This window comes from Micromys minutus, assembly GCF_963924665.1.
Source record: "Micromys minutus genome assembly, chromosome: 3".
Lineage (NCBI taxonomy): Eukaryota > Metazoa > Chordata > Mammalia > Rodentia > Muridae > Micromys > Micromys minutus.
In genome coordinates, this window is record NC_137972.1 from 6,016,362 (window position 1) to 6,230,013 (window position 213,652).

General features: G+C 45.5%; 3 protein-coding genes and 1 pseudogene across 4 annotated transcripts; 2 read left to right on the forward strand and 2 right to left on the reverse strand.

Moving 5' to 3' along the window:
* Window positions 1-26,447: 26,447 nt before the first annotated feature.
* Window positions 26,448-137,293, forward strand: ST8SIA1 (ST8 alpha-N-acetyl-neuraminide alpha-2,8-sialyltransferase 1; the record flags this gene model as incomplete). Its single annotated transcript, XM_080914982.1, has 5 exons — window positions 26,448-26,680; window positions 75,152-75,296; window positions 103,910-104,019; window positions 111,918-112,010; window positions 136,807-137,293. 5 exons carry the CDS (start codon window positions 26,448-26,450, stop codon window positions 137,291-137,293), a joined length of 1,068 nt encoding a protein of 355 aa, XP_080771108.1.
* On the reverse strand, window positions 84,333-85,288 carry LOC308419106 (calponin-2-like; annotated as a pseudogene). Its single transcript has one exon. The product of its transcript is annotated as a calponin-2-like (transcript).
* Window positions 137,294-160,335: 23,042 nt separating the features above from the next.
* On the forward strand, window positions 160,336-176,100 carry LOC308418345 (sulfotransferase 6B1-like; the record flags this gene model as incomplete). Its single annotated transcript, XM_080913713.1, has 6 exons — window positions 160,336-160,480; window positions 162,588-162,772; window positions 166,906-167,032; window positions 172,591-172,685; window positions 172,976-173,162; window positions 175,931-176,100. 6 exons carry the CDS (start codon window positions 160,336-160,338, stop codon window positions 176,098-176,100), a joined length of 909 nt encoding a protein of 302 aa, XP_080769839.1.
* A 10,519-nt stretch (window positions 176,101-186,619) lies between these two features.
* On the reverse strand, window positions 186,620-203,961 carry CMAS (cytidine monophosphate N-acetylneuraminic acid synthetase). Its single transcript, XM_080914086.1, has 8 exons — window positions 203,660-203,961; window positions 196,870-197,012; window positions 196,589-196,744; window positions 193,541-193,674; window positions 191,280-191,374; window positions 190,757-190,928; window positions 189,836-189,989; window positions 186,620-187,175 (listed from the first exon to the last, which is right to left on the reverse strand). Exons 1-8 carry the CDS (start codon window positions 203,911-203,913, stop codon window positions 186,985-186,987), a joined length of 1,299 nt encoding a protein of 432 aa, XP_080770212.1. The 5' UTR covers window positions 203,914-203,961; the 3' UTR covers window positions 186,620-186,984.
* Between the last annotated feature and the right edge of the window lie 9,691 nt (window positions 203,962-213,652).

The window sequence follows — 213,652 nt, forward strand, 5'->3', positions numbered from 1 at the left end:
TACATACACATCAAATAAAATTAAGTCCCACAGAAGAAACAGAGTAAGACGTATTTGCGTTGACGAGTGTGTGCGGTGTATTAGGTCTTGTAAGTGATCTGGGATTAAGAATGTGAGGAGGAAGGGAAGATGATATGCCAACCGTTGGCACTGTACAGAACAGAGTTGAGCAACCACTCATTTTGGGCACTTTAAAGAACCTGGAACCAACTCCTTGGGGATACCGATAAGCTTCAAGCTTAACCAACCGGTCACCCCGTTTTCCCTGAAGTGCTGATTGTAATCGTAAACAAACAAACAAACAAACAAACAACCCCTTAAGCTCTTGTCCCTGTCAGTATGTTTCAATTCAATTAAACTAATTGGTTGTAAACACTCCAAGTTCACGTGATCTGCCTGCCTGAAAAGAACGTAAGGGACGGACAGCTAATCATGAAAAGGTCAAAGTTCTTCCCCATTTTTGATGTAGAGGCTTCAGGGTAGTGGGTAGGGTTTCACACCACCTTTTACTTAATATTTTCTTTTTTAAATTTTAATGTAATGTATTTTATTTATCTATATAATATGTAATTTGTTTATAGTACATATAACATTTATGCATAATATATTATACTTATCTATAATAATTTGAATAAAAATATAAATACATATTTATTTGTATAATATATAATGTAAATTTAATATATTTTATTATTTTATTGTATGGCACTACACCTTTAAATTATCCGCTCAGATTAATCTGATTTATTCCGGACATGACTATGTATCCAAAGACAGTAAGATGGTTAATTGTTTCTCTCTAGGGGCTTGCAGGGGAGGTGCCTGCCTAATATCTGGTAGAAGGGAGGCGGTAGGGCTGAGATACTCTGAAACCTGAGTCTGAGGCGTTTGTAATTCTTCCAAGGGAAATATGCACACTGACCTCTCTGAGGAAGCTCAGAGCCTTGATGAGCAGGGTTGTGGTTACAAGAACCGGAAGTGGAAAACCAGGAAGAGAACTTTCTGACTACTGGGTACATTTTCCAGTCTTAGGGTCAAACTTTTCTTTTGAATGACATTGTTTTTCTTCCCAGATTCCCCAGGATTGGATGGGATTGAAGATTATAAATGATCAAGAACGGGTGCATGTTTTGGTAACCCTCCTTGGCCCCGGTGTGGTAGCTCTCTCTGTCTGGCTCCGTACATACCCACAGAGCGGTGTATCCCTGGGGCGAAGAAGTATTTTAATGCTTAATGATGACTCAGAAAAATTTAGAAGGCAGCATCTTAGATACCGGTCTTCTTCCTGCAGCAAACAATCCGACAAAAGCAATGTAAGAGAGATGGCATTTATTTATGGAGGAGAGGCAGGAGGGGCTGGCTGTGTAGCACCAACGTCAGGAGGCAGAGGGCGGTGGATGTTTGTGCCTGGCCTTCCCTCAGTAGGGCCCTGCCCACACTTAGTTTGTCAAGACTTCCCGCCTCAGCTTTACCAAGACGATCCCTTACAGATGTGCACAGGGATTTCTTTCCACTGTGGTTGGTTCTAAATCCCATCAAATTGACAATCTAGATTCGCCATCAAACACAGCTTCCTATAAGTCATCGGGAGTTAAGTTACTAGGTCCACATGTTTAAACGCGTTATTTCCTATCAAACCGTAAAAACAGCTGGTCTCCTTGACTGGCAGAACACTTGCTGGTTCCCACCCGTGCTAACTGGCGGTGGACTAATGGCCGGCTGTGGCTCTTTTAACAATGCTATTACCAACCGCAGCTGAAGGGACAGTCCTTTGCTGGTTTCCCAGTATCAGAGAGAGATCACAGTACCCACCGGCCCTTCTGGGGTTGTTAGAAGCGGAAAACTATATGATATAACCTTGAAGACAAAAGCAATTAGCCCACTAGGGGACCGAACATAGAACTTCTGCCAATTACTGTCACATTAGTGCCATTTTCTACACAGAGGGCTAACTGTGCCTCCGACATCAGGCCCCCGTTTCTGTAATGGCTATGTTCTTAATGTGCTTTCTGTGGGGGTTCTATGAACAGAGCACAGCAGCCACACGCAGTTGGCTGGGTTTTGGCTCAATGAAGGTTTCTGCTGGCGAGATGGCTCAGGGGGTAAATTCACTTTCTGATAAGCCTGATATCCAGAATTTGATCCCCTGACCCTACCTAATAGAAGGAGAATTGATTCCCTCATGTTTTTCTCTGACCCCCACAATGCTCACCGCGGCACTGCCTTTGCCATCAGCAATGCAATAAGCAAATGCAATTTTAAAAGTCAATTAAGAGGCTTAATTTGTCTTTTACCTCCTGGAAACTGTCATAATGGAGTGTGACATTTATAATAATAGGGGTCTTCTTCTAAAAACATTTACTTATCTTATGTGTATGCACATTTGCCTGTGTGAGTTTATGTGTACCATAGGCATGCAGGAGTACCAGAGGCAAGAGGAGGGTATGTGTCTCAGTCAGGGTTTCTATTCCTGCACAAACATCATGACCAAGAAGCAAGTTGGGGAGGAAAGGGTTTATTCTGTTTACACTTCCACATTGCTGTTCATCACCAAAGGAAGTCAGAACTGGAACCCAAGCAGGTCAGGAAGCAGGAGCTGATGCAGAGGCCATGGAGGGATGTCACTTACTGGCTTGCTTCCCCTGGCTTGCTCAGCCTGCTTTCTTATAGAACCCAGGTCTACCAGCCCAGGGATGGCACCACCCACAATGGGCTGGGCCCTCCCCCCTTGATCACTAGTTGAGAAGATACCTTACAGCTGGATCTCATGGAGGCATTTCCTCAACTGAGGCTCCTTTCTCTGTGATAACTCCAGCTTGTGTCAAGGTGACACACAACCAGCCGGTACAGTGTGGAGCTCCTGGAGCTGGAGTTCTAAGTAGTTGTCTGTGAGCTGCCCTGTTTCCTGGAAATGAAACCTGATTCTCCAAAAGCAGGAAGTGTACCTTGGAATCAGAACCATCTGTCTGGCCCCAACCACAGGAGTTTCTTACTTGAATTTCTAGATGGTTTAACTTCTGACCATCCAACCAACTGCTAACAGGTGCCTTGCTGTAATAAGATAACTTCCTCAGCGCCACACTGATAGGTGCTGTCTCCCGAGATGCTTCGTCGTGTTTATTTTCCTAGGGACCTATACCTGTGACTTCCTCCAACAGCATCTGGGACACTTAGTGAGCGTGAAGCACCTCATCCTTATCTGCGAGCTTCTGTGTTTATAAAAAGATGAAGGGGGTATGTTTTAGTGGAGGTGTAGTCAGGTATGGGGGAAGGGGATACCTAGGCGGGCCCATGCTGAGGCATCTCTTCCCTCTGAGGGACCAGCCATAGGATGGTGAGAAGAAGAAGAAGGAGGAGGAGGAAGAGGAGGAGGAATAGAGGAGTGGGGGGGGGGAGGAAAATGGGGAGAGAGGGGGGAATGGGAGAAAGGACAGAGTGGGAGCAAGAAGGAAAGAGCAAGAGAGCAGAGGGGGAGAGCAGAAGCAGTCCCTTTTATTACAGAGTCAGGCACACCTTGCTGTTGCCAGGCAACTGTGGGGCGGAGCTTAGACAAACCGCTAGCAGGAGGGATGCAGGCGGGCATTTCCTGACAGCTGTGATTCTTAGTCAGCTGGGGGCAGATATTCCACAAGCCCTTCCCAGTGTTCTTCCCCACACATTGCTGTAGAGCAGGGCAGTGGCAAGACTTTCACCGCTGCTGAACCTAAACCCTGGCTTAGCGGCAGAGCAGTTTGGCTCCAACCAGGATGCTGCTTGCTTGTGTCTGTGCCTTTGATTCACAGCTGTGCTCAGTAAGAAAAGAAATCACCACTTCCCCCCTTTTGCTTCATGTTTAAGAAGTAATATATGTTCATGATTAAAAAAAAAATCCACTATGCAGTTGGGCCAGGGAGGTGGCTCAGCTGGTAAAGGCACTTGCCACTAAATCTGACAACCTGAGCTGGATCCCCTGGACCCACATGGTGGAAAAAGAGAACTGACTTCTGCAAGTTGTCCTCTGATCTGCACACACACACACACACACACACACACACACACACACACACCTGTTCTTTTCAATAATGTGTTTTGTACATATAAATGATAGACATACATTTGTGGGTTTTTTTTTTTAATTATACTATTTTACATTTTTTTTCTGCTTAAAATGCATCTTCCCAGTTTCCTCTATCATTCGATCTAAAATCCTGTTCTTCCTCTCTTTTTAAACCCAGCCTGCTGGTTTCGCCTCCTGGTTACACAGTGGTTTCAAGTCATAGCAGAAAACGTTGGGATGGACCAGATCACCTCCTCAGGAGAAGGGTTGTCTTCTCAAGAGTGAAGAGACCTTTCCAGGAAGCCTTTGGCAAGCTTCCCTTCCTGTGTCCTCTACATCACGGTCACTTGTCACATCCAACCCCAATCTGACAAAGAGCATCAGGCCATGGTGGTTGCCTAAGCTCAACTAGGATGTACCCTTGGGATGACCTGGGCATGGGTAATTACGTCGGCAGGCTGAAGGGTGGGCACAACGGGGACTCTGCACATGAGGGTTGCTGGGTAGAAGACACTCGGCAATACTTCTTTCTTATTCGTTCCCAAAATGTTAGCTACTCCAAGGCGTTTTCTCCTTCATCTGAATTTGAGAGCATCTGCCAACTTCTCATAATTCATTGGTATCATGAAGAAATGATAGATCTTTTTAATAACCATTGGGTGTCGAGGGAGAAGTCACTTTATGCCTGTTGTGTTGTCTGCCCATAAATGTGGTCTCTCTTCCTTCCGTGAATCCTTGATGGAGTTCAAGAGTCTTTCATGAAAGTCTCCCTTAGTTCCTCTGCATTTTAGTTTGATTACTGTTGGTGAGGGTACCATACCTTTAGCTATTTTCAAGAAGGTTGTTGCTGCCGTAGGAGGCTGTTGTTCTGTTTATATACCGCCCTGACTCTGGATAGCCTGGGCACCTACTCTCCTAAGAGTCCCTGGGGCTGAACTCGGAAACTCCAGGGAGTTCAATTTCCAGCACTGAGTGGCTCTTGGCAGTGCATCGCCCTCTTGTGGCCGACATGGACACTGCATGCACATGCACATGCACAAACATTCAGACACAACTTCTGCATGATTTAAAACCAAACTTTACCAAAAGGTTTGCGGTATCAGTGCTGACTGATTTGCTTTCTCCAGATCTTATGCTTCTTGTTATTTCCTTTGCCTTATTTCGTTGGCTAGGAGTTTTACTAAACCAACAGAACAAACAGGATATTAGATAGTGCCTGAGTCTTGGTTTTAAACACAGCACATCTCAAGTTTCTTTAATAAATCAGATGATCGATACTGCCTTTGGGTAGGCAGCTTTTGCAAGTCCAGTTTCCCTTGGCTCAAGTGGGAAGGTTCACTTGGGAAGATGGCTGAGGATAGCCCTACCTAGTGGTTTTCAGAACAGTCACCTTGGTGAAAACATTTCACATAACGGGGTCATCAACAGCAGTGCTGCTGTTGGTCCTGGGGACAAGGGTGGACCCCGGAGCTGTGAACTCCCTATGAAGCTGTTACATTAATGTAACTGTACTTCAGGACATGAGTCAAGTTAAAATCCGCGAAGCTAAAATTGAACCTCTTAAGAGTTCTGATCCACGGAAACTCCTTAGTGAAGCCGCATTACGCCAATGACTCTGACTTAGCGCTATGCACAGCAGGGTCTCAGATGCTCAGGGCTGCCTATGTCCACCAGAAGCTACACTGAACTGCCAGCCCTGCCCCAAGGGTGGCAGGATTCTGTGGCTCCAGGCTACACCTCCCTCTTCAACTGACACATTGCTTCTTACCTTAAAAGTAATTGTTGGTAAAAATTGTGTTTATGGAAAACTCAAGCTGTTTGATTCAATCCTGGAAATAACACATATCTATCCTTAGACCACTGAGCCTCTGACTTTGCCAGAATGCTCAAGTCTGCCTCTGTGCGTAGCAGGATCAGGATAGCCTGGTCTACCAGATGGTTCTCTCTGGTTTTGTTACATGGCTCTGCACAGCGCTCTCAGGGAGCCACGGTAGCTCAACCTTAGCAGCCCTCTCCTTAGCAATGCAAGGGACCCAGCTCAGAAACACCCAGATGCACATTTGCATACTTAAAATGGGAAGAAATGGATTTGGTAGCACAGGCTTGTGGCCCTGGCACTGAGGATGTTGAGGCAAGAAGACTGTGAGCTCTAGGTCAGTCTGTGCTGCAAGACCCAGTCTAAACACAGAAACAGTCCGTCAGTCTGTCAGTCAGTCAGTCTGTCAGTCAGTCAGTCAGTCAGTCAGGCAGGCAGGCAGGCAGGCAGGCAGGCAGGCAGACAGGCAGGCAGGTAGACAGGCAGACAGGCAGGCAGGCAGCAGGCAGCAGGCAGGCAGGCAGGCAGGCAGGCAGGAATGGATGCAGGCAGACAGGAATGGATGCAGGCAGACAGACAAACAGGCAGGCATGCATGCAGACAGACAGGCAGGAAGACAGGCAGACAGACAGACAGACAGACAGACATTCAGGCAGGAGTCAGATCGGAGGCAGGAGCATCTCACATTCCCATTTGTCTCTTCTTCTTTGTTTTAGAACACATCACCTTACTTGTTCACACTTGAGCCCATTTTGCTTCTGACATCATTACTGTGCTTGAAGGAAGCCATGTGTCTACCCCTCAGTAGCCAAACGATACTTTGTTTTGTCTGTACTTGCAGCCCAGCATAAATTGGCTTAGGTGTGGAAAAGTGATGTCTAAGTTGGAAAGAACCTGCTTTATGGTGGTGTGCTTTAATGGACACCTGTTAATAGGTGTTTTATCGGCACTTAAAGCTTTGGGCATACATAAGAAAAGACAGTTTTCAAACTAAAATCAGGAGTTATAACAATACATAAAATGATTTGAGTAACAGATTTTTTCTGTTTATTATCATTACCATTATTATGATTATTATTGTCATTATTTACTCTTTTTACAGCCCAATCATTATTCCCCTCTCCATCCGACCTCCAACAGTTCCTCATCCATTCCTCCTTCCCTTTCCCCAAGAGGATGTCCCTACAGTCCTCCCAACCCACCAGACGTCCCCACTCCCTGGGGCCTCAAGTCTCTTGAGAGTTAGGTGCGTCTTTTCTCACTGAGGCCAGACCAGGCGGTGCTCTGCTGTATAGTGCAGGGTGTTGGACCAGCTCCTGTGCGCTGCCTGGTTGGTGGCTCAGTGTCTGAGAGATCTCAGGGGTCCAGGTTAGTTGAAACTTCTCGTCTTCCTATGGGGTCGCCCTCTTCCCCAGCTTCTTCTAGCCTTTCCCTAATTTAAGCACTCGGGTTCCCAGAGGGAGGGACCTTAGATGAAATGCCCACCAGCGAGGAGAGGGAACGTGTAGAGCCCACCTCCAGCAGAAAGACAGGGCATCAAGTGAGAGATGGGGATGACATCCCACAGTCAAAACTCTGACCCAGAATTGCCCCTGTTTAAAAGAACTGCAGGGACAAAAATGGAGGAGAGACTGAGGGAAAGGGGGTTCAGTGACTGGTCCAAAAATGGGATCCAGCTCAAGGGGACCTGGCACCATTACTGATACTATGGTGTACTTTGATGTGCTAGACAGGAGCCTGGCATGGCTGCCCTCTGAGACCCAACAGCAGCTGACCGAGACAGAAGCAGATGCTTACACCCATGCAATGGACAGGTTAGAGTTTTAGAATACCTGCATATATATAGACAAATTCTGAAAGTTTGTGTCTAGTTTCTCTTTGAATTCCCAGGGCTAGACCTATAGCATAATTAAAACAGTAACAATTCTGCCTGTCCTAATAGGTAGGGAGGGGACCCTCGGTGTCAGGGAGATATAATATTGCTGCTGTAGTTGGGATTCATTGGTAGGACACCTGCCTGGCACACTCAAGGCCCTGGGCTTGACCCCTCAACAAAACAAACCCCCCAAAAAAGCAAACTAGGAATAATAAGAACTTCCACCATTGTGCAAACCTTTAGAGGGTTTACCTCATGCAGTCTTTTTTTTTTTTTACTCCCCGCCCCACCCCTCATGCAGTCTTTACAGAAGTCCTTTAGGGTTGTTTTCTTATCTATAAACGAATAAAGTAAGCTACCAGTTGAACTCCATTGAATTCAGTGTTTTGCATAGGGGATTTTGTGATTAAGTGGTCAACCGCAGACTTGAACCCAAGAAGTCTAATTCTTAAACATAGACTCTTGCTTTTACTTTTGTTTTATATCCATGATTATTTTCTGCATTTACTCCTGTGCACTGTGGGGCACCTCATGCTTGCAATAGGGTTCCTGGAGCTAGTGTTAGAGATGGTCGTGTGCTGGCAGGCCTGTAGTTACTGGGAACTGAACTAAGTCCTAGGTCCTCCTGAAGAGAACAAGGCTCTGTGTGTGTGTGTGTGTGTGTGTGTGTGATGACTTCTGTGAAGAGCTAACTTGCTCCTCTCCAACCAACGCATTTTTTTTCTCTTAAAATCAGAAAGACTTTAACCAAGGACAAATACCATGTGGCGTTTTGTTAAATATTCAGCTTTATGGAGAATGTGTTGCATTTGTTTAAATGTAAAGTGTTTGTGCATGGGGGGAGAGGGACACAGGGGTGCCAGGATATGAGCATGCCCTAATGTGCGTGCAGAGACCAGAAGACCTGTGGAGTTGGTCTTGTCCTTCCAGCCCGCGGGGCACAGGATTGAACAGGTCAATCCGACTTAGCTGCACCTGCTGATCTACCACTCTGCCCTTACATTTTTCTTTTCCTTTTTCTATCTTATATGATTGTGGGTGTTTTGTCTATACGCAGAACGGCGGAAGTGAGAAGAGGGCGTCAGATCCTCTGGGACTGGAGTCATAGACGGTTGTGAGCTGCTCTTTGGGTGCTTGGAATCAAACCCGGGTCCCGGGGAAGAGCAGTCAGTGCCCTTAACAACGGAGCCATCTGCAGCACTTTGAACATAAAGTGCTGTGAAGACAGTAAAATGTACCCGAGACACCACAGCCAGCGTTAGAAACCATCTATGCATCCACAAGGGTGAACCTAAATGCATTTTTAGTGCCTTTCAGAAGGGAACAGAGCTCAGTCTCTTTCCTAGAACCAAGCACATCTGTAGGTCGCTCCCAGCATTCCCAGCTCAGGAACCCCAATAAGTACAGTTAAGATGTCTAATGCAGGGATATATCTGGACAGGGCTAAGACATTAGTTAAAAGAGACACAGGGCACTGGCAATCTGGCTGTTTCAGGTAAGGTTATGGAAGGTGGTTCTATACACCTCAGAACCCCAAACACCATTTCTGCCCATGCTGTGAGATGCAACCAGAACCCCGGGACCGACTCTAATCTCAACTGTCATAAGCACGGCATCACTAGATATTTCCAAACCTGAAGGACAAAAGGTCGTCGACTGTAAACTGTTGGTAAAAGTGCATGCTGAAGTTTGGGGAACCAGGCTGAAGGGAAACATCGCCTGTGCTCCCCTGTCCTTAGCCCCTGCACTGCTGATCCGCAGGTGTGATCAGGAGGCTGCAGAACATGCAACAGCTGGAGCCTGGGAGAGCGGTCAGGAAGACGACAAAGGCAGGACCGCCTGAGGTGTCAGATGTGCTGGGTTTGGCTTTGGGAGATGGGTGGGGACTGGTGATTGTCAGGGGGCGACTCTGGGGAACTGTATGTAGGTGGCATGTGGTGACATATCCCTGCAATCTCCAAGGAGTGCCATGAGATACACAGTGAGGACCAGAGCCACATGACTCAACTGTGGTGGCCTGAACAAGGACTGCCTCCCAAACGTTCAAGTATCTGAATGCTTATCCCCAGCTAGTGGAGCTATTTGGGGATGTTACAGACCCTTAGGAGGAGGAACCTTGCTGAAGGAAGTCGGTCCCTCGAGGTGGATGCTGGGAGTTTCCAGTTTGCTTTTGCATCTTGTTTGTAGTTGAAGATGTCATCTATCATCTTCCAGCTCTGACGCCACCTGCCACGTGTCCTCCTCTGACATTGTGGGTTCCCCATCTGGTAGGCCAAAATAAGCTCTTTGTCTTCCTTCCTTTCTTTCTTCCAGTCAAGTCGTTTTTTATCACCCCAACAAAGTAACTAACACATTGATGTTATTTCAGAAGAAAGAACCGAGTTTTTGCAGATCTTCTGGTTTGTTTTGCTGACATTCTAGGTTGGCCTCAAACTGAGTAACCCGAGGATGTCGTTAGAGATAAGATGCTCTTACCTTCTGAGTTCGGGAATGTACCATGTCATGGCTCTGTGACGCCAGGCACGTACTCTCTACCAACTGAGCTGCACCGGGCCCTTTAAAGGTTTGTGTTAAAGGCTCATATGAAAGCATGTGAAGGCAACTGTGTGTTTAGGTGTCAGTGATTTGTGTGAGCATTCTGCCACAGTTAAGTGTATGAACTGAAAAACATGGTCTACAGCCGAAGATTATTCTGACCTCGTCTGAAAGGCAAGACCATGACAACACCTGGAATTCAGTTGTCTCTGTTAACCTTTAATCATTTTAATTATTTACTGTTCTCAGTAGTCTGTCTTTGTATTTCCAATGGTATTTTAACGAATGCCAGATGCTTGGAAGGAGCTTGTGTTATTTCCGGTAGCCTGAGACGTTAGCTCCACGTTGTACCATTATCATGCTTTAAGGCAGCCTACCTTTATAGATAGTAACTGTGTGCATCTTTGGCTGTCCTCTAAGTTGGTTTCAATGTCATTTTCAAGTTCACATCTCTGGAGGAAACATTTTTTTTTTTTTTTGCCATCTGGGACACCCATAAAAAGAACATTTAGACAATTTCATTTTCTGAGCTAGACATTGGGTTTTACTTCGAGCGCCAAGGGGGAATAATTGGCAATATTTTTGCAGCGAGAGTGCTCCATAATTTGTTTCACTATATGAGAAATATAAATCAATTTTTCAAGAAGTAACACTAGGCACTTGGTTGTCTTTGGTTTTGCTTTATAGCTGCAGCCCGGGGGAAATGTATTCTGCATAAGAAAGATCCAAAATTCTCCTGTGGCCCTCACTTCTTACCGGAGGATTTTATTTTAGTTTATTGAATCTTCCCTTTCCAAGTCTGCTGCCTCTACCTTTTCTACCCTCTCCTTCCCCACTTGGCTTGTTTTCTCTTACTCCTCTTCTTTTTTTTCTTTGCTACCATATTCTTCATTTACCTATCCCCATTTTTCCCCTTCTGTTTCTCTGTCACCTTGGTTAATTCTTTCTCCTTTCTATTGCCTTCAGGTGATTTTCCCCAAATGTTGGAGGCTTCGGGGGTTTTGCTAAATTTCTTTCTTGTGGAGAGAATTGCTGCAATTAAAAAAAAAAAAAAAACGCAATTTTAAACCTTTTCATCCTTTCTCTTTATGGGCCTGGAAGGAAAGAGTTAATTCCATGCACAACAGACTGTATGGTGAGACTGCACAGCTCTCCTTATATAGAAACAAGAGCTGCAGTGAGGGAGCTAATCCTTGGGATGATTAAAAGTGCTCAGGAAAGGATCTAAGAAGATTAGATTTTAATTTTGCACATGGTGAAATTAAAACTTTCTTAGCTGTAGTTCTGAGTTGTGAACTATTCATAGTCCTATAATCAGCATCACCACAGTTGAAATGCAGAACAGTTTTACAGCCCAGAATGATTTATCACGATACCTTCTTGTCATCATTTCCTGCTGAATCCTAGTGCCTGGCACCACTGAGCTAAATGGTGCCTATGGGAGTCTGCCTTCGAGCCACGTGATGTAGTGGGACTGTCTGGTAGTGGCCTGTCGAGTGTGTGGCTCTTTCCACTTCTCAGGATGTGTTTTGAGATTTGTTCTTGTATTGATGGCTCTTCTTTTAAACTGTTGACTCACAGTCCTTTTATACAGGAGTTTGACATCCAAAAGGGAAAGGGGATTTAGGTGATTTCCACATTGGGCAACTATGTATCTGGCTGCTGTAAATATCTGCCTACAGGTTTTTGTGTGAATCGCATCTTTGTTTCTTTGGATGAATAAAGGACAGTGGGGTTGCTGACTGTCTCAAGATGTCAGGCTCTCTCAGTGGCCTGTCAGGCTGCCTTCTGCCTTCCTATCACTGATGGATGGGAGCTGTCTCTACTTTGCATGCTCACAAGAGTTACTGTCAATGGCTTTCAGCTAATTAGTTAGTCCTTTATTATTTTACTAATTATTATTTACTTAATAAGCTATTCTGGTGGATACTTTGTAATGGTTCACTAGACCTTCAAAATAATCTCAGAATAAATCACAATGGGCACCTGCTATTCAGGTGGTAATTCTTCTTTTGTATCTGGATTTTGTGAAAATGTGTGTCAAAATCCCTTCCTATTTTTAATTAAAAAAAATTTTTTTTTATTTTGTCTCTTGTTTATGGGAGGTAGAGGAGTGTGCATGTGAGGCTGTTCTTGAGCTTCTCCCTGCTTCCATTGCAGCAGTGCTGGGAACTCAGGTGTGCACATCATACCTTTGTTCCTAGTGATTTAGGGCTTCCAGTTGGTAGATTTTCCAGCAGGACCTGCTGTGCTGATCTCAGGGGCAGGAGAAACTAAACGGCCTTTAAAACCCAACCAGAGACATGGCTTTTAATTTAGTTTTCTCACACCAGAGAAAATTAAAGATACAGATACTCACAGGCACATTATTTATTATTTCTTAGATCATTTTATGTGTGTGAGTACTTTGCTTACATGCATACCTGTGTACCATGTGTGTGGTTGGTGGCCATGAAGAAGAGGGCATGAGATCCCTTGGGACTGGAGCTATGAATGATTGTGAGCCACCATGTGGGTGTTAGAAACTGAACCATGGTCCTCTGCAAGAACAGCAAATGGTTGTAAACACTGAGCAATCTCTCTAGTCTGAGTAGCAAACTTTACCTACAGAAATTGAGGAAAAAATGAAAGACACACCCAAAAGTGGGCATGGGGGTGATTCTCAAGAGAGAAAGTCCTTTCAACCTCTTTGTCTGATCATCATTATAGGACGAGACAGAAGATGAGCAAGTAGATAATTACATCAGTTGGCTCATTAGAGAGCCCCACCCTCTGTACCTGCTTCCCTGGCCCGACTGGGGGATGATCATACTTTGTTTACCTGCTGCAACCCAGTCATGGGTTTTATTGGATAGTTTTGTGTCAACTTGATTCAAACTAGGGTCAGTCATCTGTGAAGAGGAAAGCTCATTTGAAAATATGCCTCTCATATTGGGATGTCAGCAAGTCTGTGGGGGGCATTTTCTTGATTAATGATTGATGGGGGAGGGCCACTGTGGGTGGTGCCTTCCCTGAGAAGGTGATCCTGGGTTATATCAGAAAGCAGGCTGAGCAAGCCATGGGGAGCAATCCCGTAAGCAGCATTTCTCCATGGTCTCTGCATCAGATCCTACACTGAGAGGTTCCTTACTTGAGTTTCTACTCTGACTTCCCCCAAAGGAGTGTTGCTTTAAGTCCTGGTGTTTATCACAGCAACAAGAAAGCAAAGTCAACAGGATGATTGTTCATCCCTGACTCCTGCTTGGCTAGTTGTTGACTGTAACTGTCTGCTAATGAATTCTCATGGGCTTCAGATGCTACTACCTTCCAAGTACCTCAAGAGCTGTCAACTCACTAGGCTCATTGTTGTGGCTACCAGTTGTTCCTGGCTGACCCCCTCACTGCGGGACTATTTGGGGGCTCTTTTCTGAAATAGTTGGGAGCTTTCTTACAACCTTCTGCAGACAAACTGCATTAGGCCTTCCAGCTCCAGCAGGCCTCTCTACACTGACTCAGCCCTGGTCTTTTTCCTCTCTGCCTTTGGCTACCTGATACCATACTGCGAGCTTTGTTTCTCACCCCTGGTGCTTTTGACTTGTCTCCAACCCAAATCTCTCCTTCAACTCTATCACCTGTTGTGTGTCTGACTTGCAGTTCTCACCATTCCCCACATCTAGCTTACAGAGAGCACTAGCTCCCCCATTAGCTAAGTGGCTTGTGTATGCTTATTAGCATATGCTAATTATGCAGAATAACAAGACTTAAGGTAGATTTTCCCAGGTGAGTGGTTGGAATTCCTCTCATTCCAATGCCATTGACCTCTTTCCCTTTCTGTCTTTCCCAATGTCACATCTTTATCTGTTTATTTATTTTGATGTGTATATGAGGGCTTTGCCTGCATCTGTGTCTGTGCACCATACAGTGCCGAAGGAGGACAGAAGAGGATGTGAGACCTCCATTTGTTATTATTACTTTAAAGATTTCTTTTTATCTTTAAGTATGTATAAGTATATTGTCATGTGAGTGCGGGCACCTGAGGAGACCAGAAGAGGGCGCTGGATCCTCTAGAATCAAAGCAACAGACAGTTGTGAGGGGTATGTGGGTTTTGGAAGAGTAGCCAGTGCTCTGAGACATTTAGCCCATCCTCCAGCCTCTGATTGTCATTTAAACATCAACCTTGATTTTTTTGTTTGATTTTGTCTTTCAAGACAGGGTTTCTCTGTGTAGCTCTGGCTGTCCAGGATCTCCCTCTATAGATCAGGCTAGCCTAAAACTCAGAGACTCAGAAATCTACCTGTCTCTGCCTCCCAAATGGTGGTTTAGAGACATATGCTACCACACCCAGTTTGGACCTTGAATTGATTGTTTATTTATTTATTTATTTATTTATTTATTTATTTATTTATTTAATTTTAGTTTTTTTAAGACAAGGTTTCTCTGTACAGCCCTGGCTGTCCTGGAATTTGCTTTGTAGACCAGGCTGGCCTCAAACTCAAAGAGACCTGCCTGCCTCTGGCCTCCTGAGTGGTGGGATTAAAGGTATGAATCATCACCCAGGATAAACCTAGTATTTGTTTTATCCATTAAAGCTAACCTTTACTAACAAAGGCTAGAGTCTACATTCAGGAAAACCAGAAGTAATTTATTATCAGCAGTTTGACTCTACAAAAGAGTAGTTCTCCCAAGAAAAGGAAATAGTGCCAATAGAAACCAAGACAGCACAACAAATAAGTTTCTTTTCTTAATTCTTCTTCTTTCTTTCTCTCTCTCTTTTTTAGTATGGAATAGAGTTTATTTAGGGCATGGGGAGGGGAGTTGAGGGAGTAGAGGCAGACAAAGGCAGAGAGAGAGAGAGAGAGAGAGAGAGAGAGAGAGAGAGAGAGAGAGAGAGAGCCTGCCAAGAGCATGTAGAGAGGGGGGAGGGGAAGAGAGGGAGAAGAAGAAGGGGCAGAGAATAAGACGATAAAGCATTTTTTTTAATTCTTAAATTCACCCAAAAGCTAGTCATTTAAAGTAATTGAAATTCTAACAACATGTAGGACCATATGGGATATGTGTCTATCTATTGTCTGTCTGTCTTTCTGTCTATTTTTCTATCATCCATCATCTATCTACTACCTATTATCTATGTATCTATTTATCTATCATCTATTATCTACCTATTATATGTGTATCTATTGTCTGTGTATCTATGTATCTATTGTCTGTGTATCTCTATATCTATTGTCTGTGTATTATCTATGTATCTATTATCTGTGTATCTATTGTCTGTGTATCTATGTATCTATTGTTTGTGTGTCTATGTATCTATTGTCTGTGTATCTATGTATCTATTATTTGTGTATCTGTGTATCTATTGTCTGTGTATCTATTTATCTATTATCTGTGTATCTGTGTATCTATTGTCTGTGTATCTATTTATCTATTATCTGTGTATCTGTGTATCTATTGTCTGTGTATCTATTTATCTATTATCTGTGTATCTGTGTATCTATTGTCTGTGTATCTGTGTATCTATTGTCTGTGTATCTGTGTATCTATTGTCTGTGTATCTATGTATCTATTATCTGTGTATCTGTGTATCTGTGTATCTACTGTCTGTGTATCTGTGTATCTGTGTATCTATTGTCTGTGTATCTGTGTATCTGTGTATCTATTGTCTGTGTATCTATTATCTGTGTATCTGTGTATCTATTGTCTGTGTATCTGTGTATCTATTGTCTGTGTATCTGTGTATCTATTATCTGTGTATCTGTGTATCTGTGTATCTATTATCTGTGTATCTGTGTATCTATTGTCTGTGTATCTATTATCTGTGTATCTGTGTATCTGTCATCTATCTAGTATCTCACTGACCTCTCACCTATCTAACCACATAAGGAAGACTCTGACATACAGATAAGTGAAATCAATGCTATTATTGTGACAAGAATCAAGGAGTAGAGGGACCTGGGAGCCCTGCCCCCACACCTTAAGATACCCACACCACACAGTATTAGTTGAAGGTAAACATGGAGTAGTTAAAGCTCTGAACTTCAGTCTTGTGTTCTCAGGTTACAAAACTGACATTCTGATAGGGGAGACCAAACAGAGTATACTAGTTATTGATGACACTAAGGGATAATAAAGAGGATGGAAAGAAGCCAATCTCTATTGGAACAATAAGAAAAATATTCAAAGATTCTGATAGAAGGAAACAAAGCCACTTGCATGACTGTGAAGTCTGGAGGTTAAGCAAGGTGCAGTGGCTCACACTTGAAACCCCGGTGCTTGGAAAACTGTGAAACGTGATCACCAGCTCAAGGAGAGTTCTAGCTATGTAGTGAGCCTCATCTCAATAAAATTTTAATTAGGGGTCTGGAGAGATGCCTCTGTTCTTCAGAGGACCTGTGTTTGAATCCCAGCACATACATGGTGTGATGGTTTGTATATGCTCGGCCCAGGAAATGGCACTATTATAGGGTGTGGCCTTGTTGGAGTAGGTGTGTCACTGTGGGCATGGGCTTTAAGACCCTCATCCTAGCTGCTTAGAAGCCAGTATTTTGCTAGCAGCCTGCAGATAAAGGTGTAGAACTCTCAGCTCCTCCTGCACCATACCCGCCTGGGTGCTGCTCTGCTCCTGCCTTGATGATAATGGACTGACCCTCTGAACCTGTAAGCCAGCCTCAATTAAATGTTGTCCTTAAAAGACTTGCCTTGGCCATGGTGTCTGTTCACAACAGTAAACCCTGACTAAGACACATGGTGACCCTCAGCTGTCTGTGTTCTAGTTTCAGACTATCAGATACTCTCCTGGCTTCCGTAGGCACCAGTCACTAACATCGTGCACAGATATACACACAGCCTAAACACTAGACATGTACATTTAGAAAAGATTAAATTAAAACAAATTGAACATTTACACTGTCTCATTTCGGGCTAAAACACTAATGCATTGAAATCTACATCCGGGGAATGAGGCCAGGCTGAGTTAGCATATAGCACTTACAGTCTAAGCAGTAAGACCTGAGTTTACTTCTCAGCACCCACATAAAAAGTAGGTACAGTGTCATGTGCCTATAAACCCACCTCTGGAGGCAAATCCAGGCAGACCCATGGAGCTCTCTGGCCAGCCATCTTGACAAACTGATGAGCTGTCAGTTTAGTGAGAAACCTTCTCTCAAAAAAGTAAGGGTGGCCAGAGGCTCACCCAAGCAGGAGCCACCACAAGTGTGTGGTGGGGAGATGGAAGAGAAAGAGGGGCAGAGGGGTTCGATCACTGTGAAAAGAGGCAGGGCTGGAGACTCAAGGATGGTGAGGAACAGTGTGATGTGAGCATCCTGCACTGCCGCTGTTGAGGACCAGGTCTGGGTCCATGACCATAAAGCAGCAGGGGTCTGTGTTGATGTATGTGACCCATGTCACCACCAAAGGCCATGTGAATGTCCCTTGTTTGGGCTGCCACCTGGGACTGTGTTGATGTCCAAGGGCTGTGCAGAGCCAGCCCCACCCCTCACTGACTGAGGCACTCAGGAGAGATGGCCCTGCACCTTGCCTGAGCAGTACAGGAGCGCTTTTCCTGCTGGCGTGGGCATGGTTGAACTGGCAGACTGCGGTCCAGGTCCAGGGCTCTGAACTGGCCCACCCAGTGTCTACCCCATCTATGAACTGCTGGATCACATGATGGGGCAGCTCCTGCAGATCCAGAGCTGCAGGGTCTCCATGACTCAGGGCAACAGCAGGATAAGCAGGAGGAGTTCCTGTGAGGATCCAGTATTAATAGTGTAGACGAAGCCTTGAATCAGACCAGTGACTCATTGCAGCGAACTTTTGCAAGTGAACATGTTTGATCAAAAGGGTGTGCTGTGTGACACACTATGACACACTGCCACTCCCATGACAATATATTTTTATTTAAATTTATTTTATATTTTTGAGAGGGAGGTTGCACGGTGAATAGAAAGGGAGGGGGAGATGGGTGGGATTGGGTGCATGATACAAAATTCACAAAGGATCGATAAAAATTAAAAAAAAAAATACAGAGGTGGGAAGTGATTGAGAAAGATTCTCCTGGCTTCCATACTTACATATATGTGTCCCCACATACACATGTGTGCATACATGCATATGAGCATGCATGTACCCAGAGTCTGATGGTTCCAAATAACATGCTTGGCTTGTTACAACACAGAATACTTGAGAATATGAAAACTGGACTACAGACCTTACACTTTCTTGCTGCTATGATCACACCCCTGAGAAGATGCAGCTTAAGGAAGGAGGGAGTGGCTCATAGTTTGAGGAGATCATCTCTCATGGTGGGTAGGCGCGGAGGCAGGAGCATGAGGCAGGTGGTCACACTGCATGTCAAGAGACAGAGATGAATGCTGGCACCTGGCATGTTTTCTCCCTTTTTACTGAGTTCAGAACCCCAGGCCACCGAATGAGGCTACCGGCTTCCCACATCAGTCACCCCATCTAGAGATTCCTCACGTGTGTTCAGTCAGATCTTTGTCTCTTAGGTGACTGTGGATCTTGTCAAGTTGACAGTTGATGTTGAGCATCCATTTGCCTCCCAGATCCTGTCAGGCTGACAAGGGTATCGGCCACCAGAGCGCCGAGTCTTCCTGCAGTTCTGCTTGGTAGCACCAAAGCAGGGCCAAGGCAGTGCCGCCATGGAAGAGGGATACAAACGTGCATGCTGCTGTTCTCAGGGATCCAGTCCATTCAGCTCTGGGCTAAAGGCAACCTTCTGAAAGGGAAGATCGCCAGTCTGTCATAACCAATTCATACCAGGGAGAATGGAAATACCATTTCTAATCCGAGTCCTTGTGGGAATGATGGAACCAATCTCACCAGTGGCATCCCGCCATGTTGAACTGGCCAGACTTCCCACACATGTACGTGTGTGGCACCGCCCTCTCTTATATGTGGTTTCCATGTCCACCCACAGACCGTAGCATATCTTCTCTCAGTTTAGGGACAGACAGCATCCCCTGGCACACAGACCAACAGCTCCTCTAAGTTTCTTATCTGACTGAACAAGTCCTTCAAGTTCAAGGCCTAAGGAATCATCTCCACCCACCAACGGCCACTGCCAAGACTTACACACCTCTGTGAGCACACGAAGGCCAGTGCTGGCCACAAGGCTTAGCAAATGTTGTTTTGTGTATTTGTGGTCTGGATAAAATTCAAAAAATGTGTTTGGGGGCATCTATACAACCTGGGCTGAGTTAGAATCCTCTGTGAAATTGTCCACAATTACCCTTTTTACAGTTCAGGAGAAAATTATCAGCGGTTATTGAGATAAAATGGTTACCAGACAAGAGCAACTTAAGGAAGCTGAGTGTGTGTGTGTGTGTGTGTGTGTGTGTGTGTGTGTGTGCGTGCGCGCGCGCATGTACACACACACATGTATCTAATTACATGACCTCCAAACTCAGAAGCAACTTTTCACTACATTCTATTAAGTGTCCCTCAAAAGTGCCACCTGTTAGCACCGGGTGATATCACTGCCAGAGTTCTTCCAGAAGCATTAGAGTAGAAAGCACAGAGCTAGAGATCTCAGCCCCTGGCTTTAAGTGTCTAGAAGTAAACACTCCAAGGTCACCCTGTGCTAGGCCAATACAGACCAACTGTTTGGGGCCATTGCCTCTGCACCTCCTTCAGCATGGGCCATGGTGTTGGGGAGTCACAGAGTTGGGGGTCATGGTGTTAGAGGGTCATGGTGTTAGAGGGTCATGGTGTTGGAGGGTCATGGTGTTAGAGGGTCATGGTGTTACAGGGTCATGGTGTTGGGGGTCATGGTGTTAGAGGATCATGGTGTTAGAGGATCATGGTGTTAGAGGGTCATGGTATTAGAGGGTCATGGTGCTAGAGGGTCATGGTGTTGGGGGTCATGGTGCTAGAGCTCTGGTCATGGTGTTAGAGGGTCATGGTGCTAGAGAGTCATGGTGTTAGAGGGTCATGGTGTTGGGTGTCATGGTGTTAGAGGGTCATGGTGTTGGGTGTCATGGTGTTAGAGGGTCATGGTGTTAGAGGGTCATGGTGTTGGAGGGTCATGGTGTTGGGGGTCATGGTGCTAGAGGGTCATGGTGTTGGGGGTCATGGTGTTAGAGGGTCATGGTGTTGGGGGTCATGGTGTTAGAGGGTCATGGTGTTAGAGGGTCATGGTGTTGGGGGTCATGGTGTTAGAGGGTCATGGTGTTGGGGGTCATGGTGTTAGAGGATCATGGTGTTAGAGGGTTATGGTGTTAGAGGGTCATGGTGTTAGAGGGTCATGGTGTTGGGGGTCATGGTGCTAGAGGGTCATGGTGTTGGGGGTCATGGTGTTAGAGGATCATGGTGTTAGAGGGTCATGGTGTTAGAGGGTCATGGTGTTAGAGGGTCATGGTGCTAGAGGGTCATGGTGTCAAGGGGTCCCAGGGTTGGTTGATCATTCTGTCTGTTACTTTTCTTGAGGTAATAGAATACCAGTCCAACAACTGGCAGCAGAGGAGTCCCTTTGGCTCGCAGTTGCCGCCCATCCTGCTGGGGAGGGCATGGCTGAGACTGTGAGTCAGGTGACGGCTTCCACAGCCAGCAAGCAGAGAGAATGATGCTATACTCTGGTTCAGTCCGAGATGCTATGGGGATGCTCTTCTTTCTTAGCTAAGCCCCTCTGGAAATGCTTTCACAGACATGCCCGGAAGCGGGTCTCATACTTGATTCTAGATCCCACTGAGATGATGAGCAAGGCCAACATCGGACCAAATACATGGCTAACTGAACTGCATTTTAGCCACAAAAACCTGCTCCCTCAGCTCCAGTACTGTTTTCAAATCGGTGTGGACTTTCTCCTCTGAGAACTAGGCTCCTGTGCTCATCAGTACAGGATTTTATTCATTTACTCCTTTCCTTCCCTTCCTCCCTCCCTCCCTCTCCCCCCCCCCCTGTGTGGTATATGCAGAGAGGCTAGAGCTGAGAATTGCACTCTGACCCTCTGCAAGAGCGGTACTCACTTAACCACTGAGTCATCTCTCGACCTTTCATTTGATTGTAATTAATTCCAACCTATCACGCTGCTAACATATACTGCAGAACCCAACTACCTCATAGAGAAAGTGATGTCAAATGTTTGTCCTTCCTTCCCATGCAAAGGAAAACGTTTCCTGATTTTCTTCTAAGACTGGGACAGAGAAGAAGTTTGGGAAAATAAGGCTGAGTCAGCATCCGGTGCTGGGTTTCTCCCATGACCGAGGTTTTCACTGACTGATCTGGGTCACAATAAACAAACTGGTTTATATGAATCACTTACTGCCCCCCCCCCCCCAGGTCAGAGAGCATGGCCATGAAGCAAACTGTTGAGAATTAGCACACACACACTGTATTTCTGGTTTCAATTACAATTTTTATTATCTTTAAATACATTTTATTATCTATAGTTGAGGCTTAAAACATGTATTATGGGGTACATATGGAAGGTGAATGGTCATATAAAGAAACAAAGTAACATATGGAAGGTGAATGGTCATATAAAGAAACAAAGTAACATATGGAAGGTGAATGGTCATATAAAGAAACAAAGTAACATATGGAAGGTGAATGGTCATATAAAGAAACAAAGTAACATATGGAAGGTGAATGGTCATATAAAGAAACAAAGTAACATATGGAAGGTGAATGGTCATATAAAGAAACAAAGTAACATGCCATCATGTGTAGCTGCTGGCTTTCGTGACATGCTCTGCTAAAATCAACTATTTTTTATAATAATCCCTAATATAATATTCTATTTATTACAGTCCTTATGCTGTATTAGTTCCATGGACTTAGTCATTCTTTGACCTGCAATCTCAGTTTCTCTCTTCCTCATCTCTTGTCCTAGCTCAATGCTGTTCTTTTCTCTCTGATTATTTTTCTAAAGATTCCTCACCTAAGGGCTGGGGTGATTCCCTAGAGGGTAAAATGCTCACTGTACAAGCAAGGGGAGCTGAGTTCAGATCTTCACAATGCTCAAGAAGGTGGGCATGATGCCACACATTTGTAACCCCAGTGTTTCCCGTGGCCAGAGGGGAGGCAGAGACAGAAGGATCCCTGGAAACTCACAGATGCTAGTGAGGCACACTCAGGGAGGAGCAGGAGATGCCATCTCCAATGAGGTAGAAAGTGAGGTCGGACACCTGAAGTCAGACGGAAAGGCTCACTTCCGATTTGTTATTTACTCTACAACAGTTAACACAGTCCTTTGCTAACACCCCAAGACTGTACTGTGTATGGTCACTTGTGTATAGCTGAGGATTCCCTGCTGGACACCAGAGTCATCTGTCCACTTAACGAGTCAGTGAACTAGTACTGGCTAACACCCCTCTGGAGCAAGACTCCCACTTGGACGTTATTTTTTCTTCCCACTTCCTAACGACACACAGTCTGGCAACGTGCTGGCTGCCATATTTCTTTTACCTCTCCCCATTAAACATGTGCTTGAGTCCATGGGAAACTATGCATCCCTGATCATGGTGACACTACTCACAGCAGTCAAGAAATGGAAACATCCCAAATGTCCATAAAGTGGTGGATACGGGAAACACGGTGCATTTATACAACGGAGTATATACTCCTCCATTAAAAGAGTAAAATCCCTGCCGTGTTTGCCAACCTGAATGAAAGTGGAGGACATGTTAAGCAAAAACAAGCCAGGCTGGGTGGTCTGGCTCCTTGTCACTCAGATGCTGGGGAGCTAGAGGCACACAGACCCCTTAGTACTCCTGGCCACCTTCTAGCCTGCTTGGTGAGCTCCAGTCCAGTGATACGCCACTGTCTCCAAAACCACAGTGAATGGGGCCTGAGGAATGACACTGGAGGCTCTCCTCCCCTCTACACGTATGTATGAACATGTACACACAGCCCTGCATGTACAGCAAAGAAAAACAATAATGAAGGGGCTGAGGCACTGGTAACATGGCAGTCGTGTTCTGCTGCAGATGGTCACTCTGTCATAAGCACTCATAAGAAAGCGGTTCATCTCCATGTCAGGCTGACTGCGTGGAGGAAGGCTAGGGCATCTGTGGCATTGTGTGTTCGACTTCTCTGGACAATTAGATCACAAGGCCTCTAACCTAAACAGTGGTTTACTTTATTCATGAATCCGTAATATAATAGCATTATTTGGAGGAGGCAAAAGCCAGGGAGATGAGGTGGGGTGTACTTAAAGGGAGTAGGGCTCTGGAAGCAGATGCCATGATGTGCCACCTTACCTAGCCTGAGAAAACAGAGCCAGCTGGCACCTGTCCCTCCTCTTCTAAGTTGCTGGGACATGCGTTTTGTCATGTGGTAAACCAACATACATAGTAACGAAACAAGTATTATTTTAGGGATGAGAAGTGCAGCTCAAGAGTTTAGATCAATAGATTGATGTCAATAGATTAATAGTCAGTAACGGATGGGATTGACTAGAATTAGAAAATTCCAGAAGCATCTGGAGTAGGTCAAGGGGAATGAGAACAGGAATCACAGATCCCTGAGCAATACACTATATCATTATTATCATTTTATTACTGTTGTTGTTGTTTTATTATTGTATGCGTGTATATAATGACCATGAGTGAGCCTGACATGGCATAGATGGGAGGGGACAGAGGACACCTTTTAGCCATCAACTCTCTCTTACGATGATGTGTTCTGGGGGACGCAACTCCAGTCTTCAAGCTTGGCTGGCAAGTGCTTTGACCACTGAACCATCTTGCCGGCATGAAAACCAGTGTTTTAGGTGATCTGAGGCTGTCATGTTATCGAGGGAGAATTTAATGGCCACTCACCTTGGAATGAGCCAGCAGATTTGTAGGAAGGGAGGAGAAACATATTCAAGACTGTGGCTACTATGCCTGACAGACGTGACACCCTGAAGACCTGGAAAGGCGAGGGAAATAACACTGTAGCCATTGGTCACGAGCTGAGAACCAGGGGCTGAAATCAGATAAATGTCTACCACAGGCTGCAAAAGAGTGGGCGCATAATGTTTACATTGCAATGCAGCACTAAATGGAAAACAATTCCACGGGTCCCCATGACCCCTGTATGATCTTTTGCTTCTCCGTTTATTTCTTTTACTCTTTAGCTATGTGGAGACCTGGAGGAAGAGAAATTGGGATCATTTGTGCTTTGTTGAAATTATAGGGAGGAAAAGTGACAGATGATGTGTCTGTAGCCCTCAAAGATGGGAAATGTCCCTATCTTCCTTTTATTTTAACACTTATTGTAGTTTTAAATTGTGCCTGAAAGTGTGTGGAGGTATGCATATGTGTGTGTGCAGAAGGTGCTACCCCTTCCCCAAGCTCGATATGTAGTTGTGGGCTATCCCACAAGGAATGCTAGGAACTGAGTATAGGTCTTCTACAAGAGCAGTGAGCTTCTGACAGCCGCAGGGGCAGCGATCTTTATTTTAACGAATGGTATTTGGTTCCACTCTGCCGGCTGCCTGCTCGCAGGGGCACTGAGCAGTCTTCCTAAGAAAAGCAGAGTAATGCCCAGTAGATAACACAGTACCAAAGTCTCAAGTTTCACTTCTTCCTACTGAAGGTGCTAAAAAAGACTTCAGGGCAAAAACTAGTCCGAGTGGGCTACCCGGACTGCCGCTCATGGCTGAACAAATGAAACTGTGGCCTGAGATTTCTGTTCTGCTACGACTAAGCTAGCTGGTTTTGGAGGCTGCAGACTTTCTTCTTTGTCCTTGGACAGGATGCTTAAGGAAATAGAATAGGCAGCCGCTAGGAGGTACCAGAGCTTTTTCCATTTTCTGCCAGGGCGAGCAGAAATGGCTTACAGTGAGTCTCTCCACTAGGCGGGTCCAGGCGGGTGGCACATTTCCAAGGTCGTGGTTGTGATAAGCTTGCCTTTGCAGCCTTTTAAGAATAAACAGTGGCAGAGATTTTTTTTTTTTAATCCACAGAGGCAGAAGAGGCGTTAATCTCCCCCAAGATCTGCGGGCCACATGCATATGAGGATGCTTCTGTTCTCTGGAGGGTGGGGCAAGGTGGTGGATCTCAGTGTGCACGCACCTCCCCTTGTGCCCGCTAGCATCAGTGTGTGTGTGTGTGTGTGTGTGTGTGTGTGTGTGTGTGTGTGTGTGTGAGAGAGAGAGAGAGAGAGAGAGAGAGAGAGAGAGAGAGAGAGAGAGAGCTCGTGCGCGCGCGCGCGCGTGCACGCAAATGCGTGCATGGAATCGTAGCTCAGCACTGGCTGATCTGATTAAGGGAGCCCAGGAAGGAATAAATATTCGCCTGCCTACTCGCTTCTCGTTTATAACCAATCACTTGCAGAAAGGCGAGGTGACAGCAGTCTGGGCACAAGGGGTGCGGGTCTCCAATCTGTGCATACTCGGGGACAGACATATGCGCGTGTGCATGCACGCTCTGGAGGGGCTGCTGCTCTTATTGTCTGTCTCCCTCTGCAGAGAACAAGGGCAGCAGCGAGGGGCCTGCACCCTGGGCTAGCGTCGCGGCCCCAAGCAGGTCACGGGAGGCAATTTTGCGGGTGGGGGAGGGCGGAGGAGACCTTGATTTCCACCAATCCCGGGGCGCGTGTCTGCGGAGTCCAGGGCACAGCGGAAGGCTGCGGCGCACCGCTGAATGAACTGATGAAAGGGAGAGTTCTGGGGTTGCCTGTGAGGGGCGCGGAGCGAGGGTCCTGGCGGGTGTGGCTGAGGCGCCGGGGGTGGGCTAGCGGTCCCGGGCCATCGTGGAAATTTCCAAGGACTTGGCGTGGTGCGGAGAGCGCATCTGGGGGGTGCCGGGCACCGCGGCGGCGCAGGAGGCGGGGAAAGGGCGGTGCAGGGCGCAGGAGCATCTCTTTCTGGAAGGGACACAACCCGTCAGACGTCCAGGAGCCAGCCGCGCCTCTTCCAGGACCCCAGCCGAGGGCGACCGCGATGCTGCAGTAAGGGCGGGAGCAACCGGCCCCTCTGCTCTCAGACCCCTTCAGCGCCCACTGTCTGCAGGGAAAGAGACCTCGTGACTTGCCCGGAGGCCACTTCCTCTAGCAAGACATCCCAGTAAAAGTTGCATTGGCGAAGATCCTTGTAGCTGACCTCTGGGGTCGTGGCGTGGGGGTTCCCCAGCCGTGCGTGTGCGAGCTGGAAAGCCAAAGGTGTGTGTGCATGGGGGGCCGGCCACTGGGGCAATCTCCGGTGCCACTTTGCCCGGCGTTGTGTTGAGGCTCCCACCACTGACCCTGGGACACAGAGGCTGCGATGAGCCCCTGCGGGCGGGCCCTACAAACATCCAGAGGGGCCATGGCCATGCTGGCGCGGAAATTCCCGCGTACCCGGCTACCCGTGGGAGCCAGTGCCCTCTGTGTGGTGGTCCTCTGTTGGCTCTACGTCTTCCCTGTCTACCGGCTGCCCAACGAGAAGGAGATCGTGCAAGGGGTGCTGGCTCAGCGCGAGGCTTGGAGGAGGAACCAGACATCAGCCAGGCTCTTCAGGTACCTACTACTGGCTGCTGCTCCCCTTCAGGATCCCTTCCGGGCTAGTGTGTAGAGGACAGGATCATATGTGAGGCTACTCTGTCCTGCGCCCTCTGTGCTCTGCACAACCTAGAGACTTAAGTCAGGGTCTCTGTCCCATCCTTCACCCCAAGAGGCGTTTCAAGATACCTTTGCAAAATCAAAGATTTGTTATCTGTCCCTAGTTCGTACTGTGCTGTATTAACAGTTGACCTGATCTCTGGGAAGGGAGACCCAGAACAACTTAGAGCCTACTTTCAGGGAATTTATTTGTTAGACTCTGCGGATGGTCGGTGCTAAGGAGGAGTAAGCTAGAAGTAGGTTAGGAGACGTTCGGGGGCAGCTTGTAACATAAATCAACGATGCAGGAATGACGGGCAAACCTCGTCACGAAAACCTGAAAACTAGCCAGGCCTTTAACCGTGGCTCTGCGCAGTATTTCTATAGCCAGTTCGGAGCACAGAACCATGGCCCACTAAGCGTTGGACCTGCCCGATTTTTGGTGCTAAAATTTCAACAACTTTTTGATGACATATTTTCTCTTCTGAGCGATTCTTTGGTAGAACAAGTTACTAGCCCAAGGTCATTCATTATCTACGACAAAGTGCAGGTGCCGGAATCTCTACCATTTTAATGCTCCGAAGTGCCGTCTCCTTTTTTCTTAGACTCTGGAATGTTTGTGGGAGGTATACGTGAGCGAAGGACTTGAAATCAGAAAACAAACCCAAGGCCAGGTTGAAAGAGGACAGCACAGAGTTCTCCAGCGGATAGTTTCTCCTCTTGGGGGAGGTGCTAATTTGAGGGACAGAAGACAGGTTTGCAGCAGGAATTGAGCAGCTAGACTGCAGCGCAGATAAAAATCTCTTTGCATGTTACCCTCTTGTTGGGGGAAGTGGTGAGGCAGTGCCTTCTCATCTTCATCCCGGGAGCCAAGTCATTCCCTTGCTGACCTTTTCTGGGGGTGGTCTGAGGGAGGAGCTGGGAGATAGGCAAGAGCCAATGGAAACCTTTTCCAATGTTATTTTATTCTAAAGCAGAATCTTTAAAAATAAATAATTTCCCTTGGGCCCACTTCTGGAAAGATCAGAGGTTAACCAGTTCTCCCAGAACCTCTTCTCAGAACTCTGCAGAGCTGCAAAAAGCACTTACTTCACTGAAAACAAGTTAAACTTTAAATTACATTCCAGAGTTTGTCTAATGCCTGTGTTATAGCCGGCCCCGGAGCAAACATCTCCAGGAAGTTACCTAACTCTTTGAAGCTTGGCTTTCTTGTTAATATAAAATAAAGACAATCATATTTCCTTCCCAGGGTTATTCTAAAGTTTAAACCATATTAAAAATACTCAGTAGATGATACCTTGCATGTCTAGAAAGTAGTCAACCTGTGATCATCGTCTCTAATTTCCTGTACATGGTGCAACTTTAGGGATGTCATGCAGCCTGCCTGTTGGGAGTCTGAGTGTCACTTGTCACAGTTACAGACACTTTTATCTATGCCTCCCTTCTTGATTATATTGATAATTAATAAATAAAGACAAGGAATTTGGGAAGACTTGAGACATTTAATGTTTGTTAGACATACATGCATATGGAGAGATATACATGTAGACAGGCATTTGTACAGACATACATGCATGTGGAGAGATATACATGTAGACAGGCATTTGTACAGACATACATGCATATAGAGAGATATACATGTAGGCAGGCATTTGTACAGACATACATGCATGTGGAGAGATATACATGTAGACAGGCATTTGCAGTCACTTAGCCAATACCTAGTACAAGACTGCTGTGCATCTTCTATGGGTCAGGCCCATAGGACCTGGACATTTAAGGTGGAAGAGCTGACCTCTTGCTAGGGACATATGACAAAGCAAATAAGTAAACAAATCAGAAGCACTTCTAAAGTCCTGTTGACAGAGGAGAGGAGGTCCCTATATTTCCAAGGCAGTGTCTTAGATGCTCTTTCACCCTTTGGGTTTCCCTTGGTTTTTCTGATTTACTTTTCCAGCCTCAGAGCCTGTGGGTCAACTTCTCTGGTGGCAGGGATGTCTTGCAGCCTAGGAGACAGTAGCATGGCAGTTCAGAACTGGGATGGTTGTGAACTAAGCAGGCTCTCACAAGGTGGTATATTATTAGCCCCTTTCTAGCTCACTGTTCTCTTGTTCCTTTAAAGAGACTGCTCACAGGGCGGGGCATGCCAAGCTGGAGGAATGCTTGTCTCTCCATGAGGTCCTTACTCAATTCATCTGCTCTTTAGATGTGAGCCCCCATCCAGGACTTATGTGTAAGGCTTTATTCTTGTCACCGACAAGATACCAGCCTTGACACCGCAAATATGCTAACCAACTAGTGCAATTGGCCCAACTCTGTGAAGGCCTTAGATGTGTTTTCTTTTAAAAGGATTTATTCATTTTTAATTTATGACTATAATTATTTTGTCTGCATGCACGAGCACCACCTGCATGCCTGGTCTTCAGAAAGGACAGAAATGACACTGGATTTTCTGGAACTAGAGTTATAGATGGTTGTGAGCTGGGTGCTGGGAATTGAACTAGGGTTCTGTACGGGAGCAACCAGTGCTCTTACCTGCTGAGCCATCTTCGAAGTACCCTCCCCTGCTTTGTCAACTCCAGTTTCCTTGAGGAACTTGTATTAATGGATAAAGATGAATGTGTCTTGGTTCCTTAAGCAGAACGGCTCTCTAGACACCTACAGGAAGAACAAACCTAAACGCATGAGGTTGTAACCAACTAGACGTTGAGCTACCCAAGAGAGGTAGTGTGGCTGAGGGAGGAAGGCGCTGGAAATGATCCAAATGTGGTTGTAACTCTTCCTACGTGTGGATCATTGGTGACACAAACTACACTCAGAGCTTCCTTCTCCAGCTTGTGAAGGCAGGGGCTGGGGAAGCTCACAGAACTCACTACTTGGGGAAATCCATCAAGTAGAAGGGGAAATCAGCTTTCAGAGAGAGGGATAGGGCTTGTCATCAGAGAATAAAATGGGGTAGTGGGTCAAAGAAGACTGTGTTTAGCAAGGGGATGGAAAAAAATTTGCAGTTTCTGTGTGGAAACATCTCAAGCCATCAATGGAGACTTAGGAGACAGGCTGGCTTGGAGGTCAGTGGAAGTCTGGTTCCAGTCCCTTCCGGCTTGTCCCTTGTAAGATGGGGACCGACACTAGCAGTTTTGATCACCAGGGAATGTTGGGGATAGAAGATGTATCAATACATCAAAATGGCTCTGTGTCTATGCACACAAATGCAGGACACATTTGTGTGTGTGCATGCATGTAGATGCCACAGGTTAACCTCAGCTGTCATTCCTGAGCTATCATCTACCTTGACTTGTTGAGATGGGGTCTCTCCCTGAACCTGGAGTTTACCAAGTAGGCTAGGCTGGCTGGTCACGGAGCAAGAGGAAATCTCAGTCTGCCTCTCCTGTCATGGATGTTCAAAGCTTCAGATATTACCATGCTGTCTTGGTGGGAAGGGTGTAGCTGGCAGTGTATGGCGCCGATGTAAAATGGCTCTCGTGATAAGAGATTACGGATCTAACTTTGAAATTGTTTCTTGGTGTGGTATGTTTTGATAGTTCGGAAGATAACCAAGAAGCTGCATATTGGTACATACATGTAGTCCCCAAATTTGGGAGACACTGGCAAGATGAGAATCCCGAGTTTAAGGCCACGTAGCGTGACTGCCTCAAAAACAAACAAACAAAGATGCAAACTAAGACAGTGTTACAGTTACATTAGGGCTTTAAATGTGGAAGGGTCTCAGCAGTGGTCATCATAGGAAAAAATCTCTCATTAGGACTTACTGGCTATAAAACGTGCTCGGCCTTGTTCTTTATGCTTGTCCCTAGGGCAACTCTATAAAGCAGGGTTTTTTTTTTTTTTTTTTTTTTTTTTTTTTTTTTAATAAATGATTTGATTGACAGACAAAACTATGGGAGCCAGAGAAATTCAGGAACAAAAAGGTGGAGCTGGATCTTTAGTCAGGAGCTGTTTAATTTAAACCTCTTGCTCTTCTCTGATAACGGTGGGGCACCTGATGCACACATGCCTCTCTTAGGATCACAGCTTGGTTTCCTTTCTCCAGGATGGTTCTCAGTTCTGTTGATTTGCATAATGTAGTGACGCTGAACTCACCCTGGAAACAGACCACGCCACGTTGATGATTTTGTGGGTCTTTTCTTTGGCCCAAGCTTCCCTTGTCTGGGGATTACATCTTCCTGTTCCTCACAAGTCCAGTTCCCGCTCACCCCCTGGGGGTTGTTTGTGTGACAGCCTGTCCAGTTCCCGCTCACCCCAGGGTTGTGTGGCAGTGAATATAATCCTTGCTTCTGACAATAGCTCCCATTAACCTAATAGCACCTGCCAGTCTTTGTTGCCCATTGTCCTGTAAAACTTTCCACGAAGTTTACTCTGGGACCAGATTAGGCAGCCGTTAGACATGCCTATGCCCAGATCTAGCGTATAATTGATGTTCGTGCTATGGGAGACTTCTCAGCTTGGCTTCCTTTAGTCTCTTCCCTTCCTGAGCTGTGTTAAAAGCATCTTTTCTGTCTTCTTCTTCACTCCCCTCTTCTTCCTCTCCTGTAGTTCTAGCCTCTGTGTGCAGGCACAGGTGTGTCAGCGTGCCCCATCTCCTGCTCTTTGTGTCAGAGTCTCTGGTTTCAACACTTCCTATGGCACACGCTGGTCCACAAGCTTCTTGGGATTCCCCTGCCTCCAACCTCTGATCTCACCTAGGAAGAACTGGGATTGCAATCCGCTGTGCTATACGCACTCCTTGCATCTAGGGATTCAAACTTGGAGTCCACACTCACCTTACCAAGTCAAGAGCCACGTCCCCAGACCTCTCTGTGGTCTTCATGGCCTGTGCATATGGGGAAGCTAACGGGAAAACTGAGTCACACACTTCAAAAGGGCAAGACTTGCTTGGGCTCTGGAGTCATTTTCAACCGCATCAAGACCCTGTCTTAAGATGAAACAGGTGAAAAGAGGAAGAGAAAGAGGAAGTGGGAAGAATGGAGTGTTGGCGGTAGAATGTGCTGTGGCAGCCCAGGTTCAGCTTCTTACAAAAGACAGAGTTAGGAACTAGTTGGGCTAACTGACGGTTGTGTATGTCAGTTCAGAGTGCGGTTTGTTGGGAGACTGTGATTTATGTTTGAATGATGCTGACTCCAGTCCTCCTACGGTCTCTCTTGTTGGTAGCGGGAAGTTTCTAGTAAAATAAAGGCTTCAGGCTTTCACTCAAATTTGGTTCTGTTGGAAGCTGTGTGATCGCAAGCCAGTTGCTTAGCCTCTCTGTTCCTTTGCCTTGTCATTTGACTTTGTGCATTTATGATGACAATTAAGGGTTTATTTGTTTAGGCAGGATTTAATGTAGCCCAGGCTAGCCTCCTGTTCATTGTGTAGTGGAAGCTAGCCTTGAACTCCCGATTCTCCTCAGTCAACTTCCCTTCAGGGTGCTGGAATTTCAAATTATTTATTTAGTCCTTTTGGGTCTTGACTATTGCTATTCAGTATCACTGAGGGAATTAGGTGCCGAATAATCTCTAATTATTAATCCACACTGAGGAGAAAAGCTATCAGGACATATTCTGTGCCTACAGTTGTCCTTTTGGTAAAGGACTTCATGGCAATAGAATGTGACCCTCTGGGGACTTTTCACTTTTCATGCTGTAGTGTGGCCTGTGGCCTGCTGAGGAAGTCAGCAGGTATGACATTGTATATAATTATTATATATTTTATATATGTCATCGGTCATTTGTTTTTCAGCCACACCTCCTCTCAGAACATTTCTTATAGGTCAATGTGGGATGATGTGAGGAATCAAAATGGGGTCTGTGACTTTATAAAATCTGAAATCTAGTAACAGAACCCCACCTCTCAGTACGTGCCTGTAAAACCTCAGAACCTGTGAGCTTGAGGCCCTGTCCAGATATCTCTTTCCAACAACAACAACAACACTTAAAAAATAAATTTATTAATGTAGCACCACAAGGGATGAAGTCCTGCAGCTTTGGGTAATTATAATCTTGAAGCAATTGATCGATTTCTCTATCTGGGGAGTGAACTTCTAATTGCATCACTGAGAGAAAAACCACCCAGACCACAGAGCTGGGTGCATAGGTGCAGAGGTGCAGAGGTGCAGTGCTGAGGTGCAGAGGTGCAGTGCAGAGGTGCAGAGGTGCAGTGCAGAGGTGCAGAGGTGCAGTGCAGAGGTGCAGTGCTGAGGTGCAGAGGTGCAGTGCTGATGTGCAGAGGTGCAGTGCTGAGGTGCAGAGGTGCAGTGCTGAGGTGCAGAGGTGCAGTGCTGACGTGCAGTGCAGAGGTGCAGTGCTGAGGTGCAGAGGTGCAGTGCTGACGTGCAGAGGTGCAGTGCTGAGGTGCAGTGCAGAGGTGCAGTGCTGAGGTGCAGAGGTGCAGTGCTGACGTGCAGAGGTGCAGTGCTGAGGTGCAGAGGTGCAGTGCTGAGGTGCAGAGGTGCAGTGCTGACGTGCAGTGCAGTGGTGCAGTGCAGTGCAGTGCAGAGGTGCAGAGGTGCAGTGCTGAGGTGCAGAGGTGCAGTGCTGAGGTGCAGAGGTGCAGTGCTGACGTGCAGAGGTGTAGTGCTGAGGTGCAGAGGTGCAGTGCTGAGGTGCAGAGGTGCAGTGCTGAGGTGCAGAGGTGCAGTGCTAAGGTGCAGAGGTGCAGTGCTGAGGTGCAGAGGTGCAGTGCTGACGTGCAGAGGTGCAGTGCTGACGTGCAGAGGTGCAGTGCTGACGTGCAGAGGTGCAGTGCTGAGGTGCAGAGGTGCAGTGCTGACGTGCAGAGGTGCAGTGCTGAGGTGCAGAGGTGCAGTGCTGAGGTGCAAAGGTGCAGTGCTGAGGTGCAGAGGTGCAGTGCTGACGTGCAGAGGTGCAGTGCTGAGGTGCAGAGGTGCAGTGCTGAGGTGCACGGCTCCCTCTGCTCACCAGCCGAGGTCCCTGATGAAGCCTTCATTCCGTGAGGCTGTGTGGAGAACGGGGTGACCAAACTGAAGCACCAACTCCAGTGACATCAGCAGTATACAGTGACTTCACATTCCTCACACCCACTTAAGTGTCACACAGTGTTATCATGTATCCGATTTTTGGAAATAATGCATACTATATGCAAAACAATTTAAACTTCAGTAAAAAGGAGGAAAATCCCTTAATTCTGTATGTGGGACTCAGCATGAACTCAGGCTTTGCACGCGTCTCCTTCCTCAGTTGGCCTGTTTTGTACACAGCGTTATATTTTCCTCTATTCACCCAACAACGCGCTCGTTGCAGCTTGCCTATGGTTGCTGTTTCCTAAATTGTGATGATATGGCTTTATGATTTTCACTTTGGAAAATAAATTACATTTGTTATGAGGTTATTGTTGTTGTAACAAGTTACCATATAGAACAGCTTTCATTAAAGACAGTTTGTGCTGCTGGCCAAGTTGTATATTGACCCTTTAAAAACTTTCCGCTGTCTGCTTTTATGGAAAAGTCAAAAGTCCTTAAAGAATTAGGATTTGTGGCAAGGGACATGGCTCAGTTGGTAGAATGCTTTCCTGTCATGTGTGAAGTCTGGGTTGAAACCTTGGTGCTGAGTAAACTAACTGGACCTGTTGACACACGGCCATCCTAGTTCTTGGAAAATGGAGGCAGGAAAATCAGGAGCTAAAGGTCATCTGAGCTGGCCTGGGATTAAAAAAAAAAGTCTGCCTTGGAAACAGTGTTAAATAAAGGTAACACTGTTTATTTGCAAAATAAGTGGCATCTGACAAGCATCCTGTCCCGTGTTTTCAGACATCCTGTGCTTCAGTGTGTGTTTAAAACACCTTTACCTTGAACAGCCATTGCAGACTCTCTTCTGTAGAAACGTCTTCAGTCAGCATTCTTTTTGTGTTTGCTTATTTGTGTCACAGGATCTCACCCTGCAGCCTTCAGACTCACCACAGTCTCCTGCTTCAACCACCCAAGTGCTGGGGTTCCTGGGGTGAGCCACCACAGCTGGCTAAGAACATCTTGGCAGTGTGGTCCCTACCCTCAGCTCCCGAACTGCCTCAGATGGTTGGTTGCTGATAGAATGTCTTTGACTTTGGCCAAGGGCACTTTGGGGTTTTCCATCTTTGAAAACAGCAGAGTGTTTGCATAAGTCCCAGGCCACACTATGGGTGGCAGACAGATGAAATCCCCTCAGTTGGATTTCAGGAGGTCAAAGCAGCTAAGAGATCTTCCACACACTGGATCTGACCCTGACACTGGCCCCTCCCTGTGTGAGCCTTTATTTGGGGACACTGGCATACATCACTCTCTCCCAGTCACCTTCTGCATTCCAGTACAGAGGTCAGTTAACACCGGGTCCATAACAGGAAAATAATACTGTCTTATTGACCACCTCCAACATGTTTCTTCTTCTTCTGGGTCTTAAGGAATTAAATGAGATTGTAATATAAAGGAAAGGTTGTCTTACTTCAAGCTGAGGTGTAGAGGTCAAGGCAAGAGAAGGGCAGTTCGGTCAAAATAGAAACATTGCAAAGGGCAGCAGCAGTTTTGGAAGTGACTTCCCTAGCACTGGAAGGTAGAGTGTGTCTGCAGTGGGGTGAGGTTGGGTTACAAAGGGACCAAAGCCTCGTAATCACCTTTAGTTGGATCAGCATTTGGTGGTGGTATGGTGTAGACCAAGAGGCCCCTGGCCTCCTCTGTCATTGTCTGCCGGCCACGCTGTCCCCTGTGGTGTTCGGGGAGCCAGTGCTCAGAGCTGTTTATTTTTATCTGACTCAAGCCCCATACCTGAGTCTCACTAAACGTGTAACGTGTAACAAGTAGCAAGTGAATGTGTAGCAAGGGTTGGTAGTCAGCTGTTTGCACACCTGTGAGGTTCCATTGATGACCCAACAGGTCCTAGCTCACTCAGCATACCTCCAGTCTTCACTTCAGGAACAACTATCTACTCATGGTCTCCCTGTGCCAGACCCCGTTTGCATGGCACCTCATGTTAAACCACAAGGTCTTAGTTGCTCATATCCGGCCACATGGAGCACATGAAGACACAGCATGTCAGCCAAAGCCAGCATCTTCCTCCAGTCCCACAACTGTGCTGTTTGTTGGTTTTTGATGCAGACCTACTATGCAATCCAGGCTAGCCTGGGACTCACGCCTTGCTTCTTTCTTCTGGGTGCCTGGATCACACATATGGGACACCACATCTGACTTTATTTCTTCTCCTTTTTCTTTTATTTTGGAGACAGGGTATTATGTGGCCCAGAATGGTCTCAAGTGAACTCCCTCCGTTGCCAAGGGTGGCTTTGAACTCCTGATCCTCCTGCCTCTACCTCCCTGAGTGCTCAGATTCCAAACTTGCATGCCCACATTTGGTGTATATGGTCTTTGGGTACTAGATCCGGGGTCTACTACACACTAGGAAAGCACTACCAATCGGGTTATATCTATAGCCTTCTATTTGTGTGTGTGTGTGTGTGTGTGTGTGTGTGTCTCTGTGTGTGTGTGTTTGTGTGTGTATGTGTGTGTGTTTGTGTGTGTATGTGTGTGTGTTTGTGTGTGTATGTGTGTGTATGTGTGTGTGTGTGTGTGTGTGTGTGTGTGTGTGTGTGATGTATGTCTGTATTTGGTATGGTGCAGAGAGCACCCAAACCCTTCTAGTTCATTCATATCTAGGCCTGAGCCATGATTGACAGGCAGAAGGTCTAGAAACATCTACTTACTTTTTCTGTCCTCAGCAACATGTGAAATGTTGGTGGAGAAAACACTTTAAAACAGGAGTAGACATCAGTTCACAGGGGAAGCTACAATCACTCACCCACAGAATACAGCCTGAGGTATATGCTGGCTTTGGTAGGAACGGTCATAGCTCAAGCCATTGCTGTTCTGGTCCAGCCATCGGGGGTAAGGACGGGAGGGCTGGGCAGTAAGAGCCTGGGAGCCAGCATGGTAGAAGCTCAGTTTGGAGGGAAAACAGAACCCACCAGTTTTTCTCTCACCCCATTTCCGGGATAGCATTTTTTTGTAAAGTCCAGGGTAACCTTGAACTCCCATCTCATTACTTACATCCCTACCAACTTCCAGTTAGCCAAGGTGACTTTGAATTCCAAATTCTCCCGCCTCCATCTGTTGTCATTACAGCTGTGCACCTGTTCCACGTGCTGTAATAACAAGTGTGCACTACCGAGTCTGGCTTTTACTTTCTAATAATGGCTCTGCTGTGTTGTATGACAGAACTTTCAAGGGGAGACATAACCCATGGCTATCCAGCCTAGACAGGAAGTCACAACAGATCAAAGTCTGCGTGTTATCAAGGACCATCTTGCTGAGTCATGAGATTTACTGGGGTTAATTACAAGAGTGTGGGTGAGGGGTTATTTACAGAAGCCGAAATTACGCAAAGACAGCTGCATCAACAAAGCCCATCCCAGCATAGCTGACAGCTCATAAAAGTTGGGAACTTGGAACACACAGGCCAGCCTGCAGGCAGCTCAACAGGTTAAAGAATGTCTCTTTCCAAATGACTCTGGTCTAAGCCTCCAGTAGGGAGCTCAAGTGGTTTTGGCTTCTTCCAGGCAGCTGGTCTGGCCTCAGAGCTTTTGCAGTTTGGCTTCCCCAGGTAAGAAGGGCTCAGTTTTTATTGCTTAATCTGGTGGTGAGTAAATGTAGTCAGTTTTAGGAACTTCCTGAACTTGTTTTGAGTGGCTTACTTTGCCTTTAAGGAGCTTTCCTACAGGATGGAATGTTTCAATCTCAGAAGGAAACTGGTACAACACACAGCCATCTCCAACATCCCACTGCACCCTACCACCCACTCTACTGAGGTGTTTCCATGAGTCTCTGAGTTGCTTTTTGAACCCTGTCCGGGGATGAGTCTACCCTCTGCTCGAAACCAGTGTTCTTAGGTGGAATCCTAGCGTATACTACCCACAAGAGGCCCTTCCTTTCCTTTCAAGACCAGGGGCGTTATCTTAGTTTGTTCCACCCTTTGTCAGCTGTAGCATCTCTTTTATTTCAGACTCAGCTTTGTTCACAGCCCAGGAGTAGAGTATTGATCTGGGATAGAGCCTGCTGCTCCTTGCTGTAGACTCCCTTGATGTTTACCATGACTGGTTTGGAGCCTCCCATACATCCATCTCCTTGTTTCCCCTCTGCCTCTGGAGAACTAGTAGCCATGACATAAGAACACCCCCCATTGCTGCCCCTGCCTGCCTTCTCAGTTTTCCCCTCTATGAATCCACAGGGTACTGAAGGCCTGCTTCTCTGCCTTGGCCTCCTTAGTAACATACCCAGAGGAAGCTAAGTTTCTAACTATGGTTTCCTTGACTTGAAAGGCCACGGTGGTTTCTGTGGGGCACTCAGAGGAAAGGAAACAGCCTCCTATTTTGATACAGTTACCCCAATAACTGATTGTATCCTCAAACCCAGTCATTCCCACACAGTCTCATACACAGAGCAAACGCTACCACAAAGGCACACTCTAGGCAAACTATGGGGCTCCCTCTCTTCCTCTCTCTCCTCTCCTCTCTGACTCTGCCATGCGGTCTTGCCTTGTGGCATCTCCTACTGTCATCTTTTTTTGTTTGTTTGTTTTTGCTTCTTTTCCTAGCCCAGGGACTTCAGGAGTAGACAATGTCTACAAACAAACCAGATCTGAGTTGTCTTCTCTCTCCTCTTCAGGGAAGGGAAAGTTCTACACTTCTTAGTGAATCTGCACGCCTCAGCATGTGGGCTCTGCTAGCTGTATGAGGGTATAGGGATGGCCTGCTGGTCAGTTTCTGCAGTGGCCCTCTCGGGGACCTGGCCATGTAACTCAACTGTCACATCTCGAGTATGAAGCCCCACTGAAAACCCCATGACAAAATGAAAGCCCCTGCAAAGACGCTGCGAAATTGTTCCTTGTGTGTTGGGTTCCAAGATTTATCACTTGTACATCGTCCAAACACTTTTAAAATAGAGATGCAATCTGGGAGATTAAGTTCAGATTTAATTAACATTTACCGAGCCCCAATTACGTGTGAGCACCACAGTACACACTGTCTGCTGAGCTCACCCCAGATTCTAGGCTTAGTTTTACAGACCATGATACTTCGAGTAACACAGTTCTCTGTTTTGTGCTCTGTTTTGTGCATAATTATGTTTTATGCATTATATGTTGTATGTTGCATCTAACAGTCACAAGCACTAAGTGAGAGACATGTTATTGACTCTCTTTTATAGAAAAGGCTATACTGTTGCCTATTTGATGATAGTTTCCAGCATTCAGGAATGCTCGGTGTTGTTCCCTCAGATAAGTTCTGGATGAGTGCTGATGCTATCCTGGTGGCCCTGTAGTATGACATCACCCTGGTGGCCCTGTAGTATGACATCACCCTGGTGGCCCTATAGTATGACACCACCCTGGTGGCCCTGTAGAATGTTTGCATCCTGGTGGCCCTGCAGGATGACATCATCCTGGTGTATTGGTGGAAAGACTGAAGCCCAAGAAAATGAAGGAACTTAGCTGTTATCCTGTTGGTAAACGGCCTTTCTTCAGAGCCGTGCATCTTTCGTTTTCCAGTGTTTAGTCTTCACACTGACGATTTCAGTTGAAATCTGGCAATCTTTCCATTGCAGAATGTTACTTATATCTTTTTTTTCTTTTGAGATAGGGTCTACCTTTGAAGCCTAGGCTTGTCTACTGCTCACTATGTAGCACAGGTTGGCTCAGAACTTTAGGGCGTGAGCCATCTCAGGAGCTACCACACATTTTGCTGAGAGGATGAATCCTAGTTAGCGAAGCCTCAGTCTGGGAATGGGAGTTACTGCCCATGTACCCACTTCACTTTCTCTAAAACCAAGACCTTGAGACTTCACCAGGACAGGAAGGAGTCCTCTCTCCTCCATCTGCATCTGTCTGATGTCTCAGGTTAACACGCAGTGAAGAATTCATCTGCTCCCCTCGCTGCCTCTGTGCCAGCCTCCTTCCTTCCTCCTTTTGGCATCCGTGAGCCATGTGCCATGGAAATACATCATTAACTCTGCTGCGGCCACAGAGCTGAAGCCTATACTCCTGTGAGAAGCCAGAGTGGGACAACTCAGCAGAGATGTCCTGTGCTGTGTGCAAATGTAGCTTCTGCCATTCCACTTGACTGTGGAAAGCCCCAGGGAACTTTCTTTGTGTTCTAGAGCCCGCCTCTGAAGTGTCTGTGATAATGTTTGGTGTTACTCAGAAAGGTATCTTAGAGATGCCGTGTGCATGTGTAAAACAAAACCATGTATTCCTATTATAAAACTAAAGCCCTATGGGAGGGTGCTAGGAGGTGTAGAAGCTGCCTGCATCTTATCCCTACCGATCAGCAACAGTAGATTTCCACATATAGCCTTCCGGGTGGTTCCTAGCGAGGATATTTGAGGTGAAATCTACAGTTTTTGTCAGGACTACCGGCACGCATGAGAGCTATGTGAAGGAAGCAGGGATGCACTCTTACTGCAGATGAATGTGTGTGTCTGCATCATCCACATTTGTTTATCATCAGCAAGTCGAGCTACCAATCACCACCTGATGCCTCGTCTACTCGGTCATCTCCTCATTATCTATCAGGTACCTAAGTACCTGTCATTGTCATCTGCCACCAATCAGCTTCTGTCTATAGCATCTGCTATCGACCACGTCTTATCTAGTGTTTATCCATCTGGTCTACCCACCTAACCGTTTCCTATCCTCCATCTAGTTTTCTATCATCTACCTTTTGTTGACCTTCTATCTATAATTGATTAATAATATGCATATCTATTAATCATTTATCATGTGTAATTTATCATCTATCACCTATCATTTATCAGCTATCATGTTTATCAGCTGTCTGCCTGCCTGCCTGTTTGTCTGTCTGCCTGCCTGTTTGTCTGTCTACCTGCCTGCCTGCCTGCCTGTGTGTCTGTCTGCCTGTTTGTCTGCCTGTTTGTCTACCTGCTTGTCTGCCTGCCTGTCTGTCTACCTGCCTGTCTACTTGCCTGTCTTCCTGTTTATCTGTCTGCCTGTCTGTTTGTCTATCTACTTGTCTGCCTGCCTATCTGTCTGTTTGGCACCAGATTGCCTACCTGCCTGTCTATCTGCCTGTCTGTCTGTCTATGGCCTGTCATCCATCTATCATTTATGCTCTACATTAATGCTCAGCCTCCAGAACATCTCTTAGTTTCCAGCATCCCTCTTCTCCCTGGTCCTCATGCCCCGTGTTGTCTTCTCCCATTTTGAGTGTGGGCTGCATTTAGTGACTTGGTTCTAAAATAGAACAGAACACTGCAGAGATGATGGGGCATCCTTCCTCCGAGACTGGGTTAAGAGCAGCCTATGGCTTCATTTGGATGGCCTCTTTCTCTCTGTTGGATTATTGCCCCACTGTGGGAAGCCTGGGAAGAAGCCTGTGCAGTAGGAGACTGAGGTCTGGTCCACAGCCAGGGAAGAATTGAGGCCAGCAGCAGCCCTGGATAGAAGCCGAGAAGGGTGTCCCTTATCTCTGAAGACTGCAGCCCCAGCTGACAGTGGGACTGCAGTGTCAAGAGAGAATACAAGTTAGAACTGTCCAGCTGAGGCCCCCCTGAACCACAGAGCAGAGAGAACATCAATTCTAAGGTTGGAAGTAATTATTACACACCTCAAACAACAGTTGCTAAACAGTTGGTATTGTTTTATTGTTTATTGTGTTATTAAATTAAATTATTAAACATCAAAGCGTGTAGCCAGTCATTTTGACCGTGTTCTTTCCTTTCCCACCAGTGCAACCCCCATTAGTTTCCCACCCTGCATGCATTTTGTAGAGTGACTCTCTGCCTCCATGGCTGGCCCCATGCAGTGGCCATCTGTCTCGAGGCTCTCTTGCTGCGGACTCTGCTCTTACTCCCAGCAACCACACCCAGTGGTTACAGTCACAGTTCCCAGTAACCCGGTAAAATCAAAACTCAGTCAGATTTATATCAGTAAATTCTCACCCCACCAAATGAACTTAGAGCCAATTGATATTGATATAAACTACCCACCTAGATAAGACAAATTGTCCTGTAATTATCCATCCCTTATAAGATATTCATAGCTACCTGTGGCCATTTAAAGCCACATGGGGGATGGGACATGCTTCTCTTTCTCCATCTTTTTTTTTTCTCTCCGTTTTCTCCTATTTCTCCTGCCTCTCAAAAACTCTGCGCCCACCTTCCTTTTTCACTGTCCAATCACAGGCCTTGCCTTATCTTGTGTCTGTCCTAACCTGCGTAGAGACATCAACCCACCGTAGATGTTTCCCCAGAGTTTGGTCTTTGACTGTCATTTTGTTTATGTTCATATCTTTTCCATAAAGACTTTAGAAATCATGAGGAAACTGATGTCATCAATTTTTAAATTATATGAGTATTTATAAATAATTTACTTTTATTATTTTTAAATTGTGTATCTATGTATGGCCATGAGTGCAGGTGCCCACAGGAGCCAGAGGCATCAAATTGCCTGGATCTGGAGATATAGGCGATTGTGACCTGCCTGACATGGGTTCTGGGAGCTAAACTCAGGGCCTCTGCAAGGGCATTACATGCTTTTAACTGCTGACCCATCTCTCCAGACCTTGCTTATGACTTTTAAACCTTCATGTCCTGATGCACATGGCCCAAGACACTTTTATCTGGTATTTTTATAATTGGGCTGATGACCTGAGCCCCTTATGCAGTTTGGTGCCATCATTAGAACAAACCCAAACCCGAAGGGCACCCCTTCCCAGTGTTGTAGAATGTCAAGTCTTTTATACTCCATGGCCCTCTCTACACATGAGTCTCATTTAAAAGTGTGACTTTTCTTCCAGTTTTCATTCAAATGTCAGACTTGTTCAATTGCTGTGGCCTTACAGTGAATTTTCAGGATTTTTGTTGCTATTGTTTGTTTGGGATGGTGGCTGGTCCTGGAACTCACTTAGAGAAGGCTGGCCTCTATGTCACGGAAATCTGCCTGCCTCTGCCTCTCAACTGTTGGGATCAAAGCGCATGCCACCATATTTATTTTAATGTCCGATAGGGAACTGCTCAGTTACTATTTCTTGTTATAATTTCCCCTTATGTGAAATTGAGGTAGTTTTTCATCTTCACTGAAATTTCTCATTTGAGTTTCAGAAATCTATGTGTCCTTACTACAAAGCTGCAGCATTCTGCCTAAGCTTAAGTGTATTTCATTAATATTCAGTAACTTCCCTCGATGGAGTATCCAGGCTTGTTTTTCGTAGATTGCTGTAGCTCTGTTGCAGTAATTTTAAGGATATTTCATACCATTCATTCTTCTGTTGCCTCACCACAGAGCATCCAATCTGCCCATAGTGTCTAAGAGGCTACTGTTTGGATACCAGAAAGGTATTGATAGTATACCTCTCACTTCAAGTCTCATTGTAAAAACGCCCTGGCTTGTCCCTTCCAGTTTGCTAGAAATATACTGAAATGTGCATACAGTTTGTAAATGGTGATAGTTTTCTCTTTCCTCATATGGGTTTCTTAGGCTTCCCTGTTCTTTAATGAGTATGAATTTAGTGTTTTCTTGTGCAGTTTTCATGCTGAATTTCTTTACTCTCTCTCCTTACTTGTCTCTAGCTCTGTGACCCTGAATCAACGGCTCATTTAAGGAAGAAAGTAAAGGTCTCAGAGGCAGTGAAGGGCTGAGAAAGGGTTCAGAGTTCAGATTCAGGGTTCTCTGCTCCCAGCTCACTCTGAACATTGCCCCATGCAACCTAAACAGAAAGGATGTGGGGCCGGCAAGATGGTTCAGTGGGTAAAACGGCTTGTCACGAAAGCTTGAGAACCTGATCTCAGTACTGGAAACCCAGGATGGAAAGGAATTGACTTCTAAATGCTGCCCCCCCATACAAACACAAAAATAGGGCTGGGAAGATGGCTCAGTGGTTAAGAGCACTGATTGCTCTTCCAGAGGATCTGAGTTCAAGTCCCAGCAACCACATGGTGGCTCACAACCATCTGCAATGGGATCTGATGCCCTCGTCTGGTGTGTCTGAAGACAGCTACACACACACACACACACACACACACACACACACACACACACACACACACACACACACACACATATATATTGGAGAGAGAGAGAGAGAGAACTTGGAAATGCCCCTAGGTGCTTGCTTATGTCTAGGCTTTTTCTTCTCTACCCTCTCTGCAATATTGCTTACAGTAAACATACAGTAAATCTAGTCACCGAGACTCATCCCAGAACATATGCTGCCGCCAGTGACTTCGTTGTCACGAGGCCATTGTGGAGACCAGAAGCATGAGGTGGTTGATTGGCTTTAAGAACTGCTGGTCCAGGCATGGAATTGTGTCACTGTGTGGTGAGGTCAGGGACCTACTTGCGTTTGTCTTCCCTAACTTCTCTGATGTTCCTGAGCCTTTCTGAAGTCCTCTCTTTCCTCACTCTCCATGGTTGGTCTCCTGTTACACTTTCCTCTTGTGCTTCCCAACCATTAGTCGGCCAGTTTGACAGGAAACAACTCCCTGGGAGAGGCTGAGATTAAATGGATCCAGCGTCTGGAAAGGTCATTATTTTAGGAGGGGGAGCCTCAGAGAGAGGGAAGGAAAACAGCTTAGATCTTTATGGAGAAATGGAAAGCAAGAGGCAAGACAGACATCCAGAAGAAGACAGGAAACTTGTCTCTGCTTAAGAACTTGCTACTCGAGGCTGGGGAGATGGCTCTTGGTTAGACTGCTTGCTGTGCAAACATGAAGGATGGAGTTCCTCCCCCAGAACCCACATACATGTCAAGGAGATCTAGCAGGCAACCCATCTGTACTTCAGTTCTTAGAACAGGAAACCTCACAAACTTCTGAGCAAAATGGAGAGCCAGGCATGCTGTATCTGTGAGCTCTGGGTTCAACCAAGAGATGGAGCCTCAGGTGGAAGGTGTTGTTGGGGGATTCTGGCCTTGATACACATGCAGACACACCTGTGAACACTTGAGCAGCTAGACAGGAACTCAGCGGAGGGTTGGGAGCTGTTGCCGCTCTGGAGGATGGGTGGATGTTCATGGTACCAAGACTATGGATCTATCTGTGGCCTTCCTCTCCTTCTCCCTCTGTCTCTCCCCCGCACCTCTTCCCCTCCTCATTCTCCCCCTCCCTCTTCCTCTCCCGCCTTTGTGGTGTATGTTTCTGCCTGTCTCTTTGTGTATTTCTGTGGTGTGTGTTTGTGTGTGTGTGTGTGTGTGTGTGTGTGAGAGGCAGACCACAACCACCATGGAGGCATCAGTTGAAGGTTTTTGTTTGTTCGTTATTTAAGACAGAAAGCAACCCACTGGCAGAGCCACACAAGGAAAGGGCATGGTGAAAATAGAAAATGGGACAGTCATTTGGTGGGGGCCTCAAAAGGCTCAAGGTGGACCTGCTGTTCCTTGTGGCTATCCCACTGTCTGTCTATATGGCTGTGTCTGGCTGCATGTCCATCAAGTGTGGCATCTGTTTTATCCAAGAAATATCCAGTCATTCCCCACTGCTGCTCCTGTCTTCTGAGATGCCCATTGGCAGATGAAGGGCTAGCGGGATGATGGTGCATCTATTCAGTGGAATATAACCAACTGTACACAGAATGCTGTCAGCTCATCTGCATCAAGGTGGATGGGACGAGGGGATAGTACAGAGTATGGTAAATAAAATAAATCAGGTACAGAAAACAAATACAACTGGTTCTCACACACAAAAGGGCCCAGCTGAATGTACAACAGCATCCCAGAGTCTTGTGGAGAGAAAGGAGGGTGGATAATGGCTTATAAATCATAAAAATATAATCGGTTCTGATGTTTTATTATATGAAGGGGAGCAAGGTTTGTAGTAGCCTAATGGATATTTCCTGAACCTCTAGACAAGGGGGATGTCGAGGTTTCACACAGAACAAATGGTAAAGAGGTGGAAATGTTAATTATCATGATTTGATCAACACAAATGGAGACTGGAGATACAGATCAGAGGCTAACAGCACACACTGCTCTTGTAGAGGACTGGCGTTCTATTCCCAATGCCTGGCTCAGGTAGCTGACAACTGCTTGTAACTCAGGCTGTAGGGAGCCTGACGCCCCCTTCTGGACACCACAGGCAATTGCACTCACATGCACTTAAAACTAACACACATAGTTTAAAATCATAATAAAAATCTTTACAAATGAAGGAATATTACACTGTACTTTTGAACATGTACAATTGTATGTTAATCAGGAGGTTGTTTTAATTAAGGAGATGGAAATATTCAGGACCCACTGATATGAAAGTTAATAAGAAAGGACCTTCTAGGTGGTTTTATGGCCTTAGAACATATACATGTACTGACTCATCATGCTGAGCTCTGACATGCTGAGCTCTGTAATGTGTATGGCTGACAGTCACTCATTAATATAAAGTGTCACTCTTTCTGTGAGCCAAATCTAGAATGCAGGCAGGGTAGCATTGAATGGACAAAGAGAAGACTCCACAAAAACCCTCAGGATGAGGACATTACGTTGTCAGGTTAATGGAAGAGAAGGAGAAGGGCCATGGCTGAGCATCCACCGAGTCCTGGGTTTGAGCTCTAGCCCCGCACAGGCTGCACGTAGTGGGACCACCTGCAATCCCAACACTGCGGAGGTGTACAGAGGCAGATCTGAAGTTCAAGGTTGTCTTCAGCAACCTAGGAATTTTAAGACCAACCTGAAGTACATCTGATGGGGGGGGGGAAGTAGGGAGGGAGGGAAGGAAGTAGGGAGGGAGGGAAGGAAGTAGGGAGGGAGAGAAGGAAGTAAGGAGAGAGAGAGAGAGAGAGAGAGAGAGAGAGAGAGAGAGAGAGAGAGAGAGAGAGAGCAAAGATATCAAATAAGATTGGAGCCTCAAGTGCTGCTACCTCAAAGGAAGTGGCCAAATAAAGTTGACACTGTCTAGAGACCCTTGGTCTAGTTGCATCTGGAGTTTATTTTCCTCTGCCCACTGAGCCTGTTAATATTTCCCCCTTTTCTTTACCATTTTCTTCTGGATGTCAGGTGAGGTCCTCGGTGTCTCAGGACAGCCACTTTATTAGTGGTGCATGAATCATTTTCACATACTCTGCTCAGGAACCACTCCAGTGAGCAGTTAGCTCTTGCTGTGAGCTCATGAACTGAGGGGGTTAGTCACCTGTCTGGCGACCTCGTCTTTTGGTCAGCATGAATTGGGCCTGTAAAGCCACTATCTGAGTGCTCCTGGGAGACTGACAGTCCACAGTGACTCTAGGATGTTAGTCTGTAGTGGGAGAGGGACCAGGAGGCTGCCCTGTCTCAGGCACGTTCTTGAATGGCTTCCCAGTTCTTCCCTGGTGCTTCTCAGCTGCTTCGGGATCTGCTGGGATTGAGCTAGCAGGGCTCTGAGTGGTTGGTGGCACAGTCTCACAATGTCCCATTCACTTCTTGTAGGTCTCTTCAGATACGTCGGCTCAGTTCTTTGTACATGGGAATGTGTGTGTGTACACACGTTTATGCATGCAGTTTCGAATGGCTGTGTGTTTGTGTGCTCGTGGAAGTTAGAGATCGGCCTTGGGTTGTTTATCAGAGGCCATCTATGTTTTTCTTTCTGAGACAGGTTGATTTACTGAGATGAAGCTCACTGACTAGATCCTGCTTGCTGGACCTGTCATCCCTGCCCATCTCTGGGATAGCAAGTGGCACCTCCACACTGAGCTTTTATGTAGGTGCTGGGGGCAGACCTCAAGTCCCCTTCTCACATAGCAGGCAGTGGATAGCCAGCCCACGTCTCTAAGGACTGTAAAGCGCTTACTCCGCGCATGCTCAGACTCCTGTGCGCTCACAGACAAATACAGTCCAAATGCTTTTTTCGAACTTTTTTTCTTTTGAGGGGCAGACATGTACAAAAGGGAAGTCTCAACGTTTGTGCTCCGAGCAGATATCAACGTTAGGGCAGTTTTCTTTGTTCTTGCACGTTGGCCGAGGAGAAAACAGTGACCCACATGCACACTCGGGGAGACAGATTGTTGCAGTGAAGCCACTTTACTGAAGTGAGGGCAGAAATCGGAGAGGGAGGGAGACACACGTGCATGCACGTGCGTGCTCACTGCACAGAGACTAGAGTTTCACCATTTTGTCTCTCTTGCCCATTCTAGCCTGTGCTATTTCATGTCTGATCCCAGGCCTAAACTATATCTCTGCTCTTTCACGTTCTGTCAGAATTGGTTTGAACTAGAAGTTGTTTATTCCTTTTTGGGGATTTCTTTAAGGTCTCTTGTTAGATTTCACAACTCTCTGCCGGTTACAATATCCTGTTGTTTCGGGGTTAAAACATCCTGCTATTTCAAGAGTGATGTGTTATTGTGAAAGAGATCTGACACTAACTGATCAACCTGCACAGACCGGACCAAAGCACCACGGGGGGTCTGTGTTGCCTGGGCGGCTGTGTTTGGTACTCTTGTCTGCTATGGTGATGAGATTACCAGACAAAGGCGCTTGAAGATGAAGGGTGTTTTCTGTCATGGTTTGAAGGGAGAGGGCATCATAGGGCCAGAGAGATGAGGCAACAGGGGTGTGGCTGCTGGGCCATGAAGCTGCTTACTCATCTCTCATGGGACAGAAGGAAAGAAACAACTCGGAGCTATAAAGCCTGAAGGCCTGGCCCTACTGACCCACTTTTTCTTAAAAGTTCTAGAACCTTCCAAAACAGTCCTTCCTGGACTGGGGAGGAAGTAATCAAACACCTGCTCTGGGGTGGGGTGGGAGTTATAGGGGCAGCATTTCACACTCAAACCACACAGACAAAAGAACTTATCCCAAATGTTGGCACATTGCTCTCATGCCTAAATTATCAGGAGTGGTTGATTTGTAAATTCTCATTCTTACATTCCAAAGGGTTGAGCTGATGCTCTCAAATAATTAACATGTTTACTGAGTTAATAAATTGCTCTGGTAAAAACTTTTTAGAAGATTTTAGTGTTGAAAAATGGATGGGCCTGTCTCCCATCCAAATACTAACCAGGCCTAACCCTGCTTAGCTTCTAAGATCAGACAAGATGGGGCTTATATATGGTATGCACTCACTGATAAGTGGATATTAGCCCCAAAACGTGGAGTGCCCAAGATACAACTCACAAACCATATGAAGCTCAAGTGGGAGGAAGACAAAAATGTGGATATTTCAGCCCTTCTTAGAAGGGGGAAAATACTTATGGGACAAAATACAAGGTCAAAGAGTGGAATAGAGACTGAAGAAAAGGCCATCCAGAGACTGCCTCACCTAGGGACCCACTAAATATGCAGCCACCATAACCAACCACTATTGCTGATGCCAAGAAGTGCTTGCTGACAGGAGCCTGATATGGGTGTCTTCTGAGAGGCTCTGCCAGAGACTTACTGATACCGATGAGGGTGCTTGTAGCTAACCATCTGACTGAGCACGGGGACCCCAATGGAGGAGTTAGAGAAAGGACTGAAAGAACTGAAGGGTATTGAAACCCCATAGGAAGAACAACAATATCAACCAACCAGACTCCCACAGTGTTCCCAGGGAGTAAACCACCATCTAAAAAGTACACATGGAGGGACCCATGGCTCCAGCTGCACATGTAGCAGAGGATGGCCTTGTTGGGCATCAGTGGGAACAGAGGCCCTTGGTCCTGTGAAGGCTTGATGCCCTAGTGTAGAGGAATGCCAGGGTGGTGAGGTGGGAGGGAGTGGGTGGGTGGGTGGGGGAGCACCCTCATAGAATCAGGGGGAGGAGGGATGGGGGGGGAACTGGGAAAGATTATAACATTTGAAATGTAAATACATAAAATATCCAATAAAAATATTAGAAAATAAAGAGAAGAAAATGGGTCTGGAGTTGTAGGTTAATGGTCAAGAGCTTTGCCATCAGGTTCTGGGCCTTTGGCCACAGTCTCTTGCACCGTAAGACAAATAGTAGCAACACACTTAAGAATGTTGCCTACATAGCTTTGTAAAGATTTACATTTGTTTATAATCCTCCCTCAGGGCTTTGTAGAGACTCAAATACCAAATTACTTTCCAGTCTTTTACACTTCTATCATGACCATTCTTGGTTGACACTTTAGTACAAATATAATTTGCCCTTTGGTTAATCCAGCAATGCCTAATTTATATTTACCGACAAATGCAATAGCAATTGGAAAATCACAGTCCGTGCCCCACAACATTGATGCTGCCCTGATAAACACATCCTTGCTGACTACCGTGGCGATTCAGATCTGTGTGTGCTCCCACACAAAGCAGCCACTGTTTCTCTGCCAAGTGCAACCTAGCAGCCAGGCTTCCTTGCAGATTGTGAATGAGAGACCCGGGTAAATGGAGATGTAATAATCTAGTATTTGATAAATAAATATTCATCGTTCTTTTAAAAAATACCAGGTGATCATGGAAGGGAGTGTTGTTACAAGTCTGAATGACAGATGTCATTCATTTAGTGTCTTTCTATTTCATCACCTGGGTCCCATTGCCAGGCTCCCGCTGTGCCAATATGCTCTCCAAAAGTGACCCAACAGAGTCTGGATGGAACATTTGCTGTATGTATTTATTAGGAGGAGAAAGGGGGTGTTTTAATATTAACTCCCCACCTTTGAAATAAGACTCTGCAGTTCATAGAGGTTCATGTACTTATCCTGCGCTTTCTTTGTGTACACGTGTATGTGAACACATGTGTGCATGGGTATGCATGCATGTCTGTACCTGTGCATGTATATGTGTGGGTATACACATGTATGTGTGTGCATATGTGTGTATACATGCATGTTCATATATGTCTGAATGTGCCTTCGTGTGTGTACATGCAGAGCCAAGTGTGTGTGTGTGTGTGTGTGTGTGTGTGTGTGTAGGTATGTAGAGGACACCTCAGGTATCATTCACTTGGGGTGTTTTTGTTTGTTTGTTTTTGAGACAGGGTTTCTCTATGTAGACCCGGCTGGCCTTGAACTCAGAAATCTGCCGCTTCTCACCTCCCGACTTGTGGAATTAAAGATGTGCATCAATACCACCACCACACAGACTCACTTTGTTTTGTGAGAAGGGTCTCTCATTGTCTTGGAGCTTTCCAGGTAGGGAAGGTTGGCCAGCCAGTGAGCTACGTCTGTCTCCACTCCCCACCAGGGTTACCAGTGAGTGCCAACCCACCTTCTTACGTGGTTCTGGCTTCTTTCCTTTTGTTCCTTTCTACACTGGCACATCACAAGCCGAGCCATCCTCCCAGCCACCAACTACGGTTTAAACACCACACAAGTCTCAGGAACATCAGAAAAGAAGATCACTGTTTTCACTGATTCCTGCCTAGGATACAAAATCTAAAGGTTTCTGACAAGTAGATCACAAAGCCCCTTGTCCTAGTTAGGGTCTCATTGCTGTGAAGACACCATGACCACTGCAACTCTTCTAAAGGACAACATTGAATTGGGGCTGGCTTAGAGTTCAGAGGTTTGGTTTATTGTCATCAGGGTGGGAAGCCTGGTGGCATGCAGGCAGACATGGGGCTGGAGAAGGAGCTGAGAGTTCTGCAAATGGATGTGAAGGCAGCAGGCAAAGAACCGGCTTGAACGTCTAGGATCTGAGTGACACACCCTACTCCAACTAAGACATAGCTTCCAATAGCGCCATTCCCTGTGGGCCTGTAGGGCCATGTTTTCTTCAGTCCGCCACACCCCTCAGACCTTTGTTTGCTTGCCAAACTGAATCTGGTTTGTAAATGACTGCATATTTGTTTTACCACATGAACTGTGCCCACAGACCACACCAAGTGCTCAAGGCTGTTACTACCCCCAGCCAGGACTTTCTGAAAGTTAGGGATTTAGAGACTGACAAATAGATATTGTTGACCGTCTTGTATTTTTGGCAAGTAAGGAAATTATAAAATCCTGTTGCTTTATTACGGATGTTACACGTTATGGTCACAAGGCAGAAAGAAGGGATCGGGAATGTAGCTCAGAGGTAGAGCATGTGTGAGACCCTGAGGAGAGAGAATCTTAGAAACCAAAGCTTACAATAAAATGACTCTCTCGGCTGCCAGCTGCTCATTTTGTTACATTGTTGAAAAATAGTTACAGGTTGACACCGACCTACTCAGTCATTTTGCCTTATCTTTCCCCATGGAAGCACTTTCCTGTTCTCATGTGCCTTGCTTCCATCTCCTGCCTGCAAACAAGCGCTCCGTATCTGTCTGCCGCTGGTCTGCATCTGTCTGCCGCTGGCCCGCATCTCTTTGCCGCTGGTCCCCATCTGTCTGCCGCCGGTCTCTTTGCATCACACCCTTGGCTATTCTTCCATCTCTTTTCTTCATGCTCCTGTCCTGTACGCTTAGAGGCCTGGGTGCGTGGGTGAGGGCGCTCACCTTCTGCATGTCATTCCAAGAACTCCACGGAATTCTTGGAGGGGAAGGCTGGGTCTTACTCACCTTCAGTCCCAAAGGTTAGCGTCAAGCCTTTGTCACACAGAGTGCCCAACAGATACCAGAGGAAAGACTATAGGGGTGTTTTTCTTACTCTCCTTCATCTGCATCTTGGATGTCTTCTGCGACCCACAGTGTCAGGCCTGGAACATTTATTCAAACAAACACAAACCCTCATTGAGTTGAAATAATTTATGGGTTTTGACCTCATCAGCTCGTCTATTTTTCTGGGCTGAGGAAAACTAATTATGTTTGGCATTATCAGAGTGCCTGGAACAGTCCACAGCTGCCGGCTGGAAGGCTTCCAGGGGCTGCTGCTTCTGTCAGCCCTTCTGGTCAGCTTGTGTTTTCCTTTGGTCGGTTTATTGGGTGCCTCCGTGCTGATGCCCACATCTTTATGGGAAGAAGAGTGTAGGACAGTCAGCGGGGTGTCTGTGGCCGACTCCTCTAAGTCCGTGGAGTCTCTGATGCCTTTTTATGTGGCAATCCCTTTAAAAAAAAAAGACTTTAAATAAATCACTTAAAAAACAACCCTCTTGGTGTCCAGGTGTGGTGTCCATAGACATCTATGTACCATGTGTGCTTGTGCATGTTAGGGCCGGGGGGGGGGGGGGTTGGTGTCACTCCTTATGCCTGCCATCAATTTTTTTTTCCTTTTTTGAGACAGGTCTCTCAGTGGCTTGGAACTTGCCAAATAAAATGGGCTGCCAGCAAAGCCCCAGAGAGCCAGAGAGCCATCTGTCTCTGCCTCCCTAGCTCTGCTTTCACACCTAGTTTTAAATATGACTTCTGGGGAGCAAACTCAAGTTCTTGAGCTTGCAAGGTAAATACTTTACTGAGTTGTCTCCCTCATCTCCCCTTCATATCCCCGGGGCCAGCAAGGTGACTCAGTAGATACAAGTGACTGTCACCAAGCGCGCACATACACACCCCTAATGAAAAGAGAACAAGACATTACTTCTGAGACTCACTGTTGGGTGAGCACTCTTGTCTGGGTGGAGGATTTTCCCAGCACACCACACTGTAGTGAATTAAATCACTAACTTAATAAGAAGACTCATTTCTGCCTCACAGCCCTGCTGTCTGGAGATGGGCCCTTGTTGAGGGCTGTGCCCAAAAGTGATAGTGCACTAGATCTGGGCATCTGTTTTACTTCAGTCTCTGCCTTTTGGCTCCTCATCTCTCGACTCTTCCTCTTGGAATATCTGACTGCTTCCTTTTCTGATGAAAACAGCTCATGTTTATTGTCAGAATCTCAATAATTAATCATTCACAACCACATCAGATATGCTGGGAGTGTGGCACAGCCTATTAAGTGTCTGTCATCTATAATCAACCAATTTTGCAAGCAAGAATATGGGACAACAGAAAGCTCAGAGACTTGACTAAAGCCCGAGAATAGCATGTGCATAAAACTGTGGCTCGCAGCCTGTGCCCTTCCTCAGCTTTGTGGTGCTGCCTTGGAAGGTTACAGGGCCTTTAGGACAGGGGTCCTTGCTGGAAGAAACAGGTTATTGAGAACTTGTTTTGATAGTCTATAGCCTGACCCCACTTCCTTCTCTGTCAGGATGTAAGGTAAAAAATGTGTAGTTTGATAAGGAAGGACATGAAAAGATTGAAAGTTGTTGACCAGGCTGGTACTGAGAAAGCAGTTGTAAATGCTGAGATATTAGAGTTGTCCAAGAGAACTCTCTTGTGCTGCTGGGGTGTGTGTATTCTACACAGAGCCCATGCATCAAGAGCTCCAAGTTGTGAAAATACAAACTCAACTTGGAAGGAGAGAGCCAGAAGTGAGTGTGCCTCTGAAGTTCTCTTCTGTGCAGAGAAGTTGTTTCCTCTAATTCAGCTACCAACACCTATACATACACACATCACTACAGCTCGGGTCCAAGTGAGATGTCAGCAGAACTTGGCATCATCCTGCAGATGAAACCAGTTCAGTAGGAAATGAAGATACATGAATGAGTGATCGGTGTGACCTTGCACTAAGGCAATAGAAAATCCAGGGTCTGATTCCCCAAAAGGAATGTCTTAAGAGGCCGCTGGGTAAAACTGTGGACCATCTGAGAAGGATAGATACAGGCACAAGTAGAGCTAGCCCAGGAAAGCGGCTACATTTGCTGTGGATGTTAGAACTGAAGAGATGGGGTTACCAAGGCAGATGAAACCCAGATGACTCTGTTGTGAGTCCCAGATGTTGAACTTGTATCACTAGGATTTGGTGTTGGCTTTGCTAGGTTTTGCTTTTGCTTCATCTTTTATTGCTAAACTAAAGTTTTACCCATATGGAATAGAAATGTTTGTTCTATCCTATTGTGTATTGGGAGTGTGTAACTTGCTTGATTTTTATAGGGCCTCCCAGTTAAGAGATTATCTTGAGTTCCCAGAAGAGACTTTAGTGTAGAGATCATCTCTTGAACTGAATGGAAGCATCACTTGTCTTTCAAGGCTGATTGGCCAATGAGCTGTGGCAAGATTAGAAGGTGGGGCATCTGGTAGAGGGAGAGAAATTCTGGGACAGTAGTGAGGGCAAAAAAGATTCACCTGGGAACTTTCAGAAGACTGTCGCATGGATCTGAGGACCAGGTAACCAGCCACATGGCATGGCTTAGGTGTAATAAATGGGATAAGTTATAAGCTTGTCAGAAAACAAGGCCAAGCTTTTGGCCTAAGCGTTTATTCATATATAAGAAGTCTCAGCATTGTTATTTCATGAACCTGGGTATAGGTGGAAAGGTCCGATATTACAGATGGCTTGAACTACACTTCATATTTTGACCAGCATTCAAATTATTAAAGAATAGCAGAGACTTTTGAAATGGAAGGAATCCATCTTGCATTACCAAAGAGCCATGTGCTCCTGGGACCAGCATTTGCATGTGAAATGTTCCTCCACAGGCTCCTGCTTTTGAATGATTGGTCTCCAGCACGGCACTGGTTTTGTTTGTTTTGTTTTTAAAGACATGACTTCTTTGTGTAGCCCTGGCTACTCTAGAACTCTTTATGTAGACCAGACTGGCCTAGAACACACAGAAATCCACCTACCTCTGCCTCCTGAGTGCTGACATTAAAGTCTTATGTCACCACCACCTGGAGCACAGCACTGTTTTTGTTATGGAAATATTCAGTCTCAATCAGGGGCCTCTACCCTACCTTTGATTATTCAATTCCCAGGTAAAAGACACGTGACTTCAACAGCACTAAAGCTGAACAGGTATCTACCTTCTCCACTCTTAGAATCTACTTGCCTATCAATAACCCCAAGTTACTACTTACTGTGTTCCATCCGGGCTGCTCTTAGCTCCAATTGGCCAGCCCTCGTGGCCATGATTTTAACATTCTTACCCCATGGCATCTTTCCCTCTCTCCACCCTTCTATGCTCCTCATGGTCTCCCCAGACCCCAAGCCCAGGAACCCCAAACTCCACCTATGTCTCTTCTGCTCACCTATTAGCTATCAGCATCTTTATTTAGCCAATAGTTTTCAATTAAGGAGCAAGGTCACACTGTGTGTGTGGATTCACTCATTCCTGGGAGCAACCAGGCCTGGTGTGTGTGTGTGTGTGTGTGTTTATCATTATAATACATGCCAAAAAATCTTACCTCAACAGTTTTGAGATATTATAGGACCTTAGGAGGTGCAGCCTCACCAGAGGAAAGGGATCATTGAAGGCAGATGTTGAGGTCTTATAGTTTGATCTCACTTTCTGTCTCCTTTTTGGCTCCTAACTGATGATACAGCGTGAGCACATGCTTTATGTGGCTACCTCTGTCCCTTGCCATAACGATGGGCTATCCTCTCAAGCTGTACGTCAACATCAGCTCTCCTACTCATGAGTTGTTTCTAGTCAGGGTTTTAGTGATAGAAACCAGAGGGGTAACTGATACAGCCTGTCAGTAGAGAAACTAGGTTGTACAGAAGCTAGGGCTTGGCTGGGCCATTATGCCTGCCTTCTTCGATCACACTGGTTCTAGGCAGCCTACAAATGAGGAAATTCCTGCTTTCAGTCATTCTGTCCTCCACGAAAAGCAAGGCAAGGTGCTGATGGTGCTGTCCAGATCGACTTGGGTCACTAGGCAGTACGTTGGATGAAATTACTAGCCTTTTGGGCACGGTTGTAAGGAACGTGGGTAGGAGGTAGTCCTTTTCTGAGTAGAGTAAGGGATTGTGGGAGCCAAAGTTTGAGCCTGAGCTCAACATATACGACCACATATGATGCTGAGATGATGAGAGGAAGGAGTGTCAATTTATCAGGAAAGAGCAAGAAGGCAATTAAAGGAGAAGGGGCAGTCAATTGGCTGGATGACATTCTTGTCACGGCTCAAGAGAAGTCAGGATGAGGAAACATGAACGATAGGGAAAGCTGAAAAATTGGGTTTGATCATCGTGGTTTTCTTTGGTCAAGCTTTTCTGTTTCTTCATCATGGAAGAAGAGTGCATGCCTACTGCCATTCTGTATCATTAGTGAGTAACTCGTGGTTTTGATTTTGCAGGGGCTTACGATTAGGAGAGTGCTCCGGTCAGTACAGGCTCTAAACTTAAACTGCTCCATAGCGTCTGCCTATTAAGACTTTCAGAAACCAACCGAGTGCACTTTACATTGGGAGATGACACTGGGGAGGTTTGGTGAGAGGTGGGATCTTATGACGTAATGATCAGTGCTTTGCTGTCAGGTTGACAAGGGGAGGGGCTTGATGTAAATTCTTTATCAGACGTCCTGGATTAGGACTTGCCCAGGAACACATGCCTGTGAGAGTGCTCCAGGTAAAAGGAAGGCATATTTCAACAGCACCGCATTCATCCTCCCTCTGCCGCAGACAGATGTAAGGCGACTAGCTGCCCCCACACTCTGGCGGCGATGGTAGTGGGCTATGCTCTCAAACAATGAGGCAAAACAACCTCTTCTACTTCATGTTGCTTTTTGTCACAGCAATGAGCAAAGTGTCGAGTGCAACAAGTCTGTGTGATGCTTGAAGACAGCCTGAAAAACCAGACCCTGGGGAGCATGAACATTAAACTATTTCTTTATCTTGTCGTGATATTTTTAACTTTTAATTTCTTGTTTCATAAAGTTTTCTCTAGCAACTAGCAGTTACCTCTTCATTCTAATAGTGTCTGAAAATTAAACTCCTGCAAAAACACGATAAAGTTCTATGGATTCAAGACACTTAGAAGATGCAGAAATGTCACCTGCTGTCACTTGACTGTGTGTCACATACCTAACACCACAACAAAGAATATGGAGAAACTTACAGGATAAAAATGACAAACCCCTCATGACTCCGTGGATCATTTCCATTCTTTTAAGAGCACAGGTGTCAATTTTATCTACATAGTCGTTCAGTAATTTCCCCTGCACATACACACTTTAAAATCAGAAAACACTGGAAATTTCCAAGCTATAAAAGTTAGAAGAAAGATGTTAAAAGTTGAAGTGGATGGTACCGTCTGGCTTTTGATGTTCTGAGGTCTCAGAAAAGGCTAAGAAAATGAGAACAGAATATAAATTGGTCTAAACTTTTAGGCGAAAAGATAGTGGACACAGAGACAGTAACTAGCAAATGAGAGATATAAACAAAATTCCAGGAGACAAAGTGCAGGTGGTCCAGTGGTGTTTGACTAGGGCTGCAAAGAAGTCCGAAATTTGAGTGCCTATGGTGTGGAGCAAGCAAGGAGGGCATTCAGTTCCCATTACAGAGCTCTTGAAAAATCTGAGGAAATGTGGGGCTAATGCACTAAAACCAGGACAACTGGCTGGCTGCCGGCTGTGTCTCCCCTCCCACAGGCCGAGGATGTGTCCTTGCCCACCTACGGAAAGACTGAAGAAGAAACTCAGAATTGTCGCTTGGGACATTAGCTGAAAACAGGGCAATAGCAGGACGCAAGGCTGAGCATCGAACAGGGAGATCTTTTCCCTTCTCTCCCACAATGCCAGATGCAGGCTTAAACCTATGGACCCACAAGGCTCCCCAAGAAAAGCTGGGACCCGACGGGAGTCAGCTTCCGAGGACAAGCAGCCACACTAGTCACCAGTTAACGTCTGAAGAGCTGTGTCCTGTGTTTAGTGTCTCTGAAGGGTGGACAACTGGGAACCAGTAAATATTTCTAGAAAAATCTCTAACATGAAAGACAGGTCAAACCACAGTGGGGGAAAAAACAACACAGGAAACGAACGGTGCAGGAAGTGGAAGCATACACAGAAAAGGGTTTAGTGATCATCTTCCCAAAGAAAACATCCTGCACCCCTGGAGGACGGGAGCTACAAAAATAGAACTTTTCAGTAGGAAGGAAAGGCTGTTCCGTCACTAAAGGTGTGATACTGGGTACCTAGGAGAAATCACAAATGATCACTTAAGGCGTGGAGTCAGAGTTCTCAGTAGGGACTCTGGAATTCAGGAAACAATGGGTACCGTCCTCACGACCTTAAGAGAGAACTATTTCTAAGTGTTCAGGAATTTTGTTCTCAGCCAGACTATGACGCAATGGTTCCGACTCTGCTTTGCTTGTGTCTTCGTCGGGGAGGAAGCTTTACCCTCAAATAGTCTGTGTGGTACTTACTCTCAGTTGTAGGTTTGGTGATATGTTGACCTACCCAGGAAATAGGCAGCTGGGTGTGACTATGGAGAAGTAACTTAACAAGGTGAAAGTGGAAAGATCCAGCCACGGTGGGTGGCCCCCTTACAGTGTCTGTAAGAGCACTGAGCTGCTCCCACCCCAACACTCATCTTCCTGTGCTTCCTAAGTGTGGGTGCCCTGTAGCCAGCTACTTGTGACCTCCCCACCTTGATAGACTGGGAGACAACACGAACATTTCCTTTGTTAACTTGTTTTGGCCAGGGTATTTTTTATCCACGGCCCAAAGGGGTGGGGATAGAACATGCTGTCTTTATATTCTTCTGTAGTAAGCCAATACACTTTCTCTGAGTGATATCTACGTATGACACCTTTGGCTTTTTGCAGAGACTCAGGACTGGGGGACTCTGAAAGGGAACTTAAATTCTGAACACATTTCTCTAGACTAAAAGCAAAAATGGAAGAACAAACAAAACCAGATGGGACAGCTCCTTGCAACAGGTGACACCCCAACATAATAATATAAACATTGATTCATCCAATCAACTTTAAAATTTTTATTCTACGAAATGTACGGCTATATATTCCCATATCTAAGATATCAGTTATGGTGTGGCTTATGATTTTGAGGAATGTTAACAGATACTCATTTTGAGAGAGCCTTTTACTGGGGCTGAGGAGCTGGCTCTGTGTTTAAGAGCAATCCATGTTCTTGTAGAGGACCCAGGTTTGGTGCACATAAACAGATGTGGACAGAAAACGTACATAAATGAAAGCAAAGCTTTTGAAAAAGAGCTAATGAAAGCATAATTCCACACTGCTGCCCGAGGAAGGCCTTTCCACATTGCATATGCTTAATCCTAAGATTCTCTTTGCTCCCACAGAGTTTCTAATCGCACAAGTTGCTTTGACTTTTACATGACCAGGAGGAGCTAAGCCTTGTACCTTTTAACCTATTTCTTCTAAACCATCTCCAAACACTAAGTGAATATTAAAAAAAAAAAAAAAAAAAGACTTCTGAGGGGCTGAGGCTCCAGCAAAGCTTGCCCTGCAAACGTGAGTTCAAGTCTCAAAACCCATGTAAATGTGGACACAATCCAAGTACTGATGAGGCAGGGGCAAGTTGGAGCCTAAGAGCACATATGTTCTCATGCTTCTGCACATACATGAATACCCTCACACATGTAAACATTTATACATACAGCTTATTAAGTGATTTCCAAAATAGGCCAATTTTCATCTCCACTGAAGAACCACAAAGCAAGTGAACACTTTCTTGTCCATCCCCAAACCTGGGAGGGACTCCTTAGCACAGGTTCCCATGCTGTGCCCCTGGTTGCAGGTTCACTGTGGCCTGGGGTCTACGGGACACATTCTCGTTAGTGATGCTTGAACCCACTGCTCTTTGGGATGTTTGGACCATGTAAGCATTAGGATACAGCTCACTGGAGAGGGGCTTCCCAGAATGCCATTAACTAAGTAAATAAACACTACTCCTGATTCACTTTCATTAAACAAAGGAGAAATGATTAAAGGCATTTGGCAGCTGTGCTTAGCCGTGGATGCAAACATCTACGCTCTCCTTTGTGAGAATTTTGTTGGTCTATCAGGATAAATATGTCGTTTTTATAGAAGAATTATTTACTTATTATATGTAAGTACACTGTAGGTGTCTTCAGACATACCAGAAGAGGGCATTAGATCTTATTACAGATGGTTGTGAGCCACCATGTGGTTGCTGGGAATTGAACTCAGGACCTCTGGAAGAGCAGTCAGTGCTCCTAACCGCTGAGCTATTCTCCAGCCCTATAAATATATCATAATGGCTTTATCTAGTCAGTGGTTTTCAGTGTCTGATTACATCATCGACAAAATTTAAATATTCCTTTTTTCTATCATTTTCCCATTCCCATGTTTTTTTTTTTTTTTTTAATTCACTTCTCATCAAATGATTCATTCCATCTACAATGGAAACATCTTTGATTTTCTCAGAGCTTTCAGTTTAAAAATAAATCGTTTCTCCTTTTGTTTGTGTTTCTAAGCCCACACCTCTCCTTCGTTTCTGCTGTCAACTCAGACACCTCTGCACTTTCCTGTGGTGAGGGGGCTCAGTGATGTTCACAAACAATTCCAGATGAAGTAGAGATACCGTGAATGCTGTGGTGAGGGGTGGGTAATGTGAACATTTTCACAACATGATAAGCGTGAGCTGGGTTGTCCCACTTGATAAGAAGGCAGTTTTAATCACAGCTATGGATTTATAGGGTAGATGCTTTAAAATAGCCGCGTTCACATGATGTAGATGCCTATTCTCACTTGTGATTCAACGTCTAGTTTGGAGAGTATGAAGTCGGCCTCCCAGGAGGAAATCCAGCTAAGACATCTCCTTTTCTCTCCTAAATACATGTTCCTTTAATTGCATATTTAATGGAAACTGGGTGACAGTCAATTAAATGTTGTTGACAAGCTGAGATGCTGCTACTCTGTGCTGAGTAAAGAGAGACCCATATGTTTTGGACAGGCAGGTGGTACCACTAATGTTCTGTAAGGAAAATTTAGAATCCTTGACTTGTGTTTACACAGAATTCTTGCTTGTGAAAATGGGTCATAGCACAGAGCCAAAATTGTTCTCAGAAAAAGAATTTTGAGTCTTCCTCACAGAAATACCAGAAGTATGTGCAGTGAATCATGGAAAAGACAATTATGGTCTGAAAATTTCCCCAGTGAACTCCAGCATTGAGTAGGTGTGGAGTTGCCTGGTCTCATGGGCCTGCAGTCCAGGGAGGCAAAGCACAGGCCGTGACTCCTTCCTGCTTGGTGCTCCAGCCTCCTATGATTAGAAAAATTAGAATAGGACAGTGGTGGTGGTGCACACCTTTAATCCCAACACTCAGAAGCAGAGGCAGGCTGATTTCTGAGATTGAGGCCAGTCTTGTGTGCACGGAGAAGCCCTGTCTGAAGAAGAGGAGGAGGATGAGGAGAATGAAGGAGAGGAGGAGGAAGAGAAAGGGGAAGAAGGGGAAGAAGAGAAGGGAGAAAAAGAGGAGGAAGAGAAATCAGAATAATTTGGAATTTGCATGTGTCTCTTCATTAGCTTCTGTTTTTCCTTTGCCCTTCACTAATTTCTGTACATCTTTCACAGACATTATTTCTCATGAGCTTCTTTCCAGGTGTCATAAGAGCAAAGGTGTGTATGTGTGTGACCACAGTTATAATATTTGATACAGTATGTTCAACCTCTTCCTTAATCATGGATTCTGCACCTATAAATCCAGCAATCATGAAAGAAAATATTCACGGGGGAAAAGGAATGTTACTGCAATGGGGACAGCATCTTTGTTGTCATGATAACCTTCATGATGACCTTCAGATGTACCACACTCATTTCTCAAGGTCTCCTTACTGTTGCTCTGCTCGTAATGCCTTTGGATGGTGCAGGATAAGACTGTCCTAAAATGTTCTGCCATTGTAACTCAAGACGAAGCAGGAATGGTGCATAAGTTCATGAAAAAAAAGTTCAACCTCACTAGGTGCCAGAGAAATTAAAACAACACTGTCCAGTTAGAGTGGCAGTCATTATGAAACAATAATAGGGGCTGGAGAGATGGCTCAGTAGTTAAGAGCCCTGACGGCACCTGCAGAGGTCCTGAGTTCAATTCCCAGCAACCGCATGGTATCTCATAACCATGTGAAATTCCATGTTCTTTTCTGGTGTGTCTGACAGCTACAGTGTATTCATATACATAAAATAAATAAATCTTTAAAAAAAGAAACAGTAACAAACGCTGAGCAGGGTTTAGGGGAGAAAGGACCCTCCAGTAAACCGATGGCCGAAACTTAAATTAGTCCAGTCACAACAGAGGAAGTATGGAAGTGTCTAATAAACAGGAGAGGTGGCTCACATTTTTAATCTCAGCACTCAGAACTCAGAAGCAGGAAAAGCACAGTGAGTTTGAGGCCAACTGGTCTACCTACATAGCAAGTTTCAGGCCAGTCAGAGTTATTTGGTGAGCTCTTTAAGTAACAAAAAAATTAAGCTAAAAATAGATCTAACATATAACATGACCTCACTCAGAGAAACTTCAGTTAGCCCATCACTGGGACGGACCTTCCACAGGAGTGGTTCCTGAAGCCCCATGCTTATAGGTGAATCAGAGAAACAACCTAGATGTCTGGGCCAGAGGATCGGATTAGAAACACAATGGGATTTTTTTTTTTCAGCCATGAGGAAGGCGAAACCTGCAACAGTGATTATGAAATAGATCCAACTGGAGATAGTCATAGCACACAAATTAAGCCAGCTTCCAAAAGACAAATACCATTGAGTTCTCACAGGTTTTATGTAAACACATTAGATTGTACGTGTGAGGAAAGCAGGGGTGAAACTGTCTAGGCGTTGGAGGTTGGAGGAAGAGTAGGTGATACCGAGGGGCGTGGCTGGGGGAGAGTAGGTGATTGAGGGCGTGGCGTGGCTGGGGGAGGGTAGGTGATTGGGGATGGGGGTGTGGCTAGGAGAGGGTAGGTGATTGGGGCTGTGGCGTGGCTGGGGGAGGGTAGATGATTGGGGATGGGGGTGTGGCTAGGAGAGGGTAGGTGATTGGGGGCGTGGCGTGGCTGGGGAAGAGTAGGTGATTGGGACAGAGGCGTGGCTTGGGGAGAGTAGGTGATGAATCATGTTTATTTGAACAATGAACATTGTATACTTAATTTAGAGTGCTCTTAACAAGAGGCACATGAGGAGCAGAAGGGATTAGAGGGTGTTGTGGTCTCTCTCATCTTTCTGAGATGGATCCTTCTATGTATGTATGGTCTCCTGGGCCCTGGAGAGGGACACCTGCTTTGATGGGACTACTCTCCAGCGCCCCCTAAGACCTTCCCCACAATGCCTGTCTTTGTCTCACCTCATCTAAAAGCCCACACATTTTACCACTCTCTGACCTTCATTTCCTTAGGGGTCTCATGCATCAAATAACACTCTCGTTTAATAAAATTGGACGATTTTATTCTACTAGCCTGTCTTGTGTCAGTTTAATTTCTGGGCTGGGCCAGGATGCTAGGACAAGAGGACCGAGGACAAGAGTTTGCCTCCCCATGCTCACCAGGGGATGTTTGTTTCTTTGCCTCACTTTGGTCTTTACTTGAAGGTCGCTCACCCAGTGAGGACAAACCAGAATGCTCCAGCTGAAGACCACACCCTCTGACCCAGTGCATGCAGATGTTTTCCTCATTTTGGTCAGCTCCTCCCTCTAGAATCGAAAAGACTCTGGTGTGTTGATGGCTCCAGAGCTCGTCCTCTCTCCTCCCTTCAGCTCTGAGCGTAGACAAGATGCTCAGTGGGTATTTGCTGGTTGAATAAGTGTATGGGTTCTGCAAAGCAGCCCACCGGCTTACACCTCCTTAAATAGCAAATGGATGATTCTGAAGGAATCACATGTATTTACTGGAGGGTTGACAAAATAAATATCTATTAGGAAAATTAGATGGTGTGCAGAATACCCAGGTTCCGAGCACTCTTCCCATTTGCTCTGCCCGTGGTTGAGAAATGTAAATTACACACCAAACACTCATCTTTCTGCATCACACACTCATCTCGACTGGGAAGAACCAAAGGCTGCTGAATGGGAGGCTGCAGGCTCTCTTCAGTGGAGCATAAGAACTGTTTTGCTCTTTGCTTGCTGTTCTGGAAAAGTATCTAAAGATTAATCCCTAAGATGCTTCCTGTAATATCTGTAGAAAACATTATTTTAAGGAACAGTGTGGTGAAAGCATTTCTTCTCCACACTACCTGACTGCTTTTATGGAACATTGGGGAAGTTCAGATTTCCACCTATACTGAGTATATATTCTATTTTAATAGATTTGAGTTAATTTCCTTTTTTAGATTTACTTATTTTTTTAAAGATTTATTTTATTTATATGAGTACACTGAAACTTTCTTCAGACACACCAGAAGAGGGCATTGGATCCCATTATAGATGGTTGTGAGCCACCATGTGGTTGCTGGGAGTTGAACTCAGGACCTCTGGAAGAGCAGTCAGTGCTCTTAACCGCTGAACCATCTCTCCAGCCTGATTTGATTTATTTATTTTTATTGTATGTGGATGAGTGTTTTGGCTGCATGCGTGTCTATCCGCCATGTTTGCGTAGAGTACATGGAAACCAGAGAAGCATCTGTGACCTTAACTGACAATCAATCTCTCCAGACCTCAAGAGTGTGTTTTACATCTCTTAGAAATGGCTTAGTAGGTAAGTTTGTAGGCAAGCTTCACACCTTGAGTGTGTTCAGTACAACCCACATGGTGTAAAGGGAGAACCAGATGCCACAGATGATCCTCTGTCTCACCGCATGCCCTGGCACACTCTCTCCCCTCACCTGTATATAACATTTAAAATATGTGTAGGGCAAAGTTGGAAGCCCTGGTGGGAACAGTACTGTGGGCTTGGCTGACACATTAATACTTTCAGTTCTTCTGCTCTTCCACCACGAACCAGCTGGGGCCGTTCCTTCTCAGGGCCTGCTATTGCAATCTTCCTAGTTGCATAGGCCAGTAAGCATGAGGACCATTCTTCAACACAGCTTCTGCTACTTTTATTAACGTCTCTCCTCCAACTAAGTGCCCCTTTCTTAAGAGTTCAAAACCTTCTCAAATACCACCATTAGCCAGAGAAGGTATTAACTTATAAGGTATTAACTTATAAGACCATGTGGGACATTTCACATTCAAACTGTTACAAGGCCCTTAGTCAATAGCGACTCCATCTTTTTAAGTTTATTTTTAGATTTTATGGTTATCTTTATTGTTTGAGATGCTCTGGGCGAAGCCAAAGTCTCAACCCCCCCCCCCCACATACACACACCAAACAGGAGCTGTACCACTGAGCTGCACCCCAGCCCTGACTCCCATTTTTAAACTTGCTTTAAAATTGATTTAAAATGAAGATTTCATTCAATCAAGGAAAAATGTATCTTTATGATGGGTCCAATGGTACCTCCCATTACTGCTGTGAAATTGCCCACCCAGAGGGGACTAAGAAGCTTCTCTCATTTATCTTCCAGCACTAGATGCCATAAAGGCAAAGTCCTTCTTAGCTTATGTGCACAAATGAGTAAATTCTCTTCATCATTTAAGTGGGGCTAAGTTGGGGCTGGAGAGATGGCTGTTGCAGAGGATCTGAGTTGGTTCCCAGCACAGGACCACAACCTGTAACTGGAGACCTAGGGGATCTAACTCCCTTTCCTGCCCTTCCTGGTTACATCACTCATGAGCACATAGCCACACATCAATGTATACATGATCAAGAATAAGACTAATCTTTCAAAGACAGGACATGTAATGGGATGTTTGTGCACAGAAAACAGCTTTGAACTAGGCTCATGTGGGGCTGTCAGGGCGGAAGAACAGAGTCTTAGCAATCAAAGATAGTAGAGCAAATACTTTCTGAGACCATGTGAAGGGCTGAGGGTCTCCATCTAGCTAAGGTCTCAGTTTCAGAACCAGCTTCTGCTGTTGGAACGTTGGGCATCTTCACCTCTATGACTACCCAAGGAGTCAATCTAAAATTGTCAGAAAGGACTTTCAGGAATGTAGCCAGGCGTAGTTTACAGCAAAGTCTACTTACCTATCCACCTGGAACAAGTGTCTTTGACATACACTTTGGCCAAAAGTTAAATATTAATATCAATAACAGACCAGAGTTAAATATTGCCAGTCAAGAAAGAACTTTAGGAGGATGGGATTTTATTTAAATTCCTAACAAATGTTTTAAAAGTCAAACTTGAAAGTTTGACACTTATGGTGAAGGAACAATAATTTATCAGCCGGTGGCTTGTTCCTGTGCACCCTGGCTGTGTGTCTGTGTGCCTGCTTATTTTTGTTTTCTTCGATATTTGTTTTTTGTAGGTGAAAATGGTAAGGAGCAGAGTTCTTAAATTTGAGTTTTGATTGGTAAGAACAAGATTTGCACAGAGAGCCCCCAACTCTCTCTCTCTCTCTCTCTCTCTCTCTCTCTCTCTCTCTCTCTCTCTCTTCCTCCCTCCCTACTTCCTTCCCTCCCTTCCCCCTCCCTCACCTCTCTCTAACTTGTTACCCAATCAATATTTAACACCCCTTTCAATGGCTGAAGCAGCTTTTCAGGAGCAGAACATCCAGTTACACATCAGAGAAGTCTTCTTCTTCCTGGAGATTTGTGCTTTGTACCTTGGAGCCTGTTGTGGCTGGGATTCGGCCCGTTGGCTCGTGTTTGAACACCTGGCCTTTTGCCTGTCTGCTCATCTGGGAGGTTACGGAAACTTTGGGAGCTGATTCGCTGGGGGACGTACATCACTGAGACAGGCCTTGAGATTTCATAGCCCAGGCCCACTGTCTGCCATTTTCCTGCTGTGGGAACGAGAGACGACGCTTCTCAGTCTCTGCCGCCTTCCTTCCCAGCTGCTGTAGGCTGTATCCCTCAAACTGTGAGCCCAAACAAACCCTTCCTCCTGCAAGTTGATGATTGTCAGGCATGTGAGCCCAGTAATCAGACAAGTTACTAATAGAGGAAAATGGACAGTGATCAATGCTATATAGTAAGAAAACAGCTTCAGGCAAAGCTCAGTACTGTAGAGACATAAAACAGGAAATCTGAGAGATTTTTCCATCATGACTGCATCAGAAACAGTTTCTTACTGAGATTCTTCTCTGAAGTCTTATTCCTTATAGAACTTTTGGGGACAATTTTTACATCTAACCCATAACTTTGTCACGATAGGATATGAAGAGCTCCCACCCAAAACAATTTCTCCCGCCTGAGCAACTCTCTTCAAAATTAAAAGAAATAAATGGAAAATAGGTATTGTTACTTTTAAAGTTTTAAAAAGTTATTTTTTATTTTATTTGTATGGGTGGTTTCCCTGCATGGATGTCTGTGTACTTCATGCATGCCTGGTGACCAAAGAGGTCAGAAGAGGGAATCCCCTAGAATTGGCTACAGATGATTGTGAGCTGCCATGTGGGTACTGGGAATCGAACCTAGGTCCTCTGGAAGAGCAACGAGTGCTCTTAACTGCTGAGACATCTCTCTAGTCCCTAGAAATCATTCTTGGTGGTTAGTTTGTTTAAACATTCTAGATGTACTATCTCCACCCTTTTGCCTGCTATACATTGCTATTTTTAAAACTGTGGGTTATAGGCTGGAGAGATTGCTCAGTGGTTAGAGCACTGACTGCATTTCCAGAGGCTCTGAGTTCAGTTCCCCAAAACCACATGGTGCCCCACAACCATCTGTAACGGGATCTGATGCCCACTTCTGTTGTATCTGAAGTCAGCTACAGTGCATTCATATAAGTACAATAAATCTTTTTTAAAAATGTGTTTGTTTGCTGATAAAGAGATGTTTTGTCATTTTTTTCCTTGTATTATCTTCGAAACACGGGCTTTCGTAATACTCTATTTCCCTGTCAAATTTATGTGCTCACGTTGCTAGTACTTCTTCATACTTCTGTATGCAACATTGGTAACCTTCGTCCTAGACTTATGCTTTCAGTAGATTGATGATCACAGCATCTTCCTGCAGAGTTAGCCGAATTCTGCGTGTCTCCAGGGTGACGGGAAGTATTAGAGCACATTTCATCCTATTTCCTCCCTGACTCCTTGTCAGAGATTCAAATCGAATCTCAGCTTCAGACAGAATACGGGCATAACGCCCTCTGCCTGGGCTGCCACACGGGCCCTGTTCAGATGAGGTACTGATGGTGTGTGATCACACGGTGGTTTGGCACGTACGTATGTGGCTAGGGATGACAGAAGTTTGTAGTTAGAAAGGCTCATTTTTCTTGGTTACTCAGCCTTCCCAAAGCTGAGTCTAAAGCCGAAGGTGACAGTGGACTCTGGTCAAACACCGAGAACAAGATCGAGTTCTCAGTCACTCACCCTGTGTCAACTGGGCCAGTCCGTGGAAGGAGTTTAGGAATAGCACGTTGTTAGTCCCGCCCAGGTCCAGGGACCAAAGCGTTCAGTCTGAAAGAGCCTCAGAAAGGTTTTCTGAGGCTGGGCACTCATAATTGAATGGTTCTTCTTATCGCCGTTATTTGGGGTGTTTTTAAAATCTCAGGGACGCCCTCCACCCCCAGTTTACAGGCTCAAACAGACAATAGCTGCTTGTAGACTAGTTGTTCCAAAACTCTACCCACTGGTGACCTTTTTTAACCTGAGAAACTTTTATCTGACCCTGGGTATATAGGCATATAAAGGAAGTATACAAATTAAACATTTGCTGATAAAAACTGATATGCATAATTACTAATAACAAACCATAGAGAAACTGTTCAAAACACTTCTTTGATGTACATGTGATTTGCCGCTCATCAGAGGTGAAGGCAAATTCACACACGGGATGAACGTGTGAATCTGATGTAGAGCAAAGATGAACTAATGAGATACTCAGCAAAGGTGGTAGGAAGATAGCGAGAGTCTTTACTCCAGCCATGTTGCTTCTGTGAGATCAGATAAACTTTGTGTCAGATCACTGCAGGTCAGAACACACAACCATCTGTGCTGAGCTGTGTTGCTCCCTCGATGGGTGGCTCTTCTCACCTCCGTAACCTCATCAGGGTAACCAGACTCCTCACAAGTATTTCTGGAGGCTGGCCTTATCTAGATCGTCCCTCAGGGTTTTGTCTCTTGGGCCATTCTAGATCCTGTTCAGTTGACAGCCGTCAGGTTACCTATAACACAAGTGACAACTGCCAGAAATACTTTGGATGTACTGGACGTTTGGTTTTGAATCCACCTGCTGCATGTCTGTGACCCCTTTACCCTCGCAAAGAGATCTGTCATAGGTGATGGTCTCATGGCCCGTGACTCCCTGCCCCAGCTCCCACTAGGAGGTCTGAGACCTGAACGACCTCCACATCAGTGCCTCTTGGGCTGAGATTGTTTTCACTCTCATGGTCTCATTAAAGCATCTCAGATGGGATCATGTCAGAGGCTGGGGTCCTAATCATAAACACGCTGAAAATGGAAAATCGTATAAGCTGCATTTTCTTGTGTTCTGTGCGTATTTATGTGTGTGTACACACAGACAGGCTATAAGACAACCTCAGGCGTCAGTCCTCTGCACGATCCGCCTTGTTCTTAGACTTAAGATCCCTCATTGGCTTGGAACTCACTACATAGGCTGGGCTGGCTAGCCAGTGGTCCCAGGGAGAGGGACACCTTTCTTGCTTCCTTTTATGGGACTAGGTGTGTCCCACCATGCCCAAGTTTTTATACCTCACTGGACTAGGTGTGTTTCATCATGCCCGGGTTTTTTTTATAGCTCTTTAAAAGATTGTGTCTGTGTCCTGGTGTTAGCAAGCACGTCAGTGGTTGAGCCATACCCTGCCCTAGACTTCCTTCTGCAGTTTTTAAACCATGTGATTTTTTTTTACTATGTAACACATGCAGGCATGCATGCACATGCGTGCATGCGTGTGCGCGCGCACACTCACTCACACACACACACACACACACACACACACACACACAGGTATCATTCATTATCAGACGGAAGCATGAGAAAAGGGGAGGGAAACAAATTTGCCAAATTTGTTCCGTGTCTCTGCTCCAAAGCTGCCGAAGGTTGGACGGAGGTGGTACACAATTCGGCTCGACAGTTCTTAGAGGCTGCAGTGTCAGCTCCAGTACCATGTGTTCTGACTGACAGAATTATACCCTCTTACCTCACGGATCTGTGGCAGTATTCTTGCCTAAAATGTCCTGGCTGCTCTCTCATCCTGCCGGCTGCCTAGGCCAGAGCTTAGGGCAGAAATCACTCCCAGAACCCCAGGCATAGCTCAAAGCTCTGCTCCTTCTAAGCCACCACAGATGTCCACTGGGCCTCTGGCTACATCTCTCTGCAGACACAGTAGTAACTGACTTGTTCTCTGGCCTTCTCCGCTTTTAGAAGATACATTCATTCTGTGTTTGAGGCTTATGGGATACGCAACGGGTAAAATGTTCACCGTTCACTGCAGGGAAGTAGATTAAGAATTTGTCATCTCACAATTACTTTGATTTGTGATAAGAGCAGCTAAAAATACCTAAGGAAAATAGAGTCTGTCTGGCGTTTTCATTGTGTTATCTCTAGTCCCCCAAACTGGTAGGCTTGTTTATCTTTAGCATCCCGTACCCCACTCAGTAGATGCCTTCCTTGGCAGTTTTCTGAGCTACAACCTCCGCCCCTCCCTGTGTCCTCCCGTCCTGTTCTCTCGATCGTCACCGGTTCATCTTTTACACTTCTGCGTGGGTTTTTTTTTTTTTTTTTTTTTTTTTGAGTCCACATACAAGTGACATCATGCCCTTTCTTGTGCCTCTGTGCCTGGTTTATCTTACTTCACCCAACATCCTCAAGGTCTGCACAAGTGACAAATGGCAGGGTCCTCTGGTTAAAGCCAAATCAAATTCCGTTTTCTGTTCATCCGTCTGCTAATGACATCTAGATGGTTGTCATTCATTCGCTGCTGGGAGTCCCTCCGAGGTGAACACAGGCTTCTTTGTGAGGAGCGCTGGGTTACGTGAGAATTTCCAGTCTCTGTTTCTTTTGGCGTCTCTGTGTTCTCTTCCACAGCATCAGCAGTGCGCAGGGCTCCTTATCGCCCCGTAGATGCTCTTTGGAGATGCCTATCTGCACAGGTGTGGGTCATGACTCGGTGGCCTCACCACACATTTCCCCGCCCCTTCCTGGGGGACTGTTGCCTGCCGTCTTGAATTTTGAAGAAAGTAATTATGTGTGTGTGAGCTGGAGAGCCAAAAATGAGGGAGAGGGAAAGAAAGAAAGACGAGGTGAGCCCAGGCAGGTCGGAGGGCAGGCTGAAGTACGCTTCGTTAGCTTTTGCCTTCAGACTTGTTTGTGAGGCAAAGCTTCGTTGTGGCTGCCCATTCTTCTGGACGGCTGACTTACGGTCTTCTACCTGATTCTGTCTTCGCATCCCATTCCACAGTGGGAGGATCAAGATCACAAATACATGCTGCCATGTCCAGCCTCTCCTTCTCCCTCCCCCTCCTCCTGCCCCCTCCCCCTCCCTCTCCCTGTCTCTCAAACCTGGGTTCCTGGTATCAAACTCATGTCATAAGGCCTGCACAGCAAGTATGTTTACCCTGGAGCCATCCTGGCCTTGTTTCCCATCTTTGCATCTTTTGAGGAACAAGTATCTTTTTGGGTCCTGACTATCAGATTCTTGGTTTTCTTAAGAAACTTATAAAACTTATATTATCTTACCAGACATGTGCTTGGTGCTCTCTGTCTGTCTGTCTGTCTGTCTGTCTCTCTCTCTCTCTCTCTCTCTCTCTCTCTCATACACACTCTCTCTCTCTCTCTCTCTCTCTCTCTCTCTCTTCTGTCTGTCTGTCTGTCTGTCTGTCGCCCTCTCTCTCTCTCTCTCTCTCTGTAAGTTGCTTTTCCATTTTCTTGTTTGTTCCTCCGATTTACAGAGCTGTCCAGCTTGCTGTGACCTCATTGGTTTATCTGTGGTTGTCAGCTAAGCTTGCTTGTCATTTTCTTACATTTTCTGAAGGCAGGTCTGGCTTTCTTATTTTTGAATCTACTTTTACATCTCAAGAGCATATCATCACATTACTTAAGAATTAAAACAACAAACAAACAAGCAAACAACCACAGCAACAACAAAAACCAACCCAAAAACTCTTTATTACACATTCCACAATGACATTACTGAGGATGTACCTAATGGTTTTACTTTGGTTTTACCCTTGTGTAGCCCAGGGTGGCCGTAAACTTCCTATTCTCTTGCCTCAGTCACCCAGTACTAGAGTTACAGAGCGCACCTGGTTCCACTGCTGTTTTCGAAGCCATTGCTGTGGTCTCTGTCGGTGGCGAGCTAGTTTCGTGCCTCCGGCATGAAGAATGTGCTCAGGCATTTCCTCGCTGTGGTCCCTTAGCACTGCCATTATAGATCAGCCTGACAGGAGGAGGTGGAGGCTTTGTGGAGAGAGAAAAATGTTGGGGAGGCACGCAGAAAACTCGGCACTGAAGAGAGCAACAGAACTACAAGTTTTCTAGAAATGTAGCATTTCTGGAAATATTTGTCCTCAAGGAACACCTGCTACTTTTTGTCTGATTCTTTTTTCTCCCAGTAAAGGACTAAGGAGCCATTCATTAGCCTAGCAAACTCGTGTTACTATTGGCTTAGAACTGGCTTCGTTTTCTGTGAATTCATAAAGATGTGACTGGATTTTTTTTTGTTACTATGTGGTTGTTTTTGTTTGGGCTTTTATTTTGATTTTTACGATGCAGAGAGGTAACACCCATGGACGTGATTTGTAGGCTATCAGCTACCAGCCAGAAGAAAGTGCTGTCATTAGACCATGACAAGGTTTTCCTCTGTGCCTCTCCTGACACTTTATACTGACTCATGATTTAGGGGTGTCCAGAGGTGAGAGCTTCAGTCTAGACGGAAGGGTCTGATGAAAGCCGGAAAGGTTTGAGAGTGAGCCCCGCACTGCCACGGTGCTGGCCGTGTGGGCTGAGACAAGCTGTGGGGAAGAATGGCAAAGCTGCCCAGCTCCGTGATGCGGTGGGAACTGAGTGGACGCACTGCCCTGAAGGCACATGGGCCATTTGTGCACATGATTCTTTGGGTGTAGAAAAGGGAAGTGGGTTGGTAGCGCTTTGAGAAATTGGCAAGCAGAGAGGAAACAGCCCAGACACGGACCTGCATAGGTCTTCCTGTGACCTAGGCAAGTCTTTAAGCCACAGGCGCTGCGCTTTGTAGATGGAAACTGAGCTTAATGACACTTACAACGATTTCCTTCATTGTTCTAAGAACAAAAGAGAACTATCACCAGATTCATGGCAGGAAACCCACACTCGGTGCGTTCCCTCCAAAGTTTGCATTCACACAGGTGGGACTTTCCTCTGTATCAAGAGATTGTCTTTTACCATGTAGCCCTTGGGGATGAAATGTCGTGCCTAGGGTGCTCTTTTAACAAAGTATAGGGATAACTCGTGAGCTGAGTGTGGTAGTGACTATTGCTAATCTCAGCGTTCAGGGTAAGGAGGGTGATGAGTTCAAGACCAGTCTGGTTCTATCTCAATGATGATGGTGGTGAGGATGATGATGATGGTGGTGGTGATGATGATGGTGGTGGTGGTAATGCTGGTGATGATGATGGTGAGGATGATGGTGGTGGTGGTGGTGATGGTGATGATGATGGTGAGGATGATGATGATGGTGGTGATGCTGGTGGTGATGATGGTGAGGATGATGGTGGTGGTGGTGGTGATGGTGGTGATGATGATGGTGAGGATGATGGTGGTGGTGGTGGTGATGGTGGTGATGATGATGGTGAGGATGATGGTGGTGGTGGTGGTGATGGTGGATGGGACAGGAAAGGGTAGAACAGTCTATAATAAATGGAATGCTGGTATAGCTGCAAAATATGACATTAAAGTCTTTGACAGGGAAAAGACTTTTGTCCCCTGCCCTCTTCCTTGTCTTCTTCCCATTGAAACTAGTGTGAAGGGGAAGCCAGCCAGGATCGGTGAGCAGGAGGCCAGGATCGGTGAGCAGGAGGCCAGGATCGGTGAGCAGGAGGCCAGGATCGGTGAGCAGGAGGCTCCTGCATGTCTAATGAGATTTTAATTCTCTTCTCTGGCAACTCATGGTTGCACCAGAAGTGTGTTTTGGTAATCTCGTCAGCAATTCCCGTTGGCCACTGGGGTGTACCTTTGTGTCTGCAGTCTGTCTTCCCAAACTCTGGCTCATGTAGTCATTAAAATTCGGCGACCGATCGGTTTACCCATAAAGCAGTAACCAACACGAGACGCTAAGGTAGAACCTTGGGGCAGGTAATCCTGGGCGAGTCCAGTATTTCAAACATGAGGGGCAAACTGCGAAGGCAGAGGCCATAGTGTTCGGCTGAGTCAGGGCTACTGAGGCCTAGATCAAAAGACCACTGAGGGCAGTTTGTCTTACCATTGTCTGAGACCACATTACTCTTTCACGCCCATTTCTATTCCGAGGGGCTGCTGAGGAGCTCTCTGTAATTGTGCCCTTAGTTGGGGTATGCACTAGTTTGGACCACTCCTCTTCACACTCCTGTAACATTTCTCCATGCTGTTTGTAACCACCCGATAGTCACAGCCTGGCCACGGGTGTATTTCTGTTGTCACAATGCCTAGGTGCCCTTCAGAGCCAGCTCAGCTCTTTACAGGACCCGGATGGCTGGAATAATCCCTGCATCTCCAAGGATCATGTCTGTTTCTTTGCCTCTAAACATATTTCAGACAGACCGGAGAGGTGGAGTGCTTTTCTGGAAAGACATGTTAAGTGAAATATTACAGTCGTGCAGCTCGGTGACTCAGAGTGTGGGGAGATGCTGTGGAGGGAGCTGGCACTGGGGTGAGGCTGGCACCGTCCTATGGGGGGTGACAAATGAGTGACCCGGCTGCTCACTTAACCTGCCTTTCTCTTCTCTCCTAGGAAACAGATGGAAGACTGCTGCGACCCTGCCCATCTCTTTGCTATGACTAAAGTGAACTCCCCCATGGGGAAGAGCCTTTGGTACGACGGCGAACTTTTATACTCGTTCACCATTGACAATTCCACCTACTCGCTCTTCCCCCAGGTGAGCGGAGCCCGTTGCATTGTGGTAATAATTCATCAAACTTCCCGTGATAGGCTCTGCTGACCCACCGCGCCCTCCTCCCTCATCTTCTCTTTCCCCATTTGAAGCTTGCATACGTTTTCTTGTGTCCTTCCATGTTTCCTGCTTTGACGCAAGGGTGGAAGGACCTTATAGGTTCACAGTTTTCCCCGTCACACCTCAATCGAGTGACGGTCAGGGCGTGCTGGCAGCCTCGTATTCTGAGGTCAGCGGTGGAAGGATTGTGAAGATTTGAGATGCTGGAATGTTTTCTTAGGACTGATGCTGTCACTGGGGAGTGGGGACCTGGTGTCTTCTGAGAACTCGTGAAGGCTACCCCTGTGGCTAGATTCTTGCTATGCAGTGGAGGAGTGTTGGATACTGAGCGAAGGAATTCAGTCTGACTACCTTTGAAGTGCTCTAAGGCAATCTTTGCTTACTCGGTGTTCTGCTTGGTTCCTGAACACCATAGTGACATGACCTTCTGACTAGCTAGCTTGCAAAAGACAGTTTTTATTTCAGAGACCCCTGGGTGGAGTTTGGGGAGATCTTTGGTAAGCAGCCATTAGAGAAAAAGGTAAGAAATGAATTTTGTTCTTCCCAAGACTTTTGAGTTGCCTTAGTTTGGCCAAACAATTGCTTGGAAAGAGGGTTGACGGTCAGGTTAGACAGTAGGACTGAGCTTCAAGTACCCCCGTAACGAATAAATAACAAGCCCAGCCCCCAAAAAGAGGACCTTGAAGTTTGTGCCATTACAGCCAGAGTCACACTTCTGAAACGCAAGCCTATATGTTGGGTCCCAAGTGAGCACACCACAGAGTCCCTGCACTGCTCACAGTAACTGTGACATAGAGCCAGCCTCCGTGTCTGTTAGCAGAGGAATGGATAAAGATTGTGTGGTTCATATGCACAAAGAAAAATTATCCAAGTGTAAAGAGGAGTGAAATCATGTCATGTGTAAGAAAAATAAACAAAATCGGAGATTATCATGTTAAGTGAAAAAAAAAACAAACACAGAAAGTGGATTTTACACATTTTCTCTCATGCAGAATTATAGCATGTGCACATCTGCGCGTGCGCACGTGTGTGTGTGTGTGTGTGTGTGTGTGTGTGTGTATCTGTGTGTCTATGCATGTGTGTGTGTGTGTGTGTGATGTGTACATGTGTGTAGGACATGAGCATGTGAGAGGGAGGAAGGACCTGGAGGATATGGGGAAGGAAAGGATGACGGGGTATATGTGACATGAATGCAGAGGAAAGAGATATCTGGGAGATGGAGAGGGAGGGGACAGGGAAGGAGAGGAGATAGGGAGGCTGGGGAAAAATCCAAACAAAGTATGACAGAGATGTCAACAAAACCTATTCTCAGCTATGGTAACCCAAACCTAACCAAACAACAATAAGAAGGAAAGGCCCTGCATGTACTAGATCACCCTGGGGTGGACACTGTAAAGGTGTAGTTTTAGAAGGTACACTGCTTAAATTGCAGGGCAGGAGGGAACCACCATTAAATAGGGGGCTGGAGAGATGGAGAACAACTCTCGCTCTTGGAGAGGACCTGGGTTTAAATTTACAAGGTGGCTCACAATGTCCTGACTCTCTTTTTTATCTCCTTGGGCACCAGGCATGCAGCTCACATAAACCTGTGCTGGAAAACACTCATTTAATACAATGAAGCAAATAGAAATCAGGAAGTGGAGGTTGGCCAGCTGTCTTGGTGGCAAGAACACTTGTACTATAAGCATGGGGTCCCAAGTCCAAGTCTCCAGTGTCTGTGTCTAAACTGGGCATGGCTGCATGTCCCTGTAACCCCTGCACTGCGGCGGGACTGGGGGTGGGAGTGGCAGAGATGGACAGGTCCCAGGAGCTCACTGGCCAGCCAGCTTAGCTGAATCAGGGAGCTTCTACTTCAGTGAGGGGACCCACCTCAAGACAAGCAGGCAGAGAATGACAGAAGGCAATGGAGATCCTCTGCCCTCCAAGTGTGTGGGAGCACATACTCACATGCTCATGTCAGTGCACCACACACAGACACAGCACACTGTATACACACTTACGTACACACATGCTAGCCTACCGTCACAGAAACGGGGGAAGGAAGTATTTCCTTTTCAAGTGTGTACGATGAATTCTGTGCCTGTCACCATTCCAGAATAATAAAGGAAAAAAAATGCATCTTTCTGTAGGAACCAGAAGTTATTACATCACCATGTGTGCATAATTGTGCAAAATGTTCAGTTGAGTCGGTTTTTAGAGTTACATGTTGATTTCCCTGTGGCATTCTGAAATGACTAATTACTTTGTTAACATGATGGAAAAGCAGCGGCAACATGAGACTGCCTACCCTCCTAATCCCCCAGGTTTTTCTCATTTATTACAAACTAAGTTGCCAGACAGTTGACTACCTTCTTTTATGTTGCTCCTGAGAAGGAAAGTAGCGTATTCAAACAGCAGGCTTGGGGGAGCAAACATGGCTTCCCCTGAGTGCACTGGTCAGCCTTTTAAAGAGCCGCGATCAGACTAGTTCAGACTCAGAGCTTCCACACAGGGTGCAGATGAGCTGCTCATATCATGGTAGACAGGAAGCATAGTGAAGTCATAACAGGAAGTGGTCAGGACAAAGTCTGGGCCCCAAAGACAAGACCCTAGCAACCTACTTCCAACCAAGCATTGCCTTCCACCATTCTAGAGCCTTCTAATCATCTATCCCCCAAACCGAATCTCTCAGTCGGTTGAAGCATTCTTTCGGCCACATCCCTCAGGATCTTCCCTCTGTGAAGGCCCTCACCCAGGGATGCATTACTAGCCCCTGTTTGCTTCTCAGTCTGATCAACTTGGTAATCAAGGTTGCAACCCATCGGACTGAGTTTCAGTAAAACAATCCCCTTGTCACTCACTCCCTAGCTCAGACCGTGTCCCCTACACACGTCACAGCTGTTAGCCAGCATTCTGATCATTATTATTTCTCCGGCCACTATTGCTCAGCTTCCCTGTTGCTGCCAAGGTACAACAGAAGAGAGAGAAAGATGTCTGGCTTGTCGCAGAGTATTTTTGGGTCCTCTTTAGGGCTGTGTCCTTAGATGAGGATCTGCAGGGTGCCATACCTTGGAGATGTCACACCAAAGCTCTGTTTTCACAGTCTCTCGAGTTCACATGGACCTTTCACAACTGCCCAAAGCTTCAACAGCAGCAGTTTTGAAATCTGGCACGAGATAGTTACCTGCACAACTGCATTTGCAACACAGTTCCTGGCAAGCTCTCTCCTGATCCCAGGACTTCGGTGTGAGCCTTGGAGGGATAAGCTTCCATCTTTGTGGTAGTGCGATGCTTCCCACGTCACACTGAAACCCATTTTCACCTACTCATTTGCCAGGATGCCATGTCTAGGTTTCACTCAGGCTACCTGAAGGGAATCAACAGCTCATATGGTTATATCAAACGGCCCTGTGAATATATATTGTTGAGATAACTATTGAATGTGATTAGGCATGAACACCTGACTTTATTTTAATTTTTTTTTCTGAAACTTTTAGTACGGATTCTTGCATAAGGCTTCAAACCTCTCAAGGATGGGGAGCCGAGGCTAAGAGGTTTCTGTCATCTGAAATACTTGGATAGTTAAACTTACCAGTTTGGATTAAAAAACACCCAGATGGAAAAAACAAAAACAAAAGCCCTACATGTCTGGGTGTGTCTATGGGAGCATGCCCAGAAATGATTGGCATATGGGGAAGCAACTAAGGGGGCAGATCCATCCTAAATATAGGTGATGTCATCCAGTAAGTGGGGCTCCAGGTGGAACCGGAATAGAAGGAGGAGAAAGCCATTACTGAAGGCACATTTCCTAACCCCATTTCCTGTCTGCCAAATAAACTCAGGTTGACCACAGACTCCCAATCACAGAAGGGCTCACTTTAATTCTTGCAGTGTGTGTGTGTGTGTGTGTGTGTGTGTGTGTGTGAGTATGTGTGTGTGTGTGTGTGTGTGTGTGTGTGTGTGTGTACAGAGAACAGCATGATGATTTAGAGATGGCTTAGTCAAGTGCTTACTGTGCAAGCATCAGGATCTGAGTCCAAATCCTCAGCGCCAAGGTGAAAAAAGCCGCACATAGTGACAGACGCTTACTGTGTACAGACAGGTGGGTTGGTGGGGCTCTGGGGCCCACCGGTCTAGCTAGCTTCTAGTGTGAGACACTGCCTCAAACAAGGCAGGTGACACCTGCAGTTGTCCTCTGGCTTCCATGTACATGTAAACTCATGTACCTGCATATGTACTCCCCCTCAACCCACACGCCAAAGAGACAGTCCCTACACTGAATTAGCATTTTCCTTATTAATTAAGGATCTTCTCTCTCTTCTCCCTGGTCAGTCCTGGGGACTGAAGCCACAGCACAGTGTTCTAGGGCTCGAGCCACACCCCCAACTTCAGGACTGTCCCTGCTAAGTGTTCATGGTCTAGCACAGGCAGAAATTGCTCAATGAAATTTATTTTGGATTACAATCCTTTCCTTGGGGGAAGAATACACTTCTTTAGAATTGAGCGAGAAAGGCACAGGAATGGTAGAAACCACATCTGTGCTGATATGATCTGAAAAATATCCCACTTGGTTCAATAAAAATGCACATTTTTCCTCATGATGGATAGTCACATGGTGTGGGTCACAAAGTAAGCCAGTTCCTTCAGAGCATTTCCCAAAGCCACGTACAGGGAATATACACAGCACACAGCACTCTAACACTGGCCTCCGGCTCCTCCGTTTGATCCCAGGTTCCCAATGTGCTCCCCTTAGTCTGGCTAGGCTGTGTCCTTGGCCTCTGGGAAACCCACCAGTTCATTCCAAAATAGCTTTTGAAGCCGGCCTCGTTGAAATGACAGTGCACATTATCCCTCTTCATAGACCTGCACTGAATGCCATTTTCTCAGTTCCTGCATATTCCTGTGTCTCGAAAAGATTTCTTTTTTCCCTCCTAGTGAAATCTGTATCCTGCTATAAACAGTTATATTACTGTAGCCACTTTCCCAAATACATACCCTTTCAACTGTAAAGAAATGAAGGGGACTGAGTTTATAGGGCACAGAGCCTTGGTAGATGTGTGTTTTATTATATTGTCAGGCTTGCATTATAACCGCTTGCTTTATAACTAGATTCTTGCTTATCTCAAGTAATAGGAACGTGTAGGGTAGATCATTTAGGAGTGGGTCTTGGCTACTGTGTACCATCAACTTTTTTTTTTCTGAACAATACTAGCTCGTGGCCAAGGAAATACCTTAGTTCCAGAGTCCCAGAAGGAAGAGGGAGACCCAAGAAATGTCCTGACACACTAATGCTTTTGTGCCATTGGTCAGGACTGAGTCATATGCACAGGTCTAGCTGCAAGAGAGGCTCGGTACTCCAGGGCTTGAATTCTAGGACAACACACTGCATTTGCCAATCCATACTATGTGCCTGGTATTTGTCATGTCATCTTAGTCTGACCTTTAAACTGTTCTGTGCATTGTTCTTACTCTTTTCATATCATGGGTGAAACTAAGACTGAAAGGTGTTAGACACCAGTTCTGGTGTCCTGAGCTGCTGAGCATGAAGCTGGGATGGGAAACTTATTCAGGAAGATTTCAAAGGTGCCTAGGAAGACGGATAAGGTAGTAAAGTGTTTGCCACACAAGCATCCACACCTGAGTTTAATTCCTAGAACCTGTAAGAGTTGTAGCAATGTGTGTCTATAATCCCAACCCAGGGAGGAAACATGAAAAACCTTCACCTGTTCTGACAGTCAGGTTAGCCTTACTGGCAAGCTTCAGTGAGAAACCTTTAAAAACAAAACAAAAGAAACAAAACCGAGAGTGATTTAAAAAGACCTAGGATGTCTACCTCTGAACACTTCACGGGTGGGCACACACACATGAACACACACATGTACACACAAAGCTGCACACATTAATACACACAAAATCCTTAAAACGTTGTATCATTTGTTTATTTCTGTTAGAGACAGAATCTCTAGTAGGCAAATTATTTCCTGCTATTTGTTACCTTGAAACTGTTTAAAGACTTTCACTTTCCTACCTTGGGACAGCCGGAGGCTTTCCTTTTGTCATGATTCAGGAGAAAAACAAGAGTGAGAAGTTGGAGATTGTGGAGCCTTACACAGTACAGTATCTCTCTTTGGCTTTGTGTGCCCCGGTAGTAAACCACTTTGAAGGGAAACAAGCAATCACATCATTTCGATATTTGTACGAGAGAAATTCAGGTCCCCAGAGAGACTCAAGTATCCTCTGCATGTTGCTTTCTTGTAGGAATCGAGAACCAATTTTTCCATTATCAGTGAGTAACTCAGGCAACTTACTTTGCTGATTTTGGTTGAATGATGGATAATATAGCATAAAGATTCAGGTCCATCCCTGGCCTTTTCCTGATGACATTTATGATTCTATTTAAGTTTTAATAACCATGTCCAATCTAACTTTATCATTTGTAAGATAGAAAAAAATGACCCGTGGTCTTTAAATTTGTGATATTTTCAGAAACAAAGTTAAAACATGCTTATGGGTGTAAAAGTGCCTTGCAATCATTTCATCGAAGAAGCACATGATATTATTATCACTGTTGGTTCTCTGTTTATTTGGTTTTTAGACAGGGTCTCATGTGGAAAGGCTGGCTGGCATCTAGCTCACTCGGTAGCCAAAGATGGTTCTGAACTCCGGATCCCCCACCTCCACCCCTGCCTTTACCTCCCGAATGTTGGGGTTGTAGGCAAATACTAGCATATCCAGTTTATCCAGTACTGGGGAATAAACCCCGGGCAACATCATGCATGCCAGGCAAGGCGCTCCACTAACTGAGCCACATCCCCAGCCCCTATATGTTGTCATCTGCCAGAGCATTGCAGACTTAAGTCTCTCCTTGGAATTTTGGTGATACCAGAGAGTGGTGTGGAAAAGCTCCCCACTAACCAAGGGCTAAAATCAACTCCCCAAGACAGTGTAGGATTCTGGTGAGGGTAGGGTTCTGGGAAATATGGGCTACTGATCGAAAGCCATGGATTCTGCAGCATGTACCTCTCTGTCACAGACAGACACCAGGATAAATGGAAAGTGTAGTGGGACACAAAGAGTTAATTTCCAGTAAGACCGAGCTGGAGTTTCTGCAGTGGGTCTTTGTCTGTTATTCTCCAAAGAGCTACTGAGAAAAGGAGGCAGATGCACCATCACAGGTGCCGAGTCACCATTTTTGTTTTTTATTTTAATTTTTATTCCTTTATATAACCATGCTTGCCTCCGTGGATGCGCCTGCACCACCACGAGCCTGGTCCCGTGAAGGCCTGAGGAGGGTGTTTGATCCCTTGGAACTGGAGTCAGAGCAGTTGTGAACTTGGAACCTAAGCCCCGTTCCTAGACTATTGTCAGAGGAGCCAAGCATGGCCCACAGTTCTCAAGGTTTAGCTGTCCCAGCTCACTTCTGAGACAGCACCGTGTTCTCATTATGAACTCTAAACTTCTGACAGAAACAGGCTGTCTGTAGAAAGTGAGAATGGATCCCAGGAGGCTGTAGAGTTTTTCAGACAAGATCTTTAGGTTTTATTCTCTGTTGTGTCTAGCTCTGGGGAACCTGATTACAACAGAGGGGTCAAACATCTACGTGGAGGAGAGGATTTGGGCACATTGTTAATTAAGGAATTATCTTGGCAGCTTGTTAGAAAGTAAGTGTGTGGCTATGTGGCGAAGCTTAGGACGGGGAGTGCTTTTGGGAGCAAGACAACGTTTTTATAAATTGAAAATAAAAAGGCTTTTTTTTTTAAATGTAAGATTTTGATTTCTCTTGGATCTGAGCTCAGGGTTTTCAAATTTTAGATTCTTTATTAAGGTGGGTAAAAGTGTTGAAATCAAGCTAATTATAGTTAAATTCAATACTAGTTTTTCTACAGTGGCCAACCCACTCTTTCTATAACAGCATTAATTATCCTTCATGGTTCAATCATCTCTTAAAGGACCCCGTCTCTCAAAGACATTATAACATGACTACATTTCAATCTTTATTTTGGAGGGGACATTCAATCCACAATGGAGCTGAAGGAAATTTTGATGTTCTTTCCTATACCCATATAAAAGTTTTCCCATTATTAACGTTAGGCTAACGTCTCCTCGGATGTAACAAAGAGTCCCTGCCCAGCATTCTCCAGACAACTCAAATGAGCTCCATGCATTCGATCTGACCTCCTCCCTGGTCTATTTTCCAAGTTGCTGCCCAAGCTACTTTTCTTTTTTCCTTAGAAATGGAGGTTTTTATTTTATTTTATTTTATTGTCCTCACATGGAATTTCACATCATCTGACAGCACAGGGGCCCCTGTGGGTCCTGTGGGGCACTTTCAGAAGCCTTGGCTCTAGCACAGCTAATCAGGCCTGCTCAGGGATGCAGGGAAAACGGAGACCTTCAAAAAACAGAGGAGAGAGGGAGGGCTGCAGGTGTTGGGGTCACTTTTGGCTTGCCTCAGTTTCCCACCTAGGCACAAGAGAATGAAGTCTGAGGGTCTCAGGAAAGCAAGTTTAGTCCCTCGGAATGCCTGCAGTATTTTAAAGCCCAGTGCACCCATACCTTTGTTTTCTTTCATTGAAACTGCCTGCAGTTTCCACAGCTTCACAAACCACAAATTGACATGAAAAAGATGAAGAAACCAGAAGCTCCTTGGGACCAGCCTCTCCCACGGCTCACTAGGAAATACACAGCCTCGCTATCCCACCGAGGGCACCCATGTTCCCTGCCTGGGTCAATCTTAGGAAGGAATCGAGGCAGGGCAGGTGAGGAGAGAGGAGCGAGGCATGGCGGGTGAAGAGGAAACATAGATAGCACAAACCTGTCATTCCAGCCCCCAGGAGCTGAGGCAGGAGGATTGCAGTGAGTTCCAGGCCAGAGAGAGATACAAAGAGATGACCAGTTTCAAAACACAAAACAACACAATGAAAACCCCCAAACCCAGACAGGGATGCTGATACAATGTGAGGAGCTGGCACCCCTGAGTGCTCAGTAGCTGGTTTCCTTCTGGCAGTAGACCAGGTACTCAGGAGCCTCGCCTTGGCCATCACCCCCGATGGGAGCCCCATCAGCTCCAGAGCCCTGTGGGCAATACTTAGGGTGGTATATCTGCTACTCCAATCAGAAGACCTGGCTGCTCTGATTGGCACCTTGTGTGTAGCCCATCTGCAGGAACATGGAAGAGTTGTCCCACTTGTCAAAGCCCAGCTTGGTGTCACAGATATGCCTCCCGGTCCCTGGAACCGTCATGCCCACCTGGCTGGCACACTTATTGGTGCCCATCTGTGGGCTGATGGTGCAGTGATCCATGGGAGGTAGGATGTGGTTCTTGGGGCAGAGAGATGTTTCCTGGTACCATAGGCTGTCACGGCAGACAGGCTGGTGCATTTGTGGGTGCTCATCTGCAGCCCAATGATGCACTAGTCGGTCTTCACGGTGGCGTTGTCAGAGTTCCTCTCCTGTTTTTCCAAATATTTGACTCCGATGTCCACAACATTCTGCAGTCCCTTGGTCTTGGCCTTTCCTGCCAGTACAAGTAGAGACACTTGGGCCTGTGTCATATTCCCACTCCTGAACAGGTCCACGGTGTTCATGCCTTAGCTGACTATGTCTTGATGAAGTTGGAGAGGTTTTCTAGCTGGTCCAGTTCTGCATAGAGCAGCTGGTTGTGGGGATGGAGCCTGGCTACAGCTTGTTCATGAGTGTGCACAGGATGACATCATCTTTCAGACCCTCTGGAAGTCAGGGCCAGTGGAGAGTCTTTCTACTCAGCTTTGGAATTCAGCTTCCTTCTGCGGCTCATATTTGGACAAAAGCCGGTTCCTGACCTCAGCCAAGAGCCCGTAGAACGAACCCTTGTTGAACTGCGTGGAGCTCGGGATCCCAGCATGGGGCAGGTGGGACCAGCAGAGACCAGCAGAGACCGGCAGAGGGACCAGCTGCATGGGTGATGGCCCCAAGTTACTTTTCTTAAAGTTCACGTTAAGACTCTGCCTTCTTGTGTGTTTCCCACAGCTCTGATTGTGGACTGTCACCCCATTCATTTAAAGACAAAGGCAAACTCCTTAACCGATTTCCACTTCCACATCCCCTGGGCCTCAGGATCAACTTCCACATGACTGCTCCTGCCTTCATACTTAATCTTACTGGTCTTCATAAATACTTGTGCTCCCTAATTTTACAGAGATTCCAGCCCATAGTCCTCTTTCCTGGAAGCTCCTGGCCTCTTCCTCATTAATTTCTGCTCATGCTTTAGATTTTGTTTGAATTTCACGTTTGAGGGGTGTGTTTCTGCCCATAGCATCGTGTTTAGAACATTGTAGAGACTTCATACGTTTTAGCAGAATGAATGAGTGGATAAATGAATGAGTTGATTCTCAGCTTTTCTTCCCCCCTCACAAACACAGTAACATCCATCTGAGAGGGTTTTTATAAATGTCAAACACAAACTCAGTATCTTATTAATATTCCTTGTGTGTCCAACTTTCTGTCGCTCCCCCACCCCAATTTTTTCTGCATGTCCTATTTGGTTGATGTGCTGAGGTCTCTTCTGAACTACATGGTGGCTCCTGCTGGTCTGTGCTATTGTGTAGAGACCGGAGGCTCATTATCAGAATGGAGCTGACAACTACGCACCAGAAAAAGTGTGTTTGGACCGTCCTAGCCTGAGGCTTTAGAAAGAGAATACAGATATTGTCTGCGGGCTGCTACGATGTGCTCCTTTTGTTACTGTGTGTAGTTTCTATATGCTATGCTCAGACACCTATAACAAACAACGTAAAGAAGAAGGCTGTATTTCGGACTGCAGTTTGAGTCATCAGAAGCAGGAACGTGCGCAGCAGCCTCGGGGTGTGGCTAATGTGGCAAAAGTGACAGCATTTTGTTCACATGGCTTTTGGAACCCGGGAAACAGACAAAGGTCAACTATAACCGAGGCCTGCCACGCTCAGAGACATATTTCTTCCAGCCTTCTCCCCACCAAAGCCTCCACCACCTCTCCAAACAAAGCTCCCAGGAGAACAAGAGCTAAAACCCCAAGCCAGTAGGGGACGTTTTCCATCGGAGCCTTGATTTAACATGGGGCTCCGTGTTACTTCTGAGTGGCAATATATCGTTACAAGGTCTCAGGTGTTGTGAAATTGCTATTTTGTCAGAAGATTTATATAGAGACATGAGCGTGGCCCGGTTCTGTCCACCTTCCATCCAGACGAACTTGATAAGAGGATGGGGCAGAACCCTGAGAACCTGGCCTCTCCTTGTTCTTCCTGTTGCTGGTCTCGGTACCAATGCTAAGGCGTGGTGCTCTGCCTGAATTCAGTCTTCCTACATCAGATGTTTCTGGATCAATTTCCCCACAGAACACATGAGTGGGATTCATGTTTTTAAATTAACATACAGCCCGCATGCATTCAAGTTCTCTTGGCTTAGCTGGTGGAGGAAAATATCTTTTCGTTTTGAAGCCAATACGCTTAGGAAACGGGCTAGTTGATACAAACTCTCAGCAACCCCTTGTCGGAGACAATCATAATTTTTAACCCCTGGGAACTTTTACCACTGATGGGGTTTCAGCAGTGGGACTAGAACAATAGGCCTTTGACTTGAAAGTTTGATGACTTTTCTGGGATTAGTAAAAGTCATAAATTTAAGTAATCTCCAAAAGTGACTTTTTTAGGTTCTTAAGCAAACAATCCTGAGAGAGAAGTGCCCGAGTGCTCTGCCATTTTCAAAAGCCAGCCAAGAATGGGTCGAGACATTAAGTAAACGCTGGCTTCAGAATGTATCTGGTAGCGGTGTGGCTGACTTTTTGTTTGAAGAACAGTTAGAAGCAAGGAAAGACTGAGAGCATGGAGGGTCGTGGCTTACGGAGAGAGACGCGGAGCAGGCAAGACCTGAAATGCATGAATGAGAGTCAGCAAGCCTTGGGGAGAGAGACAGACTGTACGTCCCGGATAAAACAGTGGGGGAGGGGAGAGCTGATGTGGGGGAGGGGAGAGCTGATGTTGTACATTTTTGCCACGGGTTGGTTTGAAAAGAATCTACTGAGAAGGAATAAAAATTGTGTTTTGGGTTACGCCAAAAACCACAGGACTCTTGCCTTTCTACTTTGCCAGACGGTTGACAGAAAACTAGTGAGGAGTTGCGGTGTCCATGGGGCCAGGGTGTAGGAAAGGCAATTGTGGGAGGCTTAGGAAAATGTCACAAGAAGCAGAGATGTTCTCAGAGCCATGTGGTGATTGGCACTTTCGTAAGTAAGACCTTGATGGTAGTGGAGACTGTGGTTCCTAAGCGCCAACCTTGGCATGTTTCATTGCCATTGTATTTAATTACTAGCAATGCATTTGTTGATTTACTTATTTATGTGTGTACCTATGAGTGTGTGTGCACACCATTCTTGTGCAGGTACTTTCAGAGGCCAGAGGGTGTCAGACTCCTGGAGTTCTAAGCAGTTCTGGGTGGTGAGCTGTCCAACCCTGAGTGTTGGGAACCAAACTTGGGTCCTCTGGAAGAACAACACATTCTCTTAACCCCTGAGCCATTTCCAGCTTTTGTTTAATTAATTTAATAAGCAGTAGAAGTATCGTCTCTCTTCATAGCTGAGGGATGCTGAGGTTAAGACACAAGTGTTTACCCCCAAGGGACTCTCTGAGTGCCCTACTTCTCTACTCCTATGCCTAGTGTGCACATCCATGGCCGTTTACACAGCCTGGGTCACTCTTAGGAACTATGCATCTGCAAGATGGCTGTAGGATATTTGCTAATGTGAACAACACACGGAGGGTTTACATATAGTGTCATTCTACCTCCCTGCAAAGTTCTCTCCAATAAAGTTATGCTCAAAAAGGGCTGAGAAACAAATTGGCCAAGCCCCAAACTTGATAGTGCTTCTGGGGTTTGCCTATCATGTTTGGCATATTCAAAAAGATGATTCAGCCTCAAAAATTGTGCTGCCTGTGCATTCTTTTTCTCATAGAATTGGTTAAAGAATGTATGAGCCAAAGGACCCCTCCTAACCACTGCCAGACAACCAACCAAGGCTTCACCTTCCTTAAGTTCTAGTTGGCAAGGGGGGGGGGACATTTAGTCCAAAATACAAAGAGACTAACCTTTGTCTACCACACTCAGACACACCCTGACCACACCCTTCTTCACAAGACACACCCTGACCTCACCCTTCCTCACACCCAGATTTGTAGGTAGCACACTCTTCCTCACTGTCATACAGAGAAACTGCCCTCAGGGAACATTGATGCCAGAGAGAAGGTATAAGAAAAGGCACACACATGTAAATAAGGCCAAAACATAGAAAAATAGCCATTCTGGTGACTTTCCAATTTTGTTTCCTTGCATTGGTTAAGATTTTATACCTAGCATAAGTTTAATACAGCAAGTTGAATGTATGCTTACAATCTACAGAGACTGACTGATTCCTGTTCCCCCTACTCTTGGTCTCTTCCTTCTTTTGTGGTTTGTTGAGACAGGGTCTCAAACTGTAGCCAAGGCTAGCCTGAAATCCACTATGCAGCCCTCGATGGGCCGCTCATAAGAGATTCTTTCAAACCAGCCTCCCAAGTTCTAGGATGACTCACGTTCAACTCTGAGAGTTCTTAATAAACCATACCAGCATGAGCATGGCATGGTGACATATGTGTAAAGTCGTGTTAAACATGAGCATAGTATGATGACCTATGTGTGAAGTCATGTGTAACTACAAAAGTTCTTCATGAACCATTTATCATGAGCATAGCATGATGGCACGCATATAAAAGTACCATGAGGAAATCATCACTTTGTAGGCTACCCTCACAAATCAGGGGCGAGCAGAATAATAGATCAGCATGCCATTTTAGAGGAACATACCGTGTGAAACACTTTAAGTTTTAAATCTGTTTTTATTTTAAATTAGAAATGGAAGATGAGTTTCTTTAAATAAACCTATGGATTCGGTCACCTAAAAAAATGTAACATTTCTAGGTTAAAGAATATTTAGGAAACAAATAAAAATCTAGTGCATTACAAAAAAATACATTGCACCGTGAATGTGTTTATAATTTGGTTGTGGGTGTGTGTCTGTTGTGCATGCACGGGTGTACAAGCGTCGAGCTCACAATAGATGTCAGGTATGTCTCTCTGCCTTATTCCCTTGGCCAGCAATACATCCCTACACCCTAGGCTTATTGTGTTGGCTAGGTTGTCAGGCACTTGTCTTTGCCTCACATTTTGGGACAACTGTCCAGCTTTTTTTTAAATGTAGCTTTCTTTGTTTTGCTTGGGTGCTAGAGATTGAATGTTAAGATCCCGACCAGGATTTCCTTCTAGAAGGTTGTGGACCCCAAGTCAGGATTTAACTCATCCCTTTTGCCATTCAGATCTCAGTCATTAGCTATTTATGGGACCCTGCCTTCCCCTTCCAATTAATGTCCTATAAACTGATTATCGTGTGATGAAGTCTCTTGCATTATAGCGTAATGAGATCTGGGATCACTTGGTGAATTTTTCACGTAGAAATTAGATGAATACTTTATCAGTGTGACCCAGCAACTGCGGAGGCTGTGGAAGCAGCAACACACAGTCTTCTCTGTGAATAGAGCTTGCTTAAACATTCGCTACCTGGCCACATCTAAGGGTGCCTCTTAAGTGAATGATTGGATCAGTGCTCAGGTCATGGGACAGCAGGAGAGATACTGTATGGACTGAATCAATGAAGTTATCTAAAAGATATCTAAAAGGTATCTGAAGGGGTGTCTGGAGATTTCTATGAAGTTATCTGATCTTTATTATCTATATCAAAGAATTGATAACCAACTCCGAATCGCTGCCACAATCTCAAACAATTCCAGGTCAAAAAATTTTGTGGTCAGTGGAACAATGACCCTTCTGCCTCAACCACCAAAGGGCTCAGACGATAGATAGGTGTGTGCACCACCATTGTTCAAGGATGGGCAAAACATGACAGAGACCATTCAACACTAAGGGATCAGTTAAATTGTGAGTCACCGTTGAAGTTTAATAATGTGCTGGTATTATGAAATGGGAAGAGACTTATCATATACTAAGCTACAAAGGCAGAATGTAAAGTGTCGGTGAAATGAATCTATTTTGGTTTAGGAAGCATAAGAAATGTCAGCAGTACAGAGGTAGGGAACCTCGGGGAGTGATAGGCGAGGATTTGTGTTTTCTGAGTAGAAACCCAAGGAGCATTTTAGAATGCCTTTAGAACTTTTCTTTGTCTTGTACAGTCCTGGGTTTTTTCTGTAGACATCCTGGGTGTGTCCCTGTCCAACTGGCTTCTACAGAACCTCACTTCGCTGGAGCCCCAGGTGAAGGGATGTTTCTCATCCGTAGGCAAAAAGTTCCCTGAAACACATGTATTCTTGTATTTTTCTGAATAATTTAGGTTTGCCCTGCCCATGACTACTGCACTTTAAGTAGCTGAGTCTACTGTAGTCTTGCCTGAGTTTTAGAGAACCACATACAAACCACATCTGTCCCCCAGATGGACTTGATCTGCCTGCTACTGTGTTGAAAAACGATTTAAGCATATGCCAACATTTTTGTGTATGTCTGTACATGCACATGTTTGTGTGAATGTACATGTGTATGGAGTCAATCTCAGATACAATTCTTTGGGTGCTGGACACCTTGGGGTGTGCACGGGAGGTAACTGAACCCATGTATCCCCATATGGAGAGTAGAACGGAAAACCCACTGTCTTCTATTGCTTTCTGCATCTTTGCCTTGAGACACTGTCTCTTATTGAACTCAAGGTTTGTCACTTTTCTGGCTTGGCTAGCCTAGCCAGCAAGCTTTCAAGATGCAACTGTCTGTGACTCCCATGTATGCACAGACATATACCATTATGTTCAGCTTCTAGGGATGGTCAGGTCCTTGTGTTTGCACAGTTGTGGACAGGATACAGATATTGGTCCCTGAAGGTGATATTAGTCAAGGAATGTTCTGGGGCCAAGTATTATTTACTTTTTCTATTCCTATGACCAAAATACCTGATATGAAATGATGTAAAAGGGAGTGTTATCTGGGTTTGTAGTCTGAGAGAGTAGCTATCATGGAGGGAAACCACTGTGGCAGGGGTGCGAGGTAACGAGTCACAGGAATAGCCAGGAAGCAGAGAGAGATTAAAACCTCTACTCTTCCCAACCCTCTTCCAGTTAGAGACCAGAGATGATAGAAATGTGCAACCTGGGGAGTTGGTCTTCCCTCCACCTTCAGCCTTTCTGGAAATACCCTAAAACACACACACACACACACACACACACACACACACACACACACACACGAGAGGGGGTAGAGCATGGTGGGTGTTATTATTAAGGGTAGCACACCAGAGATAACTGCTCAGATATAGATTATAGACAATTGAAAGCCCTTATTCTAGCCTGTTAGTACCATACTCACATTTTGGGGGACCTAGATGTAGCCCCAAGTGTCCAGAATGCAGGGTCTTTAAAGGCAGAAGCCACATCCGGGCAGTTGCAGGAGGGCTTCAGTTTGAAGCAAGCAGTTTTAACAGAAGCTATAAGTGGTTAGCTGGAGCCAGTTCCACATAAACAAGTGTTTAACAGAAGCTATGCTACATTACCTAGGACAGCCCAACACTGGCTGCCTAGAACAGAGTCGGATGGTTTTCCATGGGATTCTCCATCAAAGAGATTAAATTGTAGTTGAACCAGAAATGGCCTTAGCAAAAATACAAGATGGAGGAACCTCTTCACTGTCTTTTCTTGTCACACAGCGAAGGCATTAATTCTCGTCCAGTTGACAGTGATGTGTATGAGAGTTTGGGAAATAGACGCTTGAATTTGTACAAGAATATTATGGGGTACTTCCAGTTTCTAAGCTCTACCCAGAGGTCCTTTCAACAGTGTGGAAGTGAAACTGTATTAATACTTTCCTGATGTTGAGACAAGACACTGACCCAGAGGAACTTGACAAGAAAGGGCTTTATTGCAGCTCATGACTCTGTGGTCACTCTATCACCGAGGGGAGCAGAAACAGAAGGAGCTGAGCAAAGCTAGTGGAAGAATGTTGCTTACTAGCTCAATCCCCATTGGTTCACCCTGAATTCTTGTAGCACCCAGGACCAGGGGTGGCATCACCTCCAATAGTCTGGACCTTCTGCACCAAACATTAATCAAGAAAACACCCAACGGACTTGCCTACAGTCTGATCTTATGGATACATTACTCAGTCGAGGTTCCCTCCTGTCAGATGACTCTAGCCTGTGTGCAGTTGACATAAAACTAGCCCAGGTACCAGAAACATGTGTCCTGGCTCTTGGTGCTGATGAGGTCAGTTTCTGGAGACCACTTCGTGAAGAAGAGAGAAAAGGGTGACAAAGCAGAATGACCTAAGTTGACATAGGATTATCGGTGGGAAATTCAGAGGCTCCCCGAGGTAGGCGCTTGGAGACTTATCAGGGGAGCTCCCGTGATACTTGGGAAAACATCCTAGGAAAAAAGGCCATTCAGGAGTTAACTTCACTCCCATAAGAGCCGGGGAAATGCAGGCAGCATCATTCCCAAAACAAACACCCGATGCTTCATTTCCTAGTTCTTTAGAAGATAAAATAGTTGCACACAAGACAATCAGTCTTGCTTTCTTTTTTCATATTTAGTTAGTGGGCAGTTGATCTTGGCACCATCAAGTCTCTAATCTGTGAAACTGGATTAACAGCTTCACCACCTGCTGTGCTGCTGACTAAACTCTATGGACCTTATAGCTGGAGATAAAATAGAACTCTTAATTCATGTGACCTCTTGAAAGAACAAACACCAAGCCAGAGGTCAGGATGTTTTGACAGGGCTGTTTGCACAGCGCCCAGTAGCTGGTGGCTTGACAAGAAATATTTGTCAAATGTCCTTAGTTGAATTCCACTGGATGTTTATAGTTCTTGATTTTGGGAGGATGGGAGAAAGGAGTGCTGCCGTGTCCCTTTCTGTGGCAAGGTCGCTTCTAGAAATAAGTGAGAAAACAGGAAATCAGGGACAGGCACCCAGCCTGCTGTCAGCTGCATCCTCCCGCCTACACTTTGGTGTTGGTTTTGATGTGTGCAGGGGGTAGTTTCCATGAACTGCCTTGTTTGGAACTCCAACGGAGGCTTCCAGTCTGCGGCAAAGTAAGAGACAGTGCACCCTGAGCTCTCTGCAGTGCGGGGGAAGTGATTTCATCTGATTCCCTATAGATTCACAAGCCAATGCACACGGTCCCGACACGAAGCTCTCATGACTCATTGTGCATAAATGAATTCTAACTCGCCTCTCCTCTGCTTGCACCATCAAGTGCTCCTTGAGCTTTTGAGCATATCCTGTCTGGAGCAGTACCTGCAGATCGGAAGGGCAATAAACAATCCTGTGAATAAAGGCGGGGTAGGAGAAACTGGCGAGGGGGCACTGGTGCTACAGCAGCTTCCACCAAGGAAGGGGCATGGATGTAGGTTGTGTCTTAGGAAGTAGGGGTATGTGAAAAATATAGTGGGGATGCTGAGCATCTGCCTAGGTCATGTGGACACAAAAGAAGTTCATGCTGGTGGGAGGATTCTGTGTACCTTGGTGAAGATCTGTGTCGGGGGAGCATGGTGGGACTTTTAGTTTGAGAATGAGTATCTTACAGCAGGCCTCATTTGGGAGGAATTAGGATATGAGTGATTATTTGCTTTGGGATGAACTAGAGGGCATTTATACTCTCTCTCTCTCTCTCTCTCTCTCTCTCTCTCTCTCTCTTTCTCCCTGTGTGTGTGTGTGTGTGTTTGTGTGTGTGTACTCGTAAGTACACTGAGGGAAAGAACTAAAGGGCCTCTGAGGCAGTAGATGTTGGAATAATTTGAAGACAGAACCAGACAGAAACCAACTCCATTTTCTAGCAAATGGTGTCAAGGTACTGTTGGTTCATACAAAACTAAAACACTGGCTGTTGACCGCTTTTGTTGTGTCTGATATGATGCCTCAGCCCTCAGAGTTTATGGAATGGGCCCCAGTGTCACAAATGAGAAGCCCGGTGGGGGATTGTGCTTCAAGAGTGTGGGAGGTGACAGCTGGGAGTCGGGTCCAGGTTTGTGAGGCTTGGCGGGGGGTGTGTGTGTGACATTCACTAACACAGTGGCTCTCATCCTTTCCGTCTCTGTGACCCTTTTGTACAGCTCCTCATGTGGTGGTGACCCCCTGACCATAAAATTATTTCCATTGCTACTTCATAACTCTAAATTTGTTACTGTTAGGACCTGAAAAAATGTAAATATCTTTAAAAATGGAGGTTTGCTAAGGGGGCCTTAACCCAGTGGTTGAGACCTGATACATTATCAGGAAGGTGGAACACTCCACATCTTTGAAGAACCTCTTGATGCTATTTCCAGTGAGGGCTGTGCAAGTGTCGGGGCTAGCAGCGAGGGGTGAGCTGGTCCTTCCTGCCCTTAGTTCTTACCATGGAGAAGACTTCCTGGTGCTTTTGAAATGTTATGTGCTCTTCCTATTTCCTTTCACTGCGAGAAAAATAATGCCTTCAGTCATTTTGATGACTTTTGACATGTGGCCACACACAGGCATGGTGTAGGGTCCAGCCTCTGTCACTGCTTTGCCATTTGGGAGACAGAAATGACATCAGCACTAAGTAATTAACTTGCCATCGACAATAAGATTCTCAAAAAGTCTTCTCAGTGGTCACATGGAATCAAACCATATGGGGTTGTTTCCTGAGCTAACATTAAATGTGCAAAACCTCAAAGGGTTACTTTTTATAGTCGTCTGAGCAGCAAATTGTAATGGACAAGGCCTTATGATGGGCATGCAAGAGAGAGGTCCTGAGTTCAATCCCCAACACCCGCCTAAAGGCTGGGCATGCTGTTTCCTTGTAATTCCAGTACCTGAGATATAGAGGCAGGAGGGTTGCTTACAGCTCTCTGGACAGCAGACATACTCAAATGTGCAAGCTAGGTTCAGTGAGAGACCCTGTTTCTAAAAGGTTAGGGAAATAGTGGTTGAGGAAGATACCTAACATATCACACACACACACACACACACACACACACGTAATCAGTATATAAATATTCACTTCATCCAATTTCCAAAGTTTGAATACTTTGTAGAGAACACAACTGCTGACTTTCCTTCTCAAAATCACCATGTTGTTAGCAGAGAGGAAAGTACAAACTTAGCACTCACATTTTTGGGAAATTGTTTTTACAAATAATTGAAAACTGTTCTGCAAATATTCTACAGTCGGTACTTGCATATCCCCAGAGAAAGTTCAACAAAGACTTCAACAACTATCTGTAATAAGAAGCATTTTCCTTGAAATAAATGAGCTAATTACTAGATGGCTTTCATCACAGAAATGCTCGAACATTCAAAGGAAGAACACAGCTGAAATTGATTTGGATTTCCAAAGGCTTTGTCAAGTGGTTGAATAGCAAAAGCATGTTAGTTTCCTCCTGGAAGGAACTGGGTTTCTTTGACTCAACTGTGTGCCTATTTTCCCTGGCCAGCAGGTACCATGCTTGTTAGGGATTCCCTTCTGGTAAATTGTTCATCCTTAGTTGAAGAAATGAAGCAGTTGGGTAAGAGACACAGTTGAATGCATCTGAGGACTATTGGTGGAGGGTTGGGGCTTAATTGGTGTGTTGCTTCCAATATAATTAGGTCCTTGAACAGGGTGGTGCAATTAAATATGTTGAGGAGGGCATAATTAGATGGGTGGGTGATAGTGTAATTATGTTCATAAGTGGGGGGTTATAATTAGATGTGAAGAAAGGAGGGGGTATATTTGGATGCTTAGGTTGAGGGTATAATTACCATATGTGCAAAAAATTAAATTATGTGTGTGGGTGAAGTATAATTAAATGTGGGCATCCATCTCTAGTGGTAGGTGAGGGGACAGAGAAATGACCGGTCTGGATGCAGTGACGTGTGTGTTGATGTCTTTACGGTCAAAACCCTGAAATTTTCATGAAGAAACGTGGGCATATGATTTGACATGCTGACTAATAGAAGTTGACACATGACAACTTTTGGGTTATTGAGAAGGTTAGCAAAGCAAAGCAGTTGACACATGACAACCTTTTGGGTTATTGAAAAGGTTAGCAAAGCAAAGCTTCTACTTGTCTGACGTGACTTCAGTTCTCTACTTACTGTGGTCACTCACTCCTTCCTATAGTCTCGTGATTTTTTTTTTCCAGCTTTAATTTGTAACTGGCAAGGAGATCTCGCTCTCTGTTGCCATCAAAGAGAAAAAAGGTTGGAGGGAAACAGTGGCCTGAACAGACAAATAACAATAGTAGAACCTCATCACTCTCTCACCACCAACAAAAGCAAGAACCCTTCCCTACAGCTTTATCCCCTTCGTATGGTCAAGTGTGAAAATTAGCATCAACTCCTAACTAAGAGAGTTCCACCCAAAGTTCCATTACAATGAGACCAGCAAACCTTCACTTTTGGCAGCTTAGTTATTTCAAACTTCTAAAACAGTATTGGTTCCTAAGCAGTTATATTATCTACCCTACAAAGGGGTAACAAAGAAAGGGTATGGATCATAGTTAAAAGGGGGACTAGAAAGTGATGCAAGAAGCAAAGGGGGAGGAAGGGGAAGGAGGAGGAGGGGGAGGAGGGAGAGGAGGAGGAAGAAAAGAGTCAATGGCAGGTAAAAAAAAATCATTCAATATACTGAAGAACGTGGTGTCAAAAGAGGAAAGTACAGTGAGAATTCCATCAGATCTATTCTATATTAAAAGATTAAAAAAGGGGAAGGGGGGCAGACGTGGCATCACATGGAAAGTGGAAGGCTGAGACTGGAGGATCAGGGGCTCAAGGCAAGCCTCAGCCACATCAGGAGTTGAAGGCCAGGCTGGATAAGGTAGTGAGCCCTATTTTATAAAGCAAAGAGAAGCAGAACCTGACACCGAGGAGATCGATGGAAACAATAGGAAGCAAACACCAGGTTTTGTTGTTCTTCTTCTTCTTTTGGTGCTTTTGTTCCAGTGATGAACAGTGATGTGTTATCCAGATGAACCCCTTTCTCCCAGCTTGCTTTTGGTCATGGTGCTTCATTGCAGAAATAGTAACTCAGCTAGGACACTCACTGTAGACAAGCGTTGTGCCTAAGAGCTGTGCGTAGGTACACTGACCACTTTGCACCAGCAACTGAGGTCATAGCGTTGGCACTGCTGCTGGCCTGGTGGGGTCATTGACCCTACTCTCCTGTGTGGGCATCTCAGGCAGGGGAGGAGGGACATGGCTTTGTGAGTGACTCTGGTTAGCGATTTTTCATTCATTTAATTATAAATCCATTTAGGGGTGTTCTGACACTGGGAAGGCACCAGCCCCCACAATTAAGGTTTTTAGATGTTGATGGATTCTCCCCCCCACAGGTCATGTTTTGGCCAGAAGTATTTTCACAGTTGGCTGTTAGTTTGTTGCTGACAAAATCTTCTACCTTGCAAGGCTGGTAAGATCATTCAACAGTGAAAGGTGCTTGTTGTCCAAGCCTGGTGGACCAAGTCTGATGCTTATAACTCACTGAAAGGTGGAAGGAGAGAATGCATGGCACAGAGTTGTCCTTGGACCTCTCTCAGAGCACCGTGAGTGACATTTGTGCCCATGGCACATATTCAATAACACAGATAGCTTTTTAAAAAAGTCTTCTAGCTTTCTAAAGAATTTAACTCTCGATCCTGGTGCAGAACACCTGAGAGTCCGATTGTTATTTGCATCCGTTTACTAATTCTTTGAAATTCTCTCTGTTGGGTGAGGTGCCTCAGCCTCTTCCCTGTGCCTCAGGCCTGCACACTTTAGCCTTGGTGCTCTGTGGTCCTGTCATTTTGTTAAAGCCTGGTTTGTGTTGTACTAGTGAGCTGTAGACACTGAGCGTGTCCTAGCGGCTCCAGCTCACAGTGGATGATTATCAGTGGTTGTTGAATGAACGTAGAACTTGGTTACCAGAGTTCAAAAGAGGCCCAGATGGTGCAGTGTGTAGGAGATGGTAAGGCATGGGGTCTCTCTGGTGGGACCTGGTCAGCTTTGCAGATTACCTTCAGTTTAGCAAGTGATCTGATCTGTCTGCTCCATCAAAAGGAAATTTCACTTTTCATCCAGAAAGTGAAGGAAAAGGGGTCATTTGTATTCAATGTGAATTTAATGGCAGTGGCCCCCGTAGGCTCAGCCATCTGGACACTCCACCTCCAGCTGGTGGCACTGTCTGGGGATAGTTAGGAGGCACAGCCTTGCTGGAGGTCGGGCATTACTGGAGGCCAGCTTATGTGTTCACAGCCTCTCCCTACATGCTGGTTTCTTCTCTTCTTCATGCTTGCATGTGAAGATTCCGGACACGATGCCTCCCACCGAAGTGGACTTTATCCCTCTGAAACCGTAACTCCAAATAAACTCTTTCTCCTTTAAGTTGTATTTCGACATGGTGCTTTATCGCAGAAAAGTAAAATACCCAGCCGTCAATGCAAGGAGTGTACTGCTGATCACTATGTGTTTGATTTGATCACGGATGCCACACGGAAGGATGAGAAGCCATGACTTGTAGAAACTCACATTTAAATCGTGTACTTTTTATAAGTGGGAGTAGTAGATTCACTCACAAATTTCATCCATACACAGATGGATTGAAAATGTGATTCTGTTCAAAATCTATGTGAATCCTTGAAACTGAAATTCTCTCACACTATGGACTATGTATTATAACAGAGTTTTAGCAATGTATAAATTACCTCAGTTACTTTCTCCTTGCTGTGAGAAAATCCCCCCCCGGCCCCGGGGAGGCAACAACTTAAGGGAGAAGTAGTTTATCTTGGCTTACATTCTCAGAGGGACACAGTCTGTCACCGTAGGAACACAGAGCAGCATCAGGGAAGGCACTGGTGGGATCAGGGGCTGGCTGGTCATGTTGAACCCATACTCTGGAAACTAACAGCAAAGGGGAAGTAGAACTAGGCAATAAAGACTCAAGGCCCACCCCCAGTGACATACACTTCCTCCAATGAGGTTCCACTTCTTAAAAGTTCCAGAACCTTCCTAAACTGCACCACCAGCAGGAAATGAAAGTCCCAAGCTTATGGGGGCTTTTATATCCAAGTCACCATGGTGATAATTTGCCCCATGAAGGAATTTAACTTTATGTATAGTGATGTTGATTTTATACAAATAAATGCATCATAACACATAAATATCATATATGTATATTAAACGTCACACTTTCTGGGTGATGCTCAAAGATGTCATCCTCATCTAGTTGTCATAGTGATGCTGGGAGGGGGGACTGAAGTGTTGTCATCCATTTGGTTTTCAAGGGCCCTGAGGAGGTGACTGAAAACGCAGATTCTAAATCGATTGACCCCATCACCGCATTTCATCGATCTCTCATGTCCTAATCGATCCTTTCATTTAAAGTAAGAGTTTTTATTAATATGAAAGAGGGTCTGAGATGTCAGCTTACTGCCACACTCAGATACAGTGAAACGTGCAAGGAGATTCATCAGAAAACATAGCATGGAAGGGCTTCATAAAGATACTTTCTCAAAGTTGTAAGGTTCACGTGTCCTGTGTTATGTATGCTGAAAGGGGTCTCCTCACTGTACATCATTCTGGCCAGCACTGACCATTGCTAAGTGCCTTGAACCTAAACTACAGTAAGGATATTATCTCACTTGGCTAGACGAACACTCATGGTATTTTCTCTTCAAGTTTCTCCATGCTGAAAGCTTTGCAGAGTGTTACTGTCCACTGGTGTTTTAGCATCACCAGCACGGTGTTTTCTGACACCAGAGAGAACTTTCCCAAACAAAATTGATTTCCTCTGTGAGGCCAGCAGCTAAGAAAATGAAGGAGAAGCAAATTTCAGATGAAAGTCAGAAATACTTCCCCCCTAAATCCTAAGGTTTGAGAGGTGATGCCCACTAAGGGTGTAGACACATACTACTTAACTTTTCTGCTCATAAAATGGTTCTTCATTGTTAAGGTAGAGTTAGACAGTTAAACAGATCACTTTGTTGTCCTGTCCCGGGAAAACCCTTGAAATTTAGAATTGACAAGGCTTAGACATGCCCATGAACTCTGCCAGGAGGAGGCAAGAAATGGAAACAAGGAGGGGGGTGGGTGTGCTGCTGATGCCTGTGGCATAGAGGGTGTTTTCTGTCTGTCAGCCCCTGTTCTCTTGGAGCCCTGCACAGCATGGCCTCCCTGTGGAGTCATGGAGCACTGAACAGAGGCGTGTGACATGTGACATCCCAGAGCCTGGTGATCTGGGAGTTGGAGGGTAGCCTGTGTCCCCCAGGTCTACTTGTCTGGGTCCCAGATTCTCGCTGGAAAACCTGGAGTAGCCAGCCCCGCTGTAACCCAGGTCTCTCCTTTAACAACTAAGAGACTTGGGGTTTTATGTATAAATCCTACTATTAGTGGGGGGATACCTGGAATGTCCCCCCTGGCTTAATTATCACGGCATGACTATGTGAGACCCTTATGGTGTATATTCATATGTTAATGGCATTTTTCTTTCGGTATAGGTTTTTCTATTACATATCTGAATAGACACTTATATGCCTCCAAGTCAGTAGACTCGGGTCAAGTTGCTTACTGCTGTACCTTTCCTGGCCAAGGACACCCGTGGCCTCCATGCTGCCCAGCTCCATGGCAGGATCAGTGCTGCTGTCCTTCATCTTTTACGAGCACTTGGTGTATTTCCCTCCTCAGCCACTGCCTCAGTCCTGCTGGGTTCCCTAAGACCTCTTCTCCTTTCTGTCCTGACTCTGGGCTCTTGAACCTAATTACCTGGTCCCTCTGCACCATTCACTCCACAAAGACCAGCGCCCTGTCTGCTTGTCACCTCCAGGCCACTTAGCAGTCACTCGATGTTCTTAAGACCTAGCTTTTAATCAGCTCCCCAGACAGGCTGTCCCGGTCTTCTGCCAAAGACAAAGGCACCCTTCCTCCAGTCCTCTCTCTCTCTCTCTCTCTCTCTCTCTCTCTCTCTCTCTCTCTCTCTCTCTCTCTCTCTCTCTCTCTCTCTCTCTCTGCTTTCTTTCCTTACTTCCTCTCTGAACACCAGCACTTCCTCCCTCCAGGGTCCTTTCAGAACCAAGGACTCTCCTCACCTCTGTCACCCTATTCCAGGTCACTAAACTCCTTGGATGTCACAGCAGACCCCTCCTCCTGGCCAGACACGGTTGACCACAGTTCAGCAACGATCATAATGCTACCCCTCCGCCTGCTTCTGTAGACTTGGCTCTCATCCTGGAATAACAACCACTGTCTTTATGGTACCTCACAAGGCCCGCTCACCCAGCTCCCGACTCATTTCCCAGGAAACCTTTGCCCCTCTCTCTCACCCCAGGAATGTTCCCTCCTCAGGGTCTTTGCACCAGAGGACCCTATTCAGACCTACGACCTACAGACATCTGCTTGGGGGGTTCCTGTGTGTGTGTGTGTGTGTGTGTGTGTGTGTGTGTGTGGCTGGTTACCCTGGTTACAGGGAGTCTCTGGACCCTGTCCCTCTCCATGGACCACCTCAGTCTGTCCTGCTGTTTATCCCTCCACATTCCTTCACCTTTCCTTATTTTCTCCAGTAGAGTATGAGACTCAAGTGTACATGGATTGCTCATGGGTCACAGTAAACACTGGTGGGACACACCAGCCCACGTGAGCATCAGAGCGTCTCTGCCTCACTGATGATAGCTGGCACCGTGGTCCAAATGCTCCTTTGAGGAACGACTAAGAAAAGTGTACATTGTCCTGAATGAATGAAGCTGTCAGATGTTCTCGGTTGCCAGCCTCTCTTCAGGCACCCCACTCTGACTGACGTTTATTGGGGTCATCTCTGCTCTGGTAATGCAAGTGATTCTTTCTCCCAGTGGGCAAATGCCAGGGCACTAAACTTCAGACACCATATATTTATCACCAATATTTACACAGCCCTGGCTGTTCATTTTACTACTAGAAACGAAGGGAATAAAATCGTCTCACATTGGACTAATTGCTTCCCTCAGCTACCAATGAAAGCAGAGACTCTTGGGAATGTTTTTCCTGGTTGAGTTATTACCTCATGCCTAGGCAAGAACTTTCTACTGTATATTTGTGAACTAATTTCATCTTATTTTTGGAATAATATATGTTCTTCCTATGCCATTCACCCAGTGTGGCCATTTTCTAGAACAGCCGTGTGTTTACAACATCTTTGTCCCAAGAACTCCCACAACTGTGTTCTGCTCCAGTCACTTCAAGGAGCCCGGGGACTTTGCAGTTCTTGCTGACCCAGCTAGAAGGGGTCAAATGATTTATTTCACTCCCAGGAACTATTATGGGCTTCCATGTTCCCTGACACTATAAATAGTGCCCCAGGCTGAAGCACTCAGAACAGTTTCTTTGCAGTCTAGCTCGATGTTTACAGGAGAAAGTCACATACTGTCTGGTTTGACACAAGTTACCTGTCCCTTAATGGCTCCTGAGTGCCAAGCAGAACCTCCCAGGGTGCTCTGCTTATAGCAGTGCATTTTCTTCCAGCAAGCATTGTTGCCTCTGTTCATGCATGTGCACTTGCACGTGTGTGTGTGTGTGTGTGTGTGTGTGTGTGTGCAAGCGAGTGAGCAAACGAAAAGTCAACATTCTCGTCTTTATCAGTTACCTTCCATTGTAATTTTGGAGGAAGGGTCTTACACTTACCCTGGAGCTGATGATTCTGGCTGGCTAGTGAATTCTGGGATCTCTCTGTCTTTACTCTGCCCTCCCAGCCCCCACTCCATGCTGGGAGTCCAAGCACACACAGTCACATCTAGTGAGCGTGCAAGTTGTGTGGCTCACACTCAGGTGCCCTTTCTTGCCGGGCAAACACTTTATTGCCTGAGTGATCTCCCCGGCGCTTATCTTGCTCTTCAAGGGGCAAAGCTTTGTCTGCGTGCGGGGGTACGGTACCTACTCCTCCTCGGTTGTATGCAACAGTCGGTGTGGCTGTCCCTTCAGCAGAGTCAGCGCCTTCATGGTACGGTGTAGTTTGTGACTTAGGTTTATTTCACACTCCATCAGCCTGTTCCCTCTTCATAGTCCTCACTGTGACTCTGGAAGCCTCGGACTTCTGTGTCCTACTGGTTGTCTCAGCAGTTAGTATAAGAAACATCCAGAAACTTCCGAGGAACGAATGCCATGTGTGTCACTGGAATCACCCAGGAGAACAGAATTCCTTTGACTATGTCCTGTGTGATGACCTTAGAAACCATCCTGTGTTTAGTTTGGACTTTTCGGCTTTCCCTAGCAAACTTCCTGTGCTAGGTGCTCAGCCAATTTGAGAAAGAAAAATGATGTTCTTTTAAATATATTGTAAAAAAAAAAGTTACATTTAAACATATTCTAGGGACATTTTGTTGTTGTTTCTGTTTTGTTTTATACCCCCGAGCCCCACCAAAGAAACAGTCCAGCTTGATTTTCAACAAACCAGTGACATTCTTCTTCCGGATACTCTTTTTGCTCTGCTGGGACTTCTTTAAAATTCCTGGGGTCTGCTGTCAATAATAATTTCAGAGCAGTTGTATGTTCTTTGCAGTGAAAACCCGCCTTGTTTTCTGTTGCTAGGCAACCCCCTTCCAGCTGCCATTGAAGAAATGTGCGGTGGTGGGAAACGGTGGGATTCTGAAGATGAGTGGCTGCGGCCGACAAATAGATGAAGCAAATTTTGTCATGCGGTAAGAGAGAGCACGCACGGTGTGGCCTCTGACTTCCCTCCCTTTTTCCCCATCCTTCCATAAGCCCCCAGGCCTTTCAAACCTAGTGGCTTGCGATTAATTTCCTATCGCCCATCTTTAGTTTCTCTTCAAGCCGGCATACAAGTGAGGTTAGGAGTGCACTAATGGGGGGGGGCAGAGAATGTTCCCCAAGAAAGTTCAAAGCCCAGAAGGCTCCCATAGCAGAAGTACTTCTTTGCTGCTGCTCGTGGGGGCAGTGCGGGAAGCGTGAGGGCTCAGATCTTCCCTGAGATTATATAGTTGGGTGATTAAAACCTTGAAAACTGCTCTTTCCTGGGGCTAACTCTACATGAATAAACATTTTAGCCATTTGTGCTAAACATTTAGCCAAGTGTGCTCTGAAACTGCCACTGAAACTGGCAAGAAGGATGAGGGAGAGAACTTTGCATAAGAAGGAAGCTTGGTTAGCAGGTGGAGCAGCTTTGGTGAAGCACCAGAGGCCCTTTCAGAGCAGTGATAAAAATTGCTAAGCTTGACCAAGAGACAGGGCCATTCAAGGTGGGGTTGGAGTTGGGGGTGAAGAAAATGTAGAATAATTAGGCTAAGCATGGTCCCTGCAGGACAGAGGTTAGCTTATCTGGGACATAGTGTGGAAAAGAAAACATGTCTGGTTGAGGAAGCAAAGGAACATGGAGAGGTTGGGAGACTCTTTCAGATGAACCTCAAAGTTTCAAAGACATGGGAATGACTACGAGCCAGGAACCCAAGGATGCTGTAACCAGGACGGACTCAGGTTTAATTCTTGGCATCTACCCAAAAGGCTAGGGCATCTCCGTAAGTCCAGAGCTGGGAAGGTGGAGACGGAAGGGTGCCTTAGGCTTGTAGAGCAGCCTTAGGCTTGTAGAGCAGCCTTAGGCTTGTAGAGCAGCCTTAGGCTTGTAGAGCAGCCTTAGGCTTGTAGAGCAGCCTTAGGCTTGTAGAGCAGCCTTAGGCTTGTAGAGCAGCCTTAGGCTTGTAGAGCAGCCTTAGGCTTGTAGAGCAGCCAGTTTAGCTGAAGTAATGAGCTTCAGGTTCAGTGAGAGACCCTGCTTCAATATACAGCAGAGAGTAGCTGCAGAAAACATTGTTGTAAACCCCTAGGCTCTACATGCACACACACATACACACACAGACACAAACATACATACCAACACATATACAAACACACAGACACAAACATACATACCAGCACATACACAGACACACAAACACAGACACACACACACAAACATACAAAACACATAGACACAAACATACAAAACATACAGATACAAACACACAGAGAAAAAAACACAGAGACATACATACACACAGATTCACACATAGATGTACACACACATGCACACAAACACACACATACAAACACACATGCAAACACAAACACACACAAACATACAAACACACACACATATACAAATAGACACAGACACAAACACACATGCACACACAAACATATAAAACACACAGACACAAACACACAAAGCACACAGACATAAACACACAGAGTCATAAATATACAGACACAGACACATATACACACACATGCACACAAACACATATACACACAAACATACACACACACAGACACACCCACTCCAAACCCTGGGCACTCCATGATGCTGAAGAGCTAATAATGAGAACAGGGTTGGTAGGTCACGCCCCATGGTTGACCAGTTGGTGCCTGCACGGTGTCATCTTACCTCTTTGAGGGTGTTCGAGGAGGGGAAAGGAAACATTCCTCAGTCAATCCTGATTCTCTATAGAGCTATGAATACTGTGTGGTTGTTGTTGTGTTCCCGTCCTTTTAAAACCTTTGAGTTGCTCTAAAGCACAGTTGGGATGCTTTCTGTAAATATTCAGTGAGGAGAAGTTAGAAGAGGTTTTATGGCAAGAGCCTGGTTCAGCATCTGCAGCAGAGCTTGCGGAAAGACAAGGTCCCGTGGTCCTGCCCTCACTGACCCGCCACGGTCTCAGCTCTCATTGTGTCCTGCACGCTGGTCCATCCTGCGGAGTCTTTCCTTAAATTGTTAACCTGTTCATCATGGAGGCTGCAAACTTGCCCTTGGGGGTAACTTCCCTTATCGTGGGCAGGAGGTCTATTCAGGAGGTTTTATTTGCCAGGACTGAAAGGCTAAGAACTCACTTCCACACTACCATCCAGAGTGTAGAGAAAGTGCTGGTTTCTCTTGATCTTGGTTAGCCATAGCCTTAGGGAGGGAGGTTTCAAGCTTCTTAGCAGATTCTATTACTTCTTGTGTGTGTGTGTGTGTGTGTGTGTGTGTGTGTGTGCATGTGTGCCTATGTGTGTCTATGTGTGTATGTGTTTGTGCATGTGTTGTCTGTGTGTGTGTATGTGTGTGTGCCTATGTGTGTCTGTGTATTTATGTGTCTGTGTGTGTGTTGTCTGTTGATTATATGTGTGTGTTGTATGTGTGTGTGATTTGTATGTGAGAGTATATGTGTTGTGTGTGAATATTTGTTACATGGGCATGAATGTGTTTGTATGAGTGTGTACATACATGTATGTGGGTTGTATGAATTGTGTATGTAAGAGTGTGTATTTTTGTGTGTAGTATGTGGAGTGTGTGTTGCATGTGTATGATTGTATGTGTATGAGTGTATGTGTTTGCATCTTCCATGTATGTGGCTGTATGTGTGTGTGTGAGACTACCATTAGCAAGATGAATGTTTTGACCTAACATGTAGAAGAACATGCCTAAGTACCATAGGGGATTATCTTGTGGTGCCCCATTCATCCCAAACAGACACAACTGGGTTGGCCTTTATGGTGTCTGCTGTTGATACCACAGGAGCTCATGGCTATTGAGTGCCTGGCATTAGGCTTCACTGCATAGCCTTCACTGTAATGCTCACAGGATGAGCGAGGGGAGGAAGTGGTTAGGAATTTAGAGAAGACATCATTATACTCAGAGCTGTGTGTCTGTGCTCCTTCCATTTCCAAAACAGTGCTGTTTTTATAACACATCTGAAATATTTAAAAGGCCGAGTTAAGGCAAGTAAGTAAGAGTAGTGAGTGTTTTCTTTGTTATAGTGTGTGTTCCAACGCTAGTCATGAGAGGACCTCTTTGTGAAGCCCATTCCCTCCTTCGCATTCATGTTCCAGGTCATCGGGCTTGTATGGGAAGCATCTCCAGATATTGAGCCATCTTGGCAGCCCAAGAGTAATAATAACTGATAAATTATTTTTAAATATAACGTGACAACTAGCAGGTCTATTTATGAATAGATGTTTAGCATAGAGATTGGGACATAGCAAGAAAACTAATATACTATTAGACTTTCAAAATGAACTGTTTAGTGCATAAATGGGTACTAGAAAGCATGTGGTGTGGGCAGATGAAGCTGGGAACCGGGTCTCCACATAGATCTGCCTGCACAGTGTACCCAGATCACAGCTGAGAATGTCCCCAGGCTGCCCCTCAAGCTTCCCATAATGTTCTTCGCATAGACATTTTGTGAACACAACCTTCAAAGTGCTAAAAACAAATTGCCATTTTTCCAAGCACACATTTATTGTTTAACCAAAAGCAGCACATTAACAATAATCCCATGGGGCTGGATATATCACCCAGTGGGTAGGGTACTTGAATAAAACTGGATGTGGTAACCCCAGCACCTGGAAGGTAGATTAGAATTTAGGGTCACCCCTTGGCTACATATTGTATGTGAGGCACTCTTGGGTTCTAGGAGACCCTGTCTTACAAGAACAGCACCAGCAACAACCACCGCAAACTCTTGAATTCAGTTTCTCTAGAACATTTACAAGGCAGAAGTAATAATGATGACATGTTGAAGGCAAACTGTGTGGCTCTCAGTCACAGTGTGGTGACAATCTTCTGGGTTATATGCATAGGAGTCTTCTGTGTACTTACACACACACACACACACACACACACACACACACAATTTGTTTTCTCTTTGTTGAGTCTTCTATCCACTCAGCTTACCAGTTCAAAGGATTTCTCCCTCTTCTGTGCTCGGATGTCTGTCCGGATCATAAGCATCTCCACTATGAAGGCACTTTAAGCCACTAATACCTCTCCACAAGCCAACAAGCAATAATGTGAACTTGGGGACACATAACACAATTATACCTTATTAAAAACAAACTGACTGTGTTAAATGGGCCATTTATGTAAATCCATGTAATTATCAATTTAGGAACTGAGGAACTAAGATTGTAGTGCATTTTTCCCAAGGAAAGAGATACAGAATGTGGCCCTTTGGTTTGTGCTGGAAGAGGGCATTTACCCAGAACAGAAGGCAGATAGTGAACCAGCACTCACTGTGATCAGATTTCGGAAAGCCACACGTAACCCTCTTTTGTTACCAGAACCCCTCTGTTACAGGACGACTCTGCTTCTGTGAATTTTACTATTGTTTTGGTTTGGGGGTTTTGTTTGTTTACTAACAAAACTTTTCTTGAGGTTTTACTCTGTGGTAGAAGACATGAATGGATCCAGGCATACAAGCCGTGGAACATAGAGGGGAACATGTCGTGGGCTTCTCTCTTGCTTTTGATCATTCAGTTCCTGGATAAAAGATACACAACTTTTATATTTACAATAAGCCGTAATCAGCACCTTCTGTGTTATAAGAATCTATTTCTTCATTGATAACACTATTTTATAATTTGCCATGTTCCATCTGGTCAGCTCTTAACTCCAATTGGCTCGCCCTCCTGGCTGTATTTTTATGACTCACCTACCCCAGGATGGCTTCCTCCTCTCCCTTCCTCTTCTCTTCCCACATGGTTCTTCAACCCCAAGCCAAGAAACCCTAAGCCAGGGAACCCCAAGTCCCGCCTATCTCAATTCTGCTCAGACATAGGCTGCAGGCATCTCTATTCACCAACCAGTCAGTAATAACTTGGGGTTCAGAGTCACATAGTGTCTCTTGAGTCTACATGCGGACTCTGTGGGAAACTGGGCTTTAGGGGCCAGTGTTTAGTGTTACAATACCAGCAGCATCTGACCAACTCACTAAATACACCAGCTATTTATTCGTGAAAACTAATTTGTTATTGACAGAAAGTGTTACGAGGACTCCCTAGCAAAGGTTAGAACCTATGGTTGCTTCTCAGGTAGATGTAGGTAGTCAAGATCTAAGCTTCCTTAAGCAACACATACAAATTTTAGCTTGTGTTTTATTTGGGAGGCATCTTGTCGTTGCAAAGATCAGTTAAATTATGCAGTCATGGTCTGATCCATACTATGGCCCGATATGGCCTGGTATTGGTGTCTGACTCCACTCTTCCACAAGACTCCTCAGGAAGCCTGTGGAGTGTTGTCTCCCCATGAGCTTGGAGATGCCTCGGAAGGGAGCTTGGTGACTATCTCCTGCTCAGCTTTCCCTAGTGCCAGCTTTCAGTGACTGAATCACCAAATCACCAGCCGGATGACTGGCTTGTGTATGGCTACCAGAAAATTCAGCTTTTTATTACCCATAAGCAGATGAAAGGGAGACTTTAAATCAACGTGCAGACGGTTCCGCCTCATTGGCCTGGTGTGGTTGGAGTCACAAGGCTCAAAAGAAAAAAGAGCTGGGGCCGGGGGCGGATCAGCTGATAGGTACATGGTCTTTCATCTTCCAGGGCACATCAGGAGAGAAAATATAGCAGCTCACAGACCAAAGTATTTGTTTGTTAAAAACAACTTTTTCTATAAATAAATGATACAAGTTGGACATGCCCTGAAGTGGCAGGCATCAAGTCGGACATGTGGCTGGAGAGAGCTTATACTGTATACAAAAATCAGATTTCTGATACAATAATAGTTTTGATTTTTTTTTTTCTTGGCATCAAAATAGAGACTTTCAGCTGAGGTCTTTTAGTCCTTACTGTGGTCCAGGAAGGAAGACAAAGTCATTATCTTAGTTTCAGTTCATGGAAAAACTATGCCTCCTGACCCCAGAAAATAATGCGTGACCCTCCTGATGCCCACAGAAAGTCACAGCTGTGGTGATGGAACAGCCATGTTTCCCACTGTATACAGTCCTGAGGCACCGTTACCGAGGGAAACAATTAGGGTAGGGATGGGGCTTGGGGAGGTCAGTGGAGTGACTGCTTTCTCTCCTGGAGATCACTTTTTGGGCTGGTAATGTGATTCAGTTGGGAAAGTGTTAGCCGTACATCTGAGTTCCACCTCAGTTCTCAAACAAAAGCCAGGCATGGGGGGCATGGATTTATATTCCATGACATGGGACAGGAGGATGCCTGGAGCTCACTGGATGGGCAGTACAGCCAAATCAGTGAGCCCTAGGTTCAGTGAGAGACTTTGTCTCAAAAAGTAAGGGGGTGGGGAGTGGTGAAGGAAGATACTTAATGTTGTCTTCTGTTCTTACATGTGTGCACTTGTGTATATATCCCATTCATGTGTGTATGCATGTATGCTGGCACACACACACACACACACACACACACACTACTTTCACAGTTTGTTGAGCAATGATCTCTGTGTCATCTCCCTAATGAACCTATATTTTGGTTACATACACAAAAATATTCATGAGTTAGGTTAGCCGAATAGTACGTGGCCCAAAGAGTGCTGCTAGGATGTTACTATTTGGAGAATAAAGAAGACCATGGTAGACAGCATGATTGATCAGTGTTTATCTGTAGAGCATGTAGGTGATGACGTCAGCCCTCTACCTTCCAAGCCCTCACTTCCAGTTTAAAATACTCCCTCCTGCCGCTTCAAGCGCTGTTTCTTTTTTCATTACGAATAAAGATTTATTGAATCTTGTGTAGATTTATATATGCCTGTGTGAGTTTCTAAGCGTCACATGTGTGTGGGTGCCAGCAGAAACCAGAAGAGGGCATTGGATCTTCTGGAGTTAGATTTACAGGCAGTTATGGGGTGCCATGTGGGTACTGAGTCCTGGTCTGTGGCAAGAGCACTAAACACTCCTAAGAGCCAAGCCATCTCTCAAACCTTATTTATTTATTTATGTTTTTATTTTTGACTCAACGTTCCATGTAGCCCAGGATAACCTCAAACTCACTGTGTAATGAAGGTTGACCTTGAACCCTGTATCTTCTCATCTCTACCTCCCAACTACAGGATTAGAGGTGCATGACACCACACTTCACAAACAACAAAACATCTCTTGTCTTTGGTAGAGCATCTACTTTCGTCACTTCTTCCAAAACAGCACACACACACACACACACACACATACACACACACATACACACACACACATACACACAGATACATACACACACACATACACACACACACATACACACACACACATACACACACACATACACACACATACACACACATACACACAGATACATACACACACACATACACACACATATACACACACACATACACACACATACACACACATACATACACACACACATACACACACACATACACACACATACACACACATACACACAGATACACACACACACACATACACACACACACATACACACACACATACACACACATACACACAGATACATACACACACACACATACACACATATACACACACACATACACACACATACACACAGATACATACACACACACACATACACACACACATACACACACATACACACACACACACACACACACACATAGACACACACACACACACACACACACACACACACACACACACACACACACACACGAACATGCGCGCACCAAAAAACCAAAAGGCTAATTCATCATCTAAATCCTTTGAAAAGGGAAAGGTAACAAAAACAGTTACAAATCCAGTCAGAGTTAGCATCTCTATTTGCGTCCTAATCACCAATGTAATTTACAAGTGTGTGAGTCATTCTGAAATGTCCCTTTCTGCTTTTCTAGGTGTAACCTCCCTCCTTTATCAAGTGAGTACACCAGAGATGTCGGTTCCAAGACTCAGCTGGTGACAGCTAACCCCAGCATAATTCGCCAGAGGTGAGGTTTCCTGGCTTCTCTTTGTGGGGGACCAAAGAGGAAGGTTTGTGAAGCCATTTGCATCTTAAAGGGAGCGAGTATAATTCAGCCTCGCCTCAAACAAAGAGGGAAGCCATCTGGACAGGCAGGAAGGATGGAGGAGGGAGTTGGAAATAAACTAGACATGTATTGCGGGGCGTCCTCCGTATTTCATGCTTCCTCTGGGGTTTGGCGCCTTTCTGCCAGAGGTGGCGTACATGACAAGGGGACTGAATGTTCTGTTCAGAGTGCAGCACAGTATCCTGCCCGCGCATTACTACTCCTGTGTGGTGCGCTGACTCTGGGTCCTACTTTTCTGATCAGCAACTGTGAACTGGCTTGTTCAAACACAAACAAAGAAATGACCAGTTTACCACATGCACAAATCAAGACAGCCATGTCTTCTGAATGTACAAGAGCGTGCGTACGGCTACAGTAGATTCGTTCTGCTATGTCAGACCTTCCGACGGCAGGTGAAGTCCTTTGTTGGATTTGTAATTAATTAATGTATTTATTTTACATTCCAATTGTAGCTTCCCCTCCCTCCGCTCCTCCCTCTCCCTCTTTTCCCTCTCCCTCCCCCTATCTTCCCCCCCTCCTCCTCCAAGAAGGGGAGGCCTCCCATGGATATCAACCAGACTTGGCATATCAAGCTGCAGTAAGATTCGGCACATATTCTTCTGTTGAGGCTAGACAAGGCAGCCTAGTTAGGAGAAAGAGATCCAAAGGCAGGCGATGTAGTCAGAGATAGCCCCTGCTCCTGCTTTAGGAGTTCCGTGTGAAGACCCAGCTGCACGACTGTCACATATGAGGTCCATCCTATGCAAGGCCCTCTGGTTGGCAGACCAGCCTCTATGAGCCCCCGTGGGCTCAGGTTAGTTGGTTCTGTAGGGTTTCTTGTGGTGTCCTGGACCCTTCAGCCTTCTTCCATCTTTCCTCCCCCTCTTCCACAGGATTCTCTAAGCTCTGTTTAGTTTTTGGTAGTGGGGCTCTGCATCTGTTTCTGTCAGCTGCTGGGTGAAGGCTCTCAAGTGGACAGTTATTCGAGGTTCCTGCTTGCAAGCATAGCAGAGCATCATTAACAGTGTCAGGGGCTGTGAGGAGTGGCAGGCTTCCTGGCCTGGCCTGGGTCTCAAGCCGGGCCGGTCATTCTTGTTGTATTAAGTCCAAAAACTTGGCAGCCACAATGGGAGCTTTGGGGCAAGTGTCTAGTGGGTCCCCAGGTGAGCTCAGAGTATTTGGTAGGAAGGAGAACGAGCAAGCTGGCACCCCCTCGAGTCTGACTTACTGCCCTTCAAACTTGTTTCTTCATGTAGCCTTCCATCATTTTTAAGATGCGGTCATTTTCTTTGTTGTTATCAGTTTATCTAGTGTTTTTATCGGGAGTTAAATTGTAGATTTTCAGTTCCTTATGAGTTTCTTACCTCCTTTATGTAGACATTGTCAAAATCTCAAAGTGCTTTTGGGCATAACATGTCCTTGTGTGGAAACCAGAACCCTTGGTCTGGCTTATTAAGTTAACTTTCCGTCACAAAGCCCATCTTTTGGCTTCAAGTGTTACAGTGTCATTTGATAGAATCATCTTCCAGACATCTAATTATTCCACATACAACTAAGGATGGGGATCTGCTAAGAGTCTATTCCCGGAGTGAGATAAAACAACCTGTTTGGGTGTTTTCTAGAGACATCTTTGCCCTACTCCTACCCCTGAAGAGGCCGCCCGGGAAGCTGTCAGGCAAACTTCCTTTTGTAGCTCGGAGGTATTTCTGCAACATCAGACTTATTTTCATTCTGTGTCTCCCGAACCTCTCGTGTGTGTGTGTGTGTGTGTGTGTGTGTGTGTGTTTGTCCATTTGTGCATATATGTAAAGGCCTGAGGCTGACATTGGGTGTATTCTCAATTTTGTTGTGTTTTATAAAAATGAAAGAAAGAAAGAAAGAAGGAAAGAAAAGAAGGAAGGAAGGAAGGAGGAGCAGGACTATATTTGGTAGAGGCATGTGATGGTGAGGTGGAAGGGGGTGCCTTTGTGGGTCCATGCTAAGGCATCTCTTCGCCCTGAGGTACCAGCCATTCAAAGAAAGGCAGGGAGAGAGTCAGAGAGACAGAGAGACAAACAGAGAGACAGAGGGGGGAGTGAGAGAATGTGTACAGAGGAGTAGAAGGCCAGCCATGAACATGTGGAGAAAGGGGGGGGGAGGGAATAGGGAGAGAAGGGACCAAGAGGGAAGAGGGGAAGAGAGTAAGGTGGGGGGTTGGGAAGGTGGCAAACAGCTCCTTTTATACTGAGTCAGACATACCTGGCTGTTGCCCGGCAACTGTGGGGCGGAGCCTAGAAGAAATGCTGACAACTTTTCAACTGATTTTCTGAGACAGGGTCTCTAACTGAATTTGGTGCTTGCTGATTAGCTGGATTGACAGGCAGAGTAGCAAAGCCACAAGATCAATACACCTCTGTCTCCTCAGTGCTGGTGTCACAGGTCCCCACTACTGTACCCCGAGTGCTGAGGACCCAGGCTCAACTTCTTATGCTTGAGAACAAGCACCTGAAAGTGATCCACTTCCTCCACTCCTTCTTAGCAAACATGTTATATACATACTTTTCAAAACTATGTCATGACATTTAAGGAAAGTAACTTGATCCTGAAAAAAGATCAAAGCCGTTTCTCTCCAAAGTTTGTGGCTCGTGTTCCTGAAACTTCTGTTCCTTCTGCTGACTTCCTTTTTCTCTTCTCCAAGCTCAGAGCAGTGTTTTGGTGTCAGCACCAAGGGCTAGCCGTTCAGTTTGGTGTCTGTAGTGTAGCAGGGGATTAGAAAGCTGGGCCTAAAGCTGGAGTGGGACACAGTGGGGATGAGAAAGAACTGGCCAGGAGGCTATGAATGCAGTGCTGATGTGAGAGGCAATGTCACAGAGCGGTGAAGAGCATGGGCATTGGGAGCTGTGTATATAGCTCAGTGGTAGAGCACTCGTCTACCACACACAAGGCCTTGGGTTCAATCCCTGGTACCACCAACAAAGCAAAACTGAAGCCTCCACAATTTTTAGCCTTAAGCAGACCTGTTCCTGAGTTTTAAAGCTCTACACTCACTGTCTCTGTTGCCTGAATTTTTTAATCTCCTTTCTGTCAATTAAGAATAAAAAGTATTCTCCTCAGGACTATTGAGAAATTGAGGTAAGGTAAGTGAGTTCACAGAACCATGCTGATTGATATCCCAAACTGTTCCTCCAGGTCATGTCCTGTTGTAATACACCCTGATCTTGGGTTAAACATGCTTTTAAATGCATCGTTAAACACACAAGAAAGTCCAGGGCGGGCTGGAGAGATGGCTCAGTGGTTAGAGCACTGACTGCTCTTCCAGAGGTCCTGAGTTCAATTCCCAGCAACCACATTGTAATGACTCACAACCATCTGTAATGAGATCTGATGCCTTCTTCTGGTGTTTCTGAAGACAGTTACAGTGTTCCCATATATATTAAATGAATAAATAAATCTTAAAAAAAAAAAAACAAAAAAAGTAACCATCTACTTACTTTCCCTCATCTTCCCATATCCAAATATGCAGAACAGAACAGAAAGTAGGTCCTAGCACTTGGAGATTTAAGGTTGGACTCCTAGGTCATTCAGTGGCTTCGAGTCTCTCGGTAACTAGATTTTCTTTTCTTTCTCTTTTTGGAAAGTGGTTGGACAGATTACAGCTAGGGGTTTATAGCTGGTGTCGCAGTCGAGCCATGACTGGAAAAGAGAGGACTTTAAGGCTTAAAGGGTGGACTTGCACTTGAATTAGTCTTGTCAATCATAAAACTCCTAAAAGAAGCAACTTAAGGTAGAAAGAATTTTTGTTGTTGTTCATGGTTTGAGAAGGTACAGTCAGTCATGGTAAAAAAAAAAAAATCATGTTGGTAAGGTGGTGGTGAGGGAGTGAGGTGCTGAGATGGCTCGTGCTGCTGAGGTGGCGGGACACATACCAGCTAATCCAGCTGGAGCAGGGGGGGGGGGGGAAGCGGTGACATCGTGTGGGTAAATCAGGATGCTGAGGACTAGGGGCTGGAAACGGGCTGTCTTACATATCACAAAGCCTGTCCCCAAACTACTTTCTTAGTGAGAGTTCCCAAAGATGTCACAGCTTCCTCTGACACCATCCCTGGCTGAGGACCAAGTGTAAAAACGCACAAGCCTGTGGGGAGACATTTTACATGCACGCCGTAAGCACCATTTAACAGGAAAGACTTACTTAGGACTTTCTATTCTGTGCTCTGATGATTCTGAGAGTGTGGTAGTAGGAAGGAGATGTCCTGATAGTCTCAGGCATGAGTTTAAAAATTTGCTCCAGAATCGGTAGCACTGTTCGGAGAAGCTTGGGAGGAGTCACCATGTTGGAGGAGGTAGGCCACTGGAGAAGGGTTTCGAGAGTTTGATGGCTAAGTCTATTTCAAATTACCTCTCAAGATGTGAGCTCTCAGAAACCAGTTCCAGCTGCTGTGCCTCCACTGTGCCACGGCAGACTTTCTCTTTTGAAACTCCAAATAAACTTTCTTCTGTAAGTTGTGTGGTGACTATGTGTCTTGGCGATAGAAAAGTAGCTGTTAGAAACAGTAACAGAATACAGGGAAGGATGAGGAAGACACATTTAATACATACCAAGGAACCGAAGGTGCGATCAAGCCACAGCGTGGCTACCTTAACATGATGACCCAGCAGGAAAGAGATCACAGGCACCCCCGGGTTACTCTAAGAGTGTCATCTACTAACACTCTGTGCTCCGGGGCCGTTCAGTAATACCAGGCACAAGTTATGATCCAATGTGTATTTGAGATACAAACCTCCTGGTTTCACAGAATTTATGGCAGGAGATGCAACTAACCCAAGGGGAAAAGAGAAGAGGGGCGGAGCTTGTAAGAGCCTCCGGCCGGAGGACAACATACTATCCCTCTTGCTTTTAGAGTCTTATCTGGCCCTACTTGAAGGTCTGGAGGTTATGACTCAAGTAAAGATGCCAGGAACAAGATTCAGCCAGCTAGAGAGGTTGGCAGCAGATCTGGTTAACAGCCTCCTGTTAGTGTAAACTCAGGCATTTACCTGGTGCGTATGATCAGGGTCCACATATGGTATTCCCTTTGAGGCAAATATACAGCAACAAAGTTAGATTGTCCAGACTTATCTCTACCCTACACAGGGGCTCATACTTATAGACAAAGAATATTGAGGACAAATGATGAAAGAATGACGTATTAAGACCTTCTCTTCTTGGAAAAGTTCTCCCATGCAGGGCTCCAAAAGCAGGAGGGATGGGATGCTCAGGACTTTTCTGGGGGAGCTTAGCAGAAGTTGTCCTGGGAGAAGGCATAAATGATTCATAATAAACAAAACATCTCATCAATCCAATGTCTCCAGGTTGTACAAATATTAAAAGCCCACCAAGCATGCAACAAACACCTGGCAGTCAAGACCTTCCCAGTGCCCCCAGTTTGGATGTCCCTCTCTTAAGATGGTAATGAGACCTAGGCTAAGCTGCTCCTTATGGAAACATTTATGTGCTTAACGAGGGTTCTTGTTTTATTCCACTCTGTGCTTTTGTATTTTAACCAGAGCTACTTAGAGGTTCTCACAAAACAGAGAGATGCTTTATGCGGAGGAAATACAGATACCTTGACTTTCTGGGGTGGGAGCGGGGGCTGAGGGCTGGAAAGGAATCTTTAGTAGTCTTTGCCTCACAGCACTTTGACAGCTCGTTCTTCCAGGCCAGACGCTGCTAAGATTAACTATGGCATCTGGGAACTAATGGGAAGCTAATGGGAAACAGAGCAGACTCTTCCATGCTTCCAAGTACCACGGAGGGCAGAAGCCAGAGCATCTGCTGCGGTCCTTCAGCCGGAGGCTCTTACAAGCTCCGCCCCTCTTCTCTTTTCCCCTTGGGTTAGTTACATCTCCTGCCATAAATTCTGTGAAACAAGGAGGTTTGTATCTCAAATACACGTTGGATCATAACTTGTGCCTGGTATTACTGAATGGCCCTGGAGCACAGAGTGTTAGTAGATGACAATGCTTTCTGAGAAGCGCATTTGTGCTGGGTAAGACTTTCTGGCTATCATCAAATAAATATTTGGTGGTAGAGGCTCCATGATTTGGAAGGTGGAGACCAGAAGCTGTCTGTGATTCAAGTTCTATGTTTGTGTTCTTGAAATCAGTTTCCCCAGAGGACCACCATATTTCTCTGTCTGCTTGGCTTCTGTGGGGGACTTCTCCCTCAGTCTGTTACCTTCACGGTGATGAACTCCAGTGTTGCTTTTGAGGCTCTCTCTTTTTCTGCCTTCCTCCCTACAGCTCTGCATATCTTCTGTCAAGGTTAATTTTGGATATCAACTTGATTGGACCAGGCTACGCTTGGCCCTGGTGAGGCACGCGTTTGAGTGTGTCTGTGAGGGTCTGGGTTGTACGTCAGAGAGAGGAGATCAGCTCTATCTCTGGACCATACCATCTCCTGGGCTGGAGTTCCAGACTGAGTAAGAAGGGAAAAGAGAAAGCCAGCTGTGGGTTTTCCCAGATGTGAGCCCCCCCCCCCCCGTCCCAACACTGGGGATGATTCCTGCTGCATTTTCTTCCTTAACATAATAAACTGTATGTCTTCAACTTCCAAGATACAATAAATCCTTTCTTCCTTCCTTAACTTCCATCCTGTTGAGGATTTGATCATAGAGAGGCTGCCTTCCCTTGGAGAATTCACCCAGGGCCTTCAGCTTTGGGCAGAACCACCACAAATACAGTTCTATCCTAGACATCAGTGCTGTGAGTACTTCAGATGGCTGTATGTCTAGATCCGCTGAGACGTCCCACACTCTACATTCAGTGCCCCACGATGTACCAGTCATCATTCTTACCAACCCTCCTGTGATCCATGTTGTCTTCAGCCATTCTTAAAATAAATAAATAAATAAATAATCAAAATTTATTCCTGGAGAAGTTCATGCATGCACACAATGTATCTATCCCGCACACTCCCTCCACCTCCTCCCAGAGCCCCACAGGACTCCTACTCATAGTGTAAGCCTATCCACGGGAGCATGAGTTACACCTCTAAAGAAAGCTTACTCTCCTTCCCCCTGTGGCTAACAACTGCCAATAGCTGCTCAGCCAGGGGTGGGGCTCTTTGAGCCCCCCCAATGCTGAAATTTTGAGTAGCCTACTGCAGCTCTTGTGCAGATGACCACAGCTTCTATGAGTTCCTGTGTGCAACATTCTCTCATACAACCCTCTTCCACCTCTGGCCCTTACCACCTGTGGCCCGTTCTTCCTCAGTCCCATGAGCCTTATGGGTAAGCTTGCCATCCATTTCATTTTCTCCTGCTTGTCTCAAACGTCAGCATCACTCATCCATCTGACAGACCTGCTCATTGAAACCTCTCAGTGTTCACACAATCACAAGCCTTAGCCTTCCAAAGGCATTGGGCCAGCCCCTCCCCCATCCTTTTATTCTCAGTGTGACATATACTCACTCCACCAGGTACCAGGGTGCAGTTTGTGTGCAGTTCTGTGGAGATATGACATTTCAGTGTTTTAATTAAATCACCACCGATGAACAGATCAAAAACCTTAGAATCATCATACCCTGTTCCAGATTACAAGGAATTTCCACCAGCTGCAGGGCATGAGGGTGGAGGTTGGGCTAGATTGGGAGTCACAATCCTAAACCAAGCTGGATTAATTCTGTAGTAAATAGTTTTTAAAAGGCAAAGGCTTTCATGCACCATGTCATGCTACCCCTGTTACTCTGTTCCTGGTGGTCTCTCTGTCTCCATGGATAGCCACCCGTTGGCACCTGCTACCCTCTGGTCTCAGCAGTGGCCGCCCTCCCAAGGCTTCCTGCCGCGAACTCTGCTTAAGTTCCCACCAACCCGGTAAATCGAGATTCATGAGGCTTGTGACTCATCAATCAGACTTATATCAGTAAATTCTCACCCCACAAAACGTCCACACAATAAACTCAGAGCCAATTGATGAAGATACAAACTGCCCACCTAGATAAGACAAATTGTCCTGTTATAAATCCTCCAGTAGCAGAACCCAATGGATCCACCATCTGAACGGAGGCCTCCCCTTGTCTCCATCTACCTTCCTGCCCAAAAGGAAGATCTCCTTTCTCCTGCTTCTCTTTTCCTCTCTCTGACCTGGAAGTCCCGCCTACTCCTCACCCAGTGATTGGTCCCCTGAAATATTTATTCATTAGAGAAATGTTCTTGTCAAATAATCAGAATAGCACAGAAATCTCTGGGAAGGTGGAGAGCGATGGTGACTCACAGAGAAACTCAGAGACTCTGAGAGCCAAGCGTGCTGCTCTCCTGGCTGGCCGGTCAAACCTGTGCTGAATCTCTTCTTTCTCTGTTCACTTCCCAACCTTGCTTCACGATGCTCAGGCCACTGTGCACAAGAGAGAAATAAATCTCCAGGGCAGTCTGAGGAGGGAGAAAGGAAGACGACATGCACCCTTGGAACTGAGGAGGTGGAGGAGCACGTTTTGGTTACCAAATGTTGAATTCAAAGTCCTTGGCTAGATAACGATAACCAGGTTAGGTGGTGGATTCCAATGGGGGAGGGGGAAACCTTGCTTCTTTTTCCTGAGTATGAAGATTTATAAACAATGGCTACACAAATAGACACCTACAAAGAAATCAAGAGAATGACCAAGGAAATGGAAGGAAGAAGGGATGGATGGACAACAGGAAAGAAGGAAGTAAGGAAGGAAAATTCAAGGATCTTTTTTCTCTATGAGCAATTTGTAAGCCATAAAAGAACAATCTGGAAATGTGTAAGGCTTAAAAAAATCAGATGGCCAAAGGGACCAGGGAACGATGTGCTTCCTTCGGTGGTGTTGGAAACGTGCTGGCTTCGGATGTTGCAGAGTAACCCAGTGAAGTTAGTCTGTGAGTAAAGGCTCTGTTCATGGTTCCTGGGGCCACGGGGAGGGTCTGGTGGAGGGAAATGGAGGGAATTCTGAAAGCCACACTGTATGGTCTGCTGCAGTCACTAGCATGAAGAAACTACCTTCTACATCCAGGGGCCCCAACTCCTTACCTCTCTCCCCATTTACCTCAGTTCAGTATTACAGGCATTGAGACATTCACGTCTCATTGACTGAAACCCATATCTCATTGTTTAAGCCTATATCCTATTGACTGATCCTATTGGCTGACCCTGCATCCTATAGACTGGACTCTCCTGACTGACTGAGCCCACATCCCATTGACAGAGTCTGGGTGCCATTGACTGGGCCTATTGCCCATTGGCTAAGCCAATACTTCATTGGCTGACCATGCAGTAAAGTGGGAGTTCTGCTGTGGATATTTGAAATTCAGACTATTTATTTACTGCACCTGTGAATACTGGGAACCCAGTCCACACATATGGACCCTTAACACAATCCAAATCTCTAAAAAAAATAAATAAATAAAATAAATCCACCTTTAAATGACTCTGAAATCCTTTTGACCTCCAGGTCTTTGGTTTTGTTGTTGTTGTTGTTTAATTTTTTTTTTTTTTTTTTTTTGGCAAGAGCTACATAATGAGACCTTATCAAAACAGAAATATATTTGTATGTGATCTCATTTAAAGAATACAGATACAGTGGCAAGTGCTCTTGAGCAATGTCCCAGTAATGTAAAACATGACTATCGCCTTCTCCCCTTAGAGTTAAGGCTGCTGCTGTTTTCAAAACACTTGTGGTTTTTCCTTCTTCCCTTCTCTGAGTTATATTTTCAATCTTTTCTAAAAGATTGTGAATTACTTTTCATCCACACCCGAAAACAATGTTAGTTCAATAAAAACAGGAATTAATCAAGGCAAGCAGGAGAAGAAAATAAATATGCATGTGGCTTTGTTTTTGCTGTTAGGAGTGAAGAGATATTTTTAAAAGACTTGTTAACACCCACGGCCACATGTGGCTTTTCTGTTGCAGATGTAACTTGTGGCTAGGCACAGGATGGGCACAGGGGGCATATGGAACTATTTTAGCTTGAATTCAGAGCTTGTGTTTGTCTTAGGCAATACATAAATACCTATAAATATACATATATTACACATACACTACATACACATACAGATATGCATATAATGTTAAAGTACATGATTACATAGAATCTTACTTAAGGTTAGTAGGCAAATAAATGAGTTTGTCTGTTGCATTAGTTAGTTTTCTCATTACTGTGAGCATGTCATAACAAGCACCTCCACGGAGAAAGGTCGTGTTTGCTTGTGGTTGTCCATCCTGGCAGAGAAGACACGGTGGCTGGAACAGATCTCAGATTTGACCACAGGCACGTGAGGTGGCTTGTTCACATCCGTGCAAACAGTGCACTGGGGATGGGTGATTAGCCAAGACCCACTCACCTTCCTAACGGGTTCCCAAGCATCCTCAAATGGGGCCATGGAACCAAACACAGAGGGGGCTATTTCATGTGCAAACCACATTGATCATGGTGGAAAAGAAAAGACACTGGAAATAACGATTATTTACAAAGAAAAACAAAGTTCCTCTGACAGTGCACATCTGCCCTCTTCCTGACTGACCAGGAACCAGGTCACCTACTACTTTAAATGAAAATGCCTTTGGCATCTCAAGTGGTTAATTTTTCCTGTCAACTGGGACAAGAGTTCCAACTTCCATAGTGGCTTTCCCCCCCATTCTTTCTAAATGTCGGAGATTTTCTCTTTTGCCAAATTAGACATTTTCCTAATGCAAATCAATTCCTGAAAGAACGCTGTTGGTATTGAACAGAGAGGACCCTTTGGTTCCCGCCTGTGAGGCTGTCTCTGCCCATTGAGAGTCTGGCTGACAGTTTGTCTGCCCACTGAAAACTGTGGACTAATATACAAGTCACCGACTGTGGTGGTTAACACTGTCAACCTGACTCTGTCCAAAGTCAGGTGAGGTGGGAAGAACCATCCTGAATGTGGACTGGTACATCTCATGGGCCTCGGGCTGCATAAGAGAGAGTTCACTGAACAGGAACATTTATCTCTTTCTTCTTCCAGACTCCCAGGCTTCAGGTGGAATTGGGTATTGACCAGCTATCTCAAGCCCTGCCACCAAGATAGATGGCACCTCAATTGTGAACCAAAACAATCCTGTCCTTCCTTAAGTTGTTCTTGTCAAGTGGTCTGTCCAGCAGTGAGAAATGTAACCGAAATGACAACGTTTTGTTTTACTTTCTTTTTTTCCCCCGATTACCCGTAATATACATACATTTGGTCTCTTAGCCTAATACATTGCAGTTTAGAGTTTGGGACTTGCTACAATAGGGCCGCACTATTTTTTAATTAAACTTTTCTATATTTGAAATGGATGAAGAATAATGGTATTATTTATATTTTAGAGAAATAATAGAGTAGCTGATATATGTGTGTGTGTTTGGATATAAAAATGTATTTGAATATAAAATGTATTTGAATATCTATATTTATCTATCTCTCTATACACACACACAACACACACACACACACACACACACACACACACACACATATATATATACATATTACTCTAGTTTTTTTCCAAGCAGACAATATCTCAGGACAGATTGGAAGAAACTGTTGTTTGCCCCATATCTAAAATAGGTGTGGGCAGAGAAAAGAGTTCCCTCTAAACACTGATGTAATTCGCTCACACTTGGATCATCACCACATGGGATGAAAATAGATGTTCCGTTTTCAACAACTGTAATAGAATTAACTCCGAGGCTCTGTTTTAGCCCAGCTACTGAACTGGCAAGATCACAGTCTGCTGGGCTGGCTTGGGGCTGTTGTTGGCAGCATACTGTTTAAAACCACTGGAGGTGAGACATACGTGTGTATAATCAGTCCTTGATGTTCAGTGCAGTCAGTGAGATGTCCCTTCCTGCCGCTGCCCCTTTGCTGTTTCCTCTGCTCAAAGCTCATCCATCACAGCAGGTACGGGATAGTCTGGTGAAAGGAAGGGCGTGGCTTTCGTTCCCCCCTCCTTTGTTCTTCAGGAAATCTATATGATGGAAGTCTCGGGTCGCCCGATTTCATCCTGCTGTTTGTTTAGGGGAATTGTCTTCCTCTTACCATTTTCTGTTCCACCCTGGGTCTTCCTTCTCTTCGTTCTTCCTGTTTTCACTGTCTTTCCTTGTTTCCAGGTGAGGGCTGATTTGGAAAATTAGTGTGATGGGGAGAAGGCTGTATGGGGAAGAACAGCCCAGATGTCTCGATGGACGTACTTCAGATCTCCAGCAAACGTGGTCTTGGAATAAATGAATTCGCTTATTTCCCTACTGACATTAAATAAGATTCCATAGAATTAGGTACTTCGACATAAACATAGATATCCCTGTACATATGTTTGCCTAAGACAAACACATGCTCTGAATTCAAGCTCCCTGAACCTATGTTATCACTAGCCACAACTCATGTCTGGCAGGGAAAAACCAAGTGTGTGTGTGTGTGTGTGTGTGTGTGTGTGTGTGTGTGTGTGTGTGTGTGTCAGTAACAAGCCTTTTAAAGATATATCTTCTCACCCCTCCATAACCAAAACATTAGCTACAAATAAAAGCAGCAGTAGTCATAAAATCTGCCGGGGGTATCCAGGAATAAACCTCAGGGGACATGTTTCACTCTCTGTACCCTAAGGAGCCATTTCGAGAGTCAGGGCATTTCCACATCTCCATTAGGGAAAATGCAAATCACCAAAAGTACTGATGGAACAGGAGACAGCCAGGGCTGAGCGAGAGCAGCTGTGGATCTCTGGGACGATGGACAGGACACCGGTCTGAGAAGTGGCCTCTAGCCTCATTCCAGAGCAGAGGTGTCCACCCCACCTCGGCAAGTAGGGGTCTGGGGTCTGAGATCAGTGCCAGTGCAGTTGACACTGTATTGAGGGGCGGTGGAGAGAGCTAATCAGGTCCATGGAGACAGGAGAGGGCCCTCCTGAGAGGAAAGGCTCTGAAGGAGCCCTGTGTTTCTTTAGAGACTCTAAAATATGTTCAATTAGCAAATGTTGGGCCTGTATTTCTTTTCTTCTCTCTTGCTAGGCGTGAAAATGGAAACATTGTTGAAGGGGACTCTCCCCCTTCCCTTTCTTCCTTCCCCTTCCCTCCCTCCTGAGTGTGTGTGTGTGTGTGTGTGTGTGTGTGTGTCTTCTTCACGTGTACCTGTGTGTACTTTTTATTCTTGCTAGTAGTGTGTACACGAGACAGAAATCGGCATGCCATTCTGGATGGCAGGCTTGTTTGGTGGTTATGATTCTTCCTCTGCTTTTTATATATTTTTATATCGCCAATGTCAACCCCAATCTGTGTCTCTGCCATCCTCCGGTGTGGACTGTTATACATTTAATATATGTCAAGTATACCGCTTTGTACTTAATTTTATCACCATTTTTTTTTTAACCATTAAGTGATTACCAGTTTGACTTTTGTACCCAGGGAGAAGTAATTAAATGGTGTGAAAAAACAGGTGGGTCCTCTCCGCTCCCAGCGGGATGTGAATGACACCTGTCTGGCCTTGTCTGTTTTCATCCTATTCTTGAGTGTTTGCTTTTAGTCAAGCTTTTCAGAAATCGCTCCGCAGAGCTCACGGAGACCTCGATTCCCACACAAACATTCCATTCACAAGTTTAGAGGAACTGTGTTTTGATCAGGCACAAACCACGTTCGGCTTCTGTTTCGATGCAGTAGAACATGCCTGGGGCGTGGCAGGGTACTGGACTGTAAGGGGTTATTTGGAAGTGAGGGTCAAGACTGGTGGGTTGATTCTGTTTCCAACATAGTGGGTTCTGGGCACGGGGAGAGAAGTTGTCACTCAGAGAAAATGGACTCTCTACAGCTGGATGGTGGACACCCTCCAAGGTTGGCAGCTGTGTGGACATCCCATGTGGTCACTAGTCACTTGCAGACACTCTCTTTAGTAGTCAGTGATTAATTAGCTCATGGTGCTTTTACAGTAGAAGTTCTCATTCAGGGGGCTTCCCTGCGAGTTGCCTTATACTCAGAATAGCCAGAGTTCAGCCTGCTAAAGCCCTAGCTTGAGGCAGAGTGGGCAGAACAAAGCTAAACGGTCTCAAATCCTGCCTCTAGTGATGCACTTCCCCCAGGAAGGCACCATGTCCCAGAGGTTTCCTAACCTCCCCAAAGAGTGTTACCAGGTGGGGACAACTCACTGAAATCTATGAGTCTGTGGGATATTTCTCACTGAAACTGCCACACTCTTACATTTTTAACCCAAGTTGAGTTGAGTTGAGTCTATACAGAAAAAAAAAAGGGAAATTCAACTGATTTTTTAAAAACTTTTCAGCTGAAAAATGGTGAGAGGCTATAAACATATAATAGAACTAAGACGCCATGTAATTTAGATTTGTGATGTTTTGTTGGCAAAAAGTTTCATTTACATAATGCTTAGATAATGAAGCCATCACTGTGTAAGTAAATGTGGTGTCCAGAACTAATGAACGCTGTATTAAAAACACTCAATGCATGAGTTCAATGAATGATTCTAGAGCCTGCGCGGCACAGTGACATCCTCTGATGTAAAACAGAAACCTTCTCTGACACTCCATAGGCACTGGCATGCATGTTGTGCACATACATGCATGCAGATAAAACATACATGTAAAATAAAATTAATAAGCCTTTTTTTTTTAAACGATGGCATTCCACGGGTTAGGACACACCTCTTTCTGTTTGGTCTCAGAATGAATTGGTGACCGTTCTTAAGGTTGGCTATGGCTTTACTTCATGTGGACAAGCAGATACATTGGCAGGACTGTTGCTCTTGGCACCACCAAAGAGAGAAGGGTGCTTACAGCCAGAACCATTTTCCTTCATTCTGGAAGAAGAGATTCTTATGTTCTAAGCAGATCCTGAGATTAAAACTGCTTGTGTGATTTCTTAGAAAGATGGTATTTCCAGAAATTAGCATAGTTTGTTTACAAGAAAAATGAGCTAGCATCTAATGAGGGACTTGTAGGCAAGGCAGCCATTTTGGTATCTAATCACTCATTATCTGGTTTCAAGCAGGCGGTGTGTTTGCATTAAAAAAAAAAGAACTGATAGAAAATGGTGTTTTATGGACAATTAAATGTCTCTTGCATCATAGCGATTTTCCTGAGAAGGGAGAAGCCTTTGGCTTGCTTGGATCACGCCTTGAATGAAATGTGTGCTGTGGGGACGGTGTAAAAGTACCTGGCTGTTGACTTTAGTCATAGGAAGCAACAAATTCTTCCTAGATCCCTGTCCCAAAGAGGCACAGTATTGACCTGAAAGGGCACAGATGGAAAGAAAGGACATTAGCGATTCAGTGAAGACGACAGGAAAGTGAAGGTGATAACTTAGGACCAAGTGCTAAGAGAATCAGTAATAAGACCATGTGAGGTTAGACAACCCAGCCTGAAGAGCAAGTGCAGAGTCCTGAGGAATCCTGGGAGCCAGCAGAGCAGGCTGAAGGAGCAGGGAGTGCCTGCTGAAATCCGAAGGCGGCCAGGGAAGGCAGCCAGCTGCTGTGGGTGACAAACGGAACTGGAGGTGTAGGCAGGGGTCACATCATGAAGGGCTTGACCACCTGGATGGCTTGCACTCCACTGACACTGATAAAAAGCCCCTGAAGAATTTCCTCTGCTCTTTCTTCCAGTTTCATGCATGGGGTTAGATGTGCATGTATGTATATGTATGTTTTTTGTATGTGCGAACATACATGTACGGGGACACATGTATGTGAAAGCCCAGTGATGATGTCAGTTGAGTGCTCTTCACACAGAGACAGGATAACTGTGTGGCTATGGCAGCCGACCTATAACTCCAGCCCGAGAGTTTCCACAGGAGGCCACTCTGTTCCCAGCACTCATGCGGGTTCTAAGGATCAGACATAGTTCTTCCTGCGTCAGAGGAAACCCTTTGATGGTTGCCATCAGCATGCTCAGCCCTAGAGATGTACTCTTCAGATGTCTACAAAATGCACCTCTCACCTCAGAGGGGAAGAGAGAGGTTTATTCTTGAGGCACCTACGAGCAACCATGGCCTGGGAGCATGGCTTCAGGTGGTTTGGAGCTGTGTTTCAATGAATTTAAGTATTTTATTACATACTTTAAAAATGTCCTCCATGACTGCTGTGTAGTAAAACGATCTTGCTCACATCTCCACTGGCTTTGCTGTATCCACGACAGGGATGGGCACCGGCCGACTTCCTCTTACCGATATTCCTGCAAGAGCTTTGCTCCCACAGTGTGTCTGTCTTTGTACTGTTGGGTTCTTATTTTAATACCTTTGTGATGACAGTGTGGCCTGTGTACAGTTGTTTCCTGATGCCAAGTTCTCTTTTCTAACAAACTGTGCAGGCACTTTTAGGAGCTTCTAATCTATATTTTTTAAATGTGTATTTTTAAACTGAAGACTCACTCTGTGGACCTGGGAATTTATAATATCTGTAGTTTTGTATGTGCATATATATCCATCCATATCCTTCCATACATGGACACATATGTGCACATACATGGATGCATACATGCGTATGTACTGAACAACCTGAAGCATGTTCCCAGGCCATGGTTACTCATATGTACCTCAAGAATAAACCACCTCTATCCCCCTCTGAGAGGTGCATTTTGTAAACACCTGAAGTGTACATCTTTAGGGTTAGGAATGGTGATGATGAATGTTTACACACACGTGTATACATTCACATGCACATGTATAATAAACACACATATACATGTGCACATATATATGTACACATATATTCATTTACATGCACATATGTAATACATAACACACACATGTATACATATATGCATATACAGATTTATTCATACACACATACATGAATGCATATATTCATTAAAACATACATGTATACATACATGCATGGATGTCTACCTATATATACTCAAGCATATATTTATAATGTAATCATATATATACATGCATATGTGCATGTATACACATATATATGTATTTATATTTACATATATACATATATACATACATGCATATGAACTTATACATTATCTTTTTTTCCTTTTTCTTTTTTTCTTACAACTTTACGTAAAAAAGAGAGATACATGTACAAATTTTTTAAAGCATTTTGGCATAAAACTTTATGAATATATTTTTGTCAGTACTTGATTCTTTTGAAGGTTTGATAGCATGCATTGAAATCTTACTAGTTACCATAAGCATAAATTACATGTAGAACAGAACGTAACATGGAAACAGTCAAAGTTTTCTTGGTGTGTATAGATTAAACATAATGATTTTTGAATACCAAAAATTGCCACAAAGGTATATTCTTAGCTCTTGAATTATTAATGATTTAAGGTCTAGGTGTACATACATTATCTTTTTAGTGACAAAATTTTCTTGGTCTTCTGAATTTGATCAACACATTACTTTATAAATTTTTCAGGATCCTAAAAATTAAATATTCAGTTCTATAAAAATAATGCACACCCACAGTTTTTAACAATCTAAGAAAACAATAAAGCTCAAAAAGAGAAGCAGCTGTCTCCCTCAGCCCTCTCTGCACCTCAAGTCATTTTTCAGGAGAGCCGTTTTTCCCAGTGTCTTTGCCTGACTTCTTTTCCTTTGATTTGAAAGCAGCATGCTTAAATACAGTTTTAAAATTTCTAATGCATCTATTGATTTCTTGTGGGAAAATAAAGGTTGATCTCTCGTCTCTTGGCCCTCACAGCAGGTCTGTCCTGCACTCCGGGCTTTGCCGAGCTCCCGTTCAGGTCATGCCTTTGCGACTGCAAACACGTAGCTCGCCGGGCAAACAGCCTGTCACGTGTTCTCCATCCCATGCCACTGCGGATTTTCTCTCAGTCTTACAGAGGCCCTCTGTGCAGCACCAGTTCATGCCACATTCCTGTGGGAGCACCAGCAACTTCCTTGGTTCTGCCACAGCTTTTGGCCTGCAAGGGCGAGCATGGATGTTGAGGCAACCATCCTGGAGGTTTGGGCTTCTGTGCAGCACCATCTGATGGGTGGCTCTCTCGCTACCGTGCAGCTGTTTGCCCGAAGCTTCCCTTTGCCAGAACCCATGTGTCTCTGTATTTTTTTAACTGCCAACACTTCTTATCACCTAAGTTTTCTCCTTTTTATAGCACCCTAGTCTGGACACAATCACAATCAATATTTTAAAACAGACTAATATAGACTTCAAAGCATTTCTTCCTGAGACTCTAATGATTTTGGTTCCTTCCGTTTGAGTCCCCAGTGCTCTGAAGTGTCGACTCTGTGACACTCTGGGTTTCTCCTGAAGGGCTCCCACGAGTCATTGTATGCACTCACGGGCTGATCTTTGTTCTTGCACTGGTAAAGATAAATGCCATCATTCCTCTGGGCTGTGTAAGTCTGGCTGTGGATGCTGTGTACACAAAATGTTTCCAGTTTCCCTAGGGCTGGGCACACATCTGCCTGGACCCATGCACCGATAAGAGACAGAGCCTGGATTTTGGGTCTGACCCCCTCGAGTGCCCCCAGTACCTCACAGTCATACTGATAACCTTGATGACAGTTTGGGACGCCCTCTTCACAGTGTCTCCTGATGGTAGGCACGGGACACCACCTCCTTTTTTACCATGCAAGTTGCTTCTGGCTTTGGTTTCTCTATGGGGTTTTTGCTTTGTTTTGTTTTCTGTGGACAATTTTCATGGAAGGGGTTTTTCCCATAAGCCCGAAGAACCATGGAGGGAGTCCCCAAAACGTCAGCTTCCTTTCTTGCTTTCACTGTGGATATGGATTTTTGAAAAACAACTGTTTGCCTTCTTTCTGGAGACTTGCTGAAGGGAGAGAAAAATAAACCTTTCTGGTTCTTGATCTTGCTCAATTTGTAATCCCGGGAATATGTAACATCCAGCAACCTGTTAGCCAAATCATTTAATCTTCTCATGAATTGAGAATTGGAATATATTCTGTGCCAGTGCTTTTGACTGTAAGTCCCACCAGTGTCTAGCTACTTGTTAGCTCTGCTGTAAATACTTTTAGAGCTATTTCCGTTTATGGCAGCTGACTTACGTTCATGGTGATAATGTTTCGCTTCTTGTCATCAGCGATTTTGCTAGTATTTGTTGGTATCTGTTGAGAACCTGTGCCCATAGGCTTTGTTTTGCTTTTCTACTGTTTTATCTATATTTCCAATAGCTGCCTTGCTCCTATAGAAATTATGTTGGAGTTTTCTCGTGAGGCATTAATTTGTTCTTCAAGGTTCCAATTATCTTGGTGTCTTTACTAAATAAAAAACTTGATGTTCTTTGTTTTAATTTTTTGCTTTGCTTCTGAAACAGGGTCTGGATATGTAGCTCAGGATGCCACAGGAATTCTCTGGGTAGCCCCAGATGGCCTCAGACTCAAGCAGCCCTCCTCCCTCAGCCTTGAACACTCAGATTGCAGGCATGAACAAAACGTTATTGGTTTTTATCTTTACTTAATTTTAGTATATGCGCTGCTGAACCGAGCGCTCCATTTAATTTTAGTGTGTGACACACAGCTCTTCTGAGCTGGATTGTGAAATGTAGAAGGTGAAGCTGACGAGTCTCTCATCTCCAGGGAATATAGACCCTTAAAGCATATATTGACTCTTACTGAGGAATCCAATAACTTTTACTATTTTTAGTTTAACCGTTATTACTCTTGTTCATTGTTTATGTATTTGTCTATTGCGCATGCACATGAAGGCAGGCACTTGTGCACTACAGTCAAATCTCTCCTTCCACCCCGTGGTGCCCAAGACTGAAGTCAGGTTGTAGCCTCCACCTGCCTATACCCACTGAGCAATCCTGCCTGCTGTGTGTTTTACCTGCTGTGCATTGTGTTTCCCAGGAAACAGCCTTCCGTTTTGTAGCTCAGGTTGGCCTGGAATTTACTGTGTAGCTTAAGTTAGTAGGTGAATCATGATATTCCTCTTCCTTCAGCTCACTCGGTGCTGGGTGGGCTTCAGCCATTGCGGCAGCCAAAGAAGACCATTAAAAGGTTACATGAGGATGAAGGGGTTTGTTGTGTATGTTTGGGTTGGGTCTTCATGAGTCTGTAGAGTGTCACTGTAGGGTGACAGTGAATGGACAAGCTACTCTAAGTGTGTGAAGTGAGTGCTGGTGCACACATAGGCTGGAGCCCAGCAGAGGGACAGAAAGCTGGTGCCACTCCTCTACGGTCCTGTTGGGACTTCATAACAAGTTAGCAAAACGCAAAACCAACACTGCTAAACTATTGATCAGTAAACAGTAACTACACTAACTAGCCGGCAGACAACTACAGAGTTGAGTTGGATTCGGCTTTAAAGTTATATTTTATTTACCCACTCCATGTTTCCGTGTGTGTATCTGTCCGTGAATGTGCCACAGTCTGCTCATGGAGTCCAGAGGACATCTTGTGGGAGGCAGTTCTGTCCTTTTATCCTGTGAGTTCCAAGGTTTGGATTCAGGTGGTCGTCCTTGGCATCGGCATCTGTCCCTGCTGAACCATCTCACTGGCTCTGAACTGACTTCTTAATGAATGCTTTTACTTAAATAACGGGCTGAGGAAAAAAATCTCAAAATATAAGATATGGGTAGCATGAAGAATATTAAGAGTGTAGTCAATTCAAAATGGGGCTCACTTTTAATGTTGAGAACTCCAAGAAATGACAGTCACTTCTAGGCTGAAAATCTCGGATATAGGAGTAAAATCAGATGCTCTTGTGTTCTGGACATTTCCCATGGTTCCCTGGGACAGTGCAGCCCACCATGGCTACAGATCATTCCTCTGGGGAGCAGAACATTGGGGAATGGGAGCTGCTGCATAGAAATGAGAGGGTTGAAGGCAAATAAGGACGGAGAGTAACCGTCCCAGGCAGATGAGAGACAACATGTAGCTCACAGGGGCAGCAGGGGGTGGGGGATCAAAAAGAATTTTAAAAATTAAATCCTAGCCTATCGTAATAATCATTTCATGGTGCATTTACATGGGCCAAGATTACACTGCCTACTCGGAACAAACACACTTTTGAATTGCCAAATACTAGTCAGTAAAGCTATGGAAGGGAGGCTAGTTCCCATGTGTAGAAGCCAGAGGGAGCAATTTCCGAGAGGTGAGAACGGGGAAGATAAAAGATGGGAAATCCACCCTAGAGTATAAACATTTGGGAAGAGGTACAAAGCTGGTCCTGAGGGGAAAGGGGAGGAGGATGCAGTTAGGGATACAGAAGAAGCACTGAAGGACAGGTGGAGACCACTCACAAGGATGCTTCATGTATCAGCGTCTTTTCTCATTGCTGTGAGAAACACTTGGCAGCTTAGAGAAGTGTTGGTCCGTCATGGAGGGACAGGCATGGCAGCAGGAACATGGGTGGCTGACTGCACCATGTGTGCAGTTAGGAAACAGAGAGGGGAATGCTGGGATACATCTGGCTTTTCCTTCCTTTCTTCAGTCACTGGCCTCAGCCCAAGGACTAGTGATGCTCACATCCAGGGCGAGTCTTCCCTCCTGACAGGAACCTTCCTAGAAATACCTTCATAAATACAGAAGTATGCTTCCATGGTGAATATAAAACCATTCAAATCGGCTGCAGAATTAGCCATTGTATCTTCTAGGTGAGTATAGCTCACAGACCCAGAAAGTGATGGGTAAAAATGTCCAGTGGTGGGCTGACCAGAATTCCAGGCCATGGGGCACCAATGAAGTCGGTAGGCTGTTCTAGCCAAAGCACATGGCAGTTCAGTTAGGCCATCTGGGTGGTGCTTCTGCATTGTTGGGAGGGCATTTTGGAATTTAGGAAGAACAGAGGATGTGGGAAGGCAAGAGTTGAAATGGTCAAGTGGCTGAGCAAAGCCCATGTCCCACTTAGGAGTTCATGAGAGAGAAAATGATTGACGATGTTCCTTAGCTTCCTAGGGCAATGGTTCTCAACCTGTGGGTCTGGACCCCTTTGGGGTTAGCATGTCAGGTATCTGCATTACAATTTACAACAGAAATAAAATATTAGTTATAAAGTAACAGCAAAATAATTTTATTGGGGTCACCACAGCATGAGGAACTGTATTAAAGGAAGGTTGGGAGCCACTGCTCTAGGGTGAGTGACTTCTCCGGGAGACACAGTGGTCACCTTTCCTTTGGTTGGTGCCCTGGAAAAATGGCTTCTGGGTCAAGGGCATGCAGTCTGGGAGGCCGTCCTTCTGGGCCTGAGAAGCACATCTTCTTTTCTCTTGACAGAGGAAGAGCCATGACTTTGAATCTGGGGTAGTCCCAGCGAATCTCAGATTCACAAGTCTGCTTTGCTTCTGATGTGTCTGGCCCCATTCTGCTTGGAGCCCTTGATGCTCTCCCTGTGGAGAACATGAACCAGGACAACCGACCTGAAAAAGTCTTACTGTACTAGTTCACTGCCTGCCTCTGCCCACTTCCCTCCTTACCCCTCTCTCCCTCCCCTCTCCCTCCCCCTCTCTTCCTCCCCTGTTCTCCTTCCCCTCCCTTCCTCTCTCCCTCCCCCTCTCCTTCCCTCCCTCCCCTCTTCTTCCCCTCTCCTTCTCTTCCCTCCCTCCTCCTCCCCCTCTCCTCCTTTCCCTCTCTCCCTCCCTTTCTTCCTCTCTCCCTCCCTATCTCTTCCCTCTTCTTCTTTCCCTCCCTCCCTCTCCTCCTCCTCTCTCCCCTCTCTCCCCCTCTCTCCCTCTCCTCTCCTCCTTCCCCTCCTCCCCATCACTCCCTCCCCTGACTCTTTTCCCTCTCTCCTTTATATTTTTATTTAAGCTGCATCAGCAGCCTCTTATCTGGTCTCCCAGCCTCTTACTTCCTAAACTTATCTCCTAAACCTTCCTTCGCACCCGACACTGATACACGCTGTAGGCAGCCACTGCGGCGCGAAGGGCCCACACCACCCGGTGACAGTAAGGGCAGAATGTTAGAGATATGGGAGATATTTTACAGGGTGCCTTATCTTTACCCACAGTCTGGACTAGCCCCATCTTCACGTCCCAAGACCAGCAAGCCTTCTAATTGTTGTGGTATTTCGTGCTCTTACCTATGACCTTGTAGCTTCATGTGCCTCTGTTTCCCTAGCAAGATCTCTTGAAGTGTTTGTTATCTATTCGATAGCTTTCTTTGACTTCACTCTCTTCTGGAACCCACACAAATCTGGGTACAGTAGCCGGAATCTATGACCTGGAGCTCCCACGGTGGGATGAGGGACAGAGACAAGAACATCCCCGGCAGCTTTGGGGGAAGCTAGCTTGATTTATACAGCCATAACAAAACCCAGAAACCTTGTCTCAACAACAATGTGGGGGGTCACGACTGACACCTAAGGTTGTCCTCTGACCTCTGCAATGCACAATATGCCCAGACTCACATAGACAAGCAAGATTAGTAGAACGTTAAGTGAAGACACAAACAAGCGGATAACGGTATTTCTCTCCTGGCACTTAGGCGGTAGTCCACACATTTCAGTTGCTTCCGTTTGAGTCAGATTCTTTCTGCCGGCAGTCATGAATGATTGGAGGGAAGCAGAATTCTCCAGAAGGGGGTATGAGCAGCTGTCTGCGTGGCAGTAATAAAACATTCTTTTCCCATGTGGTTCTGCACCGCGTTCTGCCTCTCTGCCTGGGGTGCCCAGGCACAGCCAGCACATGGGCTGGGGAAGGCAGGGCAAAGTCCAGATCGAAGTTCAAAGCCCCTGTTTCGCTTTGGGGCATTGGCACCACTCTGTGCCTGACCTGAAGGGGAAAATGTGATCTGGGATAAATGCTGTGGTTTCTGTTTTCTTCTCTGGGTACCGGGTGCTGCTGGTGTACTGCCTGGAGGGAAGACGGGAATGGTGGTCTGTGGTCCCTGTTTATCCTCTGGGCATCTCCACGCTAGGCAGCAAGGGGAAAGTGGAGCCCAGGAGGAACAGAATCTGGTCCGATTGGGAACCAGTGCAGAGTAGCAGAAGAATGAGAGAAGAGTAAAGCCTTCTTTGGAGTCTAAGGCATGGCTCTTTTAAAAGAAGGTCTTTCTCACAGCCGTCTTTAAAATCCCCGAGATAAGCCTTGCCCTTTCATATTGCTTTATTGGAAGTAGATGTGAGCACAAACATTTTATTCAGGGATTATAAACGTCTTGTGGGAAGGGCACGAGACTACCCAGGAAGGGAAGGTCATTGGCTAGAGGCTAAGGCTATCTAGATACCTCATTAGCATGGAGAAGAACTCCAGGTGCTGAGGTACCAGACTGTGTGTCCGTGATGGTCTCAGCTGGTGGCCAAGGTCACGTGTTCCAGAGCAGGTATGAAAGAGGCTGAGGTGGGGTTGCTCCATTCCTACTTCAGACCTCTGAGATTCCTGGGCTCTGAGCGTGCTTCACCTCGCTATAGCACAGCAACATGCCCTACGTATAGTCTCAAAGTTAGAACACTGGCCAAGTAAACTTTCCTAGTACATGACATTTTGATAGGAAACGCCTTGCAAGTAATTCTTTATAACGTTTAGAGGAAGAAACCAGTTTCATGTTTCTGTCACACGGAGCATGTAGCTTTTGCTGCCGCCGCCACCACCACCCCAGCCTTCGATCTTTGTGAATTCACAAATGTTAAATCGTTTTACATTCTAGGAAAGAACAAAGTAAACAGTTGATATGAGTCTAGGAGAGCTTCGTTAAAGGATGCTGATGAGTTCAAGGTAGGAGTGTTTGATGAGTTGGGGTATTTGATGAGACATTCCAAGTACGGTGTTTTTCATTTGTTCTGTTTGATGACCTGAGACTTCAGAGGACTGGGTGAGCAGGCTTTAACATGAATGTGTCTGAGGTTTAACTGAGCCTTTTGTTTCCCACAGATTTGAAAACCTGCTGTGGTCCAGAAAGAAGTTTGTGGACAACATGAAGATCTATAACCACAGTTACATCTACATGCCTGCCTTTTCTATGAAGACAGGAACAGAGCCATCTCTCCGTGTGTATTACACACTGAAAGATGTTGGAGCCAATCAAACAGTGCTTTTCGCTCACCCCAACTTTCTTCGGAACATTGGAAAGTTCTGGAAGAGTAGAGGGATCCATGCCAAGCGCCTGTCTACAGGACTCTTTTTGGTGAGTGCAGCCTTGGGTCTTTGTGAGGAGCTGTCCATCTATGGCTTCTGGCCCTTCTCTGTGAATATGCAAGGGGAGTCCATCAGTCACCATTACTATGACAACGTCCTGCCCTACTCGGGCTTCCATGCCATGCCTGAGGAATTTCTTCAACTTTGGTATCTTCATAAAATCGGCGCCCTGAGGATGCAGCTGGACCCGTGTGAGGAGCCGTCACCACAGCCCACTTCCTAGGGACTACAGAAGAGGAAAGGACTGGATGGGGGTATTTTTGCTAGCTTTTTTTTTTTTTTTTAATGTGACTTCCAAATGGAGCTGCCAAAGCTGTCATGGATTGGCATATAGGAAACAAACAAAAACCCAAGCAAAACTGCTTTTGATTGATGTCGGCTTGGAGAATAACAACAACAAAAATCAACTGTTCTGGGGAGTGTTTTTATAAAGGGTTGTGGGTTTACCAGTGGGACATTGCTGGCAGAACACGTTTGTGGTTCAAATCTAGAAGATGTGATTCAAGGACCAGAGGAACTCTAGATGCTGAGGATGAGGAGTTCATCATGGCGGCATGTGTGAGATGCTGGAGATGGATTGCTTACTGTCAATATCACTGGCGTTATAATCATTTTAAAAACCTGTCTTATTGAGACTGGCATTAGAACTAATAGGTTTTAAAAAATGATTGATTTTTGCCCTGTTTAGGGCTGCAGGTGGGTGATGGTATAGATTTACAAAACCCTTCCTACTGATTATTGTGATTCCTTAAAACAAGTCTATGATGACTGTGGTCCCCTCCACTAGTATGGGTTTAAATTAAGAAGCGCTTTTTGCCTCCTTTTGGTTAAGTCTACTTAGCATGAAGCTCTGTTAAGTTTAGACTGTGTTGATTCATTGCCTAGATCACGTGAGCTACTTCCTCACAGCAGAAGTTGAGAGAGAAACTCAAGTTTAGGTCCCCCATTACATCATCCCATTTGACTCTGTTATGTTCATAGAATCAGTAGACATGCAAGTACGTTGTCTACTTGAAAAGCATCTAAAGTGTCTTCATCATTTAGAGAGAGGTGAAGTAGCTCACAGAAAATAAGAGCTTAGTCTTTAAGACAGATGGATCAGAAGGCAGGGCCTTTTCCTCTCTAACATGGATATTTCCTTTTAAGAAAACTCATGTATGTATACTTATATGTCTATATATATACATATATATATATGCATACACATATATACATATATGTATGTATACATGCATGAGTTATCTTGTATACATACATGTATATGTATACATGCAGATATGTATACATACATATATGTATACACTCATGAATATAGACACATACACTCTGACACTCTACAAGGAAGTCAAAGATGATTCTCATGTGACTGTCAGCACTGAGTGTGCATGTCCCGGAGTCTGTAACCAGTACTGGAGAACCACACAGATACAGTACGGAGTCCATTCCATGTCCACATAAGTCAAGCTGGCATGGCAGTTGGTGTCAGTTTGCCTGCCAGCACGGGGGTTCAAGGCTACACAATCAAAAACACAACTCGGAATGAGAACTCCTCTCTTACTCAGACTGCCTCCCTCTGCCCCAAACTTCATAAATGCACCCCGGGGTTGAGCATAGTGACATGTGGCTCACACAAGGAAGCAGGTGGGGACCACCAGCTGTTTATTTCCTTAGCGGCTTGGCACAGTGGCTTTGACACAGCAGGGGCACTTTCCTGGCAGATTCTGGCCCAGTGTGCTTACAGTAGGTCAGAGGGCAAGCAGAGAGATTTCTCATGACGTTTGTGCTTTGAGATGTGCTAAGCTCCAAGGAGATGTGAGAACTCAGGTTAATTCTTTCAACTGTTGTCACAACGTAGGAGAAATCTACTCACAAGTTCTGCTTGTCTTGAAGCTGGGGACTTTAAAAAGAGGGTTAAATTACAAGATAACAAAGCTACTGAGGAGGAGTTGTACCTTTGGGTGCAGGGGATTTCCAAAGGTGATCAAATATTCAGGTTATGATATAAATAGCATTTGAACTGAGGAGGCTGGGTGGCCTAATGGTCCACAGATTGTGCTGATGTTTGGGAAGCTCACTGCTGCACAGAGCTGGCTTAGTGTTTTTATCTTGTGTGACAGCATTGGGTAGCCAGACGGCTGAGTTAGTCAACCCTAACCCCAGTCTCTGCTTTGAGCTACTGGTATTTAATGGTTATCTAAGAAAGAATACACGCTCACCAACAGGCGTCATTCAAAGTGTAAAAGGGTTACAAAAACATCACATACAAAGCTTAATTAAGTACGCATTCGGATGAGTGCGTTAATTGGTCAAAATCTCATAAAACACACACGTCTGTTCATTGAGGATGCTACCTGGGGGTTTTAAGTCTCCATCCGGTTCCTGGAACAGGTCTGTGGAATAGATTGGTGTGTTTGGTCTGTTTAGTCTTAAAGATCCTCTCTGTGACATTCGAGCTTCAGAACAGAAACGGACAACAATGTCTGTGCTTTTCACCTGCGCAGACTCGGGAGCCATTCCTCTCAGGTGCCACCGGGACCCCCAGGACACTCTTCATTGCTGGCCACTTGTAGTAGGGAGTAGCCATGGACGGTGGTCCAGTGGTCTCTGCCATTTGCCACAGAGAATGACCCAGTGAAGTAAGTACCAGCTGTGTGAAGGTTGAGGTGAAGGTGAGGAACCTCAAGTTAGACCAAAAGAAAAGTTTGACTGCTCCTGTAGTCTGTCCCTTAGGCCACATGTATAATCGGACGCCATGAACAGTACTCACGTGGCCTTTCATTACTTTATAGTGACAATTCACTGGTGTGTCACATGTAACTCTGTGTGTGCCTGGTTAGATGATGTAGCTAGGCAAGAGGTCTGTGTGTCCGTGTATCTGCCTATGTCTATGTGTACGTCTTTATATGTGTGTGTATAGCTGTGTGGGTCCATTCAGCATTATTTTTAGTAAAATATGTGTTTCTAAGTAGAAACTTCCCTTGAATCATCCTTTAGAACATTCTAGAGTACCGTATTACTCTTAAGAGATTGAGTATTATTCAATTGTGCTTACTGAAATTAAGGCCTTCAGCTTTGGGCCTGGTCCGTTATTTAATGTATTTGACCTTTAACACTCAGCTCAAAAGGGATTTGGGTTCTGATAGAAATGTTTAATAGAAACCGTTTCATTGCAAATGGCAAAAAATCATACCCCTCTCTACCACCAATTAAATCAATGCTTTGTGTGTGTGTGCATGTGTGTGTGTGTGTATGTGTGTGTGTGTGTGTGTGTGTGCATGTGTGCATGCGAGAGCATGGAAAATAAGGTTGCTTCATGGAGGAAAAGAGAAGGTGCAGACACTGTGAATGAATACTCAAACAGGAATTGTAATTTTGAGTCAGCTTCGACTTAAGACTTTGTTGATTCTCACGTTCCTAAGTGAGAGTGGCTACTGCTTGATTTTAATCACAGTTCCGTAAAATGAAGCTGGTGAAGAGCAAGTCATCCCACCAGAAGGAAAGCTCTTACATGAAAGAGCTCTTCTCAGAAGGTGACTCTAGACACATAAACTCTCTATAACGAGCTTTGCCAAAAGTGTTAAAAAATGTGTGTCTAAACTAGATTGTTCACATTTATGGCTCTGGCAAAGGAGGGGTGGGAGGACAAGAGATCTCAGCCCTTGAGCTCTGAGTGCCCTTGCGGAGGCTCTGAGTCCAGGTTCTGTTGCTCACTTACCCCCACTCAGCTGCCTGTTATTCCAGTTCCAGGGCATCTGGTGTCCTCTTCTGGTCTTCATGGACACGGAATGCAAGCAGGAACATATACATAATAAATAAATAAATCTTAATAGCAGGAGAAAATAAATTCTCTGAAATGGAGATGTTCAGGTACTGTCCTTTGTGCTTCTTTGCTGGGAAGCCAGACATTTTATGTTTGAAAATACCAAGTTTGTGGAATTTTCCACTGGCAAATCCTCATCAGGAAGTATCTAATGAGAAAATCAGTCTCGAGTCCACTGAGTGGTTTTCCCCTTAAGAAGTACACTGGTGTGGTATAGGTGCTTCCCTACCAGAACCAGGTAAGATTACTTTCCATCAAAAAGTGCAGAGATCGTGGGCTGTAGGGCTTTGTCTGAACATTCAAGGGCAAGTCTGGAGGAACAGAGACTGTTGTGTGTTCTTTCTTGCCCAGAGTAGTCAGAAGTCCTCAGATACTCTGTGAGTTCCAGGCAGCCCACAGCAGGGGAGAAAGCAAGTTAACAATGTTATAGCACCTGTAGCCCAGGTGGATGTGTCTAGTGAGTGCCCTTAGAAGGTTTGGAAACTTAATTCTAAGTCGTGTGCTCAGGAGAGGAAGAGGCAAGGTGAAAACAGAGGTGAGTGTAGTTCCAGGCTCTCAGCATCCAATGGATTGTTCCAGACAGCCCACTACCACCTTTGGTTGTCCAACAGGGGAGCTGGCTTTCATGAGGGGTTGAGCTAGTTAGTACCTCCCACTACCACCCATCTCTGTCCTGTCCCAGCAGTTGGCTTCCCTGAAGGGTGGGGTTAGCAACCTTGCAAGTACAGGGGTCTCGGCACTAAAATTTGCTGAGAGTTTAACATTTTGAATCATCAAACAGATTTCACCTAAACTTGCACCTGTTAATTTGTGTGTCCCTGTGGCAGAGTCTGGTCATCTTTCCCCAGTTGTCACCCTGCATATGATCATGAGGAGCAGAGTTCTTTTCCCTGTGTACATGGATGGACTTTCTGAATCCTTGAATCTATGGAGATTAAAAAAATACCCCGTGGTTCTTATTGCTATGTCTTTGAAAGCCTGGAATTCTGGAGTCCAGAATATGTCTATAAACTCCTAAATGTGAAGCCACAAGACTTAGTCTCAGCCCTATACAACTCTTGTTGTGTAAGTAGGAAAGTCTTATATCTGTAGACATCACACACACAGACACACACACAGAAACACACACAGAGAAACACACACCCAGGAAAAGTAATAGTATCTAGTATCTGCCTTATTCTCAGCCTTAACATGTCATTTGACATTTTCACACACATCCCAGAGATAAATGATTGTCACATGCCCATGAATGGAAAGGTTATTCCAACTATCTAACCTTGCTCATTGCAACAAGGAAGGGGTATGCTCCTGCTTCCTTGTTTGGGTTCTCTCTGTCGCTAGCATCTGTAGTTTCTTCTACCTTTAACACAGAAGAATAAAGAGCATAGAGAAGTGAGTTATAATATTATGAGTGTTTTAATAACAGCCAAAGCCCTGTCTCTCACTTGTGAGAGCACAAAAGAGGAGTTATATTTTATGGTTGCTCGTTTATCTAGACTGTCAGTCTCTCTGTTGTGTTAAAAGCCTTCCTGAGTTTGCTTTTTAGTTGATGCCGTTGGGACTCAATCAATGACTCAAAGTTGACCAAGAGTTTTATGGTGTGATATCCAAACACGTTGATCCGGCTTCTTCCAGCCTCTGTGTAATTTGGGATCCTCTGGATACCTGTCACTTTCAAATGTGTGTTTCATGTAATAACAACAAACACCAAGAGATGTGACTTAGTCTGAAGCAGAGAATACTGGATTCAGAGAATTCTGGATTTCTCTGTTCAGTAAAACAAACAAACAAAATGCAATAGAGAAAAGACAAAATGAAAACTAAGAGAAAATAGTGATTCCTGTCCCCTCATCCCTACCCCACACACACTGGAAAGGACCTATTGGGAGGGGTCTCAGAAGACAGCTCGTCAGACAGGAAGGAGGGGCTGTGGTGTTAGAAGCTGCTTTGAGATAACAGGAGATGTGTTGCCATTCGGTCAGTCATTAGGATTAGGATGAAGAGATGAGAGATAAAGTTTGAACATGGACTTGGATGCTGTGGGCTCAAAGGTGGTACTTGGTTTTCCATGTGGGTCTTAGCAGCCTTGGGGCTCCCCGGGTTCTTGTCTCCTCCAGGCAGGACCTTCCTGGGTACCTGGGCTTGGTGAAGTGAACCTCTACATTTCCCTCTGTCACCTGCCTTTTGAGTCATACCCTCAAGGTGAGTTATAATTTAGCCCCCCTATCAAGACGGTAGGAAATATCACCTTGATGTTGACCACTGGATGTGGTTACCATATAATGTGCACAGCAAGAGGTGGTGTCAACCTCCTGTCCCCGTGATTCCCAAGAGAGGCCATGGCAACTTCGATTCATAATCCTCATGTTTTGGTTCAATTTCAATCTCTTTCTCACTCTTCCCCCCCTCCCTCTCTCCCCTTCCGTATGTTATTTTTTGTTCACAGAATATAGAAAAGTAACTGACATGGTAGTGGGGAGTGGCAGAGGGTGCCTTAACTTTTCCTGGCTCGGCTCCCCACTTATGTAGTTCCTTCATAGTGTTCGTTGCTTTGTAGATGTTTCCCTGTCTGCCCAACATGTACCTTAATCATCAGCAAGGACCCTTTTACATGTAGCAAATGGGACTGTTTTATAGACATTCACAGTAGTGTATAGGTCTTGGAGAAGTCTGATGATGGTGTGTAATACCCTTTGCTGCTTTGTGAACATTTTTCTAAGATCTTTTAGGTGATAACTACAAAAATATTCCTAGAGTTAAGAATGATTTTCTGGAAAGTTCCAGTATTCCTAGAAGCAAGGAAACAAGGGACCCATCTACTGCTGTTATCCATTCTGTCTTCAGCATTGATAGGCCCTCTCTCCACAGTTAGGGTGACCGATGGTTACCATAGTGCACATAGAGACCTTACACATGAGAAGAGGAAAGAAAGGATGTACATCACAATATTTTAAAGCCTGCTTCATCTTTAACAAATTCTATAATACTAGATTTATAGTTACCACGTGGCATAGTTGGAATCTGCAAACTATTGGGGAAATGTTTTTACCTTTGGCCTCTTCCATTGTGTATTGTAAAACTCTAATTCCACAAGTATGCAAGCTGTTTTATCGGTGTGAATTTTCAGAGGCTGGATAAGAGTAAAGATAGGAAAATCTGCATATTTTTCTCTTGTAATGTAGTCTACTGATCTGTGGATATAATAATTCTGGAAGAGGTTTTTTTAGATCAGATTATAAAATTGAAGTCATCTTTCATGTGTTTGCAGAGTTGCTTCTTCCTATTAAAGCCAAATTTGATGGGTAGGAAGTATGGGGTAACCCAATGCTGTTCATTTCCTTCCTTCTTTCTTTCTTAAAAAATGATTTCACATAAAGTGTAGCAGGTAAGAAAAAAAGGTTTAATCGGTACTCTTTATGGTGTGACTTGAAAAAAATGGTGCCTATCTGTTGGCTGAGACAGTTGTGTGCCCAAGGGAGGTCACTGGGAAAAATGTCTTTTCTTTAGTGTGTTCATGAATGCTGTGGCAGTGAAGAGATTTAACTAAGTCTCAGTTTCTCTACCTCCCTTCCTTGGAGAATATTTGGAAATGTACCCTGTGAATAAAATGGCATTTTTTTTTCCAATGCAGCTTCTGAAGTCCTCTTATTTCTCTGAAGCACATTTGCTCTTTCCTTCTCCAGTTTCTCTGTGCTTTGTGCCTACCTTGGCTACCCTGTTTTGCTCTTCCTATGTGGGCAAAAGTCCACTGCTTGTTAAGAGTGTTGTTTTGGGAGTGCTGAGTTATAGGGCTGCTGACATTGCTCTGCTGGTAACAGAGCGTGCTGTCGAGTCTGACAACCTGAGTTGAATCACTGAAGTTCACATGGTGAGAGTCAGCTCTTGAAAATCTCCTCTAACCTCCACATGTGTAATGGGACACGTGTGCAGCCACACAAGCACACAAAGTTAATTGGATCTTTAAAATACAATACACAGTTTAAAGGAAAAATAAATATAGAATTATAGCCACTGTGTCGAGAACAACACTACATGGGCTGATGAGATGGCTCAGTGGGTAAAGAGGTTTACCACCAAGTCTGATGACCTGAATTCAATTCTTGGAACTCTCAAGGCAGAAGGAAAGTTGCCCCCTGACCCCCACATGTATGCCATGTGAATAAATAAATATAAAATGAGCAAATGATACATAACTGTAAAGCTAATGAATCGGTGTAATTTTTAAAGATTTTTATTTTTACTTTTATTTATGTGTATTAAGGTTTGCCTGCATGTGTGTCTGCACACTACATAGCTGCAGTGCGTGAAGTAGGCAGAAGAGGGCATCAGATTTACAGGCTGGCCCTGGAGTTATGAGTGGTTGTGAGCCACCCCGTGGGTGCTGGGAACTGAACTCTGGTCCTTTGCAAGAGTAGCCAGTGTGCTTAACTGCTGAGCCATTTATCCAGACTGAGGAAAAAAAATAAACACTACATAGTACACGCAAGAACTCCTCTTGGGCAGAGGAAAGATTATATCTCTTGTGTAAAGCAGGAAAGAAATGTATGCATCTACGTATCATGCGTAACACACACACAAGCCTCTTTTGTCCAGCCATAAAGTTGTTCATCTCAGTTTCAATGTGTGTCCAGAGGTGTTCTTATTAGCCACTAACATGATGCAAGCCCGTGGGACTTCTCTGTTCAAAATGTGTGACTTTGAAATGGACACACACACAACTGTTTAGGTAATTGCTTCAAACTCCTTGTCCCTTGGGCTCTGTGCCCCAGTTCTGTCAGACACTTCCTCAAAGGAAGTGACGTCAAGAAAAGTACCCTGCCTACCCTTCTTAGAAATTGATCGAGACCCTTAGCACAGATCTTATTATTTATCTGACTTTATTTTCAAAGTAGCCTTTTGGGCTACAGCTATTTGAAGACAGACAATTCTGAATAGAGATGAAGTGGAGTGTTTAGATGAATCACTTTGTGGGGTGAGGCAAACCTTTCAAATAAATATGGGTTACCATAACTGTATGAGAAAAATAGATTAAGCTCTGGTCACTAGGTCATAACATAAATTTATAATGTAGCTGTGTTACTCTGTCTTGGTTTAAACATTAAAAAACAGATAGCAAGAGCCCAAAAGCATATGCATGTTCAAGAATTACTTCCTAAGCCTGAAAGCAAGATAATTACAAGCCACGGGCTATTTTGGAAATATTGGTATCAGGAATTAAAGGAAAGTAACCGAACTCATTTTTAATTCACAGTATGCAATCTCAAGGACTTCAGAACATGTCGAATTTTCAATGTTTCTCTTTTGCAGAGTGACTGTTATTTTTGTGTTTGTTTGTGCCACAAGAGTTGTACTTTCCAGACCCAAACAGAGTTTGGAGGTGATGGTAGTGGGGCCCAGCCTCAGTATTGGGGACACTGTAAGATTTTATCTTTGTTACTTTCTATTTGTGTGTAGTGTTCCTGCCACATGTGTGTGAATGCTCGTGGGGGTGCATAAGATGTTGGCCTTTCTGGAGCTGGAGTTACAAGTGGTTGTGAGCTGCCCATCATGGGTGCTAGGAATTTGAACTTGGGTCCTCTAGAAAAACAGCAAGTGCTCTTAACCACAGAGCTATCTCTCTAACCCCATAACCTGGAAACATTTTTATGATCAGCAGTGCAGTGAAGAATTAAAAGACAATTAAGTGTTTATGGGTATCAGGTTGGATGTCAGTCAAGACTATTCTGATGTTTGCGTGTGGGGAGAAGACAATAAAGCCTGGACGAAGGTGTTCGTTGAGATGGGATGGGAGACAGTTGCTATCAGCCTCCTTCTGGTGGCTAAGAGATCTGGGGACTGGCTCTATTTCAGAGGTTAACCCTCACCTGAGCTCTTGCTGGCTGGGCACTACATGATCATAAGAAGCAGGTAATCTGTTCTCTCTGTCCATGAGTCCCGGCACAGCCACAGTATCCGAGATCATCACAGGGCTGCCTAGTGTCCCGGTCACTCTGCTTTGTCAGCAGCTTTTACAAAGGTGAAGGTGGGGATGGTGTTAATTTCTAGAGCAGTCTTGAGATGTCCACAGGGCTCTTCTCCTTGGAGTGCAGGCTCCGGTTACCTGAGGCAGATGTTTGTTCTGCGTCTTCCTTTTCTATCATCACTGTTTCCTCTAACACCAACGTTTATGAACCTAACAATGGTGTCTGCTATGCTAATATTACACACTATATATACACTAGGAATGAATATTTTAAATTGAAGGAGAGATAACAGAGAGCTCACCAGGAAGGAATTAGCCAGTGCTGCTGTTTTTCCCCCAATGTAATATTTTTTATTGATTCTTTGGGGATTTCACATTGTGCACCCCATCACATTTGCTTCACAGTCCTTCCCCGTCTTGTCCCCAATCCTTGTTACCTCCCCTCTCAGCTAAAACAAACAAACAACAAATGACAACAGCAAAAAGTCCAATTTGTGTGATCTTTGTAGTCACTGGGACATGGTCAAATTCTCGGTCTGCCCCTAGATGGAGCCTTCCCTTCCTGCATGCCTGCTGGGAGTCATCCACTGTGAAGGTGACACCCCAACATTCTATCACAGTTTCCCAATGACTTCCTGTCTAGGCTGTTACTTTTTTTTTTTTTTTTTTTTTTTTTGGCATGAGGTAGTAGGGCTTGGGGGAAAGTTGGAATGGAGATAGGGGTTGTCACTGAATTCTTCCGCGCGCCTCTTTCTCAACGTGTGTCTGTAGCCATGAATATCAGCTGCAGAATTAGCTCATTTTCTCTTTGCAGATGGCAGGAGCATGGATTATGGGTTTCCACATAGTTTCTGCCATCGGCGCAGACCACAAACAGGATTTCCTGTTGCAGGAGGGCCACAACCCAATAAGGCCTCTAATGCAAAATAGCCCAGGAACATCAACATAGCTCCTGTCTCCAGCACAGACCATAGACATCCTCATGGCCCTAAGCGGGTGGCACAGTGCCAGGACACCAACGAGGAACCCAGCTGCAGTAAGACTCAGACATGGTCCTTAAGCAGTAGCATAGGACTGGCCCTGACATCACAATGGAAGTAGGTGGCAAATGGAGGCCACTCACATCAGCGTGGCCCCGGCAGCAGCACTGCCCACAGACATCAAAACTGACCTGGCTGCGGTAAGACCACAGACCCAGACACGGCCCACTGTGGCAGCAGCATGGCCCATTCAGATTAACGACTTGTGGGAAGCACTGCCCACAAATATCAACAAGGCTTCAGAATGAAGCACAGACCACCTCCACTGCCCTCAGCTGTCACCCACTCTCTCTTGTGGTTTTCAGAGGTAGCTTAGGCCATGGTCAGCAACACAGACCAGGCCACATTAAGGCTGTGGACCCACAGACATGGCCCTCAACAGCAGCTGAGACCTGGTCCTCACTACAGCGCAGGCCAATCACATAAATATGGCCACGGGGATAGCATGGCCCATGGATATAAACACGGCCTCAAGCCACGCCACAGGCCACAAATATACATATGTTGCAGGTGACAAGATACACACAGTTCACAGACATCAGCCTGGGACTCAGCCACATCAGGGCTGCTGACCCACACTAAGAAGTAGCATCATGGGACCTGGTGGTCCTCTGAGGTCTAATCTAGTAGGCAGACCTATGCTATCTCAGGCCTCCATCTTGCCAAGATCTGCATCCAGGCGTCTTATTCCTGGGCTGAGTCTGCATCTGCTTAAGCTCTCGGCTGCTGCACACCATCCAGCCGACTCCATTGCTGCTGTGCAACATCCTGTTGACTCCATTGGGTATTGACATAATCCGCCAAAAGCCTCAGCCCTCTCTTGTGCCTGTCACCGCTGTCACGTCCGTCCTCGGTTCTGCTTCTCTTCCTCACCACTTCTGCTTCTCTTCATTACCACTTCCGCCTCTCTCCATTACCACTTCCGCCTCTCTCCATTACCACTTCTGCCTCTCTCCATTACCACTTCCGCCTCTCTTCATTACCACTTCCGCCTCTCTCCATTACCACTTCCGCCTCTCTCCATTACCACTTCCGCCTCTCTCCATTACCACTTCCGCCTCTCTCCTCGGCACACACCCTTCAGGTCCTCCGTTGCTCCAGTCTCTCTGTCACCTTTCTCTCTGTGGCGCCTGCCTGTTTGGGATGGAGAGCCTACTGTGCCCAGCTAGCATACCACGCCCTCAAGAGCCCCGGCAGGTCACCAGTGCTGTTCTTAACCCTATCAGTTAGAAGATACAGTCTCCATAGAGTGATGTTTTTTGCAGATGGGCAAATTCAGTTCCCGGGGACAAAACACTACTGTATATTCCAATGGTTAAGGAGAACTTTTGTTTCAAGACGCGGTCTCCTGTAGCCCAGGCTGGCCTCAAACTCACTATGTAGCTAAGGATGGATTTCCTTAAACTTCTGATCCTCCTGCCTCCATGTCTATTTTATTGTCCCCTGGTAATCAAACCCAGGGCCTTGTGAAAGCTAGGCAAGCACTCCTTCAACTCAGGGTGGGCATGTATTAAAAGTTTCCATGAGAGTGGGGCTAAGGCATGACGAAACCAAATTGTTCTCTAATGCAAACTGGGTGTGAGTGGATGAAAATGCTTGAGAAGTTGAGGCCCATCTGACAGGATGTGGAATAGGTTTGCGGACACGACCAACTTTCTTGATTAGATGCATGGGTTATATCCCAATCTGAAAAAACAAAAATAGAATTGTGGCTCTCTATATGTGGTGCTTTTCTGGGTTTTATCTCTTTAATTGAAAATTTAAGATATCCCATCACCCTAGTAGTGTGACTAGAGCAGCCAAGACCGTAGACGGGCTCTTTGCCCTCTGCTGTAAGGTGTGGGGTCTTTGGGGTGTGCGTCCAGGACTAATATAACGGTGGCGGTTTTATTGTTACATTTTGGGGAACTTCTATGTTGACTTGATCATGGCTATATCATTTTCTACAGTGGGTAAGAGTCTCCATCTCAAAGAATTTTAATTTGCATCTCCCTGTTTACTAAAGGTGCTGGGTGCTTTTTGGAGTGCGTGTTAGCCATTCCTGTTTCTTTCTCTCATCTTCTGTTCCATAAACCATTTTTAACTGGTTGTTTACCCTCTCGATGGTTAACATGTAACATTTTACATCAGGATCAACAGTCAGTCTGATTGCATCCAGGTGTGGTGGTGCAAGCACGTGACCCTAGCACTTTAGTGACATTGTGCCCGGCCAGCCAGATCTATGTAAGGCCAGCAAGACCTGTCTTAGGCTGAGTAAAAATGAAATAGGGACTGAGTGTTAAGTGACAGATGAACTTTTTTGCTCAGGTATGTTGTTTTTCTTCGCTTAGCACCTCCCTATGATGGCAAATTTTTGAGAAGATTTGTTCTGTGAGAACATTTTATCGGCCTCTCCTTAGACTCACTTAGGACTGGAGAAGCTCTTGACTGAGGCTTTTGCTGCACTTGAGGGCAAATCCTCTTTCAACCTGAAGATCACCTCAGGGTTGGCCAGGGTTGCCAAGGTACCAGTGCTTTTGATGAGCACTTCCTTTTCTTTTAACATCGAATGCACTCGAGTACAAACTGCTTCATAAACCAAACTGGGGTACAGAGGGAAAAGCTGCCCCGTTAGTTCACATTGGTAGGCAGAGGCAGTTTTGAAAGGAGTCTTTTTTTTTTTTTTTTTAATTTCATGTGTCTTTAGATTAAACAGAGGAAGATAATTTGTGGTTATTAGCTGGCAGACATATTTTCATGGAGCTAGGCTGATTTTTATACGTGGTGGTCACAATCTTCTTATATATTCTTAATGCCTTTACTGTTGTCAATGTGACTGAGGAATCTGTCTAGATTTTATCATCTCTTTGAATTAATCACCTATCACTAAGAAAAAAAAAAAAGATCTCTGTGTAAACTTATTAAAAAGGCAGCCCGGGCTAGGGGATGATGGTTCAGTCAGTGAACTGACCTTGCATGCACAAGGAGCCAAGTGTGATCTCCATTGCCTTCGGAAAATGCCGAGCACAGTGCTGTGTTCCTGTAATCGCCAGGGTGCTGGAGACAGACAGACAGACAAGAGGATCCCTGGAGGCCCCTTCAAGCCTAGCCTCTTGGTGAGCTCCAAGACCAATAGAGGACAGTTCTCACTGTCCTCTGACCTCCACACACATCTGTATGCTCACTAACACGCCTACACATGGCCACGCCCACACATACATGAAAACAAGAAGGCACTGATGAAAGGACATCTTGGCAGTCTTTCACGGTGAGTATACAGTTACACCAATCTCTTGTTACTAGATTTAAAAGTGTTTATTCAGTGGGAATGTCCCAAGACTGCCATAATCTTTAGTGGCACTTCTGAGTCCATGAGAAAAATGTCTGAACCCTTCTCTCTAGGAATCCAGCCACCATTTCCCCTTCTCGGGATTGTACAACTTGACTGTTTCTCGAGGTAGTATGGCAGACAATGTGTTCTGCAAAATGTGACAAATGTGTACTAATTTATGTCCTGTCATACGATCTTCCTGCCTCTGTGCGGATAATGGTCCAAAACTTTATACATGTACATATAAATTTATTAATGTTTAAAAATCTTGAAGTTTCCTAACATGAAACGGTCAAAAACCAAAAGACAAAACAATAAGAAAAAAAATCAAAACCCAACCAAACAAATGTCCACAATTCAACCAATGTGCACTCAAGATGTCTGTGGCCAAGTTTCCCGATGACAGGAAGTGGCCACGGTCCCATGATTGCCCATAGACATAACTAAGGTATAAGAAGCCAAGCAGCAATTGCCGGCGGCAATTCGATCTCGGAAATGTCAAAACATGAAAAGGGTCCATTTTAGAATCAATAAAATGCTTTTATCCTCCATTACTGGAGTGAAGTAAAAAGTATTTGTGAGGAGACCTTAGCAAACAAGAGAGCTGCCATCGAGGAAAATGGCTGTGCCTGCTTCTGCTGCTGTGCCTTCTTTTCCTAGTCAGTCTTAGCGACAGGAGGGAAAAGATCCTGACTAAAAGGGCCAGTCAGACAGTTTCCTTGACTTTAAGTTCAAATTCACGTTAACCTGAGCGTCTTTAGACATAAACCAGACACTAGGGGGCGCTGGTACACAGGCGTTAAATGAGAGTATGGAAAACCGGTTTGCTTGTTTTTACAGTCTGTTCTCTGACGGCCTCTCTGGGGAGTGTAAAGTCGATTGAATCCTGAGCTCAGCCTCGAAGGTATTTCCCTGCGGTGAGAGCCACCAAGCACCAGTGTGCATGTGGGTAAGGGGGGCAGTTAGGAAAGAGGCAGAAAGGACTGCCAAAGCAGGAAACAGGGCTGACCCTGGTGCCATACGCTGCTGCTCACTTCAGCACCAGAGACGCTGAGACAGGAGGATTGTGGGCCTGGGCTTAGGCTGTGCAAAAGGAAAAAAAAAAATCAAGAATCTTTGTCTAGCCCACTAGGTCAGGTTTCTTTAGCTTGGAAAAACATTTTTAAAATCTGCGTTCCAGAAGAATCTTCCCGACTGACTTGTGGCAGGGCTAAGAACAGAGGCACTCTCCCTGAGAAAAGCATCCTTGATAGAGTATCCACAGGCATCTGTGAGTCTAAAGACCAAATCGCGCAAGCCCTAACGGAGCCCTGCCCCAATTCAATATCGACCACGCCTGCAGAGTACCTATCCCTAGCCAAGCCCTTCAGCCGCTGTGGCTCAAGGCACACAAGGCCCCAAAGGAGACCAATCTTTCAAACTAGAGAGAAATGACCATGGTACCAGTGTAAGTTTCCCTGGACCAAACACCATCCTCACAGCCTCTGAATCAACAGCTAAGAAGGAAATGAAGCCCCGGGAGAAAATCCAGTCAGGCTGGGTTCCATGTGCCTTTGGAAACAGAACATTTCTATGTTTCAGAGAAAACGACACAATAAAAGGCTGGGGTGGGGGTGGGGGCTGCAGGGGAGAAGGAAGTGGCCGGTGATGAGGACAGGTGAAATGAAGGAGCACACAGGGGCAGGAGAGGGTTAAGAAGTAACCAGTAAAGAGGAAACAAAAGAACCAACATGGTGGTGACATGTGGCGGAAATCTCAGCACTTGTGATTTGGAGGTAAGGGATCGGGAGTTTGAGGCCAGCGTTGGCTACATGAGACCCTGTGCTAGAAAAGCCAGAGGGAGAGAGAGGAAGAAGAAAAAGGAGGAAGAGGAGGAGGATGAAAAGGAAGAAGAAGAAAAAGAAGAAGAAGAGAAAAATACCTTACACGGTAATGGTATGTTTCCAGTAACCTTTACAAGAATTAGATAACTACAAATTAAATTTCTAATTCTAAAAGCTTACAAACGTTCAAAAAGCATCTCTCGGATCATTTCAATAAAACTATATGTTTAAACCTCATTGTGTTGAACACATGTTCATTTTCTCCCTCCTGCCCATCCTCTCTCCCTCCCTCTCTCTCTCTGGATTGTTGGGTTCTAAATATTTAAATACTTTAACAACCACATTCAGGTTCATTTGGTATGCAATAGATCATTCATATTTAACACGTAGAATTGACATCTGTGAATTCCCATGAACCCTCTACAATCAACACAAGTCAGTCAATCAAACCCGGGTTTCTCTCCCCCTTCCATTGCTCCATCTTGCCAATCCATCCCCCGCCCACCCCCTGACACAGCTGATCCGAGCCCTTTCATGTCACACATTTTGTAATTCTGTATAGATCAATACAATGATGGCAGGCATGGGCCGTGTGATTCTTTTTCACCCAGCATCATGGCTTTGAGGACTCACTATGGAGATCCATGCAGAGCCCCACAGCCAAACATTAGGAGGAGCTTGGGGAGCCTTGTAGAAGAGTCTAGGGAGGAGAGATCAAGAAAGCCAGCGAGTCTCCACAGGAAGAACAAGAAAGTCACCTAACCTGGGCCCATGGAGGCCCACAGAGATGGAACCACCAACCAAAGACCATGCATAGGCTGGACTTAGGCCCCCTACACATCTGTAGCAGATGTGCAGCGTGGTCTTCACGTGATTCCACTAATTGGAGCAGGGGCTGTCCCTGAATCTGTTGCCTGCCTTTGGTTCCCTTTCCCCTAGCTGGGCTGCCTTGTCTGGCCTCAGTGGGAGAGGATGTGCCTAGCCCTGCAGAGACTGGTGTGCCAGGATGGGGTGGTACCCATGGGGTGTGCCTCTTCTCTGAGGAGGAGGGAAGGGGGAAAGGGGGTGAAGGATATGAGGGTGGGATTGGGAGGAGGGGAGGGCTTCGATCAGGATGTAAAGTGAATGAATAACTAAAATAACCGGGGAAAAGATTCTTTCTACCGCTCGCTACCATTATCTCTTCTGGGGTCACCTTCTCCAATTTCTAGCTTGTGATACTGGAAGGAAGGCTGAAAGGCCACCGATTACTAACATTTTCTGTTTCAGAGTATTTTCTCCTGGGTTAAAAACCAGCAATACCTTTTTTGGGGGGCGGGGTTCTGAAAAAAATGGGAGAAAGAAAAGAAAAGAAACCTATTTTCTGGAGCTGACTTTCTGAGCTGTCTATGCCTCATGTTTTTTCTTGTTTCCTTAGCTCCTTACCCTCCCCCCTTTATACCCACTCGCCCCTTCCACCCCTCCCCCAACACATCTGCCACAGATTCCCCAATAATATCTCCGAAGCCAGGTCCCCACTGCAGTCTTGCCTACGTTAGAAAACCCAAGGGACTTTCTAGGAAGGGTCACTCAGCTGACTGAGTTAGCCCAAGTTAGACCAGTGGACCGACAGTAGGCTAGCCCAGGGAGAGGTATGCCTGAGAGTTGTTTGTCCTCTTCAATTTTCAAACTATTCTCCTCTGTTGGTGAAATAATTAAGATCTTCCATTCAGAAATGAGAATTTTGGATTTCTTATACAAACCTACAATATTCGCACACCGAACCCAGGTTCCCACGAGGCAATAAACAAACTGAATTAATTGTCACCATCTCCAGCTTCCCATCAGCCCTGCCTCTCCAACTTGTCTCCCGGCAGGCAGCAGGTGCTATTTGTAGTTATTTCTATTAGCATGGAAACATTTCTTTACTCTGTTTTTTTAACTTTATTTTAGTTTTATAAAAATTATTTTTGTCCATGTGTGTGTGTGCATGCGTACATTTATGAATGTGTGTGTTGTATGTGTATGCACTGTGTGTGTATGTGTGTGCATGCATCTGTGTCTGTGTCTAGACCAGAGGAGAGTATCAGTTACTGGGCATTAGGGAGCCACCTCTCTGAGTGCTGAGAGCTGAAGCCTTGGTCCTTTAGAAGAGCAGCAAGCACTCTGAACTGCTGGGTCATCTTCCCAGGCTCCTTGATGCACCCACTCTTCCCACCCACTTCCACCTCTCCCTCCCCTTCTTCCCTTCCCCCCTCCCCTTTTCTATTCCCCCTCCCCCCTCCACTTTTCCCCTCCCCCCTACATTTTCCCCCTTCCCCTTCCCCCTCTTCTTTTTGAAATATAAGAAAGTAACAGCATGAGAAGGCCAAATAGATCATAAATGAAAGGCAAGAGTTTTGCCTATGGGAATCACCCTAATTAGGATGAGAAATGTCTGCAAAGAGCTGCTGGTTGATGGTTTCCGTGGTTTCCCATCAGCCTGATGGTGGCAGACACTTAAGAAAGGGCCCAGTGGCATTGGGGTGTGGCCCTGAAGGTGATAAGCCATGGCCTTATCTTCTCTGTCTTCTTGCTTCCTGGCTGCCGCAAGGTAAAAAGACCTTCTCCACCGCACGCTCCTCTCATGACTTTTTTTTTTCTTTTGTAAGGGATTATAGGGATTAATTATGAAAAATAGCAAAATCTGTATAATAAAAGATATAAACAAAATTAGTGCACAAAGGACAACTTGGGAAATATAGATTATTGGTCCTTTTAAAAATTCAAAATCCTTCCAAATCAACAGGGGAAAGCTGACCTCAGAAAGTCACTGGATGAGGAATACATACAGACTATGGATGCTATTTCTATTGGTCCACTTGATTTCTTATGCCTCCACAGGGCTAAATCCACAGTGCCCGGTGGCTACCATCAGAAACCTAGGAAACCTGGGGCCAGATCAACTCCGATCTGAGGTGTTTGTCACAACAGCAGAAGGCAGGCCAACAGAAATGAAGACAGTTTCTAAACGCTGATTATGAAAGACTTACACATCTGCCTTACCATCAGTGTCTCTGAAATATTCTCTGCGGGTCTTGAGACCTCAGGCAGAGGACTGATTCCTCCCCTGGGCATCCAGTGTCAACAATGCAGGCTCGGTTTGATTGTTTAACTCCATATTCCCCTGGTCCTGTTCTATCCTAAATGCTAGCACAGTGGCTGAGTTCAAATGCTACCTGCTGGGTCTACACTTTCCTCAGCTCCTGCCACAGTCAGCTGTCGACCTGACTCTCTTAGTAAGATGAAGAGTGGGAAGAGCTGAGAAGTGTCTTCCCAGAGCCCCTTCCCTTGTGGCCTTCTTGTCTGTGATGAGTGTCCTTGTTGAGCAGACAGGAAAGTCACTGAAGAGAGCAGCAGACCCCCCTCAGTTCCCAGTGAACTCACTGTTCTCCCCCCTTTGTGGATCCTCACTCAACACCTACTACCACTGCCTACCATTAGGACGATTTCTGGAGGTTCTAGATGCTTCTAGATGCTTCTAGATGCTTGTCACTCACCTTATTTTAAGGCAGGCCACTGCTTCCCAGGGAGTAGGTGCACCAGGCTCCAGGCACTAGCATGATGGTAACAGACCTCGATGATAGTTTTAACGTCCCCGTTACTTCCTGAATGCTATCGCTGAACACTTTATAAAAATACATTACTCAGATCTCTGCTTGTTTTTTGTTGTTCACTTGTTTTTCCTCCTAAATAAACATCTTAGTGGGGGTTCATTAAGGAGTCTCCTAATGAACACAGAGTTTAATATATGAATTCTAGTATTTTTCTGGTAGTTCGTGGCTCCCTCTTCATGATGACTTTTAGTCAACAGTACTTCCTAACTTGTTGGAGTTCAATCGTAATGCTTTAAAAGTCGACATTCTCACCCGCCATTTTGAAGAAATCTTTGACTTACCAAAGATTCTGAAGATGTCCTTCTAAGTTTCCTCCTAAAAGATTCTTATTTCTAAAACGTAACTATCTGTATCTAAGGTGGGATCCATGTCACTTCCAAGAATGAGTACCATTTGTCGAGAAGATAATCCTTCCACTTACTCAAATTCACCTTTGTCTTGAACCAAGTGACCACTTATGGGTGTGTCATTTTTGAACTTTCTTCCATTCCTCTGGTCTGTATGGACTGTCTTGGGTCAGCCTACAGCATCCTTAGCTACCACTGCTCTGTAGCATAACAAGTCTCATAAGTCCCAAGAGTCTTTCGTCTTTAAGGTTTCCTTGGCTATTCTAGGACCCTTGCGTGTATCTACACTGATGTTGCCAACTGACAGTCACCCATGTACATTTAGACAAGTGCAATTGCCTATTTGGATTTTGATCCAACTGTATTGATTATAAATCATAAAGCAAATTCAGACACCCTAATGACCCTGAATCATCAGCTATGCAATATAATTGATTTCTATTATTTTTTTCTAAGCACTCACTGATCTCTGTTGTGCTTGAGCTGTTTCCTTACATGTTGTTTTGAATACCATGTGTTAGGGCAATGCTTAAAGACTTGATTTTTTTATATTACTATAAATGGCATTGGTTTGCAAATCATTTATCAAATTCTTCTTTTCTTCTTTGGAGAGAAGATTTCATGTAAGCCAGGCTGACTTTGAACTTGCCAGGAAGCCAAGAATGACGAGAAAGATACCATACTGGGTAAGGTAACCGAAGCCCAGAAAGACAAACATTACATTTTCTCTCCTATCTGTGGTTCCTAACTCTAAGCCTTCAGGTCTGAGTAACCGTAGGAACCAGGAATGAGGATTGGGGTGTAGGGGTAGCTCAGAGAATAGACTAGCAAGACATGGGTGATATGAAGAGAGAAATGGGAAAAATAAGGAAGGGGTTTTGGGGAGGTAGAAGGAGGACAATATAGAAGAAGAGTTAAGAGGGAGATATGACACTAATGCACTTGAAAAAGACATATGGCACCCTAAAACCACACAGATATACCCATATGTATCTTAAAGGAAGTTATTTCACTTGGTGCAACAAAGAGCTATGGATTATCTAATAAAAAACTGCTCGTTCCCTGGTCTGTCTCCCAGAAGCGGAAAGTAAGACCCTGTTGCGAAGACTCTATGTACTTTGGACATAGGACTTGGGTTTTTAACTGGAACTGATGGGAAAGCCTCCTCCCTGAGGATTGGCTTCCATAGTACTGGAAGTTGATATGCAAGCTGCCAAGGGAGGAAAACAATCAATAGTCCTACCCAGCTGTCATGAGGAGGAGCCACAATGGCCAGCATGGTGAGATATCCCTAAAGTTGCAAGGGCAGCACTTATGCCTGGATGATAACCAACAGCTGGACTTAAAGGAGGGGACTCATCGATCCCGGAAATTTAGTCAACAACCCAGGACACAATTCCTAACTGCATCCTAAACACTTGTCCCCATATCCACAGGCGAGCGTAGCTCTCACCCCTTGGCAACGAGCTTCCGTTTGCAGCAGGTGGAGGAGATCAGCATTGGTCAAACTAGGGAGAGCAATGGACCACTGGGTTCTGAGTACATCTACAACACAACCCCTGCACCCAAGGCTCAGAGACCATCGAGAATGAGAGATCAGAAGGTTGTACGATCAGACCAGGAGGTCTGATGTGAGATTGTTCTTTCTCGCCATGCTAGGGAAACAGTACACACCCAATCTCAACAATATGGCTGCCTAGACAAGACCGGAAGGACTCCACATCAGTTTGATACCCCAGTGCAGATAGACGGTGGAAATCTCATGGGCCCTGTCCCTAGATGAAGAACTATGGTTATTTAACAAGTGTTGAGTCTTTCCCAGGGATGAGCCCTGGCGATTGGTTCTTTAATACCGAGTGATCAGTCCTAGAAACATCTACATGCAGGCAACACTGAGTACTGACTGCATTTATTCGTTTATGTTCATATGTATATGTAACTACAATGTTAGAGAGGACAGTGTGACTTTGGGAGGGGAGGACCTGCGAAGGGTAGGAGGGGGAGGGGAAAATGATGTAAAATAATTATATTTTAATTAAGTAAAAATAAATATTTTAAAAGGGAGCCAATGGGGAGGCGATGCAAAGAATAACTATTTAAAAAATCAATCCTGCTAATAATTTTATTTTTAAAAGGACCTTGGGTTTCCAATCCCCCAGCCTCTCTACCTGCCCAGTGCTAGGACTGCAAGCCTGTACCACCATACCATAGAACGTCACATGTCTGGGTTACTGGGCATCCGTTCCTGGCTTCCTACATGCTAGGCCACTGCACCTACAGAGCAGTCCACCTTCCATCTGTGCTTTCTGTGGCCTTGTCCTAGAACGTGGGAAGCCAGGTCACCTCCTGTGCCGATCTCACGACCCCGCGGTGGTTCTCCCTTCACGTGTTTATTCTATTAGTGGATTAATCTCCTGTGTGTGGATCTATCTCCTGAGTATGTAATCATTCATTTCTGTTACTCACATGGGCATCTTTCCTTCTCAAATATCTTCCCCATAGTATAACCTCTATTTTTGATGTTGAATTAGAATTTTGTTCATTTCTTCATTAATGTTCCTTCTTTTGTCAGACAAGCCAAATTTTCAACAGCGGTTCATTCATGTAACTGGGCATTTCCTCGCCATATCTAATTTAATCTGGAATGTTGTAATATTACCAACAAAGACCAAAGCTGAGTGAGATAAGAATTAACTTCCTTCTCTCTACAGCCTCCTGGTTGCTTGTGTCCTCGAGAAATCTTTTTTTAGTGTGGTATTCCGACTCTCCCTGTATTTCTTCTAAACTGTAGCTCATAAAGATTGTCCAAAGATATTTCCCAATCCTGGAAACATTCTTATTTTCCTGTCTCTGTCTCCATTCCCCTCAAGCTGTAAACACTGGCTGCTTCCCATACTGTGTTAATAAATAGAAACCCAATTTTCCTAATTACTTTTAGTGATATAATTAATTACAGTGACTAAAGACTTGACCCATTTAGGACAAAGGGTTTGATTAGTGATTCTATCTTAATACAGTGATTACTCTTGGTCGCCTGATAGTGTTCTATGCAAATGATCCTGGACTGGGTGGAAGGACACATTTTGTAACCTGCTGTTATCAGAAAAATTCAGATAACATGACTTTTATAATAGACATTGGCTCAGTCGTGGTTTAAAAATTATTCTTGTAGAGAATTGCAAAAGGTATATATAGACACATGGAATGCCAGCTTAGAGATACCAAGATTCCTCTGCCACTCTGCTGGGGTTGTGACAGAAGCCAGGTGTGTCTGTGACTTGTGGAGAGACCGTGCTGAGTACGTAGCCTCTAATAGGGTCAGTGAAAGATGTCAACCCAGAGTCAGCCAAGCCTCCTTCATAAGTACATGGGCGTCTTCTTCTCCACCTTGTCTTCAGAAGAACTTCTGCATTCCTTGGACTCCTTTGATGCTAGAGAAGACGACATATTTCTGGTTTCCTACCCAAAGTCTGGTGAGTGGTCTTTGTAAGGCGTATGATCCAATCCAGAGATGCAGCAGTGATAGACAGAACCATTGCTTTCGCTTATTTATCATTTTACTCCAAAGGCAAGAAAACGACCTTTAAGGATTTGTGTTTCTCGCTTTAAAAAAGACTCAGGTGAAATGTCTGTGGCTCTGAGGAAGCCTTTCTTTTCATTTGATTTATGGAGGTGCGAGTTGACATATCACATGCTCTGTGATCGATTCCTGATGATTCTTGCCCAGATCATCCTGATGGCTAAACATACTTAATCATCTATCGCCTTTTTCATCTGCTCTAATAAGAGCCACAAATACTTGCCCTGCTGAAGTTTTACTTCAGAATGGATTTTGACATAGTTGCACACCCGTGGGTGCCAGTGAGTATGAGGGAGGGATGCCAGTCCGTACTTTCCCAGGATTGGGTTCTATGCCAATTTTGTTTTCTTATGTAACTATCTCCAGAATGGTGGTCACATAAAGATGGTGGTTACAGGTAAAGAATTCAACCACGAGCAGCCAAGCTGCCGTCTAGTCAGTTATGAACTGTAGTGCCCGTTAGACCAGGTCATCAGTGTGAGAAGAAGCAAAGTGCACAAGGCTCATAGGCTTTTTGAGAACAAACACACACACACACACACACACACACACACACAGAGAGAGAGAGAGAGAGAGAGAGAGAGAGAGAGAGAGAGAGAGAGAGAGAGTTCTTAACTTCAGTTCCAGAGAATCTGATGCCCTCGTCTGCAGACACCAGACACTCACAAGATACACACACATTCCTGCAGGCAACACACTCATACTGATAAAATACATAGATCTAGAGAGAGAGAGAGAGAGAGAGAGAGAGAGAGAGAGAGAGAGAGGGAGGGAGAGAGAGAAATCTTAAAAAGTCCACTTAACATAAAACTTATAAGGTCAGTCAGATCACTTTACACTATTTATTTATCTAACCCTGAAGCTGTCCGTATCACACGTCACCGAAATCACAACGAAACAATGGGCACTAGCCTGGTTTAACCTCCTCAATGTAGTCTTCAAATTATCAAACTGCCCCTACTCCCTCCTGCAAACTTTAGTTTCACTGCTGCAAATTGGGGCAATGGCAGCCATTGGCTTCACCAAGGTGTGGAGTTGTATTCTTGGCTGGCTGTGTGGGGGTGGGATGTTCAGGGAAGAGTACTTGTGTAGCATGAACAGAGCACAGCATTCAGACTCCTGCGTCATCATTCCCCTATATAACAATCATAAACAAACACAAGAGCACGGGGCCAACAAGATGGCAGGCACGTGGCTAAAGCCCTTGCTGAGTTAGCCCGGGAGACATGAATTTGATCCACGGAGCACGGATGAAGGCAGAGAACATGACCAACTCTACAAAGTTGTCCTCTGACATTCACAGGCACTCGGTGACATCCCATCCCCCCACATTGTTTGCCAATCCGATAATAGAAAGTACAATTTAAAACAACACCACGCCCAACCCCACCCCAACCCCGAAACAGCAAAACCAAACCAGAATTCTGTGCTTTCTCCCTACTGTCCCCAGATTCTATGGTGTCAGCCTTTTTATCTCTTTGAGTATGATGAACATTTGTGATTTAAATGCTTGGTTTGCACAGATGTTATCCTATGCACTCAGAGAGAGCTGTGTCTCTCTTCAAAAGGGGAACACGTACGTAGCCATAACTGTGTTCTAACGGAGGAAGAGCCTGGATACCATGGGAAGACAGCAAGAGAGAGTAACTGTGGCAGGGATAGCTGAGAGGGTTGAAGCTAGTCTATAAAGGAGAAGTACTCATGGACTATGGGAACCACATTAGGGAACATGCGTGTAAGCTGGTGATCGGAAGGTTCTAGAAGTGAGAGCTAACAAATTATTTTAAGGGAAGGACTCAGCAAGCGCCCCCTGCAAACCTTTGCACTCTTGTAACTTGAGTCTACTTCACAAACCACATTAGCATATCACCAGGTTCCAGGGGCGTCCGAGGCAGGACAGCCTACAGCAGTCACACTTATGCTGACTTAATGCGCTTGTGCTCTCCGAGCTTGGCTGCAACGTTTAATTAAAACTGCATTCCACTTTCTCTTTGGTGCAGGCACCCACTGGCTGGCAGAAGTCATTGAGCGCATTCCCAATGCTGGCATCACGCTCACGACTCCTATTGAATTGGGAGACATTTCTAAATTTGAAGAGCTAAAAATGGTTCCTAAGAGAAGAGTTATCCCGACCCATCTGAACTATGAAATGCTTCCCGTGACTGTGAAACAGAAGCAGTGCAAGGTGGGTGCGGTGCCCAGGGGCAGCCTCGGGAAGTTCAGTTCTTCTGCCCAGGGGCAGCCTTGGGAAGCTCAGTTCTTCTGCCCAGGGGCAGCCTCGGGAAGCTCAGTTCTTCTGCCCAGGGGCAGCCTTGGGAAACTTGGTTCTTTTCCTCCAAATACTCATTTTCTTTTATGCGATGTGTAAACGTGAGTGCCTTCGGGTGTCTATGTGCACTATGTGCATTCAGTGGCTTTGGGGTCCCAAAGAAAACATAAGTTCTTCTATAATTGGAGTTACTGCCAGTTGTGAGCCACCCGTGTGGGTGCTGGGAACTGAACCCAGTCTTCTTCGAAAGCAGCCAGTGCTCCTACTCACTGAGCCGTCTCTCCAGCCCTAGGCTTAACGGTAACAAAGTAAGTGCTGTCTATATTTACTCTATTGGGGGGGGGGAGTTATTATAGGAAGAAATGCTAAAAGACAGTTTCCTTGAGCCATTATTAACTCACAGGTTATACAGATATATTTTTAAAAAGCCAATTATAATTTGAAAGAACATTTTCACAGCTTTCTTTTCCTCATTTACATTTTCATGGAGAGATTTTGAAATGATAAATGGATGAAAAAGTCATGCTTTTAGTTTGCATATAACCAATATTCTCAGTTTGATAGAAACATATCTCTACAGGAAAAACTATACTAGAAGCAGATAACTCAACAAGTCAAGTGAAATTCTAGCCTATGGAGTTAGCAGTCGATGCAATCTTTTTAGGAATATGTGGGTCAGGAGTAAATCACAAGAATAATAATGTCTGGAAATCAGAGAGAAGGCGTGTATAAAGTTCCACAAAATGAAGGCTCTTCCAACCCCATCAGCACAAACTAAAACAAGGCACTTGTACACATGAAAGTACAAACAGAGAAAACCCTCTTTCCGTGGTCATTTTGTGACCCTAGATCTGCACTGGCTCCTGTCCTACACAAACACAAACACACACAGTCACTCAGGTGGGTGGCAGGGATTTGCTCTGTCTGTCAGAACAAGGGAAGCTTAACTCAATTACATTTTCAAAACTCAACAAACCATTTTCATTTCTAGTAGGCTGTTTCTGAGATGATGGGGGGGGGGACAAATAGAAAGAGAGAGAAAGAGAGAGAGAGAGAGAGAGAGAGAGAGAGAGAGAGAGAGAGAGAAAGAGAGAGGAGGGGGGTATCAGGCACTCACCTTTATAGCTCCTGGATTAAATGCAGAGAGAGGGAGAGAGGGGACATGGAAGAAACACTGGAGATGGGGCAGTGATGATGGGGGAGGGGAGAGAGAGGGACAGGGAGGAAAGGGGAGCGAGAAAGAGAGGGGCAGAGAGAGGGTGAGAGGGAGGGAGGGAGGGAGAGAAGCATAGAGAGACTGAAACAGAGAGACAGAAAGAGAGTGAGAGGGAAAGAGAGGGGAGAGAGAGGGAAGGAGGGAGGGTGAGAGAAAGGGAGGGAGAGAGGGAGGGAGCTAGAGAGAGAGGGAGGGTGGTGAGGATCTAATTCCAGTGACAGATGACACTCTCAAGCAATAATCATTACCAGCCAGGAAGTTTGGTGTTTGTCCCACACATGACACACGTGGGTCACAGGCCACTTGAGCAAGGACCCTGAGGCTGAGACAGGTTCTTCTTCCCCTCTACACTGAAGGTGCAGCCTTAGGGGGGACCCTGTCTGAATGGCCCTGTTGGGGAGGAACCCAGCCTCTTCCCTTCTTCAGGAGATAGGAATGCTATTAAATGACTTTCTTATCTGAGTCAATTGCAGGTCCCCCGCTGGCCATTGAAACAGGAGCTGAACGCCGTGTTCCTCTCAGCTCATGACGCAATGCTGTGTATAATTAAAACTGTAGGCCCTTCATGGGTGTGCTTGTGGGTTAGTCCTGAGGGCCTCAGAGCTTTTCCTACCCCTGCAGGGCTGATGGGTCCCTCTGACTGTCCCCCTCAAAAAAACCTCTCAGTTTCGCTTAGCCTTTTGTTGTTTCTCCTTTTGAAAAAGGTATTTCATGTATGTGGGTGGTGTGCTTTCACGGGTGCCTTTGCACCTCATGTGTGTGTGGTTAAGAGGGTGGTAGAGGGTGTCAGGGTTAGAGACAACTGTACTGACTTCATAATTTCTATTTTTCCTCACTCTTTCTGTTAGGAAATCCACAATTTGAAATTTATATTTTCTTACTCATATTATGATTAACATTTTATGCTTAAGAATGATTTTACTTTTGGTGTGTGTGTGTGTGTGTGTGTGTGTGTGTGTGTGTGTGTGTGTACAGGTGTCTGTGCACACCTGGATCTCTCTAGAGATGGAATGTCAGGCAGCTGTGAGCTGTCCGGTGTGAGTGCTGGGAATTGAACTGGGATCCTCTGGCAGAATAAAAAGGGTTCTTTTTTTTTTTTTAATTTATTTTTTTTTATGTATATGAGTACAGTGTGGCTGTCTTCAGACACTCCAGATCCCATTACAGATGGTTGTGAGCCACCATGTGGTTGCTGGGAATTGAACTCAGGACCTCTTGAAGAATAGTTGGTGCTCTTCACCACTGAGCCATCTCCCCATCTCCCTATGATGCTTAAGCCAATGTTTCTTTCCCCGCATCTCAGAGTACCACCCTGACTTTTCTTTATAGCTCCTAACCTCCTCCAGTGATTCTCCATGCTTCTCAGTTTACTCAAACGTCTGTAAAAACAGACTGAATTGTGTCCCCAAGTCTGTAATGCAGACAGAACTCCAGAGGCTTGCTTTTCTGTCAAACAACTCTGTCCAACTCCTCAGTGGAGGCAAAGGTTTTGCTACTTTATTCCACATTGCGCATGCAGTGGAGTTTTAAAAGTGATTTCACCAAGCTGTGGGTTTCTGTGGTTCTGCTCTGGAGGCTGCTACAGTAATGGAAGGCTCACAAGAGCTGCGAGGTTGCTTCCTATCACAGCTTAAGCCAGAGAGTGTCCTGGGTGGGGCTGGGTAAAGGTGATTCATTCCTGACACATTGACCTTTACACATCTCTCAATTAAAGAGGGACCAGGCACTCTTCATGTGAATCACTCACATCTGGACTATGAACATGCTACCGGGAGATAGCAGTGTATTAACAATGACTGAGCAAATTCTGCCTTATCTAGGTAAATTGTGTCTGTCCCAATTTTCAGTTAAAAATTGGAGAACGTCTCATTCTTAACCAGCATTGACTACGATCAGAAGGGCTCCATTACCTAGATGCTTCTGTTGCTTTCTGGAAGATGTTCTTTTTGTAATCCTGTCTTTTCGCTCTGACAATGCTCCATTGTCAAGAGAACCTTTGATTGTTGCTTGTCGGCCAACGATTGCTGAGCGAGGGCTCAAAACTTTCCTGTTTTGATAGTTGTTACATTCTTGGAGCTGCATTGCAGATTTTCGGGTATTCAGCACACACTGAAAGCGTGTTTGTGGACTGAGTGTTGGACTGCGGTATTCCTAGGCACATGGAGGGAATCTGACATGTTCTGCTTGGCAAGGAATTAAATTGTCAAAGGGGGAAAATCCAGACGACAGTTTTTCCAATAAGAGTAATGGACAGTTTGTGAAAAATCTTGTTTCATGTAAATGTTGTCTAAGGTATAGAGAACAAAAAAGTAGTTTTGTCTGACAGTGAATAGGGGTTCTCCTGTGCCTGGCTCTAAAAGACAGGACCGCACTTAGCAAATGATTTAGGAAGCTGTCCACTGGCTGTGAGCACCAGTGGGCACTGGGGGCAAGCCAGGCCACCTCTAGGACCTCGGGGATCAAAATTTCCTTATAAACAGTCTTCTTGGATGACTCTTATGCACACTGGGTTTCCGGAGGCTGAAACCTAGGATTATTTAGTCATCAGCTGATGCTATTTAAAAAGAAAAGAAAGGGAGAGAGAAAGAGAGAGAGAGAGAGAGAGAGAGAGAGAGAGAGAGAGAGAGAGAGGGAGGGAGGGAGGGAGGGAGGGAGGGAGAGAGAGAGAGAGAGAGAGAGAGAGAGAGAGAGAGAGAGAGAGAGAGAAGGGGGGGAAGGAAGGGAAAAAAGATGGAATTTGCATAAGTAAGTTTAATCTGCAACTTTCTTTTGGGAAATATTTTGTGCTGTGGCTATTTTCACCTAGAGTAAACTGTTTGTATTTTAAAAACAGATCATCTACATTGTCAGAAACCCGAAAGATACAGCCGTGTCTATGTTCCACTACTACAGGGACAACCCCAACCTCCCTTCCACGGAAACATGGGCTGCATTTTTAGAGCTGTTCCTCAAAGGAGATGGTAAATATAGCAGTCATCACTTTTTCTTAATTTAAATTGTGCTGATTTACTCTGCGTGTGTGCACACGTGTGTGTGTGTGTGTGTGCATGTGTGCGCGCGTGCGCGCGGGGGGGGGGCGTGGGGGTCATGCTCACACGTTGGTATTCAGAGTTCTAAGGAGAACGCCGTGTGGCCTGCTGTATCAAGCCCACCTCACTTCCTTGAGATGAGGTCACTGAGCTTGAAGTAGGGCTGGGATCCAGGGACCTCAGAGGTCCTTCTGTCTCCACCTCAGCTGACTTGCCTGTTGACACGCTATGCGGTCTTGTAACCTGGATCCTGGGATTTGAACTCAGGTCCTTGTATCTTGTGCAATAACCCTTCATGAACCATCTCCCAGCTGGGACCCTCATCTTTTAAAATGCATGAAATACTATAAACTTTCTCACCCCAAATGAAAGTTCGCTCTGACCTTTAGATGGAACTTAATTGCTGGCTTCCACACATGCGCGGAAGAGAGCAGTCTTTGTTTCTTCTAAGCAAATTCTTAAATCACATCACAGTCCTTCGTACGGCCTATGGGGAGGAACATATCCGTGAGCTATGTATAAAATCTTCAAAACAGAGATAGATTCTTGCTAAGAACTTATTTTTTCTCATATGCTACCAGTTCCCGCCCCTCCACTCAGTGAAAGACAGCCTGAAGGTAGATATCACAAACAAATAAAATACTTACGCACACGCAAACCCTCCCACGCACCTCGTGCGCTCTCCTTTGCACCCAGCAGCCCTACCCCGGCTCACACACTGCCCGCACTAAGTGGGCACGCTTTACAGTTCTGTGGGCTCTGTTCAGCAGCTCTCCCGGTTAGTTTCGGTGAGGCCTAGGCAAGCGTAGCCTTAACCTGAGACCTGCACTGACCCCTGCTTCAGGGACTGTGCGACCCTGTTTCAACTCCCCCCGAGACGTCGTTTCCCCCTTAGCAATTGCCACACATCTAGCAGAATCATGACATCACAGGACTGCCAGGTACTTTACATGATTCAAACACGCACCTGGCCTTTATGTGACCCCCACAGGCTCAGGAAGGCTGCAGGCTAACCAACCCTGACCACAGCTTCACTAACCTTACACAGCCACACACCGGTTCATTCTCACCGTTTACTGTGTGATTCCTATGTGACAGACACTTAGCTAAGTGTTAGGTAAACATTACCTTACTTCACCCTCACCCAAACCTCCTGTGGTAGGCGCCATTATTCTTAGTTCACAGATCCAAAGGGTAAGGCCAAAAACCTCACACATGGATATACTACGAACAAGGAGTCGAACTTTATTTAATTATTATTCCAAAATCTTTCCCATTAACGTGGGTGCCACAACGTGCTCAGTCTAAAAAGCTGCCCGATCTTCTAAATATTTAAAGATGGTCAGCATGCCTCACTCTGCCCTGAGTCCATCTTTGGGATAAGCAGAATCTAAACACACATTGTTTTTTTTCCAGAACAGACCCCGAGTCTGCTTTTCCTCAAGAGGAGAAATGCTATTTTTCGCCTCCCACTTTCAGTGCTGTGGCTGCCTCTCCTCTCACTGCCTGTGTTCCAACCTGGCCATGTCCTTATATGACTCTGCACCCAGAAGGTGAATCCACCCGGGTGACGTAGGAGGGACCGGGCCAGTACCCGGATGACTCTGCTCCTCTTCTGCATTTTGGGTTTCTCTGGACATAGCCATGCAAAGCCAGGCCAGGTCAGAATGCAGCAAGGCTGACCAGCGCTGGAGAAATAATGTTCGCCCGGCGAGCACCACACGGTCATAGCAGACGGTCTGGGAGGAGAGGCAGAGGGTGGCTGGAAAAACATCCCAGACTTTTCTCTTACACCTTGGGCGAACCGGTAATCTTTAGTTGTAATGGGCGCTCATCTGTAATGATTCTACCACTGGGTTATACCATCCTGCATTGACCCTGTCACCACCGTCTGAGGGTTAGAGGCTTTGTTTAGATGTGAGCAGCAACTTCACGTTTCCTGTTCGTAAGTCAGAGCACAGACATGCAATCCCGGCATTTGGGAGCTTGGTGCACCGAGGTTAGGCGTTTGAGATTATCACCGGCTGCACAGCAAGGTCAAGGATAGCACAGGCTATCTCAGGGAGAAACAAACAAACAAAATCCATCATCACCAAACAACGGGAAGGGTAACAACAGAATTGCTGGTGCTGCTGTGCATATGCACAGGAGCATGGGTGTGTTTCACATGCAAGTGGGGGCTGAAGGGCTCTGAGGACTGTGTTACTTCTTTTGTGGCACGCGGTAGAGCAGAGAGAAGGGGTGGAGCTAAGGTGGAGCTAAGGTGGAGCTAAGGTGGGAGGCAGGGCACCAGTTCTGGTCTGCACTTCAGGCTGCGTGACTTTGGACAACTATTTAGAGACCCGTGCTTCACACACAAACAAGACGAAGAGAACGGCCCTCCTACAGGATCGTTCAGAGACGAAACTGAAGTCCTGGCCGCCGGCCACCGCAGAAATCCACCCGGCTCTTCCGCTCGACAGGGAAGACTTGCAAGTCGCTTCACATCGAGGCAGTGTGTGTGTGTGTGCATCAAGGAGGTTATTTTACAGTGAAGGTGCTACAGATTCCCGGACAGATCTTTCTGCGTACTCAGCTCCTACTTACATAAAAAGACAGGAGGGTGAAGATACAAAAATACTTTTATGTAATCATCTAATTTGCCTTCCAGGTAGCAGTTTATCAAGTTAAATAGTAACTATAAATTATGCCCTGGTGATATCAAGCCACATCAATAGCTTAATGAAACTAATATCTGAACATTGGACTTATTTTTACACCTCTAGCTCCCTTTCGAACCTTGTATCAGGGCTGTGTATTTCCTAGGTCTTCCATTCCAGAAAGTTTTGCTATATAAGACAACGGCTGTGTTTTTCAGAGCAATTTCTAGAAACTGAGAAATGCGTTATAATTGCTGTCCCGCAAAAAGCAGGAACAGCTGGCCCATAGACCAGAGCATTAACGCAATGCACGTAAGGTGGGTAGGGAGACGTGGGGTCACAGGTTGGAAGCACATGAGTCTAAATACAGAGCTGTATAAAGTCTCTGGCAGCACTGAGAGCAACAGGAGAAAAAAGAAGATGAAGTGTTTTGCTTAGACACGGAGTGGCTTTTTCTTCTTTTGTCTGTTGAAATAAGCATTAAAGTTGCAAGGGCGCATTGCCAGGGAGACAGTGGAGCGAGCCAATGAGAGGAAAGCAGAGGCAGAAAGGGCCAGTAGGGAACTGAAGGAGCAGTCTGGCCAAGCCATTACAGCTGTTGGAAGACAGAGGGTGACACAGGTGATTGTGACTGACAGTGACCTCGGTGACCTTGGTAGAGTGACCAGGTTGACTGAAGACTGGGGGGAGAAAGATGTGGACTATTCACAAGACATAACATCTTAAAAAAAAAAAAAAAAGCGTGTTCTATGGAGGGGGCAGTTCTGGAAGTTTCTATCAAAGTTTCTGACTTACTTTTCAGACACATGGATTGGGTGGACCTGAGCCAGCTCTGTCCACGGGCATTCAGGGGAGGGAGGAGTTTTGGTTGGTAAGAGAGGGAAATCCAGGCAGAAGCTAAAGGCAGAAGTTGGGAGAAAGGACCCAGTGACTGTAAGGATGGGGAGTACACAGAAAAGCAGTCTCCCTCAAAAGGGGATGTGTTTTTATTTTAAAAACTGAATTTTCTTTATGGTAAAGGGCTGTGAATGACTTGGAAAATGAGGGCTTGTGGTTTTAAACGTAACTCAAGGTGTCACTTGGAGACTCTCGGCCCTTTAAGGATTTCTTGGCACACAGTCATAATGTGCCTCCCGGAGCTAGCCAGGAAGGTGATAACATCTTGATTCTTTCAACTGCCCTCTGACCTTTCAAAGAGCTATGAATTCCTCTGTGGCAAATGGAACAGCTGCCTTTCAAATTACGAGTAGCACAAATTCTGAAAGTCATTCTTAAATGCACACTGTAATCCATTTCTTTCTGAAAAGCCAAATTGGGGAAGGTCGATTGCCTTTAACCAGTAGCCATGGCTCTGATTGTACCACTGACTGCAGGAGCCGGGCTTCTCTGACAGTTTGAAGGGCTCTGTTGCAGCAGAGCTGTGGACAGCGACCCCTTGTGGGGCCTGTGGGTATTGGTAGGAGGTAGAGGGGGCAGGTCTACTTTAGGCTGAAACCTAGTTGATGTGAGAGTAACCTTTCTTCCTTAAGGCTGTATGAGAGAAAAATCCTCCTATAGGCGTTCGAATCTGGGAAAAGGGTGGTCATTCTTAGATAAGCAATCCTCTGCTGTCATGGTGGTCATTTGGGCAGTTCCATGATAATATTGGGTCAGACTAAAGAACAGCCCAAAGAACTGATAAGGAAAAGCTAGCAACTCTCTGAGGAGTTTACTATCTGTCTTTCCGGGGTGCCTAGAATAGAAGACCAACTCTGTGATGGCGTCATAGCAACCCCAGACCTTCCTTGTTTAAAAGGACACAAGGCAAGAGAGACTCAGAAAGACAAACACCATGTGTTTCTTCTCATGTGAGAAATCTAGACTTCAGTGGTGTGTGTGCGTGTGTATGCGTGCATGTGTATGAGTGTGTGTATGTGCTGTGTGCAAATAAAAAACAATCATACTGTACATGTGTGAAAATACCACAATGAAACATTGTTGTAAGGATGAATTAATTAATGAAAAGAAATATATCTGCACTTGCGATTTATTTTCTCAAAAGTCTGAGATCACTAAAAATCGCTGTTAGTTAATGAGGTGGTTATATTGCAATGGTATGATATTGCCGATAATTTACTCCAAACTTTTATGTTCAAAGCATCTCCTGCAATGTCTAGCAAGCTTCCTAAACTCTTGGCTTACTGAGTGAACAGATGGCAGGAGCTTCCCACGCCTGTGTCTTTGGCACTGGGGCACAGACTAGAGTTCGAGTCTGGGGTGATACTGAGCCCTGGAAGCTTATAAATCGTGTTCAAGCGAGGTGGCATCCTGAGACTACAGCTTGCTTTGTTTTCTAACTATTAATCATCAATAAACATCATAAGATCCTTTTTTAAAACTAAGTTTTAAAACTGGGCATGACAGCTCATGCTCAGGCAAGAGAATTTTCAGGAGTCTCAGAACTGTCCTGGTCTGTGTGGTAAGATGGTGGCCCAGGGGAAAAGTTTACAAACTTTTGTAATAAAAACCTGAAATTATGAATGACCCTCTAAAGAAAATGACTGACCCTTAATGTTTCCTTGGGAGAGCTTTAAAAGTTCAGAATTACTGAGAGAAATGTACACTTTGATCTTGCTGCCCCTTTTCGTGGTGATAAAAACTATTTACTAGCAATAAGGAAAAAACACCCACAGGACTGAATGAGGCGTGGCTAGCACAGCTCCCAGCAGCACCTCCCTGGGGGGAAGGGGCAGTGTAATAGAACCTTCTGGTTAGTCTCTCTCCAGACCAGTGGGCAAGCGCTGATGTGGACGACGCCAGGCAGGAGAAGCCATCTTTGTAAACAGTAACTCTAATGTTTTTCCCTTCCAGTTGTGTATGGTTCCTGGTTTGATCACGTTTTGAGTTGGGAAAAACACAAAAATGATAAAAACGTCCTCTTCCTCTTCTATGAAGAAATGAAAAAAGTAAGTCTCAAGCAGCTCAGCTGCTGAAACCAAATTAAGTGAAAACTCGCCGAGTGTGGTGGTGCGCGCCTTTATCCCAGCACTCGGGAGGCAGAGGCGGGCAGACCTCTGTGAGTTCGAGGCCAGCCTGGTCTACAGCGTGAGTTCCAGACCAGCCAGGATGACAGAGAAACCTTGCCAAAAACAAGCAAAAACATTGGGCGAATTTTGACTTCAAACTCAGAGGAATGAACTGGTTGTGGTATTCAGATAAGAAGCGCACTTTCTCACTGAACTTTCTCATCACTCAGGATTTTATTAAGAACCTAAAGAAAATAAATGCTTTCCTTGGCATCGATGTGAATGACAGCGAGATGGGTAAGATCGCTCGGAGTACGTCGTTCAGTGAAATGAAAAGTAATGCCGCCAAGGAAAACTGTGACCCCAATCATGTCATCTGTGCCCTCACGTCTGATAGGAACCTGGTGTTCAGAAAAGGTAGGTGGGCAGGGCGTGGCTGCTGGGCGAGAAGGCGGCTGCAGCTGCAACTCCCGCTGGGGAGCTTTTGCCTCTTGGTTTCTACAGGTTCTTTGCTCATCCGGGAGTCAGCCTCAAACACTGAAAATCCTGGAGAGGAGATGGCTGTGCCCATACTGAGCATGCGCAGACTTCTGTTTTCACTGTTTCCTAGGCAACAGCAAGTCCCTACCATGTACGTGGTGCTGAGGTTGTAGTAATGTAGAGACAGTCGATGGCAGCGGGAGGTTGCATGAGGAGGTTACTTGCAGGTTTCATGTAAGCAGAGGTTAGATGACACTTTGTACAAGCAACATCGGAGACTTAGAGCGTTCTGGAACCAGTCTCCTCTGCGAACAGAAGAAAGGCAGCAGTTACATTTCAAGTTTTCAATGTGCATAGAAAAAAGAAAGAGAATTAAATCTCTCCCAATAATTCTCCAGGTTTAAGTTAGAAGCAAGTAGGAAATATCTGGACGTATGTCTGCACTATGTGGGTGCAGTTCCCAAGAAGGTCAGAAGAGGGCACTAAATCCCCTAAAACTGGAGTTGATGGTTATAAACCGTGGGTACTGGGAATGGAACCCAGGTCCTGTGTTGAGATTGGCCAGTACTCAACCTCTGAGCCGTCTCTGTACCTTCTAGAACTGTTGTGAAGTGTGTAAATTTTTATCTAGCTATAGGAGAAATGTTTTACAACTTATAAAGGCAAAATGTTTTGTAAGTATATATGCATGCCTGATTCTTACTAGAAAGCAAATGTCCATTCCCATTCTTGTCCCAACTAGATAGAACCAATCCTCCTCCCCACCCCCCAAGCAAATATTTGCCAAGTCATGTGTAAAACAGATATTATCCTAACTTTGCAAAATATTGCTACAGTGTAGTCTTATTTATTCAGAGTCACAAAACTAAAGTTAAGAAACGGGGCAAACATTCAATTCACCAAGTATTAATAAGATGTTATTTCTAGAACTAATATGCATAGTGATAAAACATAGCATCTCTCCTCCAGAAATTCATGTTCCAGGCAGGAATGCACAATGCTAACAGCAGTCACCTGTGACTAGGAATGTGGGTCAGAGGTGTGGGGGCAGGATCATATGCCTCTAGTAAGGAAGATGCTGCTCCTGGTAGATCCGGGACTGAAAGTTTAAGAAGCAGTTAAGAAAATGATAGGGGAGGAATGCTTTCTAAGAGAGCCAATGCCAGCGAAGGGGTGGGGTCAGAACCACAAGGAGAGCCAATGCCAGCAAAGGGGTGGGGTCAGAAACACACACACACACACACACACACACACACACACACGAAGCGGGGAGTCTGCACACCAGAAGACACAATAGTGTGCTGTGCTGCAGTGAACCTGTGCGAAGTGCAACGAAGGAGAGAAAATACCGGTACTAGAGAGCTTAAACTTCATGAGAAGCCCCTGCTCCTGTCCTCTCCTCCCCCATTCCCTCATCCCTCCTATTCCCTCCCCTACTCTCCCTTCCCATCCTCTTCCACCTCCTTTCATTCCTTCCCACCTCCTCCCATCCCCTCCCTTCCTCTCCCCTCTTCCCGACCTCTTTTGTTCCTGGTTGAAGAGGGGACCTGGTACAAGCTGGTCTGTGTGTTCTAGTGGCCGAGGCAGAGTATAAACATGCTTAGAAGATAGTGGAAGTGAGACAGAGGAATTGAGCAAGACGCTGACACACTGTTTAGATGAGGAACATTTTCAGTCACTTCAGTTGAGAAGTCAGTCAGGGAGCCATTGGCAGAGTCTTCTAGGTACGAGCCAAGAGCTGGAGTGACAAAAGACCCCCTAATACCCACGAGAATGAAGCAGCTCAAAGGAGCCGAGAGAAGATTTGGATCAGAATTAGACAGAAAGCCAGAGCCAGGCACACGCGGCGGCCTGTCAGTTCTTCATGGGCTCTGAGCAGTTTCCACAGTAGTGTGCATGGAGGCGGTGGGGAGGCTCGACAAGAGAAGAGCAGAGAGCTCGCTGCAGGAGCTGGGGGTGCGCAGCTGAGGACAGCAGGCTTGTTTAAGGTTGAGGGGCGTTCTGGAGATAGCCCCCAGCTTGAAAGGGTTTACAAGCTAATTGGAAACAGAAGACCACAAAGAACAAGTAGTCATAAAGTAATGTGCTGTTGGCATTAGGACAGGGAGACCCTAAGGATGGAACCTGAGCCCCAAGTTTGACAAGGGGAGCATATCGGAAGTGAGGAAAACAGTTCGGAGGGTCTGTAAAAACAAGGTATTTCAAATTCAGAGATGCTGGCAGACTATGTTTATCATCAAATGCCTTGTATTGAAAACTTCTGTTTACGTGCCCAGTTCTCCATTGTTCATTCTATAGAAAAGATATCTCTGAGATGAAGGCGAGCTATCCATTCCTACGGTGTATTCTCAGACCGGTTTCCACGGTGCAAGCACCCGAGGAAGCAAACGTATGAACTGCCTCTGTGCTTACACGGCCGCAATCACTACGCGTCACCTTTAGACTAGAACGTCCTGGGCTACTCCATCAAAAATACATTTACATATTTTAAATATTCTTTCTAAATAAATAATTATAAACTGTGCAAATTAACATACAGCCATCACAGAAGTAACCAGAAACACCAAAGAAACAAGTGGGAAATAAAATCCCCGCCCCCACCATTTTATCACCAGAAGATTGCAAAACTGTCAGTTTTTTTTTTTTTCCTGCGAGTATTGTGGGTGGAGACTGGTTCTTGCCTGATACATTTTCTGTGTTTCCAGGAGTGGTGGGTGATTGGATAAACTACTTCACTCCCAAACAGAACGGAGTCTTTGATGAACTCTTCACAGAGAAGATGAGAAACAGTGAAGTGGGCAGATGCTTGAAAGAGTATGCGCAGTTGCAGATGCTTGAAGAAGGAGTCCGCGCAATCTCGGTCGCAGATGCTTGAAGGAGTATGCGCAGTCGGGTGGGCAATGAGCTGTATTCCGTTCTCGGCAGCGAGGTGCATGGGAAATATGTAAATATTCTTTACTGACGTGGAAAGCAGATAGTTCTTTCCATGAGAAACACGTACTTCAAGAATATGTCAAAAGCGGCACTCATGAGACGCTATTTGAAGACAGCAGGATTATTAATAAAAGGGGGCTTAAAATTCTCCAGTCGTTGAACTCTGGATCGATCGTCAGCGAGTTCAGGCTGGAGTTCAGATCTGAAGGCCAGGGCTGGTTCCTATGCAGAAAGAGCCGCTAGTGCAAATCCTCAATCCTCCATGAGCTTCTCAGACATGGAAAGAAGAGGGATAAAGTCACATAGCTGAGAAAATTTTATTTTCTGCCTAGTTAGACAATCATGGCCTGTATCTTAATGGTTTTATTTCCGCATTTCTAAGTGTCTGTGAGAAATGCTTTTCAAAATCGCAAGAACAACAACAGACACCATCCTATCAAGTTGGAGAAAGCTATCAGGAGACCCTGTCACTCATTGTTGGGCATGCCTGTATTTTCTTAATGTTACCGCAAATAATACTTTTTCTCACCTTCCTGTTTTGAAAATGGACTTTCCTTCTACATTTCCATGCTTACGATTCTTTATAGTATTTTGAGTATGCACGCTCTCTTCCAGACCAGGTCCTAACGCTAATCCAGTCTCTACAGCTCTCTGTAAGGTGTATTACCCCACGGCGTACACTAGAGGGCACTGCAGCGAACTTCAGCGTTCACCCACACAGTTCTCAGTACAGTAGTTCACGGTTGTAGAATCTCCTAAGGCTTGCTGGGAAGGCAGAACTGTACTATGACTAGCTCTTAATGCCGAACTCGAAGCAGGAGGCTGATTTGCTGAGTTCAGGCGAACTCTGATTTTTATACCCTAGTGTATTATGAACCTATGTAAATGTTTAGTGACAAAGCTGTTGGGGTCTTTTGTATATAGTTAATAATTCAGCAAGAAGTTCTGTTTGTGTACATCTTCTGTGCACGTGCGTTTGTTAAAAATAAAGAACACTCTTTTTGACCTTGTGCAACTCTTACCTTCAAAATAACATTTCTAATGTTTGGCTTTAGCCTCTTCCCTTCTTCAAGTGAGTAAAGTTAGTGGAGGTCAAAGGTGACCTTGGTGCAGCTAGGAGAACACAGCAGAGCTGACTTCACACCTGCTCTTGGTGACCAGGGAGGACAAGGCCTTCAGAGTCAGGCTTGGGAGACAGATGAGGCTGGAAGGGAAGAAAGCAAGTCCCACGAGGGTGCGTTGTCCCCTCTTAGTACCCGAGTGAGCACCAAAACGTAGAGAGCTAAGACAAACATCTCATGGCTCCGGAAACAGAGTGGAGTTTGAAGACTCTCTGCTCGCAAACCGTAGCGGAGTGGTTCTCAACCCGTGGGTCGCAGCCCCTGTGGGGCTGACTGACCCTTTCATAAGGGGCTGCCCGAGACAGTTGGAAAACATAGATATTCACAAATCATAACTGCAGCAAAATTACAGTTATGAAGTAACAACAATAATAATTTCATGGCTGGGGGGTCACCACAACATAGGGAACGGTACTGAAGGGTCTCAGTATTAGGGAGGGTGAGAAGCACTGTTCTAGCAGGTTCCACAGAGGGTCTTTTAGAAGGAAGATGAGATGCTTCATGTACCAACATACTCCACACAGAAAGAGGAGAAAGGAAGAGACGGAGAAGCAGCCTGGCCAGACATTCGGCTCCCAGCAGGCCTCTAGCTGAGCTAACTTCTGGTGCTCCCCCTGGAACGTCCTCCAAGGCTTGTGATCCTCCTGGCACGTCTGCGGATCACAGTTCTTCAGCCATCACGGACTGAGAGAGAACAGCTACAAACCGAAAGCACACATCTCAGAAATCAGACAGCTTCCCCAACAAACACTCAGAACAACTCAGAACAGAGACGCTGGCCGGCACACACACACTCCAGAGGGGATTCCCATACCTCCAAGTCGGTTTTTGGGTGTGAGGAGTGGTCGCGTTTTCCCGGTCTGGGAACCAATTTGAAAGGGCGAACTTCGGGTCGGGGTTCCTCCGACCTCAAAGTTCGGGTTCTCCCAGGAAAGGCGACACCCAAAATCACTCACGAGAAACGGTCTTGATGCCAACTGCAAGAGGATTTTTAGTCCGAGCGTGCTTGGGGACGACAACCTGTATGCCATGTTGGAGTAGATGGCTGTGGGCCATGAGGGCAGAATCGGGACAGATTTTATATGACTCACAACAAAGCCAGCCAATCATGGCAAAGCTCGAGAATCACAAATCAATCATTTCATAGCAAAAGCCTGTGAGTTATAACCAATCCAAACCAATCATTTCCCTATGGTCTCAGAGGTCTATATTTGCGTGGTCTCCTGGGTGGGGGTGGCAATGGTGGTTAGAAGTCACTAGGGCGGTGGGGTTAAGGTTCCTTTAGCTTGGAGTCCTTGGAAGGGTTAGGCTATATTTTTTTTATCCTTTCACTGGCAGAAGCTGGGGCTGGGGTGGGCCCCAGTACAGATGAGAATGAGGTGACCTGTGTGTACAAGCAGCTGATGCCGTTGGCATTCCTTCTTGGCTCTGCCTCACTGTTACCTGGCAACAGTCAGCTGTGCCTGACTCAGTATAAAAGGGGCTGCTTGCCCCCTCCTCATTCTCTTCCTCTCTTCTCTTGCTCTCTTTCACTCTTCCCCCCTCTGTCCCTTCTCTCCCAATACTCCCCTCCCCATCTCTCTCCATGTGTTCATGGCTAGCCTCTACTCCTCCCCCCCCACTATATCCATCGCATGGCTGACACCTCGCCGGGAAGGGATGCCTGAGCGTGGGCCCGCAGAGAGACCCCCTCCCCCACACCACAATGTGCCTCTACCAAACATATCCCAGGCTTCTTTTTAATTTTTTATAAAACACAACAAACATGCTCATGCTGCTTAGTTTTCTGTGGACTTGACACAGTCTAGAGTCATCTGGGAGGAGGGACTCTCACTGAGGGCGTGTCTTCATTGGATTGCTGATTGAGGAGGAGAGCCCAGCCCACTGTGAGCAGCGTCACCCCTAGGCAACGTTCCTGGAGTATATAGGTAGCGGAAGGCAGGGGGCAAGGCAGGAAACAGCACTCCTCACTGGCCTCAGCTTCAGTTCCTGCCTTTATGTTCAGACTTGGGCTGAACACAAAAGCTTCCTCCAGCTTCCCCTTGATGCTGGTACCTAACCCTCTCTGAAAACCTCCAACAATGCTGACACTCCCAGCTTCCTGCCCTCCATTTTTATTTCTCCTATGGATTCTCCTATGTACAGGGTCAGCACTCTTATTTTCCTTCTGACTCTTAGCAGTTCCAGCTTTGCATTACAAGGTAAATATCTATCCCTTGTCCTTGCTGGTTAAGAGTCCTACCCTTTTCCATTGCGTCTTCAACCCTGGGGTGTGATCTGAGTTCCTAGAGAAGCTCAGTGCTGATATCACACCCTGTTTTTGTATTTGCTGAATACTTCATGTCTGCAATTAAACCTCATTGTCCCATTCTGTTTAAGCTCCAACTGGACTAACCATTTCTTCCTGGTTCCACTGTGGGTGTTCAGACAGCCTGCCTCCTGTCTTCCCACAGTGGCTCCCTATCTCTTCTGCAGGATGGGTGTGCTCAGAGGTGAGTGAAGACACCCGGGCCCACTGTTTCACCTCTCTGGACCTGTAAACACGAGTGTGTAAGCTGACTGAGTAGAGAACGTCACATGTAATTCTTTGCTTTCCTTCCGTCTTTGACGCCATTACTAGTCATGGTACACTGCGCATGCTTGCTTTTCAATGTTTATTAGTATATCCTTTAAAAACAAGTTAAATTTTAATTGATTTAGAACTGTGAGAGTGTGCGTATTAATGAGGAACCAATCAATGTTTCACTGTATGTTTATAGTGTGTAATTAGGTGAAAAAACTATACATCCTTGGTGGCAAAAACATTAAATCCTTTCTTCTGGCTTCTTGAAGTATACAGTACACAATTACTATTTACTTTATCTAAGGTAATTTAATCTGGATGTAGTGAAATCGTTCTTCTTCAAACAGAAAGGCAGAAGAAAGATGAATTATGCTCTAAGATTAGGCGACTGGGCGTGGTGCTGCGTGCCTATAAGCCCAGCAGAGCGCTGAAGCAGAATTGCCAAATTTGAGGCCAGCGTGGATTTCTGTATTGAGTTCAAGACCAACCTTACCTACAGACTGAATTCAAGGCCAGCCTGGGCTACTGTGAGATCCTATACCAAAAAAATCATTGAAAAGTATCATGGGGCATACACATGATACGTATTTTTAAAGTTCTTTTGCATGTGTAGAGAATGTGTGTGTACACATGTGTGTGTGTTTGTGTAGGCCAGAGGTCAACATCTGGGGTCTTCCTCAATCATTATCTACCTTGTTTTTGAGATGAACTTCTGTCCCAGCAATTAAGACGCAGTGGCAGTAAGTCCCTGACCAGGGGCTCTCCGATTTCACTCTCCTCCGTGTGGGGGAATTACAAGCACATACCACTGTGCCTGGACTTGGATGGGTGTTGAGTGTCAGAAGTTAGGCTGTCATGCTTCTGTGACAAACACTTTCCTAACTGAGCCATCTTTCCAGCCTCTTTAACCTTGTCTTTTTCTGGCAATTTCCTCTTGTACTATGTGAGACTATCAAATAGAAATATTCTTCACACATTTATAAAACACCAATGAAAATCGACCAACTGCAAATCAGCATCAAGGGGGAATAATACCACATTTAGAAAATTTTCACACCGTTGACTTTTACTTTCGTTTCATAAAGGGATTAATGCACCAGGCTCTTTATGTACAGGTTCAGACCCAGGAGGAATTTTCTCAGGCAACAGAGCAGGCCATGGAAGTGGCTCCCATGGCTTCTCTGAATGAGAAGCTACAGGACACAGGAGCCAATGAGCCATCAATCCAGCCAGCCCCACAAGTAGCCAATTAGGAAACTAATTAGAAGCCGCTGTTGTGTTCCATTTCGATAAAGAGAATCTGGATGATTTCTCTTCCAAAGTCTGAGTGCTGTCATCTCAAAACTACAGCAAACAGGTTTGAGCAAAGGGATACCATCCGGCTTTTGGGTTCTCCCCACCTCCCCATTTCTTTGAAACATATGCAGGAGTAGTTTGAAATTTTCGGTGTTTGTGTGACGTGCAGCCAGGAGGGCTTACTAATCATTAGTAATCGTCTGGTTCTTACCACCGTTACCTGTGGGATAAAAGAGAAGACTGTCTAGCTGTAAGCAATGGGATCAAATCCTGCAGCGATCAATGACGTGCGTATGTGTGTATATATTTATTTAGTTATGAAACTGAGTTTGTTTCATTTCAAATTCGTTATTTATTTCAGCAGTTTATATTAATTTACATAAAATTCGCTCCCATAGAGCCAATAGTGGTCTTTAGACATTTCCATTACTTAAATCACCCTTCACCAGCATCTAGCTGTGTCACTGACAGCTGAGGGGACATTCAGCCAGGCTGTGGACAATACCTTCTAATGACTAGACAGGCACTGGGGAGAGAGGGCATATTCCTGAGTAATTGGCCCAAGTGGGATTTTAATTAGAATAAATAAGGATGGCCAGCTAAACCTCACTAGGTAGCATAGGCTGGACTTAGAAGTGAGTTTATCCACCCCAGACAGACGTGTTTCAGTCAGGCAATTATTCAGATGGATACTATTAATATTACTTGTTTCTTTCTTCCTTTGTTCCTAATGAAGGTCAACTGTATCCTGTTTGGCATGTTCGGCTCCTGAGTTATGAGCCTTCATTAGGCAGTGAGTTAAAGTGATGTTTCCCCTGAGACTCCTAAGAGCTGTGGGAACTCTCTTTGCCTTTCACAGAATGCAAAGAAAACTGAGGCCAGAGGGTGACAAGCCTTGTCACAGTACTCCTTCCAAGGTGCCAATCAAGTGGAGGACTAATTATGGCTGGGCATGAACTGCCTGCACCTCCCCTGGACAGATAGGGCATGGTGTGCTCACATTAGCCGCTGGCCTCTCTTGGGTTTTGCTCTGCACAGCTTTGTCTGGATTTAGGTTTCTGCTATGACATGTGAAATGGACAAATCAAAAGAGGGAGCTTGAATGCTTCATTCTTTCCTGTGAGGCGAATGGCTGCGGTTTGGGAAAGTCAGCCCCTTGTATTACACCGAGTTGCCTTCCCGGGGGACAGACCCCGGAGAGGCAGGGGGATGGGGACAGGGCACCAGTGCAGTCTGGAAAGCACCATGCGCAGCAGCATGGTGACATTTCCTCAGCCACATCCTGTCCCGACTTTCCTGTCTTGCTCTCTACCCGTCAGATGTCAGGCTTTCTGCTTTCTGTTAAACAGACATGAATGCCCTTGTGGTTTGTTTGTTTGGGGGGACAGGGTGTCATGAAGCCCAGGGGTCACACATCTTGGAAATACTATTGTGGCCAGACAGCACTGGGAACCTCACATCTGAACAAGGCTGAGTCTTTAGGATAGGGCTGTAAGAATAGATGTCCAAGGCTAACTGAGAACTGGAAAGAAGATCATCTTGGAAGTGTCAGGGAAAGAGGGCATGGAACGGTCTCCGAGTCTGGGTCCTACACAGTTGGAGTTTTAGGTCCCAACCCCTTCAACTGGTTCTAGCCATTCTGTGCGCACAGACCATCGAGACGCTTTCCTTATATGCAGACTCTTAGACCTAAGCCCTGGCTTTTACACCTCTCACTCCAGGGAAGGGCTGGCAACTGTATTTGCACAATTATTAATTACAGTGAATAGTTGGTTAAGAGCTTTGGCAGGTGGCTGGGTAGATGGGTGGGGTGCATCTCCAGGAAGCCTTACCAGTCTCCCATCTGCTGCCTTGGTATGTTCTAGAGCTGCCACCTAGTGTCTGACCTCCGGTAATTAATGCTATTGCTCAGTTTCCACATCTATACAATAGAGGAAGAAAAGACTTCCCTTGTAGAGCTGTGTGGATTAAAAGATATACAGAGGTTACTTTTATGGTCTATGGCAACCAGGCAATAGTGCTAGGTAACCATGTCATTAACTTTTCATGAAAAGTAAGCGAGTCACCTTGGGTGAACAAAGTCACAAGAGGCTTGTCTATAGGCAACAGCCTCAGATGAGGCATGTGTCCTCCAGGCTAAGAGATGACATGTGTACCTTGAGGCACCCACCAGCTTGGAACAAGTTAGTGACACTAGGAAGATAGGTGTTCCCTTCTGATCTTTGTCATTTGAGACACACATGGAATGAGGAGCAGTCAGCTGTGAGGAAAGAGAGGGCTTTACGGCAGGCAGGAAGTAGGGGGACCCAGCTGGGGGTCAGCTCTCTGCTGGTGCCTTCAGCAGTGAGGAGGGTGGGAAGGGTGAAAAGAGAGCCCTGCTGGGGACTAGGTAGGGGCTCAGCAACTTGGGACACAAGGTGGAACCCCAGCTGTTTTGTTCTGGGAACATCCTCTGCATTTATTTTTATATTTTAAAATGTTGTGTGCATTTCTATTATTATGTGTATGTGCACATGTGTGTGTAGGTGTCTCTGGAATTCAGAAGAGGGTATGCAGAGCAGGAAGTGCCGCATCTTTTCAGCCTCGATACATTTGCATTTTAAAGCGGTTGTTTTCCAGTGGTTGTCCAGGGAGTTAATATGCACATTTAGGAATAATCCAAAACATCCTTTAATAACATCACACACTCCCTTGGCTTCACTTATCAAACACTGCACAGTTACTACGTTAGAGCGGCACCACATCTACCTCTGGCATCTTCTCTCTGAACTACTATTACCACCACCACCACCTCCTCCTCCTAGGCAATGAAGGGTTTTGTTGTTGTTTTGTGTGTGTGTAAGCATGTTTCATTGTCTTTATTCTTGAATGAAAATCCCATTGGGTGTAGAGAGTGCGATTGGAAGTCGTTTTAAGGAATTCCAACACTTAGGCCACTGTTCTTGCTTCCATAAAGCCAAGCTGGGATAATGTCCATGCTTCTGCGTGGTTCTCCAGCTGCCTGTGGGTCCCTGACCATCACTGTCTCACGCATTTCTTCTGTCCCGTTTTCCTTAGATGCCTACGCTTCTTTTGACTTGGTGTCACAGACCTTTTTTGTCCCGTTGTCTCTGAATTGCAGTATTTCCTTTTAATTCATTTTTACATGGTGGTAGGGGTTGAGGCAGTCTCACTGATGCTGCCCAGTTTAGCCTTGAGTGCAGGTTACAGGCATTGCCGTCATGACCAGTCCAGTCCATCCTTACGGTTTACGGTTTCCACCTCTCTACTGACATTACTCATCTGGTCCTGCACAGTGTAGAACTTCCCTGTCACCTTTCACACAAACCACAGATGTTATAAATTGCCTGCCTGGTAATGTAAACATACATGTTATGCCTGAGCATGGGCACAATTGCTTTGTCTCTTTAGATTTGGCGATTTCTTCTCTTGCTAAGGCTTATTTTGCTGTGGAAAACTGGGCTTTAGGGACAGTGTCAATCTCGAGGGGGAGTGGGTTATATATATCTCTAAGGTAGCTGTAAATACCAGGGAAATCAAGTTCTTTCAGGGTTACTGCCTGGGGCCTGGGAATTTTCTTTTGTTTCTCCCAAGGGAAAGCTTATGTCTTGCAGGTCAGTGTGTGTGTGGCGGGCAGGGTGTGCCAATCACGTACTTTACTGGAGACTTGGTGAGCTTGTGTGTGGGAGTGGAAGCAGGGGCATTCTGAAGTAATCATTCCTCAAGCTGTCCAATCCTCCCGACTCCTTCCCATGGCTCTGGTTGTCTCTGGTGGTGTCCCCAGCCTGCTCTCGATGTCTTCTTTGTTGTTTATTTTGGGTTCTCCTGAGCTGAGAGGCAAGGGCCTTCACACTGTTGTGCAGTCTGATGAGGAAGAAGGGGCTTCTAGCAGCTCTCTTCCCCCTGTGCCTATGGCCATGGAGATTCTCTTGCTTGACCCTGAGATTCTGTTAAAGCTTGCTAGCAGCTCTGCCAGCAACTCCCAAGTGTTTCTCACTCTAGCCCACACTTTGCCTTATCAGATACTATTAAAGTATCTCTCAGCTGTATCTGGCTGCAACTGCTTTGGGAAGTTTGACGTTCTCTGGATGAGTCTGGGTTACTGTTCAGACAACCTCCAAAAATGTCACTAACAGTGCCTGGCCATTTTCTGCTGGGAGGATGCTAGTGGTGATCTACGAGCTCCTGCCCGTCACAGCTGAACACACAACATGTTCTCCACCAGGGTTTCTATCAGTGGAAACGCAAGTACTAGTTTCAGCAGTAGCGCTGCGTTCTTGCCTTGTATAGAGTTTGGGTGACTGGAACATAGGGTACTTTATTTTCTCCACAGTCTCTCCTGAGGGAGAATGTTTCTGAGGAATGAACAGTTCATGTTGATATGGGTGAAACTTGACAACAGGCTAAACACGGTCACTGTTAGGAAATAACACAGACCCTTGACTAACTGGGGCAACCCACAGGAATCGGAAGTGGGATGGAAATAGTAGGTTGTGGTCAGACAATGTTTGACCTGAAGTGGTTTTCTGTGGTCAGCATGGAGCCCCTAGAAGATTCTGTAGAAGATAACATCAAACATGTGAACAAAGGACCCAGAAAAATACAATCTGTAAGGGTGTGGGCCTGGCAGCATCAGATTCAAAACTTGCTATCTGAACAGAGGAGAAACTGAGGAAAGCTATCTTAACTTGCTTTAAATTATCTACAACAGTTCACACAGCACTAAACTCCTGACCTTCTGTCTCAGTCTCCTGAGTGCTAGGCACTAAGTCCAGTGCCTGGCTTGTTACATCAACTGTCTTGTGATATAACCAGGGCTTGCCTGCAGACTGGGGGAGAGGGTGGTAGTTAGATTTGGTATGCCTGTGCTAAGGCTAGAGGTGAAAGAAACCCAGGGTGAGAACCTTGTGGGACACATAATGGCACACAGAGGAGGAAGTCAAGAGCAAAGTCAGGGCAAGAGGTAAAGAAATGAAGACAAGCCACCTGTCTCTTCCTCTAACTAGTGCCTGCCTTCTAGGGACAACTCAGAACCACAGATCCATGGTGACAGAACTCCTGGCTATGTACAGAGGGCATGGGAGACCTACCAGTCAGCACTACCGTTTCTTTTTAATGGTGGAAAGTTGTAAATGCTTTGTAAGCCACATTTTCTATTTGTTAAGTATCTATATTTATGAGCTGACGCCCCGTCTTGAGATCCAGTGGGGGGGGGGGGCAATCTGCATTGTTACAGAAGTCACAGTGGATGCTGAGTGCAGTATGTGAAGGTAGCATTGCTTCAGCCATAGCAGCCAACGGTTCATTCTGCCATCTCTAACTCAATTAAGCACAGGCAGGAACATATTTAGATCTCTGTATTTGCCTGTGTGTGTTCTCTGTGTGCACATACAAAGCACAGTCACCATGTTTCTGAATCTAGATAGCTAGTGCTTAGAGGAAATGCCTAGAGAGTGACTTGTACAGAGACTTTCAACAAGTCTGTGAACGTAGCTTTATTAACACAGGTGTGTCTTACTAGACACACTGCCTCAAAATAAATAAAATCCCAGTATCATTAACACCACACAAACACAGTTTGACAGGGCACAATACAAAGTTGATTGTTTATGATGTCTGACTTGCATTCACTAGAGGTCCGAGAAAAACTCCCTCAGTAATTACCTTGCATCAAGAGGAAAGCAGACATGATTATGTCTTGGATTCTGGAACAATGATTTTTGAGAAGAGTAAGGTATCTCACAAATCAGATCACACACCAGCAGATTACGCTGTGGGACTTGATCAAAACCAAAGCAAAGTGGCTGAAAAAGGCTTCGTTCTCCCTTCCCCCATACTACAATTTCTACTTTTGGCATGAGTTATTAACCTTTTCTAACAGGAGGAAAATGTGCTCTGCGAACTCGCGGATGGCTCCGCGGCCACCGTTGCACTTGCAGATGTAGCCCACAGCCTTCTGGGCCCCGGAGCAGGCGTCTGCAGGCACCGCACTCAGCCCCACTCTCTTCAGGCACTCTTCATCGGACACTTCATTGCCTGTGAGCGAGACAGAGACCATACAACGTGAAAGAGACACAGATGTCCAGCAACACGATGCAAACCACACCCAGTAGCAACAGTTATGCTGTAGAACAGTAACAGCCATGCAGAACAAAACACCACCTTGAAGAACAAGAGGGGACGGGGTATGGAGGGAGGACAGAGCACGCCCTCTACCTGCTGCGCATATTATAGCCACCAGGAATTCTGACCTTGGACTAGAACTGATGGCCCTGCTGAGTGAAAGTCAAACACACTACCAGCTTTAGATGACTTTATCACTAGATCTCTCTATGCCCAGTACTCTAGTTTTCTTGGAGGCAGAGTGTGGGAAGAATTCCCAGACAGATTCTGTCTCTATCTCCAGAGTGCTGGGATTAAAGGTGTGTGCACCACATCCTGGTCCTTAGTCCCAAACGTTTAAGCACTTATATCTAATAAAAATATAGTTATCAAAACCACACAATAAATAGTAATTCCTTAAAATAATTTAACAACCAACTACGGTCAAATATCACCAACCATTTCAAAACTTTTGTGTACAGGAACACATGTGCATGGAGGTCAGGTCAGTGTCATAGGTCTCTCTCAACCATTAACTTACTCCTGTACTTAGTGTCTGTTCACATGGAAGGCAGGGGACAACTTTTGGGAGCTGCTTCTCTCTTTCCATGTGGCCTCAGGACTGAACTCAAGTTGCCAGACTTTGTAGCAATTGCCTTTATCCACTGGGCCGTCTTGCTGGCTATTCAGACTTAGGTCTGAAGCCACCTCTGAACTGTCTTTTTCTTTCTGAGATTTTAAAAATCAGGAACCAAGTTCACATGGTGCATTTGCTGATCCAAGTGCCTTCCCCTTCCATCTACAACAGCTCTCTCGCTTATGTCATATACTATATGTAGGAAAGCTGTCACACCGAAATAAATACTAAATTACACTAACACACTCCACCTGCCCGCTGCCTGTCTTGTCCAACACTCCTTTAGAAGAAACTGCAGAGGCCACTGGTGAGAGTCACCATTCTGGCTGTGAGTACCAGCTACACTGAGAAGATGCTGCCTCCTGTATGCTTGGTGTCCACCCACAGAAATGCCTTCTTGTAACTCAATGTACTAAACTGAATGGTTTCCACTGAAAAATAACACCAGCATTACTCTATAGAATCCTAAATTTAAATTTTTCTTATGAGGGTTATTAAGATGCAAGCTTGAACTTACAATCCTTCTGCCTTCCCATGCTGGGCCTATGGGCACACACCACAATGGGTACAATACAGTAATACTTAAGGAATTCTGAAGATTTATATTATGAGTGTTTTACCAGCATGTGTGTCTCTGTGCCATGTGTATGCAGTGCTTCGAGAGGCCTGAAGAGGGTGCTGGATTCCCTGGACTGGAGTGACAGTTGGTTGTGAACTACCATGTGTGTGCTGGAAATCAAACTTGAGTTCTATTAGAACAGCCAGTGCTCTTAAGTAGTGAACCATTTTCCAGGCCTGGAATTTATTTGTATACATTTATGTGCCTTTTTGAAACAGCACTTGCATTCTGAAGTAGACATTTATGTAGTCTCAACTTCCTAACCTCCAAGTTTTGGTGTGTGTGTGTGTGTGTGTGTGTGTGTGTGTGTTGGGGGTGTTCAAATCATACATATTCACCACAGCAATATTTTCTTTAATGCAAACAAATGGTACGACCCAGGATGGTTATCACTACTCCTTGCCAATGCCTTCTGGTCCTCTGCCCATGCCTACAGAAATGACACGGTTTCTATGATGTGAAGCTTGTTCTTCTTTCTAGTGTTTAGTTTGCTCTTTGATTATGAATATGCATAGTAGTCATATGAAGCTTCTGTGTGCCTCATGGATGATGAGCACAGCAGGGACCCTATGTATCAGGTGGGCGGAGCTTTCTGTAACCACTGTGCTATTGGACTGTTCTCTACAGCTGGCTCCAAAGCTATCCCAGCACCTCAAGAACAGAGGCTGTTCATGTGAGCTTCTTGAGGCTGGTGTCACCTCGTGTCTACCTCGTGCACATTCTGTATGTAGTCACTGTGCACCTTAGCAGCTTGCTCTTCTTAATCCTTACAGTGCTGACATCATCAGCATGTCAACTCTAGGCTCAATGCTTGGCTCCAGCAACTAGTTCCACACACGAACACTGGAGGGATCGTCAGGCGTATCTGCTGAGCACTAATCTGAAATTCTCACACACCCCTGAACGTGCCAATAACAGATGTCAGCACAGTTTTTAATTGGTGGCTATCTAGTGTTCACTCGTGTGTACACGACGCTTGTGCAGAATAGTAGGTGGGCTCTTTTTCTCTCCTTCAGTGACACATTCCCCCAATTTCTTCCTTAAAATGTGTAGGTTAAAGAGCAAATAGTAAAAACATGTTCCTGTGTATCAGAAACTGCTGGCCCTTTGCCAACATTGCAGTCTCTGTAACAGCCTTAAGGCATTGTACTCCTGACACCTCTAGCTTATTGACAGGGTGACAGGCAGTGTGACACCACAGTCTGTGCTGGAGAAACTCCCTAGATGATTCTGACACACACTGTCACAGCTGTTTATCTGTGTGTGGGTGCTGGTGCTGGTGAGCATGTGCCATGGCTCTCGTGTGAAGGTTGAAGAGTTGAAGGTTAAATGACCCACCGAGATAGGCTACTTCTTTCCAGCACAGACCCATCTCCTTCCTCCACTCATCCACAACAGCCAGCTTGTCTGACACACTGACTTCTGTTTTACAGTCCAGCTTTAAGGCGGAGAGCGTCTGCTTGGAACAGGCCCTTTCTGAGATGAGCCTCACCTGGAGAGGGAACAGACATGCGTGATAATGAATCAAGCTGTAAAGACTCAAGGCCCCTGAAGGGCCAGTTAGGAAAACCACTTCCAAGGCCTATCAAAGCAACACACCAGCTGTGGCCAGTGATACAGTCTACTACCTGGAAGTGAACTGCTCAGAGTATCACATACTGAAGATTTCTAGTGGCTGTAATTACTTTTTTTCTTTCTGCATTATGGACTGAATCCCAGGTATCCTGCACACATGCTAAGCGGGTGTGTATCTCTGAATTACAGCCCAGTCTCCTTTTCATGTTTTACTTAAGACAAGGTATTACTGAGTTACAGTCAGTCCTTGAACTCATGATCCCTAGGAGTTGGGGTTTCAGGTCTGTGCACCACGCCTGGCATAACCTTCATTTTAAGAAAAATATACGTATACATTACATTATCCTGAATTAATAACTTCGTTTACACAAGTAAGCCATACTTTAAAAGTCTACACGGTGCCTGCCCCTTTCTAGTTACCAACACTAATTAAGGAAATTTTTTCTTGTTTAAGGTCCTACGAGAATGAAGAAATACATTTAAAATATGGCTAAGTACGAAATCTTAATGGCTGAAAAAAGGTACAATTTCATCTTTCAAGTGTCAGGAGTTCTCTAGGAACACACCAAGCAATACTTCAAGAACTTCATGTAAACAGTGAAATGTCAAGTCTCTTAAGTACTGGCATGCTCTTTGGCTCTAAATCAGAATCTTGTAGGAAGTACTTATTAAGGGAGCACGTACCTCAATACCACTTTTCTTTAATAAACTTATGCCAACAGCATCTTTTACATCATAAGATATTATTTCTTTTTGGTCTCCTGATACATAAATGTGTCCATTGGTGAGACATCCATCAATATTACAAACCAAAAGCTTTATCTCCTTCAGCTTCTCTTTTCCAAAATAGCCAAATCTAAAAGAAACCAAGGTAGAACTGTGAGCACAAATGCAGCAGTCCCAACATGCTCTCCTGGCCACAGGCAGCAGCAGAGGGCAGTGCGGTGGGTCACTCAGACATCTCTCTTCAGCTCACTTCACCACACTCTGCAGACAGTGGAGCTCCCGTAAGCAGCGCTGCTTAGCCAGACTGCACCTCCCAGCTTGGCGGGCAAGTCACTGCAAGTGTTTCCTATGCATGCCTGCCCCAGTCAAGGAAGCCGAGGACAGAGACTGTCTCAGATCAATGTCAAAAGGCCAGTTAGACATTCTGAAGACAGACCTGGGCTCTGGTCCACAGCTACCTCAGGCTTTTCCCTTCCTTTACCTCAGAACTCTTTGCTCTGCGATCGGCCAATCGATGTCCACGTCTATATCCACACTGTGCTCAGCTCGCATTTCATAATATGCCATTTTTCCACCCTAAAGACAACGAAACGCTGTGTGTCACTGTTATTCACTTATGTATACGCGGCTTGGACATGAATTTACACTGAGAAAACAAAGACTCTAGTAAACCAGTAACACACCCAAAATGATTATTCTGAAAAGAAACTTCAAGCCAAAAAAAAAGTGAGTTTTTCTGTCCACCGTGCAGGTTCCGAGTGCCCTCAGACATCTGTTTGAAGGTGAACCAGGCAGAGAGGATGCCCTTCCTTAAGCACTTTAAGCACGGCGACATGTGCTGCCTTTCCTCTGCTAGATGACAAGTTTCCTACTGTCCCCTGACAGCAGCCCCAGGCTTTCAGGACTTTGGTCTCCTGCCAGGGTTGGAATAGCCACCCACACACCACTGTACAGACTGTCTCCGGTCCCTAGTGCATGTCTAGGCTGAGGCAGATTCTATGTGCACAGGGCAAGAGAAGAACGGTCCCTCTGGTGCTTGTCAATGACCACACCAGCTATTGGAAAAGCCCAGGTCCTCTGCGTATTCATTATGGCTGTGTAGCTTGGTCTTTAGGTGGGGCTCCCAGCAGTGGGAGTGGGGTTGTCTCTGATGCTTTCGATGGCTTTTCGGACCTTTCCCTCCTACTGGGTTGCCTTGTCTAGATGTAATATATGAGAGAATAAAAATTAAAAACGGTTTTCATAAATCTTGTTACAGTGATTAACACATTTTTTATCTACAAATAAAGGAAGGGCTAGTCCACAGGTGTCCTTAGAAAAGAACTAGGGTGGTGTGTATATTTGTGTGTGTATGTGTGTGTGAGAGAGAGAGACAGAGAGAGAGAGAGAGAGAGAGAGAGAGAACGCAAGAGTATGAGCGCTGGTCTAAAGACTAGGACAAGAATCCTTTGTTTTCAGTACATGAATCACAGGAGAAATTTTAGAGTAGAGAGGCTTTCTTTTGGTTTTGACAACCGAATCTAGTCTTCTGTATGTTCAGAAGGTGGACCACCACTAAACAGTCTTCACTGCATGATGTTCCCATGTGTGGATACACACGTGTAAGTGTACACGAATGTGTGCTCTTACACATGTGAAGGCCTCACGCCGACATTGGGACAGACCATCCTAGCCAGCCAAGGTGACCCAGGGAAGCCTGGTCTCCCTTTTATGTACTAGCATTACAGGCAGGACCATGGCTTTTAGTGGCTTCTGGGGATCTGAACTTCAGTCTTCACAGCTGTGTGAAAGTGTTTTACCCAGAGCCGTTCTCTGCTCTCCCCTCCACCCCACCCGGCTCCTTCTACCTATGCCCCCAACCTGCGCCATACCCCCTTTTTGTAAAATAAGGGCCCATCTCAATTTCTGCAGTACTGTTTCTGTCCTAAATGGTTTCATTTTTTTAAAGTTTATTTATTTTCATGGATATAGAATATGTTTTGTTTGCATTCACATCCTGCGCACAGGAAGGCCAGAGAGGGTATTGAATCTGGAGGTACCAATGGCTCTAAGCTGCCATGTGGGTGCAGAATTGAACCTGGGTCCTTTGGAAGAGGGTTAGTGTTCCTGTCCCCAACCAGCTCCTCATTATTTCCTCTTCAGAGCTGCAGTTGTCCCCTCTGTACAGTGGCGTAGGGATGAGCACACTCCTCAACAGCTGTGCACTGCTGTAGCTACCCATGAAGTGTCCCCACAGCCCACTGAGAGAGCTCATCATCTACAGTGAAAAGGAACCATTTACAAACACACGAGGTAGCCATGCAGACTCTCAAACGGGAGCAGTGAGCACGCAGAACCACACAGCCAAAGGGACACACAGAGAGAATTTGGCCTTCGAGAAGACCAGGTGGGTCGATGCTCTCTCAGACTGCTGAACTGGTTGTTTGTGGAGTAGCAGAAATTATTTAACCGCACAGCCACAATCTAATTGTACCCTAATAAGGAGCACACAACTGAGTGGGCTAATGCAAACACAGGATGCCATGAGCTCTCAGCCCTCACTGCACTGTTTATCTCAGTGTTCCGCTAGCAGATTCCACAGTTACTGGGGTCCCGGAGATCACCTTGGAGGTAACGCAGCAGGACAACATCACAAAGGACACCCCACTTCTCAGGGAACGGGCCAGCCAAGCTTCTCTCCCAAAGAACTCCAGAGAACAACACAAAATGGTTTGAAGAGTTTTATAAAATGAATATACAAACCTGTAAGTAACCCATCTCTATCAAATGTCTTTTAGCAAAATAAAATGAGCCGTTTTCATACAACTCTCCATCCCAGTCTTGTCGACGAGGCCGTTTAGCTGGATTCAAGTTCAGAGGCTCAGTCACTTCCCGAACTAAAAGCAAAAGCTACAGTAGTCTACATTACTTTGAATAGACACTGTTCACTTAGCAACTTTAAAAGCACAGATTAAAATGCCCTCAGGGCGCAGAATCTACATAAGCAGAAGTTATTACTGTAAAGGGACAGCTGCTGACACTCCTGATGGTTGTCTTTCCCTTTAAATACTTGGTACCGGAAAGGTACTTCATGAAGGAGTTCAGAGAGACTCCGCCTGTCAAGTATCACTCTGTACTCAACCTTAGTCTACTGTTCACTGTCTCCTGCTGCAGAAATACAGTGTGTGTGTGTTTACCTGACATGGATAGACAGTTTTCCTAGAACTGTCACAGAAAACCAAGGACTTCCCACTAAACTGCTGAAGCTTTTTGTTTTTGCTTTGTTTCTGAAGAGTTCCCTGTAACTCAGGCTGGCCTCAAATTCCCTATTTAGCTATGACTTTAAACTACTGATGTTCCTGGTGCCACTTCCTGAGGGATGGGGTAACAGGACAGCCATGTACCACCATGCCCAGTATTGTGCAGTGCTGAGATCTGAACTCAAAGCCTTATGGATGCACACTTTGGGTGCTGACAGGCAGCTGAAAATCCAGGGATTTAACAAGATGGGGAGACAAGTCCCTCTCCTGAGAAACACGCTATTGAGCATGAGGATGGTGAGCAAGTTCACACCTGGCCCAAGCAGAGACTGCGCTGAGTGAGCACCTGAGGGACAGTTCTAACTGATGGTGTGGGTTACAGACTGTCAGGCACAGGAAACACAACCATCACACCAGTTCTTCCTATTACCATGTCCCTGTGCAGGGGACAGGCTGGAAGACTGGGCAAGAGCCTTACAGGACCACGGGACTAGAATCTTCTGTCCTTTCCTTACAGTGCCGTGCCTTATAGAACAGTGTGCTGGTGTCTCCTGTCCTTAGAGAACAGCGTGCTATCTGAGTAATGTGCACCTGCACTGGGCTGCAGAGGGACTAGTCCAATGTGTCTGTTAGAACTACATCACCATCAGCAGCCCCTCATCCCTGTGCGCAGAGAAGGCATGTGCTCTCTGAAGAGAAATGTGGACTCCAATGTTTTGGCAAGTGCTTGTCATATCATGAGACACTCAGAGAAGCAGACACATGAAAGCCACATTCAAGAGGATCAACAGTAGGAGAAATGACTCAGAGAAAGACACAAAAATGCTAGAATTTGCACCAAGAACTTCCCAATAATTTCCATAAATATGTTAAAGACATTAAAAAAGAAGAGCTTGATAAACATAGAAATGTCAACTCGGAATGGAAAAACTCAAATATGCAGACTTGGAAAAGCCTACAGTAATCCAACAGCTAAGGTGGCTGAAGATATAGTACACTCTAACACAACAACTAGGATTGACTGACTGCTCAAAACTGAGCAGAGAAGTAGAGCAGAGCAGACAGAGAAACACAAACCAGCAACTAAAAACTAACTTAGTATGGATTCCAGGAGGAGGACAAAGAAAACGTGAGGAAAAGCATCTCAGCGATAGCGTACACTAACTGTCTCTAGCCTACTGCAGGGAACTAAGAAAGCAGAGCTACACCACGCTGTGGAGAAGAGAAACCAGACTCTTGAGAGCTGCAAAGACACGCTAGACTTGGAGAAATGAGTGCTCATGGAGATGGTGGTTGGTGATCACTGAGGAAACATAGAAGACAGAAGGCATCTGCACGCTGCTGCTTCAGAAACCAGCCTTAAAATGCCTGATGAAAGCAATTACCATGTTGTAAATAAAAGATTATTAACAAGATACTGTGACCCCTTAATTAATTCTAAATCACAGGAATGTGATGTGTGCTTTTTCCTTTTATTTGATGTGTGAACAGGTCTATGATGGTGACACATGTAAAAATGTGTGTGTGTGCGTGTGTGTGTGTGGTGCATAAGAGTGCAGGCTTGACATTTACCTCAGGCATTGTCTCTTTCTGTAGTTTATTTTGTGCAGCTGGGTCTCTCATTCAAACCGAGAGCTTGTAAACTGATGACTCTCTAGCCAGCCAACTTCTCCCAGGATTCCCTTGTCTCTGTCTACCAAGTGCTGGGCCTACGGAAGGCTGTCATACCTAGCCATCTTTTACACAGGCTTTGGGGCTCAGACTCACATGCTATGGTGACGGCCTTACTGGCCACACTGGCCCCGAACTCCCCTGTGGCACGCATCTCTATTTTAAACACCAAGTTTACATGTCAGCCTTCTAGCATGAGTGCTGCTAGGACCAGCTCGCTGGACGGCACATCTACTGTAACAAGTGTAGAAAATGTCACAGAAAACCTGATGTGCTCATCACACTCAGACACAGTCACTACGACTTTATAAACAAGGGACATAACAGAGCTTAAGAAATGCCAGCCTGGTTTTGATGCCACCCACCAGCAGCCATCTGCTTCCCAGGGGCTGCAAAGAGTCACAGCACATGAGGAGATGAGAGAGCTGTCCCCAGCACGAGCTTGAGTGTTATGTTTACTCAGTCCCTTCCAGCTTCTTTCAGACGTGTGACAATAGTTAGGGACCTGTCATCTCTTTACCCAAAGTACCTCCTGAGTTAATTTAACTAGCACCTCACTCAACACTCACTCTAACTTGGGAATTTCCCCGGGGAGGGTTTGGTATGATCTGTCTGGAGCTCCCTTAACAGGCCGAGAAGAACCCAAAGTTTCTGCTCTAAAACTGGCATGTCTGCCTCACAAACTAACAGAAACACAGGCTAGAAAGAGCTTTGCGTTTTACCATTTGCTTTATAACGAGACCTAGACTGGAGTGTGCTGCCACTGTCTACTGTAGCGGTGCACCAAGCACTCTTACTGTTCCTTAGCTCTCTTCCTGCTAACCATTTTATACTAACAAAACAGAACAAAGCTTGACTTTCAGTACAATGAGTTGGTTACCTCCTTTCTGAATTTCACTCCATCGAAACTGATGGCGCCTCACAACAGAGAAGACAGAATCATATCCTTCTTCTCGGATCATTTCTGCAACTTTCTGGAGGTCGGTGGGATGTAAACATGGAGACGTAGCTTGGATATTCCCCACAATGTCAACCTCTGAAGACAACACAAAGGGAAGGCGTCAAGTAGTACATCCTGGTGATCACAAAATACTGAGACCTTATGAAATGTTCACACAAGGCATGTGTGGTACGACTTGAAGTGAGTAGTCAAACTCCTACCATTGTGATAATTCAGGAATTCTACGATGGCGTCTAGTGAGGTAGAGCTGTCTTTGGACGTTTCCGAACTTCTTCGATGAACCTGTGCACCAAACTGTTTGGCCACATTCTCAATTTCATCATGGTCTGTTGAAACCCACACACTGTTTGGACAGCAAAATGAGAGTTAAATGACCAGGTCACCAGAAGAGACTGCCAACAGTATGGCAGAACTCCGCACCAATGCACACAACTCGGTGTTGCAAAAGGTTTTGCACAACAATATAATCTAGGCATCGTGGTATGTGCCAGGAAGCAGGGTGGGATGATGTTCCTGAGTCCCAGCCCAGCTAGTGCCACAGAGGGAGACCTTGTTTCAAAACTCCCAAAAGCCAAAATAAACAAAAACAGATCCAAAACAATGCAAGAAAGCAATACAAAAAATGTTATTTAAGTTCAAAATTCTAATTCTATAAACTAGGAAAAATGAATTCAGTATTTGTAAGACAGCTACAGACTAAGTTAAGATACCACTGGAAATCAAATTTAAAGCAAGCTGAATTTGCCAATTTAAACCCAAAATATCATACACATAACACTGACACCTGTGTAAAAATACACTAGACTTAGTTTAAGTGAAACAGTTTTAAGCTTAGAAGAGAGTCAATATCCAGATTAGGGTTCATGTGATCAGAAATCCAACTTCCTGCTTCAAACAGTGAGCACGGACACCTGAGCACTCAGCACTGACAGGCAGTGACCACACGGCCGACAGCACCTGCCGCATGTGTAAGCCAGAGACAGAGCAAAGTGCTTCTCCGCGGGGACAGAACAGTCTCAAGTTCTCTCTTCTGACCCTTCACTTGGACCACAATGCTTTAAAGAGAGTATGCAGATATTTCAAGATTTGAACTCTGTCATACACATGTGTACTCTTTTCTTTCTGTCCAATTCATTCAGCATTTACTGAGAGAAGAATAAACGTGCCCTGTTTCCAAGATTTCATTAATTAAGTTCAAATATTCCCTTCAGCATTTATAAAAAGAGGATTTAAGGGCTGGAAAAATGATTCTGTGGGTGAGTTGCTTGCTAGACGATGTGGGTTCAGACCTCCAGTCCCCATGGAAAAAAGCCTGACATGGCTGCAAGGAGTACCTGTAACAAGGAGTACCCGATAGACAGAAACAGGACTGCTGGTGACTGGTGTCTGCAGCCTCAATAGATGCCTTGTCCCATGGAATAAGGTGGGGAGGGATACAGGAGGACATTGGACACTCCTCTGGCCTGCCCTCACACATCATACCCACCACCACCTACATAAGGACATATGAGGATTTAAATCCAAGGATAAAGTCAATAAGCCTCCATCTCCTTTGTTTTTCCTCAAAGGAAGCCTGGTAAACAAGATGGTTACACGTTAATGACCAAGTTTCCCAGCGCAGACTCATGGCACATGGTGCAAAGCAAATGCACCCATGATTTCTTTAGTGCTGTCGATAGTTTGGTGAGATTCTCCCCCCGCCCAGTGGAGCACTGATGCTAATGGTTTTGAAGATGCAGGTGAAGGGAGGATAAGGAAAACATGGAAAAACAAAGTGGAATGCAGCCCCGGCTCCTGGCGTTTACAATTCAAGAACTGGTTGATGAGTCATCAATGGGGGTTTCAGGGATTGGCTTAAAATGTTTGCAAGATAAATTAAAAATACTGTCAGCTTGTTTCCCCTTCCTTCTTTCTCTCATTCCTTCATCCCAGAAATGTTTGCTGGGGTCTTTCTGTCCTAGGCACTACTCTGTACCTCAGATTATGACAGCTGATACAATCTGTCCCCTCACACTCTTGACCTTTCAGTAGAGACAGGCCCATACAATGTGGAAATTCCTGCTAAGCAGTCAGGGAGAGAATCAGTGCCGTACCCATGTTCCTTCTAGTGCTTTATCTTCCCCCACACCCTTTACAGATCTTGTTGTGACGTGTGACAACACACTTAACACACGGGACTGGGTGTACAACCCCTTTGGTTAAGGGGCATCAGATGGAGTGGGTAATAGAAAGTCTGACTGAGAATGAACAGACCTACAAACAACTCCAGGAAGTAAATGTCAGTGGCTTTAATCTGGAATGAACTGATGCTCTGCCCAACTCAATACACATATCAGCCATGGTGCCTGTGACAATTACTCTGAACCACAAAGTGTCATTTCAGGAACAACAGAACACAGGCCCCTTACAAATCATAAACCTGAAGGCTTAGAAATGAAACTAAAACACACGTTGATTTTCACCACTATGTTACACAAGAGTCAAATGATCAACTTGTTCTCAGATTTGCTCACGCCATGCTGACACATGGTTGAAAATCAAGAATCTTCCAAGCTTGAGAAACAAGTTTTCTAGGAAATATCCTCACCGTCCAGTTTCTGGACTGCTGACTGTCTAGGAGAGGTTGGTTACCTGCCAAAGTTCTGTTAACTTCGATCATGTGCAGCTGAACCCCCTACCCTAAGTCAAAGCATGGATTTGAACAAAAAATCTGTCTCTGGTCCTGAAAAAACACATGTCAGGCCACCACACACTTCTACCTTCTCCTCCTAACCCAAGTGTTTGCTGAAGGAAGAAAAGCAAGAGCTGCAGGCAGGGAGGATGCTACAAAGTCCTCCAGGGCTCCTCCAGCTCAATTCAATGTATATGTTTTGAGAATCTAGCACACACTGACTAGAATGAGTAGGACAATGTTCCCGCCCCACCCCTCCAGACTGAATGTTCTACTGGTGTAGGGCCACAATCCCTCATTCATGTACCGCCATGACCACTTTTATAACTCACAGGCTCAGAACTGAGAAATTCCAAGAGACCATCTGGCCTCTAAAACTGGCAATATACACTGTGTGGTCCTGTCTAGGAAAAGTCTGCTGAAAGCTGCAAGGCAGAATAAAGACACATTTCCATTAACCATCTAAAGTCAAGGGAAAGGCATTTTCAGGATTACTAATTCTCCATGAGAAGGGACGGACTGTTCTAAGAGTATCTGATACGAGGAGACACTGCCAGTTAATATCAGGGCTGAGTGCACACTGACTCCCTTAATCCTCAGTGAGCCTCTCCTCTCTGTACATGGAGGTGTTGGGGTACAAAGGGGCAAGTGTCATGACTACTACACAGTGAGGCCATGGTCTACACCCTCACCTCCCATAATGCTGGCTCCAAACCGGGGCACAAAGCAGCAGTGCAGGACTCCTTTTTAGGGTGGGTCAGCAGAAACCAAGGGAAGCTCTGCTGGTCCCTTTTCTAACCAAGTTAGTCCTGACAGGTCCTCACAGAGGGCGCCCAGAGCAGGAACCACCAGAAATAGTGAGGTCCATCAGACCGGCCAGAGGGTAGAGCTGGACAGCTCGTGCTGCTGGCCCATGAAGGGTTTATTCCTTAGTCGTGGTTATCACTACAGGCGCTGCAGGTACCTCAAAGAAACAGGACCAGCAAGAGCTCATGTCCTCCACAGATGGAGGACTGCCACAGAGGCTGATGCTTTCATCACTCTTAGTGGGATTTTTTGTAGGTGAACCTACATTTTTTTTTATTTTTACTTTATGTATGTGATGTGCAGGGATGAGGGAAACACAAATGCTTCTGTGTGTGGAGGAGTCTGTCCTTCCACTATGTGGATTCTAGGGATCAAATTCAGATTCTTGGACTCGGCAGCAAGTGTAGTTATGTGCTGAGCTATTTCACCAGTGGCCTCCCCATAGATACACAGATGATGAAGCAGGAATTTCTTAGCAAATCTCCAACATCGACTATTCGCTACTTGCTGTTCTTTTTCACTGACAATCTCTCCTCGCTTGGCAACTGTTCTTCGGCCTGCCTCATGGTGCTTCAGTGAGGGCTATCGGTGGACCCATGAACTAATTCGGGCATTGTTTCCCACTTCACGCAGTGGCTGGAGGAGGTCAGGGACGCAGCGGGCTCTGATGAGGTGAGCAGACCTGAGCCTGGAAAGACACAGGTGTTGCAAATAAAAGAACCCAGAAAACAGACACTAACAACTACAGAGCACACGCTGTCCTCCACAGCCACGGCAATGAGGAAGAAACTGGGCTCCAATATCCTGAAATCAGAAACCGGAAGCATTTTTAAAGACTGGGAAGGCAAGGGAGAGGCAAGAGGTGTTCAAACAGTCAGTCCACACAGAGTCCTCTGCGTTTATGAACAACTTAGAGAGAGGACGAGAAACAAGTCTATACTCATGACTGAGCCTGTCGCGATCTCCCTGAACAGTCTGTTCTACTGGAAGTGCTGCGACTTCTCAGGTGGGTATGTCATGAGAAGTGGACAGACTATGGCCCTGTATGGAGAGGCAGATGAATCTCACAACTCCGCTTGACATCAGAAAGGGACAGCCAATCCTGAGACGAAACTGAAGCTTCTCCTGGCAGAGCATACCTACCATCTTGTGCACTTACGATGCGGGTCTCATCTGACACCACAGGCATGTGTTCTGCGTGTTGCTCAGCTGTGCTAGTTGTGGTGACAGGACATTAAACAACTCAAGGGAAGATTTATTTTGGCTCACTCTGAGGTCTTCCCATGCTTGATTGGCTCAAACACTGTGGCCTGTGGTGGGGCAGAGTATCATGGTGGAGAGAGCACAGTGCAGGAGAGATGCCCACCACATGGCACCCAGGAAGCACAGAGAAAAGAATTTGGACAATACAGCCCCTGGCATGGACCAGCAAGTATGTTTTCCACGCTGTTTTGCTACATTCCCCGGGGAACTAGCCAATTAGGGCAGCCTTGCCTGTGAAGGTAAGGGAACTGTCAGGGAGACAGCTGTCAGTCCCATCACCTCCTATCAGTCACCTTTCTCCAGGCTTGTAAGGACCAGGAATGCCTGCTGACATCTGTACGTCAGAACATGAAGAGAGGAGACAACCAGGAAACACACCATCCAGTGTCCATTGACTAGAGCTGAAGCAGACTCCTCAGAAGCCCCGCATGAGCTTTCCAGTGACACCCCTGGAGAGAAGGAGCAGGGGTGACACCTTCTACCCATCGGCTTGTGCCCAGTAAGCCTGACTCTTCCCATCAGTGTCGGGCTGGGGGCTCCAGAGTGAGCATGAGGCTGCACTTGTCATGGCTCTACATGGGCTGCCTCCCGCTGCTGCTCTCACCCTTGGCTCAAGCAGCAGTACAGGTCACATAGTAGGTAGACAGCATTTGCTGAATAAGATTCATCTTTTGTTCTTAAGCCTAACTACTGTATGTAAAGACTCACCCTTTGTGTATGTGGTGTGTTTGTGTGAGTACGTGCATGAACGCCCTGGTCCACGTGTGCAGGTTCTCACCTGCGCCCTTGTTTGAGACAGGTCTCTTTCGTGGTTCACTGGGTACACCAAGCTGGCTGGCCTGTGATTCCAGATTCTCCTTTCTCCACCTCCTGTATGGCTGTAATAACAGACGCACTAGTCCCTCAGTTGGATTTTATATGGGTTCAGGGAATGAGAACTCCGTCCTTCAGACTTACACGGCAAGCCATCTGTCCACTGAGCCATCTCCTCCAATGAATTGCACTCCCCCCACACCCCCTGTTTAAACACTATATAGTGTGAATGTGTCTGTGTGAATGCAAGGGCCTGTGGAGACCACAGGCGGATATCTAATCTCCTGGTGCAGGAGTTACAGGAAGTTGTGAGCAATCCAACTATGGTGCTGAGACCTGAACTTGGGCCCTCTGGAAGGACAGAAGGTGCTCTTAAGTGGCCACCTCCCCAGTTCCGAGACTCTGAAAGTCTTTTCCTGACATGGGACCTAAGAGTCATAAATAATTATTTTGTCCTCAATATTCTGTCGATACAACTTCGAACTCTCTTCCCTTCACATCTGTCCCTGTGGCCTATACATCACTAACTTCTCACTCCTTTGCAGTCTGCATTCTGAGGTTCAGAAACGCAAAACTAAACAGAAACCAAACGTGAGCTCCGAATGGGATAGAACTGTGCATGGATCATCTTGCTACTTCCTTGTATGTGTGTGACAAAAAGTGGGGCTCAAGAAATGTTTACGGAGCTGAACCAAGTCCCCAATACTCCCCTATCTCTCCTTAGCACACTTCCTACTACGTGTTATTTTCAGAAGCCAGCAGTTTCTTTGGCTCCGCCCAGAGCTTCCCTTGGGTCAAAACACAAAGAAAACTAATACATTTATACCTTTTGCTATCCCATTTTTAAACAATGTCGGCTGGGTGAAAAAAAAAATCTGACTTCATAATATGGGTTATCAATGGTCTTCAGAATCAATCATCTTAAAAACCACAATCATCAAAAGGTAGCAATGAATTCAGGCAGAATTAGGTTGCAGCTAGCATGGGCATTCAAATTCATGGTTGGCAAAAGGATTTTATCTCCCTCCTTTGATGAATGGCATCAACTTGTAACTCCTGATAAATCTGGTGGAGACCGAGAGGATGCAGAAATATAACTGCCGTTAGTGAGGCCAAAGTTCAAGAGGTAAGGCTAAAACCATTCACACCCATAAAACAGTCATACCTCGTATACACGAAGGGAGCATTTCCTCTTTGTGCTGACTCACAGCCTCACAGCCGGAGGAAAAAAATTTTTTTCAAAGGTGAGGGAAGACTCTCTAAGCTGGAGAGCCCCAACTCTGGACTCCATTCATACACCTGATGCCTCCCGGGCCTTCCAGCACCCAGCAGTCGGCGCAGCCCAGAGGTGACAGGCGCCCATCAGCAGGGGCGGCCCAGGGTCAGGCCCGGGGACCCCGACCCCCGACCCGGGCCCCGCTCCCGCACATGCGCACCTCTGGAAGACCCCCGCGTCCAGGGCGGCGCGCAGGACCCAGCCAATGAGCGGAACCCCCGCCAGGCGCTTGATGTTCTTCAGTGGGATGCCTTTGCTGCCGCCGCGGGCCAGCACCAGCGCTGCCAGGTGCGGCGGCTTCTCTAGGCCTCGCCCCGCGCCCCGGCTGCGCTGCAGCTTCGGGGGCCGGCCCCGGGATGGCCGTCCGCGCGGGGCGGGCCCCGACGTGGCGGCCCCCTTCTCCTGCGCGTCCATCTTCCTCCCACGCCGCCGCCCCAACGTCTCCACATCCGGGAGCTCGGCCCCGCCGACTCCACTCGGTACCGCCCGCCTGCTGTTGTAGCTGCAGGCCACGCCCACGGCTCGGTCGGCCCCGGAGCACTCTGGGAGTTGTAGTTCACCGCGCCCTCACTCTTCGGTGGGGCGGACCAGGTGATCTCAGATGAGTTGTCTGAGCACTTAGTGCGGTGCCTCATTAATGTCTGCAGACATCTAAAATAAACTTAATCCTCCTCCACTCATCCCCTCTCCTCCAGTGTCTTTCCATCCTCGCATTTTTCCTCCCCCCCTACATCTTCCTTCTCCCTTTTCTTCTCCCTCTCCAACCATGCCTCATCCCCATCAACAAATTAGGTAACTTCAGGTCATGAGAGCCTGAATCAGGCTCTACTGGACAATAGCCCCTAGCCATAAAGAATTGCTTAGTCCCACAACAATATTTCGGGTTCTCAAAAACAACCTATCCTGCTCTCAATGAAATTACAAAATAATGTAAAACTTTCAATACCAGTGTGTGTGTGTGTGTGTGTGTGTGTGTGTGTGTGTGTGTGTGTGTAAATGAACTCACCCTGCATCAACAGAAAGCTCGGGGCCCCTCATTGTTTCAACCTGTGGGGATCAAGTCTATCTTCTCTTCCTTCCTTTCCTTACACTTACATCACCCTCTGCTTTGCTCTCTGACTCGGGATAACCTTGAACTCACTATATGACCTTGACCTCATTATATGGTTCAGTCTAGCCAGGAAATCACGATAGAGTGGCCTGGAACTGGAGGCAATCCTCTTGCTGAGCCACCACTCCCAGGAAAGGAAAGAAAAACTGAGGCATACTAGGTAGTGCCTAAGCATAGATCTGAAAGACCCCCGCAGAGAGGAGACCCTCACTCAAGTCTCGGGATGATATGACCCCCCCCAAGAACTACGAGAGACCGTCCTTGCTGCAATCACATGAGGTTTATTCATGGGAATTGACAGGAACCAGTGCACTGGGGTAGAGACTTGTATCCCACGCAGGGGTTGAGGAGTCCGACCCCAAGTGGCTGGGAGAAGGGGTTTTTAAAGGAAAAAAAACACAACCCAATGGGGGGAGGGAGTTCGTCATTGGAGAATGCCAAAAATACCAGTGAAGAATCGCAAGGAAAACACCCGGTTTCTGAAGATTGGTTACAAGGTTTTACTTTAACTTTTATGGTTTTATAGTCAGTCAGTTCCTGAAACAGAGTCACTGAACCTGATATCCTACATTTTTGTCTCTTCTCTTCCTGCTAGGGGTCTTCTACTTTACCTGTTAGGGGGTCAGGATTTATCCTGGTCTTTCAGATCAATGCTATGTTTTAACATTTACATGTTAAACATTAATCTTTCTTTTATAGTCCCAATTCATCTCCCTCTCCAAGAAAGGGAGATGAATACCTCATTTTAATGTCCTACAGGTGCCTTGAACTCAACATTTTAAGCCACTGTCCCCCTCCCAATGAACTTGGCATTCTCTGCTAACTCAGCCAACAGAGTTTCTTTCTGCTGGTGTGTCAGCCTTACTAATAATCCCTTCCAGTGCAGTGCATACCTGCTCCCTTCAAGAAACTTTCAAAAAATTGTCTGATAAAATATATTACTTTGAGAAACTGTTGCCTCTCACCATGTTCGGTGTGAACACACATTCTTTGCATGGTAACAGTGTGTGACCAATGTTCGTCCTTGAAATGCCCTAACTTCCTGAATACAGTTACAGTGGGGACTTCTTTCCAGACACATGTGAGCAGAAAAAAAAAAAAATTCTTTTCTTGTTGAGTTTTCAGTTGTTAAAGGACTGTGTAAGTCTGAAACCTGAGGGTAAAGGGGTGGAGAGATTTGGTATTCTGAAAGGGCCAGGGGTCTACACTCTGAAGAAAGCCAACCCAAGATATACAGAGGGGAGAGATGATGCCCCCTGGTGGTATCCTTTCAGCCAAGAAGGAAGCTAATGTTGACTGTATTGGACATTTTGACCAAATCCTTTCTAAAGGGGACCCAAGTTAGATTCTACTGTTTTTTGCCTATCAGCCATAGAGACTCAATGACTGAAACACTACTGGATAGAAAGATCTTAATTTTAAGCAGTCACTTGGGGCTAATTCACATTCAAAGCCTGAAGGGGGAAGTTCTGTGTGGATTTAGCCTTGAGCTGACAACAGCTGCTGGTTCCATTTCCCACAGGGTCAAGTCAGCAAGAGCTACGTTTGTTCGTTTGTCCCCACATGGGGAACTGAGAGCTGGGAAGAGAGACACACTATTTACAAGAAGGTCACACAGTTGTTTGTGTCCAGCGCCAGATGCTACTGTTCTCTTTAAGTGTGTAGGAGTCTGTGACCCAGGATGAAGCCAGAAATAATGGAATGCCCCAGATATCACACTGTCCATTTCTTAACTGCCACAATCTTACTGTGTGGGCAGAACACAGAGACCATTGCATGGGACAGAAAGATCCGGCAAGTGGAACATCCTGTCCCAATGAGCAATGGTTCTTCAGTGTTTGACCTTAGGAAAATTACCTTTTCTCTGTGATCCTAAATTCTATGGTAATAACAATGATCATTCACACAAGGTTGTTCTGAGGAGCAAGTGGTAGTGCATAAAAATGCTCAGTACAGTGACTAGAAGAGAGTCATAGCTCCAAAGGAGAGCTTTAAAATATTTGTGGATTATCAAAAGAGGGCTATATTACAAACAGGTACAAAAGTTAGTGTTTTACACTTGGTAACCTTTGTTTTTTTAAGATGTATTTATTTTATATATGAGTGCACTGTAGCTGTCTTCAGACACTCCAGAAGAGGGCATCAGATCCCATTACAAGATGGTTGTGAGCCACCATGTGGTGGCTGGGATTTGAATTCAGGACCTCTGGAAGAGCAGTCAGTGTTACTAACCGCTGAGCCATCTCTCCAGCCTGCAAACATTTTTTTTTTTTTTTTAACAGCATAAGTGTGTGGGTCAAGGGAGCTGTGACCAGACCATTTTAGGATATTTGTTGTGTAACCTGTACTATGAAGTTTCATATCTGGGCGTATACTATACACCATCTTGGGTCTCCACTCACTCAACCCCTCATATCTGTTGTGTTTTATAAAAAGATAAGAGAAGGAATATATTTGGTGGAGGCACAGTAAGCTGTGGGGGAAGGGGGTGTCTCTGCGGGGTCCATGCTGAGTCATCCTTTCCCCCTCTGAGGTACCAGCCACAGAAGGTTTGGTGTAGTTTATTCAGGGCATGGGGAGTTGAAAGAAAGGCAGGGTGGGGGTTGGCGCATGGTGGGAATAGAAGCCAGCCAGGAGCTCAGGAGAGAGGGGGCGGGGGATGGGGAGAGAAGTGGCAGAGAATAAGAGAGAGGAGGGGGAAAACAACCCCTTTTATACCGAGTCAGGCACACCTGGGTGTTGGCAGGTAACTGTGGTGCTGAGCCTAGACTAAATGCCAAAAACTACCACCTCTGTTCTCACCCTCCATACACTGACATTTCTTCTTAGTTACATTTGCTAATACTAGAAGGACATCTGTGTTTCCGATGACTGACAGATATCTTGGAACTCAGCCCCTTTATTGCATCCGAATCTTCACACACTGGTACAGGACATGCACCTATAAAAAACAATAATCAGCACATCACTCTCCCCGGTACGGAGGAGGAGAGCTTTGATTGTAGAAATGAGGCAGAGCATAACCAGAGGCATCTGGAAGGGTCCAGGCTGGCCCAGGCCATGGAGGGCGGGAAGAGAGTAGAACCCAGAGACCAAGAGTCCAAAAGGTAAAAAAATGACCTGTAGCCAAAATGGCTGAAGTTGTATAGGAAACAGAGAGGCTGGGGGAGAGAAGCACAGCCCCTGGGCTGGAGAGTTTAGGGTAGGGGTGGGGCATGCCAGTCAGGAGGTCTCCACAATAGGTGTACAGAGAGAGGCTGAGAGGACCTGGTGACCAGGCCCTCTTTGTTATGTTAACTAGGCACCCCCAATTAGCCTTTTGTTCTGTGTTTGAGACCTCAACCAAATGTGTCGGGAGGATATTGAAAAGTCTAGAAAAAATAAAACAAACAAACAGAAACCACGAGGAAACTGGAGAATTTTTCTCTGCCCTGTTAGTGCCCCATGAAAACAAAATAAACTTGAGTAGATGGGTTGCAGCAGGGTCTAATGTTGCAAACGCAAATCATAATTAGAAGCTACTCAAATCCGAAGTAACAATTCTCTGTTCGTGACATTCTGATGTCTGTGGTCCTGGAGAGGCTCCCCTTTTGTTACATTAAGGCTAAGAAGTACAGGATGCCCCCTGAAGCTGAAAAGGAACAAGAAAATGCAGTTGTGCCCTTAGTCTCCAGGCTGGAGGTCACTGCCAGCTTTTCCTTTCAGTGTCATTATGAGGACCCTTTCTGATTCAGAGGTCTGTGACTTTTCAGGTGAATGGCAAACGGTTTCAAAGGCTGGGGAGATGGTTAGGCGGTAAAATGCTTGCCCATAAGCATGTGATAAAAGCAAACAGGCAGGATTTCAGTAAATCCCCGTGGATTCCCACGTGCACACCTGTAGTGGGTTCCCGCGTGCACACCTGTATACCTAAAGCGAAAAGACGTACATGGAACTGACTGACTGATTTCACAGTGTCGGGTTCTTTCCTGGGAAGATATGTCTGCTACTGAATTTTTATTTAAGGTGAGAATTGGGAATTCCTTTCCTGAATTTCTCCTTCTCCTGGCACTACTGGGTGTCAAACCTGAGGCCTCACACATGGTACATCAGCACCCTGGCATGAAAGATACACTCCCAGCCCTTCCTTTTAATAATTTTCCTCTTAAACCTTGTGAGTCCGTTTCACTCTTATCTGTCACGCCGTGTATCGAGGTTTCAGCAGTACCTAATTTCATCCTGCTTCTTCTGATGCTGTCTCATGTTTCATTTTCAATTTACCCCTCTTTCCTTATTGCTACCGCTGTTTTATTGTCTCTCCCTGGTTTTTTGTAAATGTACGTATGTATGCATGCATGCACATAGGTATGTATTTATGTGTGTGGAGGGGTAGGATGCATACACGTGAGTGTGCAGGTATGTGCACTGGTACTGGATTATGCAGAGGCCACCACAAGAGGTCTGTGTCATTCTCTACCGCTCTCTGCCTGGAGCCAAGCACTGAACCCAAAACTTACCTTTATGTTATTTTAAGAGACATACTGACCAGTGAGCTCCCAGGATCTGCCTTCTCTGACCCCAAAGGTTGAGGTTGTAAGTGTTCACTGGCTTTTCTGTAGGTGTACCGGGCGGGGCGGGGCAGGGTGGGGCGGGGCGGGGCGGGATGGGGCGGGGCAGGGTGGGCGGGGCGGAAGGATGGGAGTGGGGTGGGGTGGAAATCTCATTCAGGTTCACGTTTGCTCATTCATATCCCTGCTGCATGCTCTTGTCTCTCGTGAAACCATCGCTTCATTAAGATTTTTCTCACTTTCAAAAAATACATGGTTTTAATTTTTAATGGCCAGTTGGCAACTTTCTTCTGGTGAGTGAATGTGAATGAGTGTGTGTGTGTGTGTGTGTGTGTGCGCTCAGGAGGGAGAGAATACCATATGTGTGAAGGTGTGCTCAGAGTCCAGAACAGAACTGGGTGTCATAGCTCAACAAGATGGAGTTCCAGATAGTTGCAAGCCACAAGACATGGATGCTTGGACCAAATTTAGGTCTTCTGGAAGAGCAATAAACATTTTAACAGCTGAGGCATCTCTCCAGCTGTTTGAGTCTTGAAGGAGGTAAAGCTTCTCCTCCACTGTCAGGAAGCAAAGGTTGTGTCTGGGTTTGTGGAATGCTCACCTAACATGTGTGAGGCCCTGGGTTCAATTCCTAGGGCTGCATGAAACCAGGCGTGGTGTATGTGTGTGATCTTAGTGCTCGGGAGATAGATGAGAAGCTAAGGTTGTTGTCCTTGGTAACATAGCACATTTGAAGCCATCCTTGCCTAAGTGAGACCTTGTCTGGAAAACCAAACAAACATCCCCTTTCTGTTCCTCAGGCACCAGTGTGTTAGAGACAAACTGATTCTTACAGTCGGTTCACACTTCCTTCTAACGTGGCATCCCAGGGACACACCAGTCTGTGACTCGGGCTCCACCCACCCCCATGTTTCTTATGTTTTTGTTCCGACTCTTTCTGAGACAACCAGCTGCAATATTTTTCTCTCCACTGTCACCGAAGGCCCTTTCACCTGCTCTGTTGTTTGGATAAACTGGATAAAATATGGTCTTCTATGTTCACCGAAAATAGCTTTCTTGCACTTCTTTCTCTTCCCTCAACGCTTTTGGAGGGTTTCCAGACAATGTCAGCTAAGCCAGCCAGCTGCTGCCACCGCTTTGAAGCAAGACATCCCGGTCTTGAATCTGAATGTTTCCTTTTCTTGCTGTTTGCAACATTTCCCTTCCATTCCTTTCCTTTGTAGGTTTTTCTTTTTGTTTTGTTTTGTGCTTAACAAATGAGTTAGAAGATCATCTCCTTGAATTTTCACTTTTCTGTAGTGTGCTGTTACACCCCAAGGAAGTTCTGATGAAACTTCCTTCCATACTGTAATGTCAGTGGAACTGGTTCTCACGGCCAATATGGCTGAACATCTCTAGGTCACATTTGATGCTGCTTTTGGTCAATTTTAATTCAAAGTGTCTTCTGCTTTGACTTCCCTTCTGGATGCCATACTGACATTCTTTTCTACTTATTATTTTATTTAGTTTATTGATGTTTATTTGTGTTTGTAGCTACACGTGTACAGCGTGTGTGTAGGTTCTGGAGGGGGGGCAGAAGAAGGCATCAGATCCCCTGTAACTGGAGTTACAGGCAGTTGTGAACCACCATTAGGTGCTGAGAACCAAACCTGGGTCCTCTTCAAGAGAAGTCAATGCTCTTAACCAGTGAGCCATCCCTTTAGCTAGAATTTATTTTAAAAATTAATGTTTATTTTATAGTAGCAAATGAAGTAACGGATTTCATCAGAGCATTTTAATACAAGTGTGTCATTGGACTTTGTCATTGTTCATCCCCCTCCCGTACAGCCCTCCCCCACAGCCCTCCCCCATTGCCTTCCCTCAGCTCCTGCTTCCCTATGGTAGACCCCTTCTGCGGCACGCTCCTCGACCAGCGAGGAAAGACGACCACCACCAGAGGATTCTTCTCAGATCACGCTTTATGGTGGGAGCCTCTTGGTTGAAGGGGAGATCAGGAAGCGAGGGGCCCCGAACTACCCTAGCTGTCCGCTTATATAGGGAGAAGCGCATACAGGGCTTGCCATGATTGGTTGTCACCAGTCTGCTGACACCAGAGGCCTCGGGATTGGCCGGAGATAGGTTATATACTTCGCATGCACAGGGTGCAGCACCTTAGCTGACAAGAGCATTGCTATATATGGAGTTGTTTACCTCAAACCGTGAGGGAGCCAGCGCCATCTTGTAATGGCGTCCGCATTCGGCTCCCCACACCCTTCCTTCTTCTAGACAGCCCCTCCTCAATTCTCGTGCCTCACTTATCCCAGTTCCTCTTTCCTTCCTCCTCTCTCATAGCATGTCCTCTTTGCTCATGGCCTTTCCAGTTTCATGTACATAATACACACGCGGTATACATATTTATATACACGTGTGTGTCAGAGTATGTTTGAGTGTGTGTGTGTGTGTGAGTGTGTGTTTATATGTGTGTGTGAGAGAGAGAGTGTGTGAGTGTGTGTTTATATGTGTGTGTGAGAGAGAGTTGTGTGAATGTGTGTTTATATGTGTGTGAGAGAGAGAGTGTGTGTGAGTGTGTGTTTATATGTGTGTGAGAGTGAGTGTGTGTGTGAGTGTGTGTTTATATGTGTGTGTGAGAGAGTGTGTGTGTGAATGTGTGTGAGTTTCTACAGATGAGAGAAAATGTGTTACTCGATTTTCTGAGTTTGGCATGTTTTGCCTCACATAGCGATTTCTGGTTCTCCTCATTTCCCATGAATGTCATGACTGCTCTGTGACTCTGTAATTCCATAGCCTACACAAGACTTGCTATTGTTTATTTCTCTGTCCATTTCATCTAGTTGCAGAGTTTAAGCTTCCTTGGATGCATCTGAATAAGCTGTTTCAGCAGCAGGTTGATGACACCCCTGAGCCCCATGGCTCTTCCTCACTTTCTCCTTGTCACAGCTTAGTGGTGCCTTCTTCCTCCTCGTTCCTCTCTTTCTAATAGAAGACTCCCTGGAGCTCACTTGACAGGACTTCCTCTCCTGCCATCAGCCAGCTCCAGACTAGCTCATTGCTGCTTAAGTTCAACACTGGAGTTCAGGCGCTATTCACCTGCGTGCATTAATACTGCTGGTGTGAGGCAGACCGGCTCTTAAGAGACAGCAGTGTCTGTTTTCTTTGCCTGAGATGGCAGGAGCTCACTTTTCCAGCACAGCACCCTGCTGCTCTGTCCTTTCTAAACAGGAGCCCAGCTTTGCTTTGTCTTACAAAGAGGCTAGTCAGCTTAAAGACAGTTATCAAAGACAACTTACTACTTCCAAAATGTATCCTGAGCTTTCTAGTGCGTCGATAAAGAAGACGTTTTCTGTCTAGTTTGGATAAGGTTTCTTTCTTTTTATTTGGCAGATTTTCTCACTTCTGATGTTGGGGGTCAGGAAGAGAACTTGATTCTTCATAAGCCTGAAGTGACCAGGGACTTTTGTTTTCCATAATCCAGTCTCATCAGAGTCATTGCTTACTGCAGAACCTCCTGCATTAAAGGCTGAATTAAATTCCACTGCACGTAATATATAAATGTATGTGTGTGCATGCACATACACACCTAAAAATAAATCCTTAGAAAAAGTAAGTAAATATTCTAAAATTTTAATATCCTATAATCTGGCAGGGTGTAGGAAGACACTGAATTACTTGAAAGAGTCTATTATTCTTGGCTTACTTGATCCCGATCTATCCATCATAACGAAACATTCTCTTTGATCAAATATGCAAATAAATAATGTTGACAGACTTTAAGTGTCACAATGATAGACCCTCCCTCTTCCTGTATCTCTTTCATCTGCATATTTTCCAATGTGAATATAATTTAGTAGTCACATCAGTGGGATTTTTGTTTGTTTTGTTTTTGTTGTGGGTTTTTTGTTTGTTTGTTTTGTTCCTTGTTTTTGTTTTTTTTTTTAATTTTTTTATTTTGTTTTTCAAGACAGGGTTTCTCTGTGTAGTTCTGACTATCCTGGGACTCACTCTGTAGACCAGGTTGGCCTTGAACTCAGAGATCCACCTGCCTCTGCCTGCCAAGTTACTGGGATTTAAGGTGTGTGCCACCACTGCCCAGCATATCAGTGTGTGAAGCGTATAATTAATATACAAGAGGTCGCACACATTTAATTATACATTTTAATGAGCTTGGATGTGAACAACTGTGCTGTCATTATAACCAAGGTGCTGAAAGCACACATCACTTCCATGAGTAGTGCACACACATGTGAGTATGTGCGTATGTGCACACACTTGTGTTAGAACATTTACCCTGAGCTCTCCTGTTTTTTCCACAAAGAACTATTTTAACCACAGGTTCTGTGTCCAAGACCAGATCCCTAGAATCTACTCATTGATATCAGTGAAGCAACGCTTTTCCTTGCTTTCTCTCCCTTCTTCTCTCCCTCCCTCCCTCCCTCCCTCCCTCCCTCCCTCCCTCCCTCCCTCCCTCTCTCCCTCACTCCATACACTTTAAAAGAAA

What these genes read in the sequence shown, in the direction of transcription:
- CMAS (XM_080914086.1), bottom strand. Translation starts at nt 203,913, where the DNA reads ATGGACGCGCAGGAGAAGGGGGCCGCCACGTCGGGGCCCGCCCCGCGC. An exon ending in ATTCCTGAATTATCACAATG is followed by an intron (nt 196,745 to 196,869) that starts GTAGGAGTTTGA and finishes TGTTGTCTTCAG; the next exon opens with AGGTTGACATTGTGGGGAAT. An exon ending in GAGTGAAATTCAGAAAGGAG is followed by an intron (nt 193,675 to 196,588) that starts GTAACCAACTCA and finishes TTTTGCTTTTAG; the next exon opens with TTCGGGAAGTGACTGAGCCT.